General features: G+C 43.6%; 2 protein-coding genes, 1 pseudogene and 6 gene segments (V, D, J or C); all 9 read right to left on the bottom strand.

Moving 5' to 3' along the window:
• Positions 1-13,933: 13,933 nt before the first annotated feature.
• On the bottom strand, positions 13,934-14,408 carry LOC134495871 (immunoglobulin heavy variable 3-33-like; the record flags this gene model as incomplete). The annotated part of the segment is given in 2 exon segments: positions 13,934-14,280; positions 14,363-14,408. Coding segments are annotated over 2 exon segments (393 nt in total), but the record flags the coding sequence as incomplete, so codon positions are not given.
• A 36,242-nt stretch (positions 14,409-50,650) lies between these two features.
• LOC134497132 (immunoglobulin heavy variable 3-23-like) lies at positions 50,651-191,208 on the bottom strand. The segment is given in 5 exon segments: positions 50,651-50,668; positions 55,182-55,299; positions 58,301-58,304; positions 66,610-66,786; positions 191,114-191,208. Coding segments are annotated over 5 exon segments (363 nt in total).
• Positions 132,002-136,026, bottom strand: LOC134496108 (immunoglobulin gamma-1 heavy chain-like; annotated as a pseudogene).
• Positions 191,209-192,596: 1,388 nt separating the features above from the next.
• Positions 192,597-233,776, bottom strand: LOC134497131 (Ig heavy chain V region 3-like). The segment is given in 3 exon segments: positions 192,597-192,654; positions 233,348-233,648; positions 233,731-233,776. Coding segments are annotated over 3 exon segments (405 nt in total).
• A 2,373-nt stretch (positions 233,777-236,149) lies between these two features.
• Positions 236,150-247,634, bottom strand: LOC134497130 (uncharacterized). Its single transcript, XM_063302836.1, has 5 exons — positions 247,606-247,634; positions 247,020-247,338; positions 245,227-245,272; positions 244,827-245,144; positions 236,150-236,178 (listed from the first exon to the last, which is right to left on the bottom strand). Exons 1-5 carry the CDS (start codon positions 247,632-247,634, stop codon positions 236,150-236,152), a joined length of 741 nt encoding a protein of 246 aa, XP_063158906.1.
• A 2,299-nt stretch (positions 247,635-249,933) lies between these two features.
• Positions 249,934-257,248, bottom strand: LOC134497129 (uncharacterized; the record flags this gene model as incomplete). Its single annotated transcript, XM_063302834.1, has 4 exons — positions 257,184-257,248; positions 256,612-257,100; positions 252,102-252,451; positions 249,934-249,984 (listed from the first exon to the last, which is right to left on the bottom strand). Coding segments are annotated over exons 1-4 (936 nt in total), but the record flags the coding sequence as incomplete, so codon positions are not given.
• A 3,253-nt stretch (positions 257,249-260,501) lies between these two features.
• On the bottom strand, positions 260,502-265,836 carry LOC134497128 (immunoglobulin heavy variable 3-21-like). The segment is given in 3 exon segments: positions 260,502-260,590; positions 265,408-265,704; positions 265,791-265,836. Coding segments are annotated over 3 exon segments (432 nt in total).
• A 1,557-nt stretch (positions 265,837-267,393) lies between these two features.
• On the bottom strand, positions 267,394-267,893 carry LOC134495875 (immunoglobulin heavy variable 3-21-like; the record flags this gene model as incomplete). The annotated part of the segment is given in 2 exon segments: positions 267,394-267,698; positions 267,790-267,893. Coding segments are annotated over 2 exon segments (351 nt in total), but the record flags the coding sequence as incomplete, so codon positions are not given.
• Positions 267,894-281,430: 13,537 nt separating this feature from the next.
• Positions 281,431-285,725, bottom strand: LOC134495877 (immunoglobulin heavy variable 3-21-like; the record flags this gene model as incomplete). The annotated part of the segment is given in 3 exon segments: positions 281,431-281,612; positions 285,443-285,583; positions 285,680-285,725. Coding segments are annotated over 3 exon segments (369 nt in total), but the record flags the coding sequence as incomplete, so codon positions are not given.
• Between the last annotated feature and the right edge of the window lie 2,633 nt (positions 285,726-288,358).

The following is a 288,358-nucleotide window of genomic DNA, read 5'->3' as shown; positions in this document are numbered from 1 at the left end:
TAGAGGGAAGTGTTATATCTGACCACTGCTAGTAAATGCACCAAGTTTCGCTACAAGATCATTGCATATCCCTTGAATGAATGGAGGGAAATTGACAGGAAGGGATTCAGGAGAGGGCACAAACTTTGTGTTGGTGGGTGTAGCCTGGAATGGAAACCAGGGGGCTCCTTTAAAGAGGAAATTGAGCCTTGGTTTCATATTGCTTCTCTTAAAAGAGCCCTTCAGTGCATCCACATAAAGATTTCTTTGCACATACCTTTGACACATGAATTTGAATTAATGGAAATATCTCAGAGCAATCAAGCAAGACTTTTTATTATTATTATTATTACTATCTCGCTCGTCTAGTATAAACCATCCCTAACTGGTGGGGAGCCAGACCCCCTCTGCAGACCTCCAACCAAAAGAGTCTGTTCCAGCCAGATTAAAGCAGCTCCCCCACATTCTTCCCTCGCCCTTGTTTTACTCCAGGCAGAGCGGGTTGGAAGGGCATATTGTTGGTCAGAACCTTCTCTATACGAGTTTTGTATTCTGCCTGATAGGAGCATAACTCTGAACATCCCTTGTTCATCTTCTACCATTCATTCAGGGTGGATGACTCTGGTTTTACGAGATATGGGAGTTAGAGGAAAACATATTTTTATCCTCATTTTATTTTTCTTTATTTCTTCAAACTGTATCCCACTTTTTTACATAAATTCCATCTATACATTCACAGGAGCCCTTTTGGCCATTTTGTATGGTTCAGTTAAAGCAGAAGCAGTAAATGAGTATAGAGTCCTCAGGAAAAAAAGAGGCACTCAGTGCATTGACCTTCCACCTTTCCTTGAAGGTATATCCCACTGAGGAGAACAGGGGAGAGGAGAGGAGAGGAGAGGAGAGGAGAATTGTCCCTTAGTTTTCAAATGTCCTCAGAGAAAATACTCACTCTCTCCATTCACATGAGAGATTTCTTTGAAACTGTTTTCAGATTATGGGTGAGTTCTTATAGGAGTCAGGACATTAGAGGAAATAAAGCGAGTAAATTTTTTAATATGTCAAATCATGACACTAAGATTGGTAAGCACCCAACAAGAATTATTTAATGGCTTCTTAAGAGACAGAATGGGATGGCATAGGTGATTTCAAAAGAAAAAAAATATGTGGGATTTTTCTATAAATATGGAGTGTCAATGAAACTAGACATTTTATTCATTTATATTTCAGTTTTCATCATCATCCATCTCACTTGAAGAGCATCTCTGGGCATTTTACGATAAAAGTTCATATGATGTAGAGTAAGCTATTGAGAATGATAAGCATAGCACAATCGTTGAAGGTCCACACATCACAAAGTCAAGGAATCTGTTTATAACAAACCTTTTTCCCAAATGGCTGAGAAAGATAATCAATCACTTTGTCGTCTCCCAGTTGAAATGCAAGAAATGCATGAAAACTAAAGGACAATCTTCTATCATCCCTGAATGTATAAATAATTTTGGATAAAAGAGATACACTATCCATACAGATAATTTGTATTTTTTTTATAGAATTTTGAGATTTTGGGCAAGTCCTTATAGGAGTCAAGACAGGAGTGTTGAATAATTCGTACCTAGGATAAAGAGCAGAGCTACATTCCATTAAATAAAAACTTAGCATTGCCACGTGGAAGTTGTGGGTTTCATTTTCATAAATCACAGATCAAAAACTTCAAGGTGAGACCATAAGAGTTATTTCAATATTTTTTCCTTTAACTTTCCTGTTGAGCAAAGAGGCTGAGTAATTCCAATCTTTTCCCCACACAGAAGTTAGTCGAGGGGATGGCAGGTCGAGGCCTCCCTGGGTGGGGAGGGGGTGGCAGCAGGACCTGCCAGGCAGCTACCAAAGGCTGGAAGAGAGTCCAATCTCAACAGACCCAGGAGCCTTCTGGAAGGAGATCACTGCAATTCCCAAAGTTTTGGTTCCTTGACTCTTCCCGGCATTATGGAGGGAGTGTCAGGATTAAGGGAATATAATATATATAAAAAGAGAAGGAATGGGAAATTCGTATCATGTAGATACTTGAAAGAATTAGGGCTTTGAAGGCTATTCTTGGTCGGAGGTGAGGAAACATTTTTTCTAATATGACTTTCCCTGGAATTGACTAGAGAACCCCGATCTCTGTTCCTTTGCTATTAGAAGTATTTTTACATGACCCCGTTTAGGCCACCATTGGCCTGATGTTTTTAGGCCTCATTTTCTGGCTTCTGCCCCCTTCCTTGGTGTCAGACCACACCAAACTCTTGCAGGCCTTGCAGCTTCCTTATTAGATTAGTAGATTTCTACTCCTAGCACAGGAAAATGCTTTTAAACATATTTAAACTTTCAAATGCCTATATTTGTGGACAGTCGTGTATGTGTTTGTGTGTCCGTGTGTGTGTGTACATATAGGTAGTACATCTATGGAGAGAGGGAGAGAGGATATATAGACACAGAAACAAATGCACATAAAGAGGGAGAGGGGCAGATCTCCATCTCAAGAAAGAGTAAACGAGGGTTCAACTTCCAAACCCATAAAAGAATGAAGAGTTCTAATTACTGAATCAATTCTGTATTTCCTGATACTTTTTGAGAGCAGAACTTGAGAACAATTTTGCTTTGCTGTCTTTCAGGAGGATTAAAAAAAAAAGACTATTCAATTTATATTCTGTACTGAGATTGGCCATTTTCTTCCTATCCAAAAGGAGAACAGCTCCCACAATGCCCAGGCCAAGATCAGCTGTTGGTCCCTCTTGTCACTCAGGGAGCTTTCTGAGGTCCCTCTCAATTCTCCTGGGAAAATCCAGCCTTCTGGGGCTGAGCTGACTTGCAGAGCTGCTCAGAGGAAGGGAAAGTTTTTGCCAGGCTTCAGACTCACTTCCCCTCACTGTGTCTCTCGCACAGTAATAGACAGCCGTGTCCTCTGGCTTCAGGCTGTTCATTTGCAGATAGAGTTGGCTTTTGGAGTTGTCCCTGGAGATGGTGAAGCGTCCCTTGACTTTATCCGAATAGTAAATGGTACCTGAAGTATGGCTTATTTGTGCCACCCATTCCAGCCCTTTCTTGGGAGCCTGTCGCACCCAACTCATGTAGTAGCTGCTGAAGGTGAACCCAGAGGCTTGTCAGGAGAGACGGAGGGACTCTCCAGGCCTTCTCACATCCCCTCCAGACTCCACCAGCTGGGCCTCTGACTGGACACCTACAAAGAAACGTCTTTCAGTGAAATCTCATGTATACAAGAATTAAAATAGAAAGAAACTCTGTATAGAGGGAAAAATTACCTCTGAGGACTGCCAGAAAGGACACCAAGTTTAGCCACAGGATCATGTTTGCCCCCTATAATGAATGGAGAGGAGTTGATATGAAAGGATACAGGGAGGTGCACAAGCTTTGTGTTGGTGGGTGTAGCCTGACAAGGAAAACCGTGTGTCTCCTTTAAAGGGGAAATGTTGGCCCCATTTACATATCACTAAGCATAAAAGAGCCCCTCAGGGCATTGAGGTATAGATGTCTTTCAACACACCTTTCACCTACAGGACAGAGGAGAAAGGGCAGTTTAGACTGGAATAGTTAAAGCAAGATCTGACAGAACCTCCTCAATTCAGCTAAGGGTTTTAAGGTGACAGAAAGAAATCATGCCCTGAAATTTCCTTAAACAGCCACATTAGAGCCTGGACATGGAAAGGATGGCACATCGGAGTTCAGGATGGTGGCTCCAAAGTTGTTCCCTTGACCACGTTCTTTGGAAGACACCCAAAATAAGTGAATATTCGACCAAGCCATAAGGCCCAGTTTGTAAGCCACAGTTGAATTTTACATACACATCCAAGTCTCAAAGTTGGAATTAAAAAAAATCATATTGGAAGCCTGAAGGGTGTTCCATATTAGTTTGGTTTTTAACTCACAGTTTTATGGATTTCATATATTGGTTTTTGTTTTTTTTGCTTGCCATTTTTTATGGTCTTCTTATTTGCCCAGAGTTAATTCATACAGATACTAATAAAAATGCCTTTCCTACACTTACCCCATTGACTGAGAAATACAAATAAATGACATTGTATTTTCCAAACAATTCAGTTGGTTCTTTATTTAGCAAAGTACACCTGTTGTCAACTCAGTTAGGACTTTGTTGTGAGGAATGTAATCTCTTGGGATGTCAAACTGTCTTGAGGTCTTTTCAATGAAATCTTAGGAAAATAAGAGTAAAAATAATGATGTCTCTGAAATGACACAATGCCTGTAGACCCTTCCTCTATTCCCATCCCACACCCCACCCACACCCCACAAACATATCCAAAGCGATTCCATGTGGCAACACTGCCCCCTGGTGCAAAATATGAGGATCAGAGGCATCTCCATAACTTTCCCAGGAGATTCTTGGATTAAAAACTTAGAGCTCAGAAGAAATGAAAGATCTCCAGGAAACTTAAGCAGGTCTAGGAACAAATCCAAAGCTGTTGTTCTGTTATATGATAGGAAATTACTTTTGATTGGTTACACTAGGAGATAATGTATTTTCTGGAGGTCATGTATTCTTTTGCTTTTTCCTCCTAAATGTCATGAAACCATGTACATAATGAGTTGGGAAGGACCATCTAGGTATAAAGTTCGATTCTGCCCCTGCCTCTAAAAACGAAACTTATGCAGAGCCAGAAGGAGAGAACAAAACTTAAGGGAGAATTGAGGAATTGGAAACCAGGAGTGACTCAGCAGAGCGGGAAAATGCGGAGATGCTGATTGGGCAGAAACTGGAGGGAGATTTAAATCCCCCAATCAGTGCTTGTGAAAGGAGAGCTGAGAAGTGAGCAAAGCGAAAGGCAACACGATTGGCTACTGAGGAGAAATGGCATTAAAAGGATTAGATAAAAAGGCTTCCATGCAAAGAGCAAGCTGCCAGAGACAACCGATCCACAGAGCTCACCGCTTCCTTAGGAGAGTCCTTACCAGAATGTGGAGCCTCCCCTGTAGCTGACACGGAATCAGAACCAGCTCCTTCTACTGACATGGATTTACTACCTCCTCCTCACACTGTCCCAGCCAAGTCCTGTATTCCCTCTGCAGTCAAGCCTTGTTCAAGCAACCTAGCCAAGCAACATTGTGCCTTCCGATCCCAGCTATGCCTCGCTGAGTCCAGTGTTACCTTTTGTTCCAAGCCAAGTCTTACCAAGTCCAGCCTTGCATTCTGATCAAAGGCATATCTTGCAAAGTCCAACCGCACTCCCAGACACAGGTCTTGTCTTGTCGAGTCCAGTTGTACTTCCAGATTCAAGCCTTCTCTTGCCAAGTTCATCTGTGTTTCCAGATTTGAGCCTCATTCTGCCAAGTCCAGCCATGCTTCCAGATCTAAGCCTTGCCTTGCTGAGTCCAGCCTTGTCTCCAGATTCAAGCCTGGTCTTACTGGTCCAGCCGAGTCCAGTCCTGTCTCCAGCTCCCAGCTCTCTCTTGCCATTCCAGCCAAGTCAAGCCCTGTCTCCAGTTCCAAACCTCATCTAGTCAGTCCACCCAAGCCTTGTCTCGCCTCCAGTTCGAAGCCTAGTCTAGTCTTGTTGCTCCAGCAGAGCCCTATCTTGCTGCCACTGTCAAGCCTAGCCTCACCTCCTTGCTGGTCCCTGCAACTTTGACTTGTCTTCCTCCACTACCTGGATGAACTTGAGTGAATAGTGCTATTTAAAATATGAACTCTTTTCTGATGTAAATAGTTAATTGTAAATAAAGAACTCCCTTTTGTAGTCTGCCTGGCTGTCTCTTAGGCCAAACAGGACACTAGGTCATTGAGTAAAAACCACCCCTGAGAGGTGGGGAGCAAGACCCTCTCTGCAGACCTCCAAACAAAAGAGGCCATTCTAGCCAGATTAAAGCAGAGCAGCCCCATATTTCCCTCACCCCCATTTTACTCCAGGCAGTCAAGGTTGGAAGTTTTTATCATTTGTCATAATCTGCTCTAAACTAGTTTTGTATTCTGTCTGATAGGAGAATAATTCTGAACATCCCTTGTCCATCTCCAACCATTCATTCAGGGTGGATGACTGTGGTTTTACTAAATATGGGACTTAGAGGAAAATATAATTTTATCCTCTTTTTATTTTCTTTATTTCTTCAAACTGCATTCCACTTTTTTTTACATAAATTCCATCTCTACATTCACAGGACCCCTTTTGGTCATATTGTATGGTCCAATTAAAGCAGAAGCAGTAACCGATTATAGAGTCCTCAGGAAAAAATAGAGGCACTCAGTGCATTGACCTTCCACCTTTCCTTGAGGGTATATTACAGAGAGGAGAGGAGAGGAGAGGAGAGGAGAGGAGAGGAGAGGAGGGAAGGGGAGGGGAGGGGAGGGGGGAAGGGAGGGGAGGGGAGAGGAGAGGAGAGGAGAGGAGAGGAGAGGAGAGGGGTCCCTTAATTTACAAATGTCCTCAGAGAAAATACTCGCTCTCTCCATTCACATGATAGATTTCTTTGAAACTGTTTTCATATTATGGGCCAGTTCTTATATGAGTCAAGATGTTAGAGGAAATAAAACAAGTAATTTTTTTATATGTCAAATCATGACACTAAGGTTGGCTAGCACTGACCAAGAATTGTGTAATAGCTACTTACGAGATAGAATGGGAAGTCGTAGGTGATTTCAAAAGAAAAAGTAGGAGGGATTTTTCTATAAATATGGAGTGTCAATGAAACTAGACTTTTTATTCATTTATATTTCAGTTTTCATCATCACCCATCTCAATGAAGAGAGTCTCTGGGCATTTTAGGATAAAAGTTCATGTGATGTAGACTAAGCTATTGAGAATGGTATGCATAGCTCAATCGTTGAAGGTCCACATGTCTCAAAGTCAAGAAATCTGTTTATAACCAACCTTTTCCCAATTGACAGAGAAAGATAATCAATCACTTTGCCTTCTCCCAGTTGGAAAGCAAGAAATGCATGAAAACTAAGGGACAATCTTCTGTCATCCCTAAATTTACATATAATTTTAGATAAAGGAGATACACTATCCATTCACATAATATGGATATTTTTAAAAGAATTTTGAGATTTTGGGCAAGTCCTTATAGGAGTCAAGACAGGCGTGTTGAATAATTCTTAACTAAGATATAGAGCAAGGTTAAATTTGATTAAATAAAAAGCTAGCATTGCCATGTGGAAGTTGTGGGGTTGATTTTCATAAATCACAGATCAAAAAGTACAAGGTGAGACCATAGCAGTTATTTCAATATAACTTCCCTTCATTTTGTCCAAGTAGTAAGTGCTAGATGAACCAATCGCTGCAACCCATTCCAGTCCTTTCCCTCGAGACTGTCTCACCCAGAGCATCCAATAGCTGCTGAAGGTGAATCCAGAGGCTTGGCAGGAGAGGTGGAGGGACTCTCCAGGCCTTCTCAGGTCCCCTCCGGACTCCACCAACTGGGCCTCTGACAGGACACCTAAAATAAAAGTTGTTTTAATGAGCTCTCCTTTATGCAAGAATTAAAATGGAAAGAACCTGAATAGGAGGGAAACAATTACCTCTGAGGACTGCTAGGAAGGAAACCAAATTCAGCCACAGGATCATTTTTGCTCCCGTTAAAGATTAGAGGGGACTTGACAGGAAAGGATTCAGGAAGGGGCACAAACTTTGTGTTGGTGGGTGTAGCCTGAAAAGAGACACCCTGGGGCTCCTTTAAAGGGGAAATTGTGGCCTGATTTACATATTGCTCAGCATAAAAGAGCCCCTCGGGGCCTTGAGGTATAGATTTATTTCAGAATGGTGTTTCATTAAGGTCTCCTGTATACAAAACTTAAAATAGAAAGAAACTCTGTATACAGGGAGAAATTACCTCTGAGGATGGCTAGGAAGGACACCAAGTTTAGCCACAGGATGATTTTTGCCCCCTCAAATGAATGGAGGGAAATTGATAAGAAAGGGTTCAGGAAAGTGCAGAAACTTTGTGTTGGTTGGTGTAGCCTGAAAAGGAAAACCATGGGCTGCCTTTAAAGGGGAAATGGTGCCCTGATTTACATTTCACTCGGCTTAAAAGAGCCCCTCATTTCGTTGACTGAGAGATTTCTTTGCACACACCTTTCACACATGATTTTGAATTGATGGGGATATCTTCAGAAAAATCAAGGGAGACTATCTCTCTTTTCATTGTGAGTACATTGGAGAAAGGACAACTTTTCACTGGAGTAATTAAAGCAGGATCACGAAAAACCTCAGCATTTCAGGAAAGCTTTTCAAAGTAAGAGAATGAAAATTTCCACTCAGAATATTTTAAATAGCCATGTTAGAGACCATACATGAAAAAGATAGCACGTGTGAGTTCAGAATGTTGGCTCCACCGCTGTTCCCTTGACCACGTTCCTTGGAAGAAACCCAAAACAACAGAATGCAGACCAAGCCAGAAGGCACCATTATAAGCCACAGTTGAATGGCACTTAGGTGTCCAAGTCACAAAGTCAGATTCAGAGAAAACCCAGGCAAGGCGGAAAAGCTGGACCCTCTGTGGTCCTTTCTGTTTATTAGATTGGTTTTAACTTGACCTTTGTATTAATTTTATTTATTGCTTGTTTTGGGGTTGCCATTTTGTACAGTGATTTTATTGGTTGCCAGCTGCCCAGAGCTGATTCCGCAAGATGGGTCGCTGTACAAGTTGAAATAATGATAACGGCAAGACGAAAACTGATTCTAATGCCATGAAATACACTCTCTCTGTGAGTGGGAAATACACATATTTTTCTTATTCCCCAAGGAATTCAGATCGCTCAATATTTAGCAGAGAACATCTTCTGTCAACTCAGACATGGCCTGGGTTAGGATTGTGGCCTCTTGAGATGTAACATTTCCTTGTGAGATTTTCAGTGATCTCTTTGGAACATAAGAGTAAAGAAAATCTTCCCTCCAAAATGAGTCAAGGTCTGCAGACAGTTTCTTTATTCCCCTGCCACACCCCCACCCCACAGATAGGGAAAGCAATTCAGTGTGACAGCACTGCCCCCTGGTGTAAACCATGAGAAGAAGCATCTACTTTACTTACCCAGGAAATTCTTGCTTTCAAAAATGGTAATTAGGGCTGAGAAGAAATGAAGGATCTCGAGGAGAGAGGAAATCAATGTTGAAGTGTTAGTCTATGACTGTTTGCATTTTCTGTGGATGGGGGATTCTTAGTTTTTCTCGGAAACAAAGGGCAAGTCACTCATGCCCTAGTCAACCCTTAGCCTGACTCACACGACACATTCTATGTGGGGCTATAATTACACATCTCCATCTCAGGTGAAGTAAGCGATGCCGTGACCGCCCTCTCTCGGTGCGTGGGTGCTGTGGGAGCCGGGATGGGAAACAACTGATCCCTGGGAAGACAGAGTGGCTGTCAGTTAATGGCTCTTCTGTATCCAGAAATGTGCCAACTCTATTTCTGGATGTGGTCACACTGCCCCAGACAGAACAGCTGTGGAATCTGGGGTTCCTCCTGGACTCACGACTCCTGCTCAAAGAGCAGGTGGCAGTTGTGGCCAGGAGGGCCTGTGCTCAACTTCACCTTGTGCATCAGTTGCGCCCCTTCCTGGATCGAGAGGCCTTTTGAATGGTCAGTCATGTCCTGATCATCTCCCATATAGACTATTGCAATGGACTCTACATGATGCTGAACTTGAAGAGTGTCTGGAAGCTACAGCTTGTCCAGAATGTGGCCCCGCAGGCAATTCTTGGTGCCCCAAGATCAGCACACATAACACCTTGCTGTGCGAGCTGCACTGGGTACCAGTCTGCTTCCTGGTCCAATTCAAGGTGTTGCTTCTTACTTTTAAAGCCCTACATGGCATGGGTCCAAACTACCTGAGATACTGTCTCATCCCTATCATATTGACCCTCCCAACCTGTACTGCAGAGAGGTCCTGTTTTGGACCCTGTCTGCAAGAGAATTCCCTCTGGCGGGGTCCAGCATGTGGGCTTTATGTGTAGTTACTCCTGTCCTCTGGAACATTCTCCCCCCAGAGGTGAGACAGGTCTCCTCGCTCCTGGACTTCCATAAAAAACTAAAAGCCTGGTTCTGCCAGCATGTCTGGAGCAGGAAGGGGAATAGCCATTTGTGGGGATGGCTGGTGCCCTAGAATGGCCCTTTATACTAATGGACTGAGATACAATCTTTAGCCATCTGGATTTTATTACATTTTATATTTTTATTATTTATATTCATATTTATTCTATTTATAATGGTATTGAGTTTTAAACATCCGTTGTAAACCGCCCAGAGTCCCTCCTTTGGGGGGAGATGGCTGGTGACAAAATTCAATTAATCAATCAATAAATAAACTTTCCAGTCCTATGAAAAGTGAATGTGTGAGGAACGTGAGGTCAGATATCTGAACAGAAAGAATCTTTGCTACAATCTACTTTGGATATAAGAAAGGTAGTTTACTAAGATGCAGTGACTTGGAGTCCGCCAACCCCTCCTTAGGTCCACTGTGATTTCCTGCCTCTCGTTTGAAATTGAATCTTTACGACTTCTGTCAGTTTACGATCCAGCTCTCCAGCTGCATTCAGTTACCAGGCAAGTCGAAAGCCCAAACAACCCATTGGCATTTCCGTTGTCATGGCTGGCGCCATCTCTGTTCTTCAGGCCACAAAGGACTCGTCTCCCCTCCCTCCTATGCAACCCATGAGAGGGGGGAAGTAGCAGAACCTGTTCCTGGGATCCAACCCTGAAAAACCTGGAAGAACAGAACTGAACTGAGGAGACTTTATTCATATCCTTTTTAGCATGAAAAAGGAAATAATACCTTAAACTTTTTTTGGGGGGCGGGGATACTATGCAATACTTGTGACCAGCAGATTGTAAATTAGGAAGGAAGGGAAGTCTTCATTTCTTGCTCTAATTTACCAGACCAATAGTGACCTTAGAAAAAAGAATTCAGGCTTAAATGGACTTTGGCCCATAAAGAAAAGAAATTTCCTTTAGCCCTTACCTCCTCTCACTTATCAATGCAAATTTGTTTTCCAGAAGCAATTCAGGAAGTGTTTCTGAGTAAAGGAAAGTCCCCTGTTGGCCTCAGATAGACTTTCTTGTGTTACGTCTCTTATAAAACCGAATAGTTGGGTCTCCAGAAGTCACACAGGGAAAAGCAAGAAATCATTGCAGAAAAAACATTATCTCAGAGGACTGAGAAAGATGAAGGGATCACTTTGCATTCTCCAAACTGGAAAGAATAGATATTTGCAAATTGATGGACAGGAGATGGAAAAAGAGTCACTTTCCATTCACATTATACTTTCCTTGGAAACAATTTTGTTATTATTGGCAAATCCTTCCAGATTGAAAATTTTAATTCTTACTAAACAGGACAAAGGATAGAGTTACATTTGAGGAAATAAAACTCTCGCTTTGCCATGTGGAATTGGTCAGTCCTACTTTTCCTCAGTCACGCACTGAAACCTAGACGTCCACAAAATAAGGCCATCAGATTTATTTCATTTTTTTTTCCCTCTTTCAATCTCACTGTTAAGGAAAGAGGCGGAAGGACTCCAGTCTTCCCCACACCCTGAAGTTAGTGGGGAGGACTCCAGGTCAAGGCATCCCTAGGTTGATAGGTGGTGGCAGCAGGACCAACCAGGCTTCTACTCCAAGGCAGGAAGGCAGTCCAAAATATAAAGACCCAGAGGACTTTTGGGAGAGGAGGTTTGAAACTGGCAAAGTTTGACTCTCTTGGCTCTGCCCAGCTGAGGGGAGAGAGCTTCTGGATCAAGGGAATTGGAACGTGGAATGAATGAGAAAAAAACAACACGTAGAAAAGAATTGAAAAGGGGAGAGTTGGTGATATGGAGAACCAAAGGGGACTGAAATGTGAAATAAGTTAAGGAAGAATTGTAGGTAATCACCTTTCTACCTCAAATTAAATTTAAACTTTTTAAAAACTGCCTAGTTCTTGCTACTGCCCTGAATATTCCTTGGTCTCCCCTACAAAAGGGCTAACCAGCTTCCGTACTGATAATTCCAACTTCAGGTCTGTGTTCCCACTTGCTATGATGGACAGGAATCTGCTTCTTCTCAGTCCTAATACACACATTCAACCTTCTGTGACTGAATCAACTTGGCTCAGAGGAAGAAAAAATAAAATGCCTTTGTTTTGAATTCTTCTTAAAAATGATAGGATGGGTCTTTGAAGCTTGGACACTAGAGGGAACTTGGAGGAACTCAACATTACAACGAAGGAATATGAAGTGTAGGTGTGTGGAAGCAAAGGAATGAACTTACCGATTCAACACAAATGAAGTACAATAAAAGAGACATCAGGAGCTACCTGTGAAATTTACATTTTCAGAAATTTTCAGGAAAAAAAATGGCAGATTGAAATCCAAAAGAGGGGAGGGACTGTGCTCCCTCAACATCTTGGCACCCCTCCTTGGATCTCACTGCAATGTGTCTCTGTACTACGGCATAACTTCGAAATGCGGAAAAAGTGATTAATCCTTACCAATGACCAAAGGTGCCTTTTCTTCAGGTTAAATAAAGCTGTGCAAGGCAGGTCTCTGCCAATTCAGAACACTCTTTCTAGAGTCCATTCTTCAACTCAGTGTGGACAACATTTGTTGAACACCCACAAGAATATAACACATTTTTTCTCCAAACCTTGTGATAAAGCTTTGTTTCCTCATAGATGGCTTCTTAAAGAAATTAGAATTGATTAGATGCCAGCATGACTCCAGGAGAGGAAACAATTCTTTGCAAACTACACTTTCTGGGTCCAATCAACAGCCATGGTCAAGGAGAACAGGTTACTGTTCAATTGTCCTGCTGTGTGGGCTGAGAAAGGGAAAGGAATCATTCTGTATCTTCAAGTGAGTTCACTTTACCGGAAAAGAGGAAAGAAAGACTGGTGTTGACATTGCCTTGTCTTGCAAAGGGAGCTGTAATTGCAGTGAGTTTTCATCGAAAAATGGTGGAAATGATCAGCCTCAGAAGTGTCATCCCCTCTGAATAAACCCTTTCTACTGGCTCCATATTCAGGGGGATTTTGCAGACCAACAGTGCCCCCTAGTGGAAAACTGGAGAAGATGAGGCAGAAGCCTTAACCCACCAAGGAGATGCCTGTATTCTAATCGGGGAAGGGAGGTAGGAAGAAGTTACTGAGCTCCGGAAGACCAAAACAGGTCCAGTGAGAGAGGTGGGGATAGAATCAGGGTTCTCAATAATTAGGGCTGTGAAGGTCAAGCTTTTGCAGGAGGTGGGGAGGCAATTTTCTTAAACCACCTAGAACATGACTTTCCCTGGAATTGACTTGAGAACCCCTTCCTTTGCTATTATAAGTATTATAACATGACCGCATTTAGGCCACCGTTGGCCTGATGTTTTTAGGCGTTATTGTCTGGCTTCTGCCCCCTTCCTTGGTGTCACACCACACCACACTGTTGCAGGTCTTGCAGCATCCTTATTTGATTAGTAGATTTCGACTGCTAGCAGATTAAAATGATTTTAAACATATTTAAAATTTCAAATGCCTATCTGTGTGGGCAGGGGTTCATTTGTGTGTGTGTGTGTGTCTGTGTTTGCATATATGTAGTACATCTATGGAGAGAGGGAGAGAGGATATATAGACACAGAAACAAATGCACACAAAGAGGGAGGGGGAAGATCTGTGTCTCAAGAAAGAGTAAATGAGGGTTGAACTTCAAAACCAATAAAATAATGAAGAGTTCTAATTACTGAATTAATTCTCTATTTCCTGATACCTTTTGAGAGCAGAACTTGAGAAAAATTTCCCTTTGCTGTCTTTCAGGAGGGTACTGAGATTTGCCATTTTCTTCCTATCCAAAAGGAGAACAGATCCCTGAATGCCCAGGCCAAGATCAGCTTTTCCTTCCTCTTGGCACACAGGCAGCTTTCTCCGGTCCCTCTCAAGTCTCCTGGGAAAATCCAGCCTTCTGGGGCTGAGATGACTTGCAGAGCGGCTCAGAGGAAGGGAAGGTTTTTGCCAGGCTTCAGACTCACTTCCTCCCACTGTGTCCCTTGCACAGTAATAGACTGCCGAGTCCTCCGGCTTCAGGCTGTTCATTTGCAGGTAGACTTGGCTTTTGGAGTTGTCCCTGGAGATGGTGAAGCGTCCCTTCACAGACTCTGCATAGTACTGTTTACTGGAATCGTACCAAATAACTGCAACCCATTCCAGCCCTTTCCCAGGGGCCTGTCTCACCCAGCTCATGTGGTAGCCCCCGAAGTTGAACCCAGAGGCTTGGCAGGAGAGGCGGAGGGACTCTCCAGGCCTCCTCACGTCCCCTCCGGACTCCACCAACTGGGCCTCTGACAGGACACCTAAAATAAAAGTTGTTTTAATGAGCTCTCCTTTCTGCAAGAATTAAAATGGAAAGAACCTGAATAGGAGGGAAACAATTACCTCTGAGGACTGCTAGGAAGGAAACCAAATTCAGCCACAGGATCATTTTTGCTCCCATTAACGTATAGAAGGGAATCAACAGGAAAGGATTCAGGAAAGGGCACAAACTTTGTGTTGGTGGGTGTAGCCTGAAAAGAGACACCCTGGGGTTGCTTTAAAGGGGAAATTGTGGCCTGATTTACATATCACTCAGCATAAAAGAGCCCCTCGGGGCTTTGAGGTATAGATTTATTTCAACACACCTTTCACTCACGGGACATAGGAGAAAGAGCAGCTTTACACTGGAATAATTAAAACTTCTGACAGAAGCTCCTCATTTCAAGTAAGGGTTTTAAGGAGACAGAAAGACATCAGCCATTGAAATTTCCTTAAATAGCCACGTTACAGTCTGGACATGGAAAGGATGGCACATCGGAGTTCAAAATTGTTCCCTTGACCACGTTCTTTGGAAGACACCCAAAATAATTGAATGCAGACCAAGCCATGAGGTTCAATTAATAAGACACAGATCAATTTTACAGACACATCAAATTCTCAAAGTTTTAATATAAATCATTGGAAGACTGTACAATGTTTCTTATTGGTTTGGATATTTACTCAGGAACCATACTGGTTACAAATATTGGGGCGTTTTTGGGTTGCCATTTGTATGGTCTTCTTATCTGTTTTTGACTGCCCAGAGTTAATTCATACTAAGGCTCATAAAACTCCCTCTCCTACACTTATTCCATGGACTGAGAAACATAAATAAATGACTTTGCATTTTCCAAACAATTCAGTTTGTTCTATATTTAGAAAAGCACATCTGTTCTCAGCTCGGATGTGGCTTCATGGTGAGGAATGTAATCTCTTGGGATGTCAAATTTCTCTGAATTGCCTTCAGTGGTCTCTCAGGAAAATGAGAGTAAAAGTAATGATGCCTCTGAAGTGAGACAAGGCCTGCAGACCCTTCCCTTGTTCCCCTCCCCCAACCCCACCCCACACACATGCAAAGCAATTTGGTGTGACAACACTGCCCCCTGGTGGAAAACCTGAGGAGGGCAGGCATCTACTTAACTTTCCAAATAGATTCTTGCATTCAGAAATGGTAATTAGGGCTCCAAAGTAATGAAAGAGCTCCAGGAAAATTAAGCTGGTCTATGGAGTAATCAAAAACCTCACTTTTGTTATATGACAGGAAATTCCTTTTGATGGGTTATTCTATGAGATACTGTATATTCCTGATGTCGTGTATTCTTATTTTTTCTCCTAAATATTATGAAATCGTGTAAAAATGAGTTGAGAAGGACCATCTCGGTCATCTAGTACAAACAATCCCTAACTGGTGGGGAGCCAGACCCTCTCTGCAGACCTCCAACGAAAAGAGGCTCTTCTAGCCAGAATGAAGCAGGTCCCCCTCGTTCTTCCCTCGCCCTCATTTTACTCCAGGCAGACCGGGTTGGAAGGGCATTTTGTTGGTCAGAACCTTCTCTATATGAGTTTTGTATTCTGCCTGATAGGAGCATAACTCTGAACATCCCTTTTTCATCTTCTGTGATTCATTCAGGGTGGATGACTCTGGTTTTACGAGATATGGGACTTAGAGGAAAACATAATTGTATCCTCTTTTTATTTTTCTTTCTTTCTTGAAACTGTATTCCACTGTATTCCACTAGGCTGGAAGCTTGAATCATGACTGGACTGGACTGCAGATCCTGAACAAGGTTGAGAACCTGGAGCACAACTAGATAGGTCTGAAGTTCCTGAACAATGCTGGATAATCAAAGCACGATGAAACTGAACTGGAGACTCTGAGCAAGGCTGGCAGCTACGGACAAGATTAGGAATGTGCCTGGAACATGCAGAATGGAGGCGGCAAGGTCCAAAGCTGGACATTAGGCTGAGGTTGCTGGATTTGGCAGGAAGAAGATCCTCTGTGGCAGCAGGTACAGGATACAGGTCCTCTACCATAGGAAACATTGATGCTGATTCCTCTCCAGCTATAGATGACGTTTCCAACACAGGTAAGGATTCTTCCACTGGGGCTGTGAGCTCAAAGGATCGGTTGTCTCCGGCAGCTTGCTCGTCCCGTGTCTGCCTTTTATGCCTATCCTTTGTGCGCCTATTCCCTTCTGCAGCCAATCAGGCTGCCTTCTCCTTCACACGCTTTTCTGCACACCTTTCCTGCACACTGATTGGAGGATTCAAATCCTCCTCCGAAGACTGGCCAATCATCATCCCTAACTTTTCCTGTGCTGCTGAGTCATTACTGGGTTTTGCTTTCCCGGTTTCTGCTTGATACGTTTCTCTTTCTCCTTCTGATTCAGAAGGAGTTTCATTTTCTGAGTCAGAAGCCAGCTGGAACCTCACAACCAGATTCCACACTACTTTTTTCCAGTATCAGCTCTGGCTTCCCACTTCCTTTCATGGAGGTTTATCTCACCTTTCTCAGGTATAATACACATATTTAACCTTCCGTGACTGAAGGAACTTGCAGGCCTGCTCTGAGGAAGGGAAGGTTCTTGCTTGGCTTCAGATTCACCTCCTCTCATTGTGTCTCCCGCACAGTAATAGACTGCCATGTCCTCTGGCTTCAGGCCGTTCATTTGCAGATACAGCCGGCTGCGGGAGTCGTCCCTGGAGATGGTGAAGCGTCCCTTGACTTTATCCGAATAATTAATTGGGGTTGCGTATGTACCTATCACTGCAATCCATTCCAGTCATTCCCTGGATACTGTGTCACCCAGTGCACGGCATAGCTGCTGAAGGTGAATCCCGAGGCCTGGCAAGAGAGACGGAGGGACCCTCCAGGCCTCCTCACGTCCCCTCCAGACTCCCCCAACTGGACCTCTGAACAGACACCTAAGATAAAAGTTGTTTGAATGAGCTCTCCTGTATGCCAGAATTAAAATGGAAAGAACCTCAATAGGGAGGAAACAATTACCTACTAAGGACACCAAGTTTACCCAGGGGATCATTTTGCTCCCTTGAATGAATGGAGGGAACTGACAGGTGAGGATTTGGGACACTGCACAAACTTTGTGTTGGTGGGTGTAGCCAGAAAAGGGAAACCGTGGGGCTCCCTTAAAGGGTAAACTGTGGCTCAATTTACATATTACTTCTGATAAAGGAGCCCCTCAGGGCGTTCACGTAAAGGTTTCTGTGCACACCCCATGTAAACGTGATTTTCAAATAACATTCTTGACCAAAAAAGCAGTCAAGAGAGGAACAAATTGGCATTATTGTTGTTATTATCATTTAGAAAAAAAGAGCAGGTTTACACTGGAGTAAGTAAGTAGGGATCTGATAAAGGATCTCTGGAGTTCCGGAACACGTTTAAAGGTGAGAGAAAGAAAACATGCACCGAGATTAACTTAAATAGCCATGTTGGTGACCTTACATGAAAAGCATGGCACATGAGAATCCAGGACATTTGCTCCACAGTTGTTCCCCTGATCATGTTCTTTGGAAGGAACCCAAAACAGCTGAATGCAGACCAAGCCATAAGGCAACATTTGCCACTCACAGTTGAATTTACACTTACATGTCCAAGTCGCAAAGCTAGAATTGAGGAAACTACAGGCAATGCAGAAATAGCTCGATCCCGTGGGGTCTTTTTTTTTTTTTAGGTGAATGCTTTCAACTCAGCAGTTGTATGGATTTTATATACTGGTTTATATGTTTATTGGTTGTTAGCTGCCCACACTTAATTCTGCAAAATGGGAAGCCATACAAATTGAAATAATAATACTAAGAATACTAAAAATACTACCATTAATCATAATGCTATCACATGCACTCTCTCTGTGGACTGAGAAATAAAACATATGGCACTTTGTAGTCTCCAAAAATTTAATTTGCCCTATATTTAGCAAAGCATGTCTGTGGTCCACTCACACATAGCTTCACTAAATAATCACAAAATAATCGTAACTTCAAAATGAGACAAAATGAGACACTTGATTTATTTCCCCAAACCGCCTCCACCCCATGCATGGGCAATGCAAGTAATGTGACAACACTGCCCCCTGCTGTAAAAGGGGAGGACGACAGGCATCTACCTTCTTTTCCAGGGTGGTAACTGAGGCTGAGAATGAATTATTATTATTTATTAATTTATTTTCTATCCTGCCTTTATTATTTTTATAAATAACTCAAGCAGGGAACCTACCTAATACTACTTCCTCCTCCTATTTTCCCCAGAACAACAACCCTGTGAGGTGGGTTGAGCTGAGAGAAAGGGACTGGCCCAAAGTCATCCAGCCGGCTTTCGTGCCTAAGGTGGGACTAGAGCTCTCCGTCTCCTGGTTTCTAGCCTGGAGCCTTCACCACTAGATCAAACTGGCTCCTTTTTATTAAGGTTAATTAATTAATTTATTTATTAATTAAGGTTCTTCAGAAAATCTAAGCAGGTCTAGTAAGACATCCAAAGCTGCTGTTCTGTTACCTGACTATTCTTATTTTTATTCCTAAACCCAATGAAATCATGGAAGAATATTTTAGGAAGCGCCATCTGTGTCAGTGAGTACCAACCATCCCTATCAGCGAGATCCTGTCTGCACACCTCCAACCAAAACAGGCTCTTCTAGAAAGGTTGAGGCAATGCTGCCCTGTTCTCCCTTCATCCTAGCTTTACTCTGAGAGGACAGAATTGGCAGCTGAGGGGAGAGAGCCTCTGGTTTAAGGGAATTGAATATATATTAATGTGGAAAGAATGAGAAAAGAGCAACATGTAGTAAAGAATTAAACTGGGGAGAGTTGGCGATACTGAAAACCAAAGGGGACTGAACTGCTAAATTGGACAAGGAAGAATTGCAGGTAATCACCTTTCTTCCTCAAATAAATTTAAACTTTTTTAAAACTGTCCATTTATTCTACTGTCTGAATTTCCCTTGGTCTCCCCTACGAAACTGCTAACCAGGTTCCACAGTGATAATTCCAAGATCAGGTCTGTATTCCCACTTGCTACGATGGACAGGAATCTGCTGCTTCTCAGTCTGAATACGGACATCCAACCTTCTGTGATTGAATGAACTTGGAGAGCGGCTCTGAGGAAGGGAAGGTTCTTGCTTGGCTAGAGATTCACTTCCTCCCACTGTGTCTCCTGCACAGTAATAGACAGCCGAGTCCTCCGGTTTCAGGCTGTTCATCTGCAGATAGACTTGGCTTTTGGAGTTGTCCCTGGAGGTGGTGAAGCGTCCCTTGACTTTGTCTGAATAGAAAGTGGTAGAGCCAAGCAACTTTGGAAATATGCTAGACACTCATTCCAGTCCTTTTCCAGGGGCCTGTCTCACCCAGCTCATCTCATAGCTGCTGAAGTCGAATCCGGAGGCTTGGCAGGAGAGGCGAAGGGACTCTCCGGGCCTTCTCACGTCTCCTCCAGACTCCACCAACTGGACTCTGACTGAACTCCTATTAAAAAAAAAAAAAATCAATGAGCTCTCCTGCATAAAAAAAGTAAAATGGAAAGGTCCTGAAGAGGGAGGAAACTATTACCTCTGAGGACTGCTAGGAAGGACACCAAGTTTACCCAGAGGATCATTTTTGCTCCCTTGAAGGAATGGATGGAATTGACAGGAGAGGATAAAGGAAAGGGCACAAACTCTGTGTTGGTGGGTGTCGCCTGTCAAGGGAAACCATGGGGCTCCTTTAAAGGAGGAAATTGTGCCTCGATTTACATATTACTTCTGATAAAAGGGCCCCTCAGGGCATTGTTCTCATGGATTTCCTTGCACACATCTGACACTGGTGATTTTTAAAATAACTTTCCAGTCCTATGAAAAGCGAAGGGAATATTTTATTTTTATTTTTCCTGTGAGTACGTAGGGGAAAGGCAGGTTTACATTAGAGTAATTAAGACAGAGGCATGCAAAATTTCAGCACTTCTCAAAAGTAAGTCAAGGTAACAGAGAGTGAACTTGCACTAAGAATGTTTGAAAGAGACATGTTGAAGATAGAACATGCAAAAAATGGCACATCTCAGTTCGGGAAATATTTTTCCACCTTCCCTCCTTTAAAACATGCCGTTTTGAAGAATCCCAGAAGAACTGAATGCAGACCAATCCAGGAGGAACAATTTATAAGTCCGAGTTTAATGAGCGAAATCACAGGGAGAAATGGAATAGGTCGAGCCTGTGGGGTGTACTTGGCCTATTAGATGGGTTCTTAAGTTGGCAGTTGTATGAATTTAAAATATTGCTTTGTGGGGATGTGGTTAAACCGCTGAGCTGCTGAGCTTGCTGATCAGAAGGTCGGTGGTTTGAATGCGCATGACAGGATGAGCTCCCATTGCTAGTCCAGCTCTTGCCAACCTTGCAGTTTGAAAAGAAGCCAGTGTGAGTTGATGAAGAGGTACCGCTTCGGTGGGCAGGTAACGGCATTCCATTTAGTCATGCCAGCCACATGACCATGGAAGTGTCTACAGACAAACGCCAGCTCTTCGGCTTTGAAACGGAGATGCGCACCACCCCCTAGAGTCGGACACAACTGGACTTAATGTCAAGGGAAACCTTTACCTTTACCTTTGTTTTGGGTTGGTATTTTGAGTTGTGTTTTTATCAGTTGCTAGTTCCCCAGAGTAAATTTGGAAAAATGAGCAGCCATACAAATTGAAATAATAATAATAATAATAATAATAATAATAATATAATAGCAATAGTAATAGTAATAGTAATACCAAATGCCATATACTAATAAAAATGCCAGCAAGTACAGTCTCTCTGTGAGCTGAGAAATTCTACTCAATCACTTCGTATTCCCCAAAGGATTCAGTGGCTCTATATTTAGCAAAGCACTTCTGTTGTCGACTCAGACATAGCTTCATGGTGAGGACTGCTGCCTCCTGAGATGGGACATTCTCTTGAGACCTTTTCAGTGAACCCATATGGAAATAACAGAAAGAAAGAAGTATGGCTCCAAAATGAGAAAATATCTAATGCCACTTCTGTTACTTCCCTACACCCCACCCCCTCCCCACACACGGGCAATGGGACTCAGGGTGACACCACTGCCCCCTGCTGGGGAGGGTGAGGAGGGGCGGCATCTGCCTGATTGTCCAAGGAGATTCTGACATTCCAGGAGGGGAAGTGAGGCTGAGAACCAATGAAGGTGCTCCAGGAGGTCTAAGCAGGTCTAGGGAAAGATCTAAATATGCTCTTTTCTTACAGGATAGAAAATTCCTTTTGAAGTCTTATTCTAGGAATGATTGCATTTTCTGTACATGGAGGATACTGATTTTGGCCTTATTTTCTAACTTCTGCCCCCTTCCTTGGTGTCACACCACACCAAACTCTTGCAGGCCTTGCAGCACCCTTATTTTATTACTACATTTTGACTGCTAGCAGAGGAAAATGATTTTAAATGTATTTAAACTTTCAAATGCCTAAATCTGTGTGCATGCGTTCATGTGTGTGTGTCTTTTTGTGTGTACAGATGTGCAGTACATCGATGGATAGAGGGACAGAGGATATATAGACATGGAAACAAATGCACCCAAAGAGGGAACGGGGCAGATCTACGTCTCAAGAAAGAGGAAATGAGGGTTGAACTTCAAAACCAATAAAATAATTAAGAGTTCCAGGTAATGAATCAATTCTGTATTTCCTGATACTTTTTGAGAGTAGAACATGAGAACAATTTCCCTTTGCTGTCTTTCAGGAGGGTACTGAGATTTGCGATTTTCTTCCTATCAAAATGGAAAACAGATCCCAGAATGCCCAGGCCAAGATCAGCTCTTCCTCCCTCTTGGCACTCAGGCAGCTTTCCCAGGTCCCTCTCAAGTCCCCTGGGAAAATCCAGACTTCTGGGGCTGAGCTGACTTGCAGAGCGGCTCTGAGGAAGGGAAGGTTTTTGCCAGGCTTCAGACTCACTTCCTCCCACTGTGTGTCTTGCACAGTAATAGACTGCCGAGTCCTCCAGCTTCAGGCTGTTCATTTGCAGGTAGACTTGGCTTTTGGAGTTGTCCCTGGAGATGGTGAAGCGTCCCTTGACTTTGTCCGAGTAGTAAATATAACTGGAACCATAGCTTATGCTGGACACCCATTCCAGGCCTTTCCTTGGAGCCTGTCTCACAAAGTACATAGTAGAGCTGCTGATGTTGAACCCAGAGGCTTGGCAGGTGAGGCGGAGGGACTCTCCAGGCCTTCTCACGTCCCCTCCGGACTCCACCAGCTGGGCCTCTGACAGGACACCTAAAATAAAAGTTGTTTTAATGAGCTCTCTTTTATGCAAGAATTAAAATGGAAAGAACCTGAATAGGAGGGAACCAATTACCTCTGAGGACTGCTAGGAAGGAAACCAAATTCAGCCACAGGATCATTTTTGCTCCCGTTAAAGAATAGAGGGGACTTGACAGGAAAGGATTCAGGAGAGGGCACAAACTTTGTGTTGGTGGCTGTAGCCTGAAAAGAGACACCCTGGGGCTCCTTTAAAACGGAAATTGTGGCCTGATTTGCATATTGCTCAGCATAAAAGAGCCCCTCGGGGCTTTGAGGTATACATTTAGTTCAACAGACCTTTCACACATGGGCCATAGAAGAAAGGGCAGCTTTACACTGGAATGATTAAAGCTTCTGACAGATGCTCCTCACTTAATGTAAGGGTTTTAAGGCGACAGAAAGAAATTGGGCATTGAAATTTCCTCAAGTAGCCATGTTACAGTCCGGAAATAAAGAGGATGGCACATGGGAGTCCAAAATGGTTGCTCCACAGTTGTCCCCTTGACCACGTTCTTTGGAAGAAACCAAAATTAAGTCAATGCAGACCAAGCCATAAGGCCCAATTAATAGGCCACAGATCCATTTTACATACATATCCAAGCCTCAAAGTTGGAATATAAATCAATGGAAGCCTGTATAATGTTTCCTAATGGTTTGGTTTTTAACTCAGCAGCCATACTGATTATAAATATTGGGGTTTTTTGGTTGGCAATTTTTATGGTGTTATTTGTTATTAGCTGCCCAGAGTTAATTCATACTAAGACTCATAAAACTCGGTCTCCTACACTTATTCCATGGACTGAGAAACAGAAATAAATGACTTTTTTATTTTCCAAACAATTCAGTTTGTTCTATATTTAGCAAAGCACATCTGGTCTCAACTCAGATGTGGCTTCATGGTGAGGAATGTAATATCTTGGGATGTTAAATTTCTCTGAATTGCCTTCAGTGGTCTCTCAGGAAAATGAGCGTAAAAGTAATGATGCCTCCGAAGTGAGACAAGGCCTGTAGACCCTTCCTTGAATCCCCTCCCCCACCCACACCCACACCCCAAACATATGCAAAGCGATTCCATGTGGCAACACTGCCCCCTGGTGGAAAACCTGAGGAGGGGAGGCATCTACTTAACTTTCCCAAGAGATTCTTGCATTAAGAAATGGTAATTAGGGCTCAAAAGAAATGAAAGAGCTCCAGGAAAGTTATGCTGCTCTAGGGAGTAATCAAAAAACGCACTTTTATTATATGACAGGAAATTCCTTTCGATGGGTTTTTCTATGAGATACTGTATATTCCTGAGGTTGTGTATTCTTATTGTATCTCCTAAATATCATGAAACCGTGTAAAAACGAGTTGGGAAGGACCATCTCGGTCATCTAGTACAACCCATCCCTAAGTGGTGGGGAGCCAGACCCTCTCTGCAGACCTCCAACCAAAAGGGTCTGTTCTGGCCAGATTGAAGCAGGTCCCCCTCGTTCTTCCCTCGGCCTCGTTTTACTCCAGGCAGGGCTTATCATTGGTCAAAATCTGCTCTGTACCAGTTCTGTATTCTCTCTGAGAGGAGGATAATTCTTAGCATGTCTTGTCCTTCTTCTACCATCCATTTGCAAAAGATTTTGCTAAATATGAGACTTAGAGGAGAACATAATTTTATCCTCTTTATTTTTATTTATTTCTTCAAACTGTATCCCACTTTTTTACATAAACTCCATCTCTACATTCACCAGACCCCTTTTGGCCATTTTCTATCCTTCAATTAAAGCAGAAGCTGTCACTGAATATACAGCCCTCAGGATAAAAGGCACTCAGTGCATTGACCTTCCACCTTTCCTTGAAGGTATATTACAGAGAGGAGAGGAGAGGAGAGGAGAGGAGAATTGTCCCTTAATTAGCAAATGTCTTTTGATAAAAGAATTATTGTTACTGTTAACTTTAGAGATTTCTCTGAAACTATTTTGAGATCATGAGGAAGTCCTTATAAGAGTCAGACAATAGAGGAAATAAAGCAAGTAAATGTTTTTGTGTTATTTCAAATGTTGAAAGTTCAATCGACAAACACCCACCCAGAATTATTTAACAGTTACATTAGAGACAGGAGGGGATGGCGTAGATTATTAAAAAAAAACTCTGTGTGTTTGTGTGCTGTGTATGTTGTGTCCGTGTGTTTGAGTGGTTTTTCGTTAACTGTGGTCTGTGGATGAAACCCGTCTTTATGTGATGCAGACCAAGCAATCCAGACTCATACGCATGCCAGAATGGTTGAATGTCCACATGTGACGATTGCCTTAATCCAAATAACACTCTCAGACTCAGAATCTCAATTCAGGTTCTTGGTTTATTTAGAAAAGAGTGCAAACAGGTAAAAAGCTGAGAATGAGAAAAGCGTGCCTAAACTCAAACTAAATAGCGTCTTTGCAAATGCCCCCCATCCCACTGGTGTTTGAAAGGTCCCTGAAGAACTGGCTTTTCACCCAGGTCCTTGGCAAGTGTGATTGAAGCCCTTGTTCTTCTTTTTCTTTGTTCCCATCTAGGAACAAGGGTCAGAACTGTCATCTCCTCTGGCTACACCCTTTCTGCTTGCTCCATATTCAGAGGGATTATTCAGACCCACAGTGCCCCCTAGTGTAAAACCATGGAAGATGAGGCAGAGGGCTTAATTCCCCAAGGAGATGTCTGTATTCTAAGAGGGGAAGGGAGGTGGGAAGAAGTTACTGAGTTCTAGAAGAGCAAAAGAGGTCCAGTAAGGGAGATGGAGACAGAATCAGGACTCTCAATAATTAGGGCTGCGAAGGTCATTCTTTTGTTGGAGGTGGGGAGGGACTTTTCTTAAACTTCCTAGTATACAACTTTCCCTGGAATTGACTTGAGAACCCCTGATCTACATGCCTTTGCTATTATAAGTATTAGAACACAACCTCATTTAGGCTACCCTGGGCCTGATATTTTTATGCCTTATTTTTGAAGCCAATTAGTGGACAGCCAGGACCACTGAATTGGAGCAGAGCTTACACAGCCGAGGAGCTGTGCACAGAAAAATAAGATTATCATAGATAGCTTTAATAAGCATGTCAGAGGAACACAGGTCATTGATCTTAAACACTCAGCCCTCCCAACCATAAAGAATTACATGCTTAGATAGAGTAGGTTCAAAGTAAAGGAATATCTTACTCATTTCATTCAAGCTCATTATATTTCCATTCAGAAAGGGTGAAATCTTTGTTCTTTTTTGTCTTCCCCAACTTAAATCACCATTAGCCCTATTGCTGCTAAGACCTGTATGTAGAAAGGGGAATTTCAGGCCTTTCACATGGCACCCAGAGAGAAGGACCAGCACACAGCCCTGCACATAACTCCCGGTCTTAAAGAAGGATGAACAGAGAAAAGGGGAATTGGGAGTGGAACAATCAGCTTCCTCTGAAACATGAAGAGTTGCATCATGGGATGGACTCAATTTACATGCTAATACACATGCTAATGAGGCATGCTGGATTGGCCAGTACCTCCAACAATTTTCTGGCTTTGGCCCCCTTCCTCGGTGTCACACCACACCAAACTAGTTGTGGTCTTAGAGCATCCTAATTTTATTACCTGGCTACATTGCTACTGCTAACAGGGGAATATGATTTCTAAACATATTTAAAATTTCAAATACCTTTATATGTGTTTGTGCATAAGTCTGTTTGTGAGTGTGTGGGTAAATATATACAATGTGTGTGTGTTTCCACATATATGTGTATATATATACAGAGAGAGAGAGATTGAGAGACAGAGAGATGCACAGACACAGAAACAAATGTAAAGAAAGAGCGACAGGGTGGATCTGGTTCTCAAGAGAGAATAAATGAAGGTTGAACTGCAAAATCAGTAAAAGAATTAAGAATTCCAATTAATCCAATTTTGTATATCTAGAGATTTTTTGAGAGCAGAACTAGTGAGCAATTTGCCTTTGACATCTTTCAGGAGTTTTTCTTTTCTTTTCTTTTCTTTTAACTATTCTTTGTTTTTGGCTGATATTTTCCGCTTTCCTCCCATCCAAATGGAAAACATCTCCCACAATGCCCATGCCAAGATCAGCTCTTCCTTCCTCTTGGCACTCAGGCAGCTTTCTCAGGTCCCTCTCAAGTCTCCGGGGAAAATCCAGCCTTCTGGGGCTGAGCTGACTTGCAGAGCGGCTCTGAGGAAGGGAAGGTTTTTGCCAGGCTTCAGACTCACTTCCTCTCACTGTGTCCCTCGCACAGTAATAGACTGCCGAGTCCTCCGGCTTCAGGCTGTTCATCTGCAGATAGACTTGGCTTTTGGAGTTGTCCCTGGAGATGGTGAAGCGTCCCTTCACTTTGTCCGAGTAGGTTTCTCCATCATTATCTATACGTTCAAACCCTTTGTCCGAGTACTTAACGTCACTTAAACCATCGTTTATGTATGCCACCCATTCCAGGCCTTCCCCTGGAGCCTGTCTCACCCAGCTCATGCCATAGATGCTGAAGCTGAAGCCGGAGGCTTGGCAGGTGAGGCGGAGGGACTCTCCAGGCCTTCTCACGTCCCCTCCGGACTCCACCAACTGGGCCTCTGACAGGACACCTAAAATAAAAGTTGTTTTAATGAGCTCTCCTTTATGCAAGAATTAAAATGGAAAGAACCTGAATAGGAGGGAACCAATTACCTCTGAGGACTGCCAGTAAGGAAACCAAATTCAGCCACAGGATCATTTTTGCTCCCGTTAAAGAATAGAGGGGACTTGACAGGAAAGGATTCAGGAAAGGGCACAAACTTTGTGTCGGTGGGTGTAGCCTGAAAAGAGACACCCTGGGGCTCCTTTAAAGGGGAAATTGTGGCCCAATTTACATATTCTTCAGCATAAAAGAGCCCCTCGGGGCTTTGAGGTATATATTTAGTTCAACAAACCTTTTACACATGGGACATAGAAGAAACGGCAGCTTTACACTGGAATATTTAAAGCTTATGACAGAAGCTCCTCTTTTCAAGTAAGGGTTTTAAGGTGACAGAAAGAAATCAGGCATTGAAATTTCCTTAAATAGTGACGTTAGAGCCCGGACATGGCAAGGATGTCACATCGCAGTTCAGGATGGTTGCTCCACAGTTGTTCCCTTGACCACGTTCTTTGGAAGACACCGAAAATAAGTGAATGCAGACCAAGCCATAAGGCCCAATTTGTAAGACACATTTGAATTTTACATAAACATCCAAGTCTCAAAGGTGAAATGTAACTCATTAGAACCTTTAGAATGTTTCTTCTTAGTTTGGTTTTTAACTCAGCAGCCGTACTGATTACAAATACTGGGGTTTTTTTGGGTTGCCATTTTTATGTTCTTCTTATGTGTTATTAGCTGCCCAGAGTTAATTCATACTAAGACTCATAAAACTCCCTTTCCTACACTTATTCCATGGACTGAAAAACACAAATAAATGACATTGCATTTTCCAAACAATTCAGTTTGTTCTATATTAAGCGAGGCACATCAGTTCTCAACTCAGATGTGGCTTCATGGTGAGGAATGTAGTCTCTTGGGATATTAAACTTTCTTGAGGTCTTTTCAGTGAACTCTTAGGAAAATAAGAGTAAATGTAATGATGCCTCTAAAGTGAGACAAGGCCTGTAGACCCTTCCTTTATTCCTCTCCCCCACTCCGACCCCACACATAGAGAAAGCCATTCAGTGTGACAACACTGCCCCCTGGTGTACAATGTGAGGAGGGGAGACAACTACTTAATTTTCCCAGGAGATTCTTGCCTTCAAAAACAGGAATTACGGCAAAGGGGAAATAAAGGATCTCCAGGAGATCTAAGCAGGTTTAGGGAGAAATCCAAAGCTGATCTTCCACTATATTGTAGGAAATTGCTTTTGATGGGTTACTTATTGTGAGATTGTGTTTTCTGGAGGTGGGGGGTCTTCTCTTTTCTCTTAAACCTCATAAATTTATAGAATGAAATAGTTAGGAAAAACCTTCTAGGTCATCTCATAGAAACCGTCCTTCTTAGGTGGCCATCCAGGTCCTGTCTGCAGACCTGCCACCAAAAGAGACTCCTCTACCCACACTGAGCCAAGGCTGCCCTGTCCCTCCCTCATCCAAGGTTCCCTCTAGGCACACAGGATGGCAGCGTTGATCATCTGTCAAACTCTGGTCTGTCTGTGTTTTGTGTTTTTCTTGAGAGCAGAATAATTCTTATAGTCCCTGCTGTTGAGAAATTCTATATAGCTGAGGAGGATGAAACAGTGAGGGAAGCAGGGATTTCATCCTTAATCTGTATGGAGCAGAGAGTTTTGCTTCATAGAGAGGATCACAAATCATGGCTTTCTAGATAATGTAGTTAGAATGAACCCTCCATAAAAGTTCTTCTTGGAAAATTCCTTTTCCATGGCTTTCACTTTACATATTTCCTTTGATGGAACCCTTATAATTCAGGCAGATTTTGTGAGCCCCTTCCATATTTCACCAAGAGGTTGCTACTCTCTGGGCAAGAGAGAAGTCATGGAGAGGCTGAGCAATTTAGCCTGCTGGAGAACAAGGAACAAAGGGCCAGCACTCTTTTCATTGCAAATGTTTAATATAATCTCTATTTTATCCTCATGGAAGGTGCTGGAGAAGTAGGCAAGTTCAAAGGTACAACCACAGGTATTATTTCAGTGATCGTTAGATACGGTATTGTCAGCAAGGGCTCCCAATACCAGGTACCATTACTAGTCTGTTCTAATTGTAGAGGCAGAGGTTCCCTTTGTCTTCAATTCAAGAAGAGAATATCTTGTCAGGCTTCCGATTTCCTCCAGCAATCCAGAGGCTTCTCAGGGGAGCTGGAGGGTGTCTCCAGGCCTTGTCTCATTCTCTCCGGACTCCACCAATTGGACCTCGGACTGAACTCCTAAAAAAAAAAAGTTGTTTCAATAAACTCTTCTGTAAAACTCTCCTGTATTACAGAATTAAAAAGGAAAGAAACTCTGTATAGAGGGAAGAATTACCTCTGAGGACTGCCAAAAAGGACACGAAGTTTAGCTGCAGAATCATTTCACCTCCCTCGAATGAATGGAGGGAAATTGACAGGTAGGGATTCAGGAGAGTGAACAAACTTTGTGTTGCTGGGTGTAGCCTGGAATGGAAACCAGGGGGCTCCTTTAAAGAGGGAATGAGGCCTTGATTACATACCCCTTCTGAGAAAAACCCCCTCAGGGCATCCACATAAAGATTTCTTTGCACACACCTTTCACACATGATTTTGAATTGATGGAAATATCTCAGAGCAATCAAGCCAGAATTGTTATTGTTATTGTTATTATCAGTACATACAGAAAAGGACAGGTTTTCATGTGAGAAAGGAAAGCAAGATCTCATAAAACCACAGTCTTTCAAGGAAGCATTTAAAGGTAAGAGAAAGTTCAATTAAAGCAGAAGCTGTCACTGAATATACAGTCCGCAGGATAAAAGAGGCCCTCAGTGCATTGACCTTCCACTTTTCCTTGAAAATAAATTCCACTGAGGAGAACAGAGCAGAGCAGAGGAGAGGAGAGGAGAGGAGAGGAGAGGAGAGGAGAGGAGAGGAGAGGAGAGGAGAATTGTCCCTTAATTTACAAATGTCTTTGGATAAAATAATTACTCTTTCTGTTAACTTTAGATATTTCTCTGAAACTATTTTGAGATCATGAGGAAGTCCTTTTAAGAGTCAGACAGTAGAGGAAATAAAGCAAGTAAATGTTTTTCTGCTATTTCAAATGTTGAAAGTACAATCGACAAACACCCACCAAGAATTATTTAACAGTTAGATAAGAGACAGGATGTCATGAGTGCCGTTGAGCTGAAGACATCAGCGCAATGGCACACATGACAATAGCAAGGAAACAGGGGAAGGGGCTCAAGATAAGTAGCCATCAACTCACAAAGTCTGAAGGACAAGAAACAATGGCTAAACGGATCGCGAGGCACACCCAAGCTGTTAGCGCTAACGCAACGGAGATCGCCCAGCTGACAGCAATCACCGGAGGAATAGAGAAACTGATGATGGGCGATCCCAGAACGCCAGCGGGGCCTCGCAACCCCTCACCTACCGGCAGGACAACGTGTTGGACAAAGGGGGGTGACGTAACCGCGAGTGAGGGGGCGCTGACCGGCGCGGGGTATTTAAACCCCGCACCGGCACGCTCCTGTCACTCTCAGCTTTTTTCCTATACTGTACCTACAACGTGAATAAATCAGAGCCTGTTCCACAGAACCAGTGTCTGAGCATTATTCAGAGGTAGGCAGCGCATGACAGAAAGCTGAGAGTCATAAACTCAGCCTCGCCGAGCCCCACCGGACGACAACGAGCCGCGGGAGGAGTAGACGGCGAGAAGACCAGGAAGATGAGGCCGGCGCGACGCGGACAAGGAGGGCGAGCCGCACGGCAAGAAGCAGAGGAGGACCAACCGAGGCCAGAGGCACCGCGGACTCCCGGAGCCATGGACGCCCACCCGACCCAACCCGAGCCTCAGCTCCAACCCCAAGGGGAGATGGCGACGGAGGCAACCCGACCACGGGAAGGAGCAACATACCTTCCGAAACCAGCGGAGAACCCCGCGCCCCACATCGCACCCCAGCAATGGGCGTGGAGCGACAGCCCAACGGCGGTAAGCACGGAGGAGGACGATGGAGACACCCAGCAGACGGCGGAGGAAGCGGACCAACGGCCGAGAGAGACTGAACCCCACCGGCAACCCACCCCCGCCGACACACCGACAGAACCGGCCCCAGCGGCGGCGCGGATCGTGGACGAGGAAGCACGAGCTGGTCTCGCGGCCATGCAGACCCAACTGGAGGAACTCCGGACCATGCTTCAGTCGCTCATGCCCCCCGCGCCGCCCAACGACGTCCCCGCACAGGTCCGCACCCCGAGTGAAGCGCCGAACCCCCACGGGCCAAATGAAGGTCAACAGACGGCCCAGGCGGACAACACCACAGGCCGGGAAGTGAGAGGAAGGGCCGCACAAAACGCCCGGGCCCCAAAGGACTTCCCCATCTTCTTTGATGGGAACCCCGCGAAACTGTCGTTCTTTATCACGAACGCCAGGGAGTTCATGGGGAGGCACGGACACTCCTACGACTCCAAAGCGGACAAAGTCGCTGCCGTGGCGATCAAATTACAAGACCGGGCGGCGGACTGGTACGTCCAACTTTACGAGTCCAGCTCCCCCGCCCTCGCCAACTTCCCCGCCTTCATCAAGGAGATGAGAAGCTACTTCGAAGACCCACTAGCCAAAGTGAGGGCGAAGAGCGCACTCCAAAGACTTAAACAGGGCACACGCACTGTCCCAGACTACGCCCTCGAGTTCAAAGCCCTCGCGGGGAAGGTCAGCGACTGGTCCGAGACCACCCTGCTGGAAATGTTCAAAAGGGGGCTCAACCGCGACGTACTGCAATGGGCCCTCTACCGCGACAACCCAGAAACTCTACACGGGTGGATCCACCTCGCGGGGAAAGCCGAACACGCGCACCGCATCTTCCTCATGACAACTACGGAAGACGCGAACTACGGCTGCAAAAAGGTACCAGCACCACACGTGGGGACGGCCGGCCCCACATACCCAAAGAAGAAATTTAATCGGGAGCCCTGCGGGAGGTGTGGAAAACTTGGGCACAAGACGGCGGATTGCTTCGCCAACCGACTGCCGACCAGTGCGCCTAAACCCACCCCGAAAGCTAGCCCCAAACCACCTAACCTGGTGCCGCCCCCTCACCGCCGAATGACCGTAGCCACAGCGACACCAGAGGAAGGCTGGAACGCCTACTGGGGGGAAGAGGACAACGTAGACCCAGACCAGCCGGCGGGAAAAGCTCCCCGCCTGCCCTGAAACGCGTTGCGAGGCAGGCGGTGGGACAGCAGCGTGGACCACCTCGACGGAACGGCGAAAGCTCCGTGATAATGGCGGCAATTAAACTCTCTGCCGGCAACGGAGCCACCACGGCCGCGGCACTAGTGGACTCGGGGTGCTCAAAAAACCTCATCCACCCTGACTTAGTCGCCAAACTCGAACTCCGCTGCTTCCCCCTCCCCACGCCGCTGGCATTCCACCAGCTAGACGGCTCTACAGCGGGAGGGAAACCAGCTACAATGCAAACCGAGCCGGTCACCCTGCAAATGGGCACTCACACCGAACGCACATCATTCGTCGTCACCCACATCGGACGGCCCATTGCAGTCCTGGGAATGCCATGGCTCGCGACAAACAACCCGCGCATCAACTGGGAGACCCGCACCTTCACATTTGGCGACGGCAAGTATCGGGCACCAGTTCCAGCAGGCAGAACCAACCCCACTTTGGGACGAGCAGAGGCGACTACACAGGACAACGCCGCTACCACAGCAGACCTACCGGAACAATACGCCGACTTCTCCGAGGTCTTCGGAGAGGCGGAAGCTGACCAACTACCCCCCCACCGCAAGACGGATTGCCGGATCGACCTGCTGCCCGACGTCCCCTTACCTAGACCGAAGATCTACTCGATGACCCCGAAGGAGATGGCAACCCTCCGGGAGTTCATCGATAAAAACCTAGAGAGGGGATTCATAGAGCCAGCATGCTCACCGGTCGGAGCCCCCGTCTTATTCCGGGAGAAGAAAGACGGCACCCTACGGCTCTGCACCGACTACCGGGGCCTAAACGCGGCTTCCCTGTCCAACAAATACCCCTTACCCCTGGTGAAAGACATGCTCGCCCACCTGTCCACGGGCAAAGTCTTTTCCAAATTGGACCTTCGCGAGGCGTACTACCGCATCCGAATCAGGGAGGGGGACAAATGGAAGACTGCGTTCAACTGCCCCCTAGGTGTCTTCCAGTACAAAGTGCTGCCGTTTGGACTCGCGGGGGCCCCCGGGGTGTTTATGCAGCTCATCAATGAGGTACTGCATGAACACCTGTTCAAAGGGGTCCTTGTCTACATAGACGATGTCCTTATCTACACGAAAACGCACAAAGAACATGTGACCCTAGTCAGGCAAGTCCTCGACAAGCTCAGAAGGGCATAGCTCTATGCCAAACCTACAAAGTGCGAATTTCATAAAGCGCGCCTAGACTACCTGGGGTACCGAATCTCCGGAGACGGCATAGAAATGGACCCCGCAAAAGTTGAGGCGGTGCTGAACTGGGAACGCCCCCGCAACAGATGCCAAATCCAGAGCTTCCTCGGCTTCGCGAATTTTTACAGGTCATTCGCCTGGGGGTTCGCAGAGATAGCCCTCCCCCTAACGGACCTCCTCAAAACCAAAGGGGTGGGGGACACCCGACGCGCCAAGAACCCGGGCACAGTATTGAATTGGACTCCCGCATGCCAGACCGCATTCAACAAGCTGAAAGCGCTGTTCACCACGGAGCCAATCCTCGCGCACCCGGACCCAGAACGGCCGTTCGTGGTCCAAGCCGACGCCTCAGACTTCTCCCTGGGGGCCATCCTACTCCCAAAGGTCCCCACGGGACTCCTGAAACCATGCGCCTACCTGTCGAGGAAATTTTCCGAGACAGAAAGGCGATGGCACGTCTGGGAGAAAGAAGCCTTCACGGTAAAATCGGCGCTAGAAACATGGCGACACCTACTCGAGGGAGCCACCCAACCTTTCGAGGTCTGGACCGACCACCGGAACCTCGAGGCCCTCCGAACGCCCAGACGCCTTAGCCCAAAACAGGTCCGATGGGCCCAATTCTTCAGCCGCTTTAAATTCCAGCTGAAGTTCATGCCCGGCAAAAAGAACTTCATGGCCGATGCCCTCTCCCGACTGCCCCAGGACGAAGAACCCGCCCCAGACACCATTGGGACGGTCCTATCCGCCTCGCAACTGGGGATGGCCGTGACCACCCGAAGCGGCGCTCGGAGGCAGCTCGACTCTACGGCGCAGCCGACAGCGGGACAACCTGCGACCAGACGAAGCCCACCGCAACTACCAGGGGGAATACGCACGGACCTCGCCGCCGCCCTCAAAACCGACCCCTGGTTCCTGGCAAACCCCGACAAGGTAATGATGGCACAGGACCTGGCATGGGGGGAAGGCAGAATCTATGTCCCGGACTCGCAACGCCAAGCGATCTTGCATAGGTCACACGACGCCAAGCAAGTGGGACACTTTGGGTTCCTCAAGACCCTACACCTAACAAGGCGTCAATTCTGGTGGCCCGCGCTCAGACGAGACGTGAAAGCATATGTAGCGTCCTGCCCAACGTGTGCTAGGGCCAAACGGGCACCAGGCAAACCCGCGGGGCTATTACAACAGGTGGCAGAACCCTCCCACCCATGGGAGGAAATCTCTATGGATTTTATAGTGGACCTCCCACCCAGCCAGAAGAAAACGGCCATTTGGGTGGTGAAGAATTACTTCTCGAAACAGGCCCACTTGATCCCCTGCACGTCGGTCCCGTCCGCACAACAACTAGCCAAACTCTTCCTCATCCACGTGTACAGGTTACACGGATGTCCCGCATGTGTGGTGACCGACAGGGGCACACAGTTCACCTCTAAATTCTGGCGGGCCTTCCTAAAGCTGACGGGGACCCAACAGGCCCTATCCACTGCCTGGCACCACCAGACGGACGGAGCCACAGAGGTCCTTAATGCCACCCTAGAGCAATTCATACGCTCATACACCAACTATCATCAAGACGACTGGGCTGAACTGCTCCCGTTTGCCGAAGTCGCATACAACAACACCGTCCACACGAGCACAGGGAAAACTCCGTTCGAGGTAGTCTCGGGGCGCGACTTCGTCCCCATACCGGAGCTACCACAACCCCCGGAACCCCAGGTGGACGCTAGCGACTGGGGACGGAAGATTGCGGAATCGTGGCCAATAATCACGGCAGCGCTGAAGGATGCACAGGCGGCCTACAAAGAGCAGGCCGACAAGCACCGGCGCCAACAACCAACGTTCCAGGCGGGGGATATGGTCTACCTATCCACCAAATTTCTAAAGTCACCCCAACCCTCGAAAAAACTGGGGCCTAAGTACATCGGGCCGTTCCGAGTCACGCAAACAGTGAACCCGGTGGCAATACGCTTGGACCTGCCACACAACCTACGGAGATTCCACCTGGTGTTCCACACCAGCCTCCTGAAACCGGCAACCACCTCTCGATGGCACCCAAGCACGCCACAGCCCTCACCGGTGATGATCGACGGGCAACATCACTTTGACATAAGGGACATACTCGACTCTCGCAGGCAACGGGGAACTTTACACTATTTGGTCAGGTGGAAACACTTCCCCCACCGAGAATGGGTGGCGGCGCACAACGTTAACGCGCCTGACCTGACCCGGGCTTTTCACCGGGCATACCCCGACAAGCCAAAACCAAGGCTAGCAAGCCGTCACCTGCAAAACCCCTCCCCCGTGGGGCCCCCCCACCTACCGTGCCCCAAGGGAAAGGGCCCCCCCAAGCCCACGACTTGGGTGGACCTCCCCCCCCCGGGACTCACTCCCCCCGCCCTGGGCCCACAAGGCAGTAACAAGCGTTCGCCAGCACCCTCCCCCCGCCCCGGGCCCATGGGGGAGTGGCAAGCAAGCCAACAGGGCATCCTGGGGGCAACGCCCAGGAGCACACATAACAAAGGCGACGCGCTTTGAATAAAAAAGAAGGGCCCTACCTGGAGCCGATAAGCACCCGACCAGCCACGCCTCTCTCCTCGCCGAACTGAGCCAAACTAACAGGGTGTGGCCAGAGCATGCGCACGCCAGGGTGTGACCTGGGCATGCGCACTAAGGACACACCCTAGGGAGGCACGTGGTAGAGGGCGGAACAAAGGGAGGGGCGAAAAATACTCCGGCGGGAATTTCAAAAAGTTTCTTTTGACAGCTCTCCTGAAAAAAAAAAAAAAAAACCAGAAAACCGGGGGGGGGCACTATTCGGACAGGGGGCAGTATGTCATGAGTGCCGTTGAGCTGAAGACATCAGCGCAATGGCACACATGACAATAGCAAGGAAACAGGGGAAGGGGCTCAAGATAAGTAGCCATCAACTCACAAAGACTGAAGGACAAGAAACAATGGCTAAACGGATCGCGAGGCACACCCAAGCTGTTAGGGCTAACGCAACGGAGATCGCCCAGCTGACAGCAATCACCGGAGGAATAGAGAAACCGATGATGGGCGATCCCGGAACGCCAGCGGGGCCTCGCAACCCCTCACCTGGGGACAAAGGGGGGTGACATAACCGCGAGTGAGGGGGCGCTGACCGGCGCGAGGTATTTAAACCCCGCACCGGCGCGCTCCTGTCACTCTCAGCTTTTTTCCTATACTGTACCTACACCGTGAATAAATCAGAGCCTGTTCCACAGAACCAGTGTCTGAGCATTATTCAGAGGTAGGCAGTGCATGACACAGGAGGGGATGGCGTAGATTATTTTAAAAAAAATCTGTGTGTTTGTGTGCTGTGTATGTTGTGTCCATGTGTTTGAGTGGTTTTTCGTTAACTGTGGTCTGTTGATGAAACCCGTGTTTATGTGATGCAGACCAAGCAATCCAGACTCTTACGCATGCCAGATTGGTTGAATGTCCACAGATCACAAAGTCAAAAATCGATTTATAACCAACATACTCCCAAATGGCTGAGAAACATAATCACTTTCCCTTCTCCAAATTGCATTGGAAGAGATATGTGAAAACTGAGGGACTATCTTCTATCCTCTCTTAATTACCTTTTTTCCCCCCTTTGGTTAAAGAGGTAGTCTATCCATTCACAGAATATAGATTTCTCTGAAATAAGTTTGCGAGTTTGGGCAAGCCCTTCTATGGATCAAGACAGACACCTTTAATTATCCGTACATGGGACAAAGGGCAGGGGTCCATTGCCTGTTCCAGAAAGGAAACAAAAAGGCTAGCACATCTGAGTTAGGAAGTTTGCTACACTATTCAGCCAAAATATCAATTTCTTCTGTATTTAAGAAATCACCTCTGTTTTAAACTCAGACATGGCTTCATGTCTGAGGATTTAGTCTCTTGAGAAGTTAAATATCCTCCGATTCTCTGAGGGAACCCTTGAAGCCAGTATCAGACGATATAATCAACCTCAGCAATAAGATGATATTTGTGCCCACTTGTCTTATTTCCCTGCGCAAGCCATCTCTCATGGCCACCGGGACTAAGTGTGCAAGTGCTACTCCCTTGTGGAAGTGATGAGGAAGAGAGGGAGTCATCAAACTCCACAGGAAGATTCTTGTGTTCCAGGAGGGGAAGTGAATCTCAAAAAGAATGAATGGTCTCTAGGGGATTGAGAAGGTCTAGTAAGAAATCCAAAGCTGTTCTTCTCCTTCCTGATAGGAAATCCCTTTTGAAAAGTTACTCTTTGACCAGTTGTCTATTCTTTGGTTGGGGGAATTCTTAGTTTTTCTCCTAAACTCAGGACAAGTCAGTGGTGCCGTGGCCACTTCATGACTTGATTACTGCAACAATAGTTTGGGGCTGCCCTTGAACCTTACCCAGAAGCTTCAGATGGTCCAGAATTCAGCAGCACAGGCAGTGATAGGCTTGCATCTCTATGGCCATATACTGTCTCTGCTTTGCAAGGTGCACTGGTTGCCCGTTGGATTCTGACAGCGATTCAAGGTCCCGTTCACTATCTATAAAGACCTACGTGAAATAAAGTCTGGTTACTTGAAGAACTGTCTGTCTCCCAGAGTGTCTGCCTGGGTGATCTGATCTGGCAGGGCTACCGTGCTCAGGGTTGCTTCGATGAAACAATGCCCTTGATTGGGATCCCAGAAGTGCACTTCTTAATCACCACAGCTGCCCTCTGGAACTCGGTTTCCCCTGAGATTCGAATGGCCCCCATCCCACTGGTGTTTGAAAAGTCCCTGAAGAACTGGCTTTTCACCCAGGTCCTTGGCAACTGTGATTGAAGCCCTTGTTCTTCTTTTTCTTTGTTCCCATCTAGGAACAAGGGTCAGAACTGTCATCTCCTCTGTCTACACCCTTTCTGCTTGCTCCATATTCAGAGGGATTATTCAGACCCACAGTGCCCCCTAGTGTAAAACCATTGAAGATGAGGCAGAGAGCTTAATGACTTTCCCTGGAATTGACTTGAGAACCCCTGATCTACATGCCTTTGCTTTTATAAGTATTAGAACATGACCTCATTTAAGCTACCCTTGGCCTGACGTTTTTATGCCTTATTTTTGAAGCCAATTAGTGGAGAGCTAGGACCACTGAATTGGAGCAGAGCTTACACATGGGAGGAGCTGTGCACAGAAAAAGAATTTTATCTATGATAGTTTTAATGAGCATGTCAGAGGAACACAGGTTATTGATCTTACACACTCAGCCCTCCCAACCATAAAGAATTACATGCTTAGAGTAGGTTCAAATAAAGTAAAGCAATATCTTACTCATTTTATTCAAGGTCCAGTTACATTTCCATTCAGAAAGGATGAAATCTTTGTTCTTCATTTGTCTTTCCTAAATTAATTCACCCTTAGCCCTATAGCTGTAAGACCTGCCTGTAGAAAGGGGAATTCCAGGCCTACCACGTGGCACCCAGAGAGATGGAGCAGCACACAGCCATGTGCATAGCTCCCAGTCTTGAAGAAGGATGAAGAGAGGAAAGAGGAAGTGGGAGTGCAACAATCAGCTTCCTCCGAAACATGAAGAGTTGCATCTTGAGATGAACTCAAATTACATGCTAATGCACATGCTAGTGAGGCATGCTGGATTGGCCAGTACCTCCAACAATTTTCTGGCTTTGGCCCCCTTCCTCGGTGTCACACCCCACCAAACTATTTGGGGTCTTAGAGCATCCTAATTTTATTACCTGGCTACATTGCTACGGCTAGCAGGGGAATATGATTTTAAACATATTTAAACTTTCAAATACCTATATATATGTTTGTGCATATGTCTTTGTGTGTGAGTGTGTGGGTATGTGTATACAATTGTGTGTGTGTGTGTGTGTTTATGTATGTGTGTGTGTGTGTGTATATATATATATATAAATAAATAGAAAGAGAGAGAGAAAGAGAGAGAGAGAGAGATTGGGAGGGAGACAGAGAAATATATGCATAGAGACGGAAACAGCTGTAAAGAAAGAGCCAAGGGTGGATCTGGGTCTCAAGAGACATTAAATTAAGGTTGAACTACAAAACTACCAATCACTGCAACCCATTCCAGGCCTTTTCCAGGGGCCTGTCTCACCCAGTTCATGCCATAGCTGCTGAAGGTGAACCCGGAGGCTTGGCAGGAGAGACGGAGGGACTCTCCAGACCTTCTCACATCCCCTTCAGACTCCACCAACTGGGCCTCTGACAGGACACCTAAAAAGAAAAAGGTATTTCATTGAGCTCTCCTGCATACAAGAAGTAAGATGGAAAGATCCTGACAAGCAAAGAAAGAATTACCTCTGAGAAGAAGCAGATCAAGCCAATATGGTGTTCCTTCTTTATTAGATCGCTTGCAACCTTCCCTGCTGGCTTCCCCATTGACTTTCTGGGGAACCAAGCAGAGAAGATTGCAGATGGCGATCACGTGATCACAGCCCCCTAGCAACGATATGTAAATGTGACCTGGTTGCCAAGAGCCAAAAATGTGGTCACATGATCATGAGGGGGGGGGCGTTCCTGCAACGTTTCACAATGGCCAGAAGTGCTTTACTGGCCATAAAGCACCCTTTCCAAGGCCGACATTGCTTTGAACGGTCATTAAGCAATCAGTCGTTAAGTGAGGACTTCCTGTATATTAATGTGGAAGGAAGGAGAAAAGAGCAACATGTAGAAAATAATTAAACTGGGGAGGGGTGGCGATATTGAGAACCAAAGGGGACTGAACTGCAAAATATCTCAAGGAACAATTGTCGGTAAGGAATCCATATTGCTACCTAAGCTTAAATTTTAACTTCTTAAAAATGGCCCAGTTTATTCCACTGCCCTGAGATTTCCTTCATCTCCCCTTCCGAAGTTCGAACCACGGTTGGAAGGAAATCTCACCCGCTACATTCAGAGCTGGGAATAAAAAATGCTCAGGCCATTGTGTGAACTGGTTGAAAGTTTATTTTCCAAGCTGCTTGGAGGTGGAAACACTTAGGAATTTCCTTCCAGCCCTTTTTATGGACAAGCTTTGCGGTTCTTATGTGAAAATATTTCTGCCCTCTAGCAATGTCCATGCAAACGCACTTAGCCAGTGGATGGAAAGGGGGTGCTCTCTAGGAATTCTGGGAAGGAGCAATTCCCCAGCGTTCAGAGGGGGGGTGCTCTGTGGTGGGGCCCCTGCTGGGTCGGAGTTCCCTTTGCTTAGGGCAGTTTGGCTTCCGCCTGAGCTGGGATCTCTTTCTGTTTGGCGCTGCTAGATCGGAAGGTGAAATTTCTGGAGAAGGAAACTTTTCTGGAGATCTCTTCGGCCTAGGAAGAATGTTGACTTGAATGGGACCTTTTCTTTGAAAGATCTCTGGCAAAGTCTGAAAGGGATCTTTTGTCAAAACAGCTGGGTGCTTCCTGTTCCATTTTCACCTTAATCCTTGCTTGAGGAGGGAAATCTGTACGGCGGGAATCGCAGTATTTGGGGAAGAAAGTAAGGAGGAAGACAGAGATCTTGACTCCTTCTTACACCGCATTACCCACCGCGTCTTCCAAGATCAGCTGTGGGCTCTCACTTCATTCTGTGGAGATTTATTTGCTTCTTCACATTCTAATTACACAGACTCAACCTCCTGTGACTGAATCAACTTGCAGAGCTGCTCTGAGCAATGGGAGGTTTTTGCCAGGCTTCAGACTCAGTTCCTCTCACTGTGTCTCCTGCACAGTAATAGACTGTCGAGTCCTCTGGCTTCAGGCTGTTCATTTGCGGATACAGCTGGCTGCAGGAATCATCCCTGGAGATGGTGAACTGCCCCTTGACTTTATCCAAATAATAAATTGGAGATGAGGATCTCCCAATCACTGCAACCAATTCCAGGCCTTTTCCAGGGGCCTGTCTCACCCAGTCCATGCCAGAGCTGCTGAAGTCGAATCCAGAGGCTTAACAGGAGAGACGGAGGGACTCTCCAGGCCTCCTCACGTCCCCTCCGGACTCCACCAACTGGTCCTCTGACTGGACACCTACAAAGAAAGGTGTTTTGGTGAAATCTCCTGTATACAAGAATTAAGCTGGAAAGGACCTGAATATGATTGAAACCATGACCTCTGCGGACTGCCAGGAAGGACATCAAGTTGAGCCACAGGATCATTTTTGCTCACTCTAATGATTGGATGGGAATTGACAGGTGAGGATTCAGGAAACTGCACAAACACATGGAAAGAACCTGAATAGGGAGGAAACAATTACCTCTGAGGATTGCTAGTAAGGAAACCAAGTTCAGCCACTGGATCATTTTTATTCCCTTGAATGACTGAAGGAGAATTGACAGGAGAGGATTCAGGAAAGGGCGCAGCCTTTGGGTTGGTGGGTATAGCCTGAAAAGGGAATGCATGGGGCTCCTTTAAAGGGGAAATTGTGACTCAATTTACATATTTCTTCTGATAAAAGAACCCCTCGGAGCACTGATCTCATAGCTTTCCTTGCACACATCTGACACTGGTGATTTTCATCATAACTTTCCAATTCTACAAAAAGTGAAGGCAAGGTTTTTTCTTTTTGTTGTTGTTTTTTACTGTGAGTACATAGGAGAAAGGCAGGTTTACATTACAGTAATTAAAAGACAGAGATGCAAAACCTCAGCTCAGGAAATTCTTTCCACCTTCTTTCCCTTAACCAGGCCCTCCTGAAGAAACCCCAAAGAACTGAATTCAGAACAAGCCAGGAGGAACAATTTATAAGTCAGAGTTTAATGAGAGAAATCACAGGGAGAAACGGAATAGATGGAGCCCGTGGGTTGGTCTTTGCCTATTTGAATGTTTTTTAAGTTGGTAGTTGTATGAATTTAATATATTGCTTTGATTGAGCCAGTATTTTGTATTAATAATAATACCAATACCAATAATAATAATAATAGCAGTAGCAGTAGCATTAGTAATACCAATGCCATATACCCATAAAAATGCCAGCAAATACACTCTCTCTCTGGACTGGGAAATACTAATAAGTCTCTTTCTATTCCCCAAAGGGCTCCGTTGCTCTCTATTTAGCAGAGCGCATCTGTTGTCAACTCTGACATGGCTTCACAGTGAGGATTGGAGCCTCCTGAGATGTGAAATTTTCTTGAGACCTTCTCGGTGAACTAATATGGAAATAACAGAACAAACAAGGATGCCTCCAAAATGAGACAATATCTAATGACACTACTTTTATTTCCCTACCCCACCCCACCACCCCACACACAGGCAATGCGATTCAGGGTGACACCACTGGCCCCTGCTGCAGAAGGTGAGGAAGAGGGGCATCTGCCTAATTCTCCAAGGAGATTCTGACATTCCAGGAGGGGAAGTGTGGCTGAGAAGAAATGATGGTTCTCCAGGAGGTCTAAGCAGGTCTAGGGATATATCTGAATATGCACTTTTGTTCTGGGATCGGGACAAGGTCAAGGCCAAAAACGGTATGGAATGGCACCTGGCCAGTGCTTTGATTAACAGCATTGTTGTAGGCAATAGTGCAAATGGTAGGAGGTCGACCCAATCATCTTGCTGATAATTGACAAAAGCACGCAGATATTGTTCAAGGGTAGAATTGACCGCCTCCGTATTTCCGTCAGTGTCCGGATGCGACGCAGTTGAAAATGCTTGGTTAGTGCCCAGTAATTTCATAAATTCCCGCCAAAACCTGGACGTGAATTGTGTACCTCTGACCGTCACCAAGCGGGCGGGGCATCCGTGAATGTTGTACACGTGTACAATGAAGAGGCAGGCCAGCTGTTGTGCCGATGGGATGGAGGTACATGGGATGAAATGGGCTTGTTTAGAGAAAAAATCTTTCACCACCCAAATGACAGTTTTCCTCTGGCTAGGAGGTAAATTGACAGCGAAGTCCATAGAGATCTCCTCCCAAGGGCGGGAAGGATGAGCCACTGGTTGTAACAAGCCCTGGGGCTTTCCCACTTTTCGTTTAGAAGCAGCACATACTGGGCAGGAATCGACGTATTCTTTGATGTCGTGCCGTAGTGTTGGCCACCAGAATTGGCATCTAACCAGATGAAGGGTCTTACCAAACCCAAAATGCCCAGCCCTTCTGTCATCATGGGATCGTGACAGAATGGTTTTGCGCAATGTCTCAGGTACATTGACACGATCATGCTTCCATGCAAAATCTTGTTTAAAAGTAATCTCGTTGAGGTTTGCTTGCAACCAAGTGTCAGTTTTCAGCTCAGAAAGAAACTGTTGTTGCAAGTCTGAGAGAACAGGCAAGTGAGGTGAAACTGAAGCATCTGTGCGCTGCGCTCAGGTTTGGCTGTGAGTCACAGCTGCCAGACTCATTTGGGGCTCTGTCCAGAGAGTTCCCACTAGATCTGGCACCGTACTGGCATCCTGAGGCTGGCACGAAAGTGCATCAGCAAGGAAGTTGGTTTTTCCGGGTATAGATTTCAGTTTAAAGTCAAAACGACTAAAGAATTCAGCCCGCCTAATTTGTTTTGGGCTCAGTTTGCGAGAGGCAGTCAGTGCCTCCAGGTTTTTATGATCAGTCCAAACTTCGAACGGGTGGGTAGCCCCCTCCAATAAGTGACGCCAGCTTTCCAAAGCAGCTTTAACAGCAAAAGCCTCTTTCTCCCAAATGTGCCATCTCCTTTCCGTCTCTGAAAATTTACGGGAGAGGTAAGCACATGGCTTTAACTGTCCGAGGTTATCCCTTTGCATTAACAGAGCTCCAATTGAGAAATCAGAAGCGTCTACCTGTACCACAAATGGTTTGTCAGGATCAGGATGCTGCAGAATGGGTTCGGATGTAAACAGCTGTTTAAGGGTCTGAAAAGCCCTCTGGCATGCGGGTGTCCATTTTAGGAGTGCTCCTGGATTTTTCACCCTCCGTGTGTCCCCCAAACCTTTAGTTTTGAGCAACTCAGTGAGGGTTAGCGCAATTTCCGCGAACCCCTGGATGAAAGGCCGATAAAAATTCGCAAATCCAAGGAGACTTTGGAGCTGCTTATGCGTACGTGGCGGCTCCCATGCCAAAATGGCTTCAATTTTAGCGGGATCCATTTCAATTCCCTTATCGGAAATCCGATAGCCCAGATAATCAATTTGTGACTTATGAAATGCACATTTTGACAGTTTAGCATACAATTCTGCCTTTCTCAGTTTGCTCAGAACTTGTCTGACTAGATATATATGTTCCTCCATCATTTCAGTATATATTAAAACATCATCTAAATACACCAATACCCCTTTAAATAGGTGGTCATGCAAGACCTCATTGATAAGTTGCATAAAAACCCCTGGCGCCCCCGCCAATTCAAATGGCAGCACTTTATATTGAAAAGCACCCAAAGGACAATTAAACGCAGTTTTCCATTCATCCCCCTCCCGTATGCGAATACGGAAATATGCCTCCCTCAAGTCCAGCTTAGAGAATATTTTCCCCTTTGCCAGATGTGTTAGCATGTCCTTTATCAGGGGCAAAGGATATTTATTTAATATTGATACTGCATTGAGCCCACAGAAATCTGTACACAGTCTCAAAGTGCCATCCTTCTTTGGTCGAAACAGTACAGGTGTGCCTACTGGAGAGCTGGCCGGTTCAATGAAACCCCTAGCTAGATTTTTGTCAATGAACTCTCGTAGTGTTGCCAGCTCCTTCTGGGTCATAGAATAAATTTTTGGACTAGGCAATTTCACATTAGGAACAAATTCTATGGCACAGTCAGTTTTGCGATGAGGCGGCAGCCGATCCACCTCTTTTTCACCAAACACATCGGCAAAGTCCTGGTATTGCTCCAGCAGCCCTTCCAGCGGCTCAAGGACTTGCAGAGAAGTGGTTGCTGCCTGTCCCACCCCATTGTCATCTAGTTGGTCTTCCGCAGGGGCTTTATAAAATCCATCTGCGAACATCACCGTTCGATGCACCCAGTTTATGGAGGGATTTTGCTGTACAAACCAGGGCATCCCCAAGATGACCAAAGGTCCCCCTACCGGTGCCACAATAAACGGTAATTTTTCCCAATGGCTGCCCATTTGCAAGGCAACCATACCGGTAGTGTGGGTAACTGGTTTCCCCCCTGCCATGGTCCCGTCCAACTGGGTAAAGATTATCGGCCGCTTTAAAGGGAACGTGGGTAACCCCAACGCAGTAATCACGTCGGGGTGCATCAAGGACCGTGAACACCCCGAATCAACCATGGCCCACAGTTCTATGGTTTGGGTGCTGGACCCCAACTTCACTCTAACGGTCAGGGTAGGGAAATCCCCACTCACCGAAACATGGTCGTGCCCATCTTCTTCTTCTTCCACCTGCCCCACGGCGCCCTTCAAAGCAGGTGGCTGGCGTTTCCCGCCAGCTCCTCGGTCTCCTGTCCCCTCTCTTCTCCAAAAAAGGGGATGCCTTCAGGTTCCTCGTCGGCCAGGGCGGCTTTCATCTTCCTTGGTAGGTATAGCGATTTCCCAGCCGGTTTAGCTGGGCGATCCTCAGCTCGTCTTTTTGGGCATGCCGCCACCCGGTGCCCTTCCTTCCCACAGCGCAGACATTTCCCCTTAGCAAAACGACGCTCCCTCTCCTCTTCCCATGCACGCTGGCTGTGTCGTCCTGAAGAGATCGGAGCGCGAGCGCTTTTGATGGTTTTGCTTTGCTTCACCGCCTTACAATGTGCAAAGGTTTCCAGGGCGTTTTCAGCGCTGCCAGCTAGTTGAATCCACCCATACAAAGTCTTTGGGTCATCACGCCCCAGAGCCCACCGAAGGACCTCAGTTTCCAGCCCATCTTTAAACATCTCTACTAGGGTTGACTGGGACCAATCCTCAACTTGTCCGGCCAGTGCTTTGAATTCTAACGCGTAGTCTGCCACTGAAAGCGACCCTTGGGCCAGATTCTTCAGAGCCTGTTTCACCCTTTCTTGTGCCAGAGGGTCCTCAAAGTGTTGTTTTAGCACCCACAGGAACTCCTCGATGTCTTCCAGCTCTGGGGCCTCTGCTTGACACAGCTGGACGTACCAATCCGCCGCCCTCCCCTTCAGCCTATTTGCAATGGCATTGATTTTCCCCCTCTCGGAGCGGAAGCTCTGCTCCCAATCCTCCATGTCGCTATTAGCATTAGTAATGAAGAAAGACAGTTTTGTAGGATCACCGTCAAACTTCACAGGAAAGGGGGGGGGGTCTTACTGCCTCCAGACATTCGGCTTTTCCAGTCACGTCTAGGGTCCTCCTCCCTGTCGCTGACTGTCGGAACCGAGTCCAACCTCTTCTCCGTGGAGATGGGGGTGGTGACTCCGGGTTAGCGTTCTGCTCCCTAGCGCCCCTTCGTCTTCCCTCAGCTGACACCGACTTCCCACGGCTTTCTTTTAGCATCACCGCCAAAGACTCCAACTTCTCCTCTAAAGCCTTCATTCACGTGGGGGTGACTGATTCTTCAGCCGCACCAGTTACCACTACCACTGTAGGTGACAACGGAGGTCCTGGTTTCTGAACCTCTTGGGCCTCCCCTACAGCGGAGTCCTTGTCCTCGTCCCCCTTTCTATATTCGGCCCCTGACGTGCCCGTCATTTCTGATGTTACCAACTGCTCACCGGGTTGTAGCCCCAGCTGTTCCCGGCGGGCTGCAATCTCCACGCGGGCGCTCCGGGCCACCCGCACCATCGTGGTGTCCGGCTCCTCTTCAATCCACTCGGCTTCTCGTAGTACAGACATTGCTAGCGCTCCCCGTCACAGGTAACCTGGCTAGGGGCTAGCGGGGTAAATTTCTTTGATGATTCTCAGCTTTATGTAATGATTGCCTTATCCCAACGAAGTCAGTCTCACCAGTGTTTAGTGAATAAAACTGATTTATTGAAAGGATAGTATGCAAATAGGAAGAAAGCTGAGAATAAGCAAAAGCGCACCAAATAGAAACTAAAACCCCTCGCCTCCAAGCCGATCCCGCCCCCCTCCCAACATCGAAACCACCCCCTCCCAGCATTGGCAAACATCACACATCTGCCTGGGAAAGTAACCTTGAATACATGTCATAACCCAAACACACATTCCTTCAGAGTAACAGAAAGATAACAGCCTGGCAGGGCTGGAATTCTCCACCCCGCAGGAGATAGACACGGATCAGGAACATGACATGCAAAACGTTACGTTGTATGCAAACCATTGGAACGATGAACATGACATTTTGTTACCGGATAGAAAATTCCTTTTGAAGTCTTACTCTATGACTGATTGCATTTTCTGTACAGGGAGGATACATATTTTTTTTTCCCTGGTGTCACATCAAATCATGGAGTAAATGAATTGCGAAGCACCATCTAGCTAATCCATTGCAAACCATCCCTATCAGGTGGTCAGCCAGATCCTCTCTGTAGAACACCAACTATGAGACATTATTTGAAGCAGATTGAGGCAACCCTGCCCTCTTCACCCCTCCTCCTCATTTTACTCTAGGTAAACAGACCTGCAAAGATGCAACATTTGACACAATCGGCTCTTTACTAGTTCTGTGTTCTTTTTGATAGGATAATTCATTCTAAGTGTTGCTTCTGCATCTCCTGTCATTAACTGTTATTGGATCACTCTGGTTATCATTCCGATGAGACATGGAGTAAAACATTATTTTATCTTTTGCTCCATTCCTTTATTTCTCCAAAATCTCTTCCCATTTCCGTAAATGAAACTCCCATTCATCCTCTCAGGCAAGAAAAAAAGGAGTATTGCTCACAGAGGCAAAACCAACCAAAGTCACTGAAGACTTGCAATGGCCCTATAGTGGGCCTTCTAAGGGAAGTGTGGCAATGTATCTGGTCAGAAAACCACAGATGTTGCATCCTCTGTTGAAGGCATGCATCTAACCTCCAACATTGCACCACTTGTTAACATGGAAACAAAGAGCAATTCCCAGTGCTCCTCCCCCCTTTGAAAATACTGTGTGTCATCCTTCCTCCTTTCCTTAGCAAGGATTAAACCTGGTTTGACCCCCTTGAGGCCAAAGGAACCCCCCAGCGAGTCAGAGCCTTGGAATTTCCCACTCCGCAGGCAACACCCCTCACCTTTCCTTCATCCCTCTTTCTTCTATGAACTGGAACATGATGATCGATGCTTGCAATAAAGGGTGATCTTCCTCCTTATCGTTGCTTTCCATCCGTTGCATCTATGACAGTAAGTTAATTTTTTGTCCTTGATTTTTTTTCAGAATTATCAATCAGTCAAAAGAAGATCAAGATTGTTTTAGCCAGTGATGCATCTTTCATCCATCCTGGCTTTCCTCATAGAAAAAGGGATCGGCAGTTAGTTCTTCTCCTCTCCTCTCCTCACCTCTCCTTTCTGAGGTTTGTGGCATATTGCAGGGGAATAATTTTTTACATTGACTTCTTTATCATCTCCATTTAGCTTCATTGGCTAAGTATGGTTTTCACTAGCATGAGACATAGCATAACATATTACCCTTTCTTATTTGCTATATATTAAATTACTATTGAGACAACTGTTTCTATCCTTTTAAGAGCCTCTTTATCCCTCCTTCATTGCATCTAGGACCACTGCTGTTTAATCTCTGCTTTAGCCTCATGGAAGCAGCAGAAGAAGGAGGCAAGTCACAGTTACAACCGCAGGTCTTATTTCAGCCATTGTCAGACCTTGTAGTGTGCTCTCTTTCTGCCATTGCTCCCTCCTTCTGACTGTAGATGGACAGGTTCCCCGCACCTTCAATTTAATTCATCCTCTATCCTCCCAACTCATTCCATTTGTTTCCTGGAGACTGTCTCACCCAGCTCAGCTCATCGCTGCCGAAGGTGAAACCTGAAGCTTTGCAGGAGAGACAGAGGGATTCTCCAGCTCTTTTTATATCCCCTCCAGATTCCACCTGCCTCAGCTCCATTTGGACATCTGGAAAGGAAATATTAATATGCAGACTTTATCCATTACTTTCTACCATATAAGAGCCCTTTAGCTTCCATCTCTGGATGGAAGAACCATTACCTTGGAAGGCTGCTAAAAGGGAAATGAGTTGGACCAGAAGGATCATTTTCCTTTCTCAGTGTGTCAGAGAAGAAGTTCCAGGCAGTCTGGCTCTGGACCTCTAGCTACAGCTTGAGGAGGGAGGAGAAGGAGGCATATAAAGAGGAAAGGTGTCTCTGCATTAACATACACTTCAGGATAAAAGAGAAGCAGAGCTTCTTGGTAGATGGCCTTGGTAGTCTGGATACTTTGATGAATCTCTGCCTCTCAGGCAGATAATTCCTGAATATATGGAATGTGTATTGCACAGTTTAGATCTTTAGAACAATTGATTAAAAGTTTGATTTCCTACCTGCTTCCAGGATATTGAATGATGATACCCAATCCAGATTTTATCTGAGTCCAGGCTCACCCCGATCACATTGCAAAGAGTGAAGTTGAAATTGGAATCTTCAGGCCATATTAAATAATTTTCCATTTCCCTGCAGCAAACTTTCTGATTTGACACCTATAACAAAAGAGTCCTAAAGTTCTTACTAGAGGGCTGATTTCTTCTTCTCAGGTAGCATATACACAAAATAAATCCCTCTGTTATGGAAGTAGAGGAAACAAAGGATTGCATTTATCTTTGTCCTTTCATTCCACCTGCTATGCTCTATTGTAGATGGCTGGAAAATGGACACAGAATCACAAAGGTTAATTTTATAATGAATTAGATCTTGGTGAAATACATTATATCCCCCACTTAGATATACATTAGGTTCTCAAAAGCACTTTTTTCCTATCTGGAGACACTTATTCTTTTGTCCTAACAGGCAAGACAGATTGGGAGATTATGGGAGGTAAAAGTGTGTGGGAACTTCCAGGGAAGAGATGGTGAACTGAGGACCAGAGTGGAGTGAATAGTGGGCGTGTAGACCGACTCTTCATAATTCCTCTCTGGATAAGGAGACGACTTGAGATCACCCACATGTCCTCCAGACAGTGGCTCCTCATGACGAGGCCACAACACAGCAGTCTCCAGCAGGTTTAGCCCTCTGGGAGAAAAGGGAATCACCATCATTTTGCTCAAGCCACAGATGGCACCTTTGAAAGGACACCCAGTGTTCCTTAGTGTAAAATTGGTGATGGTTACAGATGGTCTAAGGGTACAGATGGATCTGAAATAAGAGTTTGGAATTAATTATCAGAACCTTCCCCATAGGAAATTTTTAAAATTATTGTAAAATTTTCTCTTGTAGAGGGAGCTATAATTGCATTGAGTTTTCATCCAAAAATGGTGGAAATGATCATCCTCAGAAGGGTCATCCCCTCTGAATACACCCTTTCTACTGGCTCCATATTCAGGGGGACTTTGCAGACCATCAGTGCCCCCTAGTGGAAAACTGGAGAAGATGAGGCAGAAGGCTTAACCCTCCAAGGAGATGCCTGTATTCTAATTGGAGAAGGGAGGTAGGAAGAAGTTACTGAGCTCCAGAAGACCAAAACAGGTCCAGTGAGAGAGGTGGGGAATGAATCAGGGCTTGTAAGAATTAGGGCTGTGTAATAATTTCATTATTACAGCAACAAATTTTGCTGCTGACAACAAAGGAAATAGAAATGAAATTAAGGTATGCAAAACAAAGAGACTTTGAATTTGATAATAAACCAGGAAAATGGCTGGCTTATAAAATAAGGAAAGATAGGGAGAATAAAATGATTATTAAAATCAGGGAAAATAATGAAGACTTAGTTGGTAATAAAAGAATCAAAAAAGCATTTTATATATTTTTTTTTCACACTTATATGAAAAACATGAAATTTAATTAGATAAAATTGAGGAATATTTAAATAAGCAAAATCTTCCCAAACTCTCACAAACTCAAGAAGTGGTAATTAACAGTCCAATATCAAATCAGGAAATAATAAAAGCTGTAAAGAAAATCAAAATAGGAAAAACACTGGGACCTGATGATATATTGTCAGGATACTACAAACACTTTATAGAACAAATGATAAACCCATTTAGAGATTTAATGAATTGGATTATATATGGATCAAAAATCCCAGAGAGATGGATTGAAGATAAAATAACACTTATGCCAAAGGAAGGACAAGACACAACTCTAACCAAAAATTATAGACGAGTATCAGTGTTAAATAATGACTAGAAAAATGTTACTTCAATATTAGCAGAAAGACTAAAAACAATTCTACAAGAAATTATTGATCAAGATCATAGTGGTTTTTTGCCAAAAAGACATTTGAAAGTTAATCTATGAACCGTCATCGACATTTTGGAATATGAACAACTTCATAACGACTGTCAAATAGCTTCAATATTTTAAGATGCTGAAAAAGCATTTGACAATCTGACCTGGTGTTTTATGATTAAAGTTTTAGAGAAAATGAAATTTGGGAAATCATTTGTGAAAGGGATTGAAGCAACATAGACAACACATAGAGCTAAGATTATACTGAATGACGAATTGACAGATAATTGCAAAATAGAAAAAGGAACGAGACAGGGATGCCCCCTATCACCTCTCTTATTTATTCTAGTCCTAGAAGCCCTGAGTAGAGATATAATAGGGGATGGTCAAATAAAAGGAATAAAAATTAAAAAAAAAACAGATTTATAAATTAAAAGCAATTGAAGATGACCTAGTACACATATTACAAATCCCCTAGGTTCTATAGAACATTTGTTTAAGAAATTAGAGGAATTTGGAGAGTGGCAGGATTTAAGGTAAATAAACAAAAAACGAAAATGTTAGGTAAAACATATCATGAGTGCCGTTGAGCTGAAGACATCAGCACAACGGCACACATGACAATAACGAGGAAACAGAGGAAGGGGCTCAAGATAAGCATAGCACGCACAACAACAGCCACAGACCCTAGCCGGAGCATGCAGCCATCAAAACACAAAAGAGAGAGAAGAAAAGACAAAGGCTAGGCGGATCGCGAGGCACACCCAAGCTGTTAGCCTAAGCGCACAGAGATCGCCCAGCTGACAGCAATCACCGGCTGAATGAGGAAACCGATGATGGGCGATCCCGGGGCACCCGCTGGGGCCTTGCAACCCTTCACCTACCGGCAAGACAGCATGCAGGACAAAGGGGGGATGACGTAACCCAGGGTGAGGGGGCGCTGACCGGCGCGGGGTATTTAAACCCCGCACCGGCGCGCTCTCCTCACTCTCAGCTTTTTTCGCTACTGATACTACGTAAGAAATAAACCTGAACCTGCTCTCATATGAATCAGCGTCAGTGTTTTACTCTGCGGTAGGCAGTGCATGACAAACATGACTCAAAAACAAGAAGAAACTTTAATAACTAATTCAGGTTTTACAATAGAAAAAAAGATTAGATACTTAGGAGTAATATCATCAACAAATAATATAAATATTATTTCAAAAGAATCATGGGAAAATTTGGAAGGAAATAAAAATTGATACGGAAAGGTGGCGAAAATTACAACGATCTTTGCTCGGAAAGATATCCGTAATCAAAATGGATGTATTACCGAAGATTCTATTTCTTTTCCAAACATTACCAACTCTAATTAATGAAATAAATTTAAAGTATGGCAAAAAGATATCTCAATTTTTATTTGGCAAGGAAAAAGAAGGGCAGTCAATTTAAATTATTACAAGATGCTAAAGAAAGAGGAGGGTTGGGGTTACCAGATCTTAAATTGTACTTTGAAGCCTGTTGCTTTCTGTGGATAAGAGAATGGTTAACGTTAGAAAATCCAAACCTTCTACAGCGAGAGGGACATGAACTCAGATGTGGGTGGCTGCATCTATTTGGAATGAAAAAAACAAAAATGAACAAAGAATTGAGAAATGGTACTATTAGAAAAGTATTATTGAGGGTTTGGGATAAATATAACAGTAGATTATTACCAAACATACCAGTGTGGATATCGCCACAAGAAGCTTTTGCAAGGAGGGAAAGTTTAGATGATAAGATAAAATGGTTAAATTATAAAGATATAATCAAATATGAACAAGATACACCTAGGCTAAAAACAAGAGAAGAAATAGAAGGAGAAGGACACTGGTGTCATTGGTTCACATATATGCAGTTAAATGAACGATTTAAATGAGATAAAAAAATATATAAATTTAAAAAAGAAAAAACATAGATCAAAAAAAAGTTATATATAAATAATGAGCATATTATGACAAAGATGTAGAAAATGTTATTATAATTAAATCAAGGAGATGAACAGGTCAAAGAGTGTATGATTAATTGGGCAAGAAATTTTGGATATAACATTTTTTTAGATAACTGGGAAACGATGTGGACAAAGCGTTTAAAATTTACTTTGTGTTATCATTTATTGAAAAACTTGTACAAAATTATCTACAGATGGAAACTTACCCAACAAAAATATGCAAAATTGTATAAAAACGTTTCTAATGTATGTTGTAAATGTTCACAAAGGGAAGGAACATTTTACAAATCACTTTGCCTTCTGCCAGTTGGAATGCAAGAAATGCATGAAAACTAAGGGACAATCTTCTATCATCCCTAAATTTATATATAATTTTGAATAAAGGAGATACACTATCCATTCACATAATATGGATTTTCTTAAAATTTTGGGAAATTCCTAATAGGTGTCAAGACAGGCATGTTGAATAATTCTTATCTAAGATATAGAGCAAGGTTACATTTTATAAATAAAAACCTTGCATTCCGATGTGGAGGTTCTGGTGTTGGTTTTCATAAATCACAGATCGAAAACTACAAGGTGAGACCATAGGAGTTATTTCAATATTTATTTTCCATTTAATTTCCCTTTCGAGCAAAGAGGCTGAGCGATTCCAGCCTTTCTCCCACCCGGAACTTACTGGGGAGGACGGCAGGTGGGGAGGCAATTTTCCTAAACCACCTAGAACATGACTTTCCCTGGAACTGACTTGAAACCCCCGAGCTACGTTCCTTTGCTATTCTAAGTATTATAACACGACCGCATTTAGGCTACCCTTGGCCTGATGTTTTTAGGCCTTGTTTTCTGACTTCTGCCCCCTTCCTTGGTGTCAGACTCTGGCAGGCCTTGCAGCATCCTTATTTTATTACTACATTTTGACTGCTATCAGAGGAAAATGATTGTAAATGTATTTAAACTTTCAAATGCCTATATGTTTCTGTATGCGTTGATGTGTGTGTGTCTGTGTGTGTACATATATGTAGTACATCTATGGAGAGGGAGAGAAGATATATAGACACAGAAACAAATGCACATAAAGAGGGAGAGGGGAAGATCTGCATCTCAAGAAAGAGTAAATGAGGGTTGAATTTCAAAACCAATAAAAGAATGAAGAGTTCTAATTACTGAATCAATTCTGTATTTCCTGATACTTTTTGAGAGCAGAACATGAGAACAATTTCCCTTTGCTGTCTTTAAGGAGGATAAAAAAAAAGAAAAGACACTATTCAATTTATATTCTGTAGTGAGATTTGCCATTTTCTTCCTATCCAAAAGGAGAACAGATCCCTGAATGCCCAGGCCAAGATCAGTTCTTTGTTCCTCTTGGCACTCAGGCAGCTTTCTCAGCTCCCTCTCAAGTCTCCTGGGAAAATCCAGCCATTTGCTGCTGAGCTGTCTTGCAGAGCAGCTGTGACCAAGGGAAGGTTTTTGCCAGGCTTCAGACTCACTTCCTCTCACTGTGTCCCTCGCACAGTAATAGACTGCCGAGTCCTCCAGTTTCAGGCTGTTCATTTGCAGATAGAGTTGGCTTTTGGAGTTGTCCCTGGAGATGGTGAAGCGTCCCTTCACTTTGTCCGAGTAGTAAGTACTGGAACCAGAACCAGAGCTTATGTATGCCACCCACTCCAGTCCTTTTCCAGGGGCCTGTCTCACCCAGCTCATCCAATAGCCCCCGAAGTTGAACCCAGAGCCTTGGCAGGAGAGATGGAGGGACTCTCCAGGCCTCCTCACGTCCCCTCCGGACTCCACCAGCTGGGCCTCTGACAGGACACCTAAAATAAAAGTTGTTTTAATGAGCTCTCCTTTATGCAAGAATTAAAATGGAAAGAACCTGAATAGGAGGGAACCAATTACCTCTGAGGACTGCTAGTAAGGAAACCAAATTCAGCCACAGAATCATTTTTGCTCCCGTTAAAGAAAGAGGAGAATTGACAGGAAAGGATTCAGGAAGGGGCACAAACTTTGTGTTGGTGGGTGTAGCCTGAAAAGAGACACTCTGGGGCTCCTTTAAAGGGGAAATTGTGGCCTGATTTCCATATTGCTCAGCATAAAAGTGCCCCTCGGGGCATTGAGGTATAGATTTATCTCAACACACCTTTCACACATGGGACATAGAAGAAAGGGCAGCTTTACACTGGAATAATTAAAGCTTCTGACAGATGCTTCTCACTTAATGTAAGGGTTTTAAGGCAACAGAAAGAAATCGGGCATTGAAATTTCCTGAAATAGCCATGTTACAGTCCGTAAATAAAGAGGATGGCACATCGGAGTTCAGGATGGTTGCTCCACAGTTGTTCCCTTGACCACGTTCTTTGGAAGAAACCAAAATTAAGTCAATGCAGACCAAGCCATAAGGCCCAATGAATAGGCCACAGATCAATTTTTCATACACATCCAAGTCTCAAAGTTGGAATATAAATCGTTGGAAGCCTGTATAATGTTTCTTAATGGTTTGGTTTTTAACTCAGCAGCCATACTGATTACAAATATTGGGAGGTTTTTGGGTGGCCATTTTTATGGTCTTCTTAACTGTTTTCAACTGCCCAGAGTTAATTCATACTAAGACTCAAAAAACTTGCTCTCCTTCACTTAATCCGTGGCCTGAGAAACAGAAATAAATGACTTTTCATTTTCCAAACAATTCAGTCTGTTCTATATTTAGCAAAGCCCATCTGTTCTCAACTCAGTTGTCGCTTCATGGTGAGGAATGTAATCTCTTGGGATGTTAAATTTCTCTGAATTGCCTTCAGTGGTCTCTCAGGAAAATGAGAGTAAATGTAATGATGCCTCCGAAGTGAGACAAGGCCTGTAGACCCTTCCTTTGTTCCCCTCCCACTCCCCTTCCCCACACATATGGAAAGTGATTCCGTGTGGCAACACTGCCCCCTGGTGGAAAACATGAGGAGGGGAGGCATCTACATAACTTTCCCAGGAGATTCTTGCATTCAGGAATGGTAAGTGAGGTTGAGAAGAAATGAAAGATCTCCATGAGATCTAAGCAGATCTAGATATAAATTTATCTATCTATCTATCTATCTATCTATCTATCTATCTATCTATCTATCTATCTATCTATCTATCTATCTATCTATCTATCTATCTATTGTCCTGCCCTTATTATTGTTATAAATTACTCAAGGCAGCAAACACACCTAATACTCCTTCCTCCTCCTCTTTTCCCCACAACAGCAACCCTGTGAGGTGAGCTGGGCTGAGAGGGAGTGACTGGCCCAAGGTCACCCAGACAGCTTTTGTGGCTAAGGCAGGACTAGATCTCAAAAATCCAAATCCGCTCTTTTATTGCCTGAGAGGAAATCCCTTCTGATGGTTCATAATGACAGAGTGTATTATCTGTGCATGGGGGATTCTTATTTATGTCCATATATCTCATCAAATCATGGAAGAAATGAACTGGGACAGGCCACTGAGGTCATCTAAAAGAAGCCATCCCTGACACCCCTATCCATCCCTTTGACCTGTCCCCCAATCTCCAACCAAAGGAGGCTGTTCTAGACTGATGGAAGCAGGGCTGCCCAGGTTTCCCTCACCCTCATTTTTCTCTAGGCAGACCGGGTTGGGAGGGTTTCTCATTTGTCAAAATCTGCTCCATTCCATTTTTGTTTTCTTTTGATATGATAATAGTTCTTATCAATTCTTCTCAACATCTATCAATGATTTATTATGGATGACTGTGGTTCTGATAAGCATGAGACCTGGAGGAATATATAATTGGAGGGATTTTCCTCCAAATCTGCTAGGTACCAGTTTTGCTTTCTATTTAATAGCAGTATAATTCTCATTGTCTTTTCTTTATCTCCTGTCATCCCCCCCCCCTTCGCTTAATTTTCCACAATTAGCAAATGGTCAAAAGAAAACCAACCCGGTTAGCCAGTGAGGCAGGGGTTCTCCGTTCTTCTTTCATGCTAGATTTGCTCATAGGAATTAGGATTGGCAGCTGCTTTATATTATTATTATTATTATTATTATTATTATTATTATTATTATTATTATTATTATTATTATATGGCTGCCCATCTCCTCTAAGCAACTCTCAGTGGCTCACATCCCGTAAAAACTATAATCCAAGGAAAAACAAGTAAAAAAACCAAAATACAACCATACACCATAAAAACCATCCAGAGTTAATTTAATGGATTTTCCATTTTCATGTACCTTCTCCCAGGGAAAATCCTTTCCTCTGGCTTCTACAAAGGTGTGGCGCCTTTTCACATTGTGATGACACCTTTGCTAAATCCATCCATATATACACTTCAGAATAAGAAAGTATTACAAATGTCTTTGGATTCCTTTGAAACTATTTTGAAATTATGGGCAAGTTCTTTCAGGAAAGCCTATAATGTCAGGACATGAGAGAAAAAACAAGTAATGGTTTATGTGTCATTTAAGTTCTTGACACTAAGATTGTCAAGCACCCAACAAGACTGATTTAATGGCTTCTTAAGAGACAGAGAGGGAGGGCCTAGGTGATTTCAAAAGAAAAAGGATGGGAGATTTTTCTATAAATATGGAGTGCCAATAAAAGTAGACTTTTTATTTATATTCATTTATATTTCAGCTTTCATCATCACCCACCTCACTTGAAGAGCATCTCTGGACATTTTACGATAAAAGTTCATGTGATGTAGACTAAGCTATTGAGAATGATATCCGCAGCACAATCGTTGAAGGTCCATACGTCACAAAATCAAGAAATCTGTTTATAACCAACCTTTTGCCAAATGGCTGAGAAAGATAATCAATCACTTTGTCCTCTCCCAATTGGAATGCAAGAAATGCATGAAAAGCAAGGGACAATCTTCTATCATACCTGAATTTATATATCATTTTGGATAAAAGAGATACACTATCCATTCACATAATATGGATTTTTTTTTAATGAATTTTGAGGTTTTGGGCAAGTCCTTATAGGAGTCAAGACAGGAGTGTTGAATTATTCGTACCTGGGATAAAGAACAGGGCTACATTTGATTAAATAGATATCTAGCATTGCCACCTGGAAGTTGAGGGGCTGATTTTCCTTCATCACAGATCAAAAACTACAAGGTGAGACCATAGGAGTTATTTCAATATTTATTTTCCATTTAACTTTCCTGTTGAGCAAAGAGGCTGAGCAATTCCAATCTTCCCCCCAGCCGGAAGTTAGTGGAGGGGATGGCAGGTGGAGGCCTCCCTGGGTGGGGAGGGGGTGGCAGCAGGAACTGCCAGGCGGCGACCAAAGGCAGGAAGAGAGTCCAAACTCAACGGACCCAGGAGGCCTCTGGGAGAGGGTCTCTTCAATTCCCAAAGTTTTGGTTTCTTGGCTCTTCCCGGCGGTGGCGAGGGAGTGTCAGGATTAAGAGAATTGAATATATATTAATATAGAAGGGATGACAAATGAGCAACATATAGAAAAGAATTTAACTGAGGAGACTTGGTGGTTTTCAGAGAACCAAATGGGAATGAACTGAAATATTCATCAAGGAAGAAATGGAGGTAATGAGTCCCTATTTGTACCTCTCAAGAAATTTTAACGTTTATCTACATATATATATATAAAAGCTTCCTAGTACATTCTCTTGCCCTAATATTTCCTTCTTGTACCTGTCATGGGTTCTTTTTAAACTATTCCCAATTTGATTGCCTCAGGCTCAAAAGATCCCCCCAAAGCAGCAGATCCTATGACAATTGGAGTTTTTAACTTAATTCATTTCATTCATTCATTTTCTGTCATGCTTTTGTTTTTAGTATTTTTATTAATAACTCAAGGCAGTGATCATACCAAACACTCCCTCCTCCTCCTATTTTCCCTACAACAGCAACCCTATGAGGTGGGTTGGGCCGGTCACCCATCTGGCTGTCCGGCCTCAGGCGGGGCGAGAACTCATGGCCTCCTGGATTCTAGCCCGTTTCCTTAACCACTAGACCAGCCTGGCTCTCCCTGTATGGGGTGGGGTGATGTTTTATTTTAAGGAAACAAACAAAACATATCTAAATACAAACGTGAAACTTACAAATTTCTATGTCAGTGTTCTCTAGGGCTATAAATTAATATCCTGTCTCATAGTCTATATTACTAAAGAGACAATATCATAGAGTGTTACCTATTATTACTTTGCTATACTCTATAATATTACTTTTACACTATACTATTGACTGAATCAACCTGGAGACCAGCTCTACAGAAGGGAAGGTTTTTGCCAGGCTTCCGACTCATTTCCTCTCACTGTGTCTCCCGCACAGTAATAGACTGCCGAGTCCACCGGCTTCAGGCTGTTCATTTGCAGATAGAGTTGGCTTTTGGAGTTGTCCCTGGAGATGGTGAAGCGTCCTTTCACTTTGTCCGAGTAGTTAATAGTACTGGAATCGTAACTTATCCATGCCACCCATTCCAGCCCTTTTCCAGGGGCCTGTCTCACCCAGTGCATGTAATAGTTCCCAAAATCGAAACCAAAGGCTTGGCAGGAGACACGGAGGGACTCTCCAGGCCTTCTCACATTCCCTCCAGACTCCACCAACTGGCCCTCTGACTGGGCACCTTCAGAGAAAGGTGTTTTGGTGAAATCTCCTGTATGCAAGCAACACACATGGGAAGAAACTGAATAGTGTGGAAACAATTACCTCTGAGGACCGCTGGAAGGAAACCAAGGTCAGCCACAGGTTCATTTTTGCTCCCTCAAAAGAAATGAGGGGAATTGATAAGAAAGGATTTGTGAAAGTGCACCAACTTTGTGTTGGTGTGTGTAGCCTGACAAGGGGAACCTTGGGGCTCCTTTAAAGAGGCAATTTTGCCTCAATTTACATATCACTTGGGATAAAAGTGTCCCTCAGGGCATTGACATAAACATTTATTTTTATGGACACATATGATTTCAAATACAGTAACTGTCCAGACCAAAAAATAATCAAGACAGTCATGCATTACTACTACTACTACTACTACTACTACTATTATTATTATTATTATTAATTAATTATTATTATTTTTACTATGGAATAAGGGAGTTAGTAAAGGGAGATCTGATATAATCACTGCAGTTCAGGATAGCATTTTAATCTAAGAGGAGGAAAATATGCATTGAGAATTATTTAAACAGCCACGTGAGAGACTGACCATGAAAAGGATGGCACGTGTGAGTTCAGGCAGTTTGCTCCTCAGTGGTTCCCCTGACCACATTCGTTGAAGAAACACAACACAACTGAATGGAGACCAAGCCTTAGGGCACCATTATAAGCCACCGTCCAATTGCACTTTCATGGCCAAGTTGCAAAACCAGAATCCAAGTAATCACAGCCAAAGGGGAAATAGCTGGACATTGTGGGGTCTGTTTTGTTTCTTAGATTGGTTTACCTCCGCAGTTGGATGGATTTTATAGACTGGTTAGTTTTGGTGGCTATGGTGTGTGATGATTTTTTTGCTCATCTGCCCAGAGTTGATTCAACAAGATGGGCAGCCGTAGAAATTGAAATAATAACACCAATAATCTAATACTACTACAATTAATTATAATGCTACCATGTTCACTCTCTATCTGGACAGAGAAATACAAATACGGCACGCTGTCTGGATGAAGATCACTGCAAATACCTGGTCATCCTTCAAGCTCGCAGTGTGAAGTGCACTGAAGTCCAGAAGAAGATTAGTAGTAAATACATCATGAGAGTGAAGGAGTCCAAGCTCAGTGGAGGAAACGCCATCAAGGCAATTTGCACCTGGGCAATTCCAGTCATTAGATACAGAGATGGAATAGTGGACGGAAGCAGGACTAGAAGCCTGGGTAGGAAGACCAGAAAAATAATGACAATGAATCATGCCCTTCGTCCATGCAATGACGTTGACAGGCTCTGCTTACCAAGGAGCCTAGGTGGGTGTGCAATGTTGAAAGCACACCAGACAGTTGAAGAAGAAAAAAGGGCAATGGAAGAATGTCTGAAGGACAGTGAAGAAGATGCACTGATTCTAGTATACCATGAAGGCAGCACTGAGAGGACAGCAACATGGAGCAACTGCTACTTCTGCAAGGAAGCTGAAGAAACAGTGGGCCACCTAGTTACCTGCTGCAAGAAGATCACACAGACCAACAGCAGACAATGGCATGACAATGTAGCCACAATGGGGCATTGGAATATCTGCAAGAAATACCACTTGCCTGCAGGCAAGAACCGGTGGGACCCCAAAAGATCCAAAGGAATAGAAGATGAAGAAGCTAAAGTGCTCTGGGACTTTAGAATTCAAAGAGACAAGCACTTGCCACACAACACCCCAACCTAACAGTTGTTGAAAAGAAAGACAGAACAGTCTGGAAAGTGGACATTGCAATACCTGGAGACAACAGAATAGAAGAGAATTGAAATACATAAATGAATTAATTAATTAATTAATTAATTAATTGATGAACGACTGTGGCAAAAGACAGCAAAGGTACTACCAATACTAATAGGGGTCCCGGGTGCAATTCCAAAACATCTCAAGCACCACTTGAAGACCATCAGCATTGACAAAACCAACATCAGTCAATTGCTAAGGGCAACTTCACTTAGAAGAGCTTACATCTTACAACAATATCTTTAATATTATTAAACAAAAACATCTGCCTATCCCAGGTCCTTGAGAAGAAGTTGATAGGTCCAGTCTCAATATCTGGCTGACTATGCAACCAACCTTAGTCATAATGTAATAATAACATATTGCTTTCTGAGGGCAATCTAATCAAATGATATAACAAAAACCAATACAATATGGGGGGGGGGGGAATCACACCGATGGGCTCATCACACATCGAGATTAAATATAAATGAAAATAGATTGAATAAAAAATGAATTACCTGCATGAAAGAACTTCGAGAATATCTGGCCAGCTAGAGACGCTCAATGAGGACTGAACTTTGGAACAAGCATACAAATTAGGAGTTTGTTTAATTAATCCTAACATGTAGTTCTAAAGAAATTTCAGGGAACTGAGTTTAAAACTCCTTTTTTAAGGAGTTTGCCATTGTCTTCTTTCAGGAATTCTTTGTTTATTTATTCATTTCCCCACTTTATTTTCTGCCCTGAGATGTCGGTAACCAAGTCCCACACTGCTTTGATCGAGATCCACCCTGTCATCTACCTTCCTGTGTTCGAGACTTCTCTTTTCCATTCTGATGGGCAAATCCAACCTTCTTTCCTCAACTTGGAGAGCTGTTCTGAGGAGCAGAAGGTATCTGCTTGGCTTCAAGCTGACTTCTTGGCACTGTGTCATGCACAGTAATAGGCTGCCGTGTCCTCTGGCTTCAGGCCATTCATTTGCAGATACAACTGGCTTTTGGAGTGGTCCCTGGAGATGGTGAAGCATCGATTCACTTTCTCCAAATTATACCTGGGAGTTGAGGAGGTACCTATGTAGGCAACCCATTCGAGTCTTAGGCAACCCGAGGAGGAGGAGGAGGAGGAGGCAACGTAGTCTTCCTGTGTTGAGAAAGTACACTTGAGAAAGGGATCCTCAGATGAGCATCGCTAGCTCTTATTCTCTGAGGTTCAAACCCTCTTCCAATAATTGAACTCACAGATGCTTGCTCTTAGCCTGATGATATTTCTACAAATACTTCTCTACAGATTAGCCACTCTCAAAAGTGTATTTCTGCAATTAAGGCTGCGTAGGCAGATATGCAGGATTGTAACAGGAGAAACAACGGAAGGATCAAAGGAGGGTCAGAGAAAATGGGAACAATGAATTAGACTCCTTCTCTCATCCTTAAAACTGAGGACTTGAGCTCTGAGCCCTATTTTCTATGGGCTGATCTTGATGAACATGGAGCAAAACAAACTGCCTGGTTTGCAGCGGCTTCAAGGCAGTTCTGAAAGCAGATGTGGGCAATTCAATTGATTTTATTGCGGTCACTGAGCAGTACAAGATACAATTCTATAAAAATGTGTGCATTAGCCTTGAGCCATAAAATATGAGCCATCTAAGTTAAAATAATTTTAAATTTGAGTTTACAAGTTCCAATTAAATGTTAAAATACATTTGGATCACAACGGAAGTGAGGACCTTAATCGGGTTTAAAAACAATCTTATTAATTTGCATTATCATGACTAATATTCCATCAGGTATAAGTGTCTATAAAAATAAATGTAAAATATTAAAAGGAGTGAGAAAAAGAGTAAAATATCATATATAAAATGTGATATATAGACCACAAGGTTATTACAAGGGATACATGACTACATTTTTCCAATTGTAATCTGACGTATCTTCACAGGAGCTAAGCAGGATCTGGCTACTTGCGCCGTGACAGGAGGATCTTCATCTATAAGTAACATTTGCATGCAATCTATATCTTTCCATCTAGGGCATTTACTAATCAAAGGTAGTATTAGTTTACTCCTGAGCTCTTTATGAAAAGGATAACAGAGAAGCACGTGGTCTGTGGTTTCTATCTCTCCATTGTTATGTCAGGCTCTGCCTGCTACCCAGTAAAACACAGACACTAGAGTAGGCTTAGGTACTGGTTTTATTTGAGTATAGAATGCATGCCTTTGGAAAAGCTGAGAGTGAGTGGAGCGCGCCGGAACAGGATTTAAATAGCCTGCGCCGGTCAGCGCTCCACCCCTCCTTCTCCGAGTGTGCCCCGAGCCCCGTTGGTCCCGTTGCCGGTAGGTGAGGGGTCAAGTAGCCCCTTTCTGTGCCTTGGGTGATTTCTTAATTGTTTTTCCCGGCCGGTGATGGGTCATTGCCGGGCGATCCGGCTCGTAATCTTTCTGACAGTTCTGGCGTGCCTCATGGTCGGGTGTTGTCAATTACCTCTTTTGCAACATTGTATCTCTTCCTTCCGCGCCTCCGGCTAGGATCTATACTTTGTTGCCAGCACCTGTTGCTCTTTTGTTAGCTGGTTGCCTTTTTCCTTAATCCGCCCGGTGCTCATCTCTTTGTATTGTTATGTGAGCCGTTGCAATGTCACAAGCATCGCAACGGTGACAATGACATGTTAGAAGGGCACCGCCTCGCAGCTATTGGGATTTTTTTGTATCTGCCTTCCAAGACTGCAGAAGGGAGTGCAGGGCTTTGAGCTAGGGAGAAAGCTTTCTGCTGGCTAGGAATTTCAAGTTGAGAGAGTTAGTTAGCGGTATTGACAATATATTTATTATGCTCTGACGATAGGAAATGAGGGCCCTTCTGTAAGTCCATTTGTCTCTCTATATCCTTTATCCTTTGCCTCAGGGTCAATTTTGCCTGTTCCTAATCCATCCTAAGAATTAAATCTGTAGAAAATCCTAGCTTTGCAAGGCTAAACTCAATATCCTTTAACCAAGAGGATTGGAAGTAATCCTGAAAAATGAGTGGTGCTAAAACTTGGGGATAGTGCTTGAGTTTTAGCCAAAGGTTCAGGGAGGCTAGACGCACTCTTGCCTCGACTTTTATCATGCCAACTTCCAATCGAAGTTGAGCGTTTCACACACATTTGGGCAATTGGAGTACTGCTCTAATAAAGTTTGACTGCACTCTTTCCAGAGGTGTAATGCTGGAAGTCGGAGCACCAACGCAGGACCCGTAAAGGAGCTTGTCATGTTCACGGTTCCAATGTTACTGTTACATCGTAATGTTTCACATGTCATTTGGCTGATGCGTGTTTCGTCTGGGAGGGGAGGAGGATTCCATCTTGTGGGATTGTTATGTGTTAGCAGCTGGATTGGAATGATTTTGGGTTATCTCGTGTGTTCAAGGTTCCTTTCCCAGGACATCAGCAGAAATGGTTACCAGCACCTGGGGGTGGGGGTGGGGAGTTTGCAACTGCCGGGCGAGGGGAGGGATTACGTTTGAGCCGAGGGTTTTTAGTTTGTATTTGGCGCGCTTTTGCTCATTCTCAGCTTTCTCTGTATTTGCATACTATTCTTTAATAAATCAGATATCATTAAGTTCCTGCTTGTGAGTCTGAGTCTATTAGTGTAGGCAATCCTTACAGAGCTGGGCTAATGACAATGCCTGGAAGAGCTTAAGAGCTGCTGGAATATCATGTCCTCCTTTGCTCTGGAAAAACTTGAGAAGGGCATTGGCTGATTTTTGTCCAGAATCAGCTGCATAATCAAAGTGAGGTTTAGATGTGGGCAAATAGTTCTGCTAACATTAGAGGGAAAGACAGAAATGTTCAAGACAATGCAGGCGATGGAAATAGGTTGAGTGACAGGTATTCTGATGAACGGTTGTGCACACAGGGATCTAATTAATCGAGGGGAGTAGCTGCTCTTTCCAAAGCTGTCTTATATTTCAAGGTTCAAGATTCTAAATGATAGGAAAGGTGGATACACATTTACAGAAAGGAAACTGAATCAACTAGAAGAGGTAAGAAAAGTAAATGGAAAAAAAAATCCATACTGTAGGTAAGTGTGTGAACCTACCTGGGAACGGTTTTGGCAGCCTTTTGGTTGAAAGGACGAAATGGCACTTCCTGAAATGATAGCAGGAAACAGAATCCTAAGGTTTGAAAAAAAATAATATGGGGATATGAAGAATTGTGTGTGGGGGGAAATGAGAGGGGGGTTCAGGAATGAGTGGACTGAGGAAACATCAGCCTGGATGGAATCTGAAATCCAGGTGAGGGACTGATTGTATGGACACTAAGAGAAGAGGCTGGCTCATACATTAAAAAAGAATTAAGGCTGAACTGCAAAATGAAGACATGAAGGAAGAAACCTAATTAACGAAGTGGCCTTTTTGTTATCAAAGACATTTACAGAGCTGTTGTGTGAAATGAGCAGCTATTGATTGGCTTCAGATTCACTTCCTCTCACTGTGTCTCCTGCACAGTAATAGACTGCCGTGTCCGCTGGCTTCAGGCTGTTCATCTGCAGATACAGCTGGCTTTTGGCATTGTCCCTGGAGACGGTGAAGTGTCCCTTCACTTTGTCCGAGTAGTAAGTACCAGAACTTGGATTAATGCATGCCACCCATTCCAGCCCTTTTCCAGGGGCCTGTCTCACCCAGTACATGTAGTAGCTGATGAAGCTGAATCCAGAGGCTTGGCAGGAGAGACGGAGGGACTCTCCAGGCCTTCTCACATCCCCTCCAGACTCCACCAACTGGACCTCAGACTGGACACCTACAAAGAAAGGTGTTTTGGTGAAATCTCCTGTATACAATCAGAACACATAGAAAGTGCCTGATTAGGGTGGAAACAATTACCTCTGAGGACTGCTAGGAAGGACACAAAGTTCAGCCACAGGATCATTTTTGCTCCCTCGAATGAATGGGGGGAACTGATAAGAAAGGATTTGGGAAAGTGCACAAACTTTGTGTTGGTGGGTGTAGCCTGACAAGGGAAACCATGGGGCTCCTTTAATGAGGAAATTGTTTGTTGATTTGCATATCTAAGTAACACCAAGAAAGCATGGACTAAGAATGGTCGAAACAGACCTGTTAGAGACAGAACTTAAAAATATGGTACATCTGAGTTCAGGAAACTTTGTTTCCTTATCCTGGTTTTGTTCTGAATAAACTCATATTAACTGCATGGAGACTGAGACATACCGCACAGTTGGCGAGCCACAGACAATGGGTCCTCCCCAAGTTGCAAGGTCAAAATCAACATGACTACATACTGTCCACTCTCTCAGTGGCCCATAAAGATGAGTATGACGCTTCCTACTTTGCAGAGATTTCAGAGATCCACAGTTAGCAAGGGACGTCTGATCTGAACTCAGACGTGGCTTTATGGAGGCGATTGTGCTCCCTTCAGAAGTGAGAAGTGGCATTCTCTGGGGAATTTTTAAGCAGACCCGAAGGAAAATATCTGCCTTGGAAATGAGACCCTATTTGTGCACACTGGTTTTATTTCCTGCTGCCCCCCAGCCAATGGCATCAGTGTGAACATACTGCCGTCTGGTGTACAAGATGACCCAGGGAGGCAAGCACTACATTCTCCAAGGAGATTTTTCTAATCTAGGGGGGGAAATGAGGTGGAGAAGAAATGAAGGATCTCTAGGAGATTGATGAGGTCTCTTGATCAATTGCAGGAGAGATCCCGGAGCATACAGTTCATGTGACCCAAAAATGAGAGCCAGTTGACAGATGGGCTGTCAACTTCTCTGGTTGTCCATTAGGTGAGCCCAAAGTAGGGAAGGAAGTAGAACTATAATGCTAGAGACCCAACGATTGTCCATCTAGAACTTCTCCATATACACCGTCCACACAGGACAATGGAAAATTAGCTCCTTTTCCATCGAGACAGAAGATCAAAGGCACTGAACTAGAAGTTAACAGAGTAGATTTTAAAGTGATGACATAAAAAACTACTTGCTTCCCCACTTTGGGGAGCCAGGCAGGATCAGGGCTGATTTTTGCCATCTTCCGCTCACAGGATAAGTGATTGACCACTTTTCTCAGCTGACATTCAGAACTGATCAGAAGAATGTTCTACCCATACGGCCGTTTTCCTTGCTCCTGAAACTTCAGTCCAATGTTGGAAAAATGCCATGACTAAGTTGCACCTTTTCCTACGGAACCTCTCAGGTGGGTTCAGTTAGTGGACTCAAATCAAAGAATTGTGAAAACAGCTGGAGTTTCTCCCAAATGAGCCTCCTAAAATGGTCAGCACAGTGGGGATTTTTCAAACCCTTCCCATGGTAAAAATCCCCCACCCAAATTCCCAGATATGACATACACAGCTTTTCTGATTAAAGTATGCCCTTTTTGGCCCTTTTTCTTTCTTATTTTCTTCTGCTTTTTCCAAACTGACTCCCAGAACATATTCTGAGGTGGTGAAGAACTCTGCAGGTGTTAATTATGTATTTAACTGAGCCACAGGATGAAATGGATCCCTGTGTATTGTAGAGCAAGTGCCAGGTTCTTTTGCATTAAGGAGCGGTTGAAGCATATAGTAACAATTTGATGGGTCCATGCCTTTGGGCTGAGCTGTGCGGTAGATTGCACCAGTCCTTTTCCAAATGATGGAAGGTGAAACTCAAAGAGCCTTTGAATGACAAGGAAGATGGCCCTGAAGGTAAGAGCTATGTGTTCTCCTGATCCAGCTGTGCCATCATAACATCTCCCAGAAGATACACGTAAATTTCAGTCTCACACCAAGGAAAAGACAGGCAACAACTTGTCTTTCAACTGTGTTGAAAAAATGCACTTCAAAGAGGGATCCACAAATGTGTACGGCCATCTCTGAGGTCCAAACCCGCCTTGAGGTACAAAGGAGTGTCAGAGAAAACTGGAACACCCAACGTGACTCCTTCTCTCATCGTGAAACCAAAGGACCTGAGCTCTGAGCCCTATTTTCTGTTGACTGTTGTTGATGAACACGGAGCAAAACAAGCTGCATTTTCAGGAGAAGAAATTTTTGTGATTTTTTTTTTTGGGGGGGTATAATCTTCCACAAATTCAGCATACCAGTTCAAAGTGTGGTTCATGGATGAACTTGCAGAGCTGCTCTGAGAAATAGCAGTTTTTTGCCAGGCTTCAGACTCACTTCCTGTCACTGTCTCTCACACAGTAATAGACTGCCGTATCCTCCGGCTTCAGGCTGTTCATTTGCAGATAGAGTTGGCTTTTGGAGTTGTCCCTGGAAATGGTGAAGCGTCCCTTCACTTTGTCCGAGTAGTAAATGGTACCTGAATTGTAGCTTATGACGGCCACCCATTCCAGCCCTTTTCCAGGGGCCTGTCTCACCCAGCTCATCCAATAGCTGCTGAAGTCAAATCCAGAGGCTTGGCAGGAGAGACGGAGGGACTCTCCAGGCCTTCTCACATCCCCTCCGGACTCCACCAGCTGGGCCTCTGACTGTGCACCTACAAAGAAAGGTATTTCAGTGAAATCTCCCGTATACAAGTATTAAGATGGAAAGGACCTGAATACGATAGAAACAATTACCTCTGAGGACTGCTAGGAAGGACACCAAGTTCAGACACAGGATCATTTTTGCTCCCTCAAATGATTGGAGGGGAATTGACAGGAGAGGGTTTGGGAGACTGCAGGAACTTTGTATTGGTGGGTGTAGCCTGAAAAGAGACACCATGGGGCTCCTTTAAAGGCAAAATTGTGGCCTGATTTACATATCACTCAGCATAAAAGAGCCCCTCAGGGCATTGAGGTATAGATGTCTTTCAACAGACCTTTCACGTACAGGACATAGGAGAAAGGGCAGTTTAGACTGGAATAATTAAAGCAAGATCTGACAGAACCTCCTCAATTCTACTAAGGGTTTTAAGGTGACAGGCAGAAATCATGCCCTGAAATTTCAGTAAATAGCCACGTTAGACGCCAGACATAGATAGGATGGCACATCGGAGTTCCAGATGTATTCTCCACTGTTGTTCCCTTGACCACGTCCTTTCGAAGAAACCCAAAATAAGTGAATGCAGACCAAGCCATAAGGCCCTATTTCTAAGCCACAAATCAATTTTACATACACATCCAAGTCGGAAAGTTGATTTTTTTAAAAAAATGTATTGGAAGCCTGTACAGTGTTCCTGATTAGTTTGGTTATTTACTCGGCAACTCTATGGAATACATACTGAATATTGGGGGTGGGGGGTTGGGGGTTGGTTGCCATTTTGTATGGTCTTTTTATGGGTTATTAGCTGCCCAGAGTTGATTCATACAGATACTCATAAAAACGCCTCTCCTACATTTAGTCCGTGGACTGAGAAACAGAAATAAATCACTTTGCATTTACCAAACAATTCAGTTTTTTTCTATATTTAACAAAGCACAACTGTTCTCAACTTGGATGTGGCTTCATGGTGAGTGTCCTAACAGTCAGGAACCAGGCTGAGACAAGGAATAGGTCTCTAGTGCTTTAATACTGCTGCATTAGACAGAAAATTGTAACAAACTGAAGAAGCGTGGGAAAAACCCAGACAGATAAACCCCAAAAGTTAAGGCGGGTCTGATGTAGGTCTCTTTGAATGGCTGCTTAATTCCTCAGTACTACTAATGCATTTTCAAACCCTGGATAGGGTCCCCCTCCTGCTCACCATCAGGACTCATGACAGTGAGGAATGTAATCTCCTGGGATGTTAAATTTCTCTGAATTGCCTTCCCTGGTCTCTTAGGAAGATGAGAGTAAATATAATGATGCCTCCGAAATGAGAAAAGGGCTGTAGACCTTTCCTTTGTTCCCCTCACCCACCCCCACCCTACACATTCCAAAGCGATTTTGTGTGGCAACACTGCCCCCTGGTGTAAAACCTGAGGAGGGGAGGCATCTACATAACTTTCCCAGCAGATTCTTGCATTAAGAAATGGTAATTAGGGCTCCAAAGAAATGAAACATCTCCAGGAAACTTAAGCTGGTCTAGGGAGAAATCTATGTTAATATGTTTTCTACTACAGATTAAGGTTACTATGGTAAATAATCATTTTGGCCAGGAGAAGAGGTTGAATTTAATTATCCCCTTTTCACATGCTGATGGTTGCATGGCCTAAGGAGAAGAATTTGCCTGGACTTGTTTTAGTTTCAGTTTACCTTCTGTGTAGGCTTGCAGAGAATTTGCAGCTGAGAGAAATCTCTCCTCTCAGCAAACAGCTTTTAAATATGTTTGTTTTTCTGTTAAAAAAAAATGCTTTTATAGAAATGTCTGGTGTGTGACTTTTCTGATCTCTCCTGGGCCAAAGGCTTTCCAGCACTCTGCCAACAATCCAAAGCTTCTCTTTTGTTATAATATAGGAAATTCCTTTTGATAGGTTATTCTATGAGATACTGTATTTTCTTGAGGTCGTGTATTCTTATTTTTTCTCCTAAATATCATGAAATCATGTAAAAATGAGTTGAGAAGGACCATCTCAGTCGTCTAGTACAAACCATACCTAACTGGTGGGGAGCCAGACCCTCTCTGCAGACCTCCAACGAGAAGAGGCTGTTCCAGCCAAATTAAAGCAGGTCCCCCTCGTTCTTCCCTCGCCCTCGTTTTACTCAAGGCAGACCGGGTTGGAAGGTCTTATCATTGGTCAGAACCTTCTCTATAAGAGTTTTGTATTCTGTCTGATAGAATAATTCTCAACACCCCATGTTCATCTTCTACCATTAATTCAGGGTGGATGACTGGCTCTTCTCCACCCCCCATTGTCTCAAAGTCCTGATCTGGATTCTTGATGGGCGATTAGGGAGCGATTCCAGAGTCTCGATGGGCGATCAGGAGGATTGACGCTGATCGCCTCTGTCCTCTTCCCGTGTCCGGCGCAGGTGTGTCCCCCAGGGTAATGCAGAGATGTCAGGGAGATAGGAGGATGGCTTCTCGGGTCAGGGCAAAGGTATGGCTCCTTTGTTCTTTATTGGTATCTGGTTTTTAGTGCTTAAAGGATTATCACTAATTCCTTCCTCTTTCCTTCCCTTTTCCGGAAAGGCATGTTCCCCATTGTGATGCATGTATGCATTGCAATGGGGGACATGACAGTGGGTATAGCCTGAAAAGGGAATGCATGGGGCTTCTTTAAATGGCAAATTGTGACTCAATTTACATATTACCTCTGATAAAAGAGCCCCTTGGAGCACTGATCTCATAGGTTTCCTTGCACACATCTGACACTGGTGATTTTCATCATAACTTTCCAATATTACAAAAAGTGAAGGCAAGGTTTTTTTTTCTTTTTGTTCTTGTTTTTTTGCTGTGAGTACATAGGAGAAAGGCAGGTTTACATTATAGTAGTTAAAAGACAGACATGCAAAATCTCAGCTCAGGAAATTCTTTTCCACCTTCGTTCCCTTAACCAGGCCCTCCTGAAGAAACCCCAAAGAATTGAATTCAGACCAAGCCACGAGGAACAATTTATAAGTCAGAGTTTAATGAGAGATATCACAGGGAGAAACAGAATAGATGGAGCCAGTGGGTTGTTCTTTGCCTATTTGAGTGGTATCTAAGTCGGTACTTTTATGAATTTAATATATTGCTTTGTTTGAGTCGGTATGTTGTGTGGTGTTTTTATCAGTTGCCACTTGCCCAGAGTTGATTCAGCCAGATGGGCAGTCATAAAATTTGAAAGAATAATAATAGTAATAATAATAATAGTAATAATAATAATAATAATAGCAGTAGCAGTAGCATTAGTAATACCAATGCCGTATACACTTAAAAATGCCAGCAAATACACTCTCTCTGTGGACTGGGAAATACTAATAAGTCTCTTTCTATTCCCCAAAGGGCTCCGTTGCTCTCTATTTAGCAGACCACATCTGTTGTCAACTCTGACATGGCTTCCCAGTGAGGATTGGAGCCTCCTTAGATGTGAAATTTTCTTGAGACCTTTTTGGTGAACTAATATGGAAATAAAACAGATAAACAGAAAAAAACAAGGATGCCTCCAAAATGAGACAATATCTAATGACACTTCTCTTATTTCCCTACCTGACCCCATCCCACCCCCACCCCACACACGGGCCATGCGATTCAGGGTGACCCCACTGCCCCCTGCTGCAGAAGGTGAGGACGAGGGGCATCTGCCTAATTCTCCAAGGAGATTCCGACATTCCAGGAGGGGAAGTGCGGCTGAGAAGAAATGAAGGTTCTCCAGGAGGTCTAAGCAGGTCTAGGGAGACATCTAAATATGCCCTTTTGGTACCTGATAGAAGATACCTTTTGAAGGCTTACTCTATGACTGATTGCATTTTCTGTACAGGGAGGATACTTACTTTTTTTCCCTGCTGTCACATCAAATCATGGAGTAAATGAATTGGGAAGGACCATCTAGCTAATCCATTGCAAACCATCCCTATCAGGTGGTTAGCCAGATCCTCTCTCAAGAACACCAACCATGAGAGTTTATTTGAACCAGATTGAGGCAAGTCTGCCCTCTTCACCCCTCATCCCCATTTTACTCTAGGCGCTGCGGGTTAAACCGCTGAGCTGTAGATCGGAAGGTCGGCGGTTCGAAACCGCGCAGCGGGGTGAGCTCCCGTTGCTCGTCCCAGCTTCTGCACACCAAGCAGTTCGAAAACATGCAAATGTGAGTAGATTAATTGGTACCGCTTCGGCGGGAAGGTAACGGCGTTCCGTGAGTCATGCTGGCCACATGACCCGGAAGTGTCCTATGGACAACGCCGGCTCCAAGGCTTTGAAAAGGAGATGAGCACCGCCCCCTAGAGTCGGACACAACTGGACTTTACGTCAAGGGAAACCTTTACCTTTACCTAGACAGACCTGAAAAGATGCAACGTTTGACACAATTGGCTATTTACTAGTTCTGTGTTCTTTTTGATAGGATAATTATTCTTAGTGTTGCTTCTGCATCTCCTGTCATTAAGTGTTTTTGGATCACTGTGGTTATCACTCAGATGAGACATGGAGTAAAACATTATTTTATCTTTGGCTCCATTCCTTTATTTCTCCAAATTCTCTTCCCATTTCCATAAATGAAACTCCCCTTCATCCTCTCAGGCAAGAAAAAAAAGAGTATTACTCACAGAGCCAAAACCAACCAGCCTGAACTCCATTTGGACATCTGGAAAGGATATTATTAATATGCAGACTTTATCCATCTTGCTCTAGTCCATTAATTTCTAGCATATAAGAGCCCTTTAGCTTCCATCTCTGGATGGATGAACCAATACCTTGGAAGGCTGCTAAAAGGGAAATGAGTTGTAGCAAAATGATCATTTTCCTATCTCAGTGTGTCAGAGAAGAAGTTCCAGGCAGTCTGGCTCTGGACCTCTAGCTACAGCTTGAGGAGGGGGGAGAAGGAGGTGTATAAAGAGGAAGGGTGTCTCCGCATTAACATACACTTCAGGATAAAAGAGAAGCAGAGCTTCTTGGTATTTGGCCTTGGTAGTCTGGACACTTTGATGAATCCCTGCCTCTCAGGCAGATAATTCCTGAATGTATGGAATGTGTATTGCACAGTTTAGATCTTTAGAACAATTATTCAAAAGTTTGATTTCCTACCTGCTTCCAGGATATTGAATGATGATATCCCATTCCAGGATTTTATCTGAGTCCAGGCTCACCCCAATCACATTGCAAAGAGTGAAGTTACAATTGGAATCTTCAGGCCATATTAATAATTTTTATTTTCCCTCCAGCAAAATTTCTGATTCGACACCTATAACAAAAGAGCCCTAAAGTTCTTACTAGAGGGCTGATTTCTTCTTCTCAGGAAGCATATACACAAAAGAAACCCCTCTGTTATGGAAGTAGAGGAAACAAACTGGAGCAAAAGGATTGCATTTATCTTTGTCCTTTCATTCCACCTGCTATGCTCTATTGTAGATGGCGGGAAAATGGACACAGAAACACAAAGGTTAATTTTATAATGAATTAGATCTTGGTGAAATACATTGTATCTCCCAGTCAGATATACATTAGGTTTTCAAAAGCACTTTTTCCTATCTGGAGACACTTATTCTTTTGTCCTAACAGGCAAGGCAGTTTGGGAGATTATGAGAGGTAAAAGAGTGTGGGAACATCCTGGGAAGAGATGGCAAACTGAGGACCACAATGGAATGAATAGTGGGCGTGTAGACTGACTCTTCATAATTCCTCTCTGGATAATGAGACAACTTAAGATCACCCATATGTCCTCCAGACAGTGGCTCCTCATGAGGAGGCCACAACACAGCAGTCTCCAGAAGGTTTAGTCCTCTGGGAGAAAAGGGAATCACCATCTTTTTGCTCAAGCCACAGACGGCACCTTTGAAAGGACACCCAGAGTCCCCTAGTGTAACATTGGTGATGCCCCCTATCACCTCTCTTTTTTATTCTAGTCCTAGAATTCCTGAATAGAGATATAAGAGGGGATGGTCAAATAAAAGGAGTAAAAATAATATATATACATATATATATAAATTAAAAGCATTTGCAGCTGACCTAGTATTTCTATTACAAAATCCTCAAGATTCTATGCAAGATTTGTTGAAGAAATTAAAGGAATTTGGAGAGTGGAAGAATTTAAGGTGAATAAACAAAAAACGAAAATGTGGGGTAAAAAGATGACTAAAAACAAGAAACTTTAAAAACTAAATCAGGTTTTACAATAGAAAAAAAAAAGATTAGATACTTAAAAGTAATATTATGAACATTATTGATAATATATTCTTTCAAAATAATTATGGAGAAATTTGGAAGGAAATAAAAATTGATATTGAAAAATGGGGAAAATTACAACAATCATTGCTGGGAAAGATATCCATAATCAAAATAAATGTATTACGGAAGATGCTATTTCTTTTCCAAACATTACCAACTCTAATCAATGAAATAATATTTAAAGTATGGCAAAAAGTTATCTCAATTTTTATTTGGCAAGGAAAAGACAACAAATTAAATTTAAATTATTACAAGATGCTAAAGAAAGAGGAGGGTGGGGTTACCAGATCTTAAATTGTACTTTGAAGCTTGTTGCTTTCTGTGGATAAGAGAATGGTTAATGTCAGAAAATCCAAACCTTCTACAGTGAGAGGGACATGAACTCAGATGTGGGTGGCTGCATCTATTTGGACTGAAAAAGCAAAAATGAACAATGAATTGAGAAATGGTACTATTAGAAAAGTATTATTGAGGGTTTGGGATAAATATAACAGTAGATTATTACAAAAAATACCAGTGTGAATATCGCCACAAGAAGCTTTTGCAAGGAGGGAAAGTTTAGATGATAAGATAAAATGGTTAAGATATAAAGATCTGATCGAATATGAACGAGATACACCTGTGCTAAAAACAAGAGAAGAAATAGAAGGAGAAGGACACTGGTGTCATTGGTTCACATATATGCAGTTAAATGAACGATTTAAATGAGATAAAAAAATATATAAATTAAAAAAAGAAAAAACAGAGATCAAAAAACAGCTTTATATAAATAATGAGCATATTATGACAAAGACGTAGAAAATGTCATTTTAATTAAATCAAGAAGATGAGCAGGTCAAAGAGTCTATGATTAATTGGGCAAGAAATTTTGGATATAACATTTTATTAGATAACTGAGAAACAAGGTGGACAAAGCGATTAAAATTTACTTTGTGTTATCATTTAAAGGAAAACTTCTATCAAATGATGTTCAGATGGAACCTAACCCCACAAAAATATGCAAAATTCTATAAAAACTTTTCTAATGTATGTTGTAAATGTTCACAAAGGGAAGGGACATTTTACAAATCACTTTGCCTTCTCCCAGATGGAATGCAAAATTGCATGAAAACGAAGGGACAATCTTCTGTCATCCCTAAATTTGTATATAATTTTGGATAAAGGAGATACACTATCCATTCACATAATATGGATTTTCTTAAAGGAATTTTGAAATTTGGGGAATTCCTTATAGGAGTCATTACAGGCCTGTTGAATAATTCTTACCTAAGATATAGAGCAAGACTACATTATATAAATAAAAACCTAGCATTGCCATGTGGAAGTTCTGGTGTTGATTTTCATAAATCACAGATCAAAAACTACAAGGTGAGAACGTAGGAGTTATTTCAATATTTAATTCCATTTAATTTTCCTGTTGAGCAAAGAGGCTGAGCGATTCCAACCTTTCTCCCACCCGGAAGTTATGGGGAGGACGGCAGGTGGAGAGCCAATTTTCCTAAACCACCTAGAACATGAATTTCCCTGGAATTGACTTGAAACCACCGAACTACGTTCCTTTGCTATTCTAAGTATTATAACCCGACCGCAAATAGGCTACCCTTGGCCTGACGTTTTTAAGCCTCATTTTCTGACTTCTGCCCCCTTCCATGGTGTCAGACCACACCACACTCTGGCAGGCCTTGCAGCATCCTCATTTTATTAGTAAATTTTGACTGCTAGCAGAGGAAAATGATTTTAAACGTATTTAAACTTTCAAATGCCTATATGGGTGTGCATGTGTTCACGTGTGTGTGTGTCTGCATACATTGTTGTCTGTGTTTCTGTGTGTGTGTTCATATATGTAGTACATCTATGGAGAGCAGGAGAGAGGATATATAGACACAGAAACAAATGCACCCAAAGAGGGATAGGGACAGATCTGCATCTCAAGAAAGAGTCAAGGAGGGTTGAACTTCAAGACCAAAAAAAGAATGAAGAGTTCTAATTACTGAATCAATTCTGTATTTCCTGATACTATTTGAGAGCAGAACTTGAGAACAATTTTCCTTTGCTGTCTTTCAGGAGGGTACTGAGATTTGCCATTTTCTTCCTATCCAAATGGAAAACAGATCCCAGAATGCCCATGCCAAGATCAGCTCTTCCTTCCTCTTGGCACTCAGGCAGCTTTCTCAGGTCCCTCTCAAGTCTCCTGGGAAAATGCAGCCTTCTGGGGCTGAGCTGACTTGAGAGCGGCTCTGAGGAAGAGACAGTTTTTGCCAGGCTTCAGACTCACTTCCTCCCACTGTGTCCCTCGCACAGTAATAGACTGCCGAGTCCTCCGGCTTCAGGCTGTTCATTTGCAGATAGACTTGGCTTTTGGAGTTGTCCCTGGAGATGGTGAAGCGTCCCTTCACTTTGTCCGAGTAGGAAGTACTGGTACCGGTATATATGCGTGCCACCCATTCCAGCCCCTTTCCAGGGGCCTGTCTCACCCAGCCCATGTAGTAGCTGCCGAAGTCAAATCCGGAGCCTTGGCAGGAGAGGCGGAGGGACTCTCCAGGCCTTCTCACGTCCCCTCCGGACTCCACCAGCTGGGCCTCTGACAGGACACCTGAAATAAAAGTTGTTTTAATGAGCTCTCCTTTATGCAAGAATTAAAATGGAAAGAACCTGAATAGGAGGGAACCAATACCTCTGAGGACTGCTAGGAAGGAAACGAAAATCAGCCACAGTATCATTTTTGCTCCCGTAAAAGAATAGAGGAGACTTGACAGGAAAGGATTCAGGAAAGGGCACAAACTTTGTGTTGGTGGGTGTAGCCTGAAAAGAGACACTCTGGGGCTCCTTTAAAGGGGAAATTGTGGCCTGATTTCCATATTGCTCAGCATAAAAGAGCCCCTCGGGGCTTTGAGGTATAGATTTATTTCAACAGACTTTTCACACATGGGACATAGAAGAAAGGGCAGCTTTACACTGGAATAATTAAAGCTTCTGACAGATGCTTCTCACTTAATGTAAGGGTTTTAAGGCAACAGAGAGAAATCAGGCATTGAAATTTCCTCAAATAGCCATGCTACAGTCCGGAAATAAAGAGGATGGCACATCGGAGTTCAAAATGGTTGCTCCACCGTTGTTCCCTTGACCACGTTCTTTGGAAGAAACCAAAATTAAGTCAATGCAGACCAAGCCATGAGGCCCAATTTATAGGCCACAGATCAATTTTACATACACATCCAAGTCTCAAAGTTGGAATATAAATCATTGGAAGCCTGTATAGTGTTTCTTAATGGTTTGGTTTTTAACTCAGCAGCCATACAGATTACAAATATTGGGAGGTTTTTGGGTTGCCATTTTTATGGTCTTCTTATCTGTTTTTGACTGCCCAGAGTTAATTCATACTAAGATTCAAAAAACTCGCTCTCCTACACTTATTCCATCGACTGAGAAAAAAAAATAAATGACTTTGCATTTTCCAAACAATTCAGTTTGTTCTATATTTAGCGAAGCACCTTTGTTCTCAACTCAGATATGGCTTCGTTGTAAGGAATTTAATCTCTTGGGATTTTAAATTTATTTGAATTCCCTTCATTGGTCTCTTAGGAAAATGAGAGTAAATATAATGATGCTTCCAAAATGAGACAAGGCCTGTTGAACCTTCCTTTGTTCCCCTCCCCCACCCCACACATATGAAAAGCGATTCCATGTGGCAACACTGCCCCCTGGTGTAAAACCTGAGGCGGGAAGGCATCTACTTTACTTTCCTTGGAGATTCTTGCTTTAAGAAATGGTAATTAGGGCTCTGAAGAAATGACAATTAAGCTGGTCTAAAGAGAAATCCAAAGCTGCCCTTTTTTTATATGAAAGGAAAATCCTTTTGGTGGGTTATTCTATGATATATTTTCTTTTCTTTACGTCGTTTATTCTTATTTTTTCTCCTAAATATCATGAAATCGTGTAAAAACAGGTTGGGAAGGACCATCTCGTTCGTCTAGTACAAACCATCCCTAACTGGTGGGGAGCCAGACCCTCTCTGCAGTCCTCCAACCAAAAGTGGTTTTTCCAGCCAGATTGAAGCAGGTCCCCCTTGTTCTTCCCTCGGCCTCGTTTTACTTCAGGCAGACCGGGTTGGAAGGGCTTATCATTGGTCAGAACCTGCTCTATATGGGTTTGGTATTCTGCCTGATAGGAGCATAACTCTGTACATCCCTTGTTCATCTTCTACCATTCATCCAGGGTGGATGACTGACATTTTGCTAAATATGAGACTTAAAGGAAAACATAATTTTATCCTCTTTTTATTTTTCTTTATTTCTGCAAACTGTATTCCACTTTTTTTACATAAATTCCATCTCTACATTCACAGGACCCCTTTTGCCATTTCGTATGGTTCAATTAAAGCAGAAGCAGTAACTGATTATACAGTCCTCCGGAAAAAAAAGAGGCACTCAGTGCATTGACCTTCCACCTTTCCTTGAAGGTATATTCCAGAGAGGAGAGGAGGGGAGAGGAGGGGAGAGGAGAGGAGGGGAGAATTTTCCCTTAATATACAAATGTTGTTGGATAAAATGGACACTCCCTCCATTCACATGACAGAATTCTTTGAAACTATTTTGATATATAATTTTGGTAAAAGAGATACTCTATCCATTCACATACTGTGGGTTTCTTTGCAACAATTTTGAGATTTTGGGCAAATCATTATATGAGTCAATACAGGCATGTTGAATTATTCATTCCTAGGATAAAGAACATGCCCTGTGTAAGTTGAGGGGCTGATTTTTCTTCATCACAGATCAAAAACTACAAGGTGAGACCATAGGCGTTATTTCAATATTTATTTTCCATTCAATTTTCCTCTTGAGAAAAGAGGCTGAGTTATTTCGATCTTTCCCCCACCCCGAAGATAGTGGGGAGGACGGCAGGTCGAGGCATCCCTGGGTGGAGAGGGGGTGGCAGCGGGAACTGCCAGGAAGCCACCCCAAGGCAGGAAGAGAGTCCAAACTCTACAGACACAGAAGGCTTCTGGGAGAGGATCTCTGCAATTCCCAAAGTTTTGGTTTCTTGGCTCTACCCTGCAGTGGGGAGGGAGTGTCATGATTAAGGGAATTGAATATATATTAATATAGAAGGGATGACAAATGAGCAACATATAGAAAAGAATTTAACTGAGGAGACATGGCAGTATTCAGAGAACCAAAATGGAATAAACTGAAATATTCATCAAGGAAGAAATGTAGATAATCAATCCCTATTTTTTCCTCTCATGAAATTTTAAGTTAATTTTTTTTTAAAAAAACCTTCCTAGTATATTCTCCCTCCCTAATATTTCCTTCTTGTCGCCCAAAGAAGACCTAACTAGTGTCCTATTTAGACTCTGAGGTGGCCAGACAGGGTTATTATCAAAAACACTCTTTATTAATACAACTATTTACAATAGTGAGTCCTTGTGATCAATGAGGTAGTCCGGTTCCGATTAAGACCATGCTGGCAACAACAGGAGAACCAGCAAGTTTGCAGGAGGAGACTGTGGAAAAACAGCTAAGCAGGATTCGCTGACTGAAGCTGGGAGACCGGAAGAAGATAGGACACATGGCACAACTGGGACTGGCAATGAGTGTCTCCGAACTGCAACACCACCCAAACTAGGCTGGAAGCTAGGCAAAACTGATCTGGAACCATGGGGCAATGCTTGGCTCTGGAGGCAGGACTTGACTGAAATGGACAATCAAGGCTGAACTAGGTACATTGGACTGAAGACTGAGGACGAGGCTGATAAGGTGAAACAAGGCTGGACTTGGCTGGAGATTCTGGACTAGGCTGGGGGCTTGGCACATGACTAGGCAGGACTGCAGGCTCTTGACTAGGCTGGAAGCTTGAAACATGACGTACTGGACTGCAGATCCTGAACAAGTTTGAGAACCTGGAGCACAACTAGATAGGTCTGAAGTTCCTGAACAATGCTGGACAATCAAAGCACGATGAAACTGAACTGGAGACTCTGAGCAAGGCTGGAAGATAGGAACAAGATTAGGAATGTGCCTGGAACATGCAGAATGGAGGCGGCAAGGCCCGAAGCTGGACACAAGGCTGAGGTTGCTGGATTTGGCAGGAAGAAGATCCTCTGTGGCAGCAGGTACAGGATACAGGTCCTCTACCATAGGAAACATTTATGCTGATTCCTCTCCAGCTATAGATGACATCTCCAACACAGGTAAGGATTCTTCCACTGGGCTGTGAGCTCAAAGGACCGGTTGTCTCTGGCAGCTTGCTCTTCCCATGTCTGCCTTTTATGCCTGTCCTTTGCGCACCTATTCCCTTCTGCAGCCAATCAGGCTGCCTTCTCCTTCACACGCTTTTCTGCACACCTTTCCTGCACGCTGATTGGAGGATTCAAATCCTCCTCCGAAGACTGGCCAATCATCGTCCGGAACTTTTCCCGTGCTGCTGAGTCATTACTGGGTTTTGCTTTCCCGGTTTCTGCTTGATACGTTTCTCTTTCTCCTTCTGATTCAGAAAGAGTTTCATTTTCTGAGTCGGAAGCCAGCTGGAACCTCACAACCAGATTCCAGACTACTTTTTTCCAGTATCAGCTCTGGCTTCCAGACTACTTTTTTCCAGTATCAGCTCTGGCTTCCAGACTACTTTTTTCCAGTATCAGCTCTGAACTTCCTTTCATGGAGGTTTATCTGAACTTTCTCGGGTATAAATATTTTTCCACCTTCCCTCCTTTAAAACATGCCGTTTTGAAGAATCCCAGAAGAACTGAATGCAGACCAATCCAGGAGGAACAATTTATAAGTCCGAGTTTAATGAGCGAAATCACAGGGAGAAATGGAATAGGTCGAGCCTGTGGGGTGTACTTGGCCTATTAGATGGGTTCTTAAGTTGGCAGTTGTATGAATTTAAAATATTGCTTTGTGGGGATGCGGTTAAACCGCTGAGCTGCTGAGCTTGCTGATCAGAAGGTTGGCGGTTCGAATCCGCATGACAGGGTGAGCTCCCATTGCTAGTCCCAGCTCTTGCTAACCTAGCAGTTTGAAAAGAAGCCAGTGTGAGTTGATTAAGAGGTACCGCTTCGGTGGGCAGGTCACGGCATTCCATTTAGTCATGCCAGCCACATCACCACAGAAGTGTCTACAGACAAACGCCAGCTCTTCGGCTTTGAAGCGGAGATGAACACCGCCCCCTAGAGTCGGACACAACTGGACTTAATGTCAAGGGAAACCTTTACATTTACCTTTGTTTTGGGTTGGTATTTTGAGTTGTGTTTTTATCAGTTGCTAGTTCCCCGGAGTAAATTTGGAAAAATGGGCAGCCATACAAATCAAAATAATAATAATAATAATAATAATAATAATAATAATAATATAATAGCAATAGTAATACCAATGCCATATACTAATAAAAATGCCAGCAAGTACAGTCTCTCTGTGAGCTGAGAAATTCTACTCAATCACTTCGTATTCCCCAAAGAATTCAGTTGCTCTCTATTTAGCAAAGCACTTCTGTTGTCGACTCAGACATGGCTTCATGGTGAGGACTGTTGCCTCCTGAGATGGGACATTCTCTTGAGACCTTTTCAGTGAACACATATGGAAATAATAGAAAGAAAGAAGTATGGCTCCAAAATGAGAGAATATCTAATGCCACTTCTGTTACTTCCCTACACCCCACCCCCACCCCACACACGGGCAATGGGTTTCAGGGTGACACCACTGCCCCCTGCTGTGGAGGGTGAGGAGGGGTGGCATCTGCCTGATTGTCCAAGGAGATTCTGACATTCCAGGAGGGGAAGTGAGGCTGAGAAGGAATGAAGGTTCTCAAGGAGATCTAAGCAGGTCTAGGGAAAGATCTAAATCTGCTCTTTTGTTAGCAGATAGATTTCCCTTGAAGGCTTACTCTATGACAGATTGGATTTTTTGTGCATGGGGGATGCCATTTTTTTTTTCCCACTGTGTCTCATCAAATCATGGAGTAAACGAATTGGGAAGGACCATCTAGCTAATCCATTACAAACCATCCCTATCAGGTGGACAGCCAGATGCTCTCTGCAGACCTCCAACCACAAGAGATTGTTTGAACCAGATTGAGGCCAATCTTCCTGTTGAGGTTTTCCTACTAATAGATTAAGACTGCTATTGTGCCTAATCATTTTGGCCGGGTTAAAAGGTTATATTAGATTGTCTCCTCTCACGTGCTTCATGCAAATCACCTGGGGGAGGAAATCTGCCCGGACTTCTTCTTACTTTCTCTTTTTTCTCTGCCGGCAATGTAGGCAAGCAAGGCTTGCTCCAAAGGGAGCTAAGTCCTTTAAATGTTTTGCTTTTGTTTTTGCTTTCTGTAAATAAATTATTTTTATAGAAATGCTTGGTGTGTGACTTTTTTGACCTCTCCTGGGCTAAAGGCTTTCCCAGCATCTGCCAACACTTCCTTCTGCATCTCCTGTCATTAAGTGCTATTGGATTACTGTTGGTATCATTCAGATGAGAAATGGAGGAAAACATTATTTTGTCTTTTACTTCATTCCTTTATATCAACAAAGTCTGTTCCCATTTCCATAAATGTAACTCCCCTTCATCTTCTCAGGCAAGAAAAAAAGGAGTATTACTCACTCAGAGAAAACCAACCAAAGGCAATGAAGACTTGCAACAACCTTTTAGAGGACCTTCTGTGGGAAGTGCAGCAATGTAATATAATATAAAAATAAATAATGTAATACATCAAATAAATAAATAAATAAAGGGACCCCCCCCCCCCAATGAGTCAGACCCCTGGAATTTCCTACATCCTGGTTCAAACCACCTACGGAAAACCTCAACTCTCCTTTACCCATTTTCCCTTCTATGAACAGTCATGATTTTTGCTTGCAGTAAAGGCTAATCTTCCTCATTGTTTCTTTCCCTCTGTTGCCTAAATGACATTACAGTACATTATTTTTTTGCGCTTGATTTTTTTTTCAGAATTATCAATCGGTCAAAAGAAGCCACTGAGGCAAGGCTGCTCCATTTTTCATCCATCCTGGCTTTCCTCATTGAAAATACGATTGGCAGTTATTTCCTTTTCCTTTTGTGTTCTGATGTTTGTGGGATGTTGCAGGGGAATATTTTTTTTACATTGTCTCCTTGATCATCTCCCTTCCGTTTAATTGGTTAAGTAAGGTTTTCACTAGTTTGAGACGTAGCATAAAATATTATCCTTTTTTATTTGCTATCTATTAAATTACTATTTAGATAAATGTTTCTGTGCTTTTAAGATCCTCTTTATCATGGCCACCATTATTCACTTTTCTGATTTTCTACCCCCAAAATCTTTCATTGAGTTAATGCTACACAACCGTGGGACAAAAACAAAGCAATACAATATAAACCCGTGTATTTTACATATGCACTTCCTCATTGTGACCAAAAAAAAAGAGGAAAGGAACCCTATTTCATCCTATCCAATTGTTCTTCTATTCCCTTCCTTCATTTTCTTTCAAAATACAGGTAAAGAAAAGAAAAGGTAAAATATTGAGAATAATCCTTTTTGTTTTGTTTTCCTTATAAGTAAAATGTACATACCCATTCTGAATAAACATTCTTAACATATAAAAGGTAAAGGTAAAGGTTTCCCTTGACGTAAAGTCCAGTCGAATCCGACTCTAGGGGGCGGTGCTCATCTCCGTTTCTAAGCCTTGGAGCCGGCGTTGTCATAGACACTTCCGGGTCATGTGGCCAGCATGACGACTCGGAACGCCGTTACCTTCCCGCCGAAGCGGTACCTATTGATCTACTCACATTTGCATGTTTTCGAACTGCTAGGTGAGCAGGAGCTGGGACGAGCAACGGGAGCTCACCCCGCCGCGCGGTTTCGAACCGCCGACCTTCCGATCGACAGCTCAGCGGTTTGACCCGCAGCGCCACCGCGTCCCTTTCTTAACATATAGCATAAAGAAAACAATCTTCAAAAGTTTAAAAAAAAACATTAAAACAATTAGCAACGTTTTGATTTTCTGCCTCTGCCCAGCTGAAGGGAAAGAGCTTCAGGAAGAAAGAGATTGAGAGTATATTAAGGCAGAAGGAATGAGAAATGAGCAACATGTAGAAAAAGAATTAAGCTAATGAGTGTTGGTGATATTTAGACAGTGAAAGGGGACTTAATCGCAAGGTAATAAAAGAAGGAAGAATGTAGGTAAGGAATCCATGTTCCTCCCTCTGATTAAATTTTATCTTTTTATAAACTATCCAGTTTATTCTACTTCCCCGAGATTTCCATTGTGTCCCCTCCCAAAGCGCCAACCAGGTTCCCCACTGCTTCTTCCAAGATCAGCTCTGGGATCCCCCTTGTTTTGATGGAGATTCATCTGCTGCTTCTCATTCCAAATACACAAAGTCAACTGTGTATGGCTGAATCAACTTGGAGAGCTGCTCTGAGGAGGGGAAGGTTTTTGCCGGGCTTCATACTCACTTCCTCTCACTGTGTCTCCCACACAGTAATAGACTGCCGAGTCCTCCGGCTTCAGGCTGTTCATCTGCAGATAGACTTGGCTTTTGGAGTTGTCCCTGGAGGTGGTGAAGCGCCCCTTGACTTTGTCCGAGTAGTAAATAGTACTGGAATCAGAGCTTATGCCTGACACCCATTCCAGCCCTTTCCCAGGGGCCTGTCTCACCCAGTCCATGCCAGAGCTGCCAAAGTCGAATCCAGAGGCTTGGCAGGAGAGACGGAGGGACTCTCCAGGCCTTCTCAGGTCCCCACCAGACTCCACCAGCTCGGCCTCTGACAGGACACCTAAAAGAAAATAAAAAATTAATGAGATCTCCTGCATAGAAGAACAGAAAATGGAAAGCAATTCTGTGTAGAGGGAAGAATTACCTCTGATGCCTGCTAGTAAGGACACCAAGCTTAGCCACAGGATCATTTTTCCTGTCTTGATAAATGGAGAGGAGTTGATATGAACGGATACAGGAAAGTGCACAACTTTGTGTTGGTGGGTGTAGCCTGGCAAGGGAAACCCTGGGACTCCTTTAAAGGGGAAATTTTGCCCCCATTTACATATTGCTCAGCATAAAAGAGCCCCTCGGGGCATTGAGGTATAGATTTATTTCAACACACCTTTCACACATGGGACATAGAAGAAAGGGTAGTTTAGACTGGAATAATTAAAGCTTCTGACAGAAGCTCCTTATTTTCACGTGACAGAAATAAATTATGCCCTGAAATTTCCTTAAATAGTCACGTTCAAGACCAGACATGAAAACGATGGCATATCTGAATTCAGAATGGCTGCTCCACAGTTGTTCCCTTGACCCTGTTCTTTGGAAGGAAGGCAAAATAAGTGAATGCAGACGCAGACATGAGGCCCAATTTGTAAGCCATAGATGAATTACGCATACACATCCAAGTCTCAAAGCTGGAATCAAAGAAATCCTATTGGAAGCCTTAGGGGTGTTCCTTATTTGTTTGTTTTTAACTCAGCAATTTTATGGATTTTGTATATTGGTTGCTTTTTGGTTGCCATTTTGTATGGTCTTCCTCTGTGTTATTAGCTGCCCAGAGTTGATTTGTAATAATACTAATAAATATGCCTCCTCTACACTCACTTCGTGGACTGGGAAACACAGATAAATGGCTTTGCATTTTCCGAACAATTCAGTTGGTTCTATTTTTATCAAAGCACATCTGTTGTCAACTCAGATACGGCTTCTTGTGAGGAATGTGACCACTTGAGATGTTAAATTTTCTTGAGGTCTTTTCAGTGAATTCTTAGGAAGATAAGAGTAGATAAAATGTTGCCCCCCAAATGAGCCAATGCCTGTAGACACTTGCTTTATCCCCCTCCCCCACCCCCACCCCACACATATGCAAAGCGATTCCGTGTGGCAACACTGCCCCCTGGTGGAAAACCTGAGGAGGGGAGGCATCTACTTAACTTTCCCAGGAGATTCTTGCATTCAGGAATGGTAAGTGAGGTTGAGAAGAAATGAAAGATCTCCAGGAGATCTAAGCAGATCTAGAAATAAATTTATTTATTTGTTTGTTTGTTTGTTTGTTTGTTTGTTTATTTGTTATCCTGCCTTTATTATTTTTATAAATTACTCAAGGCAGCAAACACACCTAATACTCCTTCCTCCTCCTCTTTTCCCCACAACAGCAACCCTGTGAGTTGAGCTGGGCTGAGAGGGAGTAACTGGCCCAAGGTCACCCAGACAGCTTTTGTGGCTAAGGCAGGACTAGATCTCAAAAATCCAAATCCGCTCTTTTATTGCCTGAGAGGAAATCCCTTCTGATGGTTCGTAATGACAGAGTGTATTATCTGTGCATGGGGGATTCTTATTTATGTCCATATATCTCATCAAATCATGGAAGAAATGAACAGCAACAGGCCACCAAGGTCATCTAAAAGAAACCATCCCTAACACCCCTAACCATCCCTTTGACCTGTCCCCCAATCTCCAACCAAAGGAGGCTATTCTAGACTGATTGAAGCAGGGCTGCCCAGGTTTCCCTCACCCTCATTTTTGCTCTAGGCAGACTGGGTTGGAAGGGTTTCTCATTTATCAAAATCTGCTCCGTTCCATTTTTGTTTTCTTTTGATATGACAATAGTTCTTATCAATTCTTCTCAGCATCTATCACTGATTTATTATGGATGACTGTGGTTCTGATAAGCATGCGACTTGGAGGAATTTATAATTGGAGGGATTTTCCTCCAAATCTGCTAGGTACCAGTTTTGCTTTCTATTTAGTAGGAGTATATTTCTCATTGTCTTTCCTTTATCTCCTGGCATTTTCCCTGCCCCTTCCCTTAATTTTCCACAATTAGCAAATGGTCAAAAGAAAACCAACCCGATTAGCCAGAGTGAGGCAGGGGTGCTCCATTCTTCTTTCATGCTAGATTTGCTCATAGGAATTAGGATTGGCAGCTGCTTTATATTATTATTATTATTATTATTATTATTATTATTATTATTATTATTATTATTATTATTATTATTATATGGCTGCCCATCTCCTCTAAGCAACTCTCAGTGGCTCACATCCCATAAAAACTATAATCCAAGGAAAAACTAGTGAAAAAAACAATACACAACCATACACCATAAAAACCATCCAGAGTTAATTTAATGGATGTTCCCCTTTCATGTACCTTCTCCCAGGGAAAATCCTTTCCTCTGGCTTCTACAACGGTGTGGCCCTTTTTCACACTGTGATGACACCTTTGCTGAATCCATCCATATATACACTTCAGAATAAGAAAGTAAAGGAAGTCTTCAAGGATAACACTGAAATGAATAGATATTCCAGCCCCCAAAGGGAGTGAACATGCACCCAATTCAAAATTGTGTAGACTTTGATACCAACTTACATCCCAGTGGGGTCATTTTTTCATGCCTTGGGTTTTTGTGAAGCTAGTTAAGGCCAAGCCTACCTATATAGTCCACAATGTGCCTCTCCTGCTGGACCAGTTGGGATGGGTTGATGTAATTGGGATGAGACGGTTCCTCAGGTAACCTGGGCCCTGCCATGTAGGGCTTTAAGGAGCCTAACCAACACCTTAAATGGGACCTGGAAGCACACCCACACCCAATGCAGCTTGTGCAGCAGAGGTGTTAGATCTGCAGGCCTAGAGGTGCCCATGACTGCCCATGCCACTGCATTCTGCACCAGCTGCAGCTTCCAGATACTTTTCAAGGGTAGCCTCATGTAGAGTGCATTGCAGTAGTCCATAGGGGAGATGACCAAGGCATGAGTGACTGAGAGAAGGGCTTCCTGATCCAGGAAGGGATGCATCTGGCTCACAATGGGAAACTGAGCAAAGACCCTCCTAACCATGACTGCCACTACTCCTTGAGCAGGAGTCATGAGTCCAGGAGGACCCCAAATTGCACACTTAATGTAATTTTGGCACATTTGTCTGCAGGAACACATTTTGTTCTTTGCTGCATCAAAACTTAGCTCTTTACCCATGTTTTTTTTTAATCCCCATGTATTATAATGTATTTCAGACACTATCATGAATACATTTTTTTCTATATTAATTCCCTTTATTGTCTTTTGCAGAAGTATTGCAAAAAATGGGCATTTATAAGGAACGGTTGTTTTACAGACATTTTAATGTATGCATCGTGGTCAGTGGAGAATCAGTCACGTAGGCAAAATATGAAGAATAGTAAACAAATAAATACAAGTTCAAAAAGTGGAATAAGGGAAAAACACAATAAAATGTTAAATACAATTTTAAATCCTTGAAATCCCAGTTCCATAGCCTGTTTATATCAATAGGCTGGTTATTACTTTTGGAAATTCTTTCAGACTGTCTGGGCAGCTGATGTGGAATTTTGCTGGAGATAGAACTCATTCTTGGAGGTGTCTGAAGAAATGGAGGTGCGACTCTTCAAGGAGGGGGAATACAACTTGTTCCCATTGTGGGGATGTGTCCCTGTAGTCCATTATGGATGCTTTCCAAGGGGCTGAGGGAGCCAATGCCAAACAGTTCTGAGTCTGGATGAACAACCCGGTCACTTTGCAGACCACCCTGAGAAAACTTCCAGATCTAACTGCTCCTCGTCCAGATCACACTATGGCTGAATAGTCTCCTGTTGGGATGAGAAACGGGAATAAACCCCACTGCATCCTAAAAACAATGCAATTGGCACTACATTTAGGAAAGGAGGGCTGGAGTGAACTGTCCTTTGGTTTGCAGAGAGAACTGGACAATTCTTCAAGCAAGAACTGGGGAAATAACATTCAGTGGGATTTTGCAGAGCAGAGCTGCCCCCTAGTCTAAAACAGGTGGTGGACTGATGGCAGTTTTAATTTCTCCAAGGAGATGCCTGCATTTTAAATAGAGTAAGTGAGCCTGGGGAGATGCGATGGAGCTCCAGCAGACCTAAGCGGTTCTCCTAAGCAAGGTGAACATGCAGCCAAAGTTGTCCTTGAGCTTGCTCACAGGAAATTGTGTTGGTGGGTAACTCTGCTATAGCTGTTTTAGGTAGAACGAAAGGAGGCAATTACTACCTCTGCTAAATTTCATAGAATTATGGAGTGTATAACTTGGAAGGAAAGTTTTAAATCATCCAAACAAGCCTCCAACAGTTCAAGGAATCCAGAAATCTCTCTGACATACTGCATGTTGGAATTATCAGGGGTCAACTCAGCATTGTCTCAGAAGCATAATGGGCCCTCTGTAGCAAACACATCACTATTGTGCTTTTGGGTGTCACATGGGCCACCTGATTTCCACTTCCTCCTTCTTCTTGGGCTTGGGGATTAACAATCTCCATTACCCTTCTAGGAGACCTGCAAGGAGAGGTGCTGCAGAGTGGAGCTCTTGTCCTCTCATCTCTGACATATGCCCATCCAGAATATGTTTGAAATCCCACAGTGAAAGGAATCTAGCACAGTTCAAGGCAAACTTAAAAGGCCTGGTTTATTTCAGAGAAAAGGGTTTTGGCAGAGCTGCTGTTAAACGCTTCTCTGGCATTAGTTTTTGTTTTCTTTTTTACAGGAGACAAACTCATATTGTCTCTTCTGTAACTCCTTGATTGGTTGACTCTGGTCTAGGAAGGAAGGCCTGGAGCAAACTCTCCCTTTGTTTGTGGACAGAAATGGGCAAAATTTCAAAGAAGAACTGGGAGAAGAATTTTCAGAACTGTAATGCTTCTGGTAATAGTTTTATCTAGCTCTGAAAAGGATATTCTAAACACCTCCAAACACTGCTGAGATGCTGTGTTTAGTTTTTTATTATTATTATTATTTTATTTTGTTCCATTTGTAAACCAAAATGGTACAAATCCGCAGTGGTGAAAGCTATATACAGAGGAAAGATGCATACGGAAGAGCTGGGTATGAATTAATCAGCTGTTGAAACAGAGTGTGTTTATCAAGATATTAATTTCAAATCTCTCTGGTATAATCTGCCAGAGGTACACTTTTCACAATTTTAAGCTGGATATAAAAATATATTACACATTTGTTTGAGCGTTGACCAGGAGAAAGTACCTTTAAAACATCTTCATTCGAGAAAATGTGTAGATCCATCTGAATCAACCCATGATTAAGCAAATATTCTTGTGGGCAGCTTATTTTAACCAATATTACTCAAGAGTTTCGTGGATGACAGACCACTGCAGCAGAGATTTTGTGTCTGGGTAAAGGACATGGTCATTTAGTTAAAATACAGGATAAACAAGAACAAAATGTGTCTGATTAGACCTCAAAGTCAGTAGGAAGTTATGTTGAGACTGATCACTTATGACTTTTGCTAATGTTGCTCAGCCCACACTTGAGATGACATGAAAATCAAGCGATTGCTTTTTTTTTTTTTTTTATGTGACAGGGAAAGAAGAAGGACCTTTGTAGACACATCCCGTGTGATCATGGTTTGGGCTTCTCTTTAGTAATAATGCTAATTTTTTGATAAGAGCAGCATGTTCAGATGGCCTTCTTTAGAAGGAGATTTGTCAGGTCTTTTGTTTATTTAAAGTCTGCCACTATAATGGACTTTTTCTTAGAGGGGCAAGAGAGATTTCCTTGTTCTGAACTGAATTTCTTCTCCTATGAGATGGTATTTGCCAGGCTTCAGACTCACTTCCTCTCACTGTGTATCTTGCACAGTAATAGACTGCCGAGTCCTCTGGCTTCAGGCTGTTCATTTGCAGGTGCAGCTGGTGGTTGGCATTGTTCCAGGAGATGGTGAAGCGTCCTTTTACTTTGTCCAAGTAGTTGATTTCTGCTCCATCATATCGTAACCTTGCAATCCATTCCAATCCTTTCCCTGGAGCCTGTCTCACCCAAACCATCCAGTTGTTGCTGAAGGTGAAGCCAGACGTTTGGCAGGAGAGACGGAGGGACTCTCCAGGCCTTCTCACGTCCCCTCCGGACTCCACCAACTGGACCTCTGATAGGGCATCTGGAAAGAAAAGTCCTTCACTCAGACCTGCTGCATTTTAACACAAAAACACAAGCACACACAAAATGGAAAAGATGTCTGAATGGAAGGATGAATTACCTCTGAGGACTACCAGTAAAGTTACCAAGTTTAGCCATAGGATCATTTTTGCTTCCTATATTGAATGGAGGGAAACTGAGTGGAAAATGTTCAATCCTTCTCTTTGTGGTTGCAACCTCTGAAGAGGGATCATGTGGCTTATTTAAATAGGATGCGCTCCCTGAATTTGCATGTCTCTCAAGATAAGAGAGTCACTCACCCATTTTACCTTGACAATTTTTTCCAGAGACATTGCACACAGAACCTGAAGAAGATGGCTGGTCAAAGGAACATTCAAGACAATCATCACCATCATCACCACCATCATCATCACCACCATCATCACCACCATCATCATCATCATCATCATCATCATCATCATCATCTCCATCCTGTATGAATGACAAGGACAAGTTTATGTTAGACTAAGCAAAACAATGTATTACAATATCTCATCTTTTCTACATTCAGCTTTAAAACCTAAAATGACAAACTCCCAAGAATTAATTTAAAATAAAACCACACATGGTTGCCTAACATTTGCCAAGCTATCTTTTCCTTTGCTATAGTTTTTTTTAAAGAAAACAGACTTAATTGGATGGAGACAAAACCCTAAATCATGATTTGCAAAGCAGAGAAATTGGGTCCCTCCTTGTCACAAAGTCAGAATCAGAGAGATCACGTGATAGCCAACACTCTGTTTATGAGCTTGGAAAGATGAATATATCACTTTGCAATTAAAAAAACAATCAGATTGTTGCGCATTTAAAGGAAAAGTCTGGAATGACTTTAGAATTGGCTTTATAGAGAGAACAATATGTTGAATTCTCTCAGGACCAATTTCTGTGAGTTTTTAATGGAACAACTGAGAAAATGATCATCCCCAGAACTAAAACCACATATGTAGCCATTTTACTTGCCTGTATTCCCCACCCCCACCCACCCAGCATGACCCATGAGATGCTGTGTGACAATACTGCCCTCTGGTGGGAAAGGTAGGGATGAGCCTGATGCTCTAATGAGGTGGTGGTACTACTGGAGGGTAAGGGAGGCTGGAAAGAAATGGCTGATCTCCAGGAGAGTTAAGCAGGTCTAGTGAGGAAGCTAAAGATCCTCTTTCATTAGCTCTTGGGGAAATAATACTGTATTATGATGGAGGGGGTAGGTATTTTTTATTGTCTCTCCTAAATCTAATAGAATTGTGGAATGTAGAGGTTAGAAAGGACCTTTCTGTTCATCATTTCTGTAAACCCCTTGCTCAGTGAAGGATGCACTAAAAGCTTTCCAATAACTGGATATCCAGCCTCAATCCAAAGGAAGGGGAGCCCCAATTTAAAAGTCTCCAGAGAGGACTGAATCTGAAGTGCCAAGATAACAGAAAACTAGACCATGGCCATTCAGCACCAAAGATCATCCAACAGAAGAGAATATACGTAGCCCAGGGCTGAACTGCGGAGTCCTCGGTGTTCTCTGAGCTTGGCTGTTTGCTCTGCAGAAAGAAACCTTCACCACCCTCCCAGCAGACAAAGGCCAAACCATGATTATCATGGACAGAACACAATACATAGAAAAAGCCAAAGAATTACTGGAGGACAAAAAGACCAACATCCCAGTAAACACCAACGCAATACAGAAACTATACAAGCTGATCAGGAGAACCCTTAATGACCTAACCAGGAAAGGTCCAATTACAAAAGAAGGACGAAAAGCAGTGGGCCCATCCTCCCACGCTTCTATGGATGCCCCAAAATACAAAACCCAACATACCTCTTTGCCCAACTGTATCATTATCAGGGACCCCAACATACAACATAGCCAAAGAACTCACAAAAAAGCTTAGACATCTCACAGAGGGGAGGGGATATTCTATCAACTCCTCACTAGAGTGCCTCCAGAAAATCAAAGGCCTAAAAAAAGAATAAGATGAAACTATGGTTTCATCTGATGTCACAGCACTCTTTACATCCATAGATCCAGGACTAGCAAAAGAATCCATGGCAGCAGTACTACACAACACGCCCAAGCTAGCCAAATACACTAAGATCAAAATACCCAGGATCATGGACCTCATCGACCTCTGCCTCACCACCTACCTTCAGTTTCATGGACAAACATATGAAGAATTGAGAGGAACACCCATGGGATCACCATTTTCAGGACTCATAGCAGAGGTTGCAGTGCAGTGTCTAGAAACTATTGCACTCCCACTCGTACAACCAAAAGTATGGGTCTGGTATGTAGGTGACCCCTTTGTCATAATAAAAAAGGAACAGCTACAGAAGATGCCTGAAACCATCAACATCTTCAAAGGAATAAAATTCTCAAGGGAAGAAGAAAACAACAACACACTACCCTTCCTGGATATCCTCCTCAGCAGAGGAAATGAGGCAAAGTAGAAACACAAGTGTATCGAAACACAACCCACACTCACCAAGTGCTCCAATGCCAAAGTAACAGCCCAGCCCAAGCTTTCCATCCACCACTAGTCTTCTTTTGTGATTTGACCTTTCTTGGTTAGGTCATTAAGCGGTGCAAGAGGAGCTGTGTAAGAACATTATTCAGGTGGCTACAAACACACTGCAGCGACCCAGGACACCAGAGGGAGGAAACAGGCCACCCGTACAACATCTTCCAGCAAGATGGATACCCACACAACTTTATCAACATGTACCTGACCACTCAACCCACTATAGCACAACCGACACAGACTATGCAAAGGATAACACTGCCATTACTCAAAATCATCTCAGAAACCATCAAGAGACTGTCAAAAGGACTAGAGAGGAACCATCCAGGGTTTTATGGAGGGGTTGTCCTCTTTGGAGGAGTTAAACTATCTTGCAACTACTTCTATGAATCTTCAAGCAGGCAGCAGAGAAAAGGACCAGGCTCCTAAATGAAACCTCGTCTGCTTTTATCCGCTTCCCCTCCCGCCGTGGCCAGTAGGGTTCTCCCTGACAGAGTGAGCCCTGCTGTGAAAGATGGGGAGGGACAGCTTCTGGCCAGGTTCTTGAAGGAGATACTGGCATTATAAGAGGGGAAGTGAGTCTGGGAAGAAACGTCTGAACTCCATGAGATCTAAACAGGGTTGGACTGATCCAGATACTTTTGGAGTTGGGGCAGAGGAGCCATATTGTTTATCCTAAACCTTATGCCATCATGAAATGAATGAATTGGATCTTCTAAGTCATCACATCCAAAGAACACTGGACTGTTTTAGCCAGAGTGAGGCAAGGCTGCTATGTTCACCCTGGACTTGGTAGAACAATCAATTTTTTAAATGATTTTTTTTACCACAGTTCTGCTTTGTTGTTCTGCGTACAAGCATAATTCTTACTATTTCTTAATTATCTCCTCTCATTTAGTTTTATTATATGAATGTGGTTTTTGGTAGGATAAGATGGAATATAAAACAACACATTTTCTTTTGTAATTTACTATCTATGAAAGTCCCCCCCCCCCAAAAAAAAAAAATACACACCCTTGTCACCAATAAATATCCCTCTCCATACTCTGGGGATCTTCTTTATCATTTCCACTCTCATTCACTTTTCTGACTCCGTCCCTTCAAAAAGATACACATCCAGGAAAAAAGTGAATGAATGAATGAATGAATGAATGAATGAATGAATGAATCCCGATATTTGGGAGAAATGACATTGTTCAATGAGACAGAGGGAGAGAGAGAAAGGAACACTATCTATCCCTATACTTCTTTTATCCCATTTCTTGATTTTCTTTGCAAATGGAGGGAGAGAGAAAAAATAAAAACATTTTTTAAAAAAATATGGAGATAACATTTTTGGTGTTCCTTATCAGTGAAATGAGCAAATCCAAACATAGGTGACTGAACTAATCAGGAATGGAGCTTTGAGGAGAACAAAGTGTTCTGCTTAGCTTCAGATTTGCATTCCCCCATCTAGTTCTGCTGGAAGACATGTTTAGCAGGTCAGCAAGGGTTTTTCCTTGGTGAATTACCTCTCAGTAATAGCTCAACATGGATGCACATGTGTTATTTCCAGAAGTCTAAGAAGTCTATAGAGCAGGAAAGGTGGAAAGAAAGAGGAAGATGATGAACAGCAGCAAGGTGGAGAGACTCAATGACTGTGGTAATGGGTGCTCCATTGGAAGATCTGAAGGACCCCATTGAGGACGGACCATCCTGGAGAAAATTTGTCTATGTGGTCACTAACACGTGATACCAACCTAGATGGCACTTAATCATTTGGTTAATTCAAGACTGTAGGATTCTTAATTCTAGTGAACCAATTCAACATCTTTTTCATGAGTTAACTTGGAGAGCTACTCAGAGGAAGAGATGGTTTTTGCTTGACTTCCTCTCACTGTGTCTCTTACACAGTAATAGACAGCTGTGTCTTCAGGTTTCAGGCTGTTCATCTGCAGATGCAGCTGGTCCTTGGCATTCTCTTTGGAGATGGTGAAGCACCCCTTCACCTTGTCTGAGTAGTGAAAAGATGTGGAATCATAGCGTATATGTGCAACCCATTCCAACCCTTTCCCATGAGCCTGTCTCAACCAATGCATGCTGTAGTCACTGAAGGTGACGCCAGAGGCTTGGCAGGAGAGAAGAAGGGACTCTCCGGGTCTTCTCACATCCCCACCAGACTCAGTCAGCTGAACCTCTGAATGGGCACCTGGAAAGGAAAATAATTCAGTGAGACCTGTTGAATGTTACTAGAAAAATAAGAATAATAAAAAAAACTCTGCATATAGTTGAGAAATCACCTGCAAGAACACCGAGTAAGAGCAAGGATTTTGACCAAAATAACATGTCCACTCTCTGAGAAGCTAGGAACGCAATCAACTGGGAAGCATCCCCCAGTTTATGTGGGTGGGTTTTGCCTAAGAAAAATGACACGGCTCATTTAAAGAGGAGGCTGCCCCCAGATTTACATACGCCTGGAAATAAACAGGCCATGTGTTCTTTAACTTGGACTTCTTTCAAAATGCCCTGTAGAAAAAGACACAAAAGCCATACACTTGAGGGGAGGAAAACTGTTATTGAGGAAAAGACAATGGAAGGCTTTTCTTCAATGTTCTCTTTTGCTTGCTTAATCTTTTGTTTGTTTGTTTGTTTCTTTGTTAATATGCAAAAATTGACATCTGAGGAAGTTTGGTCTGAAAAGTGAAGCATAGTTTCACTTGGTTCTTATAAATTCTAAGATACAATTCTTACTCAATGGACTTGGAAAGATTTCATCAAGGATTCTCACCACCCCCATTGGCTTTTTGCTTGGCTTTTGATTCACTTCTTGGCTTCTGTCCCTTGCACAGTAATATATTTTTGTGTCCTCAGGTTTTAGGCTGTTCATCTGCCGATAGAACCGGCTGTTAGAATTCACCCTGGAGACGATGAAGTATCCCTGCATCTGAGCAGGGAACCCAAGTTGGCACCACCCATTCCATGACTTTTCCAGAAAGTTGGCTCCCCCTATCACTGCTGAAGGTTAAGCCAGAGGCTGGACAGGAAAGATGGATTCTCCAGGCATTTTCCCCCTCCCTTCCCCTCCAACTTCCACTTTGCATTGGACACTGTTAAAGAGACATACTGCATTTTACAATTTTTTAAAAACAGACTCAGAAGGGGCCTCTGGATACAAGGGAGAACTTTAAATTTCCATAGAAAATGCGACTTGAGGAAAGGTTAAGGAATTGTGGGGAACCAAACTCTCAAGAACCAGTTCTATTTCAGTCTCTAGGGACTATTTTAGTCTCTACTGAACTCTCAAAAAAAGCAGCTGGAGGAGTCAACAATTCCCAGTAGAAATTCTATGCCTTTAACTTGGGCCCTTCTCTGGATGGAACCCTTTAAATCCAAGGTGCTGTGAGCCTCGATGTTTTTCCACTCTTTTCTGTTATCTGGGCAAGAGAGAAGAAGAGTCTTACAGAGCCTAAGTAATTCAGTTTGCTTCCAAAAGGAGCAACACTTTGACATTGGTGAAGTCTTAGGGAGTTTAGGGAAAACAGACTGTCAAAGAATGAGTACTAAAATGTGTGCCTCCGTTGTATCTCTTTTGAATCTCAAGCCTAGAGCTAGAGAAACGGTGAGCTTCACAGTGGAAACCAAAGAAGAGCACCGTGAGGACTATCTCATATGTCTTTCATGGTCAGGAGAACTATGTGGCCTTTATACATCTGTTGCCCTCTTGAAAGAAGCAGAGGAGGAGACTTTTCACTGCTGAACGAGATGTCAGGATTGTATATCCTGCCATGGCACCAGGAAGGAATCTATGCCAATCTATAAAAACAGGGCAATGGGAGTAATTGGTGAGAAATCGCCAGACTTGCAGAGTAGGTGGGAATGCTAACACGTGTGTGTGTGTGTATGCGCAGTCACAAAGCCACCATGCTGCGAAGATCAAAGTACTGCAGTGAGAAATTCAGCACCAAAGATAGGTCCAAGGGAACGATTATTGAGTTGAGTGATTCAGACTGGGAAAGACCTGGAACTGTGAGGGAAAGGGAGGATTGCTGATGGGGGCGGGGGATCCTGACACTTTAAGCTGTTGGTTGCGTGGGCTTCCTTCACTCGAATCTTTGACGTATAATGGATCACTAGCTTTAATAAAGAGCTGTTCATGTCCTTAATAGCTTGTGCTTGGAGTTACTGGTTTAACAGCTAAAGGATCAAGATCATCAAACAAGGTCATCAAGGGATTTGGATTGTAAGTCTTAACTACACAGTTACTAATAATACATGTGGCAATGTACTCCACTGCAGTGTGTAATGTGGTGTGGATTCACCTCTATTTGCACCATTAAATGACATTTCCCAGTTCTGAATCTTGCAACTTGGGGCTTCTCTGTCCTATTTTTATTTATGTTTTCATTCAAGTTTCCAACTGAAGTCATGGTCACCATATTTATTTTTTTCAACTGTCCAGAGGATGCCGGTTCCTTCTATACATCTGTGGTAATTTGCCTAACAAGAGAGTTTCTCTACTTTTAATACTTAAGTACACACTTAATATTCCATTTTCCAAAAGCAAATGTTAGAATATCTGTATTTGGGAGGGAGGGAGGAAATTTGGAGAAAGAATGTGAGAAGAAAAGGAGAGAGGAAGGTAGGGAGGAAGGGAGAGAGAGAGTGATAGGACATAGGTGTTCTCATTAATAAATTCAAATTTTTGTTTCATGAGCAATATCAGCTTATGTTCTGTGGGAAAAAAGGGTTCTTGGTTGGCTTCAGATTCACTTCCTCTCACTGTGTGTCTCTCTCACACAGTAATAGACTGCTGTGTCTTCTGGTTTCAGGCTGTTCATTTGCAGATGCAGCTGGTTCTTGGCATAGTCCCTGGAGATGGTGAAGCGTCCCTTCACTTTGTCTGAGTAGTAGGTTCCTCCACCTCCATCGATACCTGCAACCCATTCCAGTCCTTTTCCTGGGGCCTGTCTCACTCAGTCCATGTCGTGGCTGCCAACGTTGAAGCCAGAAGCCTGGCAGGAGAGGTGGAAGGACTCTCCTGGCCTTCTCACATCCCTTCCAGAATCCACCAACTGGAGCTCAGATTGGGCACCTGAAAGAAAAGCATTAGCAGAATGACTTCTGTGGCATATAAATTGAGAGAAATGGAAGACACTGGTGGATGTATGAGAAAATTTACCTCCAAGAACTGGTAGTACAAATATTAAATATAATCCAAGTATCATTTTTGTTCACATGGATGATTCAAGGCCGATTATATGGAAAACATTCAGATACACATCTCCCCGTTATGTTTCTGCTTGCAGCCTGGGGAGGAAGGTGCTCTGGCTTATTTAAAAAGGAAGTTGTCGTGTGATTTACATATCCCTCAAAATAAAAGAGCCTCTCACTCCTTTTTTCTTCTCCGTTCCATGGACAAATATTGAAGATGTCTTTTGGAGACAATTTGCAAGTACTTATAGTGACAGAGAGCGAGGACATGAATGATTATGCAGGACCAAAGGGAGATTTCTTTAACGTGGTAAAATAATGTATTATATTGTCTCATCAATTAAGGAAAGCTTTTCCAAAAACCTACTTTTCGAAGCCAAATAGAAAAATGCTAATCCAACACTATTTAGTTGGGGTGAGAACATTAAAATAAACAGGAACACTGCAACGGGGTTTCCAAATTTTGCAAACCATTTTTTACATAAGTATGATTTGTTTTCTTAATTAGATTTGTACATTTTTACGAGTTAATAAGAGTTGGACCTCAACGTACAGGAAAAGGCATGAATTGCTGTCCATTCTTGGTTAGTTCCCCCAACTCAGAAAGTCAAAAATGAAAAAAAAAAAAATCACACATTCTTTCAGTGGACTGAGAAAGGGGAATAAATCCCACTGCACCCTAAAATCAGTTCAGTTGAACTTAGGAGGTGAACTGTTTTTGCTTTTTTTCCCTTGATTTACAGAGAGAACTGAGCAATTTCAGGAAGTTACAGGAAAGAACTCGGGAAATAACCTGTCTCCGAAATGAAATCCAAGGGGAATACTGTACAGCCGTGGGATCTGCTCCAGATTCAGCGGGATTTTTCAGACGAGAGCTGCCCCCTACTTCCAAACAGGTGGAGGACGGCACAGCTTCTACCCTCTGATCCTTCTATTCTAATAGGGGAAAGGAGGCTGAAGGGAGATGACTGAGCCACAGGAGACCTCAGTCTGTCTTGTAAAAAAGGTGGGATGACAACAAAGTTTCCAATTTATTTCCTCAGAAGAAATAGAGTTGGAAATGTTAATAGAGTCATTGTGTTCAGATTATTTGAAAAAGGAAGGAAGGTAGGTAGGAAGGCAGGAAGGAAGGAAGGGAGGCAGGAAGGAAGGGAGGAAGGAAGGAAGGCAGGAAGGAAGGCAGGAAGGAAGGGAGGCAGGAAGGCAGGAAGGAAGGGAAGAAGGCAGGAAGGAAGGGAGGAAGGCAGGAAGGAAGGAGGGAAGGAAGGGAGGAGGGAAGGAAGGAATGCAGGAAGGCAGGAATGCAGGAAGGCAGGAAGGAAGGAAGGGAGGAGGGAAGGAAGGGAGGAAGGAAGGAAGGGAGGTAGGAAGGAAGGAAGGGAGGAGGGAAGGAAGGCAGGAAGGAAGGCAGGCAGGCAGGAAGGAAGGAAGGGAGGAGGGAAGGAAGGAAGGAAGGGAGGTAGGAAGGAGGGAAGGAAGGAAGGAGGAAAGGCAGGCAGGAAGGCAGGCAGGCAGGAAGGAAGGAAGGGAGGAGGGAAGGAAGGGAGGTAGGAAGGAGGAAAGGCAGGAAGGAAGGCAGGCAGGCAGGAAGGAAGGGAGGGAGGAGGGAAGGAAGGAAGGAAGGGAGGTAGGAAGGAGGGAAGGAAGGAAGGAGGAAAGGCAGGCAGGAAGGCAGACAGGCAGGAAGGAAGGAAGGGAGGAGGGAAGGAAGGGAGGTAGGAAGGAGGAAAGGCAGGAAGGAAGGCAGGCAGGCAGGAAGGAAGGGAGGGAGGAGGGAAGGAAGGAAGGGAGGAAGGAAGGAAGGAAGGAAGGTAGGAAGAAGGAAAGGCAGGAAGGAAGGCAGGCAGGCAGGAAGGAAGGAAGGGAGGTAGGAAGGAGGGAAGGAAGGAGGGAGGGAGGGAGTGAGGGGAGGAAGGAGGGAGGAAGGGAGGGAGGGAGGGAAGGAAGGGAGGTAGGAAGGAGGAAAGGCAGGAAGGAAGGCAGGCAGGCAGGAAGGAAGGGAGGGAGGAGGGAAGGAAGGAAGGGAGGAAGGAAGGAAGGAAGGTAGGAAGGAGGAAAGGCAGGAAGGAAGGCAGGCAGGCAGGAAGGAAGGGAGGGAGGAGGGAAGGAAGGAAGGGAGGAGGGAAGGAAGGGAGGTAGGAAGGAGGAAAGGCAGGAAGGAAGGCAGGCAGGCAGGAAGGAAGGGAGGGAGGAGGGAAGGAAGGAAGGGAGGAAGGAAGGAAGGAAGGAAGGTAGGAAGGAGGAAAGGCAGGAAGGAAGGCAGGCAGGCAGGAAGGAAGGAAGGGAGGTAGGAAGGAGGGAAGGAAGGAAGGAGGAAAGGCAGGCAGGAAGGCAGGCAGGCAGGAAGGAAGGAAGGGAGGAGGGAAGGAAGGGAGGTAGGAAGGAGGAAAGGCAGGAAGGAAGGCAGGCAGGCAGGAAGGAAGGGAGGGAGGGAGGAGGGAAGGAAGGAAGGGAGGAAGGAAGGAAGGAATGGAGGTAGGAAGGAGGAAAGGCAGGAAGGAAGGCAGGCAGGCAGGAAGGAAGGAAGGGAGGTAGGAAGGAGGGAAGGGAGGAAGGAGGAAAGGCAGGCAGGAAGGCAGGCAGGCAGGAAGTAAGGAAGGGAGGAGGGAAGGAAGGGAGGTAGGAAGGAGGAAAGGCAGGAAGGAAGGCAGGCAGGCAGGAAGGAAGGGAGGGAGGAGGGAAGGAAGGAAGGAAGGGAGGAGGGAAGGAAGGGAGGAAGGAAGGAAGGGAGGTAGGAAGGAAGGAAGGGAGGAGGGAAGGAAGGCAGGAAGGAAGGCAGGCAGGCAGGAAGGAAGGAAGGGAGGAGGGAAGGAAGGAAGGAAGGGAGGTAGGAAGGAGGGAAGGAAGGAAGGAGGAAAGGCAGGCAGGAAGGCAGGCAGGCAGGAAGGAAGGAAGGGAGGAGGGAAGGAAGGGAGGTAGGAAGGAGGAAAGGCAGGAAGGAAGGCAGGCAGGCAGGAAGGAAGGGAGGGAGGAGGGAGGAAGGAAGGAAGGGAGGTAGGAAGGAGGGAAGGAAGGAAGGAGGAAAGGCAGGCAGGAAGGCAGACAGGCAGGAAGGAAGGAAGGGAGGAGGGAAGGAAGGGAGGTAGGAAGGAGGAAAGGCAGGAAGGAAGGCAGGCAGGCAGGCAGGAAGGAAGGGAGGGAGGAGGGAAGGAAGGAAGGGAGGAAGGAAGGAAGGAAGGAAGGTAGGAAGAAGGAAAGGCAGGAAGGAAGGCAGGCAGGCAGGAAGGAAGGAAGGGAGGTAGGAAGGAGGGAAGGGAGGGAGGGAGTGAGGGGAGGAAGGAGGGAGGAAGGGAGGGAGGGAGGGAAGGAAGGGAGGTAGGAAGGAGGAAAGGCAGGAAGGAAGGCAGGCAGGCAGGAAGGAAGGGAGGGAGGAGGGAAGGAAGGAAGGGAGGAAGGAAGGAAGGAAGGTAGGAAGGAGGAAAGGCAGGAAGGAAGGCAGGCAGGCAGGAAGGAAGGGAGGGAGGAGGGAAGGAAGGAAGGGAGGAGGAAGGAAGGGAGGTAGGAAGGAGGAAAGGCAGGAAGGAAGGCAGGCAGGCAGGAAGGAAGGGAGGGAGGAGGGAAGGGAGGAAGGGAGGAAGGAAGGAAGGAAGGAAGGGAGGTAGGAAGGAGGAAAGGCAGGAAGGAAGGCAGGCAGGCAGGAAGGAAGGAAGGGAGGTAGGAAGGAGGGAAGGAAGGAAGGAGGAAAGGCAGGCAGGAAGGCAGGCAGGCAGGAAGGAAGGAAGGGAGGAGGGAAGGAAGGGAGGTAGGAAGGAGGAAAGGCAGGAAGGAAGGCAGGCAGGCAGGAAGGAAGGGAGGGAGGGAGGAGGGAAGGAAGGAAGGGAGGAAGGAAGGAAGGAAGGGAGGTAGGAAGGAGGAAAGGCAGGAAGGAAGGCAGGCAGGCAGGAAGGAAGGAAGGGAGGTAGGAAGGAGGGAAGGGAGGAAGGAGGAAAGGCAGGCAGGAAGGCAGGCAGGCAGGAAGTAAGGAAGGGAGGAGGGAAGGAAGGGAGGTAGGAAGGAGGAAAGGCAGGAAGGAAGGCAGGCAGGCAGGAAGGAAGGGAGGGAGGAGGGAAGGAAGGAAGGAAGGGAGGAAGGAAGGAAGGAAGGAAGGTAGGAAGGAGGAAAGGCAGGAAGGAAGGCAGGCAGGCAGGAAGGAAGGAAGGGAGGTAGGAAGGAGGGACGGAAGGAAGGAGGAAAGGCAGGCAGGAAGGCAGGCAGGCAGGAAGGAAGGAAGGGAGGAGGGAAGGAAGGGAGGTAGGAAGGAGGAAAGGCAGGAAGGAAGGCAGGCAGGAAGGAAGGGAGGGAGGAGGGAAGGAAGGAAGGGAGGAAGGAAGGAAGGAAGGGAGGTAGGAAGGAGGGAAGGAAGGAGGGAGGGAGGGAGTGAGGGGAGGAAGGAGGGAGGAAGGGAGGGAGGGAGGGAGGGAAGGGAGGGAGGGAGGGAGGGAAGGGAGGAAGGGAGGAGGGAAGGAAGGAAGATTCTGTTAAAACTCGCTTTACTTTTCTAGAAGTGCAGTGATCAGAGAAAGAAGAATCCTAGATGATATGAAATTTCCTATCTGAAGACTTTGCTTCAGTACTTTTGTCACTGATGAACCTAAATTTGTAATTCTGAAGGAATTTGGAAAGCTGCTTTTGGGAAAGATTTTTTTTTCTTTTTTTCTTGGGCCTGGTTTCAGATGTGCTTCCTTTCACTGTGTCAGTTGTGTAGCAATAGACTGCTGTGTCCTCCGGTTTCAAGCTGTTCATTTGCAGGAACAGCCGGTTGTTGCTGTTGTCTCAGGAGACGGTGAAGCATCCCTTCACTTTATCCAAGTAGTAGATTCCGCCTCCATCGTAATGCATCCACACAACCCATTCCAGTCCATTCCTAGGAGCCCCTCTCACATGCTGTGGGTGCTACAGGGTGCGAAGGCTTGGCAGCAGAGCTAGAGGGATTCTCCAGCCACTTCACGTCCCTACGAGACTCCGCCCGTTGGATCTCTAATTGAGTGCCTGCAAAGAAAGGGAGCTTGCTGAGATCTGCTGTACTTAAACTACGAAGAAAAAAGAGAAAAACTGGATGGGTATCTATGAGAAAATGTAGCTCTGAGAACAGATAGCATGAATGCCAAATTGAACCAAAATATCATCTTTGCCTCCGTGTGACATTGAATGGGATGGGTTGCCAAGAAAACACAGTTTTTGTGTTTCTGCATGCAGCCTGTGGTTCATTTAAGCTGAAAGGAGTTCCTGAATTTACATACTTACATATTTCTCAGAATAAACTACTGCTGGGACCACTTTGGCCTTCCCTTTCCAGATTCTCTCTAGTTCTTCCTTCAGGCCCTATATAGAGCACTGAGGCACTGATCATAGCAGCACAAGAACAGGCAATAAGCCCCAGACCCATAGAAGCAGGGGTCTCCCACACTACACAGGACCCCTGGTGCAGACTGTGCAGAGAGGCCTCAGAGACAGTCCAACTGTGGCAGGGGGTAAGAGGCAGGCAGGAACAGCAGACACTGAACGGCACAACCAAGTAGCTGGCCTTGTGTACAGGAACATCTGCACAGCGTATGGGCTAGACCCTCCCAAGTCCAGATGGGAGATCCCACAGAAGGTTGTGGGGAAAGACAGGGCTAAGATCCTGTGGGACTTCCAGATCCAGACAGACAGGCAGGCACTGGCCAGTCAACCGGACATCGTGGTAGTAGACAAGGACCAGGAGACAGTGGTGGTGATACACGTACCAGTGCCAAGTGCAGCAACATCAGGAAGAAGGAGTATGAGAAGCTGGAGAAGTCCCAGGGCCTGAAGGAGGAACTAGAGAGGATGTGGAAAATGAAGGCACAAATAAAACAAAGATTTGCAAAATGTCACCACTTCTCAAAAGTGATTCTTGAGTAACAGAGAATAAACTTGCTCGAAGTCTTTTTAAGGAAGACCCATTAGAGTTTGAGACAGGATATAAAAAGTCTAGTACATCTGAGTTAGGAGGTTTGCTAGAAGACTGCTTCCTTAGACTCTGATTGTTTACGTATTGTTGTGGAAATACCCCCCCCCCAATACATTAAATGGTGACTAAGCCATCAGGAATGATTTGTAAGCCATAGTAGTTGGGTCTACCCAACTCACAAAGTCAGAGTCATTTTATGACCAAATTTACTCTCTCGGTTTGATGAGAATGATAAATAACTCCCTTTGTATTACCCCAAAAAATTCAGTTTCTTCTACGTATATTGAAGAAATCACATCTGTTTTAAACTCAGATATGGCTTCACAGTGAGAATTATGAAAGAGAAATATATATAGGGAGAGAGAGAGAGAGAGAGAGAGAGAGAGAGATCTTTTGAGGGAACTTTGAAGCAAAGAACAAAAGCTATAATCAGCCTTGGAAATAAGACCACATTTGTGTAGATGTGTTTTATTTCCCTGCTTACCTCTCCCCACATGACCAGCATGATTGAGTGTGACAATGCTACCCCCTGGTGTAAGTGATGAGGAAGAAAGGGAGTCATCTAATTCCCAAGGACATTCTTCCATTCCTGGAGGGGAAGTGTTGCTGAGAACAAATGAAGCAGGAGGCTTAGCCGGTTTAGTGAGTAGGCCTACATTACTCTTTTGTTTCATGACAGGAAATTTGTTTTGAAGAGTTACTCCATTATGGATTGTATTTTCCAGGGTGGTGGGATTCTTATTTTTCCTCTTAAATATCATAAAAATCCTGGAATGAGTGATTTGACATTGAGGTCATTTAGTAGAAAGCATCCCTAACAAGTGGCAGCAAGGTTCCTACTGCACGCCTCCAACCAAAAGAGACTGTTCTAGATTGAAGCAAGGCTGCCATGTTCTTCTCATCCATGTTTAACTCTAAAGAGACAGGATAATCTGATACGTTTTGTTTTTCATAGGAGAATAATCCTCATTGCCTCTGCTGTGTCTCCTGGCATTATTTATTTATTTACTTATTCATTGCTCCCATTTATATGGCCGCCCATCTGACACAAGGTGACTCTGGGTGGCGTACAACAATTAAATTAAAAACAGCAAAGAAATTTTTAAAAAAGATTGATATGAAAAGATTAAAGTGATTATTAAAAAATATTATAAAAAAAAAAATTTCAAAATAGACCAATCCCACGGAGAGAGCAAGAATGTCAATCACAGCAGAGCCATCTAAGACTGTCTCTCCAGTTCCCAAAGACTCCCCAGTCTGACAACAGCACCAGGTGTTGAGGGACTTCCTAAATGATAGCAGGGAAGGAGCAAACCTAATTTCATGGAGGAGAATGTTCCACAAACAGGGAGCCACAGCAGAGAAGGTCTGCCTCCTTGGACCCACCAAATGCAAGTTTCTGGTGGACGGGACCCGTAACAGGCCTTCCCTGCTTGATCTAATGGGACGGGCTGATGTAATCGGTGGGAGGTGGTCCCTCAGGTAACCTGGCCCCATGCCATGAAAGGCTTTACAGGTCAAAACCAGCACCTTGAATTGGGCCTGAAAGCAGACTGGCAGCCAATGCAGCTCGCGAAGCAGGGGTGTAACACGTGCTTTTCTAGGAGTAGCATAACTGCCCACACCATTGCATTCTGCACCAGTTGAAGCTTCCAGATACTCTTCAAGGGCAGCCCCATGTAGAGCGCATAACAGTAGTCCAGCCTGGAGGTGACTAAGGCATGAGTGACAATGAGCAGAGCATCCTGATCCAGGTATTTGGTTTTGTTGATGACAATGAGCCCTGGAGGAAAATATAAGTTTGTCTTCCATTTCATTTTCATTTTTTTTTAATTTCTTCAAAGTCTCTCCCAGGTAGAACTCCATCTCTATATACATTGGACCCCTTTTAGTCATTTCCTAGGGCCCAATTAAAGTAGAAGCTGGAACTGAATATACATAGTTCTCAGGATAAAGAGGCCCTCGGTGCATTGACCTCCAAAATTTCTTTGAACCTGTGTTCCACACAAGGTTTTGAGATGACCAAGAAATCCTAAAATACATCAAATCAGTTTTCTAAATAGTTAAATAAATGGGCAGATTTACAACAGAGGAAATAAAAGAAGTGACTGTGCATGCTCTATTTCAAATCTCAAAACAAAAATTGTCACTCACCCACTAAGAATTATTTAATAGCTACATTAGAAACAAAATGGGATGAATTATGGGATTTCACCCACAAAAAAAGTTAGTGTATATGTGTGTGTGAGAGGTTTTTCTTTAACTATGGTCTGTTGATGAAACCAATGTTCATGTGATATAGACTAAGCAATCAAGAATGATATGCAAAACACAATTTCTGGGTGTCCACAAGACACACAGTCAAAATCAAGAAATCCCTTCATCACCGATATTGTCTCAGTGGAAAGAGAAAGATGAATGTGTCACTGTGAATTCTCCAAACTGGAATGAAATAGGTATATGTGAATTAAGGGACCATTTTCTACTGTCCCTTAATTTACACATACCTTTGGATAAAAGAGTCACTCTCTCCATTCACATTATAGTTTTTTTAAATATACCCTACCAAGAAAGCTATCAGTGCTTTGCTTTCTTGGCTCTGCCCAGCTGCGGGGTATTAGCTTCAGGAATCAGGGGATTGAGTGTAAATTAATGTAGAAGGAATGAAAAAGGAGCAGCAGGTAGAAAACAAACTGAGCTTTGGCAACCTTTCAAATCTCAAAAGCAAGATAAACAAGCACCCACCAAGAATTATTTAAATGGTACATTAGAGACTGAATGAGATGGCATGTGTGATTTGAAAAAAAGCATGGTAAGTCATTTTTCTTTTGCTATGGCATCTTGATGAATTTGAGTTTACCTGATGTAGACTAAGCAACCAATAATGCTACACAAAACACAGTGGTGTGGTGTCCACCAAAATCAAGAAATCACTTTCTAATCAACATTCTCTTAGTGGACTGAGAAGGATCAATGAATAACTTTGCATTCACCAAATTAGATATTTGTCAATTAAGGGAAAATGGAAGCGATAACTGAATTTACATTATCCTGTATTTACATTATCTTCAGGATAAAAGAGGCACTCGGTGCACCAGCCTTCCAAATCTGAACAAATTTTAGGATAAAGAAATCTGAACCTCCATTAAGGCAGTATTTCTCAATAATTAAATAGAGGAGGTGTAGATTTACAACAGAGGAAATCAAACATGCCCTATTTCAAACCATAAAACTAAGACAGACAAGCATGCACCAAGAATTCCCTGATTGCTACATGAGAGGCAGAATGAGAGGGGATATGTGGCTTCAAAGCAAAAAGTATGAGACTTTCCTTGAATTTTGCTAGGTGGATGAAACCACTTTTCAAGCAATACAGACTAAGCAGTTAAGAATGATATGCAAAACACAATAGTTGGGTGCTCGCAAGACAAACAGTCAGAATCAATAAAATACTGTTTAACCAACATAATCTCAGTGGGCTGAGAAAGATGAATGCATCACTGTGCATTCTCCAAACTGGAATGCAATAAATATTATGCAATTCAAGGGACAATTGAAAATTGGATAATATTTGCATAAAAGAGTAAATATTCACATTATCAATTTCTTTGCAACAATTTTGAGATGATGGGGAAGCCCTGATAAGAGTCAAGGCAGATATGTTGAATTCTGAGTACGTACGACAAAGGATGCATTTACATCTGAGTAAATAAAAATATTCTTATCAAATGTAGAAGCTGTGGGCAGATTTTTCATAGTCACGTGCCTGAAATTACAATGGCAGGCCACAGGAGTTCTTTCATTATTATTATTTTTCCCCTTTCAATTTCCCTGTTAAGGAAAGAGGCTGAAGGATACTAACATATCCCACACCCGGGAGTTAGTGGGGAGGATGACAGTCAAGGAACCCCCCTGGTGCATACAAGGTGGTAGCAGTAAGTGCCAAGCAGCTGCAGAGTCCAAAATAGATAGACCCATAGGGCTTGTGGAAGGGGAGGTCTGCAATTGCCAAAGTTTGGCTGTCCTGGCTCGGCCCAGCTGAGGGGAGAGGTTCAGGAAGAAAGGGATTTAGTACATATTAAGGTAGAAGGAATGAGAAAGAAAGCAACATGTAGGAAAGAATTTAACTGAGGAGTGTTGGTGATCTTGACAGAACTAAAGGGGACTGAACTGCAAAAGATACAAAGGAAGAATTGCAGGTAAAAAAATACATATTTCTACCTCTAATTAAATTTTAACTTTTTAAAGAACTATCCTGCTTATTCTCCTGCCCTGAGATTTCCTTTGTCTCCCCTACCAAAGTGCTAATCAGATTCCACACTGCTTATTCCAAGATCAGCTCTGAGCTTCCACAAGCTGTCATGTTTCCCCTTTCAATGTTCTGTTAACATTGTAACGTTTCACATGTCAAGTCATTTTCCGTGTATACTCGCTTGGCTCGTTCGGGGTTTTTCCATTCCTGTGCTCTCCTTTGTTTTGGATCTTTGGAATGTATGTTTGGGTTTGCTATCCTGTTCAAGGTTACTTTCCCAGGCGCGTGTAACGGTTCCTAGCACCTGGGAGGGGGTGCGTGATGACGGGGGCTTGGGGCGGGACTGGATTGAAGGCAAGGCTTTTAAGTTTGTATTTGGCGCGCTTTTGCTCATTCTCAGCTTTCTCTGTATTTGCATACTAGTCCTTTAATAAATCAGTTATCGTTAAGCTCGAGCTTGTGAGACTGAGTATTTGGGATTAGGCAACCATTACACAAGCTATCAGGGAGATTTATCAGTTGCTTCTCAGTGTGAAGAAACATATTCAACCTTCTGAGACTGAATCAACTTGGGGAGCTGCTCAGAGGAAAAGAGAGTTTTTGCCAGGCTTCAGACTCACTTCCTCTCAGTGTGTGTCTTGCACAGTAATAGACAGCCGAGTCCTCCAGCTTCAGGCTGTTCATTTGCAGATAGAGTTGGCTTTTGGAGTTGTCCCTGGAGATGGTGAAGCGTCCCTTGACTTTGTCCGAGTAGTAAGTGGCAGATGTATCGATCCTTGCAACCCATTCCAGCCCTTTTTCAGGGGCCTGTCTCACCCAGCTCATCGAAAAGCCCCCGAAGTTGAACCCGGAGGCTTGGCAGGAGAGACGGAGGGACTCTCCAGGCCTCCTCACGTCCCCTCCGGACTCCACCAACTGGGCCTCTGACAGGACACCTAAAATAAAAGTTGTTTTACTGAGCTCTCCTTTATGGAAGAATTAAACTGGAAAGAACCTGAAGAGGAGGGAACCAATTACCTCTGAGGACTGCTAGGAAGGAAACCAAATTCAGCCACAGGATCATTTTTGCTCCCGTTAAAGAATAGAGGGGACTTGACAGGAAAGGATTCAGGAAAGGGCACAAACTTTGTGTTGGTGGATATAGCCTGAAAAGACACACCCTGGGGCTCCTTTAAAGGGGAAATTGTGGCCTGATTTACATATTGCTCAGCATAAAAGAGCCCCTCGGTGCATTGAGGTATAGATTTATTTAAACACATCTTTCACACATGGGATGTAGATGAAAAGGCAGCTTTACACTGGAATAATTAAAGCTTCTGACAGATGCTCCTCACTTAATGTAAGGGTTTTAAGGTGACAGAAACAAATCAGGCATTGAAATTCCCTCCAATAGCCATGTTACAGTCCGCAAATAAAGAGGATGGCACATTGGAGTTCAAAATGGATGTCCCACAGTTCTTCCCTTGACCACGTTCTTTGGAAGAAACCAAAATTAAGTCAATGCAGACCAACCCATAAGGCCCAATTAATTTTACATACACAACCAAGTCTGATAGTTGGAATATAAATCATTGGAAGCCTGTATAATGTTTCTTAATGGTTTGGTTTTTAACTCAGCAGCCATACTGATTACAAATATTGGGATGTTTTTGGGTGGCCATTTTTATGGTCTTCTTATCTGTTTTTAACTGCCCAGAGTTAATTCATACTAAGACTCAAAAAACCCGCTATCCTACACTTATTCCATGAACTGAGAAACAAAAATAAATGACTTTTCATTTTCCAAACAATTCAGTTTGTTCTATATTTAGCAAAGCACATCTGTTCTCAACTCAGATGTGGCTTGATGGTGAGGAATGTAATCTCTTGGGATGTTAAATTTCTTTGAATTGCCTTCAGTGGTCTCTCAGGAAAATGAGAGTAAAAGTAATGCCTCCGAAGTGAGACAAGGCCTGCAGACCCTTCCTTGGTTCCCCTCCCCCACCCCCACCCCACACATATGCAAAGTGATTCCGTGTGGCAACACTGCCCCCTGGTGGAAAACCTGAGGAGGGGAGGCATCTTGTTATCTTTCCTTGGAGATTCTTGCATTAAGAAATGGGAATCAGAAACTGTCATGCGCTGCCTACCTCCGAGTAATACTCAGACGCTGATTCTGTGAAACAGGCTCTGATTTATTCGCAGTGTAGGTACAGTATAGGAAAAAAGCTGAGAGTGACAGGAGCGCGCCGGTGCGGGGTTTAAATACCCCGCGCTGGTCAGCGCCCCCTCACTCGCGGTTACGTCACCCCCCTTTGTCCAACACGCTGTCCTGCCGGTAGGTGAGGGGTTGCGAGGCCCCGCTGGCGTTCCGGGATCGCCCATCATCGGTTTCCCTATTCCTCCGGTGATTGCTGTCAGCTGGGCGATCTCCGTTGCGTTAGCGCTAACAGCTTGGGTGTGCCTCGCGATCCGTTTAGCCATTGTCTCTTGTCCTTCAGTCTTTGTAAGTTGATGGCTACTTATCTTGAGCCCCTTCCCCTGTTTCCTTGTTATTGTCATGTGTGCCATTGCGCTGATGTCTTCAGCTCAACGGCACTCATGACATACTGCCCCCTGTCCGAATAGTGCCCCCCCCCCCCGGTTTTCTGGTTTTTTACCATGAGAGCTGTCAAAATGTTTTTTTTTTTTTTTTTTGAATTTCCCGCCGGAGTAGTTTTCGCCCCTCCCTTTGTTCCGCCCTCTACCACGTGCCTCTCAGGGTGTGTTCTTAGTGCGCATGCCCAGGTCACCCCCTGGGCGTGCGCATGCTCCGGCCACACCCTGTTTGTTTGGCTCAGTTCGACGAGGAGAGAGGCGTGGCTGGTCGGGTGCTTATCATCTCCAGGTAGGGCCCTTCTTTTTTATTCTAAGTGCGTCGCCTTTGTTATGTGTGCTCCTGGGCGTTGCCCCCAGGATGCACTGTTGACTTGCTTGCCACTCCACTGTGGGCCCGGGGCGGGGGGAGGGTGCTGGCGACCGCTTGTTACTGCCTCGTGGGCCCGGGGCAGGGGGGGTGAGTCCCAGGGGGGGGAGGTCCACCCAAGTCACGGGCTTGGGGGGGCCCGTTCCCTTGGGGCACGGTAGGCGGGGGGGGCCTGCGGGGGAGGGGTTATGCAGGTGACGGTTTGCTAGCCTTGGTTTTGGCTTGTCGGGGTATGCCCGGTGAAAAGCCCGGGTCAGGTCAGGCACGTTAACGTTGTGCGCCGCCACCCATTCTGGGTGGGGGAAGTGGTTCCACCTGACCAAATAGTGTAAGGTCCCCCGTTGCCTGCGAGAGTCGAGTATGTCCCTTACGTCAAAGTGATGTTGCCCGTCGATCATCACCGGTGAGGGCAGTGGCGTGCTTGGGTGCCATCGCGAGGTGGTTGCCGGTTTCAGGAGGCTGGTGTGGAACACCGGGTGGAGTCTCCATAGGTTGTATGGCAGGTCCAAGCGTATTGCCACCGGGTTCACTATCTGCGTGACTCGGAACGGCCCGATGTACTTAGGCCCCAGTTTTTTCGAGGGTTGGGGTGACTTTAGGAATTTGGTGGATAGGTAGACCATATCCCCCGCTTGGAACGTTGGTTGTTGGCGCCGGTGCTTGTCGGCCTGTTCTTTGTAGGCCGCCTGTGCATCCTTCAGCGCTGCCGTGATTATAGGCCACGATTCCGCAATCTTCCGTCCCCAGTCGCTAGCGTCCACCTGGGGTTCCAGGGGTTGTGGTAGCTCCGGTATGGGGATGAAGTCGCGCCCCGAGACTACCTCGAACGGAGTTTTCCCCGTGCTCGTGTGGACGGCGTTGTTGTATGCGACTTCGGCGAACGGGAGCAGTTCGGCCCAGTCGTCTTGATGGTAGTTGGTGTATGAGCGTATGAATTGCTCTAGGGTGGCATTGAGGACCTCTGTGGCTCCGTCCGTCTGGGGGTGCCAGGCAGTGGATAGGGCCTGTTGGGTCCCCGTCAGTTTTAGGAAGGCCCGCCAGAATTTAGAAGTGAACTGTGTGCCCCTGTCGGTCACCACACGTGCGGGACATCCGTGTAATCTGTACACGTGGATGAGGAAGAGTTTGGCTAGTTGTTGTGCGGACGGGACCGACGTGCAGGGGATGAAGTGGGCCTGTTTCGAGAAATAATCCTTCACCACCCAAATGGCCATTTTCTTCTGGCTGGGTGGGAGGTCCACTATAAAATCCATGGAGATTTCCTCCCATGGGCGGGAGGGTTCTGCCACCTGTTGTAAAAGCCCCGCGGGTTTGCCTGGTGCCCGTTTGGCCCTAGCGCACGTTGGGCAGGACGCGACGTATGCTTTCACGTCTCGTCTTAGCGCGGGCCACCAGAATTGACGCCTAGTTAGGTGTAGGGTCTTAAGGAACACAAAGTGTCCCGCTTGCTTGGCGTCGTGTGCTCTATGCAAGATCGCTTGGGGTTGCGAGTCCGGGACATAGATTCTGCCTTCCCCCCATGCCAGGTCCTGTGCCATCGTTACCTTGTCGGGGTTTGCCAGGAACCAGGGGTCGGTTTTGAGGGCGGCGGCGAGGTCCGTGCGTATCCCCCCTGGTAGTTGTGGTTGGCGTCGTCTGGTCACAGGTTGTCCCGCCGTCGGTTGCGCCGTAGAGTCGAGCTGCCTCCGCGCGCCGCTGCGGGTGGTCACGGCCATCCCCAGTTGCGAGGCGGATATGACCGTCCCAATGGTGTCTGGGGCGGGTTCTTCGTCTTGGGGCAGTCGGGAAAGGGCGTCGGCCAGGAAGTTCTTTTTACCCGGCATGAACTTCAGCTGGAAGTTGAAGCGGCTGAAGAATTGGGCCCATCGGACCTGTTTTGGGCTGAGGCGTCTGGGCGTCCGGAGGGCCTCGAGGTTCCGGTGGTCGGTCCAGACCTCGAATGGTTGGGTGGCTCCCTCGAGTAGGTGTCTCCATGTTTCTAGCGCCGATTTTACCGCAAAGGCTTCTTTCTCCCAGACGTGCCATCGCCTTTCTGTCTCGGAAAATTTCCTCGACAGGTAGGCGCATGGTTTCAGGAGTCCTGTGGGGTCCTTTTGGAGTAGGATGGCCCCTAGGGAGAAGTCTGAGGCATCGGCTTGGACCACGAACGGCCGTTCTGGGTCCGGGTGTGTGACGATTGGCTCCGTGGTGAACAGCGCTTTCAGCTTGTTGAATGCGGTCTGGCACGCGGGGGTCCAATTCAATACTGTGCCCGGGTTCTTGGCGCGTCGGGTGTCCCCCACCCCTTTGGTTTTGAGGAGGTCCGTTAGGGGGAGGGCTATCTCTGCAAACCCCCGGGCGAATGACCTGTAAAAATTCGCGAAGCCGAGGAAGCTCTGGAGTTGGCGTCTGTTGCGGGGGCGTTCCCAGTTCAGCACTGCCTCGACTTTTGCGGGGTCCATTTCTATGCCATCTCCGGAGATTCGGTACCCCAGGTAGTCTAGGCGCGCTTTATGGAATTCGCACTTCGTGGGTTTGGCATAGAGCTGCGCCCTTCTGAGTTTGTCGAGGACTTGCCTGACTAGGGTCACATGTTCCTTGTGCGTTTTAGTGTAGATAAGGACGTCGTCTATGTAGACAAGGACCCCTTTGAACAGGTGTTCATGCAGGACCTCATTGATGAGCTGCATAAACACCCCGGGGGCCCCCGCGAGTCCGAACGGCAGCACTTTGTACTGGAAGGCGCCTAGGGGGCAGTTGAACGCAGTCTTCCATTCATCCCCCTCCCTGATTCGGATGCGGTAGTATGCCTCGCGAAGGTCCAGTTTGGAGAAGACTTTGCCCGTGGACAGGTGGGCGAGCATGTCTTTCACCAGGGGTAAGGGGTATTTGTTGGACAGGGAAGCCGCGTTTAGGCCCCGGTAGTCGGTGCAGAGCCGTAGGGTGCCGTCTTTCTTCTCCCGGAATAAGACAGGGGCTCCGACCGGTGAGCATGCTGGCTCTATGAATCCCCTCTCTAGGTTTTTATCGATGAACTCCCGGAGGGTTGCCATCTCCTTCGGGGTCATCGAGTAGATCTTTGGTCTAGGTAAGGGGACGTCGGGCAGCAGGTCGATCCGGCAGTCCGTCTTCCGGTGGGGGGGTAGTTGGTCAGCTTCCGCCTCTCCGAAGACCTCGGAGAAGTCGGCGTATTGTTCCGGTAGGTCTGCTGTGGTAGCGGCGTTGTCCTGTGTAGTCGCCTCTGCTCGTCCCACAGTGGGGTTGGGTCTGCCCGCTGGAACTGGTGCCCGATACTCGCCGTCGCCAAATGTGAAGGTGCGGGTCTCCCAGTCGATGTGCGGGTTGATTGTCGCGGGCCATGGCATTCCCAGGACTGCAATGGGTCGTCCGATGTGGGTGACGACGAACGATGTGCGTTCGGTGTGAGTGCCCATTTGCAGGGTGACCGGCTCGGTTTGCATCGTGGCTGGTTTCCCTCCCGCTGTAGAGCCGTCCAGCTGGTGGAATGCCAATGGCGTGGGGAGGGGGAAGCAGCGGAGGTCGAGTTTGGCGACTAAGTCAGGGTGGATGAGGTTTTTTGAGCACCCCGAGTCCACTAGTGCCGCGGCCATGGTGGCTCCGTTGCCGGCAGAGAGTTTGATTGCCGCCATTATCACGGAGCTTTCGCCGTTCCGTCGAGGAGTTCCGCGCTGCTGTCCCACCGCCTGCCTCGCAACGCGTTTCAGGGCAGGCGGGGAGCGTTTCCCGCCGGCTGGTCTGGGTCTACGTCGTCCTCTTCCCCCCAGTAGGCGTCCCAGCCTTCCTCTGGTGTCGCTGTGGCTCCGGTCATTCGGCGATGAGGGGGCGGCGGCGGGTTAGGTGGTTTGGGGCTAATTTTCGGGGTGGGTTTAGGCACACTGGTCGGCGGTCGGTTGGCGAAGCAATCTGCCGTCTTGTGCCCTAGTTTTCCACTCCTCCCGCAGGGCCCCCGATTAAATTTCTTCTTTGGGTATGTGGGGCCGGCCGTCCCCACGTGTGGTGCTGGTACCTTTTTGCAGGTGTTGTTCGTGTCTTCCGTAGTTGTCATGAGGAAGGTGCGGTGCGCGTGTTCTGCTTTCCCCGCGAGATGGATCCACCCGTGTAGAGTTTCTGGGTCGTTGCGGTAGAGGGCCCATTGAAGTACGTCGCGGTTGAGCCCCCTTTTGAACATTTCCAGCAGGGTGGTCTCAGACCAGTCGTTGACCTTCCCCGCGAGGGCTTTGAACTCGAGGGCGTAGTCTGGGACAGTGCGTGTGCCCTGTTTAAGCCTTTGGAGTGAGCTTTTCGCCCTCACTTTGGCTAGTGGGTCCTCGAAGTAGCTTTTCATCTCATTGATGAAGGCGGGGAAGTTGGCGAGGGCGGGGGAGCTGGACTCGTACAGTTGGACGTACCAGTCCGCCGCCCGGTCTTGTAGTTTGATCGCCACGGCAGTGATCTTGTCCGCTTCGGAGTCGTAGGAGTGTCTGTGCCTCCCCCTGAACTCCCTGGCGTTCGTGATAAAGAACGACAGTTTCGCGGGGTTCCCATCAAAGAAGATGGGGAAGTCCTTTGGGGCCCGGGCGTTTTGTGCGCCCCTTCCTCTCGCTTCCCGGCCTGTAGTGTCGTCCACCTGGGCCGTCTGTTGACCTTCATTTGGCCCGTGGGGGTTCGGCGCTTCGCTCGGGGTGTGGACCTGTGCGGGGACGTCGTTGGGCGGCGCGGGGGGCATGAGCGACTGAAGCATGGTCCGGAGTTCCTTCAGTTGGGTCTCCATGGCCGCGAGTCTAGCTTGTGCGTCCTCGTCCGCGATCTGCGCCGCCGCTGGGGCCGGTTCCGTCGGTGTGTCGGCGGGGGTGGGTTGCCGGTGGGGTTCAGTCTCTCTCGGCCGTTGGTCCGCTTCCTCCGCCGTCTGCTGGGTTGCTTCATCGTCCTCCTCCGTGCTTGCCGCCGTTGGGCTGCCGCTCCACGCCCGTTGCTGGGGTGCGATGTGGGGCGCGGGGTTCTCCGCTGGTCTCGGGAGGTATGTTGCTCCCTCCCGTGGTCGGGTTGCCTCTGTCGCCATCTCCCCTTGGGGTTGGAGCTGAGGCTCGGGTTGGGTCGGGTGGGCGTCCATGGCTCCGGGAGTCCGCGGTGCCTCTGGCCTCGATCGGTCCTCCTCTGCTTCTTGCCGTGCGGCTCGCCCCCCTTGTCCACGTCGCGCCGGCCTCATCTTCCTGGTCTTCTCGCCGTCTACTCCTCCCGCGGCTCGTTGTCGTCCGGTGGGGCTCGGCGAGGCTGAGTTTATGACTCTCAGCTTTATGTCATGCGCTGCCTACCTCCGAGTAATACTCAGACGCTGATTCTGTGAAAGAGGCTCTGATTTATTCGCAGTGTAGGTACAGTATAGGAAAAAAGCTGAGAGTTACAGGAGCGCGCCGGTGCGGGGTTTAAATACCCCGCGCCGGTCAGCGCCCCCTCACTCGTGGTTACGTCACCCCCCTTCGTCCAACACGCTGTCCTGCCGGTAGGTGAGGGGTTGCGAGGCCCCGCTGGCATTCCGGGATCGCCCATCATCGGTTTCCCTATTCCTCCGGTGATTGCTGTCAGCTGGGCGATCTCTGTTGCGTTAGCGCTAACAGCTTGGGTGTGCCTCGCGATCCGTTTAGCCATTGTCTCTTGTCCTTCAGTCTTTGTAAGTTGATGGCTACTTATCTTGAGCCCCTTCCCCTGTTTCCTTGTTATTGTCATGTGTGCCATTGCGCTGATGTCTTCAGCTCAACGGCACTCATGACAGAAACTAGAGATTTTATTCTTTTATATTTCAGTTTTCATCATCACCAATCTCACTTGAAGAGCATCTCTGGACATTTTGCCAGAAAAGATCGTATGATGTAGACTAAGCTATTGAAAATGATATGCGTAGCACAATCGTTGAAGGTCCGCACGTCGCAGAGTCAAGAAATCTGTTTAAAACAAACCTTTTCCCAAACGGGTGAGAAAGATAATCAATCACTTTGCCGTCCCCCAGTTGGAATGAAAGAAATGCATGAAAACTAAGGGACAATCTTCTATCATCCCTAATATGCATTTTAATATAGAATTTTGAGATTTTGGGCAAGTCCTTATAGGAGTCAAGACAGGAGTGTTGAATTATTCGTACCTGGGATAAAGTGCAGGGCTACATTGGATTAAATGGAAATCTAGCATTGCCATGTGGAAGTTGAGGGGCTGATTTTCCTTCATCCCAGATCACAAACTATAGGGTGAAACCATAGGAATTATTTCAATATTTATTTTCCATTTAATTTCCCTGTAGAGCAAAGAGGCTGAGCAATTCTAATCTTTCCCCCACCCAGAGGTTAGTGGAGGGGATGGCAGGTTGGGGCATCCCTGGGTGCGGAGGGGGTGGCAGCAGGAACTGCCAGGCAGCTACCAAAGGCAGGAAGAGAGTCCAATCTCAACAGACCCAGGAGGCCTCTGGGAGAGGGTCTCTGCAATTCCCAAAGTTTTGGTTTCTGGGCTCTTCCCGGCGGTGGGGAGGGAGTGGGGAGGGATAAAGTGAAGGAGGCATATAAAGAGGAAGGGTGTCTCTGCATTAACATACACTTCAGGATAAAAGAGAAGCAGAGCTTCTTGGTAGATGACCTTGGTAGTCTGGACACTTTGATGAATCCCTGCCTCTCAGGCAGATAATTCCTGAATATATGGAATGTGTATTGCACAGTTTAGATCTTTAGAACAATTATTCAAAAGTTTGATTTCCTACCTGCTTCCAGGATATTGAATGATGATATCCCATTCCAGAATTCCTCTCTGGATAAGGAGAAGATGACTTGAGATCACCCATATGTCCTCCAGAGAGTGGCTCCTCATGAGGAGGCCACAACACAGCAGTCTCCAGCAGGTTTAGCCCTCTGGGAGAAAAGGGAATCACCATCATTTTGCTCAAGCCACAGATGCCACCTTTGAAAGGACACCCAGTGTTCCTTAGTGTAAAATTGGTGATCGTTACAGATGGTCTAAGGGTACAGATGGATCTGAAATAAGAGTTTGGAATTAATTATCAGAACCTTCCCCATAGGAAACTTTTAAAATTATTGTAAAATTTTCTCTTGTAGAGGGAGCTGTAATTGCATTGAGTTTTCATCCAAAAATGGTGGAAATGATCAGCCTCAGAAGTGTCATCCCCTCTGAATACACCCTTTCTACTGGCTGCATATTCAGGGGGATTTTGCAGACCATCAGTGCCCCCTAGTGGAAAACTGGAGAAGATGAGGCAGAAGGCTTGACCCTCCAAGGAGATGCCTGTATTCTAATCAGGGAAGGGAGGTAGGAAGAAGTTACTGACCAAAGACCAAAACAGATCCAGTGAGAGAGGTGGGGAAAGAATCAGGGCTTGTATGAATTAGCGCTGTGTAATAATTACATTATTACAGCAACAAATTTCACTGCTGAAAACAAAGGAAATAGAAATGAAATTAAGGTATGCAAAACAAAGACACTTTGAATTTGCTAATAAACCAGGAAAATGGCTGGCTTATAAAATAAGGAAAGATAGGGAGAATAAAATGATTATTAAAATCAGGGAAAATAATGAAGACTTAGTTGATAATAAAAGAATCAAAAAAGCATTTTATATTTTTTTTCACACTTATATGAAAAACGAGAAATTTCATTCGATAAAACTGAGGAATATTTAAATAAGCAAAATCTCCCCAGACTCTCACAAACTCAAGAAGTAGTAATTAACAGTCCAATATCAAATCAGGAAATAATAGAAGCTATAAAGAAAATCAAAATAGGAAAAAAAACCGGGACCTGATGGTATATGATCAGGATACTACAAACACTTTATAGAACAAATTATAAACCCATTTAGAGATTTATTGAATTTGATTATATATGGATCAAAAATCCCAGAGAGATGGATTGAAGATAATATAACAGTTATGCCAAAAGAAGGACAAGACCCAACTCTAACCAAAAGTTATAGACCAGTATCATTGTTAAATAATGACTAGAAAAAAATTACTTCAATATTAGCAGAAATATTTAAAACAATTCTACAAGAAATTATTGATCAAGATCAAAGTGGTCTTTTGCCAAAAAGACAATTGAAAGTTAATCTATGACCCGTCATCGAAATTTTGGAATATGCACAACGTCATAACGAATGCCAAATAGCTTCAATATTTTTAGATGCTGCAAAAGCATTTGACAATTTGAACTGGTGTTTTATGATTAAAGGTTTGGAGAAAATGGAATTTGGGAAATCATTTGTGAAAGGGATAGAAGCAACAAACACAACACAAAGAGCTAAGATTATAGTGAATGACATATTGAAAGATAATTGCAAAATAGAAAAAGGAATGAGACAGGGATGCCACCTATCACCTCTCTTATTTACTTTAGTCCTAGAAGTCCTGAAAAGAGATATAAGAGGGGATGCTCAAATAAAATGAGTAAAAATGAAAAAAACAAAACAAAAACGAATTTATAAATTAAAATAAATTGAAGATGACCTAGTATTCATATTACAAATCCCCTAGGTTCTACAGAACATTTGTTGAAGAAATTAAAGGAATTTGGAGAGTGGCAGGATTTAAGGCAAATAAACAAAAACCGAAAATGTTGAGTAAAAACATGACTCATAAACCACAAGAAACTTTAATAACTAATTCAGGTTTTACAATAGAAAAAAGATTAGATACTTAGGAGTAATATTATCAACAAATAATATAAATATTATTTCAAAAGAATTATAGGAACATTTGGAAGGAAATAAAAATTGATATGGAAAGGTGCCGAAAATTACAACGATCTTTGCTCGGAAAGATATCCGTAACCAAAATGAATGTATTACCGAAGTTTCTATTTCTTTTCCAAACATTACCAACTCTAATTAATGAAATAAATTTAAAGTATGGCAAAAAGATATCTCAATTTTTATTTGGCAAGGAAAAAGAAGGGCAGTCAATTTAAATTATTACAAAATGCCAAAGAAAGAGGAGGGTTGGGGTTACCAGATCTTAAATTGTACTTTGAAGCTTTCTGTGGATAAGAGAATGGTTAACGTTAGAAAATCCAAACCTTCTACAGCGAGAGGGACATGAACTCAGATGTCGGTGGCTGCATCTATTTGGACTGAAAAAGTAAAAATGAACAAAGAATTGAGAAATCATACTATTGGGAAAGTATTATTGAATGTTTGGGATAAATATAACAGTAGATTATTACCAAACATACCAATGTGGAGATCGCCACAAGAAGCTTTTGCAAGGAGGGAAAGTTTAGATGATAAGATAAAATGGTTAAGATATAAAGATCTGATCAAATATGAACAAGATACACCTAGGCAAAAAACAAGAGAGGAAATAGAAGGAGAAGGACACCGGTGTCATTGGTTCACATATATGCAGTTAAGTGAACTATTTAAATGAGATAAAAAAATATATAAATTTAAAAAAGAAAAAACATAGATCGAAAAATATATATATATAAATAATGAGCATATTATGACAAAGATGTAGAAAATGTTATTATAATTAAATCAAGGAGATGAACAGGTCAAAGAATATATGATTAATTGGGCAAGAAATTTTGGATATCACATTTTATTACATAACTGGGAAAAAATGTGGACAAAGCGATTAAAATTTACTTTGTGCTATCAGTTAAAGGAAAACTTTTATAAAATGATGTACAGATGGAACCTAACCCCACAAAAATATGCAAAATTGTATAAAAAAACTTTTCTAATGTATGTTGTAAATGTTCACAAAGGGAAGGAACATTTTACAAATCACTTTGCCTTCTCCCAGATGGAATGCAAAATTGCATGAAAACGAAGGGACAATCTTCTGTCATCCCTAAATTTATATATAATTTTGGATAAAGGAGATACACTATCCATTCACATAATATGGATTTTCTTAAAAGAATTTTGAAATTTTGGGCAATCCCTTATAGGAGTCAAGACAGGCGTGTTGAATAAATCTTACCTAAGATATAGAGCAAGGTTACATTTTATAAATAAAAACCTAGCATTCCCATGTGGAATTTCTGGTGTTGATTTTCATAAATCACAGATCAAAAACTACAAGGTTAGACCATAGGACTTATTTCAATATTTTGTTCCATTTAATTTTCCTGTTGAGCAAAGAGGCTGAGCGATTCCAACCTTTCTCCCACCCGGAAGTTACTGGGGAGGACGGCAGGTGGGAAGGCAATTTTCCTGAACCACCTAGAACATGACTTTCCCTGGAACTGACTTGAATCCCCCGATCTACGTTCCTTTGCTATTCTAAGTATTATAACACGACCGCAATTAGGCTACCCTTGGCCTGAGGTTTTTAGGACTTATTTTCTGACTTCTGCCCCATTCCTTGGTGTCAAACCACACCACACTCTTGCAGGCCTTGCGGCATCCTAATTTTATTACTACATTTCGACTGCTAGCAGAGGAAAATGATTGTAAACATATTTAAACTTCCAAATGCCTATATGTGTGTGCTGCGTTCATGTGTGTGTGTGTTTTTTGGTGTACATATATGTAGAACATCTATGGAGAGAAGGAGAGAGGATATATAGACACAGCAACAAATGCACATAAAGAGGGAGAGGGGAAGATCTGCGTCTCAAGAAAGAGGAAATGAGGGTTGAACTTCAAAACCCATAAAAGAATGAAGAGTTCTAATTACTGAATCAGTTCTGTATTTCCTGATACTTTTTGAGAGCAAAACATGAGAACAATTTCCCTTTGCTGTCTTTCAGGAGGGTACTGAGATTTGCCATTTTCTTCCTATCCAAAAGGAGAACAGATCCCTGAATGCCCTGGCCAAGATCAGCTCTTCCTTCCTCTTGGCATTGAGGCAGCTTTCTCAGCTCCTTCTCAAGTCTCCTGGGGAAATCCAGCCTTCTGGGGCTGAGCTGACTGGCAGAGCGGCTCTGAGGAAGGGAAGGTTTTTGCCAGGCTTCAGACTCACTTCCTCCCACTGTGTCCCTCGCACAGTAATAGACTGCCGTGTCCTCCAGCTTCAGGCTGTCCATTTGCAGATAGAGTTGGCTTTTGGAGTTGTCCCTGGAGATGGTGAAGCGTCCCTTCACAGACTCTGCATAGTACTGCTTACTGGAATCGTACCAAATAACTGCAACCCATTCCAACCCTTTTCCAGGGGCCTGTCTCACCCAGTTCATGCCATAGCTGCCGAAGTTGAACCCAGAGCCTTGGCAGGAGAGACGGAGGGACTCTCCAGGCCTCCTCACGTCCCCTCCGGACTCCACCAGCTGGGCCTCTGACAGGACACCTAAAAAAAAAGTTGTTTTAATGAGCTCTCCTTTATGCCAGAATTAAAATGGAAAGAACCTGAATAGGAGAGAAACAATTACCTCTGAGGATTGCTAGTAAGGAAACCAAATTCAGCCACAGGTTCATTTTTGCTCCTATTAAATTATAGAAGGGAATCAACAGGAAAGGATTCAGGAAAGGGCACAAACTTTGTGTTGGTGGGTGTAGCCTGAAAAGAGACACCCTGGGGCTCCTTTAAAGGGGAAATGGTGGCCTGATTTACATATCACTCAGCATAAAAGAGCCCCTTGGGGCTTTGAGGTATAGATTTATTTCAACACACCTTTCACACACGGGACATAGGAGAAAGGGCAGCTTTACACTGGAATAATTAAAACTTCTGACAGAAGCTCCTCATTTCAAGTAAGGGTTTTATGGAGTCAGAAAGAAATCAGCCATTGAAATTTCCTTAAATAGCCACGTTACAGTCCGGACATGGAAAGGATGGCACATCGGAGTTCAAAATGTTTGATCCACAGTTCTTCCCTTGACCACGTTCTTTGGAAGACACCCAAAATAAGTGAATGCAGACCAAGCCATGAGGTTCAATTAATAAGACACAGATCAATTTTAAAGACACATCAAATTCTCAAAGTTTTAATATAAATCATTGGAAGACTGTACAATGTTTTTTATTGGTTTGGTTATTTACCCAGCAACCGTACTGGTCACAAATATTGGGGCGTTTTTGGGTTGCCATTTTTATGGTCATCCTATGTATTATTAGCTGCCCAGAGTTAATTCATACTAAGACTCATAAAACTCCCTCTCCTACACTTATTCCATGGGCTGAGAAACACAAATAAATGACTTTGCATTTTCCAAACAATTCAGTTTGTTCTATATTTAGCAAAGCCCATCTGTTCTCAGCTCGGATGTGGCCTCATGGTGAGGAATGTAATCTCCTGGGATGTCAAATTTCTCTGAATTGCCTTCAGTGGTCTCTCAGGAAAATGAGAGTAAAAGTAATGATGCCTCCGAAGTGAGACAAGGCCTGTAGACCCTTCCCCTGACCCACCCCCACCCAAAAGATATGCAAAGCGATTCCGTGTGACAACACTGCCCCCTGGTGGAAAACCTAAGGAGAGTAGGCATCTACTTAACTTTCCAGAGAGATTCTTGCATTATGAAATGGTAATTAGGGCTCCAAAGAAATGAAAGAGCTTCAGCAAAGTTAAGCTGGTCTAGAGAGTAATCAAAAAACGCACTTTTGTTATATGACAGGAAATTCCTTTTGATGGGTTATTCTATGAGATACTGTATATTCCTGAGGTCATGTATTCTTATTTTTTCTTCTAAATATCATGAAATCGTGTAAAAATGTTTTGGGAAGGACCATCTCTTTCATCTAGTACAAACCATTCCTAACTGGTGGGGAGCCAGACCCTCTCTGCAGACCTCCAACCAAAAGAGGCTGTTCCAGCCAGATTAAAGAAGGTGCCCCTTGTTCTTCCCTTGCCCTTGTTTTACTCCAGGCAGACCGGGTTGGATTTGCATTTTGTTGGTCAGAACCTTCTCTATACGAGTTTTCTATTCTGCCTGATAGGAGCATAACTCTGAACATCCCTGTTTCATCTTCTACCATTCATTCAGGGTGGATGACTCTGGTTTTACGAGATATGGGACTTAGAGGAAAACATAATTGTATCCTCTTTTTATTTTTCTTTCTTTCTTCAAACTGTATTCCACTTTTTTTACATAAATTCCATCTCTACATTCACAGGACCACTTTTGGCCATATCATATGGTTCATCTACAGCAGAAGCAGTAACTGATTATACAGCACTCAGGAAAAAGAGGCACTCAGTGCATTGACCTTCCACCTTTCCTTGAAGGTATATTCCAGAGAGGAGAGGAGAGGAGAGGAGAGGAGAGGAGAGGAGAGGAGAATTGTCCCTTAATATACAAATGTCGTTGGATAAAATGCTCACTCCCTCCATTCACATGACAAAGTTCTTTGAAACTATTTTGATATGATGGGCAAGTCCTTATATGAGTCAGGAGATTAGAGGAAATAGAAAAAGTAATTGTTTATTTCTCATTTCAAATCTTGACACTAAGATTGACAAGGACCTTCCAAGAATTATTTAATAGCTACTTAAGAGAGAGAATGGGAAGTCATAGGTGATCTCCAAGGAAAAAGTATGAGAGATTTTTCTATAAATATGGAGTGTCAATGAAAGCAGTGTTTTTATTTTTATTTATTTATGTTTTCAATTTCCTTAGCACTCATCTCACTCAAAAAGCATCTCTGGGCAGTTTACGATAAAAGTTCATGTGATGTAGACTAAGCAATCAAGAATGATATGCATAGCACAGTGGTTGAAGGTCCATACATCATAAAGTCAAGAAATCCATTTATAACCAACATTTTCCCAAATTGTTGAGAAAAGTAATCAATCACTCTGCCTTGTCCCAATTGGAATGCAAGAGATAGATGAAAATTAAGGGACAATCTTCTATCATCCCTAAATTTATATATAATTTTGAATAAAGGAGATACTCTACCCATTCACATAATATAGATTTCTTTGCAACAATTTTGAGATTTTGGGCAAGTCGTCATAGGAGTCAAGACAGGAGTGTTGACTTATTCGTACCTGGGATAAATAGCAGGGCTACATTTGATCAAATAGAAATCCAGCATTGCCATGTGGAAGTTGAGGGGCTGATTTTCCTTCATCACAGATCGAAAACTACAAGGTGAGACCATAGGATTTATTTCAATATTTATTTTCCACTTAATTTCCCTGTTGAGCAAAGAGGCAGAACAATTCCAACCTTTCTCCCATCCAGAAGTTAGTGGGGAGGACTAGTTAGCAGGTCGAGGCATCCCTGGGTGGAGAGGGGGTGGCAGCAGGAACTGCCAGGCAGCTGCCAAAGGCAGGAAGAGAGTCCAAACTCAACGGACCCAGGAGGCCTCTGGGAGAGGGTCTCTGCAATTCCCAAAGTTTTGGTTTCTTGGCTCTTCCCGGCGGTGGGGAGGGAGTGTCAGGATTAAGGGAATTGAATATCTATTAATATAGAAGGGATGACAAATGAGCAACATTTAGAAAAGAATTTAACTGAGGAGAGATGGCAGTATTCAGAGAATCAGATGGGAATAAACTGAAATATTCATCAAGGAAGAAATGTAGATAATCAATCCCTATTTTTTCCTCTCATGAAATTTTAAGTTATTTTTTTTTTAAAAAAACTTCCTAGTATATTCTCCCTCCTTAATATTTCCTTCTTGTCCCCCAAAGAAGACCTAACTAGTGTCCTATTTAGACTCTGAGGTGGCCAGACAGGGTTATTATCAAAAACACTCTTTATTAATACAACTATTTACAATAGTGAGTCCTTGTGATCAATGAGGTAGTCCGGTTCCGATTAAGACCATGCTGGCAACAACAGGAGAACCAGCAAGTTTGCAGGAGGAGACTGTGGAAAAGCAGCTAAGCAGGATTCGCTGACTGAAGCTGGGAGGCTGGAAGAAGATAGGACACATGGCACAACTGGGACAGGAGACAAGTGTCTGTGAACTGCAACACCACCTGAACTAGGCTGGCACCTGGAAGCTAGGCAAGACCGATCTGGAACCACCGGGCAGCAAGTCCTTGCTGTTCTCTTGTGGTCAGTTCAACTGGAGAGCTAGAATTTAATCTCCCCCAGTTTTGTTCAGCAAAAGAAGCGCTTTTGCTAATTATTAATTTCTCTCCCATTATGAACCTGTAGCTCCTCTGGCTTTGTTCATAGCCAACAAAGATGGCTTTCTTTGTTGTGGGGCCTCCTTTCCTTCTCTGCTGTTTTGGAATGTGAACCCATGCAGTGCTACCAAACACTCTAAGATGGCTTACCTTTGGTTTCACACCATAAAACAAATGGAATGGAGTGTCCTGAATCATAGAGTTATACAACCTGTTCTGAACATAACAAGCAGTCGATAAAGCTTCTCCCCAGTACTTAAAACATAATCGTGAATCTTTTAACATGCATTCCATCGCATTTTGCAAGGTTCTGCCCTTTCTTTCAGCAACACCATTTTGCTGAGGGGTGTACGGGTTAGAAAGAATTTGTTCTATCCCTTTTTCCACTAGGAACCTTCTGAATTTGTGAGAAAGGTATTCTCCTCCTCTATCACATTGGAGTGCAGATACAGGCCTAGGGAATTTTCCATTTGCCCATGTCACAAAACTTTTAAATTTCTCAAATGCCTCATCTTTATGTTTTAAGATGTAGATAAATGTGTATCTTGAGAAATCATCAATGATGGTCATTGCATACCTTGCTTGTCCAAGACTTGGAGCAAAAGGACCAATAATATCAGAGTGTACAATTTCCAAAGGTCTAGTTGTAACTCTGTCACTGTGCTTACTCACAGGAGCTTTTAGTGTTTTGCATTCTTTGCAAACTACACAATCTAAGTATTTAGCACAGGGTTTTATCTTTAGGTCAGCACACAGCTGTGGCATTTGTGCTATATACTTGTAATTAGCATGACCAAGTCTCCTGTGCATCAGGTGTACACATTGGTCATGATATGGTGTGTTGCCAACTGCAGCCTTGCAGCTTGGCTTCCTTGCATTTTGCACAATGTACAAGGAGTCTTTTAACATACCAGTAGCACACAATTTCCCATTTTTACGTATCTCACAACCATTTTTCTTAAATGTTATGATATACCCTGTTGCAGCCAATTGTGCCACAGATAAAAGGTTTGATTGTAAATTTGGCACATACAACACACCTTTTACAGTTTCTCCTAAGCAGGATAAATACAAGTCACCTTGTCCCATAATTTTGGTGACAGACCCATCAGCCAAAGATACACTTTGTCTTTCAGTTTTAGACAGTGACACAAAAGAGCTTTTACAATTACATAAATGACAACTGGCCCCAGAATCTAACACCCATACATCAGAATTACCCTTCTCAGCAACCTGTGCAATTTGGGTTGTCTGAAGAGCCTTCTTCTGTGTTGCCCTTGTGTTCTTCTGCTCTGTCTTTCTACTCTTGGGTCTCATGGCACAGTCTCTTTGCAAATGTCCAGCTGAACCACAAGTGAAGCATCGCTGGCTTGCTAGCGCTGTGGCCTCAGGTTCCTTTCCCTTCTTTTCCCTCATTTTCTGGTCTTGCAGCTTTCCAGAAGAGATGGGGGGGGATCTTTCCTCTCTCTTCTCCCATTCAGCGAGTAAGCGCTGTGTAACATACGATGGGGTGAGGTCTGCTTCAGGCATAGCCTCCAGGGTACAAATCAGCGTGTCCCATGTTGCATTTAGTGAGGACAGGAGGATATAGGATTTTGTGAGAGGTGTAAATTCCATTCCTCTCTCCTGCAACTCAACAAACAGCTGCTGAATATAATGCAGGTGCTCAGGAAGGCTTTCTCCTTCTGCAAGATAGGCTCTGTACAGCTTTTTCGTCAGAGTAACTTTACTCCCTGCTGTTGCCTTTACATATAAGTCTCTCAAAGCATCCCAAAGTTGCTTTGCAGACTGCATGCCTCGCACGTGGACTAGCTGATTGTCCTCAACTCCCAAGATAATGGTGGCTCTAGCCCGCTCATCCTGTCTCAGCCATTCAGCACTGGGATTTTGGGGGGTTTGCTCACCAATTTGCAGCCAAAGATCCTCTCTGCGAAGATACATTTCCATCTTCAGGGCCCAATTCAAATAGCTGGTCTCTGATAGGCGCTCCAGAGGCATCGCTGAGGGCTGGGAGGTAGCCATGGCTTCTTCCTTCTTTTGCAAGTCACCTCAGCTAGCTTCTAAGTCCTGCAGACCGGCAGTTGCTGGAAAATCTCCAGGTGGCTCCAAAGAAAATCTTCACAGGTCTTTGCTACCTGCCTTTAAATTGTGCACGAGGTGTGGAGCTGACCTCTCTTTTCTCTCTGGGTTTTATTGCGTTGTTTACTGGGCCCATAACCTGTTGCAGAATGCTGGGAAAGCCTTTAGCCCAGGAGAGGTCAAAAAAGTCACACACCAAGCATTTCTATAAAACTAATTTATTTACAGAAAACAAAAACAAAAGCAAAACATTTAAAGGACCTAGCTCCCTTTTTGGAGCAAGCCTTGCTGAGCTACATTTCCAGCAGAGAGAAAAAGAAGTGAAGAACAAGTCCGGGCAGGTCCTCCCCCCAGGCTATTTTGCATGAAGCACGTGAGAGGAGACAATCAAATGCAACCCCTTCACCTGGCCAAATGATTAGGTATAAAAGTAGCTTAATCTGTTAGTAGGGAAACCCTAACAAGAGGAACACAGGTTATTGATCTTACACACTCAGCCCTCCCAAGCATAATGAAATACATGCTTAGATAGAGTAAATTCAAAGAAAAGTAAAAGCATATCTTACTCATTTCATTCATTGTCCAGTTACATTTCCATTCGAAAGGATGACATCTTTGTTCTTCTTTTGTCTTCCCTAAATTAATTCACATTTAGCCCTATAGCTGTAAGACCTGCCTGTAGAAAGGGGAATTCCAAGCCTACCACATGGCCCCTAGAACGATGGAGCAGCACACAGCCATGCACATAGCTCCCAGTCTTGAAGAAGGACAAAGAGAGAAAACTGGAAGTGGGAGTGGAACAATCAGCTTCCTCCGAAACATGAAGAGCTGCATTATGGGATGAACTCAATTTACATGCTAATGAGGCATGCTGGATTGGCCAGTACCTCAAACAATTTTCTGGCTTTGGCCCCCTTCCTCGGTGTCACACCACACCAAACTATTTGGGGTCTTAGAGCATCCTAATTTTATTACCTGGCTACATTGCTACGGCTAGCAGGGGAATATGATTTAAATATATTTAAAATTTCAAATACCTATATATGTGTTTGTGCATATGTCTGTGTTTGTGAGTGTGTGGGTATGTGTATACAATGTGTGTGTTTCCACATATATATATATATATAGAGAGAGAAAAATATATACACAGACACAGAAACAAATGTAAAGAAAGAGCGACAGGGTGGATCTGGGTCTCAAGAGAGAATAAATGAAGGTTGAACTGCAAAATCAATAAAAGAATTAAGATTTCTAATTAATGAATCCAATTTTGTATTTCTAGAGATTTTTTGAGAGCAAAACTAGTGAGCACTTTTCCTTTGACATCTTTCAGGAGTTTTTCTTTTCTTTTCTTTTGTTTTAACTATTCTTTTTTTTTTTTTTTTGCTGATATTTTCCGCTTTCCTCCCATTCAAATGGAAAACAGCTCCCACAATGCCCAGGCCAAGATCTGTTCTTAGTTTCTCTTCGCACTCAGGCAGCTTTCTCAGGTTCCTCTCAATTCTGTGACTTAATCAACTTGGAGAGCTGCTCTGAGGAAGGGAAGGTTTTTGCCAGGCTCCAGACTCACTTCCTCTCACTGTGTGTCTTGCACAGTAATAGACTGCCGTGTCCTCTGGCTTCAGGCTGCTCATTTGCAGATAGAGTTGGCTTTTGGAGTTGTCCCTGGAGACGGTGAAGCGTCCCTTGACTTTGTCCTAATAGTATGTACTAGAAGATGTACTTACGAGGGCCACCCATTCCAGCCCTTTTCCTGGGGCCTGTCTCACCCAGTCCATGTGATAGCTGCTGAAGGTGAATCCAGAGGCCTGGCATGAGACACGGAGGCCTCCAGGCCTTCTCAGGTCCCCTCCAGACTCCACCAACTGGCCCTCTGACTGAACACCTACAAAGAAAAGTGTTTTGGTGAAATCTCCTGTATACCAGCAGAACACATAGAAAGAACCTGAATAGGGAGGAAACAATTACCTCTGAGGACTGCTAGGAAGGACACCAAGTTCAGCCATGGGATCATTTTTATTCCCTTGAATGAATGGAGGAGAATTGACAGGAAAGGATTCAGGAAACGGCACAACCTTTGTGTTGGTTGGTGTAGCCTGAACAGGGAAACCGTGGGGATCCTTTAAAGGGGAAATTGCCCCTTGATTTACATATCGCTTGGGATAAAAGAGCCCCTCAGGGCATTGATGTAAACATGTCTTTGCACACACCATTTCAAATAATGTTCCAGACCAAAAAATAATCAAGGCACTGATGCATTCTTGTTATTACTGTTATTGTTATTGTTGTTGTTTAGGAAAAAGGGATGTACTAGAACAATATCTGATATAACCTTTGCACTTTAAGAAAGTGTTTAAATCTAAGAGAAGGAAAACATGCACTGAGATTAATTCAAACAGTGTTGTTAGAGACCGAACATGAAAAAAAGACACATCTGAGTTCAGGATGGTTGCTCCACAGCTGTTCCCTTGACCACGTTCTTTGAAGAAACCCAAAATATCTGAATGCAGATGAAGTCTTAAGGAACCTTGTTAAGCCACAGCTGAATTGAACTTTCATGGCTAAGTTGCAAAATGAGAATCAAGGAAATCACAGCCAAAGGAGAAATAGCTGGACATGGTCGGGTCTGTTTTGTTTATTAGATTGATTTAACTCCGCAGTTGGACAGATTTTATTGACTGGCTAGTTTTGGTGGCTATTTTGGGTGGTGATTTTGTTGCTTATTATCTGCCCAGAGTTGATTCAACAAGATGGCTAGCCGTACAAATTGAAACAATAACACTAATATTCTAATACTACCACTATCAATTATTACTCTACCATGTTCACTCTCTTTTTGGACAGAGAAATACAAATACGGCACTTTGTATTCTCCAAGACATTCAGTTTGCTCAAGATTTAGCAGAGCACATCTGTTATCAGATCAGAGATGGCTTCTCTGTGAGGGCTGTAGCCTCTTCAGACGTTAAATTTTCTTGAGATCTTTTCAGTAAACTTTTAAGGTCATAATAGAAAAAAATAATAATTCTGCCTCCAAAATGTGACAGAATGGGACCCTTGATTTATTTCCCTATCCCAACCCAGCCCAGCATACAGCCATGCAATCAGGGTGGAAACACTGCCCCCTGCTGCAAATGGTGAGGAGGACAGGCATCTCACCTTAAAAGTCAAGTCAAGGAAACCACATTAGCATGAGCGTGTCCTTCTGTGAGGCTGAGAAAGGGGAAGGAATCATACTGTTTCTTCAAGACAATTTACTTTACCCTAAAATAAGAAAGAAAGACCGGTGTTAACATCTTGTCTTGTAGAGGGAGCTATAATTGCAGTGAGTTTTCATCCAACAATGGTAAATTGATCAGTCCCAGAATTGTCATCTCCTCTGAATGCTCCCTTTCCACTTGCTCCATAGTCAGTGGGATTTTGCAGAACTAAACTGCCCCCTAGTGTAAAACTGGTGAAGGTGAGGAAGAAGTCTCAACCCTCCAAGGAGATGCCTGTATTCTACCTGGGGAAGAGAGATAGGAAGAAGTTACTGAGCTCCAGAAGACCTCGGGAGGTCCAGTGAGACAGGTGGGGAGGGATGCAATGTGCTCTTGACTTGGCTCTCAAGATTTAGGGCTGTGAAAGTCATTCTTCTGGGGAGGCAATTTTCCTGAATGTTTTGGAATATGACATTCTCTAGACTTTGCTTGAGAACCACTTTTCAACATTCCTTCAAAAGTGATTCAAGGGAAGAGAGAATGAACATGCACTAAGACTTTTTGAAAGAGAAATGAACAGAGCCACACATCGTTGTTCAGGACACTTTTTACATTTCGCCTTAACGACACCCTTCTGTAGAAACCCAAAAGGACTGAACACGGACCAAGCCACGAGGCACAATCAGTAAGTCAGAGTTTAATCAGAGAAATTGGAGGAAGAGAAGAAACAGATCGAGCCAATGGGGTGTTCTTTCTTTATTAGATAGCTTGCAACTTCCCTGCCGGCTTCCCCATTGACTTTCTGGGGAACCAAGCAGAGAGGATTGCAGATGGCGATCACGTGATCGCAGCCCCCTAGCAATGATATGTAAAAATGACCTGGTTGCCAAGATCCCAAATTGTGGTCACATGATCATGGGGGGGGGGGGATGTTGATGCAATGTTTCACAATGGTCGGAATTGCTTTAGTGGCATAAAGAACCCTTTCCAAGGCCGACATTGCTTTGAATGGTCATTAAGCAATCAGTTCTTAAGTGAGGACTTCCTGTATATTAATGTGGAAGGAAGGAGAAAAGAGCAACAAGTAGAAAAGCACTAAACTGGGGAGGGGTGGCGATATTGAGAACCAAAGGGGACTGAACTGCAAAATATCTCAAGGATAAATTGGAGGTAAGGAATCCATATTTCTACCTCAGCTTAAATGTTAACTTTTTAAAAATGGCCCTCTTTATTCCACTGCCCTGAGATTTCCTTCATCTCCCCTTCCGAAGTTCTAACCACTGTTTGAAGGAAATCTCACCCGCTCAAAGTTTATTTTCCAAGCTGCTTGGAGGCGGAAACACTTAGGAATTTCCTGCCAGCCCTTTATATGGACAAGCTTTGCGACTGCGATGTGAAAGTGTTTCCGCCCTCTAGCAATGTCCGTGCAAGCGCACTTGGCCGGTGGATGGAAAGGGGGCGCTCTCTAGGAATTCTGGGAAGGAGCAATTCCCCGGTGTTCAGAGGGGGGGCGCTCTGTGGAGGGGCCCCTGCTGGGTCAGGGTTCCCTTTGCTTGGGGCAGTTTGGCTTCCTGCCGAGCTGGGACCTCTTCATGTTTGGTGCTGCTAGATCGGAAGGTGAACTTTCTGGAGACGGAATCTTTTGTGGAGATCTCTTCGGCCTAGGAAGAATGTTGACCTGAATGGGTCCTTTTATGTGAAAGATCTCTGGCCAAGTCTGAAAGGGATCTTTTGTCAGAACAGCTGGGTGCTTCTTGTTCCCTTTTCACCTTTTTCCTTGCTTTAGGAGGGAAATCTGCATGGCGGGAATAGCAGTATTTGGGGAAGAAAGTAAGGAGGAAGAGAGAGATCTTGACTCCTTCTGACACCGCATTACCCACCGCGTCTTCCAAGATCAGCTGTGGGCTCTCACTTCATACTGTGGAGGTTTATTTGCTGCTGCTCATTCCAAATACACAAACTCAACCTCCTGTGACTGAATCAACTTGGAGAGTTCTTCTGAGGAAGAGAAAGTTTTGCCAGGCTTCAGACTCACTTCCTCTCACTGTGTCTCCCACACAGTAATAGACTGCCGAGTCCTCTGGCTTCAGGCTGTACATTTGCAGATACAGCTGGCTGCGGGAATCATCCCTGGAGATGGTGAAATGTCCCTGGACTTTATCCGAATAATAAATTGGAGATGAGAATCTACCAATCACTGCAACCCATTCCAGGCCTTTTCCAGGGGCCTGTCTCACCCAGTACATATCCTTGCTGCTGAAGGTGAATCCGGAGCCTTGGCAGGGGAGATGGAGGGACTCTCCAGGCCTTCTCACGTCCCCTCCGGACTCCACCAACTGGTCCTCAGACTGGACACCTACAAAGACAGGTGTTTTGGTGAAATCTCCTGTATACAAGAATTAAGATGGAAAGGACCTGAATATAGTAGAAACAATTACCTCTGAGGACTGCTAGGAAGGACACCAAGTTCAGCCACAGGATCATTTTTGCTCCCTCTAATGATTGGAGGGGAATTGACAGGTGAGGATTTGGGAGACTGCACAAACTTTGTGTTGGTGGGGGTAGCATGAAGGGGAAACCACGGGGCTCCTTTAAAGAGGAAATTGCGGCCCGATTTACATATCACTCAGCATAAAAGAGCCCCTCAGGGCATTGAGGTATAGATTTATTTCAACACACCATTCACATACAGGACATAGGAGAAAGGGCAGTTTACACTGGAATAATTAAAGCAAATCTGACAGAACCTCCTCAATTCAACTAAGGGTTTTAAGGTGACAGGAAGAAATCATGCCCTGAAATTTCAGGAAATAGCCACGTTAGACCCCAGACATAGATAGCATGGCACATCGGAGTTCAGGATGTATGCTGCACCGTTGTTTCCTTGACCACATCCTTTTGAAGAAACTCAAAATAAGTGAATGCAGACCAAGCCATAAGGACCTATTGGTAAGCCACATTTGAATTTTACATTAACGTCCGAGTCTGAAAGTTGATTTTTTAAAAAAACAAATGTATTGGAGGCCTGTAGAGTGTTCCTGATTAGGTTGCCACTTGCCCAGAGTTGATTCAGCCAGATGGGCAGTCATACAATTTGAAAGAGTAATAGTAATAATAATAATACCAATACCAATAATAATAATAATAGCAATAGCAGTAGCGTTAGTTACCAATGCCATATACCCATAAAAATGCCAGGACATACACTCTTTCTCTGGACTGGGAAATACAAATAAGTCTCTTTCTATTCCCCAAAGGGTTCCGTTGCTCTCTATCTAGCAGAGACCATCTGATGTCAACTCTGACATGGCTTCCCAGTGAGGATTGGAGCCTCCTTATGTCATGTTCTCATTTCAATGTGCTGTTAACATTGTAACGTTTCACATGTCCTCTTCTGTTCCGTGTTCCTTCACCCGGGGTTTTTCCATTCCTTCACCCTCCGTTGTTTTGAGGGCTTGGAATGTATGTTTGGGTTTGCGCTCCTGCTCAAGGTTACTTTCCCAGGCGTGTCTAACGGCTTCTAGCACCTGGGAGGGGGAGCGTCCTGACGAGGGATGGGGCGGAACTTGCTTACAGGCAAGGCTTTTAAGTTTGTATTTGGCGCGCTTTTGCTCATTCTCAGCTTTCTCTGTATTTGCATACTATTCCTTTAATAAATCAGTTATCTTTAAGCCCGAGCTTGTGAGACTGAGTATTTGGGATTAGGCAACCGTTACATAAAGCTGAGAATCATTTCATCCATTTTCCGCTAGCCCCATCCAATCGTTGGATAAGAGGGAACGCTAGCGATGACAGAACCTCAGCTTCGCGCAAGTGAGGGAAGCGAGGAGGAACGGGAGGCGGCCAGAATCCGGCCAGCGCTAACCTCGAGAGCGCAAAGAGCAGCACGTCGGGAGTTGCGAGATATCCAATTAGACGAGCTGCTGATATCCATGCAGGAGAGTCTCAGGAGTGAACATAGAACTGTTATGGAAAGAGCACCGGGGAGGGGGTCTCCACAATTGTCCTGGGAGCCCGAAGTCCCCTTGTCACCGAGGGTGGTGGTAACCAACCAACCTCCGGAAGAGCCGGTCACTCCAGCCCGTATGAGGGCATTAGAGGATAAAATGGATTTAATAGTGACAATCCTTAAGGATCTACCCAGAGAGGCAGAGCCCACCCCGGAGGATTGGGAGGAAGAGCCGTCACAGTACCCCAGGCACAGTACCCTATCAACCCGGGGGAGAAGCAAGACTCGATCAGCCCGTCAAGGGGGGGAGCGAGAGGCAAGACCTCCTAGGGATCGACCACCCATGGGGGCTCGGCGTACGCTGACATTCGCGGCACCGCCACAGCCAGCTGAGCCGGCAAGAACCTTCCCACCATTTGGAGTGAAATTCGATGGGGATCCCACAACGCTCTCCTTCTTTATCACTAATGCCAAGCATTATATAGAAGATTGGGGTCGGAACTTTCGGTCAGAACATGGCAAGATCAATTTCATTGCCAACAAGCTGAGAGGAAGGGCAGCGGATTGGTATGTGCAACTATGCCAGGCTGAGGCAACTGAGTTAGAGGACTTCGATGACTTTTTGTGGGCACTTAAACAGCATTTCGAAGACCCCCTAGCTCAAGAAACAGCTAAAAATGACCTGCGGAAACTCTACCAAGGGTCCCTCTCAGTTGCCAAATATGCGTTGGAATTTAAAGCTTTGGCAGGAAAAGTGGAAGACTGGTCTGAGCCAACAATAATTGAATTGTTCAAACAGGGGCTAGAACCCGAAATCCTTCGATGGGCACTAGGAAGAGATGATCCCAAAACGCTATATGGGTGGATTCAGTTGGCGGGCAGCGCAGAAAATGCCCTACAAACCTATGCCCATACCAAAGAGCTTAGACAAACGCGTCTTGCTAGAGGAGCGCGCACATCTGGACTTGCCAGCCGCCCCAAACCGAAAACCTGGGAAGAGGAGAGGGAGCGACGGTTCTCCAAGGGTCAGTGCCTCAGATGTGGGAAAGAAGGGCATTGAGCCACGTCGTGCCCGAGACGCCGTCCAGAGGAACGACAGACGAAACCTACGGTAAAGTCGCCTGCTCCTGCTCCACCGCGAAAACTGAAAGCAGCCGTCGCGGAACTGGACCCCCCAGAACTACCCTTCGGAGAAGAGGAAGAAGAGTTGCAATTCGAGCAGCCGGCGGGAAAAGCCTACCACCTGCCCTGAAGGGCGCCCTAGGGCAGGTGGAAGAAACCGGGCGTAACCACGATTCGGTGAGTGGAAATTTCCCCACACTGACTGTTAAAGTTAAACTGAGCTCAAAAACCAAAACTGTGGAAGTGTGGGCCATGCTAGATTCGGGTTGCTCCCGTTCCCTTATGCACCCTGATGTCGTAGCGGCTCTGGAACTGCCCACGTTCCCTTTGCCAAGACCTATGATTTTCACCCAATTGGATGGAACTATGGCGGGAGGGAAAGCAGTCAATCATTCCACGGGACTGGTCGCCTTGCAGATGGGCTCCCACCAAGAAAAGCTGCCATTTGTGGTAGCTCCAGTGGGGGGTCCTCTGGTAATCTTGGGGATGCCTTGGTTTGTGCAACAGAACCCTTTTATCAACTGGCTGCATAGAACTGTGACTTTTGCAGATGGATTTTACAAAGTACCCGAAAAGGACCTACTGGAAGACATGGAGGGTGGAGGGGTAGCGTATACTAATGTGCAAACGCTTCAACCTCTTGAGGGACTACCCAATCAGTATCAGGATTTTGCTGAGGTATTTGGGGAAAAGGAAGCGGATCGCTTGCCACCCCACCGAAAAATGGACTGTGCCATTGAGTTTTTACCAAACGTAAAATTGCCTCACCCAAAAATATACCCCATGTCTCCCAAAGAGCTCATTACGCTCAGGGAGTTCATTGACAAAAACCTGGCTAGGGGTTTCATTGAGCCGGCTAATTCCCCGGTAGGAGCCCCTGTCCTATTCAGGCCAAAAAAGGATGGGTCATTAAGGCTTTGTACCGATTTCCGCGGGCTCAATGCGGTCTCAATATTAAATAAATATCCTTTGCCCCTGATCAAAGATATGTTATCACATCTGGCCAGAGGCAAAATTTTCTCAAAACTGGATTTGAGAGAAGCTTATTTTCGTATTCGCATAAGGGAAGGGGATGAGTGGAAAACAGCATTTAACTGTCCTCTTGGGGCTTTCCAATACAAAGTCTTACCATTTGGTTTATCCGGAGCACCTGGGGTTTTTATGCAACTAATCAATGAGGTCTTGCATGACCACCTATTTAAGGGGGTACTGGTATATTTGGATGATGTATTGATTTATACTGAAACCATGTCAGAACATATCCACTTGGTGCGTCAGGTACTGGCTAAATTGAAAAAAGCAGAATTGTACGCAAAACTGTCAAAATGTGCATTTCATCAGTCACAAATTGATTACCTAGGCTATCGAATTTCAGCTCAGGGCATTGAAATGGACCCTGCAAAAGTAGAGGCTATTGTGGCATGGGAGCCTCCCCGTACCAGGAGACAATTACAAAGTTTCCTTGGATTCTCTAATTTTTATCGGGCATTCGCCCAAAATTTTGCTGAAATCGCCCTCCCCCTTACTGAACTGTTAAAAACTAAAGGACAGGGGGATACGCGACGTTCAAAGAACCCAGGCGCGCTCCTTAAATGGACTCCTGCCTGTCAGCAAGCGTTCGAAGCGCTCAAACAAATCTTTACCACAGAACCAATTTTACAGCATCCAAACCCCTCTAAACCCTTTGTTGTACAAGTCGATGCTTCTGATTTCTCCATAGGAGCAATTTTGTTACAATCTGATCAATCTGGCGCCTTAAAACCCTGTGCCTACCTCTCTCGCAAATTCACTGAAACGGAGAGAAGATGGCACGTTTGGGAAAAAGAGGCTTTTGCTGTAAAAACGGCTTTAGAAACATGGCGACACCTATTGGAAGGCACTTCAAGCCCTTTTGAAGTCTGGACCGACCATAAAAATCTGGAAGCTCTAAGCACCAGTCGAAAACTCAGTCCCAAACAGCTGCGCTGGGCTGAGTTTTTCAGCCGCTTCGACTTCACCCTTAAATTTATACCAGGCAAGAAGAACTTTTTAGCTGATGCACTCTCCCGCAGACCCCAAGATGCTGGCCCAGGGCCAACGGTCCAAGGCACCGTCTGGACCGACAAACAATTAAGTTTGGCAGCAGTGACTCGCAGCCAGACCCGAGCGCAATCAACGCAACCTCCACCCGCTCTGCCTTCCAGCCGCTCGCCGCACATGTCAATTCCCTCCGATTTGCAACAACAGTTGCTTTCCCACCTTAAAACAGATACTTGGTTGCAAACCAATAGACACATTTTAACTTTCACCGACGATCTTGCCTGGCGCAACGATCGCCTTTATGTACCCGATGCTATGCGAAAAACCATACTCCAGCGCTGCCACGATGACAAGCTGGCTGGACATTTTGGCTACGTAAAAACTTTGCACCTTGTTCGCCGGCAATTCTGGTGGCCAACTTTACTCAAAGACCTGAAGGCATATGTCACTGCGTGCCCTGTATGTGCTGCGATAAAGCGCAAACCAGGCAAACCCCAAGGTCTCCTTCAACCCGTTGCCACCCCATCTGTCCCTTGGCAGGACATTTCCATGGACTTTATCGTTGATCTACCCCCTAGTCAACGCAAAACTGTCATTTGGGTGGTCAAAGACTTTTTCTCCAAACAAGCCCACTTTATCCCATGCGCGTCTATCCCCACCGCACAACAGCTGGCACGCCTCTTCCTCACCCACGTGTACCGCCTCCACGGTATCCCCGCCCGTTTGGTGAGTGACAGAGGCACACAATTTACGTCACAATTCTGGCGGGCATTTTTAAAACTTTTGGGTACAAAACAGTCACTTTCCACCGCCTGGCATCCGGAAACGGACGGATCTACAGAGGCGGTTAATTCCACACTGGAACAGTACCTCAGGGCTTTTGTTAACTACCAACAGGACAATTGGGTCGACTTACTCCCATTTGCTGAAGTCGCTTACAACAATGCCGTTCATCAAACCACTGGTCAAGTTCCTTTTAAAACAGTTTTTGGACGTGAGTTTGTTCCTATTCCTGAACTTCCTCATCCTCAACTGCTACCAGCCTCCCTTACTGACTGGGCGGACTCTCTAAAAGACTCATGGTCTAATATTCAACTGGCTCTCCTCCATGCCCAGGCTACCTATAAACGCCATGCCGATGCAAAGCGTTCCCCAGAACCATCCTTTGCTGTCGGGGATAAAGTCTACTTATCTACTAAGTTTATCAAGTCCCCACAGCCCTCTAAGAAACTTGGCCCTAAATTTGTCGGACCTTTTCCAATTGTTGCTCAACTCAACCCTGTTACGTTTAAACTTGATTTGCCTCACAACCTTAAACGTTTACATCCTGTTTTCCATTGTAGTTTACTCAAACCCTGCCTGTCGTCGGACCGCTGGCATCCACAACCCATTCCACCACCTCCACTCATGATCGACAACCAGCAACACTTCGAGGTGACATCCATCCTCGACTCCCGACGCCAGCGCTCCACTTTACAATACCTCGTCCGCTGGAAACATTTCCCTCATCCTGAATGGGTTGCTGCTTCGGACGTCCTTTCCCCTCGTCTCGTAGCCCAATTCCACTCTGCCTACCCTGACAAACCTGCTCCATAGTTTTTTTTTGGAGGGGCAATATGTCATGTTCTCATTTCAATGTGCTGTTAACATTGTAACGTTTCACATGTCCTCTTCTGTTCCGTGTTCCTTCACCCGGGGTTTTTCCATTCCTTCACCCTCCGTTGTTTTGAGGGCTTGGAATGTATGTTTGGGTTTGCGCTCCTGCTCAAGGTTACTTTCCCAGGCGCGTCTAACGGCTTCTAGCACCTGGAAGGGGGAGCGTCCTGACGAGGGATGGGGCGGAACTTGCTTACAGGCAAGGCTTTTAAGTTTGTATTTGGCGCGCTTTTGCTCATTCTCAGCTTTCTCTGTATTTGCATACTATTCCTTTAATAAATCAGTTATCTTTAAGCCCGAGCTTGTGAGACTGAGTATTTGGGATTAGGCAACCATTACACCTTAGATGTGAAATATTCTTGAGACCTTTTTGGTGAACTAATATGGAAATAAACCAGAAAAACAGAAAAAAAACCAAGGATGCCTCCAAAATGAGACTATATCTAATGACACTTCCCTTTTTATATCCCCTCCAGATTCCACCAGCCTCAGCTCCATTTGGACATCTGGAAAGGAAATATTGATATGCAGACTTTATCCATCTTGCTCCAGTCCATTAATTTCTACCATATAAGAGCCCTTTAGCTTCCATCTCTGGATGGATGAACTATTACCTTGGAAGGCTGCTAAAAGGGAAATGAGTTGGACCAGAAGGATCATTTTCCTTTCTCAGTGTGTCAGAGAAGAAGTTCCAGGCAGTCTGGCTCTGGACCTCTAGCTACAGCTTGAGGAGGGAGGAGAAGGAGGCATATAAAGAGGAAGGGTCTCTCTGCATTAACATACACTTCAGGATAAAAGGGAAGCAGAGCTTCTTGGTAGATGGCCTTGGTAGTCTGGACACTTTGATGAATCCCTGCCTCTCAGGCAGATAATTCCTGAATATATGGAATGTTTATTGCACAGTTTAGATCTTTAGAACAATTAATTAAAAGTTTGATTTCCTACCTGCTTCCAGGATATTGAATGATGATATCCAATTCCAGGATTTTATCTGAGTCCAGGCTCACCCCGATCACATTGCAAAGAGTGAAGTTGAAATTGGAATCTTCAGGCCATATTAATAATTTTCCATTTCCCTCCAGCAAACTTTCTGATTCGACACCTATGACAAAAGAGTCCTAAAGTTCTTACTAGAGGGCTGATATCTTCTTCTCAGGTAGCATATACACAAAATAAATCCCTCTGTTACGGAAGTAGAGGAAACAAACTGGGGAAAAGGATTGCATTTATCTTTGTCCTTTCATTCCACCTGCTATGCTCTATTGTAGATGGTGGGAAAATGGACACAGAAACACAAAGGTTAATTTTATAATGAATTAGATCTTGGTGAAATATACATTAGATTTTCAAAAGCACTTTTTCCTATCTGGAGACACTTATTCTTTTGACCTAACAGGCAAGGCAGATTGGGAGATTATGGGAGGTCAAAGTGTGTGGGAACTTCCAGGGAAGAGATGGTGAACTGAGGACCAGAGTGGAGTGAATAGTGGTCATGTAGACCGACTCTTCATAATTCCTCTCTGGATAAGGAGACGACTTGAGATCACCCATATGTCCTCCAGACAGGGGCTCCTCATGAGGAGGCCACAACAAAGCAGTCTCCAGCAGGTTTAGCCCTCTGGGAGAAAAGGGAAGAGCATTTTTTTTTTGCTGAAGCCACAGATGGCACCTTTGAAAGGACACCCAGTGCTCACTGATATAAAATTGGTGATCATTAAAGATGGTCTAAGGGTACAGATATGACATTATCATATCAAACCTCTGGAAGGGAGGGGGCTGAAATGGATTGTGAATCTGGAGGGGAGGGTGATGTCATGAGTACTGATGGCGAGCAGGAGGGGGCCTCTATCCAGGGTGGAAAATGCATGTGTAGTACTTATGAACTAAGCAGCCATTCAAAGAGACGAAGATCAGACCCGCCTTAACTTTTGGGGTTTATCTGCCTGGGTTTTCCCATGCTTCGTCATTTTGTTAGGATTCTGTCTTATGTAGAGGTAATAAACACTAGAGACCTAGTCCTCATCTCAGCATGATTCCTGACTGTTAGGACGCTTCCCATGGGAAAACTCCTTTGTTTTGAATTCTTTGTTTAAAAATGGAGAAGATGGGACTTTGAAGGTTAGACACCAGAGGGAACTAGAAGGAACTAAAGATTATAACGAAGGAGACGAAGTAAAGGTGTGTGGAGGTAACAGAATATTCTGCACTTATAGATTCAACACAAATGCAATACACTAAAAAGATGTCAGGAGAGACCTGTGATATTTACATTTTCATTACTTTTCAGGGGGAATAAATGGTGTATGGAAATCCAAAAGAAGGGAGGGACAGTGCTTCCTCAACATCCTGGCACCCCTCCTTGAAGCTCACTGCAATGTGTCATTCTATTAGAGGCATAACAAGAGACTAATCATTATGAATGGCCAAAGGTGCATATATTGCAGGTTAAATAAAACTGCACTGCAGCTCTCCAAGAATTCACAAAATTGTTTCTAGATTCTTCAACCCAATATGGAGAATAATTGTTTAAACAGACACTAAAGTATAACAAATTTGGTCCAAAAGTTATGATAAACCTTGTTTCCTTATCCATGGTTTCTTAAAATATTAAGAAACTAGTTTCCTAGTTTCCTTATTGATGGTTTCTTTAAAAAAATATAGAATTGTTCTGATACCAACATGACTCCAAGTAAAGAAACAATGTTTTGCAAACGATACTTTCTCTGTCCACTCAACACCCAAAGTCAAAGTCAAGGAAAAGAAGATACTGTTAAGTTGTCCTGATGTGTGGGCTGAGAAAGGGGAAGAAATCATAATGTATCTTCAAGTCAATTCACTTTAACCTATAATAGGAAACAAAGACTGGTGTTAACATTGTCTTCTCCTGTAGAAGGAGGAAGTTTTCATCTAAAAATGGTGGAAATGATCAGCCTCAGAAGTGTCATCCCCTCTGAATACATCCTTTCTACTGGCTCTAGATTCAGGGGGATTTTGCAGACCAGGAGTGCCCCCTAGTGGAAAACTGGAGCAGATGAGCCAGAACTCTTAACCCTCCAGGTAGATGCCTGTAACCTAATAGGGGAAGGGAGGTAGGAAGAAGTTACTGAGCTCCGGAAGACCAAAAGAGGTCCAGTGAGAGAGGTGAGGATAGAATCAGGGCTTGTAAGAATAAGGGCTGTGGAGGTCATTCTTTTGCTGGAGGTGGGGAGGACGGCAGGTGGGAAGGCAATTTTCCCCAACCTCCTAGAACATGACTTTCCCTGGAATTGATTTGAGAACCCCTTTGCTATTGTAAGTATTATAACACAACCGCAATTAGGCTACCCTTGGCCTGACGTTTTTAGGCCTTATTTTCCGGCTTCTGTCCCCTTCCTCAGCGTCACTCCACACCAAACACTTGTGGGTCTTGCAGCATCGTCATTTTATTAGTAGATTTATACTGCTAGCAGAGGAAAATGAATTTAAATGTATTTAAACTTTCAAATGACTATATGTGTTTGCATGCGTGTATGTGTGTGTTTGTACATGTATGTAGTACATCTATGGATAGAGGGAGAGAGGATATATAGACACAGAAACAAATGCACATAAAGAGGGAGAGGAGAAGATCTGTGTCTCAAGAAAGAGTAAATGAGGGTTGAACTTCAAGACCAATAAAAGAATGAAGAGTTCCAATGTATGTATGTATGTATGTATGTATGTATGTATGTATTCATTCGTTCATTCATTCATTCATTCATTCTATTCTTATACCGCCCGTCTCAAAATGACTCTGGGTGGTTTACAAAAAAAATAAAACAATAACAGTAAATTCTCAGTTCAAAAATACATTATAAAAATATAGCTCTACACATATAATAGGCACTATAAAGTATAAAATATAATATATAATATATAAACTCAAGTTGGTGAAATTGCAGTCTTGTTAAAATTTCCTGAGGCCGCCTCTGGGCGCCAGCCACGCCCATGATGAATTATCCCCCCTCTCATCCCGAGCGAGGTGTCACAGCCGTGTCTTGAGGCCTTACAGGCCAGGAGAGTGGGGGCTTGCCTTATCTCTGGGGGTGGCTTATTCCAGAGGGCGGGTGCTACAGCAGAGAAGGCCCTCCTTCTGGACCCTGTCAATTTACACTCCCTCTTGGCAGGGTCTGTAGCATGCCCGTTCTGCCTGACCAGGTGGGACGGGTCGATGTGATGGGGGTGAGGCAGCCCTCAGGTACCCTTGACCTGTGCCATGTAGGGCTTTAAAGGTGATAACCAATGCCCTGAATTGGACTAGGAAGCAAACTGGCTGCCAGTGCAGCTCACACAGCAATGGTGTTATGTGGGCTGACTTTGGGGCTCCTAAAACTGTTCTTGTGACCTCCCTCTAGACCAGTTGTAGCTTCCAGATGCTCTTCAAGGGAGCCCCATGTACAGCACATTACAACAGTCTATATGGGAGATGATCAGGGCATGAATGACTGACCAGAGGGTCTCCTGATCCACAAAGGGGCATACCTGGTGCACAACATGAAGTTGAGCAAAGGCCCCCTGGCCACAGCTGCCACCTGTTCTTCAAGCAGGAGCCACGAGCCCAGGAGAACCTCCAGATTCCACACTGGGTCCTTCTGGGGCACTGTAACCCCATTCAGAACTAAAGATGACAATTTCCCAGATGCAGAGGAGCCCCCAACCCAAAGCCACTCTGTCTTGCCAGGGTTCATCTGAAGCCTGTTGCTCCCCTCCAGACCCCTACAGCCTCCAGGCACCATGAGAGGGCAGTCACCACATCACTTACATGGTGATGTATTATTGGATGTCATCAGCATATTGATGATAGCTCATCCCATGGCAACAGATGATCTCACCCAGCAGTTTAATGTAGATATTAAAAAGGAGTGGAGAGAGTACAGAGCCCTGTGCCACCCCACAAAGAAGAGGCCGTAGGGTGGATTTCTCACTCCCTATCACCACCGATTGGGACCAGCCCTGGAGAAAGGAGGTGAACCAGCGCAAAACCACACCGCCTACCCCCAACTCCCTGAGCTGACCCAAAAGGATGTCATGGTCATTGAAAGCTGCTGAGAGGCCAAGAAAAGCCAGGATGGATGCACTGCCCCCATCCCACTCCCACCAGACATCATCCATAAGAGTGACCAAAGCTGTTTCCATTCCATATCCTGGCTTGATACTATCCAGATAATCTGTTTTATCCAGGGTACTCTGGAGCTGCAATGCCACCACTTTCTCAACCACCTCCCCTAAAAAGGGGAGGTGGGAGACTGGAGAAAAATTGTCCAGGATAGTGGGATCCAGTGGTTTATTGAGGAAGGGGTGCACCAGAGCCTCTTTAAAAGTAGCCGGAAACACTCCCTCCTCTACTGATGACTTTACCATTGCCTGGACCCACCCACCTGTCACCTCCCAAGCTGTTTTAACTAGCCAGGAGGGGCATGTGTCTAGATGACAAGTGGTGGCATTTACACTCTGAAGAACCCTGTCCACTTCCTGAGGCCCAACAGGTTCAAACCGTTCCCAGATAACTGGGTAAGTACATTCCCCAGGCATCTCCATTCATGCTTGGAATCCAACTTGGCCCAGATCTGAGCAATTTATCCTCCAGTTGCCCAGAAAACTCCTCTGCATGGTCCTGTTGGTGAGTCACTGGGCCCACCTTCCCCAGCAGCGATTGCATGACCTTAAACAGGGCCGTTGGGTGGCATTCTGCGGATGCAATCAGAGTAGAGAAATATTGCTCTTATCACCACAAGGTAGGCCTTAAAAGCAGCTCTAGCTTGTGTTTGGTTGGATTTGGTCTTTGTCTTCCTCCAGTGGTGCTCTAGACATCTCTTAAGCCTCTTCAAAACCTGCAGCTTCTCTGTAAACCATGGGGAGTGTTGGATTTGATAGGACAAGAGAGGTTGCACAGGCACAATCCTGTCCAAGGCCCTGGCTACCTCCCTATTCCAGGTGGCAGCTAGCTGGACCATGAAGCAGATCCTCAGGTATAACCCCCAGCTCCCTCTGAAACCCTGCTGAATCCATCAGTCGTTGGGGGTGGACCAATCAAATGTTACAATCTCAACACAATCCAATATTGTATTTGGAGCGGAACTAGTGAACATTTTCTGTCTGTAGTCTGTCAGGAGGTTTTTTTGTTTTTTGTTTTTATAGAAACTATTAAATTTATGTTCTTTACTGAGGTTTTCAGTGTCCTCCATCCAAATGGAAAACAGCTCCCACAATGACCATGCCAAGATCTTCTTTCTTTCTCTTAACACCCAGGCAGCTTTCTCAGGTCCCTCTCAAGTCTCCTGGGAAAATCCAGCCTTCTGGGGCTGAGCTGAATTGCAGAGGGGCTCTGAGCAATGGCATGTTTTTGCCTGGCTCCAGATTCACTTCCTCTCACTGTGTCTCCTGCACAGTAATAGACTGCCGTGTCCTCTGGCTTCAAGTTGTTCATTTGCAAATAGAGTTGGCTTTTGTCATCATCCCTGGAGATGGTGAAGCGTCCCTTCACTTTGTCTGAGTAGAAGGTTTCTCCATCATAATCTATATGTGCAACCCATTCCAGTCCTTTTCCAGGGGCCTGTCGCACCCAGCCCATGCCATAGCTGCTGAAGTCGAATCCGGAGGCTTGGCAGGAGAGACGGAGGGACTCTCCAGGCCTTCTCACATCCCCTCCGGACTCCAACAACTGGACCTCAGACTGGACACCTACAAAGAAAGGTGTTTCAATAAGGTCTCCTATATACAAGAATTAAAAAGGAAAGAGCCACAATAGGGAGAAAAGAATTACCTCTGAAGACTGCCAAAAAGGCCACCAAGTTCAGCCACAGGATCATTTTTGCTCCCTAGAATGAATGGAGGGAAATTCAGGAAAGTGCACAACCTTTGTGTTGGTGGGTGTAGCCCCAAAAAGGGAACCCATGGGGCTCCTTAAAGAGGAAAGTGTACCCTGATTTGCATATTGCCTGGGATAAAAGAGCCCTTCAGTGCATTGAACAGATAGATTTCTTTGCATGTAACTTTCATGGGTGACTTTCAAATAATGTCCCAGTCCTAAGAGAAGGGAGGAAATTTATTTATTTACTTATTTTGTGAGTTCATAAGAGAAAGGGCAGGTTTCCTTTAGAGTAAGTAAAACAAAGAGGTGCAAATTTTCACCACTTCACCAGAATGATTCAAAGTAATAGAATAACTATTCTTATTTAAAAACATCTCTTTTAGGGACAGAATATAACAAAGCTAGAACATCTGAGTTGAGAAGTTTGCTTCACAATTGCTTCCTTAACCTCTGTTTGTTTGTTTGTTTGTTTGTTTTTAGAGAACCCCAAGTACATTAAATGGTGGCTAAGCTTCGAGGAACAATTCATATGCTGCAGTATGACCAGCCAACTCAGAAAGTCAGACTTAAATAAATCATATTATGACCAAATACACTCTCTTGGTTAAATGAGAAAGATAGATAACTCCATTTGTGTTCTCTAAAAAATTCTGTTTGCTCCAAATTGCCTGTTATAAATTCAGACATGGTTTCACAGAGAGGATTGTAGTCTCTTGAGACGTTAAATTCATTTGAGATTCTTTGAGGGAACTTTGAGGCAAGTGACGGAAGATGTAAGCAACCTCAGAAAAAAGACAATATTGGTCCACCTCTCTTCCTTTGGCAATACTGCCCCCTGGTGTAAGTGATGAGGCAGTTCCCAAAGAGACTCTTCTGTTCCAGGAGGGGAAGTGAAGCTGAGAACAAATGAAGGATCTCCAGGGGATTGAGAAGGTTTAGTGAGAAATCCAAAACTGTTCTTCCCTTTCCTGATAGGACGTTGAATTTGAAGAGTTAGTTTATGACCTGTTATATTTTCTGTGCATGAGCATGCTTAGCTTTTGTCTTAAACTCAGGGTAAGCCACTCATGCCCTGGTCACCCCATGGATTGACTGCTACAGTACAACATGCTCGATGTGGCTCTGCCCTCGAAGACCACCCAGAAGCTTCAAATCGTCCAAAATGCACTGGTGCAGGGAGTGTTGGGCTTGCATCCATATACCTATGTAATACCTCCACTTTGCAAGCTGCACTGGTTGGGAGTTTGATTTAAGTGTGATTCAAAGTGCTGGTCACTACCTATAAAGGTCTATATGGCATAGATCATGGTGACTGGAGGGACCACCTGTCTCCTATAGTGTCTGCCTGGCTCATCTGACCTGGCAGGGTTCTTATGGTCCAAGATGTTTCACTTACACAATGCCATCTATTAGGAGCCCAGAAGCTCATTTTCTGTCACCACACCTGCCCTCTGTAATGATGCTGCCCACCCAGATTTGTTTGTTAGGTTTTTTATCAATACTTTTTATTGAAGATTTTAACCATAGTAAAAGATAATAGAAACTAAAATATAAAAGAAAAGAAAAATAGAAAGAAAAAGTGCAGAAAGAAAAAAAGAATAAAAAGAAAGGAAAGAGAAAAAAAGGAGAAGAAAAGTAAGAATAATTAAAGAAGTTACTTCCGATCTTCCTTACAGCTAGCAGGAAACTTCATAACTATTCACACCCCTTAAAGTTATATTATATAGTTCACTTCTTCCCATATTCCAATACTTGTCCATCCACAAATACACAAATTATTAACATTTCTGTCCAATGTCAGCAAAATTCTACAAGGGTTTCCAGACTTTTAAAGAATTATTTCTTATTTTAACTGTGATCAAACAAGCCAACTTTATATTCTTTTGTTTTGCTCAATATTCTAACATTTGTGATCCTTAATTTAACAGTAAGGTCCTGGGTGGCTATTGAAATCAAATAAATATTATACATTACATTACAGATTGCTTAGTCTACATCATGTGAATTCTGGCTTCATGAACATGCCATAGTGAAAGAAAAATAACTTATAATTTTTATTTAAATGTCATATGCCATCCCATTTTGTCTCTAATGTATCCTTTAAATATTTCTTGCTGGGTGCTTGTCTGTCTTAGTTGAGAAGAGAAGAGAAGACTATAGAGCCAAATTGGTCTTCTCTGCCAGAGTTGCTGCCACCGGAGCTTCTGCTGGAGCCACCCGGATGAAGTGGGGGATGATAACATCTCACAGCAAATGCAAGTTATGGCAGACCCTGGTGGCGCAATAAAAGGTAAAAGCGATAAGCCCAAGCAGGAGAACCTTGGTGCAGGGGATCAATCCGGGCAGCACTAAGGACCTCAGCAGGGGTGACTGGCAATGGAGGAAGCCTCGGTGATGCAGCGTAGGCTTAGGGTGATGGACCTGGCATTGGTGACTCAGCAGGCCTGGGAGGTGTGGTGAATTGCACCATGACAGACTGGCCTTGGTGGGCCCTGGACTGGTGGACCGGGTTAGCACCGCAGAAAATTCTGGTGGTACAGCAGACCTGTGGGCCTGGGCAGCACAACAAACTTTGGTGGTGCAATCTCCAGGCCCTGGTGCCAGTGGGGGCATTGTGGGGAACCCCCTGGGGGCACTGACCTTTATTTGGCCTGGAGAGTGGGCACTCTGGAATTCAGAGTCAAAGACTGGCCATCCTTCCTCAACCATTTTAGATACAACTGGACCTTTAGGGTCCCTCCAGGGTGAATGGGGTAAGCCCTCTCAGGTGTCAGAGCCGTGGGAGGGAGTATGGCCTTAGTTGTCCTAGTTCATGATTCCTTCCCATGGAAGTCCCAGGTTGCCCCCAAGTCATGAGTGTCCCCCACTCTACTGGTGTTTTGAAGGTACCAGAAGACATGGCTCTTCACCCACGTTTTTGGTGACTGAAGCCCACTTTTCTTCTTTTTCTTTCTTTCCACCTGTGTTTGTTATCTCTGCTATCTTTCTTCTATTTTGTTCTGTGCTGTTTTCTATTTTAATGTTTTTAACAATTTGTAAACCACCCAGAGTCTCTAGGAGTCATTTGGAAAACACATTCAATGAATGACTATTACTGTTACTATTCCCAATGAAATCATGAAATAAATAGGTTGGGGAGGACCTTCTAGATCATTTGGTAGAAAACTTCCAAAGGAGGTAGCCAGCCACATCCTCTCTGCAAACCTATGACCAAAAGAGGCCCTTCAAGCCAGAGGGAGGCAATTCTGGCCTGTTCTTCCCTCATCCTAGGTTTAGGATGAAGGTTGGATATGGGTCATCCTTGACCCAATATTGTATTGATAATCATTGAGAAATAAATTATCAGAAAAACAAAGATAATAACCTTTGCTAAAAGGCCGAAACTTGGCTCCTAGCATATAAATGGGCGCAGAATAGAGCAAGTGATGAGCTTCAAATATGTAGTGGTAGTTGTGCATTCCACTGGATCTAGGAAACCTCAATTTGATTATGCAGCTGATTCTGGACAAACATCAGACAATGCCATTCTCATTTTTTTCCGAAGCAAACGATGACACAATATTGCAGCAGCTCTTAAGCTCTTCCAGGTGAAGACCTTAGCCCAGCTCCTTTACGGGTCCTGCGTTGGTGCTCCGTCTTCAAGCATTACACCTCTGGAAAGAGTGCGGTCAAAATTTATTAGAGCAGTACTCCAGTTGCCCAAATGTGTGTCAAATGCTCAACTTCAATCGGAAGTTGGCATGATAAAAGTCAAGGCAAGACTGCATCTAGCCTCCCTGAAAATTTGGCTAAAACTCAAGCATTATCCCCAAGGTTTAGCACCACTCATTGTCCAGGATTACTTCCAATCCTCTTGGTTAAAGGATATTGAATTTAGCCTCACAAAGCTAGGATTTTCTACAGATTTAATTCTTAGGATGGATTAGGAACAGGCAAAATTGACCCTGAAGCAAAGGATAAAGGATATAGAGAGACAAATGGACTGACAGATGGCCCCTCATCTCCTATCTTCAGAGCATAATAAATATATTGTCAATCCTGCTAAGTACCTTTAACAACTTGAAATTCCTAGCCAGCAGAAAGCTTTCTCCCTAGCTCAAAGCCCTGCATTCCCTTCTGCAGTCTTGGAAGTCAGATACAAAAAAATCCCAATAGCTGCGAGGTGGTGCCCTTGTAACAATGGAGAGATAGAAACCACAGACCACGTGCTTCTCCATTGTCCTTTTCATAAAGAGCTCAGGAGTAAACTAATACTACCTTTGATTAGTAAATGCCCTAGACGGAAAGATATAGATTGTATGCAAATGTTACTTATAGATGAATGTCCTGCTGTCACGGCGCAAGGAGCCAGATCCTGCTCAGCTGCTGTGAAGATACGTCAGATTACAATTGGAAAAATGTAGTAATGCATCCCTTGTAATAACCTTGTGCTCTATATATCACATTTTATATATGATATTTTACTGTGTTTATCACTCCTTTTAATATTTTATATATATATATTTTATAGACACTTATAACTGATAGAATATTAGTCATGATAAGGCAAATTAATAAGATTGTTTTTAAACTTCATTAAGGAAAGGGGCTCACTTACATTGTGATCCAAACCTATTTTAACATTTAATTGGAACTTGCAACCTCAAATTTAACATTATTTTTATTTAGATGGCCCATATTTTATGGCTAATGGCTAATGGGCACATTTTTATAGAATTGAATCTTGTACTGGTCAGTGACCATAATAAAATCAATTGAATTGAACTGAATTAATTATAAAAACGCTTCCCATGGCAAAACACCTTTGTTTTATATTCTTTCTTTAAAAAATGGTAAGATGGGACTTTGACGGTGAGACACCAGAGGGAACTAGAAGGAACTGAAGATTACAATGAAAGGAGATGAAGTAAAGGTGCATGGAGGCAAAGTAATGCACTTACAGATTCAACCTAATTGAAACACAATAAAAGAGATCTCAGGAGTGACCTGTCATATTTACATTTTCAGAACTTTTCAGGAAAAAAAATGGTGGATAGAAATACAAAAAAAAAAGTGGGGTGGACAGTGCTCCCTCAACATCTTGGCACCCCTTCCTGAGCTCACTGCAATGTGTCACGGCACTATAGGAATACCTTGGAACTGAGGAAGAAGTTCTTAATCAGTATGCATTACCGAAGTGGCATTTATTGCAGGTTGAATAAAACTCTGCACTGCAGCTTTCCATGAATTCAGAGTAGCGTTTCTAGATTCCTCAACCCAGAATTGACAATGATTGTTTAAACAGCCACCAGAGTGTAACAAATTTGATCCAAAACTTTTGGACCACTTTTTCTATATCCCTGATTTCTTAAAGAAATTAGAATTGATTAGATACAAACATGACACTAGGAGAAGAAACAATGCTCTGCAATCTACAATCCCTGGGTCCCCTCAACACCCAAAGTCAAAGAAACCATGTTTGAACTTGTCCTTCTGTGTTTCCTATCTGGAGACACTTATTCTTTGTCCTAACAGGCAAGGCAGATTGGGAGATTATGGGAGGTCAAAGTGTGTGGGAACTTCCAGGGAAGAGATGGTGAACTGAGGACCAGAGTGGAGTGAATAGTGGGCGTGTAGACTGACTCTTCATAATTCCTCTCTGGATAAGGAGACGACTTGAGATCACCCACATGTCCTCCAGACAATGGCTCCTCATGAGGAGGCCACAACACAGCAGTCTCCAGCAGGTTTAGCCCTCTGGGAGAAAAGGGAATCACCATCATTTTGCTCAAGCCACAGATGGCACCTTTGAAAGGACACCCAGTGTTCCTTAGTGTAAAATTGGTGATCGTTACAGAGGGTCTAAGGGTAAAGATGGATCTGAAATAAGAGTTTGGAATTAATTATCAGAACCTTCCCCATAGGAAACTTTTATAATTATTGTAAATTTTTCTGTTGTAGAGGGAGCTGTAATTGCATTGAGTTTTCATCCAAAAATGGTGGAAATGATCAGCCTCAGAAGGGTCATCCCCTCTGAATACACCTTTTCTACTGGCTGCATATTCAGGGGGATTTTGCAGACCATCAGTGCCCCCTAGTGGAAAACTGGAGAAGATGAGGCAGAAGGCTTAACCCTCCAAGGAGATGCCTGTATTCTAATCGGAGAAGGGAGGTAGGAAGAAGTTACTGAGCTCCGGAAGACCAAAACAGGTCCAGTGAGAGAGGTGGGGAAAGAATCAGGGCTTGTAAGAATTAGGGCTGTGTAATAATTTCATTATTACAGCAACACATTTTACTGCTGACAACAAAGGAAATAGAAATGAAATTAAGGTATGCAAAACAAAGAGACTTTGAATTTGCTAATAAACCAGGAAAATGGCTAGCATATAAAATAAGAAAAGATAGGGAGAATAAAATGATTATTAAAATCAGGGAAAATAATGAAGACTTAGTTGATAATAAAAGAATCAAAAAAGCATTTTATATATATTTTTTCACACATATGAAAAACATGAAATTTCATTAGATAAAATTGAGGAATATTTAAATAAGCAAAATCTCCCCAAACTCTCACAAACTCAAGAAGTGGTAATTAACAGTCCAATATCAAATCAGGAAATAATAGAAGCTATAAAGAAACTCAAAATAGGAAAAACACCGGGACCTGATGATATATCGTCAGGATACTACAAACACTTTAGAGAACAAAGTATAAACCCATTTAGAGATTTATTGAATTGGATTATAGATGGATCAAAAATCCCAGAGAGATGGATTGAAGATAAAATAACACTTATGCCAAAGGAAGGACAAGACACAACTCTAACCAAAAATGATAGACCAGTATCAGTGTTAAATAATGACTAGAAAAATTTTACTTCAATATTTGCAGAAAGATTAAAAACAATTCTACAAGAAATTATTGATCAAGATCAAAGTGGTTTTTTGCCAGAAAGACATTTGAAAGTTAATCTATGAACCGTCATCGACATTTTGGAATATGCACAACATCATAACGAATGTCAAATAGCTTCAATATTTTAAGATGCTGAAAAAGCATTTGACAATCTGACCTGGTGTTTTATGATTAAAGTTTTAGAGAAAATGGAATTTGGGAAATCATTTGTGAAAGGGATTGAAGCAACATACACAACACAAGGAGCTAAGACTATAGTGAATGACGAATTGACAGATAATTGCAAAATAGAAAAAGGAACAAGACAGGGATGCCCCCTATCACCTCTCTTATTTATTCTAGTCCTAGAAGTCCTGGGTAGAGATATAATAGGGGATGGTCAAATAAAAGGAGTAAAAATTAAAAAAAAAAAAAAAAAACAGATTTATAAATTAAAAGCAATTGAAGATGACCTAGTATACATATTACAAATCCCCTAGGTTCTATAGAACATTTGTTTAAGAAATTAGAGGAATTTGGAGAGTGGCAGGATTCAAGGTAAATAAACAAAAAACGAAAATGACTCAAAAACAACAAGAAATGGTTAAGATATAAAGATACAATCATATATGCACAAGATACACCTGTGCTAAAAACAAGAGAAGAAATAGAAGGAGAAGGACACCAGTGTCATTGGTTCACATATATGCAGTTAAATGAATGATTTAAATTAGATTAAAAAAATATATAGATTTAAAATAGAAAAAATAAACAGAGATCGAAAAACAGTAATACATAAATAATGAGCATATTATTACAAATATGTATACAATGTTATTACAATTAAATCAAGAAGATGAACAAGATAAAGAGTGTATTATTAATTGGGCAAGAAATTTTGGATATAATATTTTATTAGGGAACTGGGAAAAAATGTGGACAAAGGGATTGAAATTTACTTTGTGTTATAATTTAAAGGAAAACTTTTATAAAATGATGTACAGATGGAACCTAAGCCCACAAAAATCAGCAAAATTGTATAGAAAAATTGGAGCCTGCACAGATGGTGAAATTAACAATTTTAATAAAAGAAAAACATATTATGAGATTTAAAGAAATATGGCAACCAACATTAGATTACCTGTATACAATTGAAAAAAGTGAAGAGACTGATAATGACATTTATATATCAAAGAAGTAAATAAATAGAAATAATAGTAACTTAAGGGAAAATAACAATAAGAGAGTTAGAAAGATAGCTATTTGTATATCTATAGCTAGGAAAGTTGGAAACCATGTTTTAGTCTGTTGTAATTGTTATTGTCTTACTTGTTTATATGTGCACACGTGGTGTTAGGTGTATTCTAGAATGTTACGTCTGTCGACAATGTTTTATGGTTTTGTATTCTATTTTAACGAATAAAAAGTTTAATCAAAAAAAAAGATTAAAGATCAAGATTGTTAAACATAAAGGGAAGGAATATAAAGTTGGTTTATTTGATCAATGTTAAAGTATGTATGTTGTTATTTCTGCTTAATCTCAATGGACTTTTGCTAATTAGGACTGAACGATGAGGCTTTAAGAATTTGTTTATAGATAAGAGATGAGATATGGGAAGAAGAGACCTTCTGTGGAAGTATCAGAGAAGGTGAAAAGTTACTGCAATTGTTCGTATGTGTGAGGAAGGGGGAAGTCATTTCTTCATATACCTCTTTTCTTGTTTCATATATATATATATATATATAATTCTATTTTTTCTCTCCACTTTTTATCTTTTATTCTTTTTTTTACTTTTCTTACTTTGTGTTAGTTTTTTTTATATTTGAACTTTGATAAAAATTATTGGCATTAGTGATTCCCAAACTTGTTTCAACAGTAAATACTTTTATTTCTGCAGTACTTTCTGACTAAGATACCAATGTTCTTTTAAAAAGAGCAAACACACGTGTAGGTGGTGTTAGAAAGGAAGTGGAAAAGGAGAGTCATTTGTGAAAGCCGATGCAGACTGAGACACTAGAGAGTCTCTGGAATTGCGGTGTCCTCCATCTACTACACTTCACTCTTCTGGCACTGGTCCTCGTAGATCCGTATCCACTGACATGATTTCACAGATAGCAACAATTGTTGAGTTGCATATTTGGCTTGCATTTCAGCCTCAGCACAACAGCATTTGATCAGATTCAGAAAGTGATAGGCCTGTTGTATGTAATGAAGAGAATATTGGCCATGGCGTAGGAGGCTTTAATGAAGAACAGAAGTACCTGTCAAGCAATCAGACTTTGGCTCATGACCAAAGGCAAATTGAGGTTCAAACAGCGGTTGTGTGAGAGAATTTAACCTGGAGATGAAAAAGCTAAGCAAATCCATGACCATGAGGGTCCCGCCCCCAAGCAAAATAGTCGGGCAAGTAGGCTAAAATTGTGTTTGAGCAGCAGAGTTCCTCAAGCGGACTCTTGCAAGGCTGTAAAGAGGACAGTGAGCGGAGAGGAACACGTACAGAGGGTTTTATCTCCTGAATGAGTGGGTAGGGAGAAGTTAGAGACTGATTTGTATTATTCAGAAGGCATCAGGTGGTTCCTCAACTATGTTAAGGTAATTTAATATATCATAAACTATAGGGGTTATTTTTGGTATCATGTATTTCTTACAATTTTGATTTTCATTCCTATTGCATACTGCTTACTAGTTGTTGCCTGCATACTTATTCATACTGTAACAACATGTATTTAGAGACTGAAGCTTCGTAAATAAACAAGGCTCTTGGCTGAAAAAACAACAACAAAGAATTAGGGCTGTGAAGGCTATTCTTGGTCGGAGGTTGGGAGGAAATATTCCTAAACCTCCTAGAACATGACTGTCCCTTGAATTGACATGAGAACCCCTGATCTACATTCCTTTGCTATTAGAAGTAGCAAGTTATGATAAGTAGAACGCGGCGGACGCTTGGGGCAGCTGTTTTCTGGCCTTGACGCCTGCAGCCGGCATTGGAGGCAGCGGGAGCAACCCTGAGTTCTCAACTCAGATGTGGCTGCATGCTGAGGAATGTAATCTCTTGGGGTGTTAAATTTATTTGAATTGCCTTCAGTGGTCTCTCAGGAAAATGAGAGTAAAAGTAATGATGCCTCCGAAGTGAGACAAGGCCTGCAGACCCTTCCTTTGTTCCCCTCCCCCACCCCACACATATGCAAAGCGATTCCGTGTGACAACACTGCCCCCTGGTGGAAGACGTGAGGCGGGAAGGCATGTACTTAACTTTCCAAAGAGATTCTTGCATTTAGATGTGGGAATAAGGGCTCAAAAAAATGAAAGAGCTCCAGGAAAGTTAAGCTGGTCTAGGGAGTAATCAAAAGCTGCACTTATGTTATATGACAGCAAATTCCTTTTGATGAGTTATTATTTGAGATACTGTATTTTCTTTTCTCTTTCTTTGGGATGTATTTTGTTGCCGCCTCCTGAACAATGTTGCGAACTTCTGTCCAGAGTTCTTCCGGGACCCTATCTACTAAGTCCAGTCCCTTAAATTGATTCTTTACCTCCACTGCATATTCCTGAGGGATATTAGTGAGCTCATATCTAGCTGATCTGTGGGTCTTCCCTAATCTCTTTAGTCTGATCCTAAATTGTGCAAGAAGACGTTCGTGATCAGAACTAGTCAGCTCCAGGTCTTGTTTTTACCAACTGTATAGATGACCGCCACCTTTGGCTGCAAAGGATGTAGTCAATCTGATTTCGGTGTTGTCCATCTGGTGAAGTCCATGTATAAAGCCGTCTCTTAGGTTGTTGGAAGAGAGTGTTTGTTATGCAGAGTGAGTTGTTTTGGCAAAATTCTATCAGCCTATGTCCTGCTTCATTTTGTTCTCCCAGGCCATACTTACCTGTAATTCCAGGGGTCATCTGACTGCCCAACTTAGCATTCCAGTCTCCCGTGATGAAAATACCATCTCTTTTAGGCTTGTTGTCCAGTAGGCGCTGCAGATCCTCATAGAACTGCTCTACTTCAGCTTCTTCAGCATCTGTGGTTGGGGAGTATATTTGGATCACTGTGATGTTAGATGGCTTGCCCTGAATTTGAATTGAGATCATTCTATCGTTTTTTGGATTGTATCCAAGCACTGCTTTAGCCACTTTAATATTAATTATGAAGGCTACTCCATTTCTTCTGTGGTCCTGTTGTCCACAGTAGTAGATCTGGTGATCATTTGATGTGAAGTGGCCCATTCTAGTCCATTTCAGTTCGCTGATGCCCAAAATGTCTATCTTTAATCTTGACATCTCACCAATAAACACATCGAATTTGCCCTGGCTCATAGATCTTACATTCCAGGTTCCAATGGTGTGTTGATCCTTAGAACATCGGATTAGCCGTTCACCACCAGCTCCGTCGGCCGCTAACTGTCCTTTCGGCTTTGAGCTAGCTGCGTCGTCATGTCTGGGGCTATTTGAACTCATCCTCTGTTCCTCCCCAGTAGCATTTTGACCATCTTCTGATCTGGGGGTCTCATCTTCCGATGGTATACCGGCATATCTCTGGTTGTACTGATCCATTTAGTTTTCATGGCAAGAATACTGGGGTGGGTTGCCATTACCTTCCCCAGGGACGGCATTTAGTCTGACCGCTCTGTCATGACCTTTCCATCTTGGGTGGCCCTTCATGGTTTAGCTCATGGCATCTTTGAGGTGCTCAAGCTCCAGCACCACGACAAGGTAATGATCCTTTGCTGAAGGAAACATGTGTAACTCGTAGAAAAGAATGAAACTGGAGATTTGGCAGTACTGAGAGCAACATGGGGGACTGAGTGTAAATTAATGTAGAAGGAATGAAAATGGAATATTAAACTAAGCAGAGTTTATTGGGGAGGATGGCAGGTCGAGGCATCCCTGGGTCGACAGGTGGTGGTGGCAGGAACTGCCAGGCAGCTACCAAAGGCAGGAAGAGTGTCCAAACTCAACGGACCCAGGAGGCTTCTCAGAGAGGATCTCTGCAATTCCCAGTTTTTGAGTTTCTGGGCTGTGCCCAGAGGTGGGGAGGGAGTGTCAGGATTAAGAGAATTGAATATATATTAATATAAAAGGAATGGGAAATTAGTATCATGTAGATACTTGTAAGAATTCGGGCTGTGAAGGCTATTCTTGGTCGGAGGTGAGGAGACATTTTTTCTAATATGACTTTCCCGGGAATTGACTTGAGAACCCCTGATCTACGTTCCTTTGCTATTAGAAGTATTTTTACATGACCCAGTTTAGGCTACCCTTCGCCTGATGTGTTTAGGCCTTATTTTCTGGCTTCTGCCCCCTTCCTTGGTGTCACACCACACCAAACTCTTGCAGGTCTTGCAGCATCCTTATTTTATTGCTACATTTCGACTGCTAGCAGAGGAAAATGTTGTTAAATGTATTTAAACTTTCAAATGCCTATATGTGTCTGCATGCGTTCATGTGTGTGTGTCTCTGTGTGTGTACATATATGTGTGTCTCTGTGTGTGTACATATATGTAGTACATCTATGGGGAGAGGGAGAGAGGATATATAGACACAGAAACAAATGCACTCAAAGAGGGAGAGGGGCAGATCTGCGTCTCAAGAAAGAGTAAACGAGGGTTCAACTTCAAAACCCATAAAAGAATGAAGAGTTCTAATTAACTAATCCAATTTTCTATTTCCTGATACTTTTTGAGAGTAGAACTAAAGAACAATTTTGCTTTGCTGTCTTTCAGGAGGATTAAAAAAAAAAAAAACTATTCCATTTATATGCTGTACTGAGATTTGCCATTTTCCTCCTATCCAAAAGGAGAACAGCTCCCACAATGCCCAGGCCAATATCAGCTCTTTGTTCCTCTTGTCACTCATGGAGCTTTCTCCGGTCCCTCTCAAGTCCCCTGGGAAAATCCAGCCTTCTGGGGCTGAGCTGACTTGCAGAGCGTCTCGGAGGAAGGGAAAGTTTTTGCCAGGCTTCAGACTCACTTCCTCCCACTGTGTCTCCTGCACAGTAATAGACTGCTGTGTCCTCCAGTTTCAGGCTGTTCATTTGCAGATAGAGTTGGCTTTTGGAGTTGTCCCTGGAGATGGTGAAGCGTCCCTTGACTTTGTCTGAGTAGTAAGTACTGGAACCAATGCTTATCCATGCCACCCATTCCAGCCCTTTTCCAGGGGCCTGTCTCACCCAGCCCATGTGGTAGTTGCTGAAGTCGAAACCAGAGGCTTGGCAGGAGAGGCGGAGGGACTCTCCAGGCCTTCTCACGTCCCCTCCGGACTCCACCAACTGGGCCTCTGACAGGACACCTAAAATAAAAGTTGTTTTAATGAGCTCTCCTTTATGCAAGAATTAAAATGGAAAGAACCTGAACAGGAGGGAACCAATTACCTTTGAGGACTGCTAGTAAGGAAACCAAATTCAGCCACAGGATCATTTTTGCTCCCGTTAAAGAATCGAGGGGACTTGACAGGAAAGGATTCAGGAGAGGGCACAGACTTTGTGTTGGTGGGTGTAGCCTGAAAAGAGACACCCTGGGGCTCCTTTAAAGGGGAAATTGTGGCCTGATTTACATATTGCTCATCATAAAAGAGCCCCTCGGGGCATTGAGGGATAGATTTAGTTCAACACACCTTTCACACATGGGACGTAGATGAAAGGACAGCTTTGCACTGAAATAATTAAAGCTTCTGACAGAAGCTCCTCACTTAATGTAAGGGTTTTAAGGTGACAGAAAGAAATCAGGCATTGAAATTTCCTCAAATAGCCATGCTACAGTCTGTAAAAAAAGAGGATGGCACATCGGAGTTCAAAATGGTTGCTCCACAGTTGTTCCCTTGACCACGTTCTTTGGAAGACACCCAAAACAAGTGAATGCAGACCAAGCCATGAGGCCCAATTAATTGGCCACAGATCAATTTTACATACACATCCAGGTCTCAATGTTGGAATATAAATCATTGGAAGCCTGTATAATGTTTCTTTATGGATTGGTTTTTAACTCAGCAGCCATACTGATTAAAAATATTGCCACTTTTTGGGTTGTCATTTTTATGGTCTTCTTATCTGTTTTTGACTGCCCAGAGTTGATTCATACAAATACTAATAAAAATGCCTCTCCTAAAATTATTCCATGGACTGAGAAACAGAAATAAATGACTTTTCATTTCCAACCAGTTCAGTTTCTTCTATATTTAGCAAAGCCCATCTGTTCTCAACTCGGATGTGGCTTCATGGTGAGGAATGTAATCTCTTGGGATGTCAAACTTCTTTGATTTGCCTTCAGTGGTCTCTCAGGAAAATGAGAGTAAAAGTAATGATGCCTCCGAAGTGAGACAAGGCCTGTAGACCCTTCCTTTGGTCCCCTCCCCCTCCCCCACCCCCACCCCCACCCCACACATATGCAAAGCGATTCCGTGTGACAACACTGCCCCCTGGTGGAAAACCTGAGGAGGGAAAGCATCTACTTAAGTTTCCAAAGAGATTCTTGCATTTAGATGTGGGAACTGAGCTCAAAAGAAATGAAAGACCTCCAGGAGAGTTAAGCTGGTCTAGGGAGTAATCAAAAACCTCACTTTTGTTATATGACAGGAAATTCCTTTTGATGGGTTATTCTATGAGATACTGTATTTTCTTTAGGTCATGTATTCTTATTTTTTCTCCTAAATATCATGAAATCGTGTAAAAACGAGTTGGGAAGGACCATCTCGGTCGTCTAGTACAAACCATCCCTAACTGGAGGGAACCAGACCCTCTCTGCAGACCTCCAACAAAAAGAGGCTGTTCTAGCCAGTATGAAGCAAGTCCCCCTCGTTCTTCCCTCGGCCTCGTTTTACTCCAGGCAGACTGGGTTGGAAGGGCTTATCATTGGTCAAAATCTGCTCTGTACCAGTTCTCTATTCTCCCTGATAGGAGAATAATTCTTAGCACCTCTTGTCCTTCTTCTACCATTCATTTGCAAAACATTTTGCTAAAGATGAGACTTAGAGGAAAACATAATTTTATCCTCTTTATATTTTTCTTTATTTCTTCAAACTGTATCCCACTTTTTTTACATCAACTCCATCTCTCCATTCACCGGACCCCTTTTGGCCATTTCATATCGTTCAATTAAAGCAGAAGCTGTCACTGAATATACAGTCCTCAGGATAAAAGAGGCACTCAGTGCATTGACCTTCCACCTTTCCTTGAAGGTATATTTCAAACAAGAGAGGATAGAGGAGAGGAGAGGAAGGCAGAGGAGAGGAGAGGAGAAATGTCCCTTAATTTACATATGTCCTCAGAGACATATGTAAATTACTCGCTCTCTCCATTCACATGAGTTATTTCTTTGAAACTGTTTTCAGATTATGGGCCAGTTCTTATAGGAGCCAGGACATTGGAGGAAATAAAACACGTAATTTTTTTATATGTCAAATCATGTCACTAAGTTTGCCGAGCACCGACCCAGAATTATTTAGTAGCTACTTAAGAGACAGAGTGGGAATTCATGTTGTTGTTGTTTATTCGTTTAGTCGCTTCCGACTCTTCGTGACTTCATGGACCAGCCCACGCCAGAGCTTCCTGTCGGTCGTCAACACCCCCAGCTCCCCCAGGGACGAGTCCGTCACCTCTAGAATATCATCCATCCATCTTGCCCTTGGTCGGCCCCTCTTCCTTTTGCCTTCCACTCTCCCTAGCATCAGCATCTTCTCCAGGGTGTCCTGTCTTCTCATTATGTGGCCAAAGTATTTCAGTTTTGCCTTTAATACCATTCCTTCAAGTGAGCAGTCTGGCTTTATTTCCTGGAGGATGGACTGGTTTGATCTTCTTGCAGTCCAAGGCACTCTCAGAATTTTCCTCCAACACCACAGTTCAAAAGCATCGATCTTCCTTTGCTCAGCCTTCCTTATGGTCCAGCTCTCGCAGCCATATGTTACTACAGAGAACACCATTGCTTTAACTATGCGGGCCTTTGTTGTCAGTGTGATGTCTCTGCTCTTAACTATTTTATCGAGATTTGTCATTGCTCTTCTCCCAAGGATTAAGCGTCTTCTGATTTCCTGATTGCAGTCAGCACCTGCAGTAATCTTTGCACCTAGGAATACAAAGTCTTTCACTGCTTCTACATTTTCTCCCTCTATTTGCCAGTTATCAATCAAGCTGGTTGCCATAATCTTGGTTTTTTTGAGGTTTAGCTGCAAGCCAGCTTTTGCACTTTCTTCTTTCACCTTCATCATGAGGCTCCTCAGTTCCTCTTCACTTTCAGCCATCAAAGTGGTATCATCTGCATATCTGAGATTGTTAATGTTTCTTCCAGAGATTTTAACTCCAGCCTTGGATTCCTCAAGCCCAGCATGTCGCATAATGTGTTCTGTGTACAAGTTGAATAGGTAGCGTGAGAGTATACAGCCCTGCCGTACTCCTTTCCCAATCTTAAACCAGTCCGTTGTTCCGTGGTCTGTTCTTACTGTTGCTACTTTGTTGTTATACAGATTCTTTAGGAGGCATACAAGATGACTTGGTATCCCCATACCACTAAGAACCTGCCACAATTTGTTATGGTCCACACAGTCAAAGGCTTTAGAATAGTCAATAAAACAGAAATAGATGTTCTTCTGAACCCCCCTGGATTTTTCCATTATCCAACGGATATTGGCAATTTTGTCCCGAGTTCCTCTGCCTTTTCTAAACCCAGATTGTGCATCTGGCAATTCTCACTCCATGAATTGCTGAAGTCTCCCTTGCAGGATCTTGAGCATTACCTTACTGGCATGTGAAATGAGTGCCACTGTTCGATAGTTTGAACATTCTTTAGTGTTCCCGTATTTGGTATCGGGATAGAAGGTGATTTTTCCCAGTCTGATCGCCATTCTTGTGTTTTCCAAATTTGCTGGCATAGAGCATGCTTTACCTTGACAGCATTATCTTGCAAGATTTTGAACAGTTCAGCTGGGATGCCGTCGTCTCCTGCTGCCTTGTTATTATCAATGCTTCTTAAGGCACATTCAACCTCCCTCTTCAGGATGTCTGGCTCTAGCTCCCTGACCACACCGTAAAAGCTATCCCCGATATTGCTCTCTTTCCTATACAGGTCTTCTGTATATTCTTGCCATCTCTTCTTGATCTCTTCTTCTTCTGTTAGCTCCTTGCCATCTTTGTTTTTGATGATACACATATTGGCCTGGAATTTACCTCCGATATTTCTAATTTTCTGGAGGAGGTCTCTTGTCCTTCCTATTCTATTGTCTTCTTCTATTTCCACACATTTTTTGTGTAAAAATAATTCCTTATCTCTTCTGGCTAACCTCTGGAATTTTGCATGTAATTGGGCATATCTGCCCCTATCACTGTTGCCTTTTGCTTTCCCTCTTTCTTGGGCTACTTCTAATGTCTCAGCAGACAGCCATTTTGCCTTCTTGGTTTTCTCTTTCTTTGTGATCTATTTTGTTGCCGCCTCCTGAACAATGCTGTGAACTTCTGTCCAGAGTTCTTCCAGGACCCTGTCTACCAAGTCCAGTCCCTTAAATCTATTCTTCACCTCCACTGCATATTCCTTAGGAATATTAGTGAGCTCATATCTAGGTGATCTGTGGGTCTTCCCTAATCTCTTTAGTCTGATCCTAAATTGTGCAAGAAGAAGTTCATGATCTGAACTACAGTCAGCTTCAGGTCTTGTTGTTACCGACTGTATAGATGTCCGCCACCTTTGGCTGCAAAGGATGTAGTCAATCTGATTTCGGTGTTGTCCATCTGGTGAAGTCCATGTATAAAACCGTCTCTTCGGTTGTTGGAAGAAAGTGCTTGTTATGCAGAGTGAGTTGTCTTCGCAAAATTTTATCAGCCTATGTCCTGCTTCGTTTTGTTCTCCCAGGCCATGCTTACCTGTTATTCCAGGTGTCATTTGACTGCCCACATTAGCATTCCAGTCTCCTTTGATAAAAATAACATCTCTTTTAGGCGTATTGTCCAGTAGGTGCTGCAGATCCTCATAGAACTGCTCTACTTCAGCTTCTTCAGCATCTGTGGTTGGGGCGTATATTTGGATCACTATGATGTTAGATGGCTTGCCCTGAATTCGAATTGAGATCATACTATCCTTTTTTGGATTGTATCCAAGCACTGCTTTAACCACTTTACTATTATTTATGAAGGCTACTCCATTTCTTCTGTGGTCCTCTTGTCCACAGTAGTAGAGCTGGTGGTCATTTGATGTGAAGTGGCCCATTCCAGTCCATTTCACTTCACTGACACCCAAATTGTCTATCTTTAATCTTGACATCTCACCAATAACCACATCCAATTTGCCCTGGGTCATAGATCTTACATTCCAAGTTCCAATGGTGTGTTGATACTTAGAACATCGGATTCGCCGTTCACCACCAGCACCGTCGGCCGCTAGCCGTTCTTTCGGCTTTGAGCTAGCTACGTCATCACATCTGGGGCTAGTTGAATTCATCCTCTGTTCCTCCCCAGTAGCATTTTGACCATCTTCCAACCTGGGGGTCTCACCTTCCAATGGTATACTGACATATCTCTGGTTGTACTGATCCATTTAGTTTTCACGGCAAGAATCCTGTGGTGTGCTGCCATTACCTTCCCCATGGATCACATTTAGTCTGACCTCTCTGTCATGACCTTCCTGTCTTGGGTGGCCCTTCACGGTTTAGCTCATGGCATCATTGAGGTGCTCAAGCTCCAGCACCATGACAAGGTAACGATCCTTTGCTGAAGAGCATGAGACATAGCATTATATATTACCCTTTCTTATTTGCTATATATTAAATTACTATTGAGTTAACTGTTTCTATCCTTTTAAGAACCTCTTTATCCCTCCTTCATTGCATCTAGGACCAGTGCTGTTTAATCTCTGCTTTAGCCTATTTAAGCAGCAGAAGGAGGAGGCAAGTCACAGTTACAACCGCAGGTCTTATTTCAGCCATTGTCAGACATTGTAGTGTGCTCTCTTTGTGCCATTGCTCCCTCCTTCTGACTGTAGATGGACAGGTTTCCCACTCCTTCAATTTAATTCATCCTCTATCCTCCCAACCTATTCCAGTCCTTTCCTGGACACTAACTCACCCAGCTCATCTCATCGCTGCTGAAGGTGAAGCCCAAAGCTTGGCAGGGGAGATGGAGGGATTCTCCAGGCCTTTTTATATCGCCTCCAGATTCCACCAGCCTCAGCTCGCTTTGGACAAATGGAAAGGAAATATTAATATGCAGACTTTATTCATCTTGCTCCAGTCCATTAATTTCTACCATATAAGAGCCCTTTAGCTTCCAACTCTGAATGGAAGGACCATTACCTTCGAAGGCTGCTAAAAGGGAAATGAGTTGGAGCAAAAGGATCATTTTCCTTTCTCAGTGTGTCAGGGAAGAAGTTCCAGGCAGTCTGGCTCTGGACCTCTAGCTACAGCTTGAGGAGGGAGGAGAGGGAGGCATATAAAGAGGAAGGCGGTCTCTGCATTAACATACACTTCAGGATAAAAGGGAAGCAGAGCTTCTTGGTAGATGGCCTTGGTAGTCTGGACACTTTGATGAATCCCTGCCTCTCAGGCATGTAATTCCTGAATATATGGAATGTGTATTGCACAGTTTAGATACTTAGAACAATTATTCAAAAGTTTGATTTCCTACCTGCTTCCAGGATATTGGATGATGATATCTCATTCCAGGATTTTATCTGAGTCCAGGCTCACCCGAATCACATTGCAAAGAGTGAAGTTACAATTGGAATCTTTAGGCCATATTAATAATTTTTCATTTCCCTCCAGCAAACTTTCTGACTCGACACCTATAACAAAAGTGTCCTAAAGTTCTCACTAGAGGGCTGATTTCTTCTTCTCAGGTAGCATATACACAAAAGAAATCCCTCTCTTACGGAAGTGGAGGAAACAAACTGGACCAAAAGGATTGCATTTATCTTTGTCCTTTCATTCCACCTGCTATGCTCTATTGCACATGGCTGGAAAATGGACACAGAAACACAAAGGTTAATTTTATAATGAATTAGATCTTGGTGAAATACATTGTATCCCCCAGTCAGATATACATTAGGTTTTCAAAAGCACTTTTTCCTATCTGGAGACACTTATGCTTTTGTCCTAACAGGCAAGGCAGATTGGGAGATTATGGGAGGTCAAAGTGTGTGGGAACTTCCGGGGAAGAGGTGGTGAACTGAGGACCAGAGTGGAGTGAATAGTGGGCGTGTAGACCGACTCTTCATAATTCCTCTCTAGATAAGGAGACGACTTGAGATCACCCACATGTCCTCCAGACAGTGGCTCCTCATGAGGAGGCCACAACACAGCAGTCTCCAGCAGGTTTAGCCCTCTGGGAGAAAAGGGAATCACCATCATTTTGCTCAAGCCACAGACGGCACCTTTGAAAGGACACCCAGTGCCCCCTAGTGTAACAGGGTGATGCCCCCTATCACCTCTCTTTTTTATTCTAGTCCGAGAAGTCCTGAATAGAGATATAAGAGGGGATGGTCAAATAAAAGGAGTAAAAATAATATATATACATATACATATACATATACATATACATATACATATACATATACATATACATATACATATACATATACATATTAAAACGATTTGCAGCTGACCTAGTATTTGTATTACAAAATCCCCAAGATTCTATGCAACATTTGTTGAAGAAATTAAAGGAATTTGGAGAGTGGCAGGATTTAAGGTAAATAAACAAAAAATGAAAAGTTGAGTAAAAAGATGACTAAAAACAAGAAACTTTAATAACTAAATCAAGTTTTAAAGGTAAAGGTAAAGGTTTCCCTTGACGTAAAGTCCAGTCGTGTCCGACTCTAGGGGGCGGTGCTCATCTCCGTTTCTAAGCCTTAGAGCCGGCATTGTCCGTAGACACTTCCGGGTCATGTGGCCAGCATGACGACTCGGAACGCCGTTACCTTCCCGCCGAAGCGGTACCTATTGATCTACTCACATTTGCATGTTTTCGAACTGCTAGGTGAGCAGGAGCTGGGATTAACAGCGGGAGCTCACCCCGCCGCGCGGTTTCGAACCGCCGACCTTCCGATCAGCAGTTCAGCGGTTTAAACCACAGCGCCACCACGTCCCTAAATCAGGTTTTACAATAGAAAAAAAAAAAAAGATTAGATATTTAAAAGTAATATTATCAACATTATTGAACATATATTATTTCAAAATAATTATGGGAAAATTTGGAAGGAAACAAAAATTAATATGGAAAAATGTGGAAAATTACAACAATCGTTGCTGGGAAAGATATCCATAATCAAAATAAATGTATTACGGAAGATGCTATTTCTTTTCCAAACATTACCAACTCTAATCAATGAAATAATATTTAAAGTATGGCAAAAAGATATCTCAATTTTTATTTGGCAAGGAAAAAGACAACGAATTAAATTTAAATTATTACAAGATGCTAAAGAAAGAAGAGGGTTGGGGTTACCAGATCTTAAATTTTACTTTGAAGCTTGTTGCTTTCTGGGGATAAGAGAATGGTTAACATTAGAAAATCCAAAACTTCTACAGCGAGAGGGACATGAACTCAGATGTGGGTGGCTGCATCTATTTCAAATGAAAAAGTAAAAATGAACAAAGAATTGAGAAATCATACTATTAGAAAAGTATTATTGAGGGTTTGGGATAAATATAACAGTAGATTATTACCAAACATAGCAAAGTGGATATCGCCACAAGAAGCTTTTGCAAGGAGGGAAAGTTTAGATGATAAGATAAAATGGTTAAGATATAAAGATATAATCAAATATGAACAAGATACACCTGTGCTAAAAACAAGAGAAGAAATAGAAGGAGAAGGACACTGGTGTCATTGGTTCACATATATGCATTTAAATGAACGATTTAAATGAGATAAAAAATATATAAATTTAAAAAAGAAAAAACCTGATCGAAAAACAGTTATATATAAATAATGAGCATATTATGACAAAGATGTAGAAAATGTTACTACAATTAAAACAAGATGAACAGGTCAAAGAGTGTATGATTAATTGGGCATGAAATTTTGGATATAACATTTTATTAGATAACTGGGAAACGATGTGGACAAAGCGTTTAAAATTTACTTTGTGTTATCATTTATTGGAAAACATGTACAAAAGGATGTTCAGATGGAACCTAACCTCAGAACAATATGCAAAATTGTATAAAAACTTTTCTAATGTATGTTGTAAATGTTCACAAAGGGAAGGAACATTTTACAAATCACTTTGCCTTCTCCCAGTTAGAATGCGAGAAATCCATGAAAACTAAGGGACAATCTTCTATCATCCCTAAATTTGTATATAATTTTGGATAAAGGAGATACACTATCCATTAATATAATATGGATTTTCTTAAAAGAATTTTGAAATTTTGAGCAATTCCTTATAGGAGTCAAGACAGGCGTGCTGAATAATTCTTACCTAAGATATAGAGCAGGGCTACATTTGAATAAATAAAATCCTAGCATTCCCATGTGGAGGTTCTGGTGTTGATTTTCATAAATCACAGATCAAAAACTACAAGGTGAGACCACAGAAGTAATTTCAATATTGTTTTCCATTTAATTTTCCTGTTGAGCAAAGAGGCTGAGCAATTCCAATCTTTCTCCGACCCGGAAGTTACTGGGGAGGACGGCAGGTGGGGAGGCGATTTTCCTGAACCACCTAGAACATGACTTTCCCTGGAACTGACTTGAATCCCCCGATCTACGTTCCTTTGCTATTCTAAGTATTATAACACGACCGCAATTAGGCTACCCTTGGCCTGAGGTTTTTAGGACTTATTTTCTGACTTCTGCCCCATTCCTTGGTGTCAAACCACACCACACTCTTGCAGGCCTTGCGGCATCCTAATTTTATTACTACATTTCGACTGCTAGCAGAGGAAAATGATTGTAAACATATTTAAACTTCCAAATGCCTATATGTGTGTGCTGCGTTCATGTGTGTGTGTGTTTTTTGGTGTACATATATGTAGAACATCTATGGAGAGAAGGAGAGAGGATATATAGACACAGCAACAAATGCACATAAACAGGGAGAGGGGAAGATCTGCGTCTCCAGAAAGAGTAAATGAGGTTTGAACTTCAAGACCAATAAAGGAATGAAGAGTTCTAATTACTGAATCAATTCTGTATTTCCTGCTACTTTTTGAGAACAGAACTTGAGAACAATTTACCTTCACTGCTTTCAGGAGGGTACTGAGATTTGCCATTTTCTTCCTATCCAAATGGAAAACAGATCCCAGAATGCCCAGGCCAAGATCGGCTCTTCCTTCCTCTTGGCACTCAGGCAGCTTTCTCAGGTCCCTCTCAAGTCTCCTGGGAAAATCCAGCCTTCTGGGGCTGAGCTGACTTGCAGAGCGGCTCAGAGGAAGAGAGTTTTTTCCAGGCTTCAGACTCACTTCCTCTCACTGTGTGTCTCGCACAGTAATAGACAGCCGAGTCCTCCGGCTTCAGGCTGTTCATTTGCAGATAGAGTTGGCTTTTGGAGTTGTCCCTGGAGGTGGTGAAGCGTCCCTTCACTTTGTCCGAGTAGCTAATATCACTTGAACAAGGGTTTATGTTGGACACCCATTCCAGGCCTTTCCCTGGAGCTTGTCTCACCCAGCTCATCCAATAGCCCCCGAAGTCGAACCCAGAGCCTTGGCAGGAGAGGCGGAGGGACTCTCCAGGCCTCCTCACGTCCCCTCCGGACTCCACCAACTGGGCCTCTGACAGGACACCTAAAATAAAAGTTGTTTTAATGAGCTCTCCTTTATGCAAGAATTAAAATGGAAAGAACCTGAATAGGAGGGAACCAATTACCTCTGAGGACTGCTAGTAAGGAAAACAAGTTCAGCCACAGGATCATTTTTGCTCCCGTTAAAGAATCGAGGGGACTTGACAGGAAAGGATTCAGGAAAGGGCACAAACTTTGTGTTGGTGGGTGTAGCCTGAAAAGAGACACTCTGGGGCTGCTTTAAAGGGGAAATTGTGGCCTGATTTACATATTGCTCAGCATAAAAGAGCCCCTCGGGGCTTTGAGGTATAGATTTAGTTCAACACACCTTTCACACATGGGACGTAGATGAAAGGGCAGCTTTGCACTGAAATAATTAAAGTTTCTGACAGAAGCTCCTCATTTCAAGTAAGGGTTTTAAGGTGACAGAGAGAAATCAGGCATTGAAATTTCCTCCAATAGGCATGTTACAGTCCGGAAATAAAGAGGATGGCACATCGGAGTTCAAAATGGTTGCTCCACAGTTGTTCCCTTGACCACGTTCTTTGGAAGAAACCAAAATTGAGTCAATGCAGACCAAGCCATAAGGGCCAATTAATAGGCCACAGATCAATTTTATATACACATCCAAGTCTCAATGTTGGAATATAAATCATTGGAAGCCTGTAGAATGTTTCTTCTTAATTCGGTTTTTATCTCAGCAGCCATACTGATTACACATATTGGGCGGGGGGGGGGGGTGTTGCCATTTGTATGGTCTTCTTATCTGTTTTTAACTGCCCAGAGTTAATTCATACTAAGACTCAAAAAAACCCCTCTCCTACACTTATTCCATGGACTGAGAAACAAAAAGAAATGACTTTTCATTTTCCAAACAATTCAGTCTGTTCTACATTTAGCAAAGCACATCTGTTCTCAACTCAGATGTGGCTTCATGGTGAGGAATGTAATCTCTTGGGATGTTAAATTTCTCTGAATTGCCTTCAGTGGTCTCTCAGGAAAATGAGGGTAAAAGTAATGATGCCTCCGAAGTGAGACAAGGCCTGCAGACCCTTCCTTGGTTCCCCTCCCCCACCCCCACCCCACACATATGCAAAGCGATTCCGTGTGGCAATACTGCCCCCTGGTGGAAAAGCTGAGGAGGGGAGGCATCTACTTAACTTTCGCAGGAGATTGTTGCATTTAGAAATTGTAATTAGGGCCCCGAAGAAATGAAAGATCTCCAGGGAACATAGGCCAGTCTAGGGAGAAATCCAAAGCTGCTCTTTTGTTATATGATAGGATATTCCTTTTGATGGGTTATTCTATGAGATATTGTATTTTCTTTAGGTCATGTATTCTTATTTTTTCTCCTAAATATCATGAAATCATGTAAAAACGAGTTGAGAAGGACCACCTCAGTTTTCTAGTACAAACCGTCCCTAACGGGTGGGGAGCCAGACCCCCTCTGCAGACCTCCAACAAAAAGAGGCTCTTCTAGCCAGATTGAAGCAGGTCCCCCTCGTTCTTCCCTCGCCCTCGTTTTACTCCAGGCAGACCGGGTTGGGAGGGCTTATCATTGGTCAAAATCTGCTCTGTACCAGTTCTGAATTCTCTCTGATAGGAGAATAATTCTTAGCACCTCTTGTGCTTCTTCTACCATTCATTTGCAAAAGATTTTGCTAAATATGAGTCTTAGAGGAAAGCATAATTTTATCCTCTTTTTATTTTTCTTTATTTCTTCAAACCTTTTTCCACTTTTTTTACATAAATTCCATTCACAGGACCCCTTTTGGCCATATCGTATGGTTCAAGTAAAGCAGAAGCAGTAACTCATTATACAGTCCTCTAGAAAAAAAATGAGGCACTCAGTGCAAATCCAACCTTCTTTCCTCAACGTGGAGAGCTGTTCTGAGGAGCAGAAGGTATCTGCTTGGCTTCAACCTGCATTCTTGGCACTGTGTCATGCACAGTAATAGGCTGCCGTGTCCTCTGGCTTCAGGCCGTTCATTTCCATATACAGTTGGCTTTTGGAGTGGTCCCTGGAGATGGTGAAGCATCCATTCACTTTCTCCAAATTATACCTGGGATTTGAGGAGGTACCTATGTAGGCAACCCATTCAAGTCTTAGGCAACCCGAGGAGGAGGAGGAGGAGGAGGAGGCGGCAACATAATCTTCCTGTGTTGAGAAAGTACACTTGAGAAAGGGATCCTCAGATGAACATCGCTAGCTCTTATTCTCTGAGGTTCAAACCCTCTTCCAATAATTGAACTCACAGATGCTTGCACTTCACCTGATGATATTTCTACAAATACTTCTCTACAGATTAGCAACTCTCAAAAGTGTATTTCTGCAATTAAGGCTGCGTAGGCAGATATGCAGGATTGTAAGAGGAGAAACAACGGAAGGATCAAAGGAGGGTCAGAGAAAATGGGAGCAATGAATTAGACTCCTTCTCTCATCCTTAAAACTGAGGACTTGAGCTCTGAGCCCTATTTTCTATGGGCTGATCTTGATGAACATGGAGCAAAACAAACTGCCTGGTTTGTAGTGGCTTCAAGGCAGATCTGAAAGCAGATGTGGGCAATTCAATTGATTTTATTATGGTCACTGACCAGTACAAGATACAATTCTATAAAAATATGCGCATTAGCATTTAGCCATAAAATATGAGCCATCTAAGTTAAAATAATTTTAAATTTGAGTTTACAAGTTCTATGAACTTTCTTTCTTCTATGAACTTGAACATCCTGATTGTTGCTTGCAAAAAAGGCTAATCTTTCTGCTCCTTGTTGCTTTCCATCTGTTGTATCTATGACATTACATTATTTATTTATTGTTATTATTTTTTACAATTATCAATCCACCAAAGAGGACCGAGCATGTTTTCGCCAGTGAGGCAAGGCTGCCCCATTTCTCATCCATCCTGGCTTTCCTCATAGAAAATTGGATTCACAGTCCTTTCCTCTCCTCTCCTCTCCTTTTGATGTTTGTGGTGTGTTGCAGGGGAATATTTTTTTTTACCTGGTCTTCTTTATCATCTCCCTTCAACTTCACTGACTAAGTATGTTTTTCACTGGTATGAGTTGCTGTTTCTTCATTCAGTTGCTTCCGACCCTTCGTGTGTTCATGGACCAGCCCATGCAAGAGCTTCCTGCCGGCCGTCAACACCCCCAGCTCCCCCAGGGATGAGTCCGTCACCTCTAGACTATCATCCATCCATCTTGCCCTTGGTCGGCCCCTCTTCCTTTTGCCCTCCACTGTCCCCAGCATCAGCATCTTCTCCAGGGTGTCCTGTCTTCAAATTATGTGGCCAAAGTACTTGAGTTTTAATATCATTCCCTCAAGTGAGCAGTCTGGCTTTATTTCCTGGAGGATGGACTGGTTGGATCTTCTTGCAGTCCAAGGCACTCTCAAGATTTTCCTCCAGCACCACAGTTCCAAAGGATCTATCTTCCTTCGCTCACATAGCATAAAATATTATCCTTTTTTATAATGCTATATATTAAATTACTATTTAGATAACTGTTTCTATGTTTTTAAGATCCTCCCTATCATGTCCAGCCTTATGCCCTTTTCTCATTTTCTACCCCCCAAATTCTTTCACTGAGTTAAAGTCACACAAGTGTAGGACAAAAAGAAACAAAGGAACAAAAACAATATATATCCATTTATTTAGCAAATGCAAAATTCCTATTTGTGACAAAAAAAAGGGGGGGGAGGAACCCTATTTCATCCTTTCCAATTCTTCTTCTATTCCATTCCTTGATTTTCTTTGAGAATACAAGAAAAGAAGAGAAAAGTTAAAATATTGAGAATAACCTTTTCGTTTTGTTTTCTTTATAACTAAAATTTATCTATTCATTTTTATTAAGCATTCTAAACATGCAGAATGAAAAAGGAACTCTTCAAATGTTAAAAAAAAACAACAACTTTGAAGTGTTTAGAAAAGGGACCATACAAGCAGACTAGAAAAGAAACTAAGAAAGAAAAAGGAAAAAGAATAAAATCTACCTTTCAGTTTATACCGATCAATAGTTAACTCTCTGCTAATAAATACGTGACTGTAATATAATCAGGACAATATTGGATTATCGGACATCATGCAAGTCCCAATATGTGTGACTGACGCAATCTACAAAACAGCTCCGAGCAACAGAATCTTTGCTCAGATATCAGATTCGCCTCCTCTCAGCTGGTTCTGCTCATGGAAAACACCTGGGGAAGTCAAGCAAGGGTTTCCCTCTTTTGTTGCCTCCATGACCAGTGGTGTTTAATCTCTGCTTTGGCCTCATTGAAGCAGCAGGAGAAGGAGGCAAGTTCACACAGTCACAGGCCTTATTTCAGCCACTGGCAGACCTCACAGTGGGCTCTCTCTGGACCATTCCTGCCTCCTTCTGACTGCAGATGGAGAGGTTCCTACACCTTCAGTTCAAGGAGGGAGCATCTCTCGGGGGCTCTAATTTCCCTCAGCAATATTTTGCATAACATTCATTCCTGACTCCTTCTCCTCCTCCTCTGCTCTATTTTTGATACAGGATTTCATGGTGTGTCTCATGACTGATCTTGGGGCATAAGTTGTGATATTAGCAGAAGGAATGGGTGATACACATTGAGGTCCACCCAAGAGGTCCACCCAATGGGTCACCAATGGGTGATACACATTGCATGTGTTACCCTCCCTTACCCCCAAATTCATTTAGACTGGATGACTGTGGTTTTGCTAAGTAGGAGACTTAAAGGAAAACATAATTTTACCTTCTTTTTTGTTTTCTTTATTTCTTCAAAATGTATTCCTTTTTTCCTAGATAAATTCCATCTCTACATACACTGGACCCCTTTTGGCCATTTCATATGGTTCAATTAAAGCAGAAGCTGTCACTGAATATAGAGTCCTCAGGATAAAAGAGGCACTCAGTGCATTGACCTTCCACGTTTCTTTGAAGAGATATTCCAGACAATAAAGAAGAGGAGAGGAGAGGAGAGGACAGAATTGTCCCTTAATTGACCTTCCACCTTTCTTTGAAGAGATATTCCAGACAATAAAGAAGAGGAGCGGAGAAGAGAGGACAGAATTGTCCCTTAATTGACCTTCCACCTTTCTTTGAAGAGATATTCCAGACAATAAAGAAGAGGAGAGGAGAGGAGAGGACAGAATTGTCCCTTAATTGACCTTCCACCTTTCTTTGAAGAGATATCCCAGACAATAAAGAAGAGGAGAGGAGAAGAGAGGACAGAATTGTCCCTTAATTGACCTTCCACCTTTCTTTGAAGAGATATCCCAGACAATAAAGAAGAGGAGAGGAGAAGAGAGGACAGAATTGTCCTTTAATTGACCTTCCACCTTTCTTTGAAGAGATATTCCAGACAATAAAGAAGAGGAGAGGAGAAGAGAGGACAGAATTGTCCCTTAATTGACCTTCCACCTTTCTTTGAAGAGATATCCCAGACAATAAAGAAGAGGAGAGGAGAAGAGAGGACAGAATTGTCCCTTAATTGACCTTCCACCTTTCTTTGAAGAGATATCCCAGACAATAAAGAAGAGGAGAGGAGAAGAGAGGACAGAATTGTCCCTTAATTGACCTTCCACCTTTCTTTGAAGAGATATCCCAGACAATAAAGAAGAGGAGAGGGGAGGACAGAATTGTCCCTTAATTGACCTTCCACCTTTCTTTGAAGAGATATTCCAGACAATAAAGAAGAGGAGAGGAGAGGACAGAATTGTCCCTTAATTGACCTTCCACCTTTCTTTGAAGAGATATCCCAGACAATAAAGAAGAGGAGAGGAGAAGAGAGGACAGAATTGTCCCTTAATTGACCTTCCACCTTTCTTTGAAGAGATATCCCAGACAATAAAGAAGAGGAGAGGAGAGGACAGAATTGTCCCTTAATTGACCTTCCACCTTTCTTTGAAGAGATATCCCAGACAATAAAGAAGAGGAGAGGAGAAGAGAGGACAGAATTGTCCCTTAATTGACCTTCCACCTTTCTTTGAAGAGATATCCCAGACAATAAAGAAGAGGAGAGGAGAAGAGAGGACAGAATTGTCCCTTAATTGACCTTCCACCTTTCTTTGAAGAGATATCCCAGACAATAAAGAAGAGGAGAGGAGAAGAGAGGACAGAATTGTCCCTTAATTGACCTTCCACCTTTCTTTGAAGAGATATCCCAGACAATAAAGAAGAGGAGAGGAGAGGACAGAATTGTCCCTTAATTGACCTTCCACCTTTCTTTGAAGAGATATCCCAGACAATAAAGAAGAGGAGAGGAGAAGAGAGGACAGAATTGTCCCTTAATTGACCTTCCACCTTTCTTTGAAGAGATATCCCAGACAATAAAGAAGAGGAGAGGAGAAGAGAGGACAGAATTGTCCCTTAATTGACCTTCCACCTTTCTTTGAAGAGATATCCCAGACAATAAAGAAGAGGAGAGGAGAGGACAGAATTGTCCCTTAATTGACCTTCCACCTTTCTTTGAAGAGATATCCCAGACAATAAAGAAGAGGAGAGGAGAAGAGAGGACAGAATTGTCCCTTAATTGACCTTCCACCTTTCTTTGAAGAGATATCCCAGACAATAAAGAAGAGGAGAGGAGAGGACAGAATTGTCCCTTAATTGACCTTCCACCTTTCTTTGAAGAGATATCCCAGACAATAAAGAAGAGGAGAGGAGAAGAGAGGACAGAATTGTCCCTTAATTGACCTTCCACCTTTCTTTGAAGAGATATCCCAGACAATAAAGAAGAGGAGAGGAGAAGAGAGGACAGAATTGTCCCTTAATTGACCTTCCACCTTTCTTTGAAGAGATATCCCAGACAATAAAGAAGAGGAGAGGAGAAGAGAGGACAGAATTGTCCCTTAATTGACCTTCCACCTTTCTTTGAAGAGATATCCCAGACAATAAAGAAGAGGAGAGGAGAAGAGAGGACAGAATTGTCCCTTAATTGACCTTCCACCTTTCTTTGAAGAGATATTCCAGACAATAAAGAAGAGGAGAGGAGAGGACAGAATTGTCCCTTAATTGACCTTCCACCTTTCTTTGAAGAGATATTCCAGACAATAAAGAAGAGGAGAGGAGAGGACAGAATTGACCCTTAATTGACCTTTCACCTTTCTTTGAAGAGATATTCCAGACAATAAAGAAGAGGAGAGGAGAGGACAGAATTGACCCTTAATTGACCTTTCACCTTCCTTTGAAGAGATATTCCAGACAATAAAGAAGAGGAGAGGAGAGGACAGAATTGACCCTTAATTGACCTTCCACCTTTCTTTGAAGAGATATTCCAGACAATAAAGAAGAGGAGAGGAGAGGACAGAATTGACCCTTAATTGACCTTTCACCTTTCTTTGAAGAGATATTCCAGACAATAAAGAAGAGGAGAGGAGAGGAGAGGACAGAATTGTCCTTGAATTTACAAATGTCTTTGGATAAAACAGTCACAAGCTCCATTCACAGGATAGATGTCTTTGAAACTATACTGAGATTATGAGCAAGTTCTTAGAGGAGTCAGGAGAATACAGGAAATTAAAGAAATAACGGGTTATGTCTCATTTCAAATCTTGACATTAAGATTGACAAGGACCACCCGAGAATTATTTAATAGCTACTAAAGAGAAAGACTGGGAAGTCATAGGTGATTTCAAAAGGAAAAAAATGCAGTGTTAACATAATGCAAACTAAAATCTAACAGAAAAGAAAAACAGAAAGAAAATGTGCAAAAAGAAAAGAAGAAAAAGAAAAAGAAAGAAAAGACAAAAAGTAACTTCCAATCCAACCTTTATCCATCCACAAATCCAAAAATAATTCACATTTCTGTCCAATGTCAGGAAACGGCTCATAAACGTTTCCAGCATTTTATAGAAATCTTTCTTATTTTAACTTTGATCAAACCAGTCAACTTTATATTCTTCCATTTTGCTCAATATTCCAGCATTCTTGATCCTTAATATGACATTAAGGTGCTGTCGTTGGAACTGGTCTCCATCCAAATGTTCCTTATCCTTTCTCAAAAATCTTTCCAAGTCTTTGACCGCCCTCTTTTGTGAGCCCCGTATTAGGTCATTTCCCAGCTCTTCGTCCATCTCTTCACTTAATATTTGTATTTCATCTCCATTTTTCTTCTCTGCCTTATAGTCATCTCTTCTGTTTTATTTTCCAGTATTTCTGCAAAGGATATAGGTGTGTGGTTTTTTTTTTTACGCCTTCATGCTGTCATCCTGTAGATCCTTTGAAATTGTTCTTCGCATATCTCAGTTCTTCATTGAGATCTCTGTTGAATAATGCATTTGCACAAGCAGATACTGTTGCTGTTCTTGTAGCTGCAAACTTTTCCCCCAGTTTCTTCAAAAATCCTTTGAAATGTCTTAAGTGTGACAAGATCCACTTTCCTGTTGTTGCTGTTGTTGTTTTCCTGAAGTGCTGCTCAAAAAATCTTTTTTTTTAAATAAATAAATTCCAAAGTTGAGGTTCAACGAACCCAGCTTCCATATTGGCTCCACTGCGGTTGAGACCTTGAAGGGTTTCCTCATCTCCCAGCACCCACCCCGGGAGTCTACTGGTGTCCTGCAGCCTCTTTGCGAGCAGCAGCTATCCGGAGCACAAGTGGGTGATATCTCATCCACTCTGTTTCGGGAGAGACAAGAGTTTTTATAACTATTAATGAACTACCCAGTTTATTCCATTGATCTGAGAGTTCCTTCATTTCCCCAGCCAAAATGCTAACCAGGTTAAGAGATCAGCTCTGGACTCCACTTTCTTTGATTGAGATTCATCTGCTGCTTCTCATTCCAATTACACAAATTTAACCTTCTGTGACTGAATCAACTTGGAGAGCTGCTCTGAGGAAGAGAAGGTTTTTGCCAGGCTTCAGACTCACTTCCTCCCACTGTGTCCCTCGCACAGTAATAGACTGCCGAGTCCTCTGGCTTCAGGCTGTTCATTGGCAGATACAACTGTCTGCGGGAATCTTCCCTGGAGATGGTGAAGTGCCCCTTGACATTGTCTGAGTAGTAAGTGTCAGATGTACCCATTGCTGCAACCCATTCCAGTTGTTTTCCTGGAGCCTCTCTCACCCAGCCCATGTAGTAGCTGCTGAAGGTGAACCCAGAGGCTTGGCAGGAGAGGCGGAGGGACTCTCCAGGCCTTCTCACGTCCCCTCCGGGCTCCACCAACTGGACTTCTGCCAGAATTCCTAAACAATAAAATGTGTTTCAATGAGACTTCCTGAATACAAAATCAGAAATTGAAGGAAATGCTGTAGAGAGGGAAGTATTACCTTGGAGCATAACGAATAAGGACATCGATTTTAGCCACAGGATCACTTTTCCTCTGTTTAATGAATGGAGGGGAATTGGCAGGAAAGGATTCAGGAAAGTGCAAACTTTGTGTTGGTGGGGATGGCCTGAACAGGGGAATTCTTGGGGCTTCTTTAAAGAGGAAACTGTGTTTTGATTTGCATATTGCTTGGGATAAAAGAGCCCCTCAGCGCCTTGATCTCATAGATTTCGTTGCACAGATCTGATACTAGTGATTTCAGCATTTATTTCCAATTCTATGAAAACTGAACGCAAGGTTTGTTTTTTGTTTTTTTGGACTGTGAGGACTTAGGGGAAAGGGCAGGTTTACATTAGAGTAATTAAAAGATAGAGAAGTCCAATTTCCCCACTTCTCCAAAGTGATTCAAGTCAACAGAGAAATAACAGGCACTAAGGACTTTTGAAAGAGACATTTTAGAGCTAGAACATGAAAAGAACAGCAGATCTGAGTTTGGGATAATTTTCCAACTTCCTTGCCCTTTTGAGGACACCCAAAAGAAAGCCAACCTAGCTATGAGGCAGAATTTGTATGTCGGAGTTGAATCAGAGAAGTCACAGGGAGAAAAAAAATTAGATAAAGCCAGTGGTTTGTTCTTTGCTTATTAGATTGGTTTTTAACTGAGAAGTAGTTTGGATTTTATATATTCCTTGTCTTTGTTTACTATTTTGATTTCTGTTCTTATCAGTTGCTGGTTGCCCAGAGTTAATTCAGCAAAATAGGCAGCAATATTAATTGAAATAATAACAATCATAACAATAATAATAGCAACAATAGTAAGACACGACTTCATGGTAAGGATTGTAGCCTCCTGAGGTGTGAAGTGTTCTTGAGACCTTTTCAGTAAACAATTAAAGAAATAACTGAAACAGGAATGAGGCCTCCAAAACGAGGCCAACTCCAATGGCACTTGCTTTATCTCCCTACCCCACCCCCACCCCACACACAGGCAAGGGGATTCAGTGTGGCGATGCGGCCCTCAGGGGTGGGAAGTGAGGAGGGTAGGCCTTGGCCCAATTCCACACAGAGATTCTTTCCAGGCAAAATTCTCCTCAGTACGCCTATGGCTCTTTGGATGTTTGGAAGGATTATTCCACATTGGCATTTCCTGCCTCCAGCCATGACCCTATATTGTATCCCATTCCAGTATTCTGTCTGAAGCCAGTCTCATCCAGATCAGATCGCAAGCACTGAAGTTGAAATTGGAAACTTCAGGCCATATTAATAATTCTGTCTTTCCTTCCAGCAAACTCTCTGGTTCGATACCTGAGAAAAAAGGGTCCTAAAGGTCTCACTAGAGGGCTGATTTCTTCTTCTGTTGTAGATGGACAGAAGACATCCCCCTCTAATGGAAGCAGAGGAGACAAATTGGGGCAAAAGTATTGCATTTGTCCTTCTCCTCTCAGTCCACCCCCTATGCTCTATTGGAGTTGGCCGGAAAATGGACAGAGAAACCCAAGTTATTTTTATAATAAATTACTTCTTGATGAAATAAATTAGAACCTATAGTTAGGTATACATTGGAATTCAAAGAGCATCTTCTCAGAATTTTCAGGGGGATAAAGGTGGAGAGAAGTCCAAGAGAAGGGAAGGGCAGTGCTCCCTCAACATCTTGGCACCCCTCAATGGAGCTCACTGCAATGTGTCACTGACTACAATCACAATTTGGAAATGAGGAACAAGTGATTGATCACTATGAATGACCAAAGGTGCATTTCTTTCAGGGTAAGTAAAACTGTGCATTGCAGCTCTTCACCAATTCAGAAAAGTATTTCGAGAATCAACTCTTCAACCCAATATGGACAAGAAGTTTTTGAATAGCCACTGGAGTAGAACACAATTTGGTTCTAAAATTGTGTTAAACCACTTTTTCTAATCTATAGTTTGTTAAATAAATTAGAATTGATTAGATTCCCACAGAACACTAGGGGAAGAAACAAAAATTTTGCAAAGTGCAGTTCATGGGTCCACTCAACACCCAAAGATATAGTGAAGGAAACCACATTACCATTAGCTTGTCCTTCTCTAAAACTTTTTTTTTCTTTTTTAAAATATTTTTCCTGGTTTTCTCACACCCTAATGGAAAAAAAGATCCCACAATGCCCATGCCAAGATCCCCTCATCATTCATCTTGGCAAGCAGAAATCTTTATCAGGTTTCCAAAAAGTCTCTCAAGTCCCATTGGCAAATCCAGCTTTTTGGGGCTCAGCTGAATTGGAGAGATGCTCTGACCTTAGGCAGGTTTGATCTTTTCTGTGAACTTTTATGATCAGTATAGAAAAAATAATGTGACTCGAAAATGAGACAAATGAGACACTGGATTTATTTCCCCACCCGGCTCGACCTCATGGATAGCCAAAGCAAGTAATCTGACAACACAGCCCCCTGCTCTGAAATTTCAGGAGGACAGGAATGTAGCTTTATTTCCAGGCTGTAACTGGGGCAGCTTCAGCAAGGATCGTTACCTTGTTGTGGTGCTGGAGCTTGAGCACCTCAATGATCCCATGAGCTAAACTGTGAAGGGTCACCCAGGACGGGAAGGTCATGAAAAAGAGGTCAGACTAAATGCGATCCCTGGGGAAGATAATGGCATTGCACCCCAGTATTCTTGCCGTGAAAACTAAATGGATCAGTACAACCGGAGATATGTCAGTATACCATCAGAAGATGAGAACCCCAGGTCGGAAGATGGTCAAAATGCTACTGGGGAGGAACAGAGGATGAGTTCAACTAGCCCCAGACGTGATGACGCAGCTATCTCAAAGCCAAAAGGATGGCTAGCGGCCGACGGTGCTGGTGTTGAACGGCGAATCCGATGTTCTAAGGATCAACACACCCTTGGAACCTGGAATGTAAGATCTATGAGCCAGGGCAAATTGAATGTGGTTATTGGTGAGATGTCAAGATTAAAGATAGACATTTTGGGCATCAGTGAAGTGAAATGGACTGGAATGGGCCACTTCACGAGAAATGACCACCAGATCTACTACAGTGGACAAGAGGACCACAGAAGAAATGGAGTAGCCTTCATAATTAATAGTAAAGTGGCTAAAGCAGTGCTTGGGTACAATCCAAAAAAGGATAGAATGATCTCAATTCGAATTCAGAGCAAGCCATCTAACATCACAGTGATCCAAATATACGCCCCAACCAAAGATGCAGAAGAAGCTGAAGTAGAGCAGTTCTATGAGGATCTGCAGCACCTACTGGACAACACACCTAAAAGAGTTGTTATTTTCATCATGGGAGACAGGAATGCTAAGGTGGGCAGTCAGATGACACCTGGAATTACAGGAAAGCATGGCTTAGGAGAACAAAACGAAGCAGGACATAGGCTGATAGAATTTTGCCAAGACAACTCACTCTGCATAACAAACAGTCTCTTCCAACAACATATGAAATGGCTTTATACATGGACTTCACCAGATGGACAACACCGAAATCAGATTGACTACATTTTTGCAGCCAAAGCTGGCGGACATATGTACATTCGGTAAAAACAAGACCTGGAGCTGACTGTAGTTCGATCACGAACTTCTTCTTGCACAATTTAGGATCAGACTAAAGAGATTAGGGAAGACCCACAGATCAGCCAGATATGAGCTCACTAATATTCCTAAGGAATATGCAGTGGAGGTGAAGAATAGATTTAAGGGACTGGACTTAGTAGACAGGGTCCCGGAAGAACTCTGGAGAGGAGTTTGCAACATTGTTCAGCAGGTGACAATAAAATATATCCCAAAGAAAAAGAAAACCAAGAAGGCAAAATGGCTGTCTGCTGAGACACTAGAAGTAGACCAACAAAGAAGGAAAGCAAAAGGCAACAGTGATAGAGGGAGATATGCCCAATTAAATGCAACATTCCAGAGGCTAGCCAGAATAGAGTAGGAATTACTGTTAAACAAGCAATACGTGGATCTGGAAGAAGACCATTGAATAGGAAGGACAAGAGACCTCTTCCAGAAAATTAGAAACATTGGAGGTAAATTCCAGGCAAAAATGGGTATGATCAAAAACAAAGATGGCAAGGACCTAACAGAAGAAGAAGAGATCAAGAAAAGGTGGCAAGAATATACAGAAGACCTGTATACAAAGGATAACAATATTGGTGATAGCTTTGATGGTGTGGTCAACGAGCTAGAGCCAGACATCCAGAAGAGTGAGGTTGAAAGGGCCTTAAGAAGCATTGCTAATAACAAGGCAGCAGGAGATGACGGCATCCCAGCTGAACTGTTCAAAAACTTGCAAGATGATGCTGTCAAGGTAATGCATGCTATATGCCAGCAAATTTGGAAAACACAAGAATGGCCATCAGATTGGAAAAAATCAACTTATATCCCCATATCAAAAAAGGGAAACACCAAAGAATGTTCGAACTATTGAACAATGGCACTCCTTTCACATGCCAGTAAGGTAATGCTCAAGAACCTGCAAGGTAGACTTCAGCAACTGATGGAGCGAGAATTTCCTGATGTACAAGCTGAGTTTAGAAAAGGCAGAGGAATTAGGGACCAAATTGCCAATATCCGCTGGATAATGGAAAAAGCTAGGGAGTTTCAGAAAAACATCTATTTCTGTTTTATTGACTATTCTAAAGCCTTTGACTGTGTGGACCATAACAAATTGTGGCAAGTTCTTAGCGGTATGGGAATTCCAAGTCATCTTGTCTGCCTCCTAAAGGATCTGTATAACTACCAAGTAGCAACAGTAAGAACAGACCACGGAACAACGGACTGGTTTAAGATTGGGAAAGGAGTACAGCAGGGTTGTATACTCTCACCCTACCTATTCAACTTGTACGCAGAACACATCATGCGACATGCTGGGCTTGAGGAATCCAAGGCTGGAGTAAAAATCGCTGGAAGAAACATTAACAATCTCAGATATGCAGATGATACCACCTTGATGGCTGAAAGTGAAGAGGAACTGAGGAGCCTTATGATGAAGGTGAAACAAGAAAGTGCAAAAGCTGGCTTGCAGCTAAACCTCAAAAAACCAAGATTATGGCAACCAGCTTGATTGATGACTGGCAGATAGAGGGAGAAAACGTAGAGGCAGTGAAAGACTTTGTATTTCTGTTTGCGAAGATTACTGCGGATGCTGACTGCACTCAGGAAATCAGAAGACCTTCAATTCTAGAGAGGAGAGCAATGACAAATCAGAGACATCACACTGACAAGAAAGGTCCACATAGTTAAAGCAATGGTACTCCCTGTAGTAACTTATGGCTGCGAGAGCTGGATCATAAGGAAGGCTGAGAGAAGGAAGATCGATGCTTTTGAACTGTTGTGTTGGAGGAAAATTCTGAGAGTGTCTTGTACCGCAAGAAGATCAAACCTCTCCATCCTCCATGAAATGAAGCCAGACTGCTCACATGAGGGAATGATATTAAAGGCAAAAGTGAAATACTTTGGCTGCATAATGCGAAGACAGGACACCCTGGAGAAGATGCTGATGCTATGGAGAGTGGAGGGCAAAAGGAAGAGGGGCTGACCAAGGGCAAGGTGGATGGATGATATTCTAGAGGTGACAGACTCGTCCCTGGGGGAGCTGGGGGTGTTGACAATTTACAGGAAGCTCTGGCCTGGGCTGGTCCATGAAGACATGAAGAGTCAGATGCAACTAAATGAATAAACAACAAAACTGGAGGAGAGTAGACATGAAGGTTCTCCTGGAGATCGAAGCAGGTCTCTTGTCCTTGGTACCAGTCTTTCACAGACTGTATAAACACCATAGACGCAGACATCAGGTTCACCAGGGAAGACACCAAGGACAACAGACTGGCATTCCTAGACTGTGAGGTTCTTATTGGGACCTGTGGCAAGCTAGAAATACAGATGTACAGGAAACCCACACACAGAGACCAAGACCTGATGTTTGACTCCCACCATCCACTGCAGCACAAAATAGGAGTCATCAGGACATTACGTCACAGGGCAGAAACCATCCCCACCTCCTTGGACGCCACAGAGGAAGACAACCAGCACCTGAGGACAGCCCTGAAGGCCTGTGGATGTCCAAATTGGGCCTTCATTAAAACTAACTCTACACCTAGACCTAAAACAATGGCTGACAGGGCTGAGACCCAGAATCAGTGGACAAACCTTGTCATTCCTGACATGGCCAGCATTGTAGGTAATCACCTTTCTACCTCAAATTAAATTTAAACTTTTAAAAAACTTCCCAGGTTATTCTATTGCCCTGATTTTTCCTTGGTCTCTCCTAGCAAACTGCTCACCAGGTACCACAGTGATAATGCTAAGACCAGGCCTGAATTCCCACTTGCTATGATGGATATTCATCTGCTGCTTCTCATTCCAATTACACAAATTCAACCTTCTGTGACTTTAGGAACTTGTAGAAGTGATCAGAGGAAGGGAAGGTTTTTGCCAGGCTTCAGACTCCCTTCCTCTCACTGTGTCTCCTGCACAGTAATAGACTGCCGAGTCCTCCGGCTTCAGGCTGTTCATTTGCAGATACAGCTGGCTTTTGGAGTTGTCGCTCGAGATGGTGAAGCGCCCCTTGACTTTATCTGAGTAGTCAGTGTTAGATGAGCCTGTAATTGTGCCGGCCACCCATTCCAGTCCTTTTCCAGGGGCCTGCCTCACCCAGACCATGTAGTAGCTGCTGAAGGTGAAGCCAGAGGCTTGGCAGTAGAGACGGAGGGACTCTCCAGGCCTTCTCACGTCCCCTCCGGACTCCACCAGCTGGGCCTCTGACAGGACACCTAAAATAAAAGTTGTTTTAATGAGCTCTCCTTTATGCAAGAATTAAAATGGAAAGGACCTGAATAGGAGGGAAACAATTACCTCTGACGACTGCTAGTAAGGACACCAAATTCAGCCACAGGATCATTTTTGATCCCGTTAAAGTATAGAGGGGAATTGACAGGAAAGGATTCAGGAGAGGGCGCAAACTTTGTGTTGGTGGGTGTAGCCTGAAAAGAGACACCCTGGGGCTCCTTTAATGGGGAAATTGTGGCCTGATTTGCATATCGCTCAGCATAAAAGAGCCCCTCGGGGCTTTGAGGTATAGATGTCTTTTGACACACCTTTCACACATGGGACATAGGAGAAAGGGCCAGTTTAGACTGGAGTAAGAAAGCAAGATCTGACACTACCTCCTCATTTCAAAAAAGTGTTTTAAGGTGACAGAAAGAAATCATGCCCTGAAATTTCCTTAAATAGGCACGTTAGAGACCAGACATGAACAGGATGGCCCATGTGAGTTCAGACTTGTTGCTCCCAAGGTTTTCCCTTGACCCTGTTCTTTGGAAGAAAACCAAAATAAGTGAACGCAGATCAAGCCACGAGGCCCAGTTTGTAAGCCACATTTGAATTTTACAGAAACATCCAAGTCTCCTTTTTGGAATAATCATAATAAAAAATATTAGTTTGGTTTTTAACTTGGCAACTGCATGGTTGTCGTATATGTATAGGTAGGTTGCCGTTTTTATGGGCTTCTTATGTGTTATTAGCTGCCTATAGTTAATTGATACTAATAACAATAAAAATGCCTCTCCTACACTTACTTCATGGACTGAGAGATACAAAAAAATTACTTTGCATTTTCCAAAAAAAATAGTTTTTTCTATATTTAGCAAAGAACATCTGTTGTGTATTGAGATATGGTTTCATGAGAGAAATGTAATCTCTTGGGATGTTAAATTTTCTTGAGGTCTTTTCAGTGAACTCTTAGGAAAATGAGAGTAAATGTAATGATGCCTCCGAAGTGAGACAAGGCCTGCAGACCCTTCCTTTGTTCTCCTCCCCCACCCCACAACATGCAAAGTGATTCCGAGTGGCAACACTGCCCCCTGGTGTAAAACCTGAGGAGGGGAGGCATCTCCATAACTTTCCCTTGAGTGTCTTGCATTAAAAATTTAGGGCTAAAAATAAATGAAAGATCTCCAGGAAACTTTATCTATCTATCTATTTATTTATTTGTTTATTCAATTTATAATGCCACTCGTCTCAACTAGTGACTCTGGGTGGCTAACAACATCCCTGGGTGGATATCAGGTGGCAGCAGGAACTGCCAGGCCACTATTGAAGGCAGGAAGAGAGTCTAAACTCTCCAGAACCAGAAGGCCCCTGGGAGAGGGTCTCTTCAATTCTCAACTTTTGAGCTTCTTTGCTCTGCCCAGCTCTGGGGAGGGAGTGTCAGAATTAAGGGAATTGAATAAACATTAACACAGAAGAGATCACAAATGAGCAACATATAGAAAATTATTTAACTGAGGAGAGATGGTTGTATTCAGAGGATTAAATGGGAATGAACTGAAATATTCATCAAGGAAGAAATGTAGGAAAGGAATCCTTATCTGTTCCTCTGAGGAAATTTTAACTTAAAAAAAAGAAAAGAAAAGCTTCCTAGTCTATTCTACTGCCCTAATATGTCCTTCTTGTCCCTCGACCAAGTGCTAAAAATTTTCAACGTTGCTTTTACCAAGATCAGCTCTGGGCTACCACTTGCTTGCATGGAGTTTTATCTGAACCTTCTTGGTTATGAAACACACAGTGAACCTTCTGTGACTGAACCAACTTGGAGAGCTGCTCTGAGGAAGGGAAGGTTTTTGCCAGGCTTCAGACTCACTTCCTCTCACTGTGTTTCCTGCACAGTAATAGACTGCCGTGGCCTCTGGCTTCAGGCTGTTCATTTGCAGATACAGCTGGCTGCAGGAATCATCCCGGGAGATGGTGAAGCGTCCCTTGACTTTGTCCAAGTAGTAAGTGCTAGATGAGCCTGTAGTTATGCGGGCCACCCATTCCAGTCCTTTCCCTGGAGCCTGTCTCACCTAGCTCATCCAATGGCTGCTGAAGTCAAAGCCAGAGGCTTGGCAGGAGAGGCAGAGGGACTCTCCAGGCCTTCTCACATCCCCTCCAGACTCCACCAGCTGGGCCTCTGACAGGACACCTAAAAAAAAAAAAGTACTTCAATGCAATGTCCTGCATACCAGGACTAATATGGAAACATCCTGAAGAGGGAGGAAACAATTACCTCTGAGGACGGCTAGTAAGGACACCAAGTTTACCCAGAGGATCATTATTGCTCCCTCGAGTGAATGGAGGGAACAGACAGTTGAGGATTTGGGAGAATGCACAAAGTTTGTATTTGTGGGTGTAGCCTGAAAAGGGAATCCATGGGGCTCCTTTATAGAGGAAATTGTGACTCGATTTGCATATTAATTCTGATAAAAGAGCCCCTCAGGGCACTGATCTCAGAGATCTCTGTGCACACAGCTTACAAGGACGATTTTCAACATAATTTTCCAGCCCTAAGGAAAGTGAAGGCAAGAGGGTTTTTCGTTTTGTTTTGTTTTTGCTTTGAGGACATTGGAGAATGAGTAATTAAAGAAAGACATGCAAAATTTCACCACTTCTCAAAAGTGATTCAGTGTAGCAGAGAATGAAGTTGCACTAAGAATTTTTGGAAGAGACGTGTTTGGGATAGAAAATTCATAGAGCAGCACATCTTATTTCAGGAAAATTTCTTCACCTTCCCTCCCTTAACCAGGCACTCCTGAAGAAACCCAAAAGAACTCAATGCAGACCAAGCCAGGAGGAACAATTTTTTGGCAGAGTTTAATGAGAGAAATCACAGGGAGAGAAGAAGTAGTTTGAACCTTTGGGTGTTCTTGCCCTGTTAGATGGGTTCTTAGGTTGGTAGTTGTATGAATTGAATATATTGCTTGGTTTGGGCTGGTATTTTGCGTTGTGTTTTTATCAGTTGCTAGTTGCCCAGAGTTAATTCGGCAAGGTGGGCTGACATAAAAATTGAAATACTACTACTACTACTACTACTACTACTAATAATAATAATAGCAGCAAGAGCAGTAGTAATACCATATACTACTAAAAATGCCAGCAAGTACAGTCTCTCTCTTGGCTGAGAAATTCTACTCAATCACTTCGTATGCCCCAAAGGATTCAGTTGCTCTATATTTAGCAAAGCACATCTGTTGTCGACTCAGACATGGCTTCATGGTGAGGACTGTTGCCTCTTGAGATGGGACATTCTCTTGAGACCTTTTCAGTGAACTCATATGGAAATAACAGAAAAAAACAAGGATGCCTCCAAAAGGAGACTATATCTAATGCCCCTTCTTTTATTCCCTACACCCCCACCCCCACCCCACACACGGGCAATGCGATTCAGGGTGACACCACTGCCCCCTGCTGTGGAGGGTGAGGAGGGGCGGCATCTGCCTGATTCTCCAAGGAGATTCTGACATCCCAGGAGGGGAAGTGAGGCTGAGAAGCAATGAAGGCCCTCTTCTTCCCTCATCCTCAGTTTACTCTAGGTAGACAGACTTGGAAAGATGCAACATTTATCGTAATCGGCTCTATACTAGTTTGAATTCTTTGTGATGGGAGAATAATTCTTTGTGTTGCTTCTGAATCTCCTCTCATTAAGTGTTATTGGATCACTGTGGTTATCATTTAGATGAGACATGGAGGAAAATATTACGTTACCTTTTGCTTCATTCCTTTATTTCTCCAAAATCTGTCCCATTTCCATAAATGAAACTCCCCTTCATCCTTTCAGGGAAGAAAAAAAGGAGCATTACTCACTGAGACAAAACCAACCAAAAACTATGAAGACTTGCACTGGCCCTATAGAGGACCTTCTAAGGGAAGTGTGGCAATATAATATAATATAAAAATAAATAATAGGTAATGTAAAACAGTTTAAAAATAAATTCATAAAGGAACCCCCCTGTGAGTCAGACCCTTGGGATTTCCCACTCCCTGGGTCACACCTCAAACAAAAGACATCACCTCTCCTTAACTCATCCTCCTCTTTCTTCTATGAACTTGAACATCCTGATTGCTGCTTGCAAAAAGTGCTAAACTTTCTCCTTATTGTCGCTTTCCATCTGTTCTATCTATGACATTACATTATTTATTTTTTGTTATTTTTTTTTACAATTATCAATCCACCAAAGAAGACCAAGCCTGTTTTCGCCAGTGAGGCAAGGCTGCCCCATTTCTCATCCATCCTAGCTTTCCTCAAAGAAAATAGGATTCACAGTCCTCTCCTCTCCTCTCCTTTCTGATATTTGTGGTATGTTGCAGGGGAATATATATTTTTTTACCTTGTCTTCTTTATCATCTCCATTCAACTTCATTGGCTAAGTATGGTTTACACTGGCATGAGTTGTTGTTTATTCATTCAGTCGCTTCCGACTCTTCATGACTTCATGGACCAGCCCACGCCAGAGCTTCCTGTCAGTCGTCAACATCCCCAGCTCCCCCAGGGACGAGTCCGTCCCCTCTAGACTGTCATCCATCCACCTTGCCCTTGGTCAGCCCCTCTTCCTTTTGCCCTCCACTCTCCCCAGCATCAGCATCTTCTCCAGGGTGTCCCGTCTTCTCATTATGTGGCCAAAGTACTTCAGTTTTGCCTTTAATATCACTCCCTCCAGTGAGCAGTCTGGCTTTATTTCCTGGAGGATGGACTGGTTGGATCTTCTTGCAGTCCAAGGCACTCTCAGGATTTTCCTCCAGCATCACAGTTCCAAAGGATCTATCTTCCTTCACTCACATAGCATAAAATGGTATCTGTTTTTATTTGCTATATATTAAATTACTATTTAGCGAATTGTTCCTATGTTTTTAAGATCCTCTTTATTATGACCACACTTATTCCCTTTTCTCATTTTGTACCCCCCAAATACTTTCACTGACTTAAGGCCACACAAGTGTAGGACAAAATAAACAAAGAAACAAAAATAATATAAATTCATGTATTTAACAAATGCAAAATTCCAATTTATGACAAAAAAGGGGGGGAGGAACATTATTTCATCCTTTCCAATTCTTCTTCTATTCCCTTCCTTGAATTTCCTTGAAAATACAAGAAAAGAAAAGAAAAGAAAAGGTAAAATATTGAGAATAACCTTTTTGTTTTGTTTTCTCTATAAGTAAAATTTATCTATACATTTTTATTAAACATTGTTAACATGCAGAATGAAAAAGGAACTCTTCAAATGTCAAAAAAACAAGTTTAATGTGTTTAGAAAAGGGAACATACAAGGACACTAGAAAAAAAACCAAGAAAGAAGAAGGAAAGAGAATACAATCTACCTTTCAGTTTATACTGATCAATAGTTAACTCCCTGCTAATAAATGCATGGCTGTAATATAGTCAGGACAATATATTATTATCGGACATCATGAAATTGCCAATATGTGTGACTGACACAATCTACAAAACAGCTCTGAGCAACAGAATCTTTGCTCAGATATCAGATTTGCCGCCTCTCAGCTCGTTCTGCTCATGGAAAACACCTGGGGAAGTCAAGCAAGGGTTTCCCTCTTCTGTTGCCTCCATGACCAGCACTGTTTAATCTCTGCTTTAGCCTCATGGAAGCAGCAGGAGAAGGAGGCAAGTTCACACAGTCGCAGGCCTTATTTCAGCCATTGGCAGACCTCACAGTGGGCTCTCTCTGGACCATCCCTGCCTCCTTCTGACTGCAGATGGAGAGGGTCCTACACCTCCAGTTCAAGGAGGGAGCACCTCTTGGGGGCTCTAATTTCCCTCAGGAATATTTTGGATAACATTCATCCCTGACTCCTTCTCCTCTTCCTCTGCTCTATTTTTGATACAGGATTTCTTGGTGTGTCCTATGACTGATCTTGGTTCATGAGTTGTGACATTTGCAGAAGGAATGGGTCATGCTTTACCCTCCCTTACCCCCAAACAGTTTCTTCATGACCCAAAGCCCCACGTACCTTTGAAAAGCCCAGAGAGACCAGTGAAATCGCATAGAAGGATTGAGCCTCCCTCCCAGTCTTTCTGCCCAGAGGGAAAACTCATACCGACACAGGGTGCCCGCACAAACAGAGACTGGGTCAGCGCTGATCACTGCCTTTCCACAGGTTGAATATTAGTGGCTTTTCCACTTCATCAGTGGGGGAAATGAAAGGGCTTTGGATCTACTCATCTGCACGAAGAGCTAAATTCCATTGTTTTTAATTCAGGGCAGGGAAGCCGACTCAGTGTGGACAGCAGCCACTCTCCAGTCCTGATTCTGTCAGGATTCAGCATAACTTCCTCTCACTGTGAGCCTCAAGCACAGCAATACACGGTGGTGTCCTCTGGTTTCAAGCTGTTCATTTGAAGGTAACGCATACTGGAGGCATCTTGCTGGGAGACGGTGAAAGGGCCTTTCACTGAATTGGCATAGGGTTGGCTGCTCCCATCTCTGTCCTCATTAATCCATGCAACCCATTCAAGTCCCTTCTTGGAGCCTGTCTCACCCAGCTCATCTCATCGCGGCTGGAGGTGAAACCCGAAGCTTGGCAGGAGAGACGGAGGGATTCTCCAGGCCTTTTTATACCCCCTCCAGATTCCACCACCTGGACCTCCATTTGGACAGCTGGAAAGGAAATATTGATATGTAGAATTGAACTATTCAGCTTACTCCATTCCATTAACCTCAAATATGTAAAAGCCTTTTAGCTTCCATCTTTGGTTGGAAAAAACATTACCTTGGAAGGCTGCTGAAATGGACATGGTTTGGAGCGAAAGCATCATTTTTCTTTCTCAATGTGTCATGGCTCCAGTCCTGAACCCAACGAATCAGCACTCTTGACACAAGCCGTTTAGGAATGGGAAAGAGTCTTTATTGGACTAGTGATTAAAGATTCGAATAACTCAGTGATCCTCAAGTGACAGTATAAGTACATTTGTCCCCCCTCCCACCAAAAGTCTGGCACCCTGCTTCCTTCTCCATCTTGCACCTCTTTGTGCAAATCTATTGACAACATGATCGTGTGCTTTCGTCTGTCCCAGGTGCTGAATCAACATGTCTGAGTGCTGGTGAACTCACAAAGGCTGGTCTGCCGTGTTCTGCACATCTGCCCCTTCCTGCTGTTGCTTCCTGTCAGTGGGCTGACTGGTGCCTCTCTTTCAGTGCCATGCTGGGGTGGCCTGGCAGCAGGCACTTTATGTCAGGATGGCCCCCTGAGGTGGGGGGCATCCGGACACAGTGCGTCAGAGAAGAAGTTCCAGGCAGTCTGGCTTTGGACCTCCAGATAAAGTCTGAGGAGGGCAGGAGATGGTGTCATATAAAGAGGAAGGGTGTCTCTGCGTTTACATACACTTCAGGATAAAAGAGAGACAGAGCTGCTTGGTAGCTGGCCTTCCGAATCTGGACACTTCGATGAATCCCTGCCTTTCAGGCAGATATTTCCTCCATATATCGAATGTGTATTTCACGGTATAGATGTTCAGATGATTATACAAAAAGATTGATTTCCTACCTGCTGTCATGATATTGAATGATGATATCCCATTCCAGGATTTTATCTGAGTCCAGGCTCACCCACATCACACTGCAAACAGTGAAGGTGAAATTGGAACCTTCAGGCCATATTAATATTTTTTTGTTTGTTTCCTTCCAGCAAACTCTCTCATTGGATACCTGAAAGAGAAGAATCCCACAGTACTCAAGAGATGGGTGATTTCTTCTTCTCAAGTATTTATACAGAAGTCCCTCTGTGTTCTGGTTAGACTCAGACAACCAGTGGAATTCAATTAGAAAGCTTTATTTACAAGGAACTATTTATAGTAGTATTTATAGTAGCAATGTCCTTTATTAATTGTTAGTTCAAACCCAAGTGGGCAGTGGTGGAGCTCTGGGCAAGACAATGTTGCCGGGATCAACTTGAGACTGTGGCTCTCTTGGCTCTGCCTGGCTGAGGGGAGAGCGGTTCAGGATTAAGGAGACTGAACATATATCAATGTGGAAGGAAGGAGAAGGGAGCAACATGTAGTAAAGAGTTAGACTGGGGAGACTTGGCAATACTGACAACCAACGGGGACTGAACTGTAAAATAGATCAGGGAAGAATTGGAGGTAATCATCTCTCTACCTCAAATTAAATTTTAACTTTTTAAAAACTGTCCAGTTTATTCTACTGCCCTGAATTTTCCTTGGTCTCCCCTACAAAATAGTTAACCAGGTTCCACACTGATAACTCCAGGTTACTTATTCCCATTGGCCATGATGGACAGGAATATGCTGCTTCTCAGTCCTAATACACACATTCAACCTTGTGTGGCTGAATCAACATGCAGAGTGGCTCTGAGGAATAGAAGGTTTTTGCCAGGCTTCAGACTCACTTCCTCTCACTGTGTCTCGCACAGTAATAGACCGCCGTGTCCAGGGGCTCACTTCCATACTAGTGGTGGTGGAACTTTTCACTAAAATGGCACATTTTATTCCTTGCAAGGACCTCGATCTGCACAAGCCACAGCACAGTTGTTTATGGATCATGTTTTTAGGTATAGAGGCATGGTGAATCACTTGGTGTGTGACAGAGGCCCTCAGTTGACTTCCAGTTTCTGGAGGGCCCTTTTCCAGTCATTACAGGTCCATATCCACCTATCATCATTGCATCATCCAGCTAGTAACGGGCAAGCTGAGAAAATTAAGCAATGGTTACAGCAGTATCGCAGGTGTTACACCACTTATCAGCAAGACAATTGGCCAGCCCTGTTCCCCATGGCAGAATTTACTTATAACAGCTCTGTGCCATCCTCTACCAAGATGTCTCCTTTCCAAGCACTCTACGGGGTTAACCCTCGGGTCTTGCCCACCTCCTCCCAGCAGGGAACTGTTCCAGCCACAGCAGATTTTCTTAAAGAGCAACAAGCCGCACAGGAGTTGTTAAAGGAGCAGCTGAACAGGGCAAAGAGTGCTTACAAGAGAGCTGAAGATGCTCACAGACAAGAGGGGCCAGTGATTGCGGTAGGAGTCAAAGTGTGGCTCTCTACCAAGTTTCTGACCTCTACCAGGCCCTCCTTGAAGTTGGACACTAAGTTTGTGGGCCCTTTCACTGTGGTACAGCAGATAAATACAGTGGCTTATTGCTTAAAGCTGCCAGCATCCATGAAAATCCATTGAGGCTTTCACAGAGCCTTGCTAGCCAAGGACCCTCCCCCAAGTACCTTACAATCGCAAATGCCCCCCCCACTCCAGTAATTGTGGAGGGGAAGGAGGGATATGATGTCGAGGAAATTCTGGACTCTAGCAGGAGTGGAAGGGACATCCATTATTTAATACACTGGAAAGGGTACCCTGAGGAAGAGCGCACATGGGAAAATGCCAGAGTTGTGTATGCACCAGCGCTGGTTCAACGATTCCATCAGCTTTTCCCTCACAAAACCAACCCTCACACTCTACCAGAGATTCCTCACTCGTCTGGGCAAGCAGAGGAATCCCAAGCAGAGGAGTTCCTAAGTTGGCAACCTCCACCCCCGCCAGAGGCTCTGAGGCCAGGGAGAGAGGAGGAGGGGGAGCTGCAGCCCTCCACCTCCGGCTTGCATTTCCCAAGGGGGAGGGGGGAAGAATCTTCTAATTATCTAGCTATTTTCCAGCAGCAGCCACCTGGGCCAGAAGCGTTATCAGACCTGGAGAGCAGCACTGATTCGTCCTTGGAGGAGTTTTCCTTTGAGGAACTTCCATCGTTGCCCAGTTCCCATGGGAGCTTGGAGGGGGAGATGGACTCTCATGAGACCCTGGAGGGAGGAAGGAACTCTGGAAGGGAGGGGCTGAAATGGAATGTGAGTCTGGAGGGGAGGGTGATGTCATGAGGACTGATGGCGAGCAGGAGGGGGCCCCTATCCAGGGGGGGAAACGCATGCGTAGTACTGAGGAGTTAAGCAGCCATTCAAAGAGACACAGATCAGACCCGCCTTAACTTCTGGGGGTTTTCTGTCTGGGTTTTTCCCACGCTTCTTCAGTTTGTTAGGATTTTCTGTCTAATGTAGCAGTAATAAAACACTAGAGACCTATTCCTTGTCTAAGCATGGTTCGTGACTCTTACGACAGGAATTGGCAGGAAAGGATTCAGGAAAGTGCACAAACTTTGTGTTGGTGGGTGTAGCCTGACAAGGGAAACCATGGCGCTCCTTTAAAGGGGAAATTGTGTGTTGATTTGCATATCTGTTGGGGTAAAAGAGCCCCTCATGGCACTGATCTCATAGATCTCTATGCACACACCTTACAGGGGTGATTTTCACATAGTTTTCTAGTACTAGGAAAAGTTCAGGAAAACTGTTGTTCTTCTTCTTTTACTGTGAGGACGTAGGAGAAAGGGGAGGTTTACCTCAGAGTAATTGAAACAAAGACTTGAAAGATTTCACCACTTTTCAAAGCGATTCAAGGTAAGAGAGAATGAACATGCACCAAGAATTTTTGATAGAGAAATGAACAGAGACGCAATTCGGAGTTCAGGAAACTTTTTACATTTCGCCTTAACAATACTGTTTTGTAGAAACCCAAAAGGACTGAACAGAGACCAAGCCACAAGGCACAATTTGTATGTCAGAGTTTAATCAGAGAAATCAGAGGAAGAAAAGAACCAGATCGAGCCAATGGGGTGTTCTTTCTTTATTAGATCACTTGCAACCTTCCCTGCCAGCTTCCCCATTGACTTTCTGGGGATCCGAGAAGATTGCGGAAGGTGATAACGTGATTGCAGCACCCTAGCAACAATATGTAAATGCGAGCTGGTTGCCAAGAGCCAAAAATGTGGTCACATGATCATGGGGGGTGGGGGGGCGTTCCTGCAACGTTTCACGATGGCCAGAAGTACTTTACTGGCCATAAAGTACCCATTCGAAGGCCGTCATTTCTTTCAAAAGTCATTAAGCAACTAGTCGTTAAGTGAGGACTTCCTGTATATTAATGTGGAGGGAACAAGAAAAGAGCAACAAGTAGAAAAGAACTAAACTTGGGAGCGGTGGCGATATTGAGAACCAAAGGGGACTGAACTGCAAAATATCTCAAGGAACAATTGTCGGTAAGGAATCCATATTCCTACCTCAGCTTAAATTTTAGCTTTTTAAAAACGGCCCAGTTTATTCCACTGCCCTGAGATTCCCTTCATCTCCCCTTCCGAAGTTCTAACCACTGTTGGAAGGAAATCTCGTCATCTTCATTCAGAGCTGGGAATAAAAAATGCTCAGGCCGTTGTGTGAACAGGTTGAAAGTTGATTTTCGAAGAGCTGGTACAACAACGGCAGTGGCCACAGTCTGGAATTTCCTACCAGCCCTTTATGTGGACAAGCTTTGCGAGTGTTATGGGAAAGTGTTTCCGCCCTCTAGCAATGTCCGTGCAAGCGCACTTAGCCGGTGGATGGAAAGGGGGCGCTCTCTAGGAACTCTGGGAAGGAGCAATTCCCCGGGGTTCAGAGGGGGGGCACTCTGTGGTGGGGCCCCTGCTGGGTCGGGGTTCCCTTTGCTTGGGGTAGTTTGGCTTCCTGCCGAGCTGGGACCTCTTCATGTTTGGCGCTGCTAAATCGGAAGGTTAACGTTCGGGAGAAGGAATCTTTTGTGGAGATCTCTTCAGCCTAGGAAAAATGTTGACCTGAATGGGTCATTTTATTTGAAAGATATCTGGCTAAATCTGAAAGGGATCTTTTGTCAAAACAGCTGGGTGCTTCCTGTTCCCTTTTCACCTTTTGCCTTGCTTGAGGAGGGAAATCTGTATGGCGGGAAAAGCAGCATTTGGGGAAGAAAGTAAGGAGGAAGACAGAGATCTTGACTCCTTCTGACACCGCATTACCCACAGCGTCTTCAAAGATCAGCTATGGGCTCTCACTTCATACTGTGGAGATTTATTTGCTGCTTCTCACTCCAATTACACAAACTCAACCTTCTGTGACTTAATCAACTTGGAGAGCTGCTCTGAGGAAGGGAAGGTTTTTGCCAGGCTTCAGACTCACTTCCTCCCACTGTGTCTCTTGCACAGTAATAGACTGCCGAGTCCTCCAGCTTCAGGCTGTTCATTTGCAGATACACTTGGCTTTTGGCGTTGTCCCTGGAGATGGTGAAGCGTCCCTTGACTTTGTCTGAGTAGAATTTTCCACTGGAATCGGTATATATTAATGCAACCCATTCCAGGCCTTTCCCAGGGGCCTGTCTCACCCAGCCCATGTGGTAGCCCCCAAAGTTGAACCCAGAGGCTTGGCAGGAGAGGCGGAGGGACTCTCCAGGCCTTCTCACATCCCCTCCGGACTCTACCAACTGGGCTGCAGATTGGACACCTACAAAGAAAGGTGTTTTGGTGAAATCTCCTGTATACATTATTTAAGATGGAAAGGACCTGAATAGGGAGGAAACAATTACCTCTGAGGACTGCTAGGAAGGACACCAAGTTCAGCCACAGGATCATTTTTGCTCCCGTTAAAGGATAGAGGGGACTTGACAGGAAAGGATTGAGGAAAGGGCACAAACTTTGTGTTGGTGGCTGTAGCCTGAAAAGAGACACCCTGGGGCTCCTTTAAAGGGGAAATTGTGGCCTGATTTACATATTGCTCAGCATAAAAGATCCCTTCCTGGCATTGAGGTATAGATGTCTTTCAACACAAATTTCACATACAGGACATAGGAGAAAGGGCAGTTTAGACTGGAATAATCAACGCAAATCTGAGAGAACCTCCTCAATTCAGCTAAGGGTTTGAAGGTGACAGGAAGAAATCATGCCCTGAAATTTCCTTAAATAGCCACGTTAGAGCCCAGACATGGAAAGGATGGCAGATCGGAGATCAGGATGGTTGCTCCACAGTTGTTCCCTTGACCACGTTCTTTGGAAGACACCCAAAATAAGTGAATGCAGACCAAGCCGTAAGGCCCAATTTGTAAGCCACATTTGAATTTTACATAAACATCGAAGTCTGAAAGTTGGAATTAAAAAAAAAATGTATTGGAAGCCTGTTGGGTGTTCCTGATTAGTTTGGTTTTTTACTCAGCAACTCTATGGATTACATACTGTTTTTTTTTTTGGTGGGGGGGAGTTGGTTCCCATTTTGTATGTTCTTTTTATGGGTTATTAGCTGCCCAGAGTTGATTCATACAAATAATAATAAAAATGCCTCTCCTACACTTAGTCTGTTGACTGAGAGACACAAATAATTGACTTAGCATTTTCCAAACAATTCAGTTTGTTCAATATTAACCAAAGCACATCTGTTCTCAACTCAGATGTGGCTTCATGGTGAGGAATGTAATCTCCTGGGATGTCAAATTTCTCTGAATTGCCTTCAGTGGTCTCTCAGGAAAATGAGAGTAAATGTAATGATGCCTCCGAAATGAGACAAGACCTGTAGACCCTTCCTTTGTTCCCCTCCCTGACCCCCACCCCCACCCCACACACATGCAAAGCGATTCCATGTGGCAACACTGCCCCCTGGTGTGCAACCTGAGGAGGGGAGGCATCTAATTTACTTTCCCAGGAGATTCTTGCATTAAGAAATGGTAATTAGGGCTCTGAAGAAATGAAAGAGCTCGAGGGAACTGAAGCCGGTCTAGGGAGTAACCCAAAGCTGCTCTTTTGTTATGTGATAGGAAATTCCTTTTGATGGGTATTCTATGAGATACTGTATTTTCATGAGGTCCTGTATTCTTATTTTTTCTCCTATATATCATGAAATCGTGTAAAAATGAGTTGAGAAGGACCATCTCGGTCGTCTAGTACAAACCATCCCTAACTGGTTGGGAGCCAGACCCTCTCTGCAGACCTCCAACAAAAAGAGGCTGTTCCAACCAGATTAAAGCAGGTCCCCCTCGTTCTTCCCTCGCCCTCCTTTTACCCCAGGCAGACCGGGTTGGAAGGGCTTAGCATTGGTCAAAATCTGCTCTATACCAGTTCTGTATTCTCTCTGAGAGGAGAATAATTCTTAGAACCCCTTTTCCTTTTCTACCATTCATTTGCAAAAGATTTTGCTAAATATGAGACTCAGAGGAAAACATAATTTTATCCTCTTTTTAGTTTTCTTTATTTCTTCAAAATTTATTCCATTTTTCCTAGGTAAATTCCATCTCTACATACACTGGACCATTTCTGGCCATTTTGTATGGTTCACTTAAAGCAGAAGCAGTAACCGAATATAGAGTCCTCCGGAAAAAAAAGAGGCACTCAGTGCTTTGACCTTCCACTTTTCCTTGAAGGTGTATTCCAGAGAGGAGAGGAGAGGAGAGGAGAGGAGAGGGGAATTGTTCCTTAGTTTGCAAATGTCTTTGGATAAAGAGTCTCTTTCTCCATTCACATGACAGATTTCTTTGAAACTATTTTGAAATTATGTGAGCGCTCTCTAGGGGTATTAATTAATATCCTATCTTATATCCTATATTACTAAAGAGACAATGTCATAGAGTATTACCTATTATTATTTTGCTATACTCTATAATATTACTTTTACGCTATACTATTGACTGAATGAATTTGGAGAGTGGCTCTACAGAAGGGACGGTTTTTGCCAGGCTTCCGATTCACTTCCTTTCACTTTGTCTCCTGCAAAGTAATAGACCGCCGAGTCCTCTGGCTTCAGGCTGCTCATTTGCAGATACAGCTGGCTGCGGGAATCATCCCTGGAGGTGGTGAGCCGTCACTTGACTTTGTCTAAATAGGAAGTGGTAGAGCCAAGCATCTCTGGAAATATGCTGGCCAACCTTTCCAGCCCTTTTCCAGGAGCCTGTCTCACCCTGTTCATTTCATAGCTGCTGAAGGAGAATCCGGAGGCTTGGCAGGAGAGACAGAGGGACTCTCCAGGCCTCCTCACGTCCCCACCAGACTCCACCAACTGGCCCTCAGACTGGACCCCTACAAAGAAAGGTCTTTCAGTGAAATCTCCTGTATACAAGCAGAAGACATGGAAAGAACCTGAATAGGCAGGAAACAATTACCTCTGAGGACTGCTAGTAAGGACACCAAGTTCAGCCACAGGATCATGTTTGCTCCCGTTAATGAAAGGAGGGGAATTGATAAGGAAGGATTTGGGAAAGTGCACAAACTTTGGGTTGATTGGTGCGGCCTCAAAAAGGGAAACTGTGGGGCTCCTTTAAAGAGGAAATGGTGCCCTGATTTACATCATGCTTGGGATAAAAGAGCCCCTCAGGGCATCAACTTGCCGGTTTCTTTGCATACATCTTACAGAGGAGATAGATAGGTAGGTAGCTAGATTTATTTGTTTTTTTTCTATTTTTATGATGGTTTTATAATTCTCATTTCTGAGCTGCCCAAAGTCACTTTTACAGTGAGATGGGTGGTATATAAATCTAATACATTTATGTACCACCCGTCTCACTGTGAAAGTGACTCTGGGCAGCTCAGAAATAAGAATTATAAGTCCATCATAAAAATAGAAAAAATACAAAAGAGAGAAGAAGAGAAAAGAGGGAAAATAAAAAGTGGAGAGAGCATTTAAGCCAGCAAGCGTCCCCAGGGCTGCCTATCCCTGTTGGACCCCTGAGGTAGTTGGCACAGCCATGTCTTGACGCTCCTCCCGAAGGCCAGAAAGGTGGGGGCCAGCCTCATCTCGGGTGGGGGGGCAAGAGGTTCTACTGGGCGGGGCAACAGCAGTGAAGGCGGTCCTCTTCCACCCCACCAGTTGGCATTCGTTAGGCAAGGAGGTCCCCAGCGTGCCCTTTCTGCCAGACCAATTATAGATCATTTATATATACAATTGTTATTATATTTATTTATTAATGTTTATTATATATTAATTACATTGATAAATATGAATTATATTTATTTATTATTTGTTGATAATATTTACTAATATTATGTATGCTAATAATTTTATATTGCTATTAAATTAATATTATGTATGTTAATTCTCATGAAGAATTTTGTTTATAATAGTAAAATCTTATACAGCGTAAACTTAGAGAAAGAAAGGAGGATAGGGAGAAGGAGTAAACAGTGGAAGGAGAAAAAAAGAAATAAAAGAGAAGAAAAAGAGAGGAACCTTATAAAGAAAGAGAAATATATAAAGAAGTGACTTCCAACCTTCATCTCAACGAATCAACAAGTTTAGTGACTCTTCACCCTCACTAAAGTAAACCAATGTTCCTTCTTCATCCCACATCCCATCCCTTATGGATAAACCAATCCATAAAGCACCATCTTTTCAGTCCTGGTGTCAGCAAAAAGTCCACAGAGGGTAGCCAGAAGTCACAAGATACCTTCTTTTAACCTGGATCCAATAAATCAATTTTATATCCCTTCTTTTTATGTCTACCAGTCTTAAGCTTTAGTTCATACAAGTATTGTTGTAAGGTTTGATTTCTCTTCATTTCTTCTTTGTCCCATCACATAGAGTTCTTCAAGGCTTTAAGAAGCCTCTTTTGTAGATCCAGTGAAACATCCTTTTCTAAATCATTCTCTTGGCCTGTCAGTTGTAAATCCACTTTTGATACCATCTCTATCTTGTCCGATCTAATTTGTTCTACATCTGACATTTCTTTTGGACATAGTCGATCCATAGAAGCAGACATCATTACTGACATTGTTGATATAATGGCTATTATTTTCTGATTCCATTCTTCAAAAGTCTCCTTCAGTATTCTTATTGGTAGAACATTTTGCACCATCTTGCAGGCCTGTATATTTAATTTTATCTATCTATCTGTCTGTCTGTCTGTCTGTCTGTCCGTCCGTCTGTCTGTCTGTCTGTCTGTCTGTCTATCATCTATCTATCATATTTTGTCACTGCCCTTCTCCCCCCAAAGGGGATAGTCCGGGTGGTTTACAACCAGGATAAAACATTAAAATACCATAAAAAGTATAAATACAAATATAATATTAAAATATCTTTCCTCTGCCTAAAAACTTTAGTCCCCTCTAGTGTCCAGTTTTTGAAATCATGAAGTTGTTTTTCTATGCTCTGTCTTGGAAAAAAACAAAACAGGATCTATTTTCCACGAAAAGCTGTTTGTACTTTATGACTAATTCACAAATCATAATGTGGAAGTTTCAACATTTCCATTTTATCTCTCCGTTTATAACTTTCTAGAATAAAAATCATGTTTAGCTTTTTTTCCCCCAAGATTTTTTATGCTTTTATCATTTTAGGAATAATTCAGAGCCGTGAACATACCTAATAGTCCTTCCTCCTCCCCGTTTGCCGAGAACAGCGACCCTGTGGGCCGAGTTGGGCTGAGAGAGGTTACTGCCCAGAGTTACTGGCCCAGAGTTACCCAGCGGGCTTTAATTCCTAACTCACAGCTTTCTCTTCCTTAGTTCAGATTCTTTAAATCCTGAAGTTTATGATTAACAGTTTCTTTTGTTCAGGATTAAAGGCAGACTGACCTGGCATTTTCAAGCTTGTCATTCTGAAGGTCTCTAACATGGCTGTTGAAATTAACAGATAATAAGTAATATCCAGAAGTGACGAGAAAGTGAGGTTTCCACACTGTAAAAGTCTCCGCTGTGGTTGAGAGGAACACGGCCAATCCCGTCGTTTGCCAGGGTTCAGGCCAGCAGAAACCCCCCCGTCCAGTGGTCTCCTCATGGGGAGCAGCCATCTGGAGCACATCTGGGAAATGTTCCATCCTCTCCTTATCTGGAGGGGTTCCCAGGGACCGGTCTACTTGCTGGTTCCTTGGTCCTTGGTTCCTTGGTCCTCAGATCTGCTTTCTCAAAGCCATCTGCAGTTCACTCTCCCTATCCTGGAAGTACCTTACGGGTGTGATTTTCAAATAACATTCCGGGACAAACAAAAGGGAGGGCAGGTGTGTTTTTGTCTGTTTCTCTGTTGACTGTGAGTTTTTAGGAGACAGAGCAGGTCAACTTTAGAACAAGTAAAACAAACACATCCAAATTTTCATCACTTCCCAAAACTGATTCAAGGTAACAGAGAATAAAGCAAATTGCTTATAGAAACCTGTTAGAGACAGGATATAAAAAAGGCAGGCACATCTTACTCAGGAAATTTGGTACACTACGGATTATTTTACCTTTCTTGTTTGTTTACTTATCTATTGGAAAACCCGAAATATATTAAGAGGCAACAAGCCTTGAGGGAACGATGTGTAGATTTCTTGGAAACAATTTTGATATTATGGCCAAATCCTTGTAAGAGTCAAGATGGGAATTTTTAATTCTTACTAGAGAGGACAAAAGATAGTGTTACATTTGAGAAAATAAAAATCTTGCTTTGCCATGTACGATTGACCGGTTTGATTTTCCTTAGTAATGTAACGACAACTACAGGTCTAGAAGATGAGAACATAGGATTTATTTATTTATGTACCTTTAATTCTATGGTTTAGCAAAGAGGATGTGGGATCCCAGTCCATCCCACACCCCGAGGTCTTCGGTTTGTTTGACTGAACTCCTAAAAAAAAGGTGTTTCAATAAAATCTCCTGTATAAAACAAAACAAAACATGGAAGGAAATTCTGGAGAATGGGAAGAATTACCTGGGAGGACTACAGATGAGGATACCAAGGTCAGCCAAAGGATCATTCTTGGACCCTCTAATGAATGGAGGGGAATTGACAGGAAAGGATTCAGGAATGCGCACAAACTTTCTGTTGGTGGCTCTGGCCTGACAAGGGAAACCATGGGGCTCCTTTCAAGGGGAAACTGTGCCCTGATTTTCATATCACCTGAGATAAAAGGGCCCCTCAGGGCATTGATCTCATGCATTTCCTTGCACACACCTTACAAGGGTGATTTTCACATAACTTTCCAGTCCCAACAATAGACAAGTCAGGCTTTCCTTTCCTTTCCTTTCCTTTCCTTTCCTTTCCTTTCCTTTCCTTTCCTTTCCTTTCCTTTCCTTTCCTTTCCTTTCCTTTCCTTCAGTGAGTTTATAGGAGAAAGGGTTAGTAATTCAAAAAAAGGCTTGCAAAAAATCACCACCTCTCAAAAATGGTTCAAGGATGAACTTGCCCTCAGAATTTTTGAAAGAGACATGTTGGAGATAGAACATGAGAAGAACAGGACATGTCAGTTCAGGAAAAAAAAATTCCCCCTTTCCCTACTAAATATGCCCTTTGGAAGACACCCAAAAGATCTGACGCCATGAGATGGAATTTGTCAGTCAGTCTGAATCAGAGACATCAGAGGGAGAGAAGAAATACATTGAGCCCACAGGGTGTTCTTGGCCTATTAGATTGGCTTTAACTGGGCAGTTGTATGGATTTAATATATTGCTTGTTTCAGGTTGGCATTTTGTGTGGTGTTTTTATCAGTTGTTAATTACCCAGAGTTGATTCAGTAAGATGGGCAGCCATACAAATTGAAAAACTAATGATGGTGACCATAATACTAATGCCAATACTAATAAAATTGCCACCAAATTCTGTCTCTGAGATTGGAACTTAGATTTTTCAGTTTCCTTACATCCAAATGGAAAACAGATCCCACAATGCCCAGGCCTAGATCAGCAATTTGTCCCTCTTGGCACTCAGGCAGCTGTCACAGGTCCCCCTCAAGTCTCCTGGGAAAATCCATCCTTCTGGGGCTGATGTGAATTTCAGAGCGGCTCTGAGCAATGGCAGGATATTGCCAGGCTTCAGACTCACTTCCTCTCACTGTGTTTCCCGCACAGTAATAGACTGCCGAGTCCTCTGGCTTCAGGCTGTTCATTTGCAGATAGAGTTGGCTTTTGGAGTTGTCCTTGGAGATGGTGAAGCGTCCCTTGACTTTGTCCGAGTAGGAAGTACCGGAACCAGAGGTTATGTAAGCCACCCATTCCAGCCCTTTGCCAGGGGCCTGCCTCACCCAGCTCATCCAGGAGCTCCCGAAGTCGAAACCAGAGGCTTGGCAGGAGAGACTGAGGGACTCTCCAGGCCTCCTCAAGTCCCCTCCAGACTCCACCAGCTGGGCCTCTGACAGGACACCTAAAATAAAAGTTGTTTTAATGAGCTCTCCTTTATGCAAGAATTAAAATGGAAAGAACCAGAATAGGAGGGAACCAATTACCTCTGAGGACTGCTAGTAAGGAAACCAAATTCAGCCACAGGATCATTTTTGCTCCCGTTCGAGAATAGAGGGGACTTGACAGGAAAGGATTCAGGAAGGGGCACAGACTTTGTTTTGGTGGGGGTAGCCTGAAGAGAGACACCCTTTGGCTCCTTTAAAGGGGAAATGGTGGCCCAATTTACATATCGCTCAGCATAAAAGAGCCCCTCGGGGCTTTGAGGTATAGATTTAGTTCAACACACCTTCCGCACATGGGACATAGAAGAAAGGGCAGCTTTACACTGGAATAATTAAAGCTTCTGACAGAAGCTCCTCTTTTCAAGTAAGGGTTTTAAGGTGACAGAAAGAAATCAGGCATTGAAATTTCCTTAAATAGCGACGTTAGAGCCGGACATGGCAAGGATGGCAGATCGGAGTCCAGGATGGTTGCTCCACAGTTGTTCCCTTGACCACATTCTTTGGAAGACACCAAAATAAGTGAATGCAGACCAAGCCATAAGGCCCAATTTGTAAGCCACATTTGACTTTTACATAAACATCCAAGTCTCAAAGGTGGAATATAAATAACTGGAAGCCTGTAGAATGTTTCTTCTTCGTTTGGTTTTTAACTCAGCAGCCGTACTGATTACAAATACTGGGGGTTTTTTGGGTTGCCAATTTTATGTTCTTATGTGTTATTAGCTGCCCAGAGTTAATTCATACTAAGACTCATAAAACTCCCTGTCCTACACTTATTCCATGGACTGAGAAACACAAATAAATGACATTGCATTTTCCAAACCATTCAGTTTGTTCTATATTAAGCGAAGCACATCGGTTCTCAACTCAGATGTGGCTTCATGGTGAGGGATGTAGTCTCTTGGGATATTAAACTTTCTGGAGGTCTTTTCAGTGAACTCTTAGGAAAATGAGAGTAAATGTAATGATGCCCATGAAGTGAGACAAGGCCTGTAGACCCTTCCTTTGTTCCCCTCCCCCACTCCCACCCCACACATAGAGAAAGCCATTCAGTGTGACAACACTGCCCCCTGGTGTACAATGTGAGGAGGGGAGACAACTACTTAATTTTCCCAGGAGATTCTTGCCTTCAAAAATAGGAATTATGGCGAAGGGGAAATGAAGGATCTCCAGGAGATCTAAGCAGGTTTAGGGAGAAATCCAAAGCTGATCTTCCATTATATTGTAGGAAATTGCTTTCGATGGGTTACTTTCTGCGAGACTGTATTTTCTGGAGATGGGGAGGTCTTCTCTTTTCTCTTAAATCTCATAAATTTATAGAATGAATTAATTAGGAAAAACCGTCTCGCTCACCTCATAGAAACCGTACTTAAGAGGTGGCCATCCAGGTCCTGCCTGCAGACCTGCCACCAAAAGAGACCCTCTACCCACACTGAGCCAAGGCTGCCCTGCCCCTCCCTCATCCCAGGTTCCCTCTTGGCACACAGGATGGCAGGGTTCATCATTCTGATTTCCTCCACCAATCCAGAGGCTTGGCCGGAGTGATGGAGTGACTCTCCAGGCCTTGTCACATCCGCTCCAGACTCCACCAATTGGACCTCGGACCGAACTCCTAAAAAAAATAAAGGTGTTTCAATAAAGGTGTTTCAATAAATGTGAGCCTCTTTCATATTTCACCAAGAGGTTGCTCCTCTACGGGCAAGAGAGAAGTCATGGAGAGGCTGAGCAATTTAGCCTGCTGGAGAAAAATGAAGAAAGGACCAGCACTCTTTTCATCTCAGATGTTTATTATAATTTCTATTTTATCCTCATGGAAGCTGCTGGAGAAGTAGGCAAGTTCAAAGGCACAACCACAGGTATTATTTCAGTGATCGTCAGATACAGTATTGTGTGCAAGAGCTCCCAATACCAGGTACCATTACTAGTCTTTTCTAATTGTAGAGGCAGAGGTTCCCTTTGTCTTCAATTCGAGAAGAGAATATCTTGTCAGGCTTCTGATTTCTTCCAGCAATCCAGAGGCTTGGCAGGGAGACTCTCCAGGCCTCCTCACGGCCCCTCCAGACTCCACCAACTGGACCTCTGCCTGGACACCTATAAAGAAAGGTGTTTCGGTAAAATCTCCTTTATACAAGAACAGCAAATTGAAGCAAATTCTATAGAGAGGTCAGAATTACCTCTGAGGACTACTAGTAAGGACACCAGGTTTAGCATCAGGATCATTTTTGCTCCTCCTAATGAACAAAGGGAAAATACAGGAAAGGATTCAGGAAAGTGCACAAACTTTGTGTTGGTGGGGGTAGCATGAAGGGGAAACCGTGGATCTCTTTTAAAGAGGAAATTGTGTCCTGATTTACATATTGCTAGGGATAAAAGAGCCCCTCAGGGCATTGGGGTATAGATTTCTTTGCACACAGCTTTCACATATGAATTTGAATTGATGGAAACATCTCAGAACAATCAAGCAAGACTTTTTTATTGTTATTATCAGTAGATAAGAAAAAGGAGAGGTTTAGATGAGAATAAGTAAAGCAAGATCTGATTAAATCTCATCTGTTGGGGAAAGCGTTTAAAGATAAGAAAAATAAAGCATGTGCCGAAAATAATTTAAACAGCCCAGTTAGAGACTGAACAGGAAAAGAAGGCCATATCTGAGTCCAGGATCTTTGTTCCACAGTTCCTCCCTTGACCATGTTCTTTGAAGAACCCTAAAACAACGGAATGTAGACCAAGCCATAAGGAATAATTTGCAAGGCAGAGTGGAAGTGCACTTATATGTCCAAGTCACAAAATCAGAATCAAAGAAATCACAGGCAAATTAGAAATAGCTGGACCCTGTCGAGTCTTTTTTGTCTTCGTCCAGCAATCCAGAGGCTGGGCAGGAGAGGTGGAGGGACTCTCCAGGCCTTGTCACATCCGCTCCAGACTTTACCAATTGGACCTCGGACTGAACTCCTAAAAAAAATAAAGGTGTTTCAATAAACTCTCCTGTATTAAAGAATTAAACCGGAAAGAAACTCTGTATAGAGTGGAGAATTACCTCTGCGGACTTCCAAAAAGGACACCAAGTTTAGCTACAGGCTCATTTCACGTCCCTTGAATGAATGGAGGGAAATTGACAGGAAGGGATTCAGGAGAGTGCAAGAACTTTGTGTTGGTGGGTGTAGCCTGGAATGGAAACCAGGGGGCTCCTTTAAAGAGGGAATTGAGTCTTGATTTCATATCGCTTCTGAGAAAAGAGCCCCTCAGTGCATCCACATAAAGATTTCTTTGCAAACACCTTTCACACATGATTTTGAATTGATGCAAATATCTAGGAGCAATCAAGCCAGACTTTAGTATTACTATTGTTGTTATTGTTGTTGTTGCTGTTGTTGTCAGTACATACAGAAAAGGTTTTCATGTGAGTAAGTAAAGCAGGATCTCATAAAACCACAGTCTTTCAGTGAAGCATTTTAAGTTAAGAGAAGGTTCAATTAAAGCAGAAGCTGTCACTGAATATACAGTCCTCAGGATAAAAGGCACTCAGTGCATTGACCTTCCACTTTTCCTTGAAGGTATATTACAGAGAGGAGAGGAGAGGAGAGGAGAGGAGGGGAGGGGAGGGGAGAGGAGAGGAGAGGAGAGGAGAGGAGAGGAGAGGAGAGGAGAATTGTCCCTTAATTTACAAATGTCTTTGGATAAAAGAATTATTATTTCTGTTAACTTTAGAGATTTCTTTGAAACTATTTTGAGATCATGAGGAAGTCCTTATAAGAGTCAGACAGTAGAGGAAATAAAGCAAGTACCTGTTTTTGTGCTATTTCAAATGTTGAAAGTTCAATCGTCAAACACCCACCCAGAATTATTTAACAGTTACATTAGAGACAGGAGGGGATGGCGTAGATTATTTAAAAAAAACTCTGTGTGTTTGTGTGCTGTGTATGTTGTGTCCGTGTGTTTGAGTGGTTTTTCGTTATGTGTGGTAAATCAGTTTCTTCTGTATGTAAGAAATCACCTCTGCTTTAAACTCAGACATGGCTTCATGTCTGATGATTTAGTCTCTTGAGAAGTTAAATTATCCTGAGATTCTCTGAGGGAACCCTCGAAGCAACTATCAGAAGATACAATCAACCTCAGAAATGCGATTATATTTGTGCCCACTATTCTTATTTCCCTGCCCAAACCATCCCTCATGGCCACCCGGACTAAGTGTGCAAGTGCTACTCCCTTGTGGAAGTGATGAGGAAGAGAAGGAGTCATCAAACTCCCCAGGAAGATTCTTCTGTTCCAGGAGGGGAAGTGAAACTCAGAAAAGATGAAGGATCTCTCGGGGATTTAGAAGGTCTAGTAAGAAATCCAAAGCTGTTCTTCTCCTTCCTGATAGGAAATCCCTTTTGAAAAGTTACTCTATGACCGGTTGTATATTCTTTGGATGGGGGAATTCTTAGATTTTCTCCTAAACTCAGGACAAGCCACGTGTGCCATGGTCACCTCATGACTTGACAACTGCAACAGGATGTAGATGGGGCTGCCCTTGAACATTACCCAGAAGCTTCAAATGGTCCGGAATGCAGCAGCACAGGCAGTGATAGGCTTGCGTCTGTATGGACATATGTACTATCTCTGCTTTGCCAGGTGCTCTGGCTGCCCGTTGGATTCTGACAGCGATTCAAGGTGCTGTTCACTATCTGATGATCTGGTGATCTGATCTGGCAGGACTACCGTGTTCAGGGTTCCTTTGATGAAACAATGCCATTGATTGGGATCCCAGCAGTGCACTTCTTGATCACCACAGCTGCCCTCTGGAACGCGGTTTCCCCTGAGATTTGAATGCCCCCCATCCTACTGGTGTTTGAATGGTCCCTGAAGAACTGGCTTTTCACCCAGGTCCTTGGCAACTGTGATTGAAGCCCCTTGTTCTTCTATTTCTTTGTTCCCATCTAGGAACAAGGCTCAGAACTGTCACCTCCTCTGAAGACACCCTTTCTACTTGCTCCATATTCAGAGGGATTATTCAGACCCTCAGTGCCCCCTAGTGTAAAACTATTGAAGATGAGGCAGATCGCTTAATTACTTTCCCTGGAATTGACATGAGAACCCCTGATCTACATGCCTTTGCTATTATAATAACATGACCTCATTTAGGCTACCCTGGGCCTGATGTTTTTATGCCTTATTTTTGAAGCCAATTAGTGGACACCTAGGACCACTGAATTGGAGCAGAGCTTACACAGGGGAGGAGCTGTGCACAGAAAAAGAATATTATCTATGATAGCTTTAATGAGCATGGCAGAGGAACACAGGTTATTGATCTTACACACTCAGCCCTCCCAAGCATAATGAAATACATGCTTAGATAGAGTAAATTCAAAGAAAAGTAAAAGCATATCTTACTCATTTCATTCATTGTCCAGTTACATTTCCATTCAGAAAGGATGACATCTTTGTTCTTCTTTTGTCTTCCCTAAATTAATTCACATTTAGCCCTATAGCTGTAAGACCTGCCTGTAGAAAGGGGAATTCCAAGCCTACCACATGGCCCCTAGAACGATGGAGCAGCACACAGCCATGCACATAGCTCCCAGTCTTGAAGAAGGACGAAGAGAGATAAGAGGAAGTGGGAGTGGAACAATCAGCTTCCTCAGAAACATGAAGAGTTGCATCATGGGATGAACTCAATTTACATGGTAATGCACGTGCTAATGAGGCATGCTGGATTGGCCAGTACCTCAAACAATTTTCTGGCTTTGGCCCCCTTCCTCGGTGTTACACCCCACCAAACTATTTGGGGTCCTAGGGCATCCTAGTCTTATTACCTGGCTACGTTGCTATGGCTAGCAGGGGGATATGATTTTACACATATTTAAACTTTGAAATACCTATATATATGTTCGTGCATATGTCTGTGTGTTAGTGTGTGGGTATGTGTATACAATTTTGTGTGTGTATGTCTCTCTCTCTCTCTCTATATATATATATATAGAGAGAGAGAGAGAGAGAGATTGGGAGGGAGACATAAAAATATATACACAGACACAGAAACAACTGTAAAGAAAGAGCGGCAGGGTGGATCTGGGTCTCAAGAGTGAATAAATGAAGGTTGAACTGCAAAATCAATAAAAGAATTAAGATTTCTAATTAATGAATCCAATTTTGTATTTCTAGAGATTTTTTGAGAGCAAAACTAGTGAGCACTTTTCCTTTGACATCTTTCAGGAGTTTTTCTTTTCTTTTCTTTTATTTTAACTATTCTTTTTTTTTTTGCTGATATTTTCCGCTTTCCTCCCATTCAAATGGAAAACAGCTCCCACAATGCCCAGGCCAAGATCTGTTCTTAGTTTCTCTTCGCACTCAGGCAGCTTTCTCAGGTTCCTCTCAATTCTGTGTCTTAATCAACTTGGAGAGCTGCTCTGAGGAAGGGAAGGTTTTTGCCAGGCTCCAGACTCACTTCCTCTCACTGTGTCTCCTGTACAGTAATAGACTGCCGGGTCCTCCAGTTTCAGGCTGCTCATTTGCAGATAGAGTTGGCTTTTGGAGTTGTCCCTGGAGACGGTGAAGCGTCCCTTGACTTTGTCCTAATAGTATGTACTAGAAGATATACTTAGGAGGGCCACCCATTCCAGCCCTTTTCCTGGGGCCTGTCTCACCCAGTCCATGTGATAGCTGCTGAAGGTGAATCCAGAGGCCTGGCATGAGACACGAAGGCCTCCAGGCCTTCTCAGGTCCCCTCCAGACTCCACCAACTGGCCCTCTGACTGAACACCTACAAAGAAAAGTGTTTTGGTGAAATCTCCTGTATACCAGCAGAACACATAGAAAGAACCTGAATAGGGAGGAAACAATTACCTCTGAGGACTGCTAGGAAGGACACCAAGTTCAGCCATGGGATCATTTTTATTCCCTTGAATGAATGGAGGAGAATTGACAGGAAGGGATTCAGGAAACGGCACAACCTTTGTGTTGGTTGGTGTAGCCTGAACAGGGAAACCGTGGGGCTCCTTTAAAGGTGAAATTGTCCCTTGATTTACATATCGCTTGGGATAAAAGAGCCCCTCAGGGCATTGATGTAAACATGTCTTTGCACACACCATTTCAAATAATGTTCCAGACCAAAAAATAATCAAGGCACTGATGCATTCTTCTTATTACTGTTATTGTTATTGTTGTTGTTTAGGAAAAAGGGATGTACTAGAACAATATCGGATATAACCTTTGCACTTTAAGAAAGTGTTTAAATCTAAGAGAAGGAAAACATGCACTGAGATTAATTCAAACAGTATTGTTAGAGACCGAACATGAAAAAAGACACATCTGAGTTCAGGATGGTTGCTCCACAGCTGTTCCCTTGACCACGTTCTTTGAAGAAAGCCAAAATAACTGAATGCAGATGAAGTCTTAAGGAACCATGTTAAGCCACAGCTGAATTGAACTTTCATGGCTAAGTTGCAAAATGAGAATCAAGGAAATCACAGCCAAAGGAGAAATAGCTGGACATGGTGGGGTCTGTTTTGTTTATTAGATTGATTTAACTCCGCAGTTGGACAGATTTTATTGACTGGCTAGTCTTGGTGGCTATTTTGTGTGGTGATTTTGTTGCTTATTATCTGCCCAGAGTTGATTCAACAAGATGGGCAGCCGTACAAATTGAAACAATAACACTAATATTCTAATACTACTACTATCAATTATTACTCTACCATGTTCACTCTCTCTTTGGACAGAGAAATACAAATACGGCACTTTGTATTCTCCACGACATTCAGTTTCCTCAAGATTTAGCAGAGCACATCTGTTATCAGTTCAGAGATGGCTTCTTTGTGAGGGCTGTAGCCTCTTCAGACGTTAAATTTTCTTGAGATCTATTCAGTAAACTTTTAAGATCATAATAGAAAAAAATAATAATTCTGCCTCCAAAATGAGACAGAATGGGACCCTTGATTTATTTCCCTATCCCAACCCAGCCCAGCATACAGCCATGCAATCAGGGTGGAAACACTGCCCCCTGCTGCAAATGGTGAGGAGGACAGGCATCTCACCTTAAAAGTCAAGTCAAGGAAACCACATTAGCATGAGCGTGTCCTTCTGTGGGGCTGAGAAAGGGGAAGGAATCATACTGTTTCTTCAAGACAATTTACTTTACCCTAAAATAAGAAAGAAAGACCGGTGTTAACATCTTGTCTTGTAGAGGGAGCTATAATTGCAGTGAGTTTTCATCCAACAATGGTAAATTGATCAGTCCCAGAATTGTCATCTCCGCTGAGCTGTCGATCGGAAGGTCGGCGGTTCGAAACCGCGCGGCGGGGTGAGCTCCCGTTGCTCGTCCCAGCTTCTGCACACCAAGCAGTTCAAAAACATGCAAATGTGAGTAGATTAATTGGTACCGCTTCGGCGGGAAGGTAACGGCGTTCCGTGAGTCATGCTGGCCACATGACCCGGAAGTGTCCTATGGACAACGCCGGCTCCAAGGCTTTGAAACGGAGATGAGCACCGCCCCCTAGAGTCGGACACGACTGGACTTTACGTCAAGGGAAACCTTTACCTTTACCTTTACCTGAATGCTCCCTTTCCACTTTGTCCATAGTCAGTGGGATTTTGCAGAACTAAACTGCCCCCTAGTGTAAAACTGGTGAAGGTGAGGAAGAAGTCTCAACCCTCCAAGGAGATGCCTGTATTCTAATCAGAGAAGGGAGGTAGGAAGAAGTTACTGAGCTCCAGAAGACCTCGGGAGGTCCAGTGAGAGAGGTGGGGAGGGATGCAAAGTGCTCTTGACTTGGCTCTCAAGATTTAGGGCTGTGAAAGTCATTCTTCTGGGGAGGCAATTTTCCTGAAAGTTTTGGAATATGACATTCTCTAGGCTTCACTTGAGAACCACTTTTCAACATTCCTTCAAAAGTGATTCAAGGGAAGAGAGAATGAACATGCACTAAGACTTTTTGAAAGAGAAATGAACAGAGCCACACATCGTTGTTCAGGACACTTTTTACATTTCGCCTTAACGACTCCCTTCTGTAGAAACCAAAAAGGACTGAACACCGACCAAGCCACGAGGCACAATCAGTAAGTCAGAGTTTAATCAGAGAAATTGGAGGAAGAGAAGAAACAGATCGAGCCAACGGGGTGTTCTTTCTTAATTAGATCACTTGCAACCTTCCCTGCCGGCTTCCCCATTGACTTTCTGGGGAACCAAGCAGAGAGGATTGCAGATGGTGATCACGTGATCGCAGCCCCCTAGCAATGATATGTAAAAATGACCTGGTTGCCAAGAGCCCAAAATGTGGTCACATGATCATGGGGGGGGGGATGTTGCTGCAACATTTCACAATGGCCAGAATTGCTTTAGTGGCATAAAGAACCTGTCATGAGTAAGGATGGCGAGCAGAGGGCTCCCATCCAGACTGTCAAGCGCATGCGTAGCACTGAGGAACTGTTCAGCCATTCAAAGAGACACAGATCGGGACCGCCTTAACCCTTGGGGGTTATATGTCTGGGTTTTTCCCACGCTTCTTCAGTTTGTTAGGATTCTTGTTAAGTACTAGTAATAAATATTAGAGACCAGTTCATTGTCTCTGTGTGTTTCCTGGTTGTTAGGACAGAACCCTTTCCAAGGCCGACATTGCTTTGAATGGTCATTAAGCAATCAGTTCTTAAGTGAGGACTTCCTGTATATTAATGTGGAAGGAAGGAGAAAAGAGCAACAAGTAGAAAAGCACTAAACTGGGGAGGGGTGGCGATATTGAGAACCAAAGGGGACTGAACTGCAAAATATCTCAAGGATAAATTGGAGGTAAGGAATCCATATTGCTACCTCAGCTTACATTTTAACTTTTTCAGAACTGCCCAGTTTATTCCACTGCCCTGAGATTTCTTTCATCTCCTCTTCTGAAGTTCTAACCACTGTTGGAAGGAAATCTCAACCGCTGAAAGTTTATTTTCCAAGCTGCTTGGAGGTGGAAACACTTAGGAATTTCCTGCCAGCCCTTTATGTGGACAAGCTTTGCGATTCTTATGTGAAAATATTTCCGCCCTCTAGCAATGTCCGTGCAAGCGCACTTAGCCAGTGGTTGGAAAGGGGGTGCTCTCTAGGACAACTGGGAAGGAGCAATTCCCTGGTGTTCAGAGGGGGGGCGCTCTGTGGTGGGGCCCCTGCTGGGTCGGGGTTCCCTTTGCTTGGGGCAGTTTGCCTTCCGACCGAGCTGGGACCTCTTCGTGTTTGGCGCTGCTAGATCGGGAGGTTAACTTTCGGGAGAAGGAATATTTTGTGGAGGTCCCTTCAGCCTGGGAAGAATGTTCACCTGAATGGGTCCTTTTGTGTGAAAGATCTCTGGCGAAGTCTGAAAGGGATCTTTTGTCAAAACAGCTGGGTGCTTCCTGTTCCATTTCTACCTCTTGCCTTGCTTGAGGAGGGAAATCTGCATGGCGGGAAAAGGAGCATTTGGGGCAGAAAGTAAGGAGGAAGAGAGAGATCTTGATTCCTTATGAAACCACATTACCCACCAGGTCTTCCAAGATCAGCTGTGGGCTCTCACTTCATACTATGGAGATTTGCTGCTGCTCATTCTAACTACACAAACTCAACCTTCTGTGACTGAATCAACTTGGAGAGTTCTTCTGAGGAAGAGAAAGTTTTGCCAGGGTTCAGATTCACTTCCTTTCACTTTGTCTCCTGCACAGTAATAGACTGCCGTGTCCTCTGGCCTCAGGCTGTTCATTCGCAGATACAGCTGGCTGTGGAAATCGTCCCTGGAGATGCTGAACTGCCCCTTGACTTTATCCAAATAATAAATTGGAGATGAGGATCTACCAATCACTGCAACCCATTCCAGGCCTTTTCCAGAGGCCTGTCTCACCCAGTCCATGCCAGAGCTGCTGAAGTCAAACCCAGAGACTTAACAGGAGAGACGGAGGGACTCTCCAGGCCTTCTCACGTCCCCTCCAGACTCCACCAACTGGTCCTCAGACTGGACACCTACAAAGAAAGATATTTTGGTGAAATCCCCTGTATACAAGAATTAAGCTGGAAGGGACCTGACTATGATTGAAACCATGACCTCTGAGGACCACTAGGAAGGACACCAAGTTGAGCCACAAGATCATTTTTGCTCCCTTCAATGAGTGGAGGGAAATTGACAAGAAAGGATTCAGGAAACTGCACAAACACATGGAAAGAACCTGAATAGGGAGGAAACAATTACCTCTGAGGATTGCTAGTAAGGAAACCAAGTTCAGCCACTGGATCACTTTTATTCCCTTGAATGACTGATGGAGAATTGACAGGAGAGGATTCAGGAAAGGGCACAAACTTTGAGTTGGTGGGTGTAGCCTGCAAAGGGAATGCATGGGCCTCCTTTAAAGGGCAAATTGTGACTCAATTTACATATTTCTTCTGATAAAAGAGCCCCTCGGAGCACTGACCTCATAGCTTTCCTTGCACACATCTGACACTGGTGACTTTCATCATAACTTTCCAATCCTACAAAAAGTGATGGCAAGGTTTTTTGTTTTTGTTTTTTACTGTGAGTACATAGGAGAAAGGCAGGTTTACTTTATAGTATTAAAAGACAGACATGCAAAATCTCAGCTCAGGAATTTTTTTCCCACCTTCTTTCCTTAACCAGGCCCTCCTGAAGAAACCCCAAAGATCTGAATTCAGAACAAGCCAGGAGGAACAATTTATAAGTCAGAGTTTCATGAGAGAAATCACAGGGAGAAACAGAATAGATGGAGCCCGTGGGTTGGTCTTTGCCTATTTGAATGGTTTCTAAGTCGGTAGTTGTATGAATTTAATATATTGCTTAAATTGAGTCGGTATTTTGTGTGGTGTTTTTATCAGTTGCCACTTGCCCAGAGTTGATTCAGCCAGATGGGCAGTCATACAATTTGAAAGAATAATAATAGTAATAATAATAATAATACCAATACCAATAATAATAATAATAGCAATAGCAGTAGCATTAGTAATACCAGTGCCATATACCCATAAAAATGCCAGGAAATACACTCTCTCTCTGGACTGGGAAATACTAATAAGTCTATTTCTATTCCCCAAAGGGCTCTGTTGCTCTCTATTTAGCAGAGCGCATCTGTTGTCAAGTCTGACATGGCTTCCCAGTGAGGATTGGAGCCTCCTGAGATGTGAAATTTTCTTGAGACCATTTTGGTGAACTAATATGGAAATAAAACAGAAAAACAGAAAACACAAGGATGCCTCCAAAGTGAGACAATATCTAATGACACTTCTCTTATTTCCCTACCCCACCCCACCACCACCACCACCCCACACACGGGCAATGGGACTCAGGGTGACACCACTGCCCCCCGCTGCAGAAGGTGAGGACGAGGGGCATCTGCCTGATTCTCCAAGGAGATTCTGACATTCCAGGAGGGGAAGTGAGTGTAACGATTGCCTAAACCCAAATACTCAGTCTCACAAGCTCGGGCTTAAAGATAACTGATTTATTAAAGGAATAGTATGCAAATACAGAGAAAGCTGAGAATGAGCAAAAGCGCGCCAAATACAAACTTAAAAGCCTTGCTTGTGAGCAGGTCCCGCCCCGTCGCCCGTCAGGACGCTCCCCCTCCCAGGTGCTGGAAGCCGTTAGACGCGCCTGGGAAAGTAACCTTGAACAGGAGCGCAAACCCAAACATGCATTCCAAGCCCTCAAAACAAGGGAGGGCGAAAGAATGGAAAAACCCCGGGTGAAGGAACACGGAACAGAGAATGACATGTGAAACGTTACAATGTTAACCAGACATTAGAATGAGAACATGACATATTGCCCCCCCAAAAGAAATTAGGGAGCCGGTTTGTCAGGATAGGCAGAGTGAAATTGGGCTACGAGACGAGGAGAATGCACGTCTGGAGCAGCAACCCATTCAGGATGAGGGAAATGTTTCCAGCGGACGAGGTATTGTAGAGTGGAGCGCTGGCGTCTGGAATCGAGGATAGATGCCACCTCGAAGTGTTGCTGGTTGTCAATCATGAGGGGAGGTGGAGGAGTGGGTTGTGGATGCCAACGGTCCGACGACAGGCAGGGTTTGAGTAAGCTACAGTGGAAAACAGGATGTAAACGTTTAAGGTTGTGAGGTAAATCAAGTTTAAACGTAACAGGGTTGAGCTGAGCAACAATTGAAAAAGGACCGACAAATTTAGGACCAAGTTTTTTAGAGGGTTGTGGGGACTTGATAAACTTAGTTGATAAGTAGACTTTATCTCCGACTGCAAAGGATGGTTCTGGGGAACGCTTTGCATCGGCATGGCGTTTATAGGTAGCTTGGGCATGGTGGAGAGCGAGTAGAATATTAGACCATGAGTCTTTGAGAGAGTCTGCCCAGCCAGCGAGGGTGGCTGGGAGAGGTTGAGGATGAGGAAGTTCAGGAATCGGAACAAATTCACGTCCAAACACTGTTTTAAAGGGAACTTGACCAGTGGTTTGATGAATGGAATTGTTGTAAGCGACCTCAGCAAATGGGAGTAGATCGACCCAGTTGTCTTGCTGGTAGTTAACAAAAGCTCTGAGGTATTGTTCCAATGTAGAATTAACCGCCTCTGTAGATCCGTCCGTTTCCGGATGCCAGGCGGTAGAAAGCGATTGTTTCGTACCCAAAAGTTTCAAAAATGCCCGCCAAAATTGTGACGTAAATTGTGTGCCTCTGTCACTCACCAAACGGGCGGGGATACCGTGGAGGCGGTACACGTGGATGAGGAAGAGGCGTGCCAGCTGTTGTGCGGTAGGGATAGAAGCGCATGGGATAAAGTGGGCTTGTTTAGAGAAAAAGTCTTTGACGACCCAAATGACAGTTTTGCGTTGACTAGGGGGTAGATCAACGATAAAATCCATGGAGATATCCTGCCAAGGGACAGATGGAGTGGCCACGGGTTGAAGGAGACCTTGGGGCTTGCCCGGTTTGCGCTTTATCGCCGCACATACAGGGCACGCAGTGACATATTCCTTCAAGTCTTTGAGTAAAGTTGGCCACCAGAATTGGCGGCGAACGAGGTGCAAAGTTTTCACGTAGCCGAAATGTCCAGCTAGCTTGTCATCGTGGCAGCGCTGGAGTATGGTTTTTCGCATTGCTTCGGGTACATAGAGACGATCGTTGCGCCAGGCAAGATCATCGGTGAAAGTTAACATGTGTCTATTGGCTTGCAACCAAGTATCTGTTTTAAGGTGGGAGAGCAACTGTTGTTGCAAATCGGAGGGAATTGACAAGGGAGGCGGGCGGCTGGAAAGCGGAGCGGCTGGAGGCGGAGTTGATTGCGCTCGGGTCTGGCTGCGAGTCACTGCTGCCAAACCTAATTGTTTGTCGGTCCAGACGGTGCCTTGGACCGTTGGCCCTGGGCCAGCATCTTGGGGTCTGCGCGAGAGTGCATCAGCTAAGAAATTTTTCTTGCCTGGTATAAATTTAAGGGTGAAGTCAAAGCGGCTGAAAAACTCAGCCCAGCGCAGCTGTTTGGGACTGAGTTTCCGACTGGTGCTTAAAGCTTCCAGGTTTTTATGGTCTGTCCAGACTTCAAAAGGGTTTGAAGTGCCTTCCAATAGGTGTCGCCATGTCTCTAACGCTGTTTTTACAGCAAAAGCCTCTTTTTCCCAAACATGCCATCTTCTCTCTGTTTCCGTGAATTTGCGAGAGAGGTAGGCACAGGGTTTTAAAGCGCCAGATTGGTCAGATTGTAATAGAATTGCTCCTATGGAAAAATCAGAAGCATCGACTTGTACAACGAAGGGTTTAGAGGGGTTTGGATGCTGTAAAATCGGTTCTGTGGTAAAGATTTGTTTGAGCGCTTCAAACGCTTGCTGACAGGCTGGAGTCCATTTAAGGAGCGCGCCTGGGTTCTTTGAACGTCGCGTATCCCCCTGTCCTTTAGTTTTTAACAGTTCAGTAAGGGGGAGGGCGATTTCCGCAAAATTTTGGGCGAATGCCCGATAGAAATTAGAGAATCCAAGGAAACTCTGTAATTGTCTCCTGGTACGGGGAGGTTCCCATGCCACGATGGCTTCTACTTTTGCAGGGTCCATTTCAATGCCCTGAGCTGAAATCCGGTACCCTAGGTAATCAATTTGCGACTGATGAAAGGCACATTTTGACAGTTTTGCGTACAGCTGTGCTTTTTTCAATTTAGCCAGTACCTGACGCACCAGGTGGATATGTTCTGACATGGTTTCAGTATAAATCAATACATCATCCAAATATACCAGTACCCCCTTAAATAGGTGGTCATGCAAGACCTCATTGATCAGTTGCATAAAAACCCCAGGTGCCCCAGATAACCCGAATGGTAAGACTTTATATTGGAAAGCCCCAAGAGGACAGTTGAATGCTGTCTTCCACTCATCCCCTTCCCTTATGCGAATGCGAAAGTAGGCTTCTCTCAAATCCAGTTTTGAAAAAATTTTGCCTCTGGCCAGATGTGATAACATATCTTTGATCAGGGGCAAAGGATATTTATTTAATATTGAGACCGCATTGAGCCCGCGGAAATCGGTACAAAGCCTTAATGACCCATCCTTTTTTGGCCTGAATAGGACAGGCGCTCCTACCGGGGAATTTGCCGGCTCAATGAAACCTCTAGCCAGATTTTTGTCAATGAACTCCCTTAGCGTGGTAAGCTCTTTGGGAGACATGGGGTATATTTTTGGGTGAGGCAATTTTACATTTGGTAAAAACTCAATGGCACAGTCCGTTTTTCGGTGGGGTGGCAAGCGATCCGCTTCCTTTTCCCCAAATACTTCAGCAAAATCTTGGTACTGATTGGGTAGCCCCTCAAGAGGTTGAAGCGTTTGCACAGTGGTATACGCTACCCCTCCACCCTCCATGTCCTCCAGTAGGTCCTTTTCGGGTACTTTGTAAAATCCATCTGCAAACGTCACAGTTCTATGCAGCCAGTTGATAAAAGGGTTTTGTTGCACAAACCAAGGCATGCCCAAGATTACCAGAGGACCCCCCACTGGAGCTACCACAAATGGCAGCTTTTCCTGATGGGAGCCCATCTGCAAGGCGACCAGTCCCGTGGAAAGATTGACTGCTTTCCCTCCCGCCATAGTTCCATCCAATTGGGTGAAAATCATGGGTCTTGGCAAAGGGAACGTGGGCAGTTCCAGAGCCGCTACGACATCAGGGTGCATCAGGGAACGGGAGCAACCCGAGTCTAGCATGGCCCACACTTCCACCGTTTTGGTTTTTGAGCTTAGTTTAACTTTAACAGTCAGTGTGGGGAAGTTTCCACTCACCGAATCATGGTTACGCCCGGTTTCTTCCACCTGCCCTAGGGCGCCCTTCAGGGCAGGTGGTAAGCTTTTCCCGCCGGCTGCTCGAATTGCAACTCTTCCTCCTCTTCACCGAAGGGAAGGTCTGGGGGGTCCAGTTCCGCGAGGGCTGCCTTCAGTTTTCGTGGTGGAGCCGGAGCAGGCGTCTTTACCGTGGGTTTCGTCTGTCGTTCCTCTGGACGGCGTCTTGGGCACGAAGTGGCTCGATGTCCTTCTTTCCCACATCTGAGGCACTGACCCCTGGAGAACCGTTGCTCCCTCTCTTCTTCCCAGGTTTTTGGTTTGGGGCGGCTGGCAAGTCCAGATGTGCGCGCTCCTCTAGCGAGACGTGTTTGTCTAAGCTCTTTGGTATGGGCATAGGTTCGTAGGGCATTTTCTGCGCTTCCCGCCAACTGAATCCACCCATATAGCGTTTTAGGATCATCTCTGCCCAGAGCCCATCGAAGGATTTCGGGTTCAAGCCCCTGCTTGAACAATTCGATGATTGTTGGCTCAGACCAGTCTTCCACTTTTCCTGCCAAAGCTTTAAACTCCAACGCATATTTGGCAACTGAGAGGGACCCTTGGTAAAGTTTCCGCAGGTCATTTTTGGCCGTTTCTTGAGCTAGGGGGTCTTCGAAATGCTCTTTAAGTGCCCACAAAAAGTCATCGAAGTCCTCTAACTCAGTTGCCTCAGCTTGGCATAGTTGCACATACCAATCCGCTGCCTTTCCTCTCAGCTTGTTGGCAATGAAATTGACCTTGCCATGTTCAGACCGAAAATTTCGACCCCAATCTTCTATATAGTGCTTGGCATTAGTAATAAAGAAGGAGAGCGTGGTGGGATCCCCATCGAACTTCACTCCAAATGGTGGGAAGGATCTTGCCGGCTCAGCTGGCTGTGGCGGTGCCGCTAATGTCAGCGTGCGCCGAGCCCCCATGGGTGGTCGATCCCTAGGAGGTCTTGCCTCTCGCTCCCCCCCTTGACGGGCTGATCGAGTCTTGCTTCTCCCCCGGGTCAACATGGTACTATGCCTGGGATACTGTGACGGCTCTTCCTCCCAATCCTCCGGGGTGGGCTCTGCCTCTCCGGGTAGATCCTCTTTGGGTAGATCCTTGAGGATCGTCACTATTAAATCCATTTTATCTTCTAATGCCCTCATACGGGCCGGAGTGACCGGCTCCTCCGAGGGTTGGTTGGTTACCACCACCCTCGGTGACAAGGGGACTTCGTGCTCCCAGGTCAATTGTGGAGACCCCCTCCCCTGTGCTCTTTCCATGACAGTTCTATGTTCACTCCTGAGACTCTCCTGCATGGATATCAGCAGCTCGTCCAATTGGATATCTCGCAACTCCCGACGTGCTGCTCTTTGCGCTCTCGAAGTTAGCACTGGCCGGCTTTTGACCGCCTCCCGCTCTTCTTCGCTTCCCTCACTTGCGCGAAGTTGAGGTTCTGTCATCGCTAGCGTTCCCTCTTATCCAATGATTGGATGGGGCTAGCGGAAAATGGATAAAATGATTCTCAGCTTTATGTAACGATTGCCTAAACCCAAATACTCAGTCTCACAAGCTCGGGCTTAAAGATAACTGATTTATTAAAGGAATAGTATGCAAATACAGAGAAAGCTGAGAATGAGCAAAAGCGCGCCAAATACAAACTTAAAAGCCTTGCTTGTGAGCAGGTCCCGCCCCGTCGCCCGTCAGGACGCTCCCCCTCCCAGGTGCTGGAAGCCGTTAGACGCGCCTGGGAAAGTAACCTTGAACAGGAGCGCAAACCCAAACATGCATTCCAAGCCCTCAAAACAAGGGAGGGCGAAAGAATGGAAAAACCCCGGGTGAAGGAACACGGAACAGAGAATGACATGTGAAACGTTACAATGTTAACCAGACATTAGAATGAGAACATGACAGAGGCTGAGAAGAAATGAAGGTTCTCCAGGAGGTCTAAGCAGGTCTAGGGAGACATCTAAATATGCCCTTTTGGTACCTGATAGAAGATACCTTTTGAAGGCTTAGTCTATGACTGATTGCATTTTCTGTACATGGAGGATACTTATTTCTTTTCCCCGGTGTCACATCAAATCATGGAGGAAATGAATTGGGAAGGACCATCTACCTAATCAATTGCAAACCATCCCTATCAGGTGGACAGCCAGATCCACTCTGTAGAAGGCCAACCATGAGAGATTATTTGAAGCAGACTGAGGCAAGTCTGCCCTCTTCACCCCTCCTCCTCATTTTACTCGAGGTAAACAAACCTGAAAAGATGCAACATTTGTCACAATCGGCTCTTTACTAGTTCTGTGTTCTTTTTGATGGGAGAATAATTCTTAGTGTTGCTTCTGCATCTCCTGTCATTAACTGTTATTGGATCACTGTGGTTATCATTCAGATGAGACATGGAGTAAAACATTATTTTATCTTTTGCTCCATTCCTTTATTTCTCCAAATTATCTTCCCATTTCCGTAAATGAAACTCCCCTTCATTTTCTCAGACAAGAAAAAAAGGAGTATTGCTCACAGAGACAAAACCAACCAAAGTCACTGAAGACTTGCAATGGCCCTATAGTGGGCCTTCTAAGGGAAGTGTGGCAATGTATCTGGTCAGAAAACCACAGATGTTCCATCCTCTCTTGAAGGCATGCATCTAACCTCCAACATTCCTCCACTGGTTAACATGGAAACAGAGAGCACATCACAGTGCTCCTCCCCCCTTTGAAAATACTGTGTGTCATCCTTCCTCCTTTCCTTAGCAAGGATTAAACCTGATTTGACCCCCTTGAGGCCAAAGGAACCCCCCAGCGAGTCAGACCCTTGGAATTTCCCACTCCGCAGGCAACACCCCTCACCTTTCCTTCATCCCTCTTCCTTCTATGAACTGGAACATGATGATTGTTGCTTGAAATAAAGGGTGATCTTTCTCCTTATCATTGCTTTCCATCCGTTGCATCTATGACAGTAAGTTAACTTTTTGTCCTTGATTTCTTTTCAGAATTATCAATCGGTCAAAAGAAGACCAAGATTGTTTCATCCAGTGACGTGTCTCTCATCCATCCTGGCTTTCCTCAAAGAAAAAAGGATTGGCAGTTAGCTCTTCTCCTTCTCTCTCCTCGCCTCTCCTTTCTGAAGTTTGTGGCATATTGCAGGGGAATAATTTTTTACATTGACTACTTTATCATCTTTATCAAACGATCCTTTGCTGAAGAGCATGAGACATAGCATAGAATATTACCCTTTCTGAATTGATATGTATTAAATTACTATTGAGACAACTGTTTCTATCCTTTTAAGAGCCTCTTTATCCCTCCTTCATTGCATCTAGGACCAGTGCTGTTTAATCTCTGCTTTAGCCTCATGGAAGCAGCAGAAGAAGGAGGCAAGTCACAGTTACAACCGCAGGTCTTATTTCAGCCATTGTCAGACCTTGTAGTGTGCTCTCTTTGTGCCATTGCTCCCTCCTTCTGACTGTAGATGGACAGGTTCCCCACTCCTTGAATTTAATTCATCCTCTATCCTCCCAACCCATTCCAGTCCTTTCCTGGAGACTGTCTCACACAGCTCATCTCATCGCTGCTGAAGGTGAAGCCCGAAGCTTGGCAGGAGAGACCGAGGGATTCTCCAGGCCTTTTTATATCCCCTCCAGATTCCACCTGCCTCAGCTCCATTTGGACATCTGGAAAGGAAATATTGATATGCAGACTTTATCCATCTTGCTCCAGTCCATTAATTTCTACCATATAAGAGCCCTTTAGCTTCCATCTCTGGATGGAAGAACCATTACCTTGGAAGGCTGCTAAAAGGGAAATGAGTTGGAGCAAAAGGCTCATGTTCCTTTCTCAGTGTGTCAGAGAAGAAGTTCCAGGCAGTCTGGCTCTGGACCTCTAGCTACAGCTTGAGGAGGGAGGAGAAGGAGGCATATAAAGAGGAAGGGTGTCTCTGCATTAACATACACTTCAGGATAAAAGAGAAGCAGAGCTTCTTGGTAGATGGCCTTGGTAGTCTGGACACTTTGATGAATCCCTGCCTCTCAGGCAGATAATTCCTGAATATATGGAATGTGTATTGCACAGTTTAGATCTTTAGAACAATTAATTAACAGTTTGATTTCCTACCTGCTTTCAGGATATTGAATGATGATATCCCATTCCAGGATTTTATCTGAGTCCAGGCTCACCCCGATCACATTGCAAAGAGTGAAGTTGAAATTGGAATCTTCAGGCCATATTAAATAATTTTCCATTTCCCTGCAGCAAACTTTCTGATTTGACACCTATAACAAAAGAGTCCTAAAGTTCTTACTAGAGGGCTGATTTCTTCTTCTCAGGTAGCATATACACAAAATAAATCCCTCTGTTATGGAAGTAGAGGTAACAAAGGATTGCATTTATCTTTGTCCTTTCATTCCACCTGCTATGCTCTATTGTAGATGGCTGGAAAATGGACACAGAATCACAAAGGTTAATTTTATAATGAATTAGATCTTGGTGAAATACATTGTATCCCCCAGTCAGATATACATTAGGTTTTCAAAAGGACTTTTTCCTATCTGGGGACACTTATTGTTTTATCTTAACAGGCAAGGCAGATTGGGAGATTATGGGAGGTAAAAGAGTGTGGGAACTTCCAGGGAAGAGATGGTGAAGTGAGGACCACAATGGAGTGAATAGTGGGCGTGTAGACCGACTCTTCATAATTCCTCTCTGGATAAGGAGACGACTTGAGATCACCCATATGTCCTCCAGACAGTGGCTCCTCATGAGGAGGCCACAACACAGCAGTCTCCAGGAGGTTTAGCCCTCTTGCAGAAAAGGGTATAGCCATCTTTTTGCTGAAGCCACAGATGGCACCTTTGAAAGGACACCCAGTGTTCCCTAGTGTAAAATTGGTGATCGTTACAGATGGTCTAAGGGTACAGATGGATCTAAAATAAGAGTTTGGAATTAATTATCAGAACCTTCCCCATAGGAAAAATTTATAATTATTGTAAAATTTTCTCTTGTAGAGGGAGCTGTAATTGCCGTGAGTTTTGATCCAAAAATGGTGGAAATGATCAGCCTCAGAAGTGTCATCCCCTCTGAATACACCCTTTCTACTGGCTCCATATTCAGGGGGATTTTGCAGACCATCAGTGCCCCCTAGTGGAAAACTGGAGAAGATGAGGCAGAAGGCTTAACCCTCCAAGGAGATGGCTTTATTCTAATCGGGGAAGGGAGGTAGGAAGAAGTAACTGAGCTCCGGAAGACCAAAACAGGTCCAGTGAGAGAGGTGGGGAAAGAATCAGGGCGGGTAAGAATTAGGGCTCTGTAATAATTAAATTATTACAGCAACAAATTCGCTGCTGACAACAAAGGACATAGAAATGAAATTAAGGTATGTAAAACAAAGACACTTTGAATTTGCTAATAAACCAGGAAAATGGCTGGCTTATAATATATGGAAAGATAGGGAGAATAAAATTATTATTAAAATCAGGGACAATAATGAAGACTTAGTTGATAATAAAAGAATCAAAAAAGTATATTATATATTTTTTCCACACTTATATGAAAGACATGAAATTTCATGAGATAAAATTGAGGAATATTTTAATAAGCAAAATCTCCCCAAACTCTCACAAACTCAAGGAGTGGCAATTAACAGTCCAATATCAAATCAGGAAAGAATAGAAGCTGTAAAGAAGCTCAAAATAGGAAAAACACCAGGACCTGATGGTATATCGGCAGGATACTACAAACACTATATAGAACAAATTATAAACCCATTTAGAGATTTATTGAATTGGATTATATATGGATCAAAAATCCCAGAGAGATGGATTGAAGATATTATAACACTTATGCCAAAGGAAGGACAAGACACAACTCTAACCAAAAATTATAGACCAGTTTCAGTGTTAAATAATGACTAGAAAAATGTTACTTCGATATTTGCAGAAAGATTAAAAACAATTCTACAAGAAATTATTGATCAAGATCATTGTGTTTTTTTGCGAAAAAGACATTTGAAAGTTAATCTATGAACCGTCATCGACATTTTGGAATATGGACAACATCATAACGAATGCCAAATAGTTTCAATATTTTAAGATGCTGAAAAAGCATTTGACAATCTGACTTGGTGTTTTATGATTAAAGTTTTAGAGAAAATGAAATTTGGGAAATCATTTGTGAAAGGGATTGAAGCAACATACACAACACAAAGAGCTAAGATTATACTGAATGACGAATTGAAAGATAATTGCAAAATAGAAAAAGGAACGAGACAGGGATGCCCCCTATCACCTCTCTTATTTATTCTAGTCCTAGAAGTCCTGAGTAGAGATATAAGAGGGGATGGTCAAATAAAAGGAGTAAAAATTTTTTAAAAAAAAAGATTTATAAATTAAAAGCAATTGAAGATGACCTAGTATACATATTACAAATCCCCTAGGTTCTATAGAACATTTGTTTAAGAAATTAGAGGAATTTGGAGAGTGGCAGGATTTAAGGTAAATAAACAAAAAATGAAAATATTAGGTAAAACATGACTCAAAAACAACAAGAAACTTTAATAACTAATTCACGTTTTACAATAGAAAAAAAAGATTAGATATTTAGGAGTAATATTATCAACAAATAATATAAATAGTATTTCAAAACAATTATGGGAAAATTTGGAAGGAAATAAAAATTGATATGGAAAGGTGGCGAAAATTACAACGATCTTTGCTCGGAAAGACATCCATAATCAAAATGAATGTATTACCGAAGATGCTATTTCTTTTCAAAACATTACCAACTCTAATTAATGAAATAAATTTAAAGTATGGCAAAAAGATATCTCAATTTTTATTTGGCAAGGAAAAAGAAGGGCATTCAATTTAAATTATTACCAGATGCTAAAGAAAGAGGACGGTTGGGGTTACCAGATCTTAAATTGTTCTTTGAAGCTTGTTGCTTTCTTTCGATAAGAGAATGGTTAACGTCAGAAAATCCAAACCTTCTACAGCGAGAGGGACATGAACTCAGATGTGGGTGGCTGCATCTATTTGGAATGAAAAAAGCAAAAATGAACAAGGAATTGAGAAATCATACTATTAGAAAAGTATTATTGAGGGTTTGGGATAAATATAACAGTAGATTATTACCAAACATACCAGTGTGGATATCGCCACAAGAAGCTTTTGCAAGGAGGGAAAGTTCAGAGGATTAGATAAAATGGTTAAGATATAAAGATCTGATCAAATATGAACAAGATACACCTATGCTAAAAACAAGAGAAGAAACAGAAGGAGAAGGACACCGGTGTCATTGGTTCACATATATGCAGTTATGTGAACAATTTAAATGAGATTAAAAATATATATAAATTTAAAAGAGAAAAAAAACATAGATCGAAAAAAAGTTATATATAAATAATGAGCATATTATGACAAAGATGTAGAAAATATTATTACAATTAAATCAAGAAGATGAACAGGTCAAAGAGTGTATGATTAATCGGGCAAGAAATTTTGGTTATAACATTTTATTAGATAACTGGAAAACAATGTGGACAAAGCCATTAAAATTTACATTGTGTTATCATTTATTGAAAAACTTGTATAAAATGATGTTCAGATGGAACCCAACTCCACAAAAAGATGCAAAATTGCATAAAAACGTTTCTAATGTATGTTGTAAATGTTCACAAAGGGAAGGAACATTTTACAAATCACTTTGCCTTCTGCCAGTTGGAATGCAAGAAATGCCTGAAAACTAAGGCACAATCTTCTATCATTCCTAAATTTATATATAATTTTGGATAAAGGAGATACACTATCCATTCACATAATATGGATTTTCTTAAAAGGATTTTGAAATTTTGGGCAAGTCTTTATAGGAGTCAAGACAGGCGTGTTGAATAATTCTTACCTAAGATATAGAGCAAGGTTACATTTTATACATAAAAACCTAGCATTACCATGCAGAGGTTCTGGTGTTGATTTTCATAAATCACAGATCAAAATCTACAAGGTGAGACCATAGGAGTTATTTCAGTATTTTCTTCCATTTAATTTTCCTATTGTAAGAAAAGAGGCTGAGCGATTCCAACCTCAATTCCTGATTCTTTCAGGAGGGTACTGAGATTTCCCATTTTCTTCCTATCCAAAAGGAGAACAGATCCCACAATGCCCAGGCCAAGATCAGCTCTTCCTTCCTCTTGGCACTCAGGCAGCTTTCTCAGCTCCCTCTCAAGTCCCCTGGGAAAATCCAGCCTTCTGGGGCTGAGCTGACTTGCAGAGCGGCTCAGAGGAAGGGAAGGTTTTTGACAGGCTTCAGACTCACTTCCTCTCAGTGTGTATCTTGCACAGTAATAGACTGCCGAGTCCTCCGGCTTCAGGCTGTTCATTTGCAGATAGACTTGGCTTTTGGAGTTGTCCCTGGAGATGGTGAAGCGTCCCTTCACAGACTCTGCATAGTACTGCTTACTGGAATCGGACCATATGCGTGCCACCCATTCCAGCCCTTTGCCAGGGGCCTGCCTCACCCAGTTCATCGAATAGCCCCCGAAGTTGAAACCAGAGCCTTGGCAGGAGAGACGGAGGGACTCTCCAGGCCTCCTCACATCCCCTCCGGACTCCACCAGCTGGGCCTCTGACAGGACACCTAAAATAAGAGTTGTTTTAATGAGCTCTCCTTTATGCGAGAATTAAAATGGAAAGAACCTGAATAGGAGGGAACGAATTACCTCTGGGGACTGCTAATAAGGAAACCAAATTCAGCCACAGAATCATTTTTGCTCCCGTTAAAGAAAGAGGAGAATTGACGGGAAAGGATTCAGGAAGGGGCACAAAGTTTGTGTTGGTGGGAGTAGCCTGAAAAGAGACACCCTGGGGCTCCTTTAAAGGGGAAATTGTGGCCTGATTTACATATAGATCAGCATAAGAGAGCCCCTCGGGACATTGTGGTATAGATTTATTTCAGCACTGCAATAATTAAAGCTTCTGACAGATGCTCCTCATTTCAAATAAGGGTTTTAAGGTGACAGGAAGAAATAATCTCCTGAAATTTCCTTAAATAGCCACGTTACAGTCTGGAAATAAAGAGGAAGGCACATTGGAATTCAAAATGGTCGCTCCACAGTTGTTCCCTTGACCACGTTCTTTGGAAGAAACCAAAATTAAGTCAATGCAGACCAAGCCATAAGGCCCAATTTATAAGCCACAGATCAATTTTACATACACATCCAAATCTCAAAGTTGGAATATAAATCATTGGAAGCCTGTAAAATGTTTCTTAATGGTTTGGTTTTTAACTCAGCAGCCATAGTGATTACAAATATTGGCAGGGTTTTGGGTGGCCATTTTTAGGGTTGTCTTATATTTTTTTAACTGCCCAGAGTTAATTCAAACTAAGACTCAAAAAACTCACTCTCGTACACTTATTCCATGGACTGAGAAACAGAAATAAATGACTTTTCATTTTGCAAACAATTCAGTTTGTTCTATATTTAGCAAAGCGCATCTGTTCTCAACTCAGTTGTGGCTTCATGGTGAGGAATGTAATCTCTTGGGATGTTAAATTTCTTTGAATTGCCTTCAATGGTCTCTCAGGAAAATGAGAGTAAAAGTAATGATGCCTCCGAAGTGAGACAAGGCCTGTAGACCCTTCCTTTGTTCTCCTCCCCCACCCCACACATATGCAAAGCCATTCCGTGTGGCAACACTGCCCCCTGGTGGAAAACGTGAGGAGGGGAGGCATCTACTTAACTTTCCAGAGAGATTCTTGCATTAAGAAATGGGAATTAGGGCTCAAAAGAAATGAAAGAGCTCAAGGAAAGTTAAGCTGGTCTAGGGAGTAAACAAAAACCGCACTTATGTTATATGACAGGAAATTCCTTTTGATGAGTTGGGAAGGACCATATCAGTCGTCTAGTACAAACCATCCCTGACTGGTGGGGAGCCAGACCCTCTCTGCAGACCTCCACCCAAAAGAGGCTTTTCCAGCCAGACTGAAGCAGGTCCCCCTCGTTCTTCCCTTGCCCTTGTTTTACTCCAGGCAGACCGGGTTGGAAGGGCTTATCATTGGTCAAAATCTGCTCTATACCAGTTCTGTATTCTCTCTGAAAGGAGAATAATTCTTAGCACCTCTTGTGCTTCTTCTACCATTCATTTGCAAAAGATTTTGCGAAATATGAGACTTAGAGGAAAACAAAATTTTATCCTCTTTTTAGTTTTCTTTATTTCTTCAAACTGTATCCCTTTTTTAACATAAACTCCATCTCTACATTCACAGGACCCCTTTTTGCCATATCGTATGGTTCAATTAAAGCAGAAGCTGTCACTGAATCTACAGTCCTCAGGATAAAAGAGGCACTCAGTGCATTGACCGTCCACCTTTCCTTGAAGGTATATTTTACACAAGAGAGAGGGGAGGGGAGAGCAGAGGAGAGTTGAGGAGAGGAGAGGAGAGGAGAGGAGAGGAGAGGAGAGGGGAAATGTCCCTTAATTTACATATGTCCTCAGAGAAAATACTCGCTCTCTCCATTCACATGAGTTATTTCTTTGAAACAGTTTTCAGATTATGGGCCAGTTGTTCTAGGAGTCAGGACGTTGGAAGAAATAAAACGCATAATTTTTTTATATGTCAAATCTTATCAATAAGATTGGCTAGCACCGACCAAGAATTATTTAGTATCTACTTCAGAGACAGAGTGGAAAGTCATAGGTGATTTCAAAAGAAAAAATATGAGGGATATTTCTATAAATATGGTGTGTCAATGAAACTAGACATTTTATCCATTTATATTTCATTTTTCATCATCACCCATCTCACTTGAAGAGCATCTCTGGACATTTTGCCAGAAAAGATCATATGATGTAGACTAAGCTATTGAGAATGATATTGATAGCACATTCGTTGAAGGTCCGCACGTCGCAAACTCAAGAAATCTGTTTCTAACAAACCTTTTCCCAAATGGCTGAGAAAGATAATCAATCACTTTGCCTTCTCCCAGTTGGAATGCAAGAAAGACATGAAAACTAAGGGACAATCTTCTATCATCCCTAAATTTATGTATAATTTTGGATAAAGGAGATACACTATCCATTCACATAATATGGATTTTTTAAAAAGAATTTTGAGATTTTGGTCAAGTCTTATAGGCGTCAAGACAGGCGTATTGAATAATTCGTACCTAGGATAAAGAGGGGAGGGAGACGCATGTCAATTTCATCGCAATTGCAACAGCAGTTCGTACAAGCCTTAAAAATGGATACATGGTTGCAAGCAAATAAACACAATGTTTCTTTTGCAAATGATTTGGCTTGGAAACAAAATAGCTTGTACGTGCTGGAGCAATTGTGAGCAGAGGTTCTGAGCCGTTCTCATGATGACAAAACGGCAGGGCACTTTGGTTTTGTGAAAACGCTGCATCTGGTAAGGCGACAATTCTGGTGGCCTACACTTAGGAGGGATGTAAAAGAATATGGCGCTGCTTGCCCTACATGTGCTATGGCCAAGCGAAAAGTAGGGAAGCCCCAGGGACTATTGCAGCTGGTGGCAAGCCCCTCCCACCCTTGGAAGGAAATCTCAATGGACTTTATCGTAGACTTACCACCCAGCCAGATAAAAACGGTCATCTGGGTGTTTAAAGACTACTTCTCGAAACAGGCACATTTTATCCCATGCAACTCCATTCCCTCCGCTCAACAGCTGGCATGCCTCTTTTTAAATCACATTTACAAATTATACGGTACCCCCTCCCGCTTGGTCACAGATAAGGGTACACAATTTACTTCTCAATTCTGGAAGGCATTTTTGAAGTTAATTGGCACCAAGCAGGCATTGTCCACTGCTTGGCACCCCCACACGGATGGCTCTACGGAGATCCTTAACTCCACCCTGGAGCAATTCTTGCGCTCCTTCATAAGCTACCAGCAAGATGACTGGGTAGACTTACTCCCCTTTGCTGAGGTGGCATATAACAATGCAGTGCACCAGAGCACGGGTCACACCCCCTTCCGGGTAGTCTATGGTCGAGACTTTGTTCTGATGCCGGAGTTGCCACAGCCAGAGACCCCACCTTGTTCCCCAGATGACTGGGCGGTGCAGCTAGTCAACATTTGGCCAATCATTCAGCTGGCTCTCTCCGAAGCCCAAGCAACCTACAAGCGGTATGCGGACAACCACAGGGCTGCGCAGCCAGACTACAAAGTGGGAGATAAGATCTACCTCTCCACTAAGTTCATTAAGTCTCCACAGCCCTTGAAGAAGTTAGCCCCCAAGTTAATTGGCCTGTTTCCAATAGGGGACATAATCAACCCAGTAACTTTCAAGTTAGAATTGCCACACAACTTGAAACGAATATACCCGGTGTTCCATTGTGCCTTACTGAAACCGGTTACCTCTTCAAAGTGGCACAACAACCCCCCCCCCGCCTCCTCCCATCATGATAGATGGACAACAGCATTTTGAAATCAAGGAGGTTCTCGATTCCCGAACGCTATGGAGCACCCTCCAGTACCTGGTCTGCTGGAAACATTTCCCCCACTCTGAGTGGGTGCAGGCTCGGGATGTCTCAGTGCAGCGGCTTGTAAAATGCTTCCATGAAGCGTATCCTGGCAAACTGATGCCTTGAAGTTCTTTTGGGGGAGGCAGTATGTCATGTCCCCTGTTGCGATGCATACATGCATCACAATGGGGAACATGCCTTTCCGGAGAAGGGAAGGAAAGAGGAAGGAATTAGTGATAATTATTTAAGCACTAAAAACCAGATACCAATAAAGGACAAAGGAGCCATACCTTTGCCCTGACCTGAGAAGCCATCCTCCTATCTCCCTGACATCTCTGCATTACCCTGGGGGACACACCTGACCAATGATAAGCCCTTCTGACCAGGTCTGCCTGGAATAAAATGAGGGCGAGGGAAGAACGAGGGGGACCTGCTTGAATTTGGCTAGAACAGCCTCTTTTGGTTGGAGGTCTGCAGAGAGTGTCTTGCTTCCCACCAGTTAGGGATGGTTTGTACTAGACGACTGAGATTGTCCTTCTCAACTCGTTTTTACATGATTTCATGATATTTAGGAGAAAAAATAAGAATACACGACCTCAAGAAAATACAATATATCATAGAATAACCTATCAAAAGGAATTTCCTATATTATAACAAAAGAGAAGCTTTGGATTGTTGGCAGAGTGCTGGAAAGCCTTTGGCCCAGGAGAGATCAGAAAAGTCACACACCAGACATTTCTATAAAAACACTTTTTTTTACAGAAAAACAAACATATTTAAAAGCTGTTTGCTGAGAGGAGAGATTTCTCTCAGCTGCATATTCTCTGCAAGCCTACACAGAAGGTAAACTGAAACTGAAACAAGTCCAGGAAAGTTCTTCTCCTTAGGCCGTGCAACCATTAACACATGAAAAGGGGACAATTAAATTCAGCCTCTTCACCTGGCCAAAATGATTAGTTACCATAGTAACCTTAATCTGTAGTAGAAAACACATTAACATGGATTTCTCCCAAGACCAGCTTAAGTTTCCTGGAGATGTTTCATTTCATGGGAGCCCTAATTACCATTTCTTAATGCAAGAATCTGCTGGGAAAGTTATGTAGATGCCTCCCCTCCTCAGGTTTTACACCAGGGGGCAGTGTTGCCACACAAAATCGCTTTGGATATGTGTGGGGTGGGGGTGGGTGAGGGGAGCAAAGGAAGGGTCTACAGGCCTTGTCTCATTTCAGAGGCATCATTATATTTACTCTCATCTTCCTAAGAGACCAGTGAAGGCAATTCAGAGAAATTTAACATCCCAGGAGATTACATTCCTCACTGTCATGAGTCCTGATGGTGAGCAGGAGGGGGACCCTATGCAGGGTTTGAAAACGCATTCGTAATACTGATGAATTAAGCAGACATTCAAAGAGACCCACTTCAGACCCACCTTAACTTTTGGGGTTTATCTGTCTGGGTTTTTCCCAGGCTTCTTCAGTTTGTTACGATTTTCGGTCTAATGTAGCAGTAATAAATCACTAGAGACCGATTCCTTGTCTCAGCCTGGTTCCTCACTGTTAGGACACTCACCATGAAGCCACATCCAAGTTGAGAACAGTTGTGCTTTGTTAAATATAGAAAAAACTGAATTGTTTGGTAAATGCAAAGTGATTTATTTCTGTTTCTCAGTCCACGGACTAAGTGTAGGAGAGGCGTTTTTATTAGTATTTGTATGAATCAACTCTGGGCAGCTAATAACCCATAAAAAGACCATAAAAAATGGCAACCAACCCCAAACCCCCCAGCCCCAATATTCAGTATGTAATCCATAGAGTTGCTGAGTAAAAAACCAAACTAATCAGGAACACTCTACAGGCTTCCAATACATTTTTTTAAAAAAATCAACTTTCAGACTCGGATGTGTATGTAAAATTGATTTGTGGCTTAGAAATAGGGCCTTATGGCTTGGTCTGCATTCACTTATTTTGGGTTTCTTCGAAAGGACGTGGTCAAGGGAACAACAGTGGAGCATACATCCGGAACTCCGATGTGCCATCCTATCTATATCTGGCTATTTATAACGTGGCTATTTACTGAAATTTCATGGCATGATTTCTTCCTGACACCTTAAAACCCTTAGTTGAATTGGGGAGGTTCTGTCAGATTTGCTTTAATTATTCCAGTCTAAACTGCCCTTTCTCCTATGTCCTGTATGTGAAAGGTGTGTTGAAATAAATCTATACCTCAAAGTCCCGAGGGGCTCTTTTATGCTGAGTGATATGCAAATCAGGCCACAATTTCCCCTTTAATGGAGCCCCAGGGTGTCTCTTTTCAGGCTACACCCACCAACACAAAGTTTGTGCCCTTTCATGAATCCTTTCCTGTCAAGTCCCCTCTTTCTTTAACGGGAGCAAATATGATCCTGTGGCTGAACTTGGTGTCCTTCCTAGCAGTCCTCAGAGGTAACTGTTTCTATCGTATTCAGGTCCTTTCCATCTTAATACTTGTATACAGGAGAACTCATTAAAATAACTTTAATTTTAGGTGTCCAATCTGCAGCCCAGATGGTGGAGACTGGAGGGGACATGAGGAGGCCTGGAGAGTCTCTCCGTCTCCCCTGCCAAGCCTCTGGATTCACCTTCAGTAGCTTCCACATGAGCTGGGTGAGACAGGCTCCAGGGAAAGGGCTGGAATGGGTGGCATGGATAAGCTACAATTCATGTAGCATTTACTACTTGGACAAAGTGAAGGGACGCTTCACCATCTCCAGGATAAAGAGCAGGGTTATATTGTATTGAATATAAATCTAGCATTGCCAGGTGGAAGTTGTGGGGTTGATTTTTATAAATCACAGATCAAAAATTACAAGGTGAGACCAGAAGAGTTATTTTAAGATTTTTTTTTCCATTTGAACAAAGAGGCTGAGCAATTCCAATCTTCCCCCCACCCGGAAGTTAGTGGAGGGGATGGCAGGTTGGGGCATCCCTGGTTGGGAAGGGGGTGGCAGCAGGAACTACCAGGGAGCTACCAAAGGTTGGAAGAGAGTCCAATCTCAACAGAACCAGAAGGTTTCTGGAAGAGCATCACTGCAATTCCCAAATTTTTGGTTTCTTGACTCTACCCGGCATTAGGGAGGGAGTGTCAGGATTAAGGGAATTGAATATATATTAATATAGAACGAATGGGAAATGAGCATCAGGTAGAAAACAATTTAACTGAGGAGTTAGGGCAGTATCAAAGTACACAATTTTGAATTAGGTGCATGTTCACTCCCTTTGGGGGCTGGAATATCTATTCGTTTCAGTGTTACCCTTGAAAACTTCCTTTACATTCTTATTCTGAAGTGTATATATGGATGGATTCAGCAAAGGTGTCATCACAGTGTGAAAAAGGGCCACACCTTTGTAGAAGCCAGAGGAAAGGATTTTCCCTGGGAGAAGGTACATGAAAAGGGAACATCCATTAAATTAACTCTGGATGGTTTTTATGGTGTATAGTTGTATTTTGTTTTTTTTTTACTTCTTTTTCCTTGGATTATAGTTTTTACCTTCAGCAAAGGATTGTTACCTTGTCGTGGTGCTGGAGCTTGAGCACCTCAATGATGCCATGAGCTAAACCGTGAAGGGCCACCCAAGACGGGGAGGTCATGACAGAGAGGTCAGACTAAATGCGATCCGTGGGGAAGGTAATGGCAACCCACCTCAGTATTCTTGCCATGAAAAGTAAATGGATCAGTATAACCAGAGATATGTCAGTATACCATCGGAAGATGAGACCCCCAGGTCGGAAGATGGTCAAAATGCTACTGAGGAGGAACAGAGGATGAGTTCAACTAGCCCCAGATGTGATGACGCAGCTAGCTCAAAGCCGAAAGGACGGTTAGCGGCCGATGGTGCTGGTGGTGAACGGTGAATCCGATGTTCTAAGGATCAACACGCCATTGGAACCTGGAATGTAAGATCTATGAGCCAGGGCAAATTGGATGTGGTTATTGGTGAGATGTCAAGATTAAAGATAGACATTTTGGGCATCAGCAAACTGAAATGGACTGGAATGGGCCACTTCACATCAAATGACCACCAGATCTACTACTGTGGACAAGAGGACCACAGAAGAAATGGAGTTGCCTTCATAATTAATAGTAAAGTGGCAAAAGCAGTGCTTGGATACAATCCAAAAAATGATAGAATGATCTCAATTCGAATTCAGGGCAAGCCATCTAACATCACAGTGATCCAAATATACGCCCCAACCACAGATGCTGAAGAAGCTGAAGTAGAGCAGTTCTATGAGGATCTGCAGCACCTACTGGACAACACGCCTAAAAGAGATGTTATTTTCATCACGGGAGACTGGAATACTAAGGTGAGCAGTCAAATGACACCTGGAATTACAGGTAAGCATGGCCTGGGAGAAGAAAACAAAGCAGGACATAGGCTGATAGAATTTTGCCAAGACAACTCACTCTGCATAACGAATACTCTCTTCCAACAACCTAAGAGACGGCTTTATACATGGACTTCACCAGATGGACAACACTGAATTCAGATTGACTGCATCCTTTGCAGCCAAAGCTGGCAGTCATCTATACAGTTGGTAAAAACAAGACCTGGAGCTGACTGTAGTTCTGATCACGAACTTCTTCTTGCACAATTTAGGATCAGACTAAAGAGATTAGGGAAGACCAACAGATCAGCTAGATATGAGCTCACTAATATCCCTCAGGAATATGCAATGGAGGCAAAGAATCGATTTAAGGGACTGGACTTAGTAGATAGAGTCCCGGAAGATCTATGGACAGAAGTTCGCAACATTGCTCAGGAGGCAGCAACAAAATACATCACAAAGAAAGAGAAAACCAAGAAGGCAAAATGGCTGTCTGCTGAGACACTAGAAGTAGCCCAAGAAAGAAGGAAAGCAAAAGGCAACAGTGATAGGGGGAGATATGCCCAATTAAATGCAAAATTCCAGAGGTTAGCAAGAAGAGATAAGGAATTATTTTTAAACAAGCAATGCGCGGAAGTGGAAGAAGACAATAGAATAGGAAGGACAAGAGACCTCTTCCAGAAAATTAGAAACATTGGAGGAAAATTCCAGGCAAAAATGGGTATGATCAAAAACAAAGATGGCAAGGACCTAACAGAAGAAGAAGAGATCAAGAAAAGGTGGCAAGAATATACGGAAGATCTGTATAGGAAGGATAAGAATATCGGAGATAGCTTTGACGGTGTGGTCAGTAAGCTAGAGCCAGACATCCTGAAGAGTGAGGTTGAGTGGGCCTTAAGAAGCATTGCTAATAACAAGGCAGCAGGAGACGACGGCATCCCAGCTGAACTGTTCAAAATCTTGCGAGATGATGCTGTCAAGGTTGTTGTTGCTGTTTATTCGTTTAGTCGTTTCTGACTCTTTGTGACTTCATGGACCAGCCCACGCCAGAGCTTCCTGTCGGTTGTCGACACCCCCAGCTCCCCAGGAACAGGTCCGTCACCTCTAGAATATCATCCATCCATCTTGACTTTGGTTGGCCCCTCTTCCTTTTGCCTTCCACTCTCCCTAGCTTCAGCATCTTCTCCAGGGTGTCCTGTCTTCTCATTATGTGGCCAAAGTATTTCAGTTTTGCCTTGAATATCATTCCCTCAAGTGAGCAGTCTGGCTTTATTTCCTGGAGGATGGACTGGTTTGATCTTCTGGCAGTCCAAGGCACTCTCAGAATTTTCCGCCAACACCACACTTCAAAAGCATCGATCTTCCTTCTCTCAGCCTTCCTTATGGTCTCACTTCGGAGGCATCATTATATAGACTCTTATTTTACTAAGAGTTCAATGAAAAGACCTCAAGAAAATGTAATGTGTATGTAAAATTGATTTGTGGCTTATTAATTGGGCCTTATGGCTTGGTCTGCATTCACTTGTTTTGGGCGTCTTCCAAAGAACTTGGTCAATGGAAAAACTGTGGAGCAATCATTTTGAACTCCGATGTGCCATTCTCTTTATTTCCGGACTCTAACATGGCTATTTGAGGAAATTTCAATGCCTGATTTCTTTCTGTCACATTAAAATCCTTACTTAAAATGTACAGATGGAACCTAACCCCACAAAAATATGCAAAATTGTATAAAAACTTTTCTAATGTATGTTGCAAATGTTCACAAAGGGAAGGAACATTTTACAAATCACTTTGCCTTCTCCCAGTTAGAATGCGAGAAATCCATGAAAACTAAGGGACAATCTTCTATCATCTCTAAATTTGTATATAATTTTGGATAAAGGAGATACACTATCCATTCACATAATATGGATTTTTTTAAAGAATTTTGAAATTTTGGGCAAGTCCTTATAGGACTCAAGACAGGCATGCTGAATAAATCTTACCTAAGATATAGAGCAAGGTTACATTTTATAAATAAAAACCTAGCATTCCCACGTGGAGGTTCTGGTGTTGATTTTCATAAATCACAGATCAAAAACTACAAGGTGAGACCATAGAAGTAATTTCAATATTTTTTTCCATTTAATTTTCCTGTTGAGCAAAGAGGCTGAGCGATTCCAACCTTTCTCCCATCCAGAAGTTACTGGGAAGGACGGCAGGTGGGAAGGGAATTTTCCTGAACCACCTAGAACTGACTTTCCCTGGAACTGACTTGAACCCCCCGATCTACGTTCCTTTGCTATTCTAAGTATTATAACACGACGGCATTTAAGCTACCCTTGGCCTGACGTTTTTAGGCCTTATTTTCTGACTTCTGCCCCCTTCCTTGGTGTCAAACCACCCCACACTCTGGCAGGCCTTGCAGCATCCTGAATTTATTACTACATTTCGACTGGTGGAAGAGGAAAATGACTTTAAACGTATTTAGACTTTCAATTGCCTGTATGTGTCTGCATGTGTTCATGTGTGTGTGTCTGTGTGTATGTACCTATATGTAGTACATCTATGGATAGAGGGAGAGAGGATATATAGAAACAGAAACAAATGCACATAAAGTGGGAGAGGGGAAAGCCTGCGTCTCAAGAAAGAGGAAATGAGGGTTGAACTTCAAGACCAATAAAGGAATGAAGAGTTCTAATTACTGAATAAATTCTGTATTTCCAGATACTTTTTGAGAGCAGAACTTGAGAACAATTCCCTTTGCCGTCTTTCAGGAGGGTACTGAGATTTGCCATTTCCTTCCTATCCAAATGGAAAACAGATCCCCGAATGCCCAGGCCAAGATCAGCTCTTCCTTCCTCTTGGCACTCAGGCAGCTTTCTCAGCTCCCTCTCAAGTCTCCTGGGAAAATCCAGCCTTCTGGGGCTGAGCTGACTTGCAGAGCGGCTCAGAGGAAGAGAGTTTTTTCCAGGCTTCAGACTCACTTCCTCTCACTGTGTCCCTCGCACAGTAATAGACTGCCGAGTCCTCCAGTTTCAGGCTGTTCATTTGCAGATAGAGTTGGCTTTTGGAGTTGTCCCTGGAGATGGTGAAGCGTCCCTTGACTTTGTCCGAGTAGTAAGTACTGGAACCAGAGGTTATCAATGCCACCCATTCCAGTCCTTTTCCAGGGGCCTGCCTCACCCAGTGCATCTCATAGCTGCTGAAGCTGAACCCAGAGCCTTGGCAGGTGAGGCGGAGGGATTCTCCAGGCCTTCTCACGTCCCCTCCGGACTCCACCAACTGGGCCTCTGACAGGACACCTAAAATAAAAGTTCTTTTAATGAGCTCTCCTTTATGCAAGAATTAAAATGGAAAGAACCTGAATAGGAGGGAACCAATTACCTCTGAGGACTGCTAGGAAGGAAACCAAATTCAGCCACAGGATCATTTTTGCTCCCGTTAGAGAATAGAGGGGACTTGACAGGAAAGGATTCAGGAAGGGGCACAAACTTTGTGTTATGTGTGTAGCCTGAAAAGAGACACCCCGGGGCTCCTTTAAAGGGGAAATTGTGGCCCAATTTACATATCGCTCAGCATAAAAGAGCCCCTCGGGGCATTGAGGTATAGATTTAGTTCAACACACCTTTCACTCATGGGACATCGATGAAAGGGCAGCTTTACACTGGAATATTTAAAGCCTCTGACAGATGCTCCTCACTTAATGTAAGGGTTTTAAGGTGACGAAAGTAATCAGGCATTGAAATTTCCTCCAATAGCCATGTTACAGTCCGGAAATAAAGAGGATGGCACATCGGAGTTCAAATTGGTTGCTCCACAGTTGTTGCCTTGACCACGTTCTTTGGAAGAAACCAAAATTAAGTCAATGCAGACCAAGCCATAAGGCCCAATTAATAGGCCACAGATCAATTTTACAAACACATCCACGTCTCAAAGTTGGAATATAAATCATTGGAAGCCTGTATGATGTTTCTTAATGGTTTTTAACTCAGCAGCCGTACTGATTACAAATATTGGGAGGTTTTTGGGTTGCCATTTTTATGGTCTTCTTATCTGTTTTTGACTGCCCAGAGTTAATTCGTACTAAGATTCAAAAAAACTTACTCTCCTACACTTATTCCATGGACTGAGAAACAGAAATAAATGACTTTTCATATTCCAAACAATTCAGTTTGTTCTATATTTAGCAAAGCACATCTGTTCTCAACTCAGATGTGGCTTCATGGTGAGAAATGTAATCTCTTGGGATGTTAAATTTCTTTGAAATGCCTTCAGTGATCTCTCAGGAAAATGAGGGTAAAAGTAATGATGCCTCCGAAGTGAGACAAGGCCTGCAGACCCTTCCTTTGTCCCGCTCCCCCTCCCCCTCCCCCACCCCACCCATATGCAAAGCCATTCCGTGTGCCAACACTGCCCCCTGGTGGAAAACCTGAGGAGGGGAGGCATCTACTTAACTTTCCAGAGTGATTCTTGCATTAAGAAATGGTAATTAGGGCTCCGATGAAATGAAATAGCTCCAGGGAACATAAGCCAGTCTATGGAGTAACCGAAAGCTGCTCTTTTGTTATATGACAGGAAATTCCTTTTGATGGGTTATTCTATGAGATACTGTATTTTCCTGAGGTCGTGTATTCTTATTTTTTCTCCTAAATATTATTAAATCATGTAAAAACAAGTTGGGAAGGACCATCTTGGTCGTCTAGTACAAAGCATCCTTGACTGGTGGGGAGCCAGACCCTCTCTGCAGACCTCCAACCAAAAGAGGCTGTTCCAGCCAAATTAAAGCAGGTCCCCCTCGTTCTTCCCTCAACCTCGTTTTACTCACGGCAGACCGGGTTGGACGGGCTTATCATTGGTCCAAATCTGCTCTATCCTAGTTTTGTACTCTCTCTGATAGGAGAATAATTCTGAACATCCCTTGTTCATCTTCTACCATTCATTCACATTGGATGACTGTGGGTTTTACGAGATATGGGACTTAGAGGAAAACATAATTTTATCCTTTTTTAATTTTTCTTTATTTCTTCAAACTGTATTCCACTTTTTTTACATAAATTCCACCTGTACATTCACAGGACCCCTTTTGGCCATTTTGTATGGTTCAGTTTAAGCAGAAGCAGTAACTGATTATACAGTCCTCCGGAAAAAAAGAGGCGCTCAGTGCATTGACCTTCCACCTGTCCTTGAAGACATATTCCACAGTAATAGACTGCCGTGTCCTCTGGCTTCAGGCTGTTCATTTGGAGATACAGCTGGCTGTGGGAATCATCCCTGGAGATGGTGAAGCACCCCTTGACATTTTCTGAGTAGTTAATATCACTTGAACCAGAGCTTATGTATGCCACCCATTCCAGCCCTTTCCCTGCAGCCTGTCTGACCCAGTCCATGCCGTAGCTGCTGAACGTGAATCCGGAGGCTTGGCAGGAGAGATGGACAGACTCTCCAGGCCTTCTCATGTCCCCTCCGGACTCCACCAGCTGGGACTCTGACTGGACACTTAAAAAAAAAAAGGTGTTTCTATAAGCTCTCCTGTATAGAAAATTTATAATAGAAAGAAACTCTGTATAGAGGGAAAAATTACCTCTGAGTACTGCTAGCAGGGACAACAAGTTTAGCCACAGGATCATTTTTGCTCCCTCAAATGAATGGAGGGAAATTGATAAAAAAATGTTCAGGAAAGTGCAGAAACTTTGTGTTGGTGGGTGTAGCCTGAAAAGGGAAACCATGGGCCTCCTTTAAAGGGGAAATGGTGCCCTGATTTACATTTCGCTCGGGATAAAAGAGCCCCTCATTTTGTTGACTGAGAGATTTCTTTGCACACACCTTTCACACATGATTTTGAAATGATGGGAATATCTTCAGAAAAATCAAGGGAGACTATCTTGTTTTTCATTGTGAGTACATTGGAGAAATGACAAATTTTCACTGGAGTAAGTAAAGCAGGATCTGGAAAAAACTCCACAGTTCAGGAAAGCTTTTCAAAGTAAGAGAAATAAAATTTGCACTAAGAATATTTTAAATTGCCATGTTAGAGACCATACATGAAAAAGATGCCACATGTGAGTTCAGAATGTTGGCTCCACTGCTGTTTCCTTCTTTGAAGGAAAGTTCAAAGCCTCTAAACTATGCACGGGTTTTCGTGCCAGATAGGGGTCCCCTCCTGCTCACCATCTGTATTCATGACTTCACTCAATATTAAGCAGAGGGCATTTGTTGTCAACTCAGACATGGCCTGGGTGAGGGTTGTGCCCACTTGTGATGTTACATTTCCTTGAGATCCTTCCAGAGATCCCTTAGGAAAATGAGAATTAAAAAAAAAAAAAATGCCTCCAAAATGAGACAATTTCTATAGACAATTGCTTTATTCCCCTTCCCCACCCCCAGCCCATACATAGGGAAAGTGATTCAGAGTGACAGCACAGCTCCCTGGTGTAAAATGTGAGAAAAGAAGACAGCTACTTATCTTTCCCACAAAGTTCTTGCATTCAAACATGGTAATTAGGGCTGAGAAGAAATGAAGGGTTTCATATCTCAAAGGAGATAGGAAATCAGTAATCACTAGCAATCATCACCCAGATATACAACGATTAACACCAGGATTAACACCAGATGAACAATCAAACAGTACATTATATCTTACTCAAGGAACTATTAACTCAATCAATCAACGAAGTAGCAAACAACAGCCCAATCATGGAGCTCCCAAGGAGAGAACAACACCTCCTCCAGCACAAGCTGGACAAGCCATGGTATATAAACAGAGAGCAAGTCCCACTCCCTTTCCACACCAAATATTTTTCCTAGGCTGGCAATGAAATGTCTGAAAGAAAATAACAAGGCTCAGGGAGCACCAAAGTCTCCACAATAGGAAATCAATTTTGAAGGGTTAGTCTATGATTGTTTGCATTTTCTGTGAGTGGTGGAGGCTTAATTTTTCTCCTAAAAAAGGACAAGTCACTCATGCCCATACTACAACACAGTCATTGTGGGGCTTCACTTGAAGACCACACCAAAGCTTCACTTGGTTCAGAATGCAGTGGTGCAGGAAGTGACGGGCTTGCACCCATATGCCTATCTGATGTCTCTGCTTCGCAAGCTGCCCAGGTTTCCTTTGACTCAGGTTGCAATTCAATGTGCTGGTCACTTCCTATAAAGCTGTATGTGGCATAGAGCCTGGTTACTTGAGGGACTGCCTGCAATATGGAAGTTTTGGGGCTAATTTTCTTTAATCACCTACCAAAAACTACAAGTCTCACAAGATGAAACTACAGGATTTATTTTGTTATATTTTCCTTTCACTTTCCCTGTTAAGGAAAGAGGCTGAGGGATTCTAAACGGTTAGTGTGCAGGATGCCAGGTAAAGGCACCCCCTGTTTGAGAGAAGGTGGTACCAGTAACTATCAAGAAGCTACACAGTCCAAAATTTACAGACCCAGAGGGCTCCTGAGAGAGGTGGTTCTTATGTAGCAACATTTTGCTTTTCTGCTTCTTCCCAGCTGAGGGGAACAAGCTTTAGGAAGAAACAGATTGAGTGTATATTAAGGAAGAAGAAATGAGAAATGAACAACACATAGAAAAGAATTAATCTGATGAGTGTTGGTGATTTCTGTCTACTATAATAAAAATCAAACTAAAAAGCCCATAAATTCTCTGCCATTATACTTAATAATACAACAATTTTAATGATCGTAATCTTAATAAACCCAAAACCCTCCAAGGAGACATTTTTATACCTTATTCATCCTAATCCAAATCATTAAAAATAAATGAAATCAGCCAAACAGTAAAAGCAATCCAGGTTAATATTCATTAACCCTTATCCCACTTCAAAATAAACCAGAGCATTTACATATCCCCACAATGTGCACAGAGCGTTTTTTCTTAAAAAGATCAAACAACCAAACGCACCCCCTCAGAAACTCTGACTTCTCGTCACAAACCCTCCCATACATAATAACACCTTCTTTCTCATAGCATTCCTTCAGAAGATCAATTTCACTTGTGGCTTCACACTTAGAAGAAACATTTCTGTCACTATTAAATTCCTCATTTCCACAGCAGCCCCAGCCAGATGACAGACCTCACATTTTCCACAATGTCCTGAATGCCTTGCATAAAAACTTGGTAGGAGTCAGAAAGAATCTGTTTAAAATCTTGGTGGAAGTCAGAGAAAGTCCATTTAAGGTCCTCCATGTCAAGCAGTAGATTATGGCGCCCCCAGGAGCTTAACCAGAAACAGTCGAGGATATGAAAGAATTCCATAATGTGTTTACACAAGAAAAAGTGAGATATGCAGACAGTACCCCAGGGAAAGTAGAAGCAGAAAAGTGAAAGTTCAAAACAGCCAGTTCAATGTGTAGGAAAATGCGAATATCTTCAAATTTAGTACAAAAATAAGAACAGGAGAGAATTATTTACTCTCAATCCTCCTTACTCTCTGGAGGAAAACAAAGTCTAAAACTTAAAAAGATTTTTTTTAAAGATTAATCCCAAAAATAATAAGCATCAAGAGAGCCCTCTTGTCCTTGCTGTAGAACGCCCATATGAGGGTACACATACTTAAAATAAATATAAATAGAGTGATTTAGAAATGGGGTGGACAGTCTTAGTGTCCCTTTAAGAATACAAAGCAGCTCAGAAAACGGTGACATCCCAGCCTCCTGGCTAGCTCTTACCAGTTGAGTGCAAACATTGTTTGTGATCTTTTGGCTGCAAGCAGCTGTCCAAAGGACAGAATGGGTCTATTCCATGCATTTTCCTTTTTTCTGGAGAAGACTCCCAGGCTTCAGAAAAATCTGCCTGAGCCTGAAAAAACTGCCACGTTTTCTTCTCTGCCCATTGAGCCCACCGGCACAGCTACTCAGTCTGCCATGTCCCCATTGGAAGTCCCAAGACCACCTCTCCTTTTGAATCTTGTAAAAAATATATATATTGCACTCTAGGTCTTTTCCCACTGCATAGAAATTGACAGACAGTTTCTTGCCATTCATGTAAGATTTGGGTTAGAATTGGCACCATTAGCTTTTTCCTAAACAAAGGACAATTCACTCATGCCCTAGTCAACCCATAGCTTGACTATTACAACACACTCTATGTGGGGCTGTCCTTGAAGACTACACTGAAGCTTCACTTGGTTCAGAATGCAGTGGTGCAGGAAGTGATGGGCTTCCCTCCATATGCCTATCTAATATCTCTGCTTCGCAAGCTGCTTTCCAGCTAGATTCTGGTTGTATTTCAAGGTGCTGGTCACTCCATATCAAGCTCTACATGGCATAAAACCTGGTTACTTGAGGGACTGCCTGTAATGTGGATGTTTTGGGTTAATATTTTTTAATCACATACCAAAAACTACAAGTCTCACAAGATGAGACCACAGGATTTTTTTTTAATTTATTTTCTTTTCAATTTCCCTGTTAAGGAGAGAGGCTGAGGGATTCTAACTTTTTAGGGTGCAGGATGCCAGGTAAAGGCACCCCCGTTTGATACAAGTTGGTGCCAGTAACTCAGGCCTGCAACTAGGGTCTGTGTCACCTGGGGCAAATATGGATTCTGTGCGCATTTTGGTGCCCCCCAGTGCTCATTTTGGTGGCCCCCCAGTGCTCATTTTAGCACTGCCCCAGTACAGCAAACAAGGCATTTGCCCTGCTTGCCCCCCCCACTTAGTTGCAGCCCTGCAGTAACCAGCAAGAAGCTACACAGTCCAAAGTTTGCAGACCCAGAGGGCTCCTGGGAGAGGAGGTTCATAATTTGCAACATTTCTCTCTCCTGCCTTTGCCCAGCTGAGGAGAAAGAGCTTCAGGAAGAAAGAGATTGAGTGTCTATTAAGGCAGAAGGAATGAGAAATTACCAACACATAAAAAAAAAGAAAAAGCTAATGAGTGTTTGTGATATTTAGACTATGAAAGGGGACTTCATTGCAAAGTAGTAAAAGAACGAAGAATGAATCCATGTTTCTCCCTCTAATTAAATTTTAATTCATCTTACATAATGAATCCATGTTTCTCCCTCTAATTAAATTTTAACTATTTTTTTAAACTACCCAGTTTATTCTATTGACCTGAGATTTCCTTCTTGTCCCCCTACCAAACTGCCAACCAGGTTCCAAGATCAGCATTGGACTCCCACTTGCTATGATGGAGATTCAGTTGCTGCTTTTAAGTCGCAATATGCACATTCGAACTCCTGTGACTGAATGAACCTGGAGAGCTGAACTGAGGAAGGGACCGTTTTTGCCAGGCTTCAGACTCACTTCCTCCCACTGTGTGTCTTGCACAATAATAGACAGCCGAGTCCTCTGGCTTCAGGCTGCTCATTTGCAGATACAGCTGGCTGCGGGAATCGTCCCTGGAGACGGTGAAGCGTCCCTTGACTTTGTCTGAGTAGTAAGTGGTAGAGTCAAGCATCTCTGGATCTATGCTGGACACCCATTCCAGGCCTTTCCCTGGAGCCTGTCTGACCCAGCTCATAGGGAGAACACTGAAGTCAGATCCAGAGGCTTGGCAGGAGAGACGGAGGGACTCTCCGGGCCTTCTCACATCCCCGCCGGACTCCACCAACTGGATCTCAGACTGAACTCCTAAAGAAAACAAAGGTGTTTCAATGAGATCTCCTGAATACAAAAGCAGAAAATTGAGGAAAATTCTATAGAGAGGGAAGAATTACCTTGGAGGACTACTAATAAGGAGAAGACGTTTAGCCATGGGATCATTTTTGCTCCCTTTAATGAACGGAGGGGAATTGGCAGGAAAGGATTCAGGAAAGTGCAAACTTTGTGTTGGTGGGTGTAGCCTGAAAAGGTGAAACCATGGGGCGCTTTTAAAGAGGAAATTGTCTGTCAATTTGCATATCACTTGGCATAAAAAGCCCCTCAGGGCATTGATGTCATAGATTTCCTTGCACAAATCTGACACTGGGGATTTTCAACATAAATTTCCAGTCCTGCAAAAATTGAACGCATTTTTTTTTTCTGTGACGACATAGGAGAAAGGCAGGTTTACATTAGAGTAATTAAAAGAGGGAGAAGCCAAATTTCCCCACCTCTCCAAAGGGATTCAAGGCAACAGAGAATGAACATCCCCTAAGAACTTTTGGGAGAGACATTTTAGAGCTAGAACATGAAACCAACAGTGCATCTGAGTTTGGGAGTATTTCCCACCTTGCTTGCCTTTTTGAAGACACCCAAAACAATGCCAACCTAGCTATGAGGCACAATCTGTGTGTTGGAGTTGAATCAGAGAAATCACGGGGAAATAAAGACTAGACAGAGCCAATAGTGTGTTCTTTGCTTCTCAGATTGGTTTTTAACTCAGCAGTTGTTTGGATTTTATATACTGCTTGTTTTAGTTTACTATTTTGTGTTCTGTTCTTAACAGTTGCTGGTTGCCCAGAGTGAATTCAAATAGATAGGCAGCCATATTAATTGAAATAATAACAATAACAATAATAATGATTAATAATAATAATAATAATAGCAACAATAGTAAGTCATGACTTCATGGTAAGGATTGTAGCCTCCTGAGATGTGGAATATTCTTGAGACTTTTTCAGTGAACGATTATGGAAGTACGAAAAAAAAGGAATGGTGCCCCCCAAATGAGGCCGTCTCCAATGGCACTTGCTTTATCTCCCTACCCCACCCCCACCCCAGACACAGACCATGGGATTCAGTGTGGCAACACTGCCCCCTGGTGTGGGAAGTGAAGAGAGCAGCCCTCGGCCCAATTCCACACAGACATTTGTTCCAGGCAAAATTCTCCTCAGTATGCCTATGGCTCTTTGGATGTTTGGAAGGATTATTCCACATTGGCATTTCCTGCCTCCAGCCATGACACTATATTGTATCCCATTCCAGTATCCTGTCTGAAGCCAGTCTCATCCAGATCAGACTGCAAGCAGTGAAGTTGCAATTGGAAGCTTCAGGCCATATTAATAATTATGTCTTTCCTTCCAGCAAACTCTCTGGTTGGATACCTGGAAAAAAAGAGTCCTAAAGATCTCACTAGAGGGCTGATTTCTTCTTCTGTTGTATACGGACAGAAGACATCCCCCTGTAATGGGAACAGAGGAAACAAATTGGGGCAAAAGTATTGCATTTGTCCTTCTCCTCTCATTCCACCTCCTACGCCCTATAGGAGTTGGCCGGAAAATTGACAGAGAAACCCAAGTTATTTTTATAATAAATTACTTCTTGATGAAATAAATTAGAACCTATATTTAGATATACATTGGAATTCAAAGAGCATCTTCTCAGAATTTTCAGGGGGAAAAAGGTGGAGAGAAGTCCAAGAGAAGGGAGGGGCAGTGCTCCATCAACATCTTGCCACCCCTCCTTGGAGCTCACTGCAATGTGTCACTGACTACAATCACAATTTGGAAATGAGGAACAAGTGATTGATCTCTGTGAATGACCAAAGAAGCATTTCTTTCAGGGTAAGTAAAACTCTGCATTGCAGCTCTTCACCAATTCAGAACAGAGTTTCAAGAATCAATTCTTCAACCCAATATGGACAAGAATTGTTTGAACACCACTGGAGTAGACCCAAAATTTGGTCCTGAAATTGTGGTAAACCACTGTTCTTATCTATGGCTTGTGAAATAAATTAGAATTAATTAGATTCCAGCATAACACTAGAGAAAGAAACAAAAAATTTGCAATGTGAAATTTCTAGGTCCACTCAACTCCCAACGTTAAAGTGAAGGAAACCACATTACCATCAGCTTGTCCTTCTGTAAAAAGTCTTTCTTTTTTAAAGTATTTTTTTCCTGTTTTTTTTCCCATCCTAATGGAAAAAAGCTCCCACAATGCCCATGCCAAGATCCGCTCATCATTCCTCTTGGCAATCAGAAAGCTTTCTCGGGTTTCCCTCAAGTCTCTCAAGTCTCTCTGGCAAATCCAGCCTTCTGGGGCTCAGTTGAATTGCAGAGCTGCTCGGACGAATGGCAGGTTTGACCTTTTCATTGAACTTTTAAGATCATTACAGAAATGAAAAAAATGTGACTCCAAAATGAGACAAATGAAACACTGGATTTATTTCCCCACCCTGCTGCACCCTGTGCATAGCCAATGCAATAATGTGACCACACTGCCCCCTGCTGTAAACGTTCAGGAGGACAGGCATCTACCTTTTTTTCCAGGATTGTAACTGAGGCAGAGAAGGCATGAAGGTTGTCCAGGAGATCTAGGCAGGTCTGTTGTCCATGGTGCCAGGCTTTCACAGGCCATATGAACACCATAGACACAGACATTGGGTTTGTCAGGGAAGACACCAAGGACAACAGACTGGCATTTCTAGACTGTGAGGTTCTTACTGGGACCTGTGGCAAGGTAGAAATACAGATGTACAGGAAACCCCCACACACAGACCAGTACCTGATGTTTGACTCCCACCATCCATGGCAGCACAAAATAGGAGGCATCAGGACACTACGTCACAGGGCAGAAACCATCCCCACCTCCATGGATGCCAAAAAGAAAGGAAACCAGCACCTGAGGTCCTGTGGGTATCCTAATTGGGCCTTCATTAAATCTAAGTCTACCCCTAGACCTAAAAAAATGGCAGACAGGGCTGAGACTCAGAGTCAACGGAAGAACCTGGTCCTTACTTACAGGCCGGCGTGTCGGAATGGATAAAATCAATATTTGGAAAACACCCCATACCTGTATTTTTCAAACCCACTAACACACTGAGACAGAGGCTTGTACACCCTAACGATCCAACACCAAAACATAAGAGGAGCAACGTAGTAAATGCAATCCAGTGCAGGGAGGAGTGTTCTGAGCTGTACTTTGGGGAAACCAAATAGCCTTTACACAAGAGGATGGCCCAACACAGGAGGAGCAACAGCACAGGACCAGAATCAGCAGTTTACCTTCATCTAAAAGAAAAAAGACACTCATTTGAGGACAACAATGTTCACCTTTTGGACAGAGAAGAAAGGTGGTTAGAGAGGGATTAAGGAATCCATTCTTGCCAAAGTGGAAAATCCTTCCCTCAATAGAAGCGGAGGCCTCAGACACAAGTTCTCCCCCATTTTTCATGCTGCTCTTTCATCAGTCCCCAGGAAGATTAAGACCACCAGGAAGGCCACTCTTAACGATCCACTCGGGGATGAACACAGGATCTAGGAGTAAGACATCCCAAACACAATCCACACCTCCATGGCACAATTAACAGCCATTCAGGTGCAGGGACAATGCAGCCACCCTGGGAAACATATATGGGGTCCCCTCACCAACCTTGGCCCAGACTGAAGTAGCTACCAAAAAGAAAGAAATCCAGTTGCCATGACTCAACCTACAGACAGTTTCCCGTAATAGGTCATTTGGATACTCAATCCTTGTTGACCACTTGAAGCCTGACCTTTGACTCTGCCAAACACTGAAAAAAATGATTTGTTACCATTGATACCTGGCTACCTGGCATCTCTGTGACTTGGTCCTTGAACAAGAACAAAATACCAACAAGGACTTCTGGGAAGGAGGTTCATAATTGACATAGTTTGAATCTCTTGGCTTTGCCCAGCTGAGGGGAGAGAGGCTGGATTAAGGGAATTGAATATACATATATTAATGTGGAAAGAATGAGAAAAGAGCAACACGTAGAAAAGAATTGAATGGGGGAGAGTTGGCGATATGGAGGACCAACGGAGACTGAACTGCAAAATTTGTCCAGGTAGAATTGTAGGTAAAGTTTTTAAACTTTTTTAAAAACAGCCCAGGTTATTCTACTGCCCTGAATTTTCTGCAGTCTCCCCTACCATACTGCTAACCAGGTTCCACAGTGAAAATGCTAAGGTCAGGCCTATATTCCCACTTGCTAAGATGGAGATTCATCTGCTGCTTCTCATTCCAATTACACAAATTCAACCTCCTGAGATGGAAGGAACTTGCAGGGCTGCTCAGAGGAAGGGAAGGTTTTTGCCAGGCTTCAGACTCACTTCCTCTCACTGTGTCTCCCGCACAGTAATAGACTGCTGAGTCCTCCGGCTTCAGGCTGTCCATTTGCAGATAGAGTTGGCTTTTGGAGTTGTCCCTGGAGATGGTGAAGCGTCCCTTGACTTTATCCAAGTAGTAAGTGCTAGATGAGTCTGTAGTTATGTGGGCCACCCATTCCAGGCCTTTTCCTGGAGCCTGCCTCACCCAGTCCATCCAGTAGCTGCTGAATGTGAATCCGGAGGCTTGGCAGGAGAGATGGAGGGATTCTCCAGGCCTTCTCAGGTCCCCTCCAGACTCCACCAACTGGCCCTCTGACTGGACACCTAAAAAAAAAAAGTATTTCAAAAAGGTCTCGTATGTACAAGAATTAAAATGGAAACATCCTGAAGAGGGAGGAAACAATTACCTCTGAGCACTGCTAGTAAGGACACAAAGTTTACCCAGAGGATCATTTTGCTCCCTTGAATAAATGGAGGGGAATTGACAAGTGAGCGTTTGGGAGACTGCACAAACTTTGTGTTGGTGGGAGTAGCCTAAAAAGAGAAACCCTGGGGCTCCTTTAAAGGGGAAATTTTGGCCACATTTACGTATCGCTCAGCATAAAAGAGCCCCTCGGGGCATTGAGGTATGGATTTCTTTCAACACACCTTTCACATGCAGGACATAGGAGTAAGGGCCTCTTTAGACTGGAATAATTAAAGCAAGATATGACTGAAACTCATTTCAAGAAAGTGTTTTTAGGTGACAGAAAGAGATCATGAACTGAAATTTCCTTAAACAGACACGTTAGAGCCGGCACATCGGAGTTCAGAACGGTTGCTCCACAGTTGTTCCGTTGACCACCTTCTTTGGAAGACACCCAAAATAAGTGAATGCAGACCGAGCCGGTGGCGCTGCGGGTTAAACCACTGAGCTGTCGATCGGAAGGTCGGCGGTTCGAAACCGCGCGGCGGGGTGAGCTCCCGTTGCTCGTCCCAGCTTCTGCACACCAAGCAGTTCGAAAACATGCAAATGTGAGTAGATTAATTGGTACCGCTTCGGCGGGAAGGTAACGGCGTTCCGAGTCGTCATGCTGGCCACATGACCCGGAAGTGTCTATGACAACGCCGGCTCCAAGGCTTTGAAACGGAGATGAGCACCGCCCCCTAGAGTCAGACACGACTGGACTTTACGTCAAGGGAAACCTTTACCTTTACCTAGACCGAGCCATGAGGCCCAATTTGTAAGCCACAGTCGAATTAGGCATACACATCCAAGTCTCAAACTTGGAATCAAAGAAATAATATTGGAAGCCTTAGGGGTGTTCCTTATTTGTTTTGTTTTTTACTCAACAATCTTATGGATTTCATATATTGGTTGCTTTTTGGTTGCCATTTTGTATGGTCTTCTGTGTTATTAACTGCCCAGAATTAATTCATCTTAAGATTCATAAACCTGCCTCTCCTACAATTATTCCATGGACTGAGAAACACAAATAAATGACTTTGCATTTTCCAAACAATTCAATTTGTTCTATATTTAGCAAAGCACATCTGTTGTCAACTCGGATGTGGCTTCATGGTGAGGAATGTAATCTCCTGGGATGTTAAACTTTCTGGAGGTCTTTTCAGTGATCTCTTAGGAAAATAAGAGTATATATAATGATGTCTCTGAAATGAGACAAGGCCTGTAGACCCTCCCTTGATTCGCCTCCCGCACCGCCACCCGAAACATATGCAAAATGATACAGTGTGACATTACTGCCCCCTGCTGTAAAACTTGAGGAGGGGAGGCATCAGCATAACTTCTGAGAAGAGTCTTCCATTAAAAAATTAGGGCTCAAAATAAACGAAAGATCTCCTGGAAACTATATTTACTTATTCATTCATTCATTCATTCATTCATTCAATTTATATTGCCACCCAACTCAATCTAGTGACTCTGGGTGGCTAACAACAATAAAAACAGTGATAATATAAAACAATAAAAACAATAAGAAAACTTAAATATAAATATAAATACAGCCGAGTGATCTTAAAAGCCACCGTAACATAACCATGAAACAGGTCCATTCCTGCACTCCGGGACCCAGGCCCGGGCACAAAGCCAGGTCTTCAAGGCCTTCTGAAAAGCCAAGACAGGCATGTTGAATTATTCCTACCTAGGATAAATATCAGGGTTATATTTGATGAAATAAAAATCTAGCATTGCCATGTGGAAGTTGTGGGGCTGATTTTCCTCAATCATAGATCGAAAACTACAAGGTGAGACCATAGCAGTCATTTCAATATTTTTTTCCATTCAATTTTCCTTTTGAGCAAAGAAGCTGAGCGATTCCAATCTTTATCCCACCTGGAAGTTAGTGGGGCAGAAGGCAGTCGAGGCCTCCCTGGGTGGGGAGGGGGTGGCAGCAGGAACTGCCAGGCAGCTACCAAAGGCAAGAAGAGAGTCCAAACTCAATGGACCCGGGAGGCTTCTGGGAGAGGGTCTCTGCAATTCCCAACTTTTGGGTTTCTTGGCTCTGCCCAGCTGTGTGGAGGGAGTGTAAGGATTAAGGGAATTAAACATATATTAATGCTGAAGGAATGAGAAATGAACAACATGTAGAAACAAGTTTAACTGAGGAGAGATTGTGGTATTCAGAGAACTAAATGGGAATGAACTGAAATATTCATCAAGGAAGAAATGTAGGTCATGAGTCCCTATTTGTTCCTCTCATGAAATTTTAACTTAAAAAAAAAAAAGCTTCCTAGTATATTCTCCTGCCCTATTACTTCCTTCTTGTCCCTCAACCAAGTGCTAAGAAGATTAAACACTGTTTTTTCCAAGATCAGCTCTGGGCTTCCACTTCTTTTCATGGAGGTTTATCTGAACTTTCTTGGTTATAATACATGCATTGAACCTTCTGTGACTGAATCAACTTGCAGAGCGACTCAGAGGAAGGGAAGGTTTTTGCCAGGCTTCAGACTCACTTCCTCTCACTGTGTCTCCTGCACAGTAATAGACTGCTGTGTCCTCTGGCTTCAGGCTGTTCATTTGCAGATAGAGTTGGCTTTGGGAGTTGTCCCTGGAGACGGTGAACCGTCCCTTCACTTTGTCCGAGTAGTAAATAGTACTGGAACCTGGATTTATGTATGCCACCCATTCCAGCCCTTTTCCAGGGGCCTGTCTCACCCAGTACATGTAGTAGCTGCCGAAGTCAAATCCAGAGCCTTGGCAGGAGAGACGGAGGGACTCTCCAGGCCTCCTCACGTCCCCTCCAGACTCCACCAACTGGCCCTCAGACTGGACACCTACAAAGAAAGGTGTTTCGGTGAAATCTCATGTATACAAGAATTAAAATAGAAAGAAACTCTGTATAGAGGGAAAAATTACCACTGAGGACTGCCAAAAAGGACACCAGGTTTAGCCACAGGATCATTTTTGCCCCCTTTAATGAATGGAGAGGAGTTGATATGATAGGATACAGGAAGGTGCACAAGTTTTGTGTTGGTGGGTGTAACCTGACAAGGAAAACCGTGTGTCTCCTTTAAATGGGAAATTTTGGGCCCATTTACATATCACTCAGCATAAAAGAGCCCCTCAGGGCATTGAGGTATAGATGTCTTTCAACACACCTTTCACATACAGGACATAGGAGAAAGGGCAGCTTAGACTGAAATAATTAAAGCAAGATCTGACAGAACCTCCTCAATCCAACTAGGGGTTTTAAGGTGACAGGAAGAAATCATGCCCTGAAATTTCCTTAAACAGCCACGTTAGAGCCCAGACATGGAAAGGATGGCACATCGGAGTTCAGGATGTTTCCTTCGCAGTTGTTCCCTTGGCCACGTTCTTTGGAAGACACCCAAAATAAGTGAATGCAGACCGAGCCGTAAGGCCCAGTTTGTAAGCCACAGTTGAATTTTACATACACATCCAAGTGTCAAAGGTGGAATTAAAAAAAATCATATTGGAAGCCTGAAGGGTGTTCCATATTAGTTTGGTTTTTAACTCGCAGTTGTATGGATTTCATATCTTGGTTTTTATTTTTTTTTGCTTGCCATTTTTTATGGTCTTCTTATGTGTTATTCGCTGCCCAGAGTTAATTCATACAAATACTAATAAAAATGCCTTTCCTACACTTACCCCATGGACTGAGAAATACAAATAAATGACTTTGCACTTTCCAAACAATTCAGTCGGTTCTTTATTTAGCAAAGTACATCTGTTGTCAACTCAGATAGGACTTTGTTGTGAGGAATGTAATCTCTTGGGATGTCAAACTGTCTTGAGCTCTTTTCAGTGAACTGTTAGGAAAATGAGAGTAAATATAATGATGCCTCCGAAGTGAGACAAGGCCTGTAGACCCTTCCTTGGTTCCCCTCCCCCACCCCCACCCCCTCCCCACACATATGCAAAGCGATTCCGTGTGGCAACACTGCCCCCTGGTGGAAAATATGAGGATCAGAGGCATCTCCATAACTTTCCCAGGAGATTCTTGGCTTAAAAAAATAGGACTCAGAAGAAAGGAAAGATCTCCAGGAAACTTAAGCAGGTCTAGGGAGAAATCCAAAGCTGCTGTTTTGTTATATGATTGGAAATTACTTTTGATTGGTTACACTAGGAGATAATATATTTTCTGGAGGTCATTTATTCTTTTGCTTTTTCCTCCTAAATGTCATGAAACCATGTAAAAATGAGTTGGGAAGGACCATCTAGGTATAAAGTTCGATTCTGCCCCTGCCTCTAAAAATGAAACTTATGCAGAGCCAGAAGGAGAGAACAAAACTTAAGGGAGAATTGAGGAATGGGAAACCAGGAGTGACTCAGCAGAGTGGGAAAATGTGGAGATGCTGATTGGGCAGAAACTGGAGGGAGATTTAAACCCCCCAATCAGTGCTTGTGAAAGGAGAGCTGAGAAGTGAGCAAAGCGAAAGGCAACACAATTGGTGTGATGATTGCCTTAATCCCAATAAAACGCTCAGACTTCAAATCAAAGTTTAGGTTCTGATTTTATTTAGAATACAGTGCAAACAGGAAGAAAGCTGAGAATGAGAAAAGCACGCCTAAAGTCAAACTAAATAGCCCCAAACAGTATCCCACCCACCCCCTTCATTCATTACAATCCCCCATTCCCAGGTGCTCCTAACGAGCTCTGCTGATCAACGGGCTAAAAGACCTTGACATTAAAAAGATAACCCAAACACATTCCTACACGGCACAGGCAGACAGAGCTCTCCATACAAGGTTTACCAGCAGCACCCTCCCAGCCAGGAGCGCGCATCAACACTCTGGCATGCGAACCGTTATGATGCACAGGAACATTGAAACGGGGAACATGACAATTGGCTACTGAGGAGAAATGGCATTAAAAGGATCAGATAAAAAGGCTTCCATGCAAAGAGCAAGCTGCCAGAGACAACCGATCCACAGAGCTCACCGCTTCCTTAGGAGAGTCCTTACCAGAATGCGGAGCCTCGCCTGTAGCTGACACGGAATCAGAGCCAGCTCCTTCTACTCATGGACTTACTACCTCCTCCTTGCACTGTCCCAGCCAAGTCCTGTATTCCCTCTGCAGTCAAGCCTTGTTCAAGCAACCTAGCCAAGCAGCATCATGCCTTCCGATCCCAGCTATGCCTCGCTGAGTCCAGCCATGCCTTTTGATTTAAGCCAAGTCTTACCAAGTCCAGCTTTGCTTTCTGATCCAAGGCATATTTTTCAAAGTCCAACCTTACTCCCAGACTCAAGTCTTGTCTTGTCGAGTCCAGTTGTACTTCCAGATTCAAGCCTTCTCTTGCCAAGTTCATCTGTGTTTCCAGATTTGAGCCTCATTCTGCCGAGTCCAGCCATGCTTCCAGATCTAAGCCTTGCCTTGCCAAGTCCAGCCTTGTCTCCAGATTCAAGCCTTGTCTTGCTGGTCCAGCCGAATCCAGTCCTGTCTCCAGCTCCCAGCTCTCTCTTGCCATTCCAGCCAAGTCAAGCCCTGCCTCCAGTTCCAAACCTCATCTAGTCAGTCCACCCAAGCCTTGTCTCGCCTCCAGTTCGAAGCCTAGTCTAGTCTTGTTGCTCCAGCAGAGCCCTAACTTGCTGCCACGGTCAAGCCTAGCCTCACCTCCTTGCTGGTCGCTGCAACTTTGACTTGTCTTCCTCCACTACCTGGATGGACTTGAGTGAATAGTGCTATTTAAAATATGAATTCTTTTCTGATGCAAATAGTTAATTGTAAATAAGGAACTCCCTTTTGTAGTATGCCTGGCTGTCTCTTAGGCCAAACAGGACACTAGGTCATTGAGTAAAAACCATCCCTGAGAGGTGGGGAGCTGACCCTCTCTCCAGACCTCCAACCAAAAGAGGCCATTCTAGCCAGATCAAAGCAGAGCAGCCCCATTCTTCCCTCACCCTCGTTTTACTCCTGGCAGTCAAGGTTGGAAGTGTTTATCATTTGTCAAAATCTGCTCTATACTAGTTTTGTATTCTGTCTGACAGGAGAATAATTCTGAACATCCCTTGTCCATCTCCTACCATTCATTGAGGGTGGATGACTGTAGTTTTATTAAATATGGGACTTAGAGGAAAATATAATTTTATCCTCTTTTTATTTTTCTTTATTTCTTCAAACAATATTCCACTTTTTTTACATAAATCCCATCTCTACATTCACAGGACCCCTTTTGGCCATATTGAATGGTTCAATTAAAGCAGAAGCTATAGCTGAATATACAACATCCTCAGAATAAAAGAGGCACTCAGTGCATTGACCTTCCACTTTTCCTTGAAGGTATATTCCACTGAGGAGAGGAGAGGAGAGGAGAGGGGAATTGTCCCTTAATTTACAAATGTCTTTGGATATAAAAGTCTCTCTCCATTCACATGATAGATTTCTCTGAAACTATTTTGAGATTATTGGCAACTTCTTATAGGAGTCTGTTCTGTGAAGTGTCCAACCAGTGATCAGGTGTCCAGGCAATTGGTTCTTTTAGATCCAGAGACAATAAGCACACCAGTGGATAAAGAAAGGTTAAGCTTTGTTATAAACTTAAGCAAAGAGATCTAAACAGAAACACAGTTTAACCAGAAACAGTCTAGGCAGATTAAACAGAAAATATAAAAAACATAGCATAAAGAAAGAGAAATCATACATACGAAGCAATCTGATCCTATTCCCTTTAGCTGCCTGGAGCTTCCTTAATAAGGACTGCAGGAATACCCCTTAGGATGACAATTTTCTGCAGCACCCAGTGTGCAGAACCTGCACACAAGCTCCCAAATTCAAAAGAACATTCCTCTTTTATCAAAGTCTGGACCTCAAAACTCTTGACCAGGTTTCTGTGGTACCAAGGCTGCAGGACACTACCTTGACCTGTTTATCACATCATCTAAGAGCCTGGGAAGCTATACAGATAATCTAGTGCCTAACAAAAACAATCTGGGGGGTTTCTCTTATCTCTCCCCCACTCATAAAAGAGATATTTTCTGGAGGGCTGTTGGAGGAGTGGACTTATTCTCCACCCCATGCCAAACAGAAATTAAATAACAAGCCTGTTAAATATCTGTAGAACTTAATATAAACTCTAATCTTCTTTGGTGAGGGAGGAAAATCAAAATATGTCACTTAACTTCTCGAAATAACAAAGGTCTTCCACATTTCCTCTACGCTCCACCCCTGGAATATTTTAATTAAGTATGGGAGATTTTTCTATAAATATGGAGTGTCAATAAAACAAGAGTTTTTTTATTTTACTTATTTACTTATTTATATTTCAAATTTCATCACCAACCATCTCACTTGAAGAGCGACTCTGGGTGGTTCACAATAAAAGGTTATGTGATTTAAATAAGCAATCGAGAATGATAGGCATACCACAGTGGTTGAACTTCCACATGTCAGAAAGTCAAGTAATCCATTTATCACCAAACTTTTCCCAAATGGCTGAGAAAGATAATTAATCATTTTTTCCCATATTTATTTCCCATTTAATTTCCATGTTGAGCAAAAAGGCAGAGCAATTCCAATCTTCCCCCCACCCGGAAGTTAGTGGAGGGGATGGCAGGTCGAGGCATCCCTGGGTGGGGAGGGGGTGGCAGCAGGAACTGCCAGGCAGCAACCAAAGGCAAGAAGAGAGTCCAAACTCAATGGACCCAGAAGGCTTCTGGGAGAAGGTCTCTGCAATTCCCAACTTTTGGGTTTCTTGGCTCTGCCCAGCTGTGGGGAGGGAGTGTCAGGATTAAGGGAATTGAATTTATACATTTATATGGAAGGAATGAGAAATGAGCAACAGGTAGAAAAGAATTTAACTGAGGAGAGTTGGTGGTATTCTGAGAATCAAATGGAATGAACTGAAATATTCATCAAGGAAGAAATGTAGGTAATGAATCTGTATTGGTACCTCCCATGATTTTTTATTTTTTTTAAAAAAATAACTTCCTAGTATATTCTCCTGCCCTAATTTCTCCTTCTTCTCCCACAACCAAGTGCTAGCCAGATATCAAACTGCTTTTTCCAAGATCAGCTCTGGGTTCCCACTTCCTTTCATGGAGGCTTATCTGAACCTTCTCAGTTATAATACACAAACTCAGCTTTCTGTGACTGAATCAACTTGGAGAGTTGTTCTGAGGAAGAGAAAGTTTTTGCTGGGCTTCAGATTCACTTCCTCTCACTGTGTCTCCCACACAATAATAGACTGCCGAGTCCTCCGGCTTCAGGCTGTTCATCTGCAGATAGAGTTGGCTTTTGGAGTTGTCCCTGGAGATGGTGAAGCGTCCCTTCACTTTGTCCGAGTGGTAAGTACTGGAACTTGGATTTATGTGGGCTACCCACTCCAGGCCTTTCCCTGGAGCCTGTCTGAACCAGTTCATGCCATAACTGCTGAAAGTGAATCCGGAGGCTTGGCAGGAGAGGCGGAGGGACTCTCCAGGCCTTCTCACATCCCCTCCAGACTCCACCAACTGGCCCTCAGACTGAGCTCCTAAAAAAAATAAGCGTGTTTCAATGAGATCTGCTGTATACAAAAATGGAAAATAGAAGGAAATTCTCTATAGAGGGAAGAATTACCTCTGAGGACTGCCAAAAAGGACACCAAGTTTAGCCACAAGACCATTTTTGCTCCGTCCAACAAATGGAGGGAAATTAATAGGGAAGGCTTCAGGGAAGTGCACAAACTTTGGGTTGGTGGGTGTAGCCTGAACGGGGAAACCATAGGGCTCCTTTAAAGAGGAAATTGTGTGTCAATTTGCATATTGCTTGGGATAAAAAGAGCCCCTCAGGGCATTGATCTCCTAGATTGCCTTGCACACATCTTACACTGGTGGTTTTCCAGTCCTTTGAAAAATGTAGGCAAAGGGTCTTTTTTTATGGTGAGGACATAGGAGAAAGGGGACGTTTACATTAGAGTAATTAAAACAAAGATATGCAAAAATTCACCACTTCTCAAAAGTGATTCAAGGCAACAGAGAATGAAGATGCACTATTTTTTTTTTTTGAAAGAGACAGGTTCGAGATAGAAATTGCAAAGAACAGCACATCTGAGTGCTGAGCACATTTGTCTACCTTTTCTCCCTGTTTGAAGACACCCAAAATAATTAAATGCTGACCCAGCCATGAAGCACAGTTTATAAGCTGGAGATGAATCAGGGAAATCACAGGGAGAGAAGAACTCAATTGAGCCTGTGGGGTTTTCCTTGCCTATTAGACTGGTTTTTAACTGGACAGTTGCATGGATTTAATCTATTGCTTGCTTTGGGTTGCTATTTTGTGTGGCGTATTTATCAGTAGCCCAGATTTTATTTGGCAAGGTGAGCAGCCCTACTAATTGAAACAACAACAACAACAACAATAATGGCAATAGTAATATCAATATCATATACTAATTAAAATGTCAGGAAATACACTCTCTCTGTGGACTGGGAAATATTTATAAGTCATTTTGCATTCTCCCAAGATTTCAGTCTGTTGTCAACTCAGACATGGGTTCACAGTCAGGGTTGCGGCCTCCCAAGATGTGGAATTTCCTTGAGACCTTTTCAGTGACCGATTACAGAAATGACAGAGAAACAACTAGACACTTGTTTTGTCTCCCCACCCCACCCCCACCCCACACACAGCCAATGGGATTCAGTGTGGCAGCGCTGCCCCCTGGTGTGGAAAGTGAGGAGGGCAGGCCTCTGCCCAATTCCCCATGGAGATCCTTTCCGGGCAAAGATGTCCTCCATGTGATTATGGCCGTTTGGATAGTTAGAAGGGTTATGCCACAGTTGCATTCCCTGCCTGCTGCCACAGCACTCTATGACACCCCATTCCAGCATTCTATCTGAAGCCAGTCTCATCCAGAGTGGATTGCAAACAGAGAAGCTGTAATTGGAATCTTCCAGGCCATATTAATGATTTTTAGTTTCCTTCTAGCAAACTCTCTGATTGGATACCTGTAACAAAAGAGTCCTAAAGTTCTCACTAGAGGGCTGATTTCTTCTCCTCTGATATATGTACTAGCTCTTTGTTCCTCTTGGCACTCAGGACCCTCTCAGGTCTCAGGATCCTTTCTCAGGAGCCTCTCAGGTCTCATTGGAAAATCCAGCCAACTGGGGCTGAGCTGACTTGCAGAGCAGCTCTGAGGAAGGGAAGGTTTTTGCCAGGCTTCAGACTCACTTCCTCTCACTGTGTCCCTCGCACAGTAATAGACTGCTGAGTCCTCTGGCTTCAGGGTGTTCATGTGCAGATAGAGTTGGCTCTTGGCGTTGTCCCTGGAGGTGGTGAAGCGTCCCTTGACTTTGTCCGAGTAGTAAGTACCAGAACTTGGATTTATGTGGGCCACCCATTCCAGCCCTTTTCCAGGGGCCTGTCGCACCCAGTCCATGTTGTAGCTGCTGAAGTCGAACCCGGAGGCTTGGCAGGAGAGACGGAGGGACTCTCCAGGGCTCCTCACGTCCCCTCCAGACTCCACCAACTGGGCCTCAGACTGGACACCTAGAAAAATAAAGGTGTTTCAATAAGGTCTCCTATGTACAAGAATTAAAATGGAAAAAAAAAAAAAACACTGTATAGAGGGAAGAATTACCTCTGAAGACTGCCAAAAAGGACACCAAGTTTAGCCACAGGATCATTTTTGCTCCTGCTAATGAATGGAGGGAAATTGACAGGAAAGGATTCAGGAAAGTGCACAAACTTGATGTTGGTGGGAGTAGCCTGAAAAGGGAAACCTTGGGGCTCCTTTAAAGGGGAAATTGTGGCCTAATTTACATACTGCCTGGGATAAAAGAGCCCCACAGAGTATTGACATATAGATTTATTTCACACACCTTACACATATGATTTTGAGTTGTTGGGAAATCATCAGAAAAATCAAGGACAGATTTACATTAGTGTAAGAAGCAAAATCTAATAAATCCTCCACAATTCAGCAAAACATTTAAAGGAAAGAGAAAGAAAACACACACTGAGAATATTTTAAAAAGCCACGTTAGAGACCGAAGATGAAAAGTGCAGCACATTTGCTCCACAGTTGTGCCACTGACCATGTTTTTTTCAGGAAACCCAAAGAAGCTGAAGGCAGACGAAGCCATAAGGCACAATTTTCCATCACAGTTGAATTACATTTCCATTTTCAAGTCACTAAATCAGAATCAAATAATTCACAGGCGAAGCAGAAATAGATGGACCCGGTAGGGCCAGTTTTGTTTATTAGATTGGTTTTAACTCAGCGGTTGTATGGATTTTGTACACTGGTTGTTTTTCGGTTGCTATTTTGTGTGGTGTTTGTTGCCCAGAGTTGATTCCACAAGATGGGCAGCTGTACAAACTGCAATAATACTGGATATACTAATGCTAATAACAATGTCACCAAATAAACTTTCTCTGTGACTGAGAAATTTAGACTGCTCGATATTTAACCAAGCTGGCTTCACAGTGAGGATTGTAGCATCCTGAGAAGCAAAGTTTTCTTGAGACCTTTTCAACGATAGAAAAATGCCTCCAAAATGAGATAATGTTCAATAATTCCACCCCAACCTCACATTTAGCCAATACAATTCAGTATGACAACTGTCCCCCCTGGCGTAAAAGGTGGGGAGGGGAGGCATCTACTTAATTCTCCAAGGAGATTCTACTAGAATAATGCTACTACTGGAATACTACTATCTGTCTCTTCACCCAAGAGGGATGGTTATAGCTAGATTGAAGTGAGGCTGCCCTGTTCTCCTTATCTTTCTTTAACTCTAAACAGACCAGATTGGCAAATCTGCTCTATACTAATTTTGTATTCTTTTGAAAGGAGAATCATTGTTATGGTCTCAGAAGAAAGGCTACCAGATAACTTTGGTTGTCATTAGGGTGAGATGTGGAGGAAAACATAATTTTATCTTCTATTTCATTTACTTTCCTTTATTTATCCAAAGTTTTGGCCAGTTCCCATTAATAAAACTCCCTTCCTCCTCTCAAGCCATAAGAAAAGGAGTATTAGAGCCAGTTTGGTCTAGTGGTTAAGGCAATGGGCTAGAAACCAGGAGACTATGAGTTCTAGTCCTGTCTTAGGCCTGAAAGCCGGCTGGGTGACCTTGGGCCAGTCCCTCTCTCTCAGCCCAATCCACTTCACAGGGTTGTTGTTGTGGGGAAATTAGGAGGAAAGAATATTAGGTATGTTTGCCACCTTGAGTTATTTATAAAAATAATAAAGGCTGAATAATAAATAAATAAATAACTCACCAGGATGTAACAACAAAAGACATCAAAGACCTTCAATGGCCCAGCAACAGTCGTACTAAGGGAAGACGAGTAATGTAGCTGGGCAGAAAACTGCTGAAGTTCTTTTCTCAGCGGAGGGCTGTAATGGTTGCCTATTCTAAAACACCATCAGATTCATAAGTAGGAATTCAGAGTTATCTGATTTATTAAAGAATAGTATGCAGGATCACAGAGAAAGCTGAGAATGATGAAATCACTCCGAATTCAAACTAAAAACCCTCGGTGCAAATGAAATCCCTCCCCCTGTAGAATCTTCTCAGATCCACAATCCCAGGCGCTCCTAACAGTTTCTGATGGTCTGCGGGAAAAGGCTTTGAACAGATAACGTGACCCAAACACGTTCCATTGTACTGATTCCACATACAGAGCATGGTACAAGGTCTCACAGCAGCCCCCTCCCAAACAGAAACGCGCGTCAGAGCCATGGCATGTGAAACGCCACGATGTATAAACTACATTGAATCAGCGAACATGACAAGGGCACAGGATTACCCTCTGACATTCCACCACCATAATAGGGGAACAAAGGGTATTTTTCCAGTGTCGCTCCCTCCTTTCAAACTGCTCCATCCTTCTTCCTCTCGTTTACATGGAAAAAACATGGAACCACTCTATGGACAAAGAAACCCGCCAGTGAGTCAGAGCTTTGGAATTTCCCACTCACTAGGACACAATTTCTACGAAAGTCCTCCCTTTTCTTGTCTTCTTGTTTCTCTTTTTTTCTATGAGCATAAATATCAATACTTGCAATAATGGGAGATCTTCCTTCTCACTGTTGCGGAATCTCTCTTCCATCTACAACATTTTTGTTTTTTGGACTTGTTGTCATTTTGTATTTTTCCCAAATTTTTCAGAATTATCAAATGGTCAAAAGAAATCAAAGACTATTTTTCCTGGAGTGAGGCCATCCTGTTCCATTCTTCATCCATCCTAGCTTTGCTCATAGAAAATAGGTTTGTCAGTTACATCACGTCACGTCACGTCACGTCACTTCACTTCACTTCACTTCACTTCACTTCACTTCACTTCACTTCACTTCACTGCTGCTTCTCAGTTATGATATAAAAATTCAACCTTCTGTGACGGAATCAGCTTGGAGAGCTGCTCTGAGGAAGATAAAGTTTTTGCCAGGCAACAAATTCACTTCCTCTCACTCTGTCCCTCGCACAGTAATAGACTGCCGTGTCCTCTGGCTTCAGGCTGTCCATTTGCAAGTAGAGTTGGCTTTTGGAATTGTCTCTGGAGATGGTGAAGCGTCCCTTGACTTTGTCCGAGTAGTAAGTGCTAGATGAACTTGGATTTATATATGAAACCCATTCCAGTCCTTTTCCTGGAGCCTGTCTCACCCAGGCTATCCAGGCACTGCTGAAGGTGAATCCAGAGGCTTGGCAGGAGAGACGGAGGGACTCTCCAGGTTTTCTCACATCCCCTCCAGACTCAACCAACTGGACCTCAGACTGGACTCCTAAAATGAAAGTTGTTTTAAAGGGCTCTCCTGAATACGACAAGAAAACATAGGAAAAAACTGTACAGGGAGGAAACAATTACAACCTCTGAGGACTGCTAGTAAGGACTCCAAGTTCAGTCACAGGATCGTTTTTGCTCCCCCTAAAAACAGAGGGAATTGTCAGTAAAAGATATGGGAAACCAAACAAACTTTCTGTTGGTGGGTGGATCCTGAAAAGGGACACTGTGGGGCTCCTTTAAATGGGATATTGTGTGTCGATTTGCATATCGCTTGGGATAAAAGAGCCCCTCAGGGCATTGACTTCCAGATTTCTTTGCACATCAATTTCATGGCTGATTTTCAAATAGTGTTTCAGTCCTAAGAAAAGGGAGGGCCTGCAGTTTTTCTTTCTTTCTGTGAATTCATAGGAGAAAGGGCCAGTCTTGCAACATTTCACCACATCTCTAAAATAATTCAAAGTAATAGAATAAACTTGTTTAAAGAAACCCTTTTTAAGGACAGGATATAAAAAGGCTAGAACCTCTGAGTTATGAAGATTGCTACACAATTGCTTCTTTAACCTTTGTGTGTTTGTTTTTTTAGAAAACCCCAAGTACATTAACTGGTGACTAAGCCTGGAGGAATGATTTGTAAGCAGCAGTCATTGGGTCTACCCAAGTCACAAAGTCAGGCTTAGATAAATCATTTTATGACCAAATACACTCTCTATATTAAATTTAAAAAAATAAAATAAAATTATATATATATATATATATATATATATATATATACACACACACACACACACACACACACACACATACATATACATATACATATACATATACATATACATATATTGTAAACTCAGACATGGCTTCACAGTGAGGATTATAGTCTCTTTAGAAGTTAAATTGTTTTGAGATTCTTTGAGAGAACTTTGAAGCAAGTAGCAGGAGATATAATCAACCTTGGAAATGAGACCATATTTCTGCAGACTGGTTTGATTTCCCTGTCCACCTCTCCCCCTTTGGCAATACTGCCCCCTGGTGTAAGTGATGGGAGAGTCCCCAAAGAGACTCTTTTGTTCCAGGAGGGGAAGTGAAACTGAGAACAAATGAAGGATCTCTCAGAGATTTAGAAGGTCTAGTGAGAAATCCAAACTGTTCTTGTTTCCTCATAGGAAATTGGTTTTGAAGAATTTATTTATTTATTTATTTATTCATTCATTCATTCATTCATTCATTCATTCAATTTGTGGCCCATCTCAGACCAGTGGGTGGCTAACAACAACAACAACAACAACGACGATGATGATCATGACGATAATAATAATAATAATAATAATAATAATAATAATAATAATAATAAAAACCCTCAAACAATTAAATGTAAATACAGCAAAGAGGCCTTAAACACCATTGGTCTCAGCACAACCATGAAATGGGGTCCTTGGTGCACTTGGGACCCCAGGCCTGGGCATAAAGCCAGGTCTTTTAGGCCTTCCAAAAAGCCAAATTGGTAGGAGCCCTCCTAATCCCAGGTGGGAGGATGATCCAGGGGGCAGGCAACAGAGCAAAAAAGGCACATCTCCTGGTCCCCAACAGTGGACATTCCTTGGCTGAAGGGACCCAGAGCATGCCCATCCTGCCAGACTGGATTGGGTGGGTAGAAACAACTGGGAGGAGATGGTCCCTCAGTAACCCGGTCCCAAGCCATGAAGAGCTTTAAAGGAGACAACCGGCACCTTGAACTGCACCCAGAAACACACCAGCAACCAATGCAGCTCCCGAAGCAGTGGTGTTACATATGCCGAGTCGCTGACACTATTGACAACCTGGGCAGCTGCATTCTGCACCAGCTGAAGCTTCCTGATGCTCTTCAAGTGCAGCCCCATGTAGAGCGCATTGCAATAGTCCAAATGGGAGGTCACGAGGGCATGAGTGATAGTGAGTAGAGCCTCCCAGTCCAGGAATGGGTGCAAAGGCCCTCTTAGCCACAGCTGCCACCTGCTCTTCCAGCAGGAGCCATGAGTCCAAGAGGACCCCAAATTGTGCACTGGCTCCATCTGGGCAGTTCCACCCAATCCATGACCAAGGATGGAAAAACCTTGGTACTGGGAGGCCCAAACACCCAAAACCACTCAGTCAGAGCCCATTGTGCCCCATCCAGGCCCCTACAGCCTCCAGGCACTGAGATAGGACATCCACGGCATCAATCAGACAGCCTGGGCTGTAGTATAAAGCTGGGTATCAGAATACTGATGAGACCTCACCCCAAACTGTCAGATCACCTCACCGAGCAGCCTCATGTAGATGTTAAACAAGAGGGGTGAGAGAATTGAGCCCTATGGCACCCCACACAGTAGGGGCCATGGGATGGACCTCTCACCTCCTATCAACACCAACTGGAACTGACCCCAGAGAACCAGCACAACACAGTGTCGCCTACTCCCAACTCCCAAAGCCAGTCCAGAAGGATACCATGATCAATGGTATCAAAGGCTGCCGAGAGGTCTAGAAGAGCCAGGATGGAAGTACTGCCTCCATCCTGATCCCTCCAGAGGTCATCCAAGGGTGCAATCAGTGCTGTTTCAGTCCCATATCCCAGCTTGAATCCTGACTGAAAGGGGTCCAGAGCCCTTTGAAGGTGCCATGCGCGACCACTTTCTCAACAACCTTCCCTAAAATGGGAAGTCTGGAGACTGGTAGAAAACTATCCAGATTAGTTGGGTCGAGCAATGGCCCCCGTGAGGGGGTCATCTTTAAGAGCCAGTGGAACCACCTCCTCCCTCAAAGAGAAATTAACCACTGCCCAGACCCAATCAGGAGTCGTTTCCCAAGCAGCCTTGACCAGCCAGGAGGGGCACAGATCTAACACAGAAGTGGCCAAACTAACAGCTAGGAGAACCCTGTCCACTTCCTCTTGTTCAGTGGGCTTGAACTCTTGCCAGATAACCATGAAAGATTCAGCCCCCATAGCCTCCACTGGCCCTGCATCAAGGCTGGAGTTCAACGCAGAGCGGATGTGAACGACTTTATCTGCCAGATGCTCAGCATATTCCTCACAGTGGCCCTGAAGGTAGACTCCCTCCGAAGGAGGGTCCAGGTCACCTGAAACAGGCCCACTGGGTGGCTCTCTGCAGGCACAACAAGGGTGGAGAAATAATTATGTTGAACTGCCCTTACCGCTATGAGGTAGGCTCCAATTGAGCTCTAGCTTGTGTTCGATTATCTTCACTCTTTGTCATCCATTGCCCTCTTAAGCTACCTCGACTCCTCCGTATGCCACAGGGAGTTATGGGAACCATGGGCATGGAGAGGCTGTTCAGGCATGATCTGGTTCAAAGCCCTGGCCACCCTCCCATTCCAGGTGGCTACCAAGGACTTAGGCCGTGAAGCAGATTTTCAGGACACCACCGCAAGCTCCCTCTGAAACCCAGTTGGGTCCATCCGTATCCTGGGGTGGGCCAATCTAATAGGCCCGCCTCCCTGTGGAGGGGATGGGTCCAGAGAACTGGAGCCTCACCAAGAAGTGATCTCAACATGACAGAGGAGAAACCAATACCTCCCTCAATTTCAGAACACTCTGAAATGAAACCAGAGTTAATGCGATGTACACTATTGTAATGGTACTTTGGAAAGACCTTGGGAGACAGGGCGAAGAGATGCTGCCTAAAGAGCAGTCAGATAAGAGACAGCAGAGCCCATAGCTGGATAGTGGGAGAAGCAAAAGGCTCAGAAGGGACCCTTCCTAAGTTCTCAGGCAGTAAATGAGATGGTGGGAGAATTGCACTTCCACACTTACAAGATTATGTTCTGACCTATGACTACTCATTCAGTGACCAATCAAAGTTATAACGGCATTGAACGAATGGTGGTTACGACCGTTCCTTGGAGTTCTGGCTGTTCCAGCACCCCTGTGGTCACATGATCACAATCTGGGCACTTGGCAACTGGTTTGCACTCATGACTCCTGGTTGCAGCACCCCACAGTCATGGGATTTCCAACCTTCCCTGCTGCCTTCCCAAGAAAGTCAGTGGAGAAGCCGGCAGAAGAGGTCACAAGTCACTGGGGTTAGTCTCCCCCACCCACACACGGTCTCCAGCCCCTCTGCCCTTGCACCACACCAGCCATTCACACACCTCTGTACGTCCTTCCTGACCTGCACCATGCCTCTGGTAAACCCCCTCGCACTATAGCGTACCGCTGACCCACACTGCAACAGTTGCATACCCCCTCACACCATATGTACCCCCTCAAACCCTCCCTGACCCTCACTGTGCTCCTCATGCACCCCCTACATCCCTCGCATACCATCCCTGAACAGCATCACCCCTCTTGCGTACTTCTCACACCCTTGTGCATGCTCCCTGACCCTCAACATGCCTGTCACACACCCACTTGCACCCTCGCACACCCTTCCCAACCTTCACCTAAACCCACTCACTCCCCCTCCCCATCCAGCAGTAGCCACTTACCTGCCTGCCAGCCTCGCCCTTGCAACTTCCTGCCAGCTTCCACCCTGACTCTGGTTCTGGGAAAATGGCAGGAAGTTGCCTCGCCTAACAACCAGAGGATTTGGTTAATGTTGACAACCAGAACAACAGGGATTGCCATCGCTAAATGATGTGGTTGTGCTTTACAACCACATTGCTTAGTGATGGAAATCCCAGTCAAAATTGTTGTTGTAAGTTGATGACTACCTGTATGGGAACGTCAAGTGTCAAAACAGATATTTTTAATTCTTACTACATAGGACGATGGGAAGGGTTACCTTTGATTAAAAAAGAAAATGTAGCTTTGCAAGGTGGAAGTTTTGGAGCTGATTTTCCTTAGTCACATACCAGAAGCTACAGGTCTACAAGGTGAGACCATAAGATATTTTTTTATTTTATTTTTTTCCCCTTTAATGTCCCAAAGATGCTGAGGGATTCCAATCTGTCCACAACCCAGAGTGGGGAGGATGCCAGCTGGAGGCCTCCCTTCATTCAAACGCAGTGGGAGCAATAACCATTGAGCAGCTACCCGAAGGCAGGAAGGCAGTGCAAAATAGAGAGACTCAGAGGGCTTCTGGGAGAGGGGGTTGGCGGTTGGCAGTTGGCAACGCTTGGCTCTCCTGGCTCTGCCCGGCTGAAGGGAGAGGGGTTCAGGATTAAGGGAACTTAATCTATATTCCATACAGATTAATGTAGAAGTAATGGAAAAGGAACAAAATTTAGAAAAGTATTAAACTGAGGAGAGTTGGTGATATTCAGAGAATAGAATGGGATTGAATAACACAATAATAAAAGAAGAAAGAAAAGGAGGAAATGAATCCATATTTCTCCCTCTAATGAAAGCTTAATTTCTTAAAACTGTCCAGTTCATTCCACTGCCCTGAGGTTTCCTTCTTGTCCCCCATACAAGGACTAGCTTTCAAAGATTGGATTTGTGCTCCCACTGGCTACGATGGAGATTTATCTGCTGCTTCTCAGTTCAAAGAAACACATTCAGCCTTGCATGACTGAACAAACTTGGAGGAACGCTCAGAGGAAGGGAAGGTTCTTGCTTGGCGTCAGACTCACTTTCTCTCACTGTGTTTACAGTATTGCACAGGAATAGACTGCCGTGTCCTCTGGCTTCAAGCTGTTCATTTGCAGATACCGCTGGTTGCAGAAATCGTTCCTGGAGATGGTGAAGCGTCCCTTGACTTTATCCGAGTAGTAAGTGCTAGATGAGCCTGGACTTACGTGGGCCACCCATTCCAGTCCTTTCCCTGGAGCCTGTCTCAACCAGTCCACATAATCACTCCTGAAGTTGAATCCGAGGCTTGGCAGGTGAGACGGAGGGACTCTCCAGGCCTTCTCAGGTCCCCTCCAGACTCCACCAACTGGACCTCTGAACAGACACCTAAAAAAAAAAAAGTATTTCATTGAGCTCTTCTGCATACAAGAAGTAAGATGGAAAGATCCTGACAAGCAAAGAAATAATTACCTCTGAGGCCTACTAGTAAAGACACCAAGTTTACCCAGGGGATCATTTTTGCTCCCAAAAGTGAATGGGGGGAATTGACAGGAAAGGATTCAGGAAAGTGCACCGACTTTGTGTTGGTGGGTGTTGCCTAAGAAAGGAAACCATGGGGCTCCTTTAAAGGGGAAATTGTGCCTTGATTTACATATTAGTTCTGATAAAAGAGCCCCTCAGGACATTCATGTAAAGATTTCTGTGCTCACTCCTTATAAACATGATTTTTAAATAACATTCTGAACCAAAAAACAGTCAAGACAGGCACGCATTGGCATTGCTGTTGTTGTTGTTGTTGTTGTTGTTATTTAGGAAAATGGGCAGGTTTACACTGGAGTAAGTAGGGTAAGGTCTGATAAAACCTCCACAGTTCAGGAAAGTGTTTAAAGGTGAGAGAAAGAAAACAGGCACTGAGCTTAATTTAAATAGCCATGTCAGAGACCACACATGAAAAGCATGGTGCATGTGAGTTCAGGATGTTTGCTCCACAGCTGCTCCCTTGACCACGTTCTTTGGAAGAAACACAACACAGCTGAATGCCGACCAAGCCAAAAGGCAACGTTTATAAGCCACAGTTGAATTGCGGTTACACATCTGATTTGCAAAAGCATAATCAAAGACACCAGAGGCAGAGCAGAAAGAGCTCAACCCTGTGGGGTCTTTTTTTTTTTTTTTTTTTTGTATATTGGTTTTAACTTGGCAGTTTTATGGATTTTTACACTGGTTGTTCTTGGTGGCTATTTTGTCTGTTGTTTTTATTGGTTGTTAGCTGCCCAGAATTGATTCCACAAAGTGGGAAGGTATAGAAATTGAAATAAGAATACTAAGAATACTAAGATTACTACTATTAATTATAATGCTATCATCTTCACTCTCTCTGTGGACTGAGAAATAAAAAAAATATGGGACTTTGTAGTCTCCAAAAATTCAGTTTGCTGTATACTTAGCAAAGTACATCTGTGGTCAACTCAGACCTGGTTTCCCAGTGAGGGTTATAGCTTCTTGAGATATTACATTTTCTTGAGATCGTTTCAGTGAACTTTAAAGATCATTATAGAAAATAATAATTGTGACTCCAAAATGAGACTCTGTATGCAGACCCTTGATTTATTTCCCCACCCCACCTCCACTCCATGCATGGGCAATGCAGGTAATGCGACAACACTGCCCCCCTCTGTAAAAGGGGAGGAGGACAGGCATCTACCTTTTTTTCTAGGATTCCAACTGAGGCAGAGAGAGAACATGAAGGTTCTCCCGGAGATCTAAGCATGTCTAGTGACACATCCGAAGCAGCTGTTGTCTTACCTGACTGGAAATTCCTTTTCAACTGTTACTCTATGTCAGATTGTATTTTCTGGGGTGGGGGAACTCTTATTTTTATTCCTAAATCCAATTAAGTCATGGAAGAATATTTCAGGAAGCACCTAAAATGTCATCTAGTCATCTATGTCACCTCGTACCAACCATCCCTATCAGCCAGATCCTGTCTGCACACCTCCAACCAAAACGAGCTCTTCTAGGAAGATTGAGGCAAGGCTAACCTGTTCTTCCTTCATCCTACAAAGTACAGAGTTTGTAGGGTTGGTAATCTGTTAAGATTTAGTCACCGACCATATGTCAACAATAGCTTACTTAGCATTCTGATGGAGTAGGAAGGGATAAGTAAGATGGAGCGGGATGGAGGGAGCGCATCCATCCTGGCTCTTCTTGACCTCTCAGCGGCTTTCGATACCATCGACCATGGTATCCTTTTGGGTCGGCTCAGGGAGTTGGGGGTGGGCAGCGTAGTTCTGCCCTGGTTCACCTCCTTCCTCCAGGGCTGGTCCCAATCGGTGGTGATAGGGGAGGAGAGATCGACCCCACGGCCCCTTCTTTGTGGGCTGCCGCAGGGATCTCCTTTTTAAGATCTACATGAAACCGCTGGGTGAGATCATCTGTATGCAGATGATACTCAATTGTATATCTCCATCCCAGGTAAAGTAAGTGATGCTGTGACCACCCTTTCCAAGTGCCTGGGGGCTGTGGGGGCCTGGATGGGGAACAACAGGCTTCAACTGAACCATAGTAAGATGGAGTGGCTGTGGATTAATGGCACCTTGGGTGCCAGGAACTTGTCATCTTTAGTGCTGGATGGGGTTGCCCTGCCCCATTCAGACCCTGTGCATAACTTGGGGGCCATCTTGGACTCACGCCTTCTGCTTGAAGAGCAGGTGGCAGTCGCGGCCAGAAGGGCCTTTGCACATCTCCGGGTGGTGCACCAGCTATGCCCTTTCCTGGACCGAGAGGCCCTCCGAATGGTCACTCATGCCCTGCTCATTTTCCATACAGATTACTGTAATGCACTCTACATGGGGCTACCCTTGAAGAGTATCCGGAAGCTTCAGCTGGTCCAGAACACAGCCGCGTGGACTATCTTGGGTGTTCCAAGATTTGCACACGTAACACCTTTGTTGCATGAGCTGCACTGGGTCCCAGTTTGCTTCTGGGTCCAATTCAAGGTGTTGGTCATTACTTTTAAAGCCCTACATGGCATGGGACCAGGGTATCTGAGGGACCATCTCATCCCTATTACATCGACCTGCCCCACCCAGTCATGAAGGGAGGGCATCTTACGGACCCCATCTATAGAAGAATTTCACCTAGCGGGGTCTTGGAAGTGTGCCTTCTCTGCTGTAGCTCCTGCCCTTTGGAACATCCTTCCCCCAGAGGTGAGACAGCCCCCCCTTGCTCCTGGACTTCCGAGAAAGATTAAAGACCTGGTTTTGTCAGCAGGCTTGGAATGGGAGGAGGAATAGTTATACCTGGGAATAGCTAGCGCCCTATAGGGGCCAATTACACTCATGGACTGATTAAAATATTTTGCCATTTAGATTTTATTGTATTTCTATTTTATTGTATTACTGTATTTGGAATGGTTTTAAATTTTAACCTTGTTTTATTGTAATGCCGCCCAGAGTCCCCCCATGAGGGGGAGATGGGTGGTGAATAAATTTATAAATAAATAAATGAAATAAAAATAAAAGGTCACCGGAGGGTTTTACCAAAGGCATTACAGCATCATGATGTAAATTATATTCGGTCTGCCATTTTTTTGGTGTTCTCTTTGAAATGTAGTAGGGCAAAGTGATATTAGCTGTGGTTCTGCTTTTCCTCAGAGCTGCTCAGCAAGCTGCCAATGCTTTATTGGGATCCTGGTGTATGTTGTATTTGCGTGCATGCTTACTAAATGTCTGTAGTATCTTCAAAGTGATTTGGTTGCTCTAGGGTAGCCAGGTTTTGGCCAGAATAGTTTGGTGCCATGACGCATATCAGAAGGATGAAAGGAGAGGCGGAGTCAATCACTTGCAGCTCCTGCCATAAAAATTCCTTCTCACCCCTATGGATGGTATGTGTCTACCTCAATCTTGGGTCTTCTACCAGAGGCCTGGTAGTTTGAGGGTTCTGTGAAGTATCTTAGCTGCTTAAGGTGAAGCCAGAGTCATGGCAGGAGAGACGGGGGGACTCTTCAGGTCTTCTCACATCCCCTCCAGACTCTACCGACTGGATCTCTGACTGAACTCCTAATTGTGGTTGGGATTCAAGGTGCTGGTCACTACCTATAAAGCTCTACAGAGCATAGAGCCTGGTTACTTGAGGGACCGCCCATCCTCCATAGGGTCTGCATGGATTATCTGATCTAGCAGAGTTGTTGTCCCTGGGAATACTTCAAGAGAATAATGACATCTATTGGGACTCTGGAGGTACCCCTTTTCTGTAGAGAGAACTTTATTTCCTCTGCAGAGTAAATAAAACTTCCTTGCAATCTGGAAGTATTGGGGCTGATTTTCTTTAATCCCATACCAAAAACTGCAGGTCTCACAAGATGAGACCACGGGATTTATTTTGTTATATTTGTATTTCAGTTTCCCTGTTAAGAAAAGAGGATGAGGGATTCTAACTGGTTAGTGTGCAGGAGGCCCTGTTTGATAGAAGGTGGTACCAGTAACAAAGAAGAAGCTTCACAGTCCAAAATTTGCAGACTCAGAGGGCTCCTGGGAGAGGAAGTACTTAATTTGCAACATTTCTCTCTCCTGCCTCTGCCCAGCTGAAGGGAATGAGCTTCAGGAAGAAAGAGATTAAGTACATATGAAGGAAAAAGAAATGAGCAATGAGCAACATGTAGTAATGAAAGAAACTGGGGAGAGTTGGCAATACTGACAACCAAAGGGGATTAAACTGCAAAATATCTCAAGGAACAATTGTAGGTAAGGAATCCAGGTTTCTACCTCTAATTAAATTTTAACTTTTTTATCAACTACCCAGTTTGTTCTACTGTCCTGAGATTTCCTTCATGTCCCCCTACCAAAGTGCTAACCAGGTTCCAAGATCAGCTCTGGACTCCCACTAGCTACAACGGAGATTCATCTGCTGCTTCTCACTCCAATTACACAAACTCAACCTTCTGTGACTGAATCAACTTGCAGAGCTGCTCTGAGGGAGAGTTTTTGCCAGGCTTCAGACTGACTTCCTCCCACTGTGTGTCTCTCTCGCACAGTAATAGACTGCTGTGTCCTCTGGCTTCAGGCTGTTCATTTGCAGGTAGAGTTGGCTTTTGGAGTTGTCCCTGGAGACGGTGAAGCGTCCCTTGACTTTGTCCGAGTACTTAAGGTCACTTGAACCAGAGTTTATGTATGCCATCCATTCGAGGCCTTTTCCTGGAGCGTGTCTCACCCAGTGCATGCCATAGCTGCTGAAGTCGAAGCCGGAGGCTTGGCAGGAGAGATGGAGGGACTCTCCGGGCCTTCTCACATCCCCTCCAGACTCCAGAAATTGGACCTCACACTGAACTCCTAAAAAAAATAAAGGTGTTTCGATGAGATCTGTATACAAAAACAGAAAATAGAAAGAAATTCTGTAGAGAGAGAAGAATTACCTTGGAGGACAACTAATAAGGACAACAAGTTTAGCCAGGAGACCATTTTTGCTCCGCCTAAGGAATGGAGGAAAATTGATAGGAAAGAATTTGGGAAAGTTCACAAACTTTGTATTGGTTGCTGTCGCTCGAAATGGGAAACCGTGGGGTTCCTTTAAGGAGGAAATTGTGACCCAATTTACATATCTCTTGGGATAAAAGAGCCCCTCAGGGCATTGATCTCATAGATTTCCTTGCACACATTTGACACTGGTGATTTTCAACGTAACTTTCCAGTCCTATGAAAAGTGAATGCAAGGTTTTATTTATTTATTTATTTATTTATTTATTTATTTATTTATTTATTTATTTATTTATTTATTTATTTATTTATTTATTTATTTATTTATTTATTTTCCTGTGAGGACATAGGGGAAAGGCAGGTTTACATTAGAGAATTAAAACAAAGTTATGCAAAATTTCATCACTTCTCAAAATTAATTAAAGGTAAGAGACAATGAACATGCCCTATGAACTTTTGAAAGAGACATGTAAGAGATAGAACATGAAAAGAACAGCACATCTGAGTTCAGGAAAATTTTCCACCTTCCTTCTCCTTAACTATGCTCTTTTGAAGACACCCAAAAGAACTGAATGCCATGAGGAAAAAATATATATATAAGTTAGAGCTGAATCAGAGAAATCAGAAGGGGAGAAAAACTAGATTGAACCTGCAAGGTGTTCTTTGCCTATTAGATTAGTTTTTAACTCATTTGTTGTATGAATTTAATATATTGTTTATTTTGGTTATTATTTTGTGCGGTGTTTTCATCAGTTGCTAGTTGCCCAGAGCTGATCTGACAAGATGGGCAGCCATGCAAAGGACAGAGGAGAAAGGGCAGGTTTCCATTAGAGTAATTAAAAAAAAAAAAAACCATTAACATTTCACCACTTCTCAAAAATATTTCAAGGTAAGGGAAAAAGGACTTGCACTAAGAATTTTTGAAAGAGACAGGTTAGAGATAGAACATGAAAAGAGCAGAACATCTGAGTTCAGGAATATTTTTTCACCTTTCTTCCCCTTTTGAAGACACCCAAAAGAATGGTGACCAAACTATGAGTTGAATTGAAGGGAAAGGTTTGAGGAAAGTGCACCAACTCTGTGTTGGTGGGTGTAGCCTGAAGAGGGAAACCATAAGACTCCTTTAAAGTGGAAATTGAGCGTTGATTTACATTTCGCTTGGGATAAAAGACCCCTCAGGCTTGGATCTCATAGATTTCCTACCAGGAGTGGTTTTCTCATAGTTTTGCAGTCCTGAGGGAAGTGAAGGCAAGCTTTTTTCTTTTATTTCATTTTTGCTGTGTGGACATTGGAGAAAGGCAGGTATACTTTGGAATAATTAAAACAAAGACATGCCAATTTTCAGCACTTCTCAAAAATGATTCAGGGTAACAGAGAAGGAACATGCACTAAGAAGTTTCGAAAGATACATGAAAAGAACAGCAGATCTGAGTTCAGGAAACTTTTTACACCTTCCTTCCCCTTAACCATGCTCTTTTGAAGAAACCCAGATGAAATGAACCCAGACCAAGCCAGGAGGGACAATTTATAAGTCAGAGCTGAGGCAGAGAAATCACAGGGAGAGAAGAAACAGATCGAGCCCTTGGGGTGTTTTTGCCTATTAGATTCATTTTTAACTCATTAGCTGTATGTATTTAATATACTGCTTGTTTTGGGTTGTTATTCTGTGTGGTGTTTTCATCAGTTGCTAGTTGCCCAGAGTTGATTTTACAAGATGGGCAGCCATACAAATTTCAAATAATAATAATAATAATAATAGTTATAATACTCGCAATAGTAATACCAATAAGATATGCTAATAAAAATGCTAGCAAATAAAGTCCATGAAGTGAGAAATATCACTTTGTATTCTCCAAAGAATTCAATTACTCTATATTTAGCAGAGTACATCTGTCTTCAACTGAGGCATGGCTTCCCGGTGAGGGTTGCAGCCTCCAGAGCTGTGGAATTTCCTTGAGACTTTTCAGTGAATGGTTATGGAGATAACAGAAAAAGGAAGGAGGCCTCCCAAATGAGGCGGACTCCGGTGACACTTGTTTTATCTCCCACCCCCACCCCACACACAGCCAATGGGATTCAGCGTGGCAGTGCTGCCCCCTGGTGTGGGAAGTGAGGAGGGGAGGCCTCTATGCAATTCCACCCAGAGATTCTTTCGGGCAAAGTTTTCTGCAACATTTTTATGGCCATTTGGAAATTTAGGAGGATTATTCCACAGTTGCATTTCCTGCCTGCAGCCACGACACTACGTGGTATCCCTTCCCTGTATTCTATCTGAAGCTAGTCTCATCCAGAGTGGATTGCAAACAGTAAAGTAGAAGTTGGAAATTTGGGGCCATATTAAGAAGTTTTAGTTACTTTCCAGCAAACTTGCAGGTTGGATACCTATAAATGAAGAGTCCTAAAGTTCTCACTAGGGGGCTGATTTCTTTTTCTCTTGAATAAATACACAGAAGAAATCCCTCTGATATGGAAGCAGAGGAAACAAATTGGGGCAAAAGTATTGCATTTGCCTTTCTCCTCTCATTCCAACCCCTACGCTCTGTTGGAGTTGGCTGGAAAATGGACAGAGAAACCCAAAACTGAATTTTATAATACATTCAGTTTTGATGAAACAAATTAGAGCCTATAGTTAGATATACATTAGAATTCAAACAGCAGATTCTCAGAAATATTCAGGAAAAAATAATTGTGGATGGAAACCCAAAGGAAGGGAGGGGCAGTGCTCCCTCCACATCATGACACCCCTCCCTGGACCTCACTGCAATGTCTCTCTGCACTACAGGCCGAACTTGGAACTGAGGAAGAAGAGATTAATCAGTAAGCATGACCAAAGGGGCTTTCATTTCAGGTTAAATAAAACTGTCCACAGCAGCTCTCCACCAATTCAGAACAGATTCAATCACTTGTTCCACCCAATATGAACAGCAGTTGCTTGAACAGCCACTGGAATGTAACAAAAGTTTGTCTAAAAATTGGGACAAACCTTTGTTTCCTTATCCATGGTTTCTTAAAAAAATTAGAATGGATTAGATGCCAACATGACACTAGGAGAATAAACAATAATTTACACATTGCATTTTCTGGGCCCACTCAACACCAAAGTTAAAGTGAAGGAAACCACATTACTATTAACTTGTCCTTCTGTATTTTTTTTTCCTTTTAAAATTTTTTTTCAGGTTTCCCCTCCTCCAAATGGAAAACAGATCCCAGAATGCCCAGGCCAAGATCAGCTCTTCCTCCCTCTTGGCACTCAGGCAGCTTTCTCAGCTCCCTCTCAAGTCTCCTGGGAAAATGCAGCCTTCTGGGGCTGAACTCACTTGCAGAGCAGCTCTACAGAAGGGAAGGTTTTTGCCAGGCTTCAGATTCACTTCCTCTCACTGTGTCCCTCGCACAGTAATAGACTGCCGTGTCCTCTGGATTCAGGCTGTCCATTTGCAGATAGACTTGGCTTTTGGAGTTGTCCCTGGAGATGGTGAAGCGTCCCTTCACTTTGTCCGAGTAGTATGTATTAGAAGATGTACTTACGCGGGCCACCCATTCCAGACCTTTCCCTGGAGCCTGTCGCACCCAGTCCATGTGGACGCTGCTGAAGGTGAATCCGGAGGCTTGGCAGGAGAGACGGAGGGACTCTCCAGGCCTTCTCACGTCCCCTCCGGACTCCACCAACTGGACCTCACACTGAGCTCCTAAAAAAAATAAAATGAAGGTGTTTCAATAAGCTCTCCTATAATACAAGAATTAAAATTGGGAAAAAGAAATCTCTGTATAAAGGGAAAAATTACCTCTGAGGACTGCCAGTAAGGACACTAAGTTTAGCCAGAGGATCATTTTTGCTCCGTCTAATAAATGGAGGGAAATTGACAGGAAAGGACTCAGGAAAGTGCTCCAACTTTGCCTTGGTGGGTGTAGCCTGAAAAGGGAAACTGTGGGGCTCCTTTAAAGGGGAAATGGTGCCCTGATTTACATGTTGCTTGAGATAAAATAGCCCCTCATTTCATTGACTAATAGATTTCTTTGCAAACACCTTTCACACCTGATTTTGAAGTGATGGGGATATCGTCAGAATAATCAGGACAGACATTTTTGTTGTTGTTTTTTCATTGTGAGTACATTGGAGAAAGGACAGGTTTTCACTGGAGTAAATAAAGCAGGATCTAGCAAAACCTCTGCAGTTCAGGAGAGTGTTTAAAGTTGAGAGAAATAAAATTTGCACTCAGAATAATTCAAATAGCCATGTTAGAGTCCCTACATGAAAAGCATGGTACAAGTGAGTTCAGTATGTTTCCTTCACAGAGGTTCCCTTGACCACGTTCCTTGGAAGAAACCCAAAACAACTGAATGCCGACCAAGCCAGCAGGCACCATTTGTAAGCCACAGTTGAATGGCACTTACATGTCCAAGTCGCAAAGTTAGAATCAAGGAAACCCCAGACAAAGCAGAAAGAGCTGGAACTTGTAGGGTCTTTTCTGTTTATTAGATTGGTTTTATCTGTCAGAGCTGTGTTTGCACCACAGTCCTTCAGTGGAGCTGGAAGAAATCAGCTTGAGACCAGTTGTGTAAGTATTTACAGTCTTTACTATATACAGCACTTGACAAGCTCTTACACAGCAATTATACAGGGCAAATTCCTACTCACAGTAACACAATAATGCTCAACATCTCTTACACTATCCCCAACACAGAACTGTTCATGCATACTACTTCTAGAACCAAATATTATGCGCTGAATCACTTTGCAGATGTTGGCAATCACATCTGCTGAGCCTTCTTCCCTGATTACTTACTGTTCTCAGCTGTACAACAGCCTTGGCATTAGACCTTGGGTATACCCTGATATTAACTTGACATTTGTATAGATTTTATATATTGCTTGTTTTGGAGTTGTTATTTTGTACAGTGATTTTATTGGTTGCTAGTTGCCCAGAGTTGATTCCATAAGATGGGTTGCTGTACAGATTGAAATAAGGATAATGGCAAGACTAAAACTGATATTTTTGTTGTTTATTCATTTAGTCACTTCTGACTCTTCGTGACTTCATGGACCAGCCCACGCCAGAGCTTCCTGTCGGTCGTCAACACCCCCAGCTCCCCCAGGGACGAGTCCGTCACCTCTAGAATATCATCCATCCACCTTGTCCTTGGTCAGCCCCTCTTCCTTTTGCCCTCCACTCTCCCCAGCATCAGCATCTTCTCCAGGGTGTCCTGTCTTCTCATTATGTGGCCAAAGTATTTCAGTTTTGCCTTTAATATAATTCCCTCAAGTGAGCACTCTGTCTTTATTTCCTGGAGGATGGACTGGTTGGATCTTCTTGCAGTCCAAGGCACTCTCAGAATTTTCCTCCAACACCACAGTTCAAAAGCATCGATCTTCCTTCGTTCAGCCTTCCTTATGGTCCAGCTCTCGCAGCCATATGTTACTACAGAGAACACCATTGCTTTAACTATGCGGACCTTTGTTGTCAGTGTGATGTCTCTGCTCTTAACTATTTTATCGAGATTTGTCATTGCTCTTCTCCCAAGGATTAAGCGTCTTCTGATTTCCTGACTGCAGTCAGCACCTGCAGTAATCTTCGCACCTAGGAATACAAAGTCTTTCACTGCTTCTACATTGTTCAATCCTAATCATTAAAGATAAATGAAATCAGCCAAACAGTAAAAGCAATCCAGGTTAATATTCTTTAACCCATATCCCACTTCAAAATAAGCCAGAGCATTTATATATCCCCACAATGTGCACAGAGCTTTTTTTCTTAAAAAGATCAAACAACCAAACGGCCCACCTCAGAAACTTCGACTTCTCATCACAAACCCTCCCATACATAATAACACTTTCTTTCTCATAGCATTCCATCAGAAGATCAATTTCACTTGTGGCTTCACACTTAGAAGAAACATTTCTGTCACTATTAAGTTCCTCATTTACATGCACAGCAGCCCCAGCCAGATGACAGACCTCACATTTTCCACAATGTCCTGAATGCCTTGCATAAAAACTTGGTAGGAGTCAGAAAGAATCTGTTTAAAATCTTGGTGGAAGTCAGAGAAAGTCTGTTTAAAGTCCTCCATGTCAAGCAGTAGATTATGGCGCCCCCAGGAGCTTAACCAGAAACAGTCGAGGATATGAAAGAATTCCATAATGTGTTTACACAAGCAAAAGTGAGATATGCAGACAGTACCCCAGGGAAAGTAGAAAAGTGAAAGTTCAAAACAGCCAATTCAGGAAAATGCTAATATCTTCAAATTTAATAGAAAAATAAGAACAGGAGAGAATTATTTACTCTCAATCCTCCTTACTCTTTGGAGGAAAACAAAGTCTAAAACTTAAAAATATATATTTTTTAAATTAATCCCAAAAATAATAAGCACCAAGAGAGCCCTCTTGTTCTTGCCGTAGAAAGCCTGTATGAAGGTACACATACTTAAAAGAAATATAAATAGAGTGATTTAGAAATGGAGTGGCC

Source organism: Candoia aspera, chromosome 4 (assembly GCF_035149785.1).
Source record: "Candoia aspera isolate rCanAsp1 chromosome 4, rCanAsp1.hap2, whole genome shotgun sequence".
Classification (NCBI taxonomy): domain Eukaryota; kingdom Metazoa; phylum Chordata; class Lepidosauria; order Squamata; family Boidae; genus Candoia; species Candoia aspera.
Note: the sequence above shows the minus strand (reverse complement) of the source record. Positions and strands in the feature narration are given on the sequence as shown.

Bases quoted from the DNA above. Each gene is read 5' to 3' on its own strand.
- LOC134497130 (XM_063302836.1), bottom strand. From the start codon at position 247,634: ATGAGGGGCTCTTTTATCCCGAGCGAAAT. The intron at 245,273-247,019 runs GTGGAAGGTCAA...ACGGGAGCAAAA, and splicing joins GAATATGTCTTCAAGGACAG to ATGATCCTGTGGCTGAATTT. The intron at 245,145-245,226 runs GTAATTGGTTCC...CTTTTATTTTAG, and splicing joins CTTCCTAGCAGTCCTCAGAG to GTGTCCTGTCAGAGGCCCAG.